Here is a 288,358-nt window from a genome sequence, read left to right on the forward strand (position 1 = left end):
AGTTCTGTGAAGATTCAATATTTTTTTTTGCTCAAAGCTCAATTTTTACCAATATTTGGTTATATTAAGGAAATGTGGTGGTGCAGTGGTTACAATGCAGTATTGTTGGCTAATTCTGCTGACTGCCAGCAGTTTGATCCTCACCATCTTAAGGTTGACTCAGCCTTTCATCCTTCTGAGCTTGATAAAATGAGGACCCAGATTGTTGGGGGCAATACACTGACTCTGTATATTGCTTAGAGAGGGCTGTAAAGCACTATGAAGCAGTATATAAGTGCTATTGCTATATTTATACAAGTCCTATACTGATTTTCCAAATACAAGAATACATTAAAGCATGAAAACTCTAACAAAATCAAAATACAGCTCCAACTATATATTATTCAAACTTTATCAAATGCCAGCCAGCTTCCAGAAAGCCCTTTAGATTGAAGATGTGTTGGCATCAGCAGATCAATAACTCAAAATAACTCAAAAAGAATATTAACATAGATGCTGCCCAGAAAACACATGAGAAACAATTTATAAGGTCACAGATAAGGGCAGTATTTTGTTGCTTTGTGCATAGTCTAGTATGGAAACCAGCTTTTAAATATTACTCTCAGTAAAGTAAAATTGAATCATGATGGCCAACTTTAAAATAAATATTTTTTCCCAACTGGAAGACCTCCTTATTGTAATGGTCTATACTGCAAAATATTATTCTTCAGTCTGTGACCTATAAATGATTTTAAACAACTTCAAAATGTTTCTACAGCTTCATCAGTTATCCAGCACTGCAAAGATTAATTAACCGTTGCCAATTAATTGGATTGCTCTCGCTTTATTGCCGCTATCAAAGCACAATTCAACCTGTTGCATAAAAGCTGGACTACAATAATATAATCTACTCTATGCTTATCTCTATGCCAAAATACTTCATGTTCTTTATTGCGTGTTGATGGACACCTTGTCCTGGCCAAAAAAATCTGGTTAACTCAAACTGAGTTCTCTTTTCTTGGCAAGGAGACCTTTGGAACAGCACTGCTGCCACCTACTGCAAGCCAGGCTGTGTATAAGCCCAGCTTTCTTGTCTTAAATCTGCAGAGCCCCACAATAGCTACAAAATCAGGAATATGGTATGTTTTTTCAGACTAACACATTTTATTAAAATTTATTTTAAAATCACTTTTGTCCTCTGAAATTCAGTAGGCTGGAAATGAAAATATGCAAAGTTACAGAGGAATCCACGTACACATTAGAGGAGGAATAAGTGATATACGTTACACAATTCTGAATATTTGCTGAAGAATTTATTTCGTTGCACAGAATAATTATACAAAATGGACACATTTTATTTTGAAAGCAGTTTGCAAATCACTTTGCAACCTTCGGCATGCCAGCTGGTACTGGTTATTTGTCAGAGGTTAACAACAATACACAGAGCTTTGACCCATTTCATTATGCCAACTACATTATTAGGTTACATAAGAATAAACAGCATTCTACATATTACAAATAAAGGCAATATGCCCTGTTTTTAACCTCTCCAAAACTGGAGTACCAAATGAAGATTTTCCTAATACAGGCAAAATAAAAATCATACACCAAAACAAGTGTGTGTGTATGGGAGACGTTGGACAACTAAATCTCTAAAGAAATTATTCTTGGCAGGGCCAGAGAAGGAATAAATAATAAGATTAAAATAGAAATATTTCATTCTTCATGCTTAAATCACTTATCTGTCCAACTACCTGAAGAATACAGACGTAATAACTCCCTGGCAATTCCTATTGGGGAGGGGACACAGCACTTAAGGTCTTGTTAGAACAGAGATGAAGGACTAGCAGGACCAAGAAAAATCCATCTGGTTGGAGTTTATTTAATTTTTACAGGTCCACTGTAAAAATGGACACCTCATAAAGTACCACAGCTTTATAAAAGGCGAAAAACTTACTTTTATCAGAATCTGCAGAAAATATCTAACTCGAAGTGTCTGCCATAGAGGTATTGTGAAAACGTTTCACTCCAGCTACGGCAGCAAGGGCTTCTTTGTCTATTTGGCCGTAGTTCCTTTTGGCTTTCGACAAAGTCTTAGAATAGTAGGCTGTGGGGGCTTCCTTTCCATTCGGTAATCTGTGGCTCAGTACTGCCCCGATGCCATATGGTGATGCATCGCAGGTTAGCTTTAGAGGTAGGGTCTTGCTACATTGCATCAGTACGGTATCCAATGTTAAAATGTCTTTTATTTTGGTGAACGCGGTGTCTTCGGGGGGAGGGGGGGGACACATTTCCAGGTTGTATTTTTATCCAGTAGTCTATGGAGTGGTTCAGCTATGGTTGCCTTCTGTGGCAAAAATATGTTATAAAAATTTAGTAAACCCAAGAAGGCTTGAAGTTCAGCCTTATTTTGTGGGGTGGGGGCTTCCTTAGTCACCTTCATCTTGCTTTCCGTGGGTCAGATGCCTGACCCATCGATTAGGAAGCCCAAGAACTCTATGCTCGGTACGGCAATGTGGCATTTGTCCTTTTTAAACGTTAGCCCCGCTTCTTGAAATTGTTCTAGTACTGCTCTGACCCACTTCATTAGCTGAGGTTTGTCTCCGGCTGAGATTATTACATCGTCAAAATAGGGGACAACTCCTGGAAGATTTTGTAACAGCCTTTCCATGATGCTTTGGAATAGGCTGGGGACTATGCTAACTCCAAATTGCAGCCGCTTGCATTTAAAGGTGCCCCTGTGGGTCTTGATCGTCTGCGCTTCGGCAGTGGCGGCATCCACAGGCAGATGTTGATATGCCTGGGCTAAGTCCAATTTGGCGAAGATCTTGCCCCGGCCCAAGGAATGTAATAAGTGCTGAACCACTGATACCAAATTTGCGCTCTGTTGCAGCGCGCGATTCAGGGTACTCTTGTAGTCAGCACAGATTCGGGCTTCACAGGGGTAACTATAGGGGTCTCCCACCTCGCATGGTCTACCAGTTCAACCTTGGGCCGCAGAGCAAAAGGGACTCTCCGGGACTTCAGTTGGACACGGGCTATGTTGGGGTCAAGGTTAAAACCCTTATACTTGTCCAGCTCACTACTGAAGATGTCCCGGAATTCCCTCTCCAAAGCATCTAGGTTGCTTCCGCTGTTTGATCTGGCCATTGCTGTTGCGTGGATGCCTGTGAGGCTGATCTGCAGCGGCACAAACCATTCTCTCCCTAGGAGGCTGGGGAGATCTCGGTCCATGATGGTCAGTGGCAGGGCTCCCCGGAAGTCTCCGTATTCCACGTGGCATGTTTTCTTCCCTAGCACCGATATTTTGCAACCTTGGTAGTCCTTCAGTATGGTTCGTTGCGGCTGCAGCTGGCTCTGGCTGATGCAGGAGTTGATCTTTTGTAGGGCTGCCCAAGAAATCATGGATATATAAGACTCGGAGTCAACTTCCTTCGGGCACAAGGTCCCTTCAATTCTCACCTGGGTGAGGATCTTGTTGGATTCAAAAGTGTCTGTGTGTCCCACTCGGGCATGTGCATAGCCCACAAAGGTATGGTGGGTCTCCTCCTCCCAGACGCCATCTTGTTTTTTGAATTTCACGCCAGAATTCTTCCGACCCTTGTATTGCCTGGTTGGGGAGTATGCCCTGCAGCTCTGTTTGTTCGTTGGTTGGCTGGCTCTGCAGACTTCCGCGATGTGGCCTTTCCTCTTGCACTGCCTGCAGATGGTCTCCTTAAAACGGCAGGCAGACCGGGGATGGTTCCCTCCGCAGCCTCCACAAGGCTTGGCCCCCTTGGCAGTTCCAGGTTTGCTGGATTTTACCTGGTGGACATCTTCCTCCTCAATGTCACTGCTTTCAGAGCGGGATGGACTACATGGTGCCCTCCTCGCGGCATGGGTGGCGTGGACCTTGCTGCTGTCCTTGACTCGGGCTGCCAAACAGTTGGAGGCTTCCGCAGCTTTTGCTTCTTCCAGGGTCTCCTTGAATGAGACGTCCTCCCTTGCGAACAGTCTCTTTTGCAAGGTTAAGTCCCTGAGGCCGAGGACTAGCCGGTCCCGGATCATTGCTTCAGCATTTGAGAATTTACAGTTTTTTGATAGTCTCCTCAATGCAGCCATGAAATCATTTATGCTTTCCCTCTCCTTTTGGCTCTGGATATAGAAGTTGTTCTGGTTTGCCAGGTACGATGGGGTAGGCTTGAAATGCCCCTTCAGTGCTTGTTGTAGCTCGTCCCAGGAGATGTTTGCCAGCTCATCTGCAATGAGGACTTCGGCTAGTTCATAGAGTTCTGAATCGCAATAGGTTAAAAAGAAAGCCTTCTTCTTTGCGTCAGATGCTGCCTGCATTCTGTTCCAAATTTAGGTTGAATCTTCCCATGTACGAGGACCACTTCTCCTTGGTTGGCTCGAATGGGATCGATAGGAGTCGGTGGGCCATGTTGGTTCGCTGTTGGTTGGAACGGTCGAGTTCGCGATTCAGCTGAGAAATGGCCGTGGTGCCCACGAGGTCCTTGTCTTCCTCGGAATCCCATCCTCACCGCCAGTATTAAATGGGCGTGGATAAGGAAGGAGCAGGACTCAGGAGTGCGAAGAACTCTTTATTTTAAAGCCGGAATCCAAAAAGCCAAGCAACGCAGCAGGTGCCGGCTTTATAGCTGGTGCTGTCCAACACTTCAGCCACTGACGGGGATTCAATCTTCCCGCCAGTGGCTAGACCAATGAGTGGAGTCTGACATCAGACTCCACTTTGCATATAACATAAACTCATGTAAATGTAGCAACATGCATATTTAACACAGTGCAGTAGCCTGAACCTTCTGACAGGACATGAGGATTAAAAAGTAGAAATACATTTACCAAAGACAACTTTCTGTAAAAAGGAGCATCTTGTCAGTTTGATCAGAACTGGCTTGATGGCTTACAGAAACAATGATCAAGCTACTTCCAGTTTCTAGGATAGTTTTAAAATGACCAGTTTTTTAAAAGAACAATAAGAAATATTCACTTTATATGAGTACAGATACTGAAGGGGCTGGGAGTTAGGGTTAAGGTTTAGGTTTTTTTAAAAAAAAAACCTAAACCAAAATTGTCCTATCAGTCAGATGACTTTGACTACAGCCATGATTATATCTTAGATATCCAAGATAAATGGTTGTGGAACTACCTGGGGTAATCTGCCCTGGATCTGACACATTATCTTGGTTGACGTAATTTGCCTTAACCATGGCCTACCAAGTAAACCAAAATTACTGGAATCATATATAATGCTAAGCTATAAATTACAATTTACAAATAGCAATGGTTAAGTGTTATACTTCATGCTAAGTCACAAACAAAAACATGACATTAATATATTAAATGGAGACAGAGATACAGTGATTTACAATATGTGGTCCTAGAGTTCGTCAGAGGATATTGTGCGATCTGTTTATGGTCTACTAGGCTTTCTTTCTTTCTTTTTCTTGTTCTTTCTTTCATTCATTTATAAAGGAACATTTTAGAAGGACCGAAACAGGGCTGAGAAGCTTCTCTTGTTGTTTAATATTCTTCAGTATTCTTTCTTTTTTCCTCTAAGTATCTGGTGAAAAATAGATCAGGTTCTAAATAAAACGTGGAAGAATGATTCAGTTTTATGGGAGCCAAAATCCAGTTTTTCTTAGTACGGATAACATTCAAAAGGATGAAAGAAATTATGGGAGGCCACTGTGTTAAATCACATCAGCAGATTGAGCAGAGCCCTAATTCATGACTGTGTTTCAGAAATTCTGCTACAAGGTAACTTAAAACATGACAGAGATTTCCCATCACTTGTATCAGTAAAAGAACAGCTATCCACCGAGGAGAGGCAGGAGCCGAAATTTTAGTACAGTGGTATTATTCTCCTAACTCCCTCAAATAAGAGATCCTGCAAAGTCCAAGTGCGGAAGTAAAACCAAGGATCATATCAAGAAACAATTAAAAAATAAGCAATGTGCAGTTTGCTTCTAAAATATGCAGTTTGCATCATCCTTAAGACAGCCCAGTTGAGCCACTTTAAAAACCTGGGAGACTCAGAAGTTCTACCCATGAGGAACAACAAAAAGAAAGAAAGAAAGAAAGAAAGAAAGAAAGAAAGAAAGAAAGAAAGAAAGAAAGAAAGAAAGAAAGAAAGAAAGAAAGAAAGAAAGAAAGAAAGAAAGAAAGAAAGAAAAGAAAGAAAGAAAGAAAGAAAGAAAGAAAGAAAGAAAGAAAGAAAGAAAGAAAGAAAGAAAGAAAGAGGGAGGGAGGGAGGGGGAGGGAGGGAGGGAGGAAGGAAGGAAGGAAGGAAGGAAGGAAGGAAGGAAAGAAAGTCTTAAGTTCCATAGGCAGCATTGTGCACTGATCTGCTTTATGTATTTTAAAGTCATTTTTGCTTTTAAAAAAGTAGAACTTTAGTAAAACTTAATTGGGAATCTAACTTATCCCAGGTGAACTTGCAAGTGGCTGCTTACTATTATCTACTGTAGTAAAAGCCACTGGTGGCACAGAAGCACAGCAAGTTGGCAGCAAATACTAAAGAGAAGAATTGAACAGTACCAGTAATCTTGAAGAAGAAATAGCCTGAATTTGATTAATTCTATTTTGTTGGGCTAATCCATAATTGTTTAGCAATTATCCTGTAACAATAGCAGAATCTTCAGTACTACTTTCTCGGTGCAGGCCCACCCTCTGAATAGACTCTGTGTATTTTTGCCTTCCCAGTCCAATAATGGTGGTGATCTCATCTGCTATGTCTTGGCGGCCACTATCCTCCATGGCCTTAATCAGCTTGTCTATGCAGTCAGGCTTCTTTTCATTTTGCTGAGCCCAGGAGAAGAGCATATCTAAAATCTGAGTATGGAGATCTTCCCTAGGGGTGGAAAAACAACAGTGGAAAAAAAAAGGTTTGTATTACACATATGAAAGTCTAGTTTGCTTTAAGTATCAATATCACACCTTCCAATGTGCTGCTATCAATTTACATAATAGGGATTGATTGATTATTTAATGTACATGCTGCCCATCTCACTATCAAGGAACTCTAAGCAGCATAAAATGGTCACATGTAAAAAAGTGGTAAGCATTAACTCATTATTTTAAGCAGCAACTTGGTTTAATGTCTTCTGAATAGGAAAAACATCCTTTTGAGGGCATAGCTAACAGAGTAAACCTAAACATTTGCTGAATCCAGCAGCATCCTAGGGGTAAGGAAGCCATAATACTTGAGCTCATGGGAGGCATGTAATCCCCACAGGTTGTACTTGCATGAAATATTAAACTGCAAGGATTGGTTAACAACTTGCATGCATGCCTCCCATGTTAACCATTTAAGTAAATATGCTGATCAGTCACACTGTGAAAGTGTCCTTGTCCCTCTGAAGGAAGGATGGACTGGAAAATCTAGTCTGTGTGAAGTGGGATAACCTGCTGAACATCTTGTAGAATCACCTGCATATGCTCCAAGTTGAAGTGGGAAGAAACATCTGAATGGCACGTAACATTATGTAGGAGATTTTTGAACCTATAAATCCCAAGGAAATAGACAGCTCTCTGGATTAGATCCTTCCCCACTCAGGCTAATTGAAGTGGCCAAGGAGAGAATTAGGAGTTGGACTCAAGCTGTAGTCAATGTTTCTTTGCGGGAAGATGCCAGGAGAAGTCCTTAAAGATGTTCATCCACTCATTAAGAGGCCAAGACTAGATCCAACAAAACTAGACAATTATTGTACTATAACCAAGTTTTCTTTCTGAATGTAAGGTACTGAGAAAGTTGTGAGGCTGCAAAGGGCTATGGAGGATATGGATTATCAAGACTTTGACTATCGAGGATCAGACTGGATATAGACAGAAACCGATTGCTATCACAGATGGTGGGACTTTGAATAGAGGTGGCATGACTATTATTGTATTCCTGGATTTTTAATGGTATTCAATGCAGTTGACTACAGTATCTTTCTGGATCACATACATGGGTGGGATTTGGAGGCATGTTGTTATGGTGCTTCTGAAGACAGGTGGTTAAGAAAGAGGTTAGGCTTCAAAGAAACTTCATTATGGAAGATCTCCCTTTCCCCTATTCCTGTGCAACATTTACATGAAACTGCTGAAGACATTTGCTGGTTTGAGATGAAGTTTCATCAATATGCAGATGATACTCAGCTATACATTTTTATCTGAAGCCTGACATAGATATCATAACCCAGTATGTGAAGGTTGTTCAAAGTTTGGTTGGGGAAAAACAGGCTTAGGCTTAACTCAAACAAGACAAGAGTTGCTGTTGATTCTGGGGCTGACTGATTCCAGGTCTGGGTATTATTTGGCTTTTGATCAAATCCCACCCCCCCACCCCGCCCCAAACAGGTTTGGGAAAGATAAGAGAATGACCAGCAGCAAGATGGATAGGCTCAGTTACAATAGCCATGAGTGCACCTTTGGAAAGATCCAGCTTACTGATAGCTCATAAAAGAAAAAAAAATATTTACACGGTTGCTAACAGTTCAAAACAACTTAATGGCACATAATCAATTTAAAAAATCAAATTAGAATAAGGGTTTTGTTTTTTGCCCTGGTCTAACTCCCTGTGGTATCTTGTCCCTGCTCTTTGACCCTGCAGAGATATTCTATCCAGTGGTGGGTTCCTCGAAAGGAGTACTCTTTAGTTTAGATGGAGTAGATTACCACTTGAAGGAGAGATGACCCAACCTTCATGGTCTCCAAGATGCAAGTTATAACTCTTCCAAAGAACCTTTGAGGATTAACTATGCATAGCAGCATGATTGTCTACAACTCTAGCCCTTTACTTCTATTCACTATTTAAATTAATTTTTATTCTGATTCTGCATTCTATTTTTTTCTATGTAAGTTCTGTCAGACAACATCACAAATAACAAACAAGCAAAATAGGAAAGCTGAATGGTATGATAACTCCAAGGCAACACAAAAAAATACTTTTTATCATCTAAGAAACAGATGAAGATATAAACAGCTGGATTATTGATGCTTTGGGTCATATTTCCTGAATTAATTTCATGGTTTTTTGATGTTTTTTCCCCATTCTCACCTGTTGTTGTACTGTATCCGCTCCAACTGCTGATAGGACAATCCCAAGTTTAAGCCAATGATTCTCCATTCAGCTCCCATGCGTCCAGCAATGCCAAGGAGATTGGACTGAGTCAAATAGCCAGTTTCAGCATTCCCCAAATTCAAAGGAGGAAGAGAGAAGCCATCTGGAGTTGTGGGCTGCTTGTTTACCTGACTTTTCAGTTTCTGATAGAACAGAAGATAACACATTATCTTGTTATCACATATTAACATGTTATCCTGTTATTCATGACATGTTACAAAACATGGCTGTGACCGTCCACCTTGGATCTAGAGTCAGAGTGCACTGTTCTTTGGATAATTGATTCTCATTTTGAATTCACCTTAGCACGAAGTTTTGGTGTGTTCAACTGTTTCAACTACCCTCATCATTTAAATTCAATTGATTTAGCTCTACTTAGATGGATACTGTTCTGTTATGGATATATTTATTCAGAATTAATTTCAGGTAAATGTATAAAATATTGAAGTACAACCATCTTTAATGTACAATTATGGTCAATTGTCTTCCATTCATCATTGAGTCATGGGAAAAAATCATAATTGGTTTGGTGTGTTCTGGAAATTTCTTCAACTACTACAGATTTAGAGAAAGACATCCTTTCCCCACTTAGAAAAGACTCCAAGCTCTGTTGGATTTCAACATCTACCATCTTGATCACTGATGTTGCTGATTGGGACAACATTTATCCAATGTTTTTGTTTCTGATTTTAAAATTGGTGAAATAACAACTTTTGCTATTAGTAATGTAGCTTTTGTGCCTTTAAAGTGTAAAGGAGGAAGGTTTCTACCCACTAATATTAACTAGTTCTTCAAAAAAATAATGAGAAACAATACATATTTTTGGCTAAAACATAGTCTCTGGTCTGTCTTAGATAAATTACATAAAAAATTAAAATTAAAATAGTATTCACAAAAGTAGAGATTGTACTAAAGGAAGTGCCATAAAGACAGAAGTTGGTTCACCATGAGTTTTGGGAAACTTATATGAACTTATACATACAAAATGATTCAGATACCATCTTGTTAAGGTCCTATCAGTTTCAGCCAGAAAGAGACTTGAGTAATGATGGGTTATAAACTCTCCTGGTCAGAAGTTATCTGAAATCTGTTGAAGGGTCAATCATCATTCAAGGTTAAAAATATACTTAAAGTTTTGCTTATCAGTTAATGGTTAATAAAGGTTGGTTTATTTTGAGTTACGGAAAGTATTAAAATGTGAACTGGGTGTATGATATGGTACAAAACACAGATGTGTATGTTATGCTAAGAAGGAAACAGTGAACTTTGAATTAGGAATGGATAATAAAAGGTTAGGCATTAATAAAGGCATTAATTTGGAATATTTATCTAAATGAAAGATAGGTATCTTCTTGCTTACATCTAATCTCTTAGGAATTTTATGATCAATGAAATGGCCTGGAATATGAATTTGTGTTAAGTATATCATATAATGATGCAATTATACAACATACTTGCTATTAAACTGAGTGTGTTCCTGTTTATAAATTAGAAAGTATCCTTACCATTAGAAGTGCATACTTGTGAGCTGAAACATCTTAATATTTGAAAATTAGAAAAGTTATCCTTTATAAAAAATAAACTATTTTAGAGAAATTCTATTTAACCACTGTTATATAGTGAAAACCCACATTATAGAATTATAAATTGTCAGTTAAAGAGACCAATGGATTCTCTTACTGAACTGAATGAATCCAACAACAAAAAATTGGTAAATGTTTATTGAAAGTATATTAATTGTCTATAGGCAATTAATTGGCAGTCAATTTTTTAAAATAATGGAATTATTTTCCTAAGCAAACATAGCTAACTTAAATAGTTTTTCAAAACCCTACATACTATCCTCATGCAGTCTTTAGCCAGATGCCATTCAAATGTTCCAAGATCCAACCAACCAGCTTTAATGTACAAATTATTCTTAATAGTCTTCCTTCCTACATATTTTATTTTCATTTATGTAAAACTATATATATAAAAGCGAAATACCACTCGTGCATCATTCAGAACCGTAAAGCCTACAAACTTGAAATTTGGCACGTATGTTCCTCTTGGCTTCTAGGTGCTCACTAAGAAAGGATTTTTCGAAATGACCATCAGAGTATTAGTGTTTTGTATATTATTATTAACATGCTCTGATGCTAAGGAGTTCTACTCCCCTTCCCCACCTGAAAAGAAATCGGTTCCAAATGCAAAACACAAACAGAGGAGTTTCAATTTTAGTTTCACAGCAGCAACCTGCTTTAGTATAGGACAGTTGAGCTAAACCACGCCCAGGCTCCTTGCTGTCTCCTTGCTCACACAGCAAATACTGTTTCACTTTCCAAACAGCCCTCAACTCTCTGACACACTGACAGGATGCTAGCCAGATGAATACTGATGGATGCTGGTAGGCAGAGGCAGAATCCCCCCCCCCCCTTATTTTCCTCCCAAAAAACTAAGCCCAACCACTTATTTTTGTAGCAAAGCACAGGTATCAAGCTAGTATTTTATATAATTTCATACAGCTGACAACACAAACAACACCAAATGTAAGTACAAGTCAGTACAAAATAGCAAAACCCTTTCCTGTTTCAATGATGCCTTTAAAGTTCAGCCAGTAAATATAAGGTTATAGTTTTAATAGTTCTATTGTGGCTTTAAGGGTATTTTATTATTTAATTATTGATTGGGAACCATCCAGTCTGGTATAAAATGGGTGGTTGTATAAATGTTTTAAATAAAATAAATAAACAACTATTAAAACAATCAACTAACAATTCCATATTTTCTCTTGATACCCTGTCTACTAATACTATCATCATGATATAAGGGATATTTCATGTGAAGTATTAAAGGAGTAACTGCATAAGACAATCTGTGGGGTGACTGCCTTACATAAACAAGTGTCCATGCAAGACACTTCCCAATCGGCAAGACCAGGGGAAAAAAGAATAGCAATCCTAGTGCTACACTTGTGGATTCTTCTTTGTGAATAACACTTACAGGTAGCTTGATTGGCAAGGTAGCTAGCCAGTGAGAATCGGGCCCCTTCCTCCTTCTTGTAATCTCTTCAGGAATGTTCTCAGGGACTTCTCCTCGATAAAAGGAAACCTTCAAAAAGATATTGGCCTTAGATAGATTTGAAAGAACCACAGCTGGCTGAGATGTTGGTGTTCTCTCATTTGGGAGGTTACTTATTTGTGCATTTATTTATAGAGGTTCTGGGATGAGATAAATGCATAGCAAATATTCTGTCCCTGGCATATTGTTGCGTGCCTATTATCAAACCAATCTGTTGAGGATTATTGCTATGTTTTGATTACCTGGGATTTGCTGTGCTCATTCTTTTGCCCCCCTCCACCCCAACATTTCTTTTATAACTTTAAGTTAGTGTTGAAAACTTTCTTGTGCTTTCTTGAACCACTTTCAAAAGTGGTTTGCCATTACCTCCTTCCCAGGATTGAGAGAGACTGACTGGCCCAAAGTTGCCCAGCTGGCTTTGTGCCTAAAACCACAGAACTTAAGGTCTTTCAGTTTCTAGGCTGGTGCCTTAACCATTACACCAAACTGGCTTTCTTCTTTTGCTCTTACAAACTGTGCATTTGTAAGCTCTAGTACTATCAATGCATAATATGCAATTAAATTCATATAAATTTCCTTATTTAGAAAAAAGATATATATCTTGATATATCTCTATCTCTAAATTCTGAGGTAAAGTGACTTTGGGTTCAACTGTGAACAACAGCCATCCATGAAGCACATTCTACAAAAATAATTGGAAGACAATATTTATTACAATTTAGTACAATCATAATTATATGTTCATCTTTTGAATTATGGAATCAGAGAATATAAATAAGTTATGCCACTGCACTCGGACAATGAGAATTGATATGCTGGTATTAATTGAATTAGTAAAAAGAATTGATATGCTAGTATTAATTAATTGGGGTACAAACTATTATGGGAAATTTTACTGTGGATAAGAAGAGAAGCATATGTACCTGCCCTTTCACAGCCTTACTGTTTCTGTCCACTTCAGAGGTAATATAGACTTCCTTCACATTTTTCAAATGAGAGAAAAAACTGAATGAAATCCTTCCATCAATACAGTCTGGCCGGTCTGAAATAAGTTTGAGAAAATAACCCAATTTGCTTAAATAATTTCATACTTATAAAATAGCCCCCTGCAGCTAGAAGTTTTCTAAATGGGATGGAACACAACTTTTGAAATTCTCAGCTACCACAGGATCAGGTTTGGGAAGGCTATTAGGAAGACTGAACTTCTTTGACATGTTTTTGTCCCACAAAAAACAGAATTTTGGAACCAAGTCATTTCAATTTTCCTTTTTCCCATCCTCAGTCTCAAAGTAAATTGTAAATTTTGCCACACATTAGCAAACCATATAAAGTATCCCACATTTATTACTCAAATTCTCACTTGAAATGACTCTGTTAAGAAGGCAAAAAGAACCACTTTCAGTTAAAGGCCTTTTCACATTAATATCATGTGTCCTCCCTTCTAGGACAATGCCCTTGAAATTTTCAAGCACCTAGGAGTGCATATATAACATTTATCTAAAACAGTTTAAAGCAACTAAATCTTTCCCTGGAAAATTCAGAAAAGGAATTTCCTCCTTATCCATAAATTAGAAACTAGTCCCAGGGGGGCGGTGGGGGACAGAGGGAAGTGATTTCTATAAGTCAGAGGCAGGAGAACTCATATTTATTGTTTCTCAGATATAGGCCTCCACTATGATACCATTTAATACGGGATTAAGATGTATCCAGGTTCTGCCTGTGCAACTGATTCTCTCTTTTGGAAATACTGAGCTATAGTAGCACAATGGTTAAAGTGCAGTATTTCAGGCTAACTCTTCAATCCTGACCAGCTAAAAGCTGACTCAGCTTTAAATCCTTCCGAGGTCCGTAAAATAAAGACCTAGACTGGGGGGGGGTGTCCTTGGTGCTCTTTGAGCTTGCTTGTTTTCTTGAAGATGTTTCATTACCCAAACTATGGTAGGTAACATCATCAGTGCTAGTAAAGAGTGCTGTTTGCTGTCAGTTTATATTCTGGTGTCTTGCCTGTCTGGAAAGGTGGGGACAGTCTTAGGGATTCTTTGGTTGGGCTGTTTACGAATGCCTCTTTGGCATTATTTTATTTCAACCCTGAACTGCAAATATTCCCCTTTATTAGGACCTAGATTGTTGGGGGCAATATGTAAACTGCCCAGAGAGTGCTGCAAAGCACTATTGGGTGGTGTATAAGTCTAAGTGCTATTGCTACTGTTATGAACTGATTTGGAATTGCACAGCTAAACTTGAGTTATGGAGGCATCCATATGTAAATATAGACAAGCTGTTTGATATTTCACCTGCATCAATGCTGATGCCCCGTTCAAAAGCTGCAAAGAACTGCTCCCCTTCAAACATCTCCACAATGTCAGATGGCTCAGGGCCTCGATATCGGTCATGGAGCTTTTTCAAAACAGGATCCACCTAAAAGACCATCAGAAAGGAATAAAGAAACTAGAAGGTATTTTTTAAATCCTCATTTCTTTATCCTTGTACCACTTCAATGGTAAGATTCAGGTTTCCAAGGAAATGAGCTCCCAGAGACTGGCTGATTGTACTCACTGTTAAGAGATGTCTCCCGAGTTCTAGGTTGCTTCTCTGCTTGGTTAGTTTCCATCTATTGCTTCTTGTCTTGCCTTCTGGTGCTTTGGAAAAAAAGCTGACTCCCCCCTCTTCTCTGTGGCAGCCGCTCAAATATTGGAACACTGCTATCATGTCACCCCTGGTCCTTCTTTTCTCTAGCCTAGGCAGATCCAATTCGATCTGTTCTTCGTATATTTTAGTCTCTTAATTGCTCTTTTCTGCACTCTTTTCAGAGTCTCAACATCTTTTTTTATATCATGGTGGCTAAAGTAGATGCAGTATTCAAAGTGCAATTTATATAAACATACTATATACAACATACACTCACAAATGAATTTTGTTTGTTTTGGCTCTACGTTTTTGTAAGTTTGGCTCCGGACACACGCTTACAGGCCAAGTGCAGCTTTAAATGAAGAAAACATTCCTACTTATTCCAACTATATTCCAGTTTTTAGAACTCTGACTACTAAGAACTTCGTGTTTGCAGAATACAAGCTGCATTTCCTGTGATATGGTCATTATGTGTGCATCGGTATATGTGATGTGTGCAGAGATGTACTCATCTGCACATGCAAACACCCACCTTGTGCTTTGGGAGGCACTGGAGCAAAACTTGTTCTGGATCTTTCTTTCTCTGCAGTGCTATGAAGTTCACCTGATACATGCGCAACCTTTTATAGACTTCTTTAGCAAAGCCACCAATATAGGCTTTTGTGGTGCACCATAACCAATACCTGGAAGGAAAGGGAAACTCGTGAAATGATTTGGATTGGTCCAGGTCTTCTCTGATCAAGTCAACCACTTGGAAATATGAGTGTATGAGGGCTACACAATTGCTTTATTAATGAGAAAATGCAAGTGGTATGAATGATTCTTATACTAAAATAAAAATATTTATTAGATTTTTTTTTTAACTTTATACATAACTCGTGGTGGTAAATATAAATAGGAGTATTATTTACTCTTTCCTCCTGTTCTTTTTCTCCACCATGAACCCTCAGAGCAGTTGGGTTGAGAGAGAATGACTGGCTCAAAGCCACTCAGCTGACTTTTGTGTCTCCATCAAGCTTCCAACCACAGTGTTGGCAACCATAGCTGGTGCTGCTCCAGTGAGCAAGAAGAGGACAAGAGTTTGAGAGTCTGGGTGAGCATTCAAGAGCAGGATCAAGAGACTTTGACTATGGGGAGCAGAAAAATCCCCTTGAGCCACATGGGTACACATGGGGTGATTCCATCCATCACAGCTAAGCAAGTCAAAGAAAGCCACGTGAAGCCTTGCTTCCCAGACTTACTCAGAAAAATGTAATGTAGGAGGAGGAACAAATATACAGCAGGTAGGCTAGCCTACATCTTAAAAATGTGCTTTACACACACACCAAATCTCATGTGCCGTCACATGCATAAAGCAACAAAAACAAAGTCTAAATTTCCAATATGCAAAAATATTTGTATTATCTTGAGGTCTGGTCTCTGCTTAGAAACTGCAGATAATGAGGCCGGGCATAAGGAAAGCACTCTGTATCTCTGGATTGCTTGGTGTCCACCATGTCATGACTTTTAAAGCATTCTAAAGAAGAAAAGCAATCTCAGCAAAATGTGGAGACAGATTGTTTCCCATCACTTAACAGAATAACAGAATTGGAAGGGACCTTCTAGTCCAACTCCCTGCTTATGTAGGAGACTCTATACCAGGGGTCCCCAACCACCGGTCCGCGGACCGGTACCGGTCCGTGGAACAAGTCCTACCGGGCCGCTGGCTTGCTGGGCGCCGCCATCTTTTTTTGATGAAAAAGTGCTTCCGGTGAGCTTTTCCGGGTAGAAAGCTCACCGGAAGCACTTTTTCATCAAAAAAAGATGGCGGTGCCTAGCTAATGCCGGTACCAGGCCGCGCCATAAAAAAGGTTGGGGATACCGGGCCGCGGCGTAAAAAAGGTTGGGGATCACTGCTCTATACCATGTCAGACAAATGGCTGTCCAAGTTGTTTTGCAAAACAACTGTATAAACAGGGTTTCAGCTCTTATGGTCAAGTAAAATGCTTCAAATGCATATCAATTCTGTTGTAAATATGTTGGAAAGGTCAACTGAGAACATTTGCTGTTTACCATAGAAAGAAAACCGCTGGCCCAAATAATGCCTAGCCACAGAGTCCACAACCACTTAAATGCTACTGAGATTAATATTATGATTGCTAGCCTACTAACCAAGAGAAGTGTGTTACTTCAAATAAGGCAAAGAGGTGGGTGAACTCCAGTATCACTTGATCGGTGATGTCACTCCAGTTCTGAGCATCCCAGTCACTGTGCAACAAGTGTACTCTGGAATGATCCAAGGTTAGACCTGAGGGGAAAAAATAAAAAGATGTTAGCCATAAACTTCAAGGTTGAACTCTTTTTCAGTTTATAATGGCATCAGAGGGGATGGAGGTTGACTTATGTCATTGATGGGACAGATAACATTTGGAAAGGACTATGATAGTTTGACCAAATGTAAACAATGAATGTTCTGCAGGATAGAGCTAAACTGCCCTAAACTTTCACAATGCCTATCCTTAAGAACTTAACCTAATTTCCTCCACAGAAGATAAATGCTCTCAAAATTGCATTTAACTGTATCAAGGGATTGAACTGCTCTTGAAATTCAGGGAGCTGCATATTTTAAAGAAATATTCCCATTCCATGAAAACATTTTTAAAAAATCTGGAAAACTAACCTGTGACTCCAGGAGGCAGTGGAAGCTGAATTTTAACAGGCTGAAGAAAGTCCACAGTGGAACTTTGAGAGAGGCAGAGGAGAGGGCTGGCAATTGTTTCAGAATCACCCGTGATCTCTCTTAGGTCCCTTGTTGATACAGGAAGCACCTGAAAGTAACATAAAATAAAATAAAATAAAATAAAATAAAATAAAGATAATCGGGCCCATTCAAGACTGCGTGGGCTTTCATACATGAAAAATCTCTCAGGGCCTCTTCCCACAGCCCAAAAGTTGATCCTGAACTTCAAGAGACTTACTTGAGAGGAATCTGACAGAATTTAAGGTAGAAGTCCCCAACCCCCATCTGTGAACCGGCACTGGTCCACAGCATGCCAGAAATCAGGTAGCACATGAAACCACATTCCCTCTGGTCCAAGGAAAAACCTCTTTCCACGGAACCGGTCCTTGACTGGGGGCCATTGATTTAAGGGATGCCTTTGGCAAAAAAAATAAACAGGAAGACTCTTGGATTCTGGCCAAAGGTTCAAGCCCCAATTTGTTCCTAGTGGGGGCTCTTGGGTGAGCCTTTCCAGTTGTTAGTTCTCAAATCTGGCTCAGAAGAGTAAATTCCTTGATTTTGTTGTAAATCCTGAATTTGCCTAATCTTCAGACAAGAAAATATTGTCTCAAGCAGAAAAAGGTTATCTTGGTCAATTTTTTTCTGAATGGGAAGAAGTGGTAGCCTTTGGGTTTGAATTTTTTAAAAAAAATATTTATGGAATTAAAATTAAGCATGGCCAGCATTTTTCATTTCTGTCAGAGTATTCAGAAACTGAAGCACTGCTCAGTTGACTGAGAGACTCGTTTAAAAAAAGCAACAGCAAATACTGCTCCACCAAAATTCAAATCTTGTAAAGGACTATTGTTCTACAAAAATGCATGCAAATATAGTATGCTTTATTCTGAATGTGACACACACACACACACACACACACACACACACACAACCATACATTTTATGTAAGCTAATCTTTTGTCTTAGAGATGAACGACAAGAAGAAACCATATGTGGCAGGCAACAGAGCTGGATGGAGAAGGTGAATGAATGAGAGACTCTGAAACAATGGCATGCACTGAACAAATACTGCAGGCACTTATTGTAAACCTCAACTTCATTTCTCTTCTGTCTATGCAGAAGAGAAAACTAGAACCCTTAAAAAAACTGAATACCACTTTTCTCATGCAGCAAGTAAATATACTGTTCTCCATAAAAATATTAATAACAAAAACTATATGCACAGAATTGCAGAGTGCGATCAGGCTTTGATTATTTACATTCTCACCATCCTTCCTGGCTAAAAATTAAACAACATCCCTAATGAAATTTTACAAATTAGCAATGTGGGCTAATTAAGAAAAAAAATTGAGGGCTGGCTGTATAAATCAAACCTGAGATTAAGCAAGTATTTCAGGACCTGTCTTTTAACTGTATAGCTTTAAATTCACATGACCCAAATTGTGTGACCTGAACCAGGTGATTTTCAATCTTGTAACGCAGGCAATTTTTTTCCTGGAAGGCTGGATTACTGGGAGTCAATGTTTATCTGTATTTTTGAGGTGGGTGGGTGGCTTCTTCCTTACCTGAAGCTTCACTGTCCTCATCTCCTCGGTCACACCAGGAGGAAAGGTCACTTTAATCTTGGGATCAACAGTTGAAAAAAGCAAGCCCCCTTCCTGGCAGACTTTGCATTCATCCTCCACAAGGCGTGAGACAACCAAAAACCAGGAGAAGTGAGAGACGCTGCAGCAAGCCGAATGCTTCTGTCCAAGAATGTGGAAGAATGAAGAAAACCTTCAGTACATATGGAAGTACTTTAAAGATACAGACACCAACTCACTATCACAGTAGATCATAACTTGGGGCTTAATAGTGAAGTCGGACTAGCCCCCAGATTGCTGTTTTAGGACAGCTATTAAAAACTGGCTTTTAAAGACAACCTTGGAAGGGTTTACCCTGTATACCCTGAGTTGTGTCTGATTTTGTTCTCAGCAGGGGTGGGATTCAAAGTTTTTAACAACCGGTTCTGTGGATGTGGCTAAGTGGGCATGGCCACAAGACTGGGTGGCATGGCTTCTTTTTTTTTTGCAGAACACCCCCCACGCTCCATTTTTGGGCCTCCTGGTCCTCAGGGAAGCCTCCTGAGGGGTGTTTTTGCTCCCAGAAGGCTTCCCTGAGGCCCAGAAAGGCAAAAAAACGAAGCACAGGGTCCAGCACCCCACGTGCTCCATTTTTGGGCCTACTGGGCCTTAGGGAAGCCTCTTGAGGGGGTGTTTTTACTCCCAGAAGGCTTCCCTGAGGCCCAAGAAGACAAAAAAACGGAGCAATGGGGGGGCCGCTGTTAGACGGTGAGGGGGTTCCTGGCACAGCTGATCGTCGGAACAGCTGATCGTCAGGGGGGAAAAAAAACCTTAAGGAGTGACTGGGCGGGGGAGAATGGGCGTTGGTTCTTACCTGACATGCCATTTCTCTTCGATGTCCTGTTTTTTTATTATACAGAGCTGTTAAATAAGTAATTCAATTCATCCTGAGAGCACCAAATTGAGGAAATCAAGCATGAGCCCTTTGTCCTTCTACTTACCTACTAGGACATATATGTCACTGAGCATCTTACATTTTCTCTTACAATAAAAAAGATAAAATACAAAAACAAAATAATAACATAATAACTAACAAAGAAACTGAGGTTACTGAGAACCAGGGTTGGGATTCTACCAATTCGGACCGGTTCTATAGAACCAGTTGTTACAATTCTGCGCAGTTCAGAAAACCAGAAAATTGTTCTCCTGGCTAGCCCCACCCCTCTCCGCCCTGCCCAGTCAGTCCTTATTGCGCATGCGCGACATTGCACACATGCCTGACACCGTTGACTGCATTCTCCTTAGAGCTGCTCGGAGCATCCAGAGAGTGGGTGGTGCTTCCGTCTCTGCTGTTGTAGGCTGAGCTAAATACCTGAGGAACGCTCCTCCTTCCATCACGTGACTCCAATACAGCGTTCCCCAGTTTATGCGAAGGCGAGAGGAAACAAGATTCGTGCTCTCATCTTACTATACTTAGGTTCCTTGGCCGAAACAAGACCCCACCAGACGGTGAAAGAAAAGGGAGGGGCTGGATTCTCCTCGCAGCTCGAAGAGAAATGGCGTGTCAGGTAAGAACCAACGCCCATTCTCCTTAGAGCTGCTTGGAGCATCCAGAGAGTGGGACATACCAAAGCTGGGCCTGTCCTACGGGAGGGGCGCCGTCTGGTCTATGGTCCCCTCGGGTTCCCTGAGAACCCTCTGAAGAACCCTTCTACCGAAAGAAGCCTCAGCTGAGGCATACCTGTCAATCTTGTAATGTCTGATGAAGGGTGACGGGGAGGCCCACGTAGCTGCCCAGCAAATGTCGAGTATTGGAGCCTGGGTAGCCCAGGCAGCTGAAGTTGCTGCACTCCTAGTGGAGTGAGCCGTGATGCCCCTGGGTACCTGGAGGGCCTGAGCCTGGTACGCCTTGGCGATGGCCGCCCTTATCCAACGGCCTATGGTGGTTGGGGTTACCTTGAGCCCTTGTGACTTTGGTTGGAAGGATATAAACAGGGCCTCGGACTTACGGAAGGGCTCAGTGCGTTTAATGTAAATCCGTAAGGCACGTCGGACGTCCAGGGTGTGCCATAGTCTCTCCCTTTCGTGAGTTGGCCTGGGGCAAAAATTGGGGAGGATAAGTTCCTGAGTCCTGTGGAAAACTGAATTAATCTTGGGCAAGAAGGAAGGGTCAAGCCGGAGGACCACCCGGTCGGGATGGAATACGCAAAGGTCTTTTCTAACTGACAGCGCAGCGATCTCTGATATCCTACGGGCTGAAGTGATCGCTACCAAAAAAACTACTTTGAAGGATAGGAACTGAAGGGAGACCTCTCTTAGGGGTTTCAAAGGGAGGTTTTGTGAGGGAAGTAAGAACCTTATTGAGGTCCCAGGTTGGGTACCGGTGGAGGGACGGAGGACGTAAATTTGTGGCCCCTTTCAGGAAGGCATGAATGCGGGGATGGTGAGAGAGGGAACTGGCCTCTTTACAGTGGATGACTGTGGATAAGGCTGCTACCTGACGTCTTAGTGTATTGGGGGATAGTCCCTTGCTGAGCCCCTCCTGGAGAAAGTCAGCCCCTGAGCAATGGAGGGGGCCGTTGGGTCAATAAGAAGATTGACACACCATTTACGGAAAATGGCCCAGGTGGCGTCGTAAATCCTTGTGGTTGAGGGTCGCCTGGCTGCTAAAATGGTATCAATGACCTTGTTAGAGAGGTTTTCCCTCTTCAAACATTCCCGCTCAACCTCCAAACGGCTAGTTGAAGCCATTGGGGGTTCGGGTGGAGGAGGGGACCTTGAGACAGAGAGATTCTGTCTGCTGGGATCCTCCAGGGAGGGGCTACTGATAGGCTGCGAAGGTCCGCGAACCAAGGGCGACGGGGCCAATAAGGAGCTACAAGGAGCAGATCCGCCTTCTCGTGGAGTACCTTTTGAAGGACTATGGGCACCAGCGCCAGAGGAGGGAAGGCATAAAGGAGACCCGGGGGCCACGGACACCGAAGGGCGTTGTGGTCCTCCGCCCCTGGGGATGGGAATCTCGAAACGAACCTTGGAAGTTGGGTATTGGGGGGGGAGGCAAACAGGTCTACTACTGGTAGACCAAATATGGATGTCGCCTCCCTGAATAGAGATGGGTGGAGACGCCACTCCGACTGGTCTATGGTGGCCCTGCTCAACCAGTCTGCTCGGGTGTTGGAGATGCCCGAGATGTGGTCCGCCCTGAGGGAAAGGAGGTGAGACTCCGCCCACCGACAGAGGCGCTCGGCCTCCCTCATTAGGCGTGATGACTGAGTACCCCCCTGCTTGTTGATGTGAGCTTTGGCCGTGATGTTGTCGGTGAGGATGAGAACGTGGCGGCCGCGTACCTGGGGGAGGAAACTGCGGAGAGCCAGATGGACGGCGCGAAGCTCCAGCCAATTTATGTTGCACAGTTTCTCTGTTGCTGACCATCTGCCCTGTGCTGTAAGAGACTGTAGGTGGGTGCCCCATCCGGACAGACTGGCGTCTGTGGTAATGGTGCGTCTTGGGGGCTCCTTGAGGGGGCAGCCCTTGTTGATAGACACTCTGCTCCACCAAAGGAGGGAGGTGAGCACCCTTGGTGAGACCTGGACTTTGCGCTTTGAGTTGCTTGATCCGGTTCTCTGGTACGGGAGCAGGAACCACTGGAGGGATCTGGAGTGGAAACGGGCCCAGGGAATAATGGAAATACAAGATATCATTTTACCTAGTAACTGGGTTAGTTCTAGAAGGGAAACCCTTTTAAGGGTTCTGATGCGTCTGATGTGTCTGACTGATTGTTGGATGCTAAGGATTCTCTCCGGAGAGAGAAACACCCTCCCTTTCACAGAGTCTATTACCGTCCCCAGGTGGGTTATCCTGGTGGAGGGGGATAATTGGCTTTTCTTCCAATTGATGAGGAATCCGTGTTCCTGGAGAGCGGTCAGAGTGATTTGAGTGTCCCTCACTGCTTGTTCCCTGGAAGGGGAAAGGATGAGGATGTCATCCAGGTAACAGTGTAGTCGCACCGGGAGGGATCTGAGGTGGGCAGCTAGAGCAGCCAGGACCTTGGTAAAGGTTCTGGGGGCAGAGGCCAACCCAAAAGGGAGCGCCACGTATTGAAAATGGAGGTTATTGTAGCAGAAGCGCAGGAATTTGGAATGAGAGGGCCGGATCGGGATGTGTAGGTATGCCTCAGAGAGGTCAATGGATGACAACCAGTCTCCCTGTCTAACCCCCAGGAGGATGGATTGCAACGTGTTCATTTTGAATTTGCGGTATATGAGATGGCGGTTAAGCCGCTTTAAATCCAGAATCGCTCTCCATCCCCCGGAGTGTTTGGGAACCACGAATAAGTGGGAGTAGAATCCCTGTCCTCTTTGAGATAGAGGAACGGGCTGGATGGCCTGTATGTCAAGCAGGTGCTGAATTGCTGAGTCCATGAGGCTGCGCTTGGAATGGTTCTTGGAGAGGGGACATGCCATGAAAAACTCAGGGGGGGCAGTTTGGAATTCGAGGGCAAGGCCAAACCTGATGGTGTCCCTAACCCAGGCGTCAGAAGTGGAGGAGTCCCACTGGTTGGCGAAGGCTTTAAGGCGCCCGCCAATGGGAAGTAAGTCTGGTGGCTTATCTGGAGCGCCGGAAGGGCCTGTTGCCAGAGCCACGAAAGGGCCTCTTGAAGTTACCGCCTCTTCTGTGTCTATCAGAGGAGTCGGTCCTGTCCTGGGGCTGTCCCGAGCCAAAGGCCTTTGGTACCCGGGAGAGAAGGGGGATTGGAAAAAGGGACGAAAGGGAGCTCTCCGAAAGGGCTGCAGGGATCTGGGCTCTGACTTGCGGATGAGGGATGGAAGGAATTTTTTCTTATTCCTTCCTTCTATTAAAAGGGGATCCAGGGATGGTCCAAACAGTTTATTTCCCACGAGGGGAGCGGAGGCCAATTTCACTTTATTCTTGAGGTCTGCCTGCCAATGCTTTAGCCAGAGCAGACGGCGGGCAGAGACATGGGAGGAGATGGCACGGGTGGAAAATTTGACGGAGTGAAAGGTAGCGTCAGCTGAGAACTCGGCCGCGGCCGTGATCTTGGCTATGTCCTGATGGGCTCGGACATTGGAGGCTGGGACATGTTGCTTAAGCTGGCGAAGCCAACGAATGGATGACCTGATGAAGAAGGAGGAGGCCGTGGCCGATCTGATTGCCCATGCGTCTGACTGATGAGCTCAGCGTAAGGCCAGCTCCGATCGTTTCTCCTCAGGCCTCAGGGCTTCTAGGGGGTCGCTGAGGGTGGAAGAAGAGGCCAGGCCCACGATAAGTTCATCCACCTCCGGAGTGCCCAATAGGTTGGAAAGCTCTGGGTCTAAGTTGAAAAACTTTTTATCATGGGCCGACGGGGCCGGGGGGGCCGCTGAGGAGGCAAGCTGCTTGGACACCAGGTCAAGGAAGATTGGGGGGGTAGGGATGACCTCGGCCACCACAACAGGCTGTTTAAAAATGGAATCCTCTGGACCTTCCGGAGCGAGAGGAGAGGGATCAGCGGGGTTCTGACTTGTTAGACCCGAGATATTCCTGGCTTTGAACAGGAGGGATTTGAATAGTTGGGGCTTGAAGAGCCCTACAAAGTTGGGCTGGTCGGGGGTGAGATCCTCGTCCTCTGACATCTCTGCCTCTGATGGTTCTATGTCGGAAGGGGGTTCGTTATAGTGTAAGGACCCCAAGTCAAACTGCTTCTCCTCCTCCTCCCTGTACAAATCTAAGTCCCCTTCCGCCGCCTCCTCGTCCCCCCTTATAGAGGGGGAAATCTCCCCCTGAAGGGGTACCTGATCCTGGGGTGGTTCAGATCTGAGAGGGAATGATCTTACAGATTCGGTGACCAGCGGCTGTAGACCAGGCCTGGCCGCCTGTTGGAGACCTTCCGCGATTCCTCGGCGGATAGCCAACTCCATCCAGGATCTCAGTTGCTCCGGAACCTCCTGAATGAGAGGTTCCTCCTGGCGTAGGCCGGCGGCTGTGGGCGTAAAGGTAGCCTCTGGTGTTCGTCTGGCCGGCGTTCCAGGAGCCTGGTGACCTTGAGAGGGCGAGCTGCGCCTGGATAGGGAGGAATGGACTACAGGAGGAGGGGGTTGAGAAGAGGTAGAAGGAGGTAGAATGGGAGGCACCGTGCCTGCCTGCCTGGTGTGTTTATCAATTTCTTTTTCCAGGGCCTTGTGGCGCCTTAAGGCATCCCTCTGGGAGGCTTTGGAATCCTTAGCCTGCCTGCGCAGATGGTGGGTTTTTGATTTGGCCTTCAAAGAAGGGCCTGTGGAAGGGTTGCCTTCTGCCATTTTTAGATAATTGAGGAAGATAAATATCAAATAGGAGGCGGTTGGCGCGCCTAGGGGTCGACCTACAAGGCCGGGAGCCCTGAGAAATTCTTTTACGCCCCAAGTTAATTTGCTCCTGCTCCCTGTTATGCCCCCCTCTTTTTTATTGTTTTATTCTGTGTGTGTGTGTGTGTGTGTGTGTGTGTGTATGTATGTATGTATATGTATATATATGGATCTTTGGTTATTCGGGTTTTCTCCCACGTAAGATTGGAAGTATCTAGGCAACGTTTCGATGAAGTCTCATTCATCATCTTCAGGCTTGTGTCTTCTTCTCTGTGCTTCTCAGAGTGATATATATATTTATTTCTCTCTTAGTTCCCTCTGGTCTGTTGTTATTGTCTTCTCACTTTTTTTTTTTTAATATGAAAAACCGGTCCAAACAACCTAGACACGCCAGAGGCCTTAAGGCGAGGAGCCCCTAGGCCTAGACCCAACTGCCTTCCCAGGCAAATACTGGGCGGAAGTGGTGGGAGGTAGACCGCGCCAGCTACGGCCGGCTGCGGGTGAAGCCAACAAGACGGAGGCAGGGAACAAGCCTCTAACGCAACAGTAAGGTTTTTCTGCTTAAATAACGTCCGAGCAGGCCTACGGGTCCTGCTGCTTTAGAGCGGCACGCTGCAGATCGGAAAGATAAGAATTCAAAATGGCGCCCGACCACGAGGCGGCGCTTAAAATGGCGGCCGCCTGCGACGTGGACTTACAGGGCCCTTCAGCAGCGGTGAGGGAAGCTGTTCCGAGCAATTTGAGGTCCCCAGAGGAACCCAGGAAGGAAGGAGGCAAGAAAGGCTTTGAAACTAAGGAAAAGCGGCGTGCGGTGTGGGGGGGGAAACGGAGCGAAACGGAGCATCTATGAAAGCAATGGGAATCCGGAGCAACAAAACGGCAGAAAAGGCAATGGGGAAGGGGTGGGGGGGTAGCTTGTAACGTTTGTTAACCTTCCCCCTGAAATCCCCTGGGGCCAGGAGGACTTCCCAGGGGAATGCAAAATCACAAATCACAAAACCAACTGCGCAGGGCTAAGGGAAGGAAATAAACAGATACAACCTGAGAAGAAATATAGGAGTCAAACTAAGGCTTGCTGAGACGGCCAAGAGCACTTTGCAAACACTGCCTACTCTGCGAGCGGCTGAGCATAAAACTGGGGAACGCTGTATTGGAGTCACGTGATGGAAGGAGGAGCGTTCCTCAGGAATTTAGCTCAGCCTACAACAGCAGAGACAGAAGCACCACCCACTCTCTGGATGCTCCGAGCAGCTCTAAGGAGAATGCAGTCAACGGTGTCAGGCATGTGTGCAATGTCGCGCATGCGCAATAAGGACTGACTGGGCAGGGCGGAGAGGGGTGGGGCTAGCCAGGAGAACAATTTTCTGGTTTTCTGAACTGCGCAGAATTGTAACAACTGGTTCTATAGAACCGATCCGAATTGGTAGAATCCCAACCCTGGTTCTCAGTAACCTCAGTTTCTTTGTTAGTTATTATGTTATTATTTTGTTTTTGTATTTTATCTTTTTTATTGTAAGAGAAAATGTAAGATGCTCAGTGACATATATGTCCTAGTAGGTAAGTAGAAGGACAAAGGGCTCATGCTTGATTTCCTCAATTTGGTGCTCTCAGGATGAATTGAATTACTTATTTAACAGCTCTGTATAATAAAAAAACAGGACATCTTCCTCTCATCACATGAGGGGTTCACATTTCTTCAAAGAGTTTATATCTGAACTAAACCATTGAAATATTGATGCACTGAATGTTTCTTTAAAGGTCAACCAAAGAGCTTGATCATTTCTAAACCAGTGTTTTTCAACCTCACCAATTTTAAGAAGTGTGGACTTCAACCCCCAGAATGCAATTCCCAGGGCACAAGACAGCCTGCAGACTAGAATGCCACAGCCAAGGGAGTCGGGGATCCCTAATTCTTGGGAGTTAAAGTCCACACTTCTTAAAGTTGCTGAGGTTGAGAAACACTGTTCTAAACTATAAGAGATCGTTCATATCAGACAGAGTTTACATGTCAAGTTCCTGCAGAAGCTCAAATGAGGGGCCCTCATTTGACACAAGGAAAAATGACAAAGAAAGAGATGGATATTAAAACATCCTCAACATACCTTGCCTTTGCATTTCACTCTGGTTCTCAAATCACTCCACTTATGCCCATCAAAGGTTCGAATTATGAGCTCACGGTTATTCAGGCTGTGAGGAGAAGCATAGGGCATCCAGATCCGCACCTCCTTGCATACCAAGATAGAAGAGAGGGTGTCCGTAAGTTCATCCCACAGAGACAACCTTAGTCAAGCTCTGCAATATATGAAGCAAGAAAAATACTCGCTCCAGGGAGCAGAAAAAGGACACTAAAGGGGCAATATAGGAAACGGGAAGTGATCATATGGAAGTTAGCATACTATAGTGCAGTTGTCCATACATAAATGATATAGATCCTCACAGACATGATTCAAAAGGATTTACGCCTCACACTAAATGGAAAGGAAATGAATATTCTTTTCCACCCAAAACTTGGCCTAGTTCAGCATGCTGCCTGCAAACAGCAATATCCACAATCTCTCAAAATGATAGCATATGTACAATGATATTATCACACAAAGGCTGTCATTATATATTTGCATCCTGGTGATGACATGCATGATATTGTCACATGCAAATTATCATTTGACCCACTTCTCCCTCACATGGATGCTCACGCAACAAAGGAACACAGGCAGCACCATCTGCTCACTGTACAAAACAGCCTGGCATGGAATGCCATTGCCAAGGTTTAGGGAGTTAGCAAAGCAAAGCAAAGCAACAGAGATATTGAACACTTACTCAGCAACATTCTCCCCTTAAATTTCCTAGATTCCAGGTCTCTAATCTGGATTAATGTCTGAGTGGTGGTGAGCCATATTATTGGAAATTCAAAATTCAGTCCAAAATCTTTTAGTAAGAACCCATTGGATGATCCAACTCACTAGCCTATTTAACAAGCGACTATTCCACCACCAAGCAGTGCAACAACCCAAAGGAAATAAAAGATGTATAGGTACTCAGAACTCTATCTGTTTGTCTGTCTGAGAAAAAAGCTATCAAAAGAAGGATTGAGCTTGAAAATGACTAAATCCAGCCAGGGTTCATGGAGAAGAAAAATCATTCTAGAAGGAGAGGAAAATGGGCAACAGCTCAAAATGCTGTTGATTGTTCCAAGTGGAGTATAGGCTTGCAGCCTGCCCTCCGCTCCCTAGTGCATACGTACAGACTCAATCAGAGGGAACAACAGAATCACACTCAGAGAAGGCAAACATATTACTTAATCACACAGAAGGAAATAACAGTTGTAAAAGAGTTTGGAAAGAATTCCAGAAGCCACGCTCTGCATATTTTTTTCCTTCTGGTCCACGTTAGTCTTTACATTGTAAATCTGCAGACTAACATGAACAAGATAATTTACAAGGTTCCAGCTTAATCTCTTTTAAACCTTAATCTCTGTGTTTACCTGATGGAAATGAATCCCATGGGGCTGCAGTTCCAGGGCTTCACTTAGCAGGATGTCATGGTGCTTCAGCTTTACCCAATGAGGGTCAGGGGAGCATTTCTGGAAGTGAATAGTTACTGGAGTAGTTGTAGCACTCCGCGGGAAACGGAGTTGAATGCCACAAGCCAAGAAGACCCGGCAGCCTTCAGGAGTCACAGTAAAGCTATGGAAATGCAAAAAGAAACAAAACGTCTTTATAATCTCTATTCTTGCTGAGATGGAAGAATTGAAATGAAAAATAATTATGAATTGGATCACAACTCCCATAAATCAACAATGCTTCACAATTGTAAATTATAGGGTGCTGGAGTCCAACCTGTCTGTCTTTGCTTCATCTGGAATTTAGGGTTGTTTTTTTTAAAAAAGGCTATGGGCTAAACAAGGGTGGACCACTTTTTGGTTACTATAGTTTTGAGGTGAGCTCTGCAGAGTGAGAGGAGCTGGGCTTGTGGGGAGATTGTTTTAATTGTGAATATGTCTCTAAAATCCAACTTTTTATTCAATATATCATTATCCTGAGAAGACATATTCTGGGTCAGCATTGTTGTTTTCTGTTTATTTATTTTGAAATCTGCCAAAGCCCCAAATTCATTAAATTTCCTCATCAGGTATTCTATATTATTTTTGAATCCTGTAAAATTATAACCAGATCTTCAGAGAAGGCCCTCAATTTATCTCAATATTTGTACCCCTTATTTTATCATTTTGTCTAATACTTCTATTCAGGACTTCCAAAACCAAGTTAAACAACAGAGGACACAAGGGACATCCTTGTCTTGTATCCTTTTGAATTTTGCATGAATTAGTTAAGTCACCATTTATAACAATTTTTGCATTCTGGGACATATAGATCAGTTTAATTCCTTGGATAAAGTTCAATCCAAAGTCCATTTCTTCTAGCACCTTAAACATAAAGGCCCAATTTAGATTGCCAATTGACAGCCTTTGACAAAATATGACTATCCCTTTATTAAGATTTATCTTATAGATTCCCCATTCTTTTGAGGTTAAAAACTGTGTTGTCAGTTCCTACAATCATGATCAAAGAATGTACCAAGACTGCTTAAGAGTCCCAGTTATCATTTCTTTATCCCCAAATCTTCAGGAAATATGCATAGCTTTCTGGACAAGCAACAACAACAAAGAAAAACACACTCACTCATACAACACCCACACAATCTCTCGCTATGCTCCATGAATAAGCTGAGATGACAAAACAGATGAAACTCTTTTTCACTATCATCAGATGTTCCCATTCCTCCTTCCCACATGAATGCAAATTCTAGGCATCGGGAAACTCTGCCAGGCAGCTAATATCATGGCAGTTGCTCAGGAACACCCACTTTGTTGTCTATGCCTACTTTCACTGCACAAGCTCAACCATCAGTAGTTGTAAAGCAACTCTTTAGTCTTCAAAAGCAAAATCTGGCTCGCTTGAATGAGCTGAGATTTTAAACAAAATCTTTAAAATCATATTTGAATGAATGACACCGGTTAAGAAAAACCTTGGGTGCAATACAGATGCTATCGGGGGTATCTTTGGAAGGAAGTGATATCACAAAACGCACGAATGTCATAGATTAAATAACAAGACTGTAATTTGCATTATTTGTTATGTTATTATGGTTTGTATTGGATGCCTACATATGGTAAATCAATGGGGAGTTAGGAGGACACCTGACCAAGCTAAACACCACATGAAATACCTGTCTTCATCAGCTTTAAGATACACTCTCTGCAATTCTTCTGAACTAGTGTCACCTGCAAGAAAACCAAAAGGACTTCCTTCAGATCTGTGGTTGAGAAGAAGAGGAGTATAATGTAGGGAAACCTGTCCATGTCCTAACCTCTCTTTACTGTTTTGGAAAAACATAAGGAGAGACTGTCATGTGAGCCTAGAAGACAGGAAGAACAGATATTAATAAAGAAATGACAAATAATAAGTATGTTATGACCAGATGCCTGTGAAGCAACTTTTTATTTTTATTTTACAAGCATAGCTGCATCTGAGTCACATGAAAAAAAAAAGGATAATTGCAGTTATCCAACTGAACAGATCCTCCTCAATTATTGTAAAACTCTTCTGACATATTATAAATGACATGCTGTTATTTCCTAGACATTTCAAAAATCTTTAATCTTTTAATTTTAAAAATTTAAAGTGTTTCATGTATTGTGGCTTCAGCACAGTTATTTAACCCTGTCAAAAAAAAATTCTGTTGCCTTTCAGCTATAGGGTGTTTGATTTTCAGCTTGCTTTGGAATTGTTTTCGGTTTGATAAATCCCCCCCCCCACTTTCTTGTTTTTTTAATTTTTCTGTTTAAAGGAATTATGGATTATAGTTAGTTTTATTTTAAGTGCTGTATATCTTCTAAACAGTTATTTTGACTAAGCAGCTGAAAAAATGGAACAAATAACTAATACCAACAAGAAATTCAAGTGGTTTTTCCAATTATGCCTTCCTAGTATATATTTTGTATTAAGAATGACTATGTCTTCAGTTTGGGAACTGCTTTTAACAACAACAACAACAACAACAACAACAAAAGAGAACACCCTATTCTGTGCCAGCCAAAATAGTTGATCCGATGGTATCTCCCCAGGATGAGACGAGAGTGCCAGAGAACAGCTGTTCAGTAGGCAAATCAAGCAGAAAAAAGCAATTACCTGACTGCAGAGGCACCTCCAGTTCTCCTAGAGGATTGCCCCTTAGATGCACAAAGGGAAAACTCTGAATCTCCGGAGGGATGCTTCGAAGCCTATTATTCTGCAGATCAAGTCTGGACAAGTGAGGCAGGCAGGCAAGGGAGGCAGGAACAGTTGTCAAAAGATTGCTGTGAAGATGCAGCTGCTGCAGAGACTGTAAATTGGCTGCAGGTCACAACGCAGATTAAAAATTGTAAGAAAACCTAGCCATGGTAAAATCAAATAAACACGTACATTCACATACCTCTCTTAACCTCTATAAATTACAAAACCCTTTAGAAAACGCCAGGGGTCTTATGCCAATCCATCCCAACCTAGTTGTTATAGATACAAAACAACCAACCACTGCATAATTGATCTCTTAGCCCACAGGTCTCCAAACTTGGCAACTTTAAGACTTGTGGGCTCCAACTCCCAGAATTCCTCCTCCAGTTATGTTATCTCAGGAATTCTGGGAGTTGAAGTCCACAAGTCTTAAAGTTGCCAAGTTTGGGGACCTCTGTCTTAGCCTTACATTCACACTGCCACACCAATCATAAAGAACTATGAGGGGTCCTTGGTGCTCTCTGAGTTTGCTTGTTTTCTTGCAGATATTCCATTACCCAAACTAGGTAACATCACCAGCACTGATGATGTCAGCTAGATTGGCTAATGAAACATCTTGCAAGAAAGCAAGCAAACTCAGAGAGCACCAAGGACCCCTCATTTCAACCCTGAGCTACAAATATTCTCCTTTAATGGTATGAAGAACCATGCATTGTCGACCAAAATGGATATATACCCATACAAGAAACATCTAATTGATAAAGGTGCAGAAGAAATCAGACTTAGCCTGTTATATATTCAGGGTTATAGTTGGTTGCAAGGATGCCATAAATGGATTATTATTATTTTAATCCCAGGTAAAGCTTCTCTGCCTCCTCAATCAGTGTTTTTTCCTAACCTGGAGCACTTCTTACTCCCAGGAAGTAGAATAAGGAATCCGTGTTCTTTTCTTTAATTTGTGAACAGCTTACCAAGAGAACTGGGTATTCCTGTTAATTCATTTCCAGAGAGATCAAGTTCAGTGCAGCTGTGCAAGTTCCCAATCTCTTCGGGAAGTGATTCCAGTGCGTTTTCAGAGAGGTTCAGTGTCTGCAATGCTGCCAGGCCCCCGATGCTTTGCGGCAGACCTTTGAGCTGGTTCTTCATGGCAGAGAAAAAGGTCAGCTTGGCAAGCTGGCCAAAGTCCTCAGGCAGCTTCTGCAAGTTGTTGTGGTTGACTGAGAGAAAACTGAGGCTGGCCAGCTTAGCAATGCAGGGAGGTAAAATGGTGAAGCTGTTGAAGCTGAGATCTAGATGAACAAGGCATTGTAGCTGCCCAAACTCTTGTGGCAAAGATGCTAGCAATCCTTTCTGACATGCACCAATGTCATCTCTGGAGTGTCCACCTGAAAGCAAGCAAAAGTAAAAAAAAAAAAAAAAAAGACGTTTGCACCACAGTAACTTCATAGACATGGTATTTACTTGAAATAATCTGCAATACAAAATGAAACTTTAAGGAATGCACGGGAAGCTAAAGAACTTTGATGCATGCAACACTATGAGACAACTATAGTGAGTGAACGTTTGGTGAGGTTCTTCTGCTTCTTTCAGGATACAATGGTAATAAAGAGACCAAGACAGAGATGGCTAAATTCTCACTGAAAATCAGAATTGCTTGGGCCTTTTGGTCCACTAACTCGAATGGTTCTCTAATGATACACATTACTAAACTGGGAAGCTGCAATTGAGAAGAGGGAGCTATTTGGTTTATATTCAGCATTAACTCACCATTATTAATAAGTGCATTAATAACAACTATATTTCTAAGGAGTTGTTTTTTAGCTATCATTTACATAACAGGCAAAAATATTAGGTATTATATATGACTGAGTTGCATGACACTGACTTTAATAGGATATCACATTTGCAGATTGAATTTGTACATAATCTGTGCAGAAATAAGAGTGTAGTTCTCTGAATATACATTCTGAATTAAGATGTAAATATTGCCATGGCTTTGTTTTAGGGAAAATAGGATAAAAATTCCAGACTTAACTAAATATTAAAATCTCTTCTGCACAAATGAAAGGGAGAGGGGAATTAAGTAAGACACACTGTGCTTAAAGAACAGCTATTGTGCTATATCTATATACCCCTCAACATGCTGAGCAACATCACAGAAAATATTGCTGGTTTTATGCAATGAAAGCTGTAAAAAGACAAAAGATGAGAAAAAAAAAAGCTCAATCACAGTTTAGAAATTTTACACATCTGTTAAAATGAGTTGAATATGCTGCATGATTGTGAGATCAAGATTCATATAAACTTTTGGAGGAAAGAAGCCAGAGGAATTAGCTCCATTGATTTTGTATTTTTGCATGCTCTCAATTGTGAAAGCATCTGTATTTGACAGGAATGCTATCACAAATTGCAACCTTCTATCACAGAACTCTCCATCATTGTAGTGGTAATCCATGCCAGACAAAAAAATATTAGCAGGACATTGTGGGGTTTTTTTTCCCCATCGAAGAACGCTAAGGCTACAAGCTTTTCCACCATTATTTGCAAGTGAGCCCCTTTTAAGAAGCGTGAACAACATCTAAGTAAAGGCAGACACCTCTTGCCACATAACTTTGCGAAGGAAGCTACAAGAAAATGGACCAAACCATCAGGACAGAAAAAGAAACTGTGAAAGAGCACATTAGAAACAGGCAGCTGAACAAAGTGGCCATATAAACGTGCAGTTACCTTTGAGCACAAGAGATTTCAAGCCCCTCAAAGCAGGAAGGCTGCTCAGGGTGGAAGTGATAAGGTCCTCATTGCAGTTCAGCCTCAAGAACTCCACCTGTTCTACTTCTTCTCTCCTGGTCTTCAGCAGCTTGAGGAACAACCAACAGCTCTCAGGATAGACGTCCAAGTTCAATCGGTTGCCAGCCAAATAGGAAATAGAAAATGCCTCAGCCCCCAAAATGCCCTCCCCTGGAGGGTCCCCAGGCTCTGGCAGTCCTGCCATCTTCTGGTTTTATATCACCACGGGCTATGCATGTTCTGACTTGCCAATGGTACTACAAATCATTAAAGATGGAAGAATGAGGCAGCCTCTGGGGAGAAAGGATGGGAAGAACATGAAAACAGTTTAGGAAATTATAGAACTGCACAATTAGTCTGGTGAAGAAAGCCACAGAGATTGCACCTGAGCAAGATATCATCGACAAGTCCTGTCTTCCAGGCGTCCTTTTATTCAAGCACACATTTTCAAGTGATAATTGCTTTTACACTAAAATAAGGAATTTCTTGTGGGCAAGAAATTGTTGGATATTTGAAGCTTCCAGTGCTTTAAGTAATGTCTCCCTAAGATAGTCACACAGCCATATCTTGTAAAAATAATCTTCTTGAACAGATGAGGAACTGATAGGGCAATTAGCTATAAGAAATACTTTAAAAAAAAGAGTAGGTGCAGTTTTTCTCTTAATAGCATAATTTCTATACCAACTATGAAGCATATGTCAGCAGTGCTGTCTTTTATCACATTTATCTTGTATTTTAGAGCAAAGAATCATCTTGTCACCAAACGGTGCCAGAATGAATCCAGAAAATTAATACAATTACATTATATTGCACATTACATTGCATGCTATAGAGCCAGTTTGATCTAGTGGTTAAAGCACTAGGCCAGAAACCAGGAGACTATAGGTTCCATACTGTCTTACATGTAAGCCCGTTAAGTGACTTGGGGCCATTCTCTCTCAGGCCATGATATCAGGCTGAGGCAATAAGCTGGTTGGTGAATTCCTGTTGTAACCAATGGATCAATGCTAGGTTGGTCCTTAAAAAGTGGAACCTGAACTTGTGTGAAAATGCTAGGAATGGGAAAAAAATGGCACATACAGAGAGCCCTTGACTTTTGATCACAACTGGGGCCAGAATTTCCTTTGCTAAGCAAAGCGGTTGTAAAATAAGTTGTGTCCAATTTTATCATTTTTTGCCACAGTTGTTACGCAAATCACTGTAGTTAAGTGAATGTGGTTATTAAGCAAATCATGTGGTTGTTAAGCAAATCCAACTTTATCACTGATTGCATGTTGGAAGCGGGCTGGGAAGGTTAGAAGGGATGATCGCTTTGAACGCTGCAACTGTTGTGTGTACACACCGGTTGCCAAGCATCAAGAATTTTGAGCATGGGGGCTTTTCAGCATGGGCTGCTCATGCCGGAAGTGTTTGGATCGATCATAAGTCATTTTTTTTCATGGCATTGTAACTTTGAACGGTCACTAAATGAATGATTGTAAGTCAAGGACTACTGTAATATAATGTATATTTACTGAAAAACAAGTCTTAGTTTCTGGTAATGTATCTCAAGTCTGCACAGCATAAATGCCCCATTCCTTTTGTATATGATTTATTATTTCCTTTGCCAAGCATTAGTTTCTTCTTTCATTAAACAGTTTTGGAGAATGTTAAGAAAAAAAAGCCCCCAAGCCTCATTTATTAATTAACTTAAAATTAGTATATCTAATATAAAACAGCCAGTTTAGCATACCAGTGCAGACACTATGAGATAGTGAATTCTAGTTCTATTTTAGCCACAAAGACAGCTGGGTAATCTTGGGTCAATCTCTCTCTCTCAGCTCTAGAAAGTAGGCAATGGTAAACCATTTCTGAAAAATCTTGCCAACTAAGCTCCAGGCAGTTGCCAGGAGCCAATACTTCATTGAAGGAACAAAAAAGAAAAAAAGAAAACCCAAGACCCCTTTTACAAGTGCTTGATTATTCATTACAAGGTTCGCTTACCTAAATACACTTCCTGCTTTTTATTTTGACATCCTTGCTCTTTTTTTAATTAAAAAAAAACACTTTATTAAATACAAAAAGTTAAAATACACAATTGTACAAGTAAGCATAACAAATTCTATAGTGCAACCAATCTTATTTTCCTCTAGTACAGTTTGATAGTATTTAAATATTCCATCTAGATTATTAAGTGGCGGTTACTTTCTATCCATTGTAAAATAGCTATATTAATAATATATATTACATATTAATCATTTCTTACTCCTGGATTACTATATAATTTTATAAATAAATAAATTTTATAATCCATCAATAGTTATGATTTGGCTTAATCAAAATGAAAGAGTAAAAACTCATACCCAATGATTCTCTGTCCTTTGACCTTTATATAATAATATATTTCTTAAAGTCCTTATTTCTTTTTATTTTATACATTGTTTTTCTTTACGATCTATCCATTCGTACCATTTGTCCCAGATCCGATAATATTCCGCATCATCTTTCTCTTTTAATTTCAATGTAAGCCTTTCCATTTCAGCACATTCGTATATTTTCTAAATAACAAAATATAGAGGTGGTACATTAGGCTTTTTCCAGTAGTATGCCAGTGAGATTTGTGTCGCTGTTAAGATGTGGATAATTAAGTATCTTACTTTGAGTGAATAATCCCCTTTAATTATACCCAGGAGAAACAATTCTGGTTTCCACTCCAATCCATCCTGGATTATTTCTTTTATCTATAACTTAATCCTAATCCAGAATTTTTTTAATTTCTGGACATTTCCACCGGAGATGGAAGAAGGTACCATAATTTCCCTTACATTTCCAGCAGGTTTAATTTACTGTTGGATACATTTTTGCCAATCTAGAGGGTGCCCGATGCCATCTATATAACATTTTGTATAAATTTTCTTTATAGGATACTGATTTTGTTAATGTAAAGTTCCTTTGCTAAATCTCTTCCCAATCATCTAAATTTATATTACAGCCCAAAATTTTTGCCCATGCTATCATTGGTCCTTTCACAATTTCCTCGGCTAGGTCAAATTCTATTAAATAGTTGTATAATTTAGATATCATGTTCTTTTCTGGGCCCAAGACGATTTTATCCAATTGTATATTTTTTATTTCTAATCCAAAATCTTTTGCATCCCTGTCGTATCTCATTGCTACTTGGAGATATGACCAACAATCAATAGATAGCCTTGGGCTTCTAATTCATGAGTGGATTTAAGTTTCCCTTCATTATTTAGTATTTGATAGTATTTAAGTTTTTTACTAATATCCATTGTATTAGGATGGAACATTGCCTCCATTGTTGATAACCATGTCAGGATTTTAGTATAGTGATTACTCCTAATACCTGACCAAGTTTTTATCAAAGATTTATGGAGGGTGTGCCTATGAAAATATGTGACTTTTAATATTCGGATTCCACAAGAAAGCATGCCACCCTATTTGTAAATTGTGACCTTCTAATGTTAAAACTCTTTTATTTTCCAATTTGATCCAATCCTTTATCCAGACTAATGCAGTCACTCTGTAATAAGTCTCCCAGGCAGGGAGTCCAAAGCCACCTCTGCTTTTATCTTGTAAATAGATCTTTTTAATTCTTGCTTTTTTACCAGCCCAAGTAAATTTCATAGTGTGATGACCCGTAGTCTCTCAAAATAACCCAAAACCCAAAACATATATTAAAGTCAGGTAAGGCCTTCAACTTAACTTCACTGTTTTATTAGGCACAGTTTAAAGTCACAACAGTAAATAATGAGGCAAACAGAAAACCAAAGCAAACCGCATTGATGAGAGTTCAGAAGCAAGCCAAGATAACTAATCATAAACTCCAGGAAAATAACCGAGAAAAGTCCATGGGAAGAACGCCAGCAAAAATAACCCCTTTTCAAGGTGAACACTAAATTGACTTCTGCAAATTCTAACTGCGCAGTTGCAAACTTGTATACATAGCTCCCACCTGCAAGCCACGAGGAGGATCATGGTAATCTCCTCTTGAGTAGACCTTGCTTTTCCCTGATCCTCTCCTCCCTGCGTGACTTAGGATGGATAGGGGATGGGCCTGGTTCCTCCTCTGACTGCTCAGCCGGCCTCTGCCCTTCCCCAGCCTCCTCCACCACCTCTGGAGCCACACTCCCACTCCCTGTTGGCTGTTCCTCCTCTTCCTCAGTCAGTCTCCACCAGGGGCATGACACATAGTAATCTTGTCCAAATCTTTAAAGAATTTTCTATCTAATTGTATAGGAATCGTTTGGAATAGATATAATAGTTTAGGTAGGACACTCATCTTAATGGTGGCAATTCTACCTAGTAATGAAATTTGCATTTTACTCCAATTTTCCAAATCTCTACCAATTTGTTGTAGCATTTTTGTATAATTATCTTCCTTCAAAGTTAAAGTTTTGGGTCTTAACCAAATGCCTAAATATTTGATCTTATTAATAATTTGTAAACCCATTATTTCTTCTAATTCTTTTTGTCTGCTTTCTGTTAAATTTTTAACTAACATGTTAGTCTTTTCTTTGTTAATTTTCAACCCTGCTAATTTGCCAAATTAATCTATTTCCCTTAGTAATATTGGTCCTGAATCAATTGGATCTTGTATAATAAATACCATGTCATCTGCAAATGCTTGTAATTTGTATTCTTGCCTTTTAATCTTTGTTCCTTTCATTTCTTTGTTCAATCTAATTCTATCCAATAATGTTTCTAGCACCTTTATGAAAAGCAGAGGTGGTAATGGGAATCCCTACCTGACCCCTTTCTTTATCTCAAATGAACTAGTAAAATTGCTGTTTATCATTACCCTAGCCTTTTGTGTGGAGTAAATTGAATTTAACATTTTTACAAAGTTATCCCCAAATTCCATCAAATTGATCTGCTGTTTCATAAAATCCCAACTAAGGTTATCAAAAGCCCTTTGCACATCCAGGAAGACAAGGGCAAGTTGACTTCCTGGATGGATCTCATAATATTCTTGACATCCTTTCTCGACCTGGTGCCCTTATACTCACTGGGAATACCAAGAACAGGCCAGCATCAGGAAGATGGGAGTTTCAGGGAAGTATAATCTATCTACCAAGGCTGCTTTCCCTTGGTGAGATCCTCCGAAGAGGTTAATAGAAGGCATGAAAGAGAACACTGTGAGCAGAGGCAGCAAAAACCGGGAGGCAGCGTGGTTACTTTCTCCGCGTCTTAGAAGGGTCAGATTCAACCAATATCCGCATACATCTCTGAAATGTTTTTGCTCTTGTAAAATGCAGCTTTGGAGGGGGAAAAAATCATAACCGCAAGAGCTGTTAGCGTGAGCATTTCCAGTCGTTGGTGTGGGAATGGGCTCCGGTTTTGAGAAGCGAATTGCTGGCAGATATGGTGCCTTGCATAAATTCATGTTTATGTTTTTGGTTTATTTTACCTTAAGGCGAAGCAACTAGATTTTATTAACTTATTTTGTCATAACCTTCTGAGGAGGCGGGGGAGAAACCCAGCAACTTTGGAGGAAGTTTGCAGGAAGCAAGCAGAAAAATGGCCCAGAAAAAGAAGTATAATGAAGGGTGTCCTTTTAGGTTTCAGTCTCGTTTAGAGAAGAAAGGCTTTAACAGAAATTTCCATTCGGGTTAGCAGTCCCTCCGATTGAACAATCCCATTCCTCAATTCTCACTGGGGGGAAAAAACAAAACCTTACCCAGCAAGTTCATTTTGTTGTTCTTTTGAAGTCATTTCGTCCTGCTGTTGCTGAAAAGAAGCCACGCTACTTTTGAGGAAGAAAATATGCGCGCTCAGGATGCGCAACCGCTGCGGTCGATCGACTGACGTTTGCGCATCGCTGTGTACAGAAGCCTCGTCCCCCCCCCCCGTCCCCCCCCCAAGACTCGGGACTTTTTTTTGTTAAAGGAAGAACTGCTCCTGTTCTTTCCGTGCATTCAAAAGACTTTTCACCCAGGCAAACTAAGGGTTACTGCGTTTTAAGGCAAAGGGGAAGGAAGCAGTTAGCTTGCCTGCCAAGGATCTGGTTAAGTGAACTCTACAATCAACTGCTCTTTGCCAACAAACCTTAGCAGGTGTGAGAATGGATAGGTTTGCTTTTCCAGGCTCAGCAATGACGAGCTAATTACGGTATGTCAGAGGATTTCAGATTTATTGCTATTAAAGTAAATCCTAAGGATTCTGGACACTTTAAAGAACAAAAATAATCAAACATAAAGGAGAAACTCACTACAACCTTTAATATGATACAAATACACTCTGAACTTTTTGACTAAAACCCTTTTCTCACAACCGGGAAGTCTGGTCGCTGTTAAAAATAAGTCATAAAAGGATGTGGAGGTTTTTTTTGTTGTTGTTGTTCAATTTTACCCTATATTTAAAAGTAAAAACTGAACTTCTTGAATTTGTTTCCAAATCAGGGCAGTTAAAGACTGGGGGGTGGGGGGAGAGGCTCTTTTAAACTTTTCTGGAATTTTGCATATCTTTGCCACTGAACATTGCCAGAGTTTCTGAACGTATCTGGTTGACTGCTCTGATATACACAAAATTCAAAAAAATCTGTTAACAGAACCATAAGCTTCTTCCTGTGGTCGATCAACCAGATGCATTCAGCAGCTAGAAGAGGAAGGCCTTCTCTCCACTTTCTCTCCATAGCAGCTGATAATTTTAAAAATCTGCTGCCTGTGATTCAGGACATATTGCAGCCTATTAATAATAGAAGCTAAGCAATGATCAAATGAATAGGTTTTGGATTCAGATCATTTCAGGTTAGCGACATTCAAATATTTCATTTCCGCCAGTTCAAACTATATCAAACTCTCAGTTCTCACCAGCAGGCTCCGCCTACCGGCTCAGGGATTACTATTAAAAACCCCGCCCATGCAGGCGCCGGTCTCGCCGTTTGAAGACTCGCGTTTCTATTGGCGGAACGCTTTCGAAGCTTCAGGCTAGCTACGTGATCTCGGATTGGTGGCTTTTTGCGGCCAATGGGAGAGCCGATTGTTGCGGCGTAGGGAAGAACCTTACTTTGTAGGCTCCGCCCTTTCTTTTTGGCTGTTGCCGTGTTAAGGAGCGCGCGGTCTGAGGCCTGGCCTTTGCGCGAACAACGCGGGGAAGTAAGTAATGGCGGGCTGTAAGCCGGCGCCTCCGTGCCTGTGGTCTGCTCACAAGACACGCAGGGCCAGGCTTTGTTCCACTGGGGGAGAATATATCTGAGGGAGAAAGGCCGAGAAATGTAGCTTGGGCCTGGGGTGACATGGCGGCCATGTGCTTCTCGAATTGGCGTGAGAAACCGGATGGCATAGTCACGGCGGACTGTGAAATAAAAATAAGATACAGTACAAAGGATGTTCAGATTAAGCCACTGGATTTATACCATACTCGAAAATGGGATGTTAAAACTTTGGGGGAAAATAAGTTAAAGCAAAATGCCTTTCTAAATTCTAAAAAGTGGAAGCAGTATTTAAAGGAGAGCTGTGGTTGGCCTATCAGGATCTGTACTTTTTCCTCTTTGGGAGAGAGACAGTTTTCCAAAAAATACTTTTAAAAAACAACCTCCAGTTTAAAAGCCAGGCCCTTTACAGAGTTTAAACTGATTCAGATATTGTACCTAGTCCCAACTTTTTCAAGCTGCTAGTTTTTAGATGTGGTCGAGTTTAATTTGTATTGTCCTTAGCATAGCAATAGAAGACAATACAGATCAGTACTGCCTTTTCCAGTCTTCCTTTGAACTTGCAATGCTCAATTTTTATTTTATAGCTGGGAAGATAGGTGTCTAGCTAATCTGTTTTTTTTATACTAATAATGAGCAGTGGCTTTCTAAGTTCAGTATTCTTTTAAATACCTGTTATGAGATTCTTTAAGAATAAAAATAATAACATGAGAATTAACAAAATATATGCTATACTTATGCTCCCTGATGTTGGATCTTTACTGCATAAAATTCCCAATCTTTAATTTTTAATATCCATACATAGACTGAACTGGAAAGGTTAGCTTAGATCAAGGGTCTTCAAATTTGGCAAGTTTAAGACTTGTGGACTTCAACTTCCAGAATTCCTGAGCTGACATGACTGGAGGAGGAATTCTGGGAGTTGAAGTCCACAAGTCTTAAAGCTGTCAAGTTTGAAGACTCCTGGCTTAGATCATACTTCATGCAAAGTGAGTAGGGTTGGATTTTCAGTATGAGTACAATCAAAATTATGAGAGTGATGTATATGTTTTTCAGGAAATTGAGACAGTATGTCTTTGTCCTAGATTTAACAAATATATGTTGCTGTTCAAATATGCATATGTTTGCTTTTCTCTTCACAGAATGCGTTACGTTGCAGCTTACCTTCTTGCTGTCCTTGGTGGCAATGAATCTCCAAACTCAAAAGATTTGAAGAAAATTCTTGATAGTGTAGGCATTGAGACAGATGATGAACGTGTGAATAAGGTGAGGCTAGATACATAGTATATGTATTATTCCTGTTTGTTTTCCCTGGCCATCATTCAGAGACACATGAAACTTATTTTGTAAGTGTGATCTTCACAGTTATCAAGTGGATGACATAAAGGCTTACAACATTAGTTCCTCGTGGCTTGTTTTCTATAGAGACCCCTTGAGGTATTGAAGCCCTCACACTATAGCTGACTTCCACTATTCAGAATTAATGATTTTGAGTAATTGAGATATAATGCTATGTGCATTGTTGCAGTGGATTAAATAGTATCTTCCTGAGTCTTGGAATGAAATATTAGACCTAATTTCCTTTTACCGGAATTGTATGTTTGTGAGGAGAAGAAGAAAAGCTTAGGTAGCCTATTTGGATCAGGTGCTTGGATATAGTTTTTAATGCTTATTGAGAAATAAATTCTTTTCAATTCAGTTAAAGCTATTTCCAGGTAGATGAAATAGAATTGCTTACAATATGATAACCCTGCTGAAATCAGTTGCACCTGTTACTAATAATTAGTTGTTCATATTGATTTCAGTAGCCTTAAATATGATTTTGTCTGAATCCAACATTTGTGTATTACATTAAGCTGCCTTTGATTCATTATAATGTATTGAAGGCTGAACTGTCATAGCACACAGTTGTAATGTGTTTTGATTGACTTAGTTTACTGTGTTGAGGTAATTCACCCATTATGGTTTATAAATCAGTTTGTGACTTAATGACAGACATGTTTTTATCAATCATATCATTGGGAAATATTTTTTTATTTGAGCAGGAAAAGCTATAGATGAATAACTGTAATATTGTTACTGCCTGCAAAATAGATCTTTGTTGAATTCTATTAGGTTGAGGAAATTTTCCTCTCACTATATTTCTGGCTAGAACTTGTAAACTACAAATCCCTTCTTCAAAGAGCAGTTCAGATTACAGTATCCCTCCATGAAACAAGATGGGGCTGGTTTTGTTACTGAGCAGAGTGAATTTTTTTCTTTTCCTAAAGGTGGAACAGTTCATGAAAAACTTAAGACCAGGGTCTTCAAACTTGGCAAGTTTAAGACTTGTGGACCTCAATTCCCAGAATTCCTGAGCTAACATGACTGGAAGAGGAATTCTGGGAGTTGAAGTCCACAAGTCTTAAAACTGTCAAGTTTGAAGACCCCTGACTTAAGAGTTCAAACCTTGCATCCTGTACACAGCCATTGATAGCTGCTTCTGCAATCTATAAGTTCATTTAAATATTATTTAAAGTGGAATGATTTAATTTTCCTCTATGCCTTGTTATATAAAAATATTTTAATTTCTGTTTTGAAAACTTTATAGCTTGGTATTGTGCTTTCATATTACTAAAAGATGATCATTGGAATTAGTTAATTCATTTGCAATATTCACCATCAGTGGAGACTCCATGAGTTATTAAAACCAAGGAGAGTAAAAGAGTGAATAAATATAAAATATAAGGTCCAATATATGTATTATAACCAGTGTAGTGGCCATCCACTATTACCCAAATTCAAAGGCATATTAGAATGGGATGATGGTAACATGTCTTGGAAGAATGCTGCCAAATGTGACCCAAGAGGGAGCTTGTTGCAGTGCATGGGGGCTATTATTAAAAAGTCCTGCCAAAGTACTTTTAAGGTTAAGTACAATTTCAATATTACATAATGCATCCAAGGGAGATCATAAGGTTATTGTGGCACAGTGCAGTTGCTCCCAGGTTAACACACTAAAGACCTATTGTTTTTAATATTTATAATGCCGAACAAATGACAAGTAAACAATTTGTTCAAAGTTTTAATTAGTAAACAGTTGTAGATTTTTTATTCAATAATTAACTTTCCAATTGATCATATCATGTAAAAATAGATTTATAAATAAGACACTTTCCTTTGTTGCCTTAATTCATAAGCCAATGAATGAAGCCATATTCCTCTTCCTGTTACTCTGCTTCAAAGTGTTCAGGCTCAGTTGTTAATGTCCATTCAATTGTAACATTTGATTGAATAAAGATAGTCTTCACTTTACAGCAGCCCTGTTTAGCAACTATTTGAGGTTACAGGGGTGGTGAAAAAGTAATTTTACAATCAGTCCTCATATTCACAACCATTGTGGCATCCCCACATGCTTTACAACTGTTGTCTTACAAGCAAAATCAGTGGCAAAGTTGGCAATAAGATTGCAAGTCATATGTCTCACTTAATGACCCATAGTGATGTACATAACCAAATGGAAAGTGACATAACTGTCACATGTTTTGTTTAGCAGCGGACCCAGTTAGTAGCTACTGAGCAAGTATCTACGATATATTGCTCAGTCACTAAAAAATTGCAATATCAATTCAATTTTTTAGAAATTCCAGAAAAAAGCATTACTTGTTGTTTAAAAATTGTTTTAAAAACTGCATTCTGTTTACATGTGTGCCGTATTATTTCCAGGGTAGATTGTACCACTGAATTTTCTTTCTAGCCCCCACTCACTCAGAGGTTTTTTTTTTTTTGTTGTTGTTATATTGGATGTTGCCAAACTGAAAGCTAAAAGGCTCTTAAAAACTTTGCAAATACATGCATGGTTTTGTTTAGGATATTATTCTTTTTATTCATATATTTTACCATTTTACTTATATATGCTAGTTTCAAGACCTCTTACTGATGAATGCTCATCTCTGAAGTAGCCATGAATTCTTTAACTAAACTCTATTATTATGGAATGTAGTTTAGATAGCCAAGAGTAATATAGATATTGCTCGCTTTGGGGGGAATGCAGGGATATTTAATGTTTAGATTCAGACAAACAAGATATAGTTCTATAGAAACACCTTTGGTAAAGAAGAAACATTGGGTGGAACCTGTTGCTTATTTTGATGACTCTAGTGTGAGTTATCCTCCTTTGTTTATTGTGATTGTATTTGTAATCTGCCTTATAGAGTTTAATATTGGGAATTTGCAAATTGTTCTGCAATTTGTGCAAGTAGCTCAAGTGATTGATTGTTCCTATCCTAATAGGAGACACACAAGTTTTTTTCAATAACACAGATGTAGTACCATGTTTATTATTATTAGATTTCATCCCATCTTTTTAATATATATAATAATGAAATAAACATACCTAATCCTTCTACCTCCTATTTTCTCACAACGTTGTGAGGTAGGATGGGCTAAAAGAGAATGACTGGTCCAAAGTCATTCAGTCAGCTTTTATTCCATCTCCTGATTTCTAGGCCAGCACCTTTACCAGTACATCAAACTAGTTGCTTAGCTGTTAAATTAACTCTGTAATTTTATTTTCTACAGGTAATTAGTGAGTTAAATGGGAAAAATATTGAAGATGTCATTACCCAAGGTAAGATGATTATGTTTCTATACTGTGCATCTTCTGAACGTTAAAGGGGTCTTCTGTTGTTTTACCCTTCCAAAGATATCTCGGTAAAACAGGATGTGATAAGAAATGATTGGCCTCAAATCATCCAATAAGTTTCCAGATCATTTGGAGAATAAAAAATGGATGCTCCACACTCCAACTTGGTACAAATACAGGTAGTCCTTGACTTATAACAGATCATTTAGTGATCATTCAAAGTTACAATGGCACTGAAAAAACTGACTTAGGACTATTTTTCACACTTATGATCGTTGCAGCATCCCCATGGTCATGTGATTTACATTCAGATGCTTGACAACTGACTTACATTTATGACGGCTGCAGTGTCCCGGGGTCATGGTATCGCCCTTTACAACCTTCTGACAAGCAAAGTCAATGGGGAAACCAGGTTCACATAACCATTTTACTAATTTAACAACTGCAGTGATTAACTTAAATGTGGCAAGAAAAGTTGAAAAATGGGGCAAAACTCAATTAACAAATTTCTCACTTAGCAACATAAATTTTGGGCTCAGTTGTGGTCGTAAGTTGAGGATTACCTGTAGTGCAAATTATATTGATGGAGATTAATTGTAGAAATAAACTTTGCAGCCAAAGGTCCTTTAAAAGACCTTCAAGTGTATTTGGCTTGAATATCACATGTATTTACAGGTGGTCCTCCACAATTGATCCCAAACTTTCTAAGTGAGACAATTAAGTGAGCTTTGTTCCATGTTACAACCTTTCTTGCCAGAGTTGTTAAGTGAATCTCTGCAATTAAGTCTGTAGTATGGTTGCTAAGTGAATCAGACTTTCTCATTGACTTTGCTTGTCACAAGGTTGCAAAAGCTGAAACAATTATAAATAAGTCAGTTGCCAACTGTCTCAATTTTGATCATGTGACGGGGGATACTGAAATTTTCATAAGTCACTTTTTTCTGTGATATAACTTTAAACTAAATGAACTGTTACAAGTTGATAACTCCCTGTATTTAAAGTATAATTTGGGAGAGTGGATGACATCAAAGGATGTTGTTTATTAATCACCTTGTTAAACTTTATGCAGTGTCATTCATTTTCTCTACCTGAAAGTAGGGAATTAGCTGTTAATTGATTTCATACACAGTGTCCCTTTCCCTTGAATGGAAAGACAGACTTAGGAAAATTAGCTGATCCTGGTGTTAATGTTTATACAAATCACTTTGGCTGCTTATATCCTCTGATTTCTCCTTGAGAAAGAACAAAGGCATGGGTAAAACCAACACAAGGAAATCCTGCATAACCATTAGCATAATTTCCTTGTGTCTGCAATGCTTAGGAGGAGGGGTGTGTAGCCCTTGGTTGGGATTCTGCAATCTAAATAGGCCCCAGTGCTTTTTCAGTGGATGCATGTTGCAGTGGTGGATGATTTCATTCTATGTATGTGTCATACATGAAATGGGTCCATCCTAATTCTCACAGGCTTATACTGTTACCTGATGGGTTTCGCTGGTGGACTACATCAACTTAGAGGAACCCTCTTAAAAACAGATAGATGATGATCTGTTTATATAGAGGATGTTCTCAACAAATTACTAGAAAAATTAAGCTTTTATTTTGAAAACTAAATTAATGGTTAATTATTGGAATGCAAGTCATTCAAAGGAAAGTTTTATTCTCATAACGTTTGTTCAGCATCCTCTGCTATACAACCTCTGTGTTCTGTTGCCAGCTTCAACCAACTCTAGCCTAATAACCTTCACATAAAAGATTTGAAGCTTTCAAAGCATCAACTTAATACCCTTTTCATCTCTGTGAGGTGCCCTCTCTTACTGTCATTTTCTGTATGTTTCATCATCTGGAGTATATATTTAATTTTAATGATTTTTCATATGTGTTCTTGCTTTTATACTGCAGTTATACTGCTTTTTAAACAAACCATGTTTTTCTCTGCTCCTCCTTGATAAATTTTGCTTTTTGCAACTACAGTTCCACCCTGTTTTCTGATTCCAGATTCTTGAAACATGCTGTTTATTTCCAGTTCCTTTAGTTTTTTTTTTTACAGTTAAATGAAGCTTATCTCCCAGAGGATTTCTTCACATGTCCTTATCCTTAAGTTCATCCATAATGGCTAAAAACAAGTAGCAAAAATAAAATTAGATCCCAATACTTTCTGTTATGTAATGTTCTTTTGGATCACCTGCAGCTGACTTATTTTGTCAAAGTTGCAACAGCTAGGGAAATTACTTCTGCCTTGTAACCTAGTTTCTGCACATCTCTGAAAATGTATTCTGTTATTTTGAAATGTCTGTCCTTTATAATGAAATTTGTTCTTAGCTTTTCTTTATTGTTAGTTCAAAATATCTATTGAGGACAAAATCTCCATCCCAACTCTGGAGATGCTTAGGTTTCCATGGTACTTCACATACCTATTTGAACATCTGATATCCATTTTTAACCTCTCACTTAAATTGAAAGGATTTTGCTAATATACCTACCCTATATTTAACATAGTATTCTTCATTCAATATTTTGATTTAGCCTTCTATGCTCTAGTTATCATCTTTTTATTATTTATTCAATTTCTATTAGCTGCCAATCTCAATGACTCTGGGCAGCTTACAATTCAAAAAATATATAGTTAAAGCAATAAGAACATCTTAAGAACAATTAGAAAACATCCAAAATAAATTTGTACCTTCCCTAATTTTTCTTCCATCCTATTCAGAATTCATATTACTCTCTAAGCTCAGTGCACAGTCAGGCCTTTAACGCTCTATGAAAGGCTGGCAAATCAGAGTCATCTGAATCCAGGGGTATGCTATTCATAGATTATGTCCTTGTCTCTAACTTTCTCTTCTACTTAAGGAATCTGCCTAGTTAAGCAGCATTATCTGCCCTTTTTTAAAATAACCTTTCTGCATGAAATTATGCCCTTGGATGTTTGCATAGTTGACATCCTGTACTTCCTGTAAAATTAGACTTGGTTTCTATTCTCATTGCAAAGCTGAAATACATGTTGTATGGTGGGAATATGTTACAGCATTGATTATACTGAATGAAACAATAGCATAATAAAATAATTGCTGTGTCATCAGCCACCTGATTATATCTGCATTTAAGTTTGTCTTTAGGAAGACTAATACAACAAAGTGTTAGAGTGATTAATACTTAATATTTTGTCTACCTGTTCTGAGTAAGAGGCCTGAAAACATGGAACATTTTAGATATGTATTCCTAGAAATAGAGAATAGGCATTTTGCCCTTGTCAGTGTGCTTCTGAAAGCCAAAATCATCTCATTGCTCACAAGGGAAATATTATATTTGAAACTTCCCTAGAACTATTGGCGTTAATCTGTAGGAAATCTTTGTATCTCAGGGGCCCATCCATCATGTTACTTCTGCAGTTCCTTGGAACTCTGCCAGTTCTAAGCTTGGCCTTGTGTTGCTACTGCAAATGAATAAATCACAGCAGAGAAAAACTTTTATCTACTACTAGTCTAGGTCTGATCAGCCACAAGGATGCTGACTAACCTATCAGTTGCAAAGTTCATTGTTCACTTTCCATCATTGTCATAAATAAGCTGAGGTAGCATAAGGGAGGAGAATATGGAATCAAGCCAAGGAAGGAATTATAGAAGTGCAGTAAATTTAATTGTTTTGCAGCTTATGGTCTTCGGATGTTAGTTTCACTTTTGCCTGGCAACTTTTACATGCAATAGGTCATCTTTCTGGTTTGTTCTCCTCTAGGTAACAGCAAGCTTGCTAGCATGCCAGCTGGTGGGGCTGTAGCGGTTTCCTCAGGAGGGTCTGCTGCTCCAGCTGGAGGGCCTGCACCAGCTGCTGGTGAGTATAATTTATCGTGAAAACAAATGTTTTGGGTGGGCAAACTTCAAGCTGAGGTTATCTTCCACAAGTCTTTTTGAAGTTTACAGAGCAGTAAAACAGTCTGTTACCTATTCAGCCTTCTAAACACCCTTTTTACATTTAAAGACAAACATGAATAGTTCTATATAAAAAGGAACATGCTAATCTCTGAAAAATTGCTCTATCAGCAATGGTATAAGATGAAATATTTCAGCAATTTAAGTTGTTCACTTCTAATTATACTTCATTTTGAAATTACAATGTAGATATACAGCCATTTCTATTATTCCTTTATTGATGCATAATTGTTCAAAGCAGATAAATTCATATACAGTACATTCTGTGTTTGAGCTTAATCCTGTCAAAAAACCCATCTTCTAACTTGGTACATTTTTTTAAAATCCTAATTATTGCTTATTAATGTCTTTGAAGGGAACTTTACTTAGAATAAACCTATACATTTATAGCATTTAAAATTCTTGGCTAATTGATTTTATCTACTTGTTTTTTCAGCAGAAGAAAAGAAAGAGGAAAAGAAAGAAGAGTCTGAAGAATCTGATGATGATATGGGTTTTGGATTATTTGACTAAAATTAAGAGTTAGTCTGTAATAAATATTTTTCAAAGATTTTGCATTGTTTTGTTAATTTATTAATACTGTTTCAAAAGTTGGACCTGCCCAAAAGAAACCAGAATATTGTGTATTATGATGTTTGAATATTTTGTCACTTTTTAAAACTTTTGATCATTTTAAAACTGAAAAATACTTCCTAGTAAAAATTAAACCATTATCCTTGTTAAATTTAAAACATAATTACCTTGAGTTTATTTACTATAAAGCTACTGAACTGGTTTCTTGCATTAGATCATCAATTAATTGGGTTGTCTCAGAATTCAACCATGGATTATGGTCTGTCATAGCTGGCTTGACATACTATATTAAGCTACAACGAAGTTACATTATAGCGTGGTTTTTGAATTAGTGTTTACGATATCTCAATTATACAGTATCTTCTAGCTGACCTGCAAACACGTAATACTGTCAGTCCGTGATAAAATGACTCCCTTATGAATTAGATCTTAGACTGTTTGCTGCCAGTTCCAAAATGCCTTTATGTGACCATATGACAGAAGTTGGCATTACTATCCTACCAGCTTGTTTTAATACTCTTAATGTAAATGGATAGAGGATGTGCTAACTTGAACAAAGTAAGAGCTAATATAATATGACCTCACAGGATTGTTGTGGGGAAAAATAGGAAGGGGAATTAGGCATTAGCTGTTTATGTGCTATGTGCATTCAATTACTGTGGTTTGTACATCATAGTTTATAATCAAAACATCGAGCACACGATATCTAAGTTGTAAACAGAATTCCTCTTTCCTAATGTATCTAAATATTCCAGGAACCTGCATGCAAAGTTTATTTTGTAACAGCATTCCTTTGTGAAGTACTGGCTTTCTGAGATTATTTTCTGAATTGCAAATATATTTTATTCCAACAGATCATCTAAATTTGAGCTATCTTCTCAACAATTTTATAAGAACATTTTTTTTCCTGTAAATGATTATCATGTTTGTATTTAATTAGCCTAAATGCAATATATATAATAATCCAAATTTTTAATAATTATTAAAATAGTTAAACCTAAAAAGATAGCTTTGAAGTTCCCATTCAGAAATACAGTAAAATATAGCGTGCAATGAACATGTTGGGATTTAATCAAGACAAAGGGCCCATCAGATAGTAAACAAGCCATTCCAAAGTTAAGAATACAAAATCTAGAATAGTTCCACACCTAATGAAGTATCATTTGAGCAGAATTCTCCGTATTTTGTTAATAAATGTTGGCAGTGAGAAACAGCGGTAACACTAGAAATGCATTTGTACAACTACAACTGGGCACCTTTCTGGAGAAAATGACCTAGCTTTAATACCTGTAATCAGCTTTTTAATTATCTACTGCCTAAATTGAAGGTTTTTAATAGCGCACCCATTGCAGTGCAATGAAGTCTGTTTGCCTTAGTGCTGTCATTCTTCCACTTTTCCCAGCATTAGAGACTTCTCAAGAACAATCTTTGTGTGATGAGTTCTAGCTGGGCTCATCTAACTAGATGAGTTCATCGTACAAACATGTATCTTTTTTTTCCATTTTTTTTTATTTCAATCTGCATATGCACAACAATTTTTAGTATAGGCAAAATTAATATCAATCATATCTCTCAATGCATATATTTCACATTAATTCATAATCCTTCAATGCTTATTTTCAACTTTTCAAAACTCCAAATGCGTACCACCATATCAGTTAAACATACCTGGTAATTGCATTATTCAATTTTCTCCCTGCTTTTATTTTATTTTTTAAAATAAAAAATTCTCATTTGGCAAGCAGTGTGGTTCCAGGTTTCACATCTCAATACAAATATGACCATAGTTATCTGTTATATTTGTTTAGTTTCATATTGCATCATCCTTATATTAAGCTTACCTTATCCAATTCATGTTATATTAATATTCTCATATTTTACAATGTTATCTAAAATTCTCATTTCTGTTGTCATCTCATTACTTTTTTTCTGTCACATTTGTCATTTTATCAATCCTTATCTGTAAATATAATTGTCCCCTCTGGTTAATAATTCGAGCTAACCACCTTCATTCTACCTTAATATCAATCTAGTATATAACACAAATATATATATTTTTCGGATCCCACATTATATTTTCTCAAACACCTTATGAATCATCTATACATTACAAAATACTATTTTCAATATATTCTTATATATCACAACATATTACCTTGCGGAATCTCCTTCCTTATCCTTTTTTCCCCCCCACCCATTATCTCTCACTCTTTGGACAATGTACTTTCTTTTCACCCTTGTTTCCTGTTCTTTGTTTTCTGGTCCTTTCTCTTAATTCCCTTTTTTCCCATTCTTATTCCCCTCCATTTCTCATTCCAGTTATTAAACTTTATTCTCTCCCTCTTTTTATTTTTCTTTTGGCCTTGCTTTTTCTGCTTTTTCCCTCTCCCTTTATCCATTTTCCGAACCAGCTGGAAAGTCTAATGCTGGGAAAAGTGGAAGAATGACCAGCATGAAGGCGAACAGATTCTATAATGTGCTCTGTACAACGTTGCCCTTCAAAAGTTCTGGAAACTCCAGTTAGTGCATAATGTGAAGACATTGCTGCCATTAAATTGTAAATAAACAGTGGAATCCTTGGTTGTTTGGTTGCTTGCAGACATTTCATCACCCCAGCAGGTAACTGCTGTCTTCCAGTTGTTTTCCAAGCCAATTTAAGGAGCTGTTTTTTTACATACAAAACTAAATTAGAGGGTCAAACGGATTAATTAAAACATATTTGTAAGATACTACCTTGCTAATATAGATGTCATTAGAGCTCTGGTACATATTCCATTATGTATAAGTTGATACTGGCTTAAGACAGACTTTTCTGCCTGCACCTCAAATATGGATCAGCTTCCAGACTAGCCAATACTATGCTTTAAAGAAGAACTGAGTTGCCTTCAGATCAAGCTCTTTTGTAGTAATTTCATACAATTATGGTCTTTCTGAGTAATACCATGGAAGTGGTTTTCTGCTGCTTTCTATAGACTTCCTACTTCACAGTTTGACTACAGACCTGGGATTTCCTTGTAATGCCAACTCATCCTGTTGAAGTTTTTTAGTTTTCTCATTAAGTGTTTTGTTTCAAATGAAATTGAAACTGAGTACAATCTAATCAACTGCACACTGGTCATAGTTTAGTGTTCTGTCTCACCTTTCTTCTTTCTCAAAAGATGAAAGAGTACAAACTCACACAATCACAGGCAGGCAAGCTGGCTCAGACTTCACATCCTTGGCATTCCAACACGCTCTGCCTGCCAAGTCTGAACTGATAACAAGTAAAAAGCTACTTACAGAAGATTACAAGGCAGACCACAAAATCATTCACAAAGAAAAACCTGAAGTAAGATCAAACTTTGTCCCGTACAAAGTTCCAGCCGACAACACACCCACTTTTATCCCATGGGGTGTGGCTCAATGACTCAGCTCACTCTGACCCCCCCACGCCTCCTACGTTGCTGCTCACGTTTCTCCCTACGACGCTGCTTAGGATCAAGCCAACATTCTTCCTCTTGACTCCCTGTCGGGCTGCTCCGATATGCCTTCCTCCTGATTAATCTCAGGCTGTTCCTCTCGGTTGTCTGATGAAACCTGAGGCATTATCAGGGAGGAAGGCATTGACAGAGAGGAAGGTCTTGGGGAGAAAGACATTCCCAGTTGTTCCTCCTCATCTTCCGAGTCCTCTTCCTCTAACTGCACAGGCTCGGGAATCGGAGCCACAACAGTTTAGTTTCATTAGTGTACAAATACTGCACCTTGTTATAACAGGTTATATACAATATATAGTTTTAAGAAAACATAAACAACTTGGGTACTATAGAAACATGTTGGTCATAAGATTCTTCAGGAAAAATCAAAACTGATAATGGTGCTCTCTGGATTTATGGATTATATTTTCCACCATCTCACCAGGAATTGTAAATTAGCATATCTAGAAGGCACAGCCTTAGAAAAGCCAGCAGACTGAGTATGCTAACCTATATAAAAAAAGACTCAATAGCTGTACTTCTAATGCATTTGATGCAAAAGCCTGGTGTTACTAAAGCAAGTTTATGAACTATGCTGCTAATACCTACTTTTTGACTCCTAAAACACCTAAAATCGTGCTTGATTCACATTCTTCCATTTAATAAGGTTAACATTACACTGGCACTAAAAAAAGTAATTCCACACACTTAAGATATACTTGCAGCATCCCCATAGTCCCAAAATCTAGGCATTTGGGAACCAGTATGTTATTTATAATGTTTGCAGTGCCATTTGTGACCTTCCCAGGACTTCCAACGAGCAAAGTCAATAGGGAAAGCTGAATTTGTTCAAAAACCTTGGCAAAAAAGTTGTAAAATCAGGTGAATCACTTCACCTCATTGCTTAGCAACAGAAGTTCTGGCCTAAATTATAGCTGTAAGTTGAGGACTACCTGTATTTTTTTAATAATAATAATAATAATAATAATAATAATAATAATAATAATAATAATAATAATAATAATAATAATAATAATAATAATAACAACAACATAAATAAATAAATAAATAAATAATAATAGGGCAGTGATGAATATTCCTTTTCCAGTGCTCAAAGGACAAGGTTGCGGTTACTGACTGAAAGATATTAAAATAATGGAGCCATGGTTCGAAGGAGAGAACACATTATTTTAATTGGACCGGTTATCCCATCTGCCTTTTTAAAACAGCTTTTTGTAGGATGCCTATGCATACCCGGAATCAGTAAAAATACAAAAAATAAATACGTATTTTCAATGTATGTGCATACCAGTAGAACAGAGGTAAAAATCTTAACTCCATCTTCGTGCTATAAAACAATAGCCTGGGCTGAAGAAGATCAGAGTTCAGTTCCAAAGATTTATTAAAGTCTCCAGATAAGGTCACATTTAATCCTTAGTTCGTTTGGTTAAGAGAAAATGTCTGATCTAAGACATTGTGTGCTATGTACCAGTCTGCCCCCAATATTATGGATGGATAATCTTTTACCTCCTTCGAGGCATGGGAGTGGTTGGTGACATTCTGTCCAAATTTTACCATTGTAATTTTTCATCTAGTATTTAAATAGAAATACTAAATCTAGTGCAAGTCTTTATACAGTTAATAGAGTATTATTTAAATTTTAGTTCAATCTATTTGATTGTGTGTCCTGACTTCACCTCCTATTTGGTTCCTGACACATCATTGTAAAAAATAATATTGGATACCACCTTGCAAAATCAAAGAACTTGAGATGAAGCATCCCATAGAAAAATTACTAAAATCTATTTCAGAGATACAAATGACTGTATCTCAGGTTCATTCATTCACACAGCTACTCAAGACCACATCTGGCAGTTCCTTAGGCATACACAATTATGTTTATATTTGTAAACCATTGTTAACCATAATTATATATATAATTATGTTATAATATTTTTGTTTACAATATTTTTGTGTAAGAAAGCATTCATACTGATCCAACAATGACTGCCAATCACCTTCCCATAGTGTGATTGAAATCTTGAAGTGAACTGGAATGTAGTTAATATCATGAAGTGATTTTGCGTAAAAAGCTATGCTACTTATTCAGGATTTACTGGAAGAGATATTAAGGTATCTTTCCAATCACTCAAGGATCATAAAGATTCAATGAGTCAACTTATAACCAGTCTACCAGCAACAAGACTGTTAACCAAATATTGTTTTAGAATAAATGTAGTCATTAACTGAATTGAAATGAACTGTAGATTTAAAAAGTACATACTTTAATAAATGCTAATAAATAAAACTTAAAACTAGAAAAACCTGTCACTTTCTGGGTGGGCATCTCAGATATATTTCCTTACCAGATTCCTCAATCTCTTTAACAATGGCAAAGCTTTGATTGTACTGGGAGTTCTTAAAAATTCAGAGAGAGATTCAGAAATGTATTTGCTTTGAAAGGAGCTTATGTTGAACTGCGTAACAGTCAAATATCCAAAGTTGACCACAGAAGAAGTTTTATGACATTTTGTATTTTGTCAAATTTCAATTCCATGGAAATAATGGATCCCAAATTCTGCTTGTATTCTGTAAGAACTCATTTGAGGTACCTTGGTTGAAAATATTTTGCCCTATGATATACCATTTTGCCCAGTTAAAAGTTAAATATAGGAGAGTTTAGTAAGTGAGTAGATAAAATGCCACAAAAATATTTTATAGTTATGAGCAATTATTTCAAAAAGAGCATGTTATACTTTAATAAACATTATCTGATCTTGACACTGGCTAAACGAGCTGCTTAAATCTGTTCTGAAGGCTTGAAAGAAGTTGAAAAGTGAAATTCCATTCTCATGGATTATTTCTTCCAAAAGCAGTGTACTTTGAAACATCAGATTACAGCAATATGAATTTATATACCCATCATAATTAATTGACATAATTAAAACCATCTTAATAATTAATTGGATTAATTTCACATAAACACACAATGGCAGTGCTTTCATTTAGACTGGAAACGTTCCCCACAGCACTAACACAGGGATTCCCAACCCCTGGGCTGCAGCTCACTACTGGGCCTTCAGCCGCTTGGAACTGGGCTGCAGAAGCAGCAGGCAAGTGTGCGTGCATCCCCACTTGCGCAAGCAGGTGAGCGCTTGCACATGCGCTCCATTAGTGCAAGGGGCAGGCATGTATGCCAGCTACTCACGCAAATGGAACTGCAATTACGTGTGCTTTCCGGGCGCTTGCGCAGAATCATCCCCTCTGTCTTCTCCCACTTAGTCTGCAAAGCCAGAAAGCTTTGGGGAACTCTCTTCTGGATGGAGAAATAGGCGACATGAGAATCAAAACATGTTATGGAATCCTATCAGTACAGAGCCAGGGCAGATAGATAATTCTCCAGTCCAGAAATACCACAGAAAGTATTCGTTTGGAAGTACTCTTAGATCCAGTGCTGTCTCATGAAAGCCAAGTGGCACACAGCATTTTCTACCAGCTGTGACCTTTTCTAGACACAGATAAACTGTGATCCATTTTCATTGCTGTAATGCCTGTTGATTCAGCGCTCTGGTTGCTTTGTTTAGACTGAGCCATGTTTATCTCAACTCAGGAGCTACCTTGAGTGCTCATTCATTTCCAAAGAGCTAGTTGTTGGTTCAGTCAGTTCCTTTATCCCCAGATGGACATGTGATGGCACTTTCAAGTGTGGGAGTGTGGAGAGTTAACCCCTCTCTAGCTCCCTCTCATGACTGTCTCTCATTGTTGCTTCTCTTCCATTTGAGATGCTATCGTGGACCCACAGCAACTACGTACCCTTTCAGGCATGTTTTGATATCCCATCCCCCCCTTTCCACTACGAATGTCCTAAGCCTTCCTTCCACGGTCTTTACTGTTGCAGATTCTCAAAATTGAGGGAGGTGTCTCTTAACAGGATGTGATCATAATTTTTCCTATAGGGCAAATTTTCTCCCTATTTGTGTTTTGGAGGAAGATGGATCTTCATCTCTCATTTCTAGTCAGAGCTGCATGGCATCTAAGGTTGCTTCTCTTGCAGAATTATGTACTAGTAAAATGTGTACTTATCATCTATATTAACAATTAAGGAACCAGTTCAGCATTAAAATGATGATGAGGAAAGGAGAAAGGAAAATGTCCTGCCAGAAAGAAGGCCCTGTATAACATAAACACACAATATATATAAAACAAAATGAAACTTAAGGTTACAAAGCAGTAGCTAAGAAAGACCCATAACATCATATTTTAATCATCCCAATTCACGACATTTTACTAAATAGGTACTCCTTCTGAATCATTAGTCCTAATTCTAGGCAGGACTGGAGTGGCAGGTTCTTCTCTTGTAGAAGCCAGCCAGGGGAGATTCCTTTCTCCTGTGATAGAAGAGAAAGAACCCAGGCTGAATAGAAAGGATCCCTCACCTTTTAAAAGCACATATCAAAAAGAGAGAAAATCTTGGTTTACTTAAAAATACAAAGAGCTTCCTGGGCTTAGCTGGATCTCTGCCCGCTCTTTAAATGGACTTGCCTTCACTTCAGACATCATTTATTCCAGGAGTATATTGGAAGCCATAAATATGTTTATTGTCTACAAGGCGGCTTTATTTTGGAACCAACATTGGAATACCTCCAGCAGGATCCTGACTGCCAACAATGTATTTTTGATAGCAGGTTAAAGATAGAATTAGTGGCCCATGTGTGGTCTGTGGATTGTCTATCACTGCTTTACGATGGTAGTCCCAATCTTCCAATTTCATTAAGGCCCCACTATAAAAAGAGATAACTAAAGGCTGAATAATTACTTTAAATCAGTGGAGTTTCAAAAATACTTTACAAAACCTCATGAAAATTTTCTGCGGTTCAATGCTACTCACTTATAGTTTAATTCTACCTAACTATGGAATTGCTCAAAAATTTACAAAGTGAATTCAGTCATAAAGAACTATGCCATGTTATTCTTTCAGCCATATATAATCTTCAAGAAATAAAATAAAAGCTAGATCCCCTTGGATTTCAGTCTTTTCTAGGAAAAAAAAGATTAGGCTTACATGGAAATTATAGATCTCCATTTCACCCCCTCTGATTGCGTAGGAACAATCCCCTAAGGAAGGGTAAGTGGGGGAAACCATCAAGAGAGATTCTAGCTTCTGGATCATCCAAGTAGAAGATTTTTGTTCTAAATACATCATCTCTGACAAGCATTTCTCTGAATGCCGGAAAAAGGAAGATTAGAACATAGCAAAACAAAACTGTCACCATCTTTCATAATCTTTTTCTCAACAAACACCATTTTCCGAGGAAAAGAACCCAGTCTTCCTCTAAGGAATAAAATAGATGGTTTGATAATAGCCTAGGGCAGGGGTGTCAAACTCACATCGTCACGGTGGTGTCACATGACATATTGGGACTTTTACCCCCTTCGCTAAACTGGGTTGGCATGGCCAGCGTGTGATGCATCTGGCCCATGGGCTGGGAGTTTGAGAGCCCTGGCCTAGGGCATCAATCTTCAATTACTGAATGAAGTGGAAAACCTAATGACTCTTTGCCACCCCCTATTCCCCAACACCTGGTTTCTAGTAAAATTCCAGGTCTCAGTATTGGCTGTAAGGCTAGAAGACTAGGGAGCCATTTTTAAACCTTGTACTCCAACACTGGTGTGAAATAGCAGGATGCTTCTTTTTTTCTTAAATTAAAATAACATTTGAACTGGAAAAAACTAAACATTAAGGTGATATTTTACAGCAGGAGTGTCAAACTCGCAGTCTGTGGTCCGGCTGCCTCACATGCTGGCCACCTCTACCCCCGTTTCAGCGAAAGGGGAAAAAGTCGTGATTTGTCATGTGACGTGAGTTTGACACCCCTGTTTTACAGGATCTCAAACAGGTATACATGATCGTCTTTTCAATTTAATCTTCACAATTACTTGAAGCAGACTAATCTGAGAGTCTGTTATTGGTGGTTCACATATCTCACTAAACTAAAATGTCCTTTGCTTAGGAGTATATTATGTGAATTGTGATAACTGTGGTTCATTCCACAAACAATAGTTTAGTGTGTGGCATGAGGATTCTGAATCAGCTTGGTTCTTCCAAGTTCCAGGAAAATGAAGTTTTTAGTTTTCAATCGTGACATTTACCCTGCTGTTCTATAAAATAGAGAGATCACTTAGTAAGTCATAAAGCAGCTGGTCTTCTCCTACCTATTTCCACTATTATGTTGTAAGCACCTTCCAGAATATCCAGTTAGACTTGTCCTATCTGACAAAAATGGACACTAATGATAGTAAATATGCCAGAAAAAGAGACATTAAATTTGATAGAACTTTCAAGTTTATGCAATTTAATTAGACTTTGTTTGTATTATGAGACTAACACGGCTCTTCCCCTACCTCCACTAATCAATGTTACAACATTAAGTACATGATGTACTGTGTTCTAGAAGATCTTATACTACTTTGCAAAGTTAACCTATGTATGTTTATTTCCTGGGGAGTGAGTTCAATCATCGTGTATACAGTGTAATCCCTAGTAAAATTAATTAGGATTAGCTACTAATCCTAAAGCAACTAATTCTCTTTCATCCAGGAGGCCCTCTTGTTGCAACCCTCCAGGTACAGGTAGTCCTCAACCTTCAACAGTTCATTTAGTGACCATTCAAAGTTACAAGACTTAGAGCTACCAGGAATCAAATTCGCTCAGTATTGGGGGAACTGGAGATTACCTTGCAACAGGAGTGGGGAGAATATGCCCCATTTCATTCAATGCGGGAAGAACCATAACAGGCGGCGAACGCTCCAGTCCCCCCCCCCCCCGCCCCGCACAGACCACGCACCCTTTCCCTTCCACCGCTTACGTCGCAAGAGACGTCACAATGCGCATAACAGTGGAAGCCCTTCACGTTAGGAAGCAGGACCCCGGGTAGGAGGAGGACGGGGGGGGGGAGACAAAAGGGAGCACTACATAAATTTAATGCGGGTCGCAAAGGGGCGGCAACCTCAGCCACAACTCCGAGGAAGACAAGCTACCCAGCTTGGCCCACGCCCGCCCTTACTGGCTGCCCTCTCGGAACGTCCCCGGCTTTCTGAGAATTCCCCCACCCGTGTTGTTGTGAGTCCCCAACGGACTCTTCCCCCCCACCCCCTCCCCCGCCAGACTTCTAGGATCCGAACTCCGCCCCGGGCTGGGTGGCGTTACCTAAGCAGCAGCCATTAGCCGGGGCTGGCACTGCTTGTTTGTTTGTTTGCTCCCTTGGCCAATTGGGGAGGGGAGCCTGTCACCACCCCGAGCTCCTCCTCCTCCTCCTCCTCCCCGCCGCAAGCAGCCACGCACCTCATATAGCGTTTCCTCAGCCAGCAGTCGCCGGTTAGGCGCAGGCGATTGGAGGAAGAGCGGAGGAAGCCGGGGGGTGACCGAGCAGTGGGAGGGAAACAAAAAAAGGAGAAAAAAAAGCCGGCGCGGCGAGAGTCCCGGAAGGGCAGGCAGCTCCGCCGGTTTCTCGTCTGAGAGCTGCTCCGAGTCTCCTCTTTGCCTTGCCCGCGGACACCTTGCTGGGTTCGGCCGCTCTCCCGTTCCCCAGCCGTGGTCTCTCCCCCGCCTCTCCACCACCACACGCGCCTCCTCCCGGGCGTGCGACTAGCTGGTGGCGGGGAGGCGAGGAGATGTACCCGCCGGACTCCACCTGGAATATCTCCTTCGCCGGCTGCGGATTCCTCGGGGTCTACCACGTCGGTGTGGCCAGTTGCCTTCAAGAGCATGCCCCCTTCTTGGTGGCGAATGCCAAAAAGGTTTATGGCGCTTCGGCCGGAGCCCTGACGGCTACAGCCCTTGTTTCGGGGGCCTGCCTAGGTAAGGGAGCTCGGGGGTCATCTTTTCTACCCGGGTAGGGTGGGTGGGGTGGGGGAAATAGTGAAATCCCTTGTTATTTGAGGGGCAGCTTCCCTCTTTCCTTTCCTACTCCTGGACGCTGTCAAAAGACCACAATCCCGCAGCTCCCACCCCCCTCCAGTATGCCGTTGCTATCTCACGTGTTGGATCGGGAGGGAATCGATTTAGGAAAAAATCTGCTGTACCTTTAGTGCTGAAATATGAAGGGCTTGTGATCCACAAGGCTGATGCTTGTGAATCACAACAGAGGAAGGGCGGGGAGGGGGGGCAACGTTTTAGTGGCGCTTACACTTCTTAACCCAGCTTATTATTAAAAGACAAGTTTGGCTGGGTTCACACTGTCGCATGTTACACACCACATAACATGTTCTCAGACTAATAAACCAGAAGTAAGCAAATTATATTTTATACATTATAATTATTAAGAATTGATAGTGGAGTCTTAACTATTGAGTCAGACCATTGCAATGCCCAGTGCAGTGCTGTATGTTAAAAAGGTTATTTGCTGTGCTTTGATATATGCTATGATTCCTGCTCTTACACAAATCGTTGTATTATTTGAGGGAGAGAATGGAATGTATACATACATGCACAGGGTTTAATTCCTCAGATCTGGTTATGGGACATGTACACTGTTATAGTTATTTTATCTCAAAAGGAGATAGGTGGGAAAGAATAAATGCTCTTCCAAATGTCCAAACTGATTTATGTGGTTTCTTCCCCAAACTATGTGGTTTCTTCCCCAAACCCCAAAAACTTTAACCTTAGACTGTCTACTATTGACCTCACCCCTTTCCTAAGAGGTCTGTAGGGGGCATGCATAAGCACACCAACGTGCCTGCCTACCGTCCCTGTCCTATTGTTTCTTTGATTTTTCTTATATGTATCCATTTCATGTATTCATAACTATGTTTATTCTTATACCTATTATCTGGTAAGCAATTGACAAATCAAATTAAAATAAAAAAAAAAGATTTACTTGTGCTAATGATAGATTCCTGTTAAATGTTGTTGTAGACTGTTCATTGTATCCAGCCTCTAAGGAAACAAATGTATGCCACAAGTTATTACATGATGTTTTCTCCCACAGAACATGATTCTTCTTCATTTTTGCTAAGGTCAGGAATACAAAAAGATTTCATATTTCTTGTTTTAAATCATTTAAGGATTGCTTCCAAGCTTTTCCCAGCAGGCAGCAAGAATTATAGATGCTTTCTTCATTTCAAGGGTAGTTTCTTTCTTTCACTTTGCAATTTCTCCTTGTAATTTCACTAAACATAAACTAAAGGAGAGTTTTACTTTGCAGTGGTTACTTAGTAGGAGCTAGAAATAGATGGTGGAAATTATGTGTTTGTGTATTTGGGGTCTATCTATCCTAAAGTGTTCCTAAAGTTTTATTGTTTGTTAAGTTCAATTCCTTTCTTCACCCTTGATGTTTTCTGCCATGTTTCCCAGAGAGCCTTTAACCGTAGTCCTATATATCCTGACGTATATAGTACAAATTTTAGTAGATATTTTTAAAAATGTAGATGTTTGCTTCCTGGAATTATTCAGTTTTGTAGGGCTGTAGTTCAATAGGCCCAGGAACAATATGGGAATGAATGTGCAAATTATATGAAGGGGTTCTATAGCCAGTTTTTTCCATTTTTTTTTAACATTGTGGTTGGCACCATGATATGGTGGAGAGAGGAGAATTTAGGCCTGTTCACCTCCACCTTTTTTCCCTTAGAAACATTATATAACATTACATAAGTGAGTCTCCAGTTGTCTTCTCTTCTTCCAGTGCCTCCAGGGGAGGGATCACAAGCATTTGCAGACAAAAAGGAAGATATATAAAAAAAGGCTTCAAACTTCTTCACAACTGAAGACATTGAGGTTGTTAGTTAATGTCTGGATGAGACTGGTGAATGGATATATCCACATTGCTTTTGAAAGAACTGGGTACAGTACTTACTTATAGTTAATACTTTTATAGTTCAAAATCTTATGTTTATATGTCTCTCTTTGCTTTGAGAGAAAGATGAGGTAGACCTAACAAACATTGAGTATCTTGGTGAAGAATTCAGTCTTTCTTTTTATGAAAAGAATAGATTTATTTTGAAGGTTACTAGCAAGATCTGTAGCTTGATTTTTGAGAAGTTTCTTGGTTACATTTCCAGGCACTATTATCCCCTTCTAAAACAACTGCTTGTGAACTTTTGCCTCTTTCTCCCATGGCCACTGCTATGTTTTGGAATTACTGGATGTTCTATTTTTTCCTTGGATGTAGTTAGCTTCCAACCTGCTGACAAATTGCCCATTTGTCATAGAATACTCTGGAAGGTTTGATGCTAATGTGTGATCCTTCTAGTGTAAGGGGAAGGCTACAAATATAGAACAAAGTATTTTGACTCCCCCCCCCCCCATAATTTTGAGAATTATTAAAGGACATGAAATTATAAGGGAGAGGTTCAAGTAGGATATTGGTTCCTTGTATACTTCTATGGGACATACTGCAATTCACAGAAAATTTATTCTGAAGTCTTCTGTTGTTTCTTGGTATTCTAATTTCCTTTGTTATAAAGAAGCTGCAGAAGGGAATCTTGACAAGCACAAAAGCATCTTGAATTCATGATTCCAGAAAAAATGCAGAGAAAGGCATTATTCACAATGGCATAATAAATAATGCCCTATTAAATGTATTACATTAAATGTATTGTGGAAAAACCTCTTTGAGCATAGTGGCTAATGGGTTAATTATTATTGATTTCATACTGTTTTTCCTACCAGGTAGAGCTTAGAAAAGCTCTCAAAATCTGGAATACATATAGAGAGGAAAGCCCAATAAGAATATTGCTTCCTTGGAAATATTTATAATCCGTAATATCTTGGTGACATTGTAGCCCAGGAGTTAAATTCTTCAGCAAATGCTATGAGAAAAACCCTGTTTTGGACTTTCCCCTGAAGCTTTCTAGTATATGGACTAACCATATTTATGATTTAAAAGGAGTGTGTCATTAAATGGGGCAATCACCAAGAGAGTCCTCTCCTATGGGCCAAGCCCATAGATAAAACCATGAGCAAGGCCTGTCCGTCTGATTTAATCCATGGTATTAGAATTGATCTTTAAAGGATTTAGCCAGTGAAACAGCCCTGAATTGCCCCCCCCCTTTGTAGGCAGTCTGTGTCTACAAGTTTTAAGAATCAATGTAACATGGTCTCCCTTAGCAGCCCCATTTACCTATTTAGCAGATTGCATTATTTTGTAGCTTCTAAATTGTCTTGTAAACAAACCCAGTGAAGCAAATGCAACAATCCAGTTAATAAGATTATGAGGGCAGGAATTATGGTGGTTAACCTAGCTTGGCCTAGGTAAAAAGAGTCATCTAACTCTTTTTATTGCCTTGGGCAAACCATTCTATTGATTTTAACATTTAATATATTATATTAAATATTACCTGCATTTACATTTCTGGAGAAAGATTGTTCAGCCTGAAATGCCAGTTGTGACCTACTTTATTTACCAGAAAGCATGTTGCACTGTGATAGGCAAGTGATTTCATTGATCTTGATAAAATCCATGTCATCATCTTAATCATTATTATATTTTGTTATTGCTCAATTTACAAAGAAGACAGGTGAGCTCCTGTTGCCTTTGATGGGAATGGAGGGTCTTGGGTATGATGGGGGAGTTTTCTCAGAACAGAGAAGAATTAATTTACCTGTTTCCTATCTCTTCCACCTGCCAGGACTGAGTGCAAGTGCTGAGCAAGCAGAGGGTGGAAACTTGCCAAAACAGCCTCACCTGTCCAGTATCTAGGAAAAGTCAGGTCTAAGGAGTTTTCTTCTCCAGAATTGTTTATCCATCTTGGTTGAATATTGAAGCTTGCGAAAAAGGAGAGGGAATTGGCCTTTGCAAATAGGAATGGCTTACCTCAGGGATGTCCAACCTTGGCAATTTTAAGACTTGTGGATTTCAATTCCCAGAATTCCCCAGCTAGCCAATTCTGGAAGTTGAAGTCCTCAAGTTGCCAAGGTCCAGTTTACATGATGTACCATTAATGCAGATCTGGAAACATTCTTAAATGGCTACTCTGTGGTTGATATGTTTACTTTCTCCAAGCCTTGTTCTGTACATTTAAAATTTTAGTATGTTAATGTTTAGTAATTATTTTCATAATGATTGTTTAATAGTTTTATTCAATTGTATGTCATCCAGAGTTGCCGATTGTGAGATGGGCAGTTGAATAAATTTGACAGATAAATAAATGCAGCAATCTCATATGTTACCTAATTGCTGCAGTACTGCTTAAAATAGTAGGGAACATGTATGTACATCCCATTGCTCATATGAACTACAACTTCTGTCATTCCCAAAGTGTTAGGTTGCTGGGGGTGATTAGAGATATAGTTGGTAATGTTATCTAAGAGCATTAGCTTGGAATGTGACATTAAATTCAATACTCACAAACATATCTTTTAAAAGCATGTGGCATCTGAACTGAATGCGGTGAGATCTGAAGTTGTTGTTTTCCTAGTATTGTCCCATGAAGATATAGTGTCTGCTTGTTTTTGTATTGCACATTTCTGGTTTACAGGGAAGCTGTCAATCCATATATGTCAGTCATTTTGATGAAGAGTCTGACTGTCCCAAGATCAACCAGCTGGTTTTCTGTGCCTGAGGGGAATTAGAATCTGTGTCTCCTCACTCCTAGTCCAACAATTTAAACTGTGCTGTCTTTAATGAGAGGTGAAGCATGTACATAAATATGACTAGGGAAAGGTATTAGCAAGAGTTAAGGCTAAGCCAAGTAACTAACATTAGGAACCTGAAGAGTGAGATCCCTAATGAAGTAGCTTCATTTTATTTTTCTAAGTTGCATATGTGGGATGCAATGTAATTTCCCAATGAGGAACACAAGTAACTATTGGATATTTACTTGCATGTTTTTGAGATGCTGCAATAAAAGGAAATGTATATTTAATGGCTGTCCATGGAAGGAAATCCATAATTAAGATGTGTTAGATTTTGCAGCAGAAATTCAAATCTAGAAAGCACACACAGATGATGATTCAGCAGGATTCGATAACTTCTTTATATACATGAGTAAAATGTACAATATCAATATAGGTTCTTCCAGCGTGGTAGAGGGTTACAGGTAAAAACACAAGCAGATAAGAGAACAGCAGAGAACAGTTTCAATTTAAATTCAGTAGTTGCAGACAAGACTCAGAGCTTCAGATAATATAGAACCATTAACGCTCCTTCCAGTTTCAGTTTCCAAACAGTCCTCATTGATTGACTTAGTTGCTATGCCTATTCATTGGCTGACCTTGTTATCACGCCTCTTCCAGTTCATGAATATTCCGACAAGATGAAGCACAGATGGTAAAACTATCTGTTATTCCCTTTGTATTTCCATAGGTATACTTTGCTTAAGACAAATTTGCACCAATCACACTTGGCCAATAAAAAATTCTAATGCCTATCTTTTGAATATAGGTTCCCTCCCCCCAAATCAGAATATGTTATTTATGAATGTGAGGAAATATCCTGGATATTTAAAATACATGAGCAGTGGAGGGGATTAATGGCAGCTCTAGATGAAAAACCCTGCTAGTTGATCCTCATGATGTGCATTATATAAACAAGATATTAAAATATGGCAAAGAGCATCAGTGTGGAATTAGCCCTTTGAATATGCTTCTATGGTTGCAGGAGAAAGAGAATATGTGTGTATTAGGATTTAGTAAAGATAGACAAGTATAAATCAAGAATTCACATGATTAAACTAATGACTGAGTTCATAGCTATATAATTAAAGGAATGTCAGTGTTCATAGCTATATGAAACCATGGTTTGTCCTAACTCACAGCTGGCACTAAACTAAAACCAAATGACATTTATGATATGTGACCCATATTTCCAGAAGATATAGAATTGGGCTTGTTTTTGATGTCTTTGGACTTTTAAAATATTTAATGGGTTCCTTGTGAGAGGTTTAAGACCAATTTTCTACTGAAAATCAGGGAGAAATTGCTGTCGTTCAGTAGCTTGGTCGAGCAGTCTGTGGTACTCAGAGTAATCACCCTTCTTGGAAGAAATAAATATGTAATTCATAATCTTGAAAATTAATTATTGTGGTGGAGAAAACATTATTAGACAAGATTGTTAAAACTAGCTACCATAATGCTAGAATACAATTCTCATCACAAGTCAAAATCTCTTACAGAAATTAAGCAAGTTTTATCTCCTCAGAAAATATGAATATGTCTACAGAATTCATCTCTTTCTCCCAAAAAGTAAAACAAAAAATGGAGAGCCATAAATAGCTTTCATATTTTTAAATACTGAATAATGGAAATGCCTCATGCTTCTTGCATATCTTTTGTCCTGTCTAAACTTTTTATTTGGCAGACTTGAGGACATTTCCTCACAACTTTCAGTTTTATCTTCTTAAGCTCTCAAAAATATTTTTGTTCCACCCTATAACTCCTCTCAGCAATTTTCATTTGAGGTGTTCCCCCAAAAGATGAGTAACCTTATTTACACAATTGCCCAACATGCAAAAGTATGTGGCAGGGATAAACTGCTAGATGTTTAGAAACAGAGCTATGAAAGCTTAACCAGAGTAGACAATGACAGCAAATTTTGTAAAGCACCAGATTGTCTATTCCCGGTCTATGAACTGGGCTTACCACATTAAGGTATCACAAAGTGCATGGTTTAGGCTCATGACAAGCTTATAGGATTCAGCTCCTTGAATCAGTTCAAGAGCACCTGTGCATGTGCCGTTGATGTGTGCCAAATTCTTGCTCTTTCTGTTTGCTGGTTGATGGACAATTCATTTGCAAATATAACCATAGTACATGAGGAATAATCCTTTTTCTAAAGGAGTGTATGTGACTGATCAGGTCCTGTTTGACGAAAAAGCAGTTACTGTTTACTACAACCAGACATTGTCAAGAAGTTATTTGAGGGGAATCACAACAGCCTTCTTAAGTTTTTTAATCTTTGGTGGTCAGCAAAAGCATTAAAGCATGTAAGGACATTCTCAGTAGTGAGAATTCATGCACATATGGCCTCTATACCCTGCAATAGAGAAGGCGGCATGTTTGCTTGGTATGATAAAGTTGTTTGACATTCCACAGATATTTACTTAGGAGAGCGTAAGGAAGATTTTATTACTGTCTTCTTCAAGACCTTTTGTTCCAGTCTTGATCCAGGACTCAGTACTGGCTACTCTGTGATCAGGTCTATATCATTAGATGATAAGGAAGCAATTTTCCATGTGACCACCAGATTTGATGGGAGACCCTCTCATGAGGCTGGTATTAGCTGTGCTTTTTGCTCTGGTTACTTGAGGCTAATAATTATTATCACCCTCTCCTTAAAAGGATATTTTTGGTGCTTTTAGAGAACTTCCAGAAAATACCAATGCAGTCCCAAATGCTTTCCTTTGAAATTTACCAAGGTTCACTGACTTGGAAAGGCTTAGCAATTAAGTATGTTTAAGAACTGCAGCTTTAATCAAAAACTGTTAGGAAGGGGGAAAATTCAACTGGATTTATTTCTGAGCAGAACATTTGGTTAGCCTTGGGTGAAATAAATGGGACTTTTGCGTGAATCTTATTTTTCCTGCCTGACAGAAATACTGTAAAGTGGAAGTGAGAAATTGGAAAGATTTGATAAACTCTCAGACGTAACAGGTTGCGAACTTTCAATTTGTGACAGATTGTGTTTGGGAAGCAATTTTATATGTGGTTCTTTTGCTTCCCCACCCACAAACTATGGCAGTTTTCTATCCAATTTTTTTTTTTTTTTACCCTGTGTGTTTGTGTGTGTGCCATTATAAAGAAAATTATATGCTGGCTTTCCTTAAGATGAATTTAAGGTAGTTTTCAACAACAGAGCCTATGGGTAAACTGGCATAAATGAAATATAATCTTGAAAATACCCAAAACAATTTTCATAGATATTGTTCAGCATTACATTTTGAAACTTGTGCAAAATAAGACTGGAACCACTAAAGAACAATGGCTTTTTTGTCCCCACCCAAACTTCCTGTGTTCGTGGATATGAAGGAGCAACATTGAACTTTCCTGTCATAGTAAAGATATCAGTACTGTACAGGGTTCTTTTTTTTTTTTTTTACAATTTCACGCAAAAAGCGTATCAAAATGAATGGAGACAAAGTTGATTTCCAAGAACACCTCATGCTTGATAGGTCTTTCCTTAATCAATTTCAAGAATAGCATATTAGTGTAATAATCCACTTGTCTACTCAAAATTAGAAGATTAAAAACCAAGTTATGACTTCACAGTTGGCTATTCAGCTTCAGTAACCCAGCACTACTGGGTCAAAGTTAAAATATAATCCGTAGGACGTAATGTGTAAGTGTAAGGGCAAAGAGGACTAAATTCCAGAAGGAGTGAAAGTTGATATAGGAAACAAGCTAGCAGAGTTGATTATGCCAAGAAATATGTCTGTTTGGTTTCTACCATTCTGACTGTAGTAGTGCAGCAATTCTTATTGCAATATCTACACATAGGTCTGTGTTTGCAGTTCATTGTTTAAATATCTCTTGTCTAGATATGTAGGATGAGATAGAAACAGATAGAATTTTTAAGCCCAGCACAGAGCTAAAGTTTGTTATAATTGTAAACATCTATCGCTTCAAATATTGTAACTGCCCATGTATCACTGTACTATATTTTAAAAAGCTGAAGGAATATAGTATGCCAAGAACAAGTATTGAAAGAGGATGCTAGTTATAGAGCAGGGGTCTCCAACCTAGGCAACTTTAAGCCTGGCTGACTTCAACTCCCACAATTCCCCAGCCAGCAAAGCTGAAGTCCGCCAGGCTTAAAGTTGCCAAGATTGGAGACCCCTGTTATAGAGAATATAAAGAGAGAATATTAGAATTAGTCTAAAGGTCTATCTGATCTAACGTGCAGCTCGGTAGCCAAGTCATTCCAGAGACCCATTTGGCACCAGACTTCTGCTGTTGGGACAGAGCCTATAATTGAATTATGCCTCCTCCTAAAGAGGATTATTTTATTAGTCTTTTTAAAAACTTGTGACAAAAAGAAATGTAAATAGAGGGCACTAACTTTACCTCACTGCTGCGGATTGGTTTAAAATGGGATCCTGGATTTCAGGTTGTTAGAAAACGCAAACATCAAGCAGTCCTCTTGATTGTACCACTGAACTTTCTCTAAAAACTCCCAGACACACTTCTCCTCCTCCACCACCACCACCTCCTCCTCCTCCTCTGTATACTGGAAGAAGCTTTGGGCTGCCTTAGATAAGTGTTATCTTTTAAGGCAGCAGCTAGGAAACTTTTCTGAAAGTGCATATACATTTGCAGATGGGGAGAGCACAAATTAGCAATCAAAGACTGGGCAGGGTATTTACTGAAGCATACACTTTCCTCTATCATAAATCATGTACATTGGTCTATAAGCATGTAATCAAATAAATGTTATCAAAAAGCAATATATGATTCACTCGTATCTTTGGCAAGATGATGTGGCATGGCCTAGCAGTAAAAGTCTCTATTCCAGAGATAGCAGCTTTTTAGGCCTTGTCATTGAGAAAGAAGTTTATTTTGGATTTAAGATCACAATGCAATCTAGTCATTATGCATTTTAAAGTATAGCTTATGTTTTTCTGGAATACTAAACCAAGTGTGACTGGTAAAACAAACCACCATGAAAAAAAACCATGTCTCAGCACAATGGTGAACCAAATCAGTCTCAGTTATGCAAGTATATTCTGTATTGAAGAGGAGACTTCTGAGTTGTAATTCAAGGACTCTGAACTTATTTCTTAATGGCTGTTAGTTTTATGCCATGAAAAAAATGCCCATTGAGTACAAATATTCCTACTCATCTGAAATTAAATTAATGTAATGAATGAATGTAACGAATGAAACTTAGTTCATTAAAAATTTCTTGAGCAATGCATAATCATAACAGCTAGGTTTATATATTAAGCTAGGGCATGGTTTATTTTAGATATTTACTGAATCAATCATAAAATAGTAAACTGGTTCACAAGATACCAAGCCATACTTTACAAACCATTATGATTTAACGTAGGTGAATTTAACATTGATCAGTCTTGACAAAACTGCAGAATTAAGATAGTGAGTGTATATTTAAAGGGTCAGTTCCATCTTCCACTATCATAAAATTCTGCCTAACTGATCTCTTGATTCACATTTTTAAAGCCCTGCACACTACTGGATTTCCTCACCCATGGCTACACCTTGCCAGAATAGAACCGAGCTTCCTGGTCTGATCATCCTGAGAGGGCCTGTTTGCAAGTCCCACCCATCCCTTCTGAAGTACATTGGTCAGTGTTTCTCAGCCTTGGCAGTTTTATGTGTGGATGCTGGCTGGGGAATTCTGAGAGTTGAAGTCCACATATCTTAAAGTTGCCAAGATTGACAAACACTGACATAGTGTGTACTTCTCAGCAGTCGCTTCCTCTCTCCCTCCTTCCCAATAAATATGTGCAGATCTACTTTTCCTAAGCAAGTCCCTCTCTCATGATGCTTGGTTTTTCTGGATATTTTAATTTTAATATTTGTTCATTTGAATTGTATTATTTTATTTGCTGCCCACAATGTGTTTGGAATGGGGCAGCCTAGCAATATTGTTAAATAAATAAACACTACCTTACGTAAACTCAGGCACTGTAGCTTATTCAACAAACCATTGTTAAAGGAAAGCATTTTTAACACAATATCTGAACAGGGGTGGGATATGACAAGGTTAACTACCGGTTCAGGATTTATGAGCTTCCCTGCACGCTGTGAGCCACTGGCCTGTAAATCGTCATCGGCATGCTGTGTGCAGAGACGCAGCCTTTGAAACAGCCCTCTTTTCCTGCTTTTTTAACTGCAGCTGTGCCTCGTTCGGCAGCTGAAGTTGAAAAATCAGGAAATAAAGGTCAGGTAGGAGCCCGGGTGGGCAAAAACATCAGCAGACATAGAACCAATTCTGTCTGCTGCTCTTCAGAGCTACCGGTTCTACAGAGGTGGACAGAACCAGTAGAAACCCACCCCTGTATCTGAAGCCATCCAAAGTTTGAATGGCAATGATTAGCCCTTAGAATAAAAGAACTGGCCAAGGTAACATTGTAATGATTTCTATATCACCCTTAGCCAAATACAATCCAACAGTAGGGTATTGTATCCTGTATAAATTAGGACAGTTTGAAAAGCTAATTAAACTCATTAGACACTTTTCCTTGACTGGCTGTTTGTTCATAATGAACTATTAAGATCTGAGCTTCCTGTGTATTTTTGCATAGCTATTATTCGGGTTCTTTCATCTGAGGGTTGAATGAAAGGTAATGCTTCCAGAATTATAGGTTACCCAGAAATGTTCTAGAGCCCTGACATGTTCTTTAGCATTTCTTTCACTTCAGTTGACAGAAAGTTGCTGTGAGAGAACATGTTGTTACTGTTTGTGAAATTAAAGCCTCACAGTGAGTACTTGTCAGTGTCTTTTAAACAATGCACCATAATTGAATTTTTTAAACTGCTGAAGAAATTCCTCCAGTTCAAATTCACCTACAAATGAAGGTTGTGGATGATGATTGTGCTGATAGGATTACCGTACATCACTGACCCAAAAATATACAGACTGTAATTGCAAAGGGTGGATTTGTGTGACTCAAGAAGAAAATGGATGATTTCTGACAACAACCGATGAGTTTCGTGTGACAAAGGTTGATGAACTGACTAAAGACAGTTGGGGATCATTGAAAGGGAAATTGCTGTCAACAGGAAACTAAAAACTAATACAAACTACAGTAATATAAAATAAGAAACAATGAAAAAGGGACCAAAGGGAAAGCATAAAGTACAGCAGAAAAAAAATTGAAGAAAAATAGGGGGGGAAAGAGGGGGGAAACCATGTTATTCCCAACAGTTTTATGTTGAAATGTTACATTGTATGTGTGCATTTGTGTGGGACAGAGGGATTTTACACACCCCAACAACCTTGTGAGATGGATTGGGCTGAGAGAGAGCAGGACTGGCCCAAATTACCCAGCTGGCTTTCTTGCCCAAGGTGGGACTAGATGAGTCTTAGGCCTAGTTTCAAGGCCTGCTCCTTTCAGATGCTGTACAGTGGAAAAGAAAGACAGTCAGTTTGTCAGGCATGCTCAGTTGCATCTTACTTCTTTTTCCCAGATATTAACTCATTTGCAGAAAGCATAGGATTCTTGAAATCCCTTCCTTGGTGTTGCTTTGCCCAGATAACATTTGTGTTAGTTTTTGTGGGAACAAAGAAATGCAAAGATGGCTCTGGGCCAGGCTTTCTAAGAATTCTCTTTCATAGAACTTTATCTTTGCATAGAGGAATATTTGCACAGGGTTACTTTTTATTTAAAAATAACTCTCCACATAACAAAGGCAATCTGCATGTTGGATTTACACAGAGTTGTATATGCCGCAGCCTCACAACCTCTTTTTTTCTGTATTAGAAAAGAAAAGAACATTCTCCCATCACCACCTTCCCTGGCTTATGGACTTGAGGATCACAGAAAAATCTCAAGGGAGAAAACGTTAAAATATAGCGCTGGGGAGCTGCTGCAAATCCAGATGAAGCTTTGCTGGCTTGCCCGCAGTGGCCAGCTACCTAAGAGGCAGGGTTTGGGGACCCCTGAACTATGAGATTCTTGGGGGCAGGGGCTATATTCTACTCTACCAATTATTACTGCCATCTCCTAGAACAGGGGTCCCCGAACTTGGCAACTTTAAGACTTGTGGACTTCAATTCTCAGAATTCATCAGCCAGCTATCCTGGCTGAGGAATTCTGAGAGTTGAAGTCCACAAGTCTTAAAGTTGCCAAGTTTGGAGACCTCTGTCCTAGAATAAGCTATAGCCTAGTATTGGGCCTTGAGCCATTGGGAACCAGGCCATAGAAGTGGCAGGCACATACGCATCTCCACTTGCATGAGCAACGGCTGAGCGTGTGCACATGTATTCTATTTAATTCAGTGGTGTAACCACTGCATTCTAACCTAGTAACCTTAAGAGTGATAAAGAGCCAGCTGGCTAATTTAAATAGCAAGGGAGGCAAAAACCATGATCTCTTAATGTGTTGATTATTCTGGACTTTATTCTAGATTCTGGAATCATGGCACTTAAATTCTGGAATCCATAGAGCTTAAAAACCTCAGTCATCATATGATTTTTAGGTGGTTGAGGTCCATATGGCATCTTTTCCTACCACTTGAAGTTAAAAACCATCCTAGAAGATATCCCATTCTAGGCAATTACAGTAGAGGGATGTATCCACAAAATAATGAGGACTTGAGTTCAAGTCAAATGAGTCTTTACATTGTCAAAGATATTGATTCATCATGCGGAGACAAAACTTATTTAATGTAGGAATCTATCCAATAGGCAACTACATCTACATAATCCTATAGCTTCTTTTCCAGCCTGATGCCCCTTGATCTAGAGTCAACATGGCTACTTTGATCTAGAATCAATATGGCTATCCATATATTCTTGCTATTTTGCTGGGGCTTGTTCGGGATGAGAAATCTGTACAATATCTCATCCTTGGAACTGACAGAAGAGAAGGCTGGGGAATGGATGGACATGCAAAACCGCCAGTAGTTTCTATTATATCTATATGCTTATCCTGGCTTGCCTTCCCCTTGTTCCAGGTTCCTTTGAAAAGTAGAGTGGAAAAAACTAGCTAATTGCTACTGAAGTAATGTATTTACTGCCTCCCCTGCATTTTCTTTCTAGTAGGCATAACTAGAAAAAGGGAAAATAACATCTTGATAGTGATGGGCAAAGGGAGATATGGCAGGAGCCTGGGGAATGGAGTGTTTTCAGGGAATGTATGGATATTAGGGAAAGAAGAGGGGTTGTGTTATCTCACTCACTCACACACATAATAATGGGTTAGTGGGTTTATTAATATTCCCCAGCAATTCCCTTCACTAAATACCCAGTCCCAATTAAGTCAAGCCAAAAGCAGATCAATGCTAGTCCACAAAGCAACGGCCATGAGTCCACACGGCACTTGAAAGTTTCCCAAATCAGATAAATCCACTAGATAAAATTAAACCCACAATACAAGAGGGTTCATGAAGCTAGAAAAGTTCACAAGGTACGATCACAACAACCAGGAAACATACTACTACCGTAGGAAATGTACATGACCTCAGCATCACCTCCATCTGTCTGCTGTGTGAAATAGCCAACTTCTAGTGTATCCCATCAAGAGGGGCGAGGCTGCCCCCTCATGAGTAATCAGGCTGATATTTGCTGCTTGTGCCTTTTCTCTGCCCTGTCCTCAGATCAGGTGCAGAAGGCAGTTCCTCCTCCTCCTCCTCACTAACTGGCTGCAGCTGTATGCTTTTCCCACCTGAAGTCTCAGGGCTGTCCTGCTGCAGCTGTGCTTCAGCCAAATCACTCTCAGCCAGCTGCTTAGAACCATTGAGCAACTCCCCTCCTGAAGTACCCAGGACTGGTTCATCCTCCTCTGAACTGACATCTGGAGAGGCATCTGGGGAAGCATCTGGAGGAATCATCACAGGGTGCTTGTATCAGAAATTTGACCACCTGAGTTTTAGGTATTACATCGGTTGTAACACCAAGGCACGGGCAAGGTATAGCCAATGTATCAAAAAAACTTTTGGAAGTTTTAGAATTGGTGCTGTGCAGATATGAACCCTTTTTGATGTTGTTTCTAAGGGATCAGAATAAAATTGCTACTACTGTACTAACCTTCCCGTTGCACAGCTGCTTTCCTATGTAAGGTGCTGGATCCCATAGCTGGATTGGCAATAGTGTTCTCCATGTTTGTGATCTTGGGAAACTTAATTTTTCTTTCCTAGGGCATAGAATTGGAAGCAGTCTAGTTGTTCGTGGCCTCCCTGGGAAATATGGACCCACCCTAGATAATCGAATACCTGACGTATGCAAGGGGTAACAGGCCAGTTCTGGTTTTTGCCTTGGGGCAGTGGCAATGTGATCTATAGTTGGGGGGTTTCTGTTACACCCTTGTTATAGATAGATTACTCACTGTTAATCCCAGAGTTGTCTGCCCCATCTTGCAGGAAGGAAGACCTGTTGGATTAGCCTGCCTCAGGTGTATTTTGGATTTTAGAAGGAGTTTGTGGTTATTCTTCAGGCATGCTCGGATTCTACTGAGACCTTAGCCAATATTTGGAATGGGCAGCTAATAACAGCTTTAGTTTGAATTGGAGGCGTGTGGGTGTACTGCTCTGTGCATCCCGAAGAACTCTTTGGGATAGAGCAATCAAATGTTCTCTGTTGTTATTGAGTCTGTCATTCAGTGACCTTATTTAAGGTGACCATATCACGTAGCTGGATCCGTGTGGTGGTAAAAGGTGTCTTTGAAAGAGGGGTGGTGGTTCTACAGGCTCTGAAAGAAGTGGTAGTCTGCCCCCTTCTCAAAAATTTGGAAATCCTCTTTGTCTCTCCACTCCTACATGAAGAGCAAGTGGCAGCTGTGGTCAGGAGGGTCTTTGCACAACTTTGTCTTTGGTTCCCATTTTTGGGTAAGGAAGGCCCTGTTCACGATCTACTCATGCCTCAACCACTTCCCAGTTGGATTTCTACAATGCCCTTTCCATGGGATTGTTTTTGAAGATATCCAGAAGATGCAACTGGTTCAGAATGCAACAGTGGGGATATTACTGTATTTTTTGCTTCATAAGATGCACTTTCCCTCCCCCCAAAGTGGATGGAAATGACTGTGTGTGTCTTATGGAGCGAAAAATACAGGCCGCGGTGGCGGGGTCCTTTTTCAGTACTGAACCCCGCCTCTTCTGTCTTTGTCCTTGCGCGTTTTCCTCCTCTAAACCTAGGTGCCTCTTATGGTCAGGTGCGTCTTATGGTGCGGAAAATACGGTAATTAATATGTGTTGGTACATCAAAGCAAGTTGCTATTTTATGAACTGTACTGGCTTCCAGGTGCAATTCCAGGTATACATCTTATAATGGCCTATGTAGCACACAACTAGGTTTTTTGCAGTGCCACCTTTTCCCACATCTTTCTATAAGGTCACACAAAGTAGGCATGCTTGAGGTCACATCTCTGAAGGCACAGTGCCATATAATGGAACCTAGGAGATGTCCCTTTCTGTTACTGCACCCGTACTTTGAAATGAGGTCTCATCCTGCAGGTTTGGATGGCCCCACCCTTGTTGACCATAGAGCTATAAAGACTAAGCTCTTCTCAAGTGCACTGGGCAGAATTATTGATGATAAGAATGCATTGCTATCACCAGGCTCCCATGTATGGTACTTATTTTTGTTTTTGTTTGGTACAGTGCTTGTTTTTACCTTTATTGTTTGGATTTTCTTCTTTCTTGATTGTACACCATGATGTGTCACAAATTGTGAGAGAGGCAGCATATGCATTTTTAAAATGACTAAATAAATGGTTAATGGTAGTTTTCATTACCACATTGATAATTCTAAGTGCTGGTCAAAACATTTCTGGGTACAAGTATTAGCAGCAATGATATATTTCTTGCTTACAGAACAAACGTCTGCTGCAGCCAATTACCTGGGAACATTTTAATGGTGCATTATGGGAAGAAATCACACAATGTTAAGAATTTGTGTCAAATCACACAATGAATGATTCTGTCATACTCCTGGTAGTACCTTTCTATGCCTATGTGTAATACTTGCTTCATCCCACTTCCCACTCTCAAATTCTCATTGGCTGATGATTTAAAACAAATTGTGATCATTTAGCACTTCTAGGTTTTAATAATTTCAGTGGGCTTTGCCTCCCATTTTCAAGGACAGTATCTTCTCTGTTAAATTTATAATTTCAAATTAGCAAATAGGACTTGCACAGGGACACTGGAGTTGCTGGGTTAGGAAAGGGTTTTAAATGAAATCTGCCCGTCACTTCTCCTGGGAGAAACAAATATCTTTGCCTTTGGGGTACATCCTGCAGATGTTATTTCCAAGCTGTGCTTTGGTCGATATTGTGTATGTCACTGGACACTTTCTGTTGCTGCCTTTTGCTATTGCAGAAGCAGAGGGAACAGTTCAGTGAAAACAAAGACTGGGTTATGAAAGAGATAATTAGAACAAATGTGAGGTATGTGAAAAGAGGAAGAAGTATATAATCTTAAACAGATTGCCAAATAGTGCAGAAAAGGGTCATCAAGTAATTTAGGATAGCCTTGGCACATCTTCTTGGAATAAGATGACACAACCAATTTGGGAAGGTCAGATGATAGTTTAGAAAAAGAACATGTCAGAAATTTGCAAAATTCACATTGTATGTGAATGGTTCCTAGACTGTTAGGTGCTCTTGGTTGTGAAGCATGATGAGTTATGAAAAGTGGCATAAAACTTTTGTGTTGAGAAATACATTAATTTATAGAATGGCTTCTCCTTGCATTATATCCCTAGTATACAATATCACATTGTGCAATAAGACAATCAGTTGAAAATTTGGCTGGAATCATGTGCATGTCTTAGGCTAATATTAGACCAGACATTCTCTGCAGCATGAGGTTTTTCTAAATCAACCACATGCTTGTTCCCTGGACTGTTTGTTCCATTTTTAAAACTTATATAATAACCCTTGCAGCTCTGCAAAACATTATTACTCAGTAATGTCAGGATCTGATTATCTCAAAGCTTTATTTTTTAAAGGACAAAAAAAGGATTTATTTTCTGTGCAGCATTTCCTTCCCTGAATGCACCACTAGCATAATTACTATCCATCTTCATTTTCTTGTCCAAAAGAGACAACATTAAAGGCATAAACCATCAAGCTGCAAAGGGTAAAAGAACTCATTTTAAAATACCACCATCCCAGATTGACTATGTGTGCTTGAATATATTTAAACCTTCCAGCAACTTCAATCTGTTGTTCTGTGTCCAGTTCTCTGGGGTGATTTGCTGCCTTCTATGTGACAAATTTTCAGGCCATTGAAGAATGCAACTGGGTAAGGTTCTATACACCTTGGAAATATTTTGAAAAAGTGGTTTGAACCTGGCACAAGCATGGCAGCTCCCTACTGTTTTTAAAGAAGACTTCCTCCAGAAGAGTCTGAAAAAAAAATACAGCTGCTTTAATGAATGAATTCATCAAAATTAATTTGAGCCTTAAAGCCACTGCAGCCTCTTTTTCAGGGTCATAGGGAAATCTGGAAAAATTCAAGTGTTTTAAGTTTTCAGCAGGGCAGTACTATCCATGTGCTCTCCTGTGGTTAGAAGCACTTTCGAATCTTTTTTTTTTTAATTGCATAGCTCAACTAATGATCTGCTTAGGGCAGTATGTAAAAAATGACTTGTATTCAGTTCTTCGTTTATATTTTGAAGGGTGTATTCTGAGTTTAAATATGGCCATGAACATGCCCTCTGTATCAATGTATGATGTAAAGCAGAAGACATTTTGAAAATTTGGAAATATTTAAGCAAATATGAAATGTAAATTATGCACCTTTCATGAGTACAGCCAGTCTTATAGGATTTTCATATACTGTATGAATAATTATATGTGGCAATCTCAGGAGATAGTGTTTGGGTTTTTTGCTGTTGTTTGTGTGTTTTCTCACCAATAGAAGACTTAGACTTAGAAGAATAACTTTATTGTCACTTTAGATGTACACTAATGTATACTACATTAAATGAAATTTTGTTGCATACAGCTCTTAAAGGCTCAGCACCTTCAATATACACTACATAAACATGACAAAAATATAAATACATCCATCCATAAATACATAATTATACATATACCTACATATAGTATATGACACAGAGAAACAACACAGTCTAGTTCGGATGTATACATGTACATGGTGAGAAAAACGAATCTTGTGATCAGACGGATGGCATAGGGAACAAAGCTGTTACAGAATCGGGTAGTCCTGCTGGAAATACTTTGAAACCTCCTCTCAGAGGGGAACAACAGAAACGGACCATGAAGTGGGTGTGTGGGGTCTCTAACAATGCTTTGAGCTCTAAGCACAAAGCACTTATAAGCAGTATCCTGAATAACAGGAACCGAGCTTCCTATAATCTTCTGGGCTGTGCTTACCACTCTCTGAGGCACTGCTGCCACCAAACCAAACAGTGATGCAGTTTGTTAAAACACTCTCGGTTGTGCTTCTGTAAAAAGTGGCCAGGACAGAAGGAGAAAGATGTGCTCTCCTCATCCAACACAGAAAACGCAGACGTTGGTTTGCACACTTCACTAAGGATGATGTGTGGAGGGACCAATGCAGATTGTTAGTTATCCAGATACTTAATATGTGTTGACCACATCTATGACTGCATCCTTGATACTGAGTGAAGTATGACAATGTCGGCTCTTTCTAAAATCTACAATTATCTCCTGTTTTATTAACATTTAGAAACAGGTTAGTTTTATTGCATCAGTCCAACAGAGCCTTCACGTCTTCCCTATAAGCATCTTCGTTGTTGTCCTGCATAAGACCCACCACTGCCGTGTCATCCACATATTTCACAGTATGATTCATAGCAGATTTGGTCTAGCATTCGTGGGTCATCAAGGTGAACAGTAGCGGACTTAAGACACAGCCCTGTAGGGAACCTGTAGTCAAGGAGATGGAGTTGGAAACTATTCTTCCAACTTGCACAAACTCGCACAAACAAAATACAATGTTGTATTCCTGTTGGACTGATTAAAGCTTCATATGATTAAATGTCCTCTGTGAAAGACATCTTGGAATTCCAAGTGAAGCTGGAATGTCCTTGGCTTGAAGTGGCACCCTTTACTCTGCAGTGGAACATATCCAAGAAGAGTTATAGGTTCCAAAATGTGTATTGTCAGTGGCTACCCAGATAAATTTAATATGTGTATAATGATATTTTAAATTCTTTTGTTTTCCAAATATTGCCAAAATATTGTTTCAAGATCAAATTGACCTTTCCTGACCAAGGAGCTTCTGTGTGCTTCAGATTCAACATCTTTCTTCTGATTTAAGTCTCAGGAAGTTGTAAAAAGTTCAGCCAGTTTGGTCTAGTGGTTAAAATACCAGGCTAGAAACTGGTAGACTGTGAGTTCTGGTCCCACCTTAGCCATGAAAACCAGCTGGGTGGCCTTGGGCCAGTCACATCTCTCTCAGCCCGACTTGCCTCACAGGGTTTGAATATGTGAGAATATGTGAGAACCAAGGTTATCTCTCCTGTAGATAATGGAGATGATGACCCATAATATTGGGAAGAAGAGTGATTAGGTAGATACAAAACGGTATGTTTTTAAAAGTGGTGCACTTGAAATGTGAACTAATTAAAATATTAGGGATACTTATCAAGGTGTTTTTTTTTAATACTAGGTTCTTCCTACTCCACCATTTTTTTGACCTCTTTAACTTTCATTGATAATCCTCTCTGGCATTCTCATATCTCAGCTTGCTGAGTTGATCTTTCCTGCCAAAGTTTGTATATGTATGTACATAGATGACATTTTCCAAGGTTACTAGGCATGTTGAGTTATCTTCAGTTCTGCTAGTCTCTTTGAATCTATCTAAATAAATCCAATCCCTTTTGGCAGGACATCAAAATTAGGTTCTCTTCTAGGAAGTCTGAAGTTCAATCTATATCTGTCCAATTTCTAAGGCTATTTTGGCACTAGCCAAGGTTACAGGATGATGTGCTTTCAATAACTGAAGCATTTCTTTTTGTTCTGCCAAGCCATGCTCCCTCCAGCATATTCAGTGAAGAGAAGCTGTTCATTTTCTTTTATGACTTCTCTTAATTTGGTGATCGGTTTGTGTTACATCCCAGCAATCCAACTATTAAAAGTGTGACTTGGCTATCGTATATAGTTTGGACTGTTTTAACTATGACACATGGCATTCAGGTGCATCCAGATATTGCATACAGCTTTACCCAAATAGTCCAGTATTTATTTAGTTATCTTCATGTATATTCATTCAGCTCTCAGTAAATACCTTTATGCATGCATCATAATCAATATGATTTGATAGACTGAAAATGAAGAAGTCAGTTGACCATTGGTATCTGGACACACAATGGTGCTTAGAAATGTGAGAACCATTTTGAATCTTCAATATCTCTGCATAAGCATGGCCTGAAATGTTATGTGTTCTCCACACAAGTGCTAAATCTAGCTAAAGAGAACCCAATTAAACATATGAGCCAAAAACATTATGCTTGTTCATTTATTGAGGAAAATTATCCAAAATTACCTATTAATGTAGGGCAAAATGCGTGATGCTCTGGGATTATCAGTTTATTTGAAGGGGGAATTTTGAGTGCTTCATTGGGATGATAATCAGGTATGAGTGTGGGAGCTCCTGTCATATTTAAAAAATAGAATTCTGACTATTCATTATCAAAGTCTGTCCTTCACCATGTAGAAGCATATGGAAGCTCAAAGAAAGAGGTTTCTAAAAATGCTCAACAGGTTACAAAATTATTGCTAAGTGTTTGGACTCCACCATTATGAGACAGATTATATACAAATGGAATCAATTCAACACCAATGTTATCCTCCCTAGTAGTGGTCAACCAAAAGAAATTATATCAAGAGCAAGGTGTGTAAAGTTTCAAAGAAGCCCAGGTTATTATCCAAGGAACCAAGAGACCTCTCTTGCATTGACAAATGTCAGCGTTCATAAGATTGCCATCAGGAAAACACTGAACAATGGTGTGCATGACAGAATGGCAGAGAAAAAGTCACTGCTCCCATAAAGAACTCTATAGTTTCTGAAAAACCACATGGAAAATCCAGAAGGCTGTTAGAAGAAAGTTCACACACTTCAGCAAGATTTTTAGCTAGAGTACCTCAGAGGAAATGTGAAAATGGGTGTCTCCTTGTTTTTCTACTATCAGGCCTCTGACTCACTCCAATTTAAAGGGAAGGCCAAGAATGAAGCAATTGCTCTCTGATTTCTATAAATGTACTCGTAGAGCCCTCAATAATAAAAAGCTGTGCCATTTTGTTCAACAACTATCCCAGTTTAAACATTATTCTCTTTTAATTTAATTTGCAGAGATTCATGAAAAAAAATGCTGCTAATTTCTATTTCAGAAAACAAAGAAGCAGGTTTTGTTGTTGAAAAAGGATGCTGCAATTTCATTATTGTGTGGGGTTAATGATGGGTCATTTTTGAGTACACATGGAAACTTTCCTTCTCCTAATTTCAAGCTAATTTGAAATTTGCTGGAACCAATGAGAAACAGAGTGAGACAAGTAATAGAATTGATGGCCTATATTTAGAATTGGAAATTTAGAATTTATATAGCTAAACTAGAACCAGAAGTTTAAAAGGCAAGATTTGTGTGTTCTGAGAAGTACATTGGTTCTTCCTGAAAGGATACAGCTGAGGTGTTATTTCTTACCATGAAAACCATGGGGTGAATCTTACCCCTTCAAAGCATGCTGACAGTGCTTGATTCAGCATATGACGGTCACATCATACAATGAGAGGGTCTGTACCCAGGAGATCATCACATATATAGCTATACATATGTAGCTTTTCTTCCTTTGGAAAGATAACACATGTTGAATGCCCTTGCTGATTATACACATCACCAGTGTGACTTAAGAGAGGGACATGATTCCTATTGCTTGTGGGTGAACTGCTCACTCAGTCTTCCAGTCCCATTGACTGAAACAGCTAGCTTTAATTTCCCCTTCAAATAAACTGATGATCCTAGAGATTCATGTACTTTTGACATACACAAATATATGTAACTTTTGACCATTTTTTGGCAATTTCTTTAATTGGGTTCTCTCTAGTTATAGGATTTGTGTGGAGAACAAACCACGTTTGAGGTCATATGTATGCAGAAATATTGAAAATTCAAAACTTCACTGTACGTGGACTTGCCCAGATAGTTGTCAGGAGTCAAATCTAAGTTGAAAACACAAAACCCTAAAATAAAACTATATAAAGTGACTGTTGCTGACTATTAGGAACGGTATTTGATTGAAAGGCATGTGTCTTTCAATCAGGTGACTGTTGCTGACTATTAGGGATGGTATTTGATTGAAAGGCATGTGTCTTGGGACCGTTGGCTACCAATAAAGAAAAAAATAGCATAACTTATTATAACACAGTCAGTTGAGCTCTGCTTAACCTTGAGTATATTTTTTATGATGAGCAGGAAACACAATGTAAGGTAAACAACTTTGGTCTCAGGGGAAAAGGTCAACTTGCAATGAGATAATTTTCCCAGCTCAGAGATGGCTGATAAAGAGAACTTTGGGCAGCACAACAACGTTGTCCTGAAAACAGTGCTGTGTTTAATAGTTAACACATTGTCAATGGGTTAGAAGATTTGTTCAGTGGTATCAAATCTGTGATGTACTCCTGAGCTCAAGATGGAAAACTTGACAAGTGATGTATACTTTTAGGGAAACCATATTTCTTTCTGCTCAAAGCAGTTTAGCTGTTTAATTTATATCATGTCCAACTAACATGTGCTAGGTAGCTTTTTTTGTGTATAATGTAGAACTATAAACAAAACTCTTTATACTCTTGGTGCCAAAAACAATGAGCAGAATGGAATCTACCATGATTGAGAATTGGTATCTAATTTGGATAAAAGAGAATTCTATTGTAACCTGCTTCCTGTTGAGTATTTTATAGATTAAATAACAATCCTTAGAAAGTTATGAATGCTATATTTATCATTTTAATATTCTATCAATATTTGGGCCACATTTTATGGTGAGGGAACTTGAAGGCATAACTTTACCTTTAGAAAGGGTTGTATCAATATAAAGAATGCTTTTGTAAACTTCAAAGCTATGCCTTTGAAAACTGCAGCATTACTTAGTTTGATTTTTAATTTTTTTTAGTGAGGACTATAAATGTCCACTTAGACTGAGGTATCTAATTTTTAAATCAAGAGATTAAAATATAAAAAATATGTAGTCTGGATGAATGTGTGTTATATTAAATATATAACTTTTGTGATGTTGATCAGCGCTGCCTAGTTAAGAAGTTGGGTTAGGACTGGGGAGTTCCACATCAAATTCACTCTCAAGCCTGGAAACTCACTGGGAGACTTTGGTGGTCACCATCTCTTAGTCCAGGGGTCTTCAAACTTGACAGCTTTAAGACTTGTGGACTTGCAACTCCCAGAATTCCTCCTCCAGTCATGTTAGCTCAGGAATTCTGGGAGTTGAAGTCCACAAGTCTTAAACTTGCCAAGTTTGAAGACCCTTGTCTTAGTCCAATGTTCGCTGCAGAGTCATTGTTAAAATGTAGGAAATCTCCCCATGTAAGTTACCTTGAAATAGTAGAAAAACGTGGGATATTAATCCAACAATTTAAGAATAAAAATGAGAATAAGCTAATCTTAATAAAATATTTATGTACTATCCCTAATCATTTAAAATTTATATTGTTTTTTTCATACTAGGTGATGTTGGAGCAAATATCATCCATGTCTCTAAAGAGGCCCGGAAGAGGTTTCTTGGCCCTTTACACCCATCCTTCAACCTGGTGAAAATCATCCGTGCCTGCTTATATAAAACCTTATCGGGCAATGCACATGAGGTGGCCAGCGGACGTTTGGGCATTTCATTAACCCGGGTTTCGGATGGAGAAAATGTCATATTATCAGAGTTCAACTCCAAAGAAGAGCTTATCCAGGCAAGTTGTAACTCTGGGGCTTTTTTAGAAGCTTTCAACATGAAGCCATAAATGCCTATCTCCCAGGAACCAGCAGAGCTGATATGACCTATTCTTGTTATAGAAGTTCTCCTTTCTTTCTTCATGCTCTGCCTGGATTTATCTTCTGCAAATACTGCAGGCTTCTCTAGTCAGTTTGTTTATTTCACATGGTGTTTTCCCATCTCTCTCTCCCAGGCATGTGTCTGCAGCACTTTCATCCCAGTATACTGTGGCCTGATCCCTCCAACCCTTCAAGGAGTGGTAAGTCAGCACCAGGGTGTTTTAACTTTCAGCTGCTTGGTATTTTACGACAGGAGCCTGTTCCTGATTTTCATGCTTCATCGAGAGGGAAAGAAGCCTGAAGACTAACGAAGATGACATGATATGCTCTATAATTCTGGCAAAATAATCAGAAAAATGTACTGTTGTAATCAAACTATTCTCAAAAGACTGGTTCTTCTTGATTGCTGAGATCAAGCACTAGAGATTTGATGTTTGGAAGTGGAAAAACAAAAAACTTAGGGGAGAAAACAGGACTTTTCTCCCATGAGCTGTTCAGAGCATCCAGTAGTGGGAGGTGCTTCAGTCTCTGCATGAGTAGGCTGGGCTTAATTTGTGGAACGCTCCTCCTCCTCCACGGGACTCCTCCCCAGCATTCCCCAGTTTTTGCTCAGCCTCGTGAGAGTTAAGCAGTGCTTGTGATTCTTCCTTGGCCGAAACAGGAAAATATTCTTGCGTTGCAGCAGGTTTGACAGTTATTCCACTTGTTGTTAGCCTTCTTCCTTTCCGATCTCTCAAATTCGCTTGCATTGCAGAGATCGCAGACTGACAGGTCCAACTTGGGAAGCGCCAATTTGCGCCCCAAAGTGGCGGGAGGCTTCGGCGCTGCTCCGCACCCCCTCCCCACAGCCGATATTTCTACCCCTGCCTTTTCGATCGTTCGCCACAGCGTTGTTGCCTTTAATCAATCAGCGGCGTGAATTTTAGCTCTTGACTGAGTTGTATTGCTTTCTCCCCCCTCTGAACGCCATTGGAGTGGAGGATTTAAACACTTGGTACCTTCCACCCTTCTCCGCCGCCTAGCCTCACACACACACACAAAAAGAAGCCATTGGAGGCTATTCATTTTCAAGGCGGGAGTTTGCTGCTGAGGAGCGCGCCAAAACTTTAACGGCCGGAGGCCATTTTTTTCTGCTGTCAAACCTCATGGCCGCACGCCAGCTTTCTCGAGCTGTGTGAGGTAGTTTCTGCTCGGAGCAGACATTCCCTTCAAATATTCTGGGAACTATTATACCCTCGTCTTGGCTTGTTTGCATTCGAGGCTATTTTCTTACGTTTAAATTGTTGGCTTAACCCTCACAGCCGAATTACCTCAGCAGCACTAACCCTAACCCTAACCCTTACCTTAGATAGGTACTATTAAAAAAAGGGGGGGGGGGCAATAAAAACATTATCAGGGCAACCAGTCTTGACTCAGATCTGGCCCCTGGGCATGCCAACCGCCTTCACAACATTGTATAACAGCATACTGTAATTCCAATTTGAATCGAAATGGCAGACGGTAGCAGTTCTCAGACCTCATCCTTGAAGGCTAAAGCCAAATCTCAACACAAACCTAAGCAGGCTAAGGGGAATTCTAAAACCTCAGAAAGGGACGCTATCAGGTGCCATAAAGCTTTACAAAAGCAGATAGAAAAGCGCACTCGGGAGGCGCACAACGTCCCACAGGACTTCCCCTCCTCTAGCCTGTCCACCTCTTCCCACCCTCCTCCCCTAGATCTCTCCCTCTCATCCAGGCGTAGCTTGGCTCCCCAAGGCCAACAGGCCCAAGTGTCCGGGACACCAACCACGCGAAGGGCTCCTGAAGCCACATTCACTCCGATGGCTGCTGGTCTTCATCAAGGTGATAGTCTTATAGAGGAGGTTCCAGAGAGGATGAAGGCCTGGATGGAGCTGGCAATCCGCCAGGGCATCGCAGCGGGGCTCCAACATGCAGTTATCACCAGGGAATATCTTGTGATCACCGATCATGATTCCCAATCGCTGAGGTCATTGACCAGGTCGGAGCAGCTCCATATCCAGGTACATTTACAGGGGGAGGCCCCCCTCCAAGGACCGACAGAGGAGGAGGACCAGCAGGAGGAGGAAGAAGCGGATCGAATTGATCAAATGGAAGAGACTGAATTGGGATCAATACATGATAGCGAGCCCCTGTCAGAAGCAGACCCCTTAGAAAGGGGAATGTCTGAGGATGAGGGTCTTATTCCTGACCAACCTGTTTTTACAGGCTTATTCCGCCCACAGTTTTTCAGATCTCTCTTGTTTAAGGTGAAAAATATTGCACGCCTAAACAAGTCGACCCCTTCCACCACACCAACTCCCTCGGAAGAGGGACCAGAGGATTTGATCTTCAACCAACCAGTAGTTGAAGCAGAGGTCATCCCAGTTCCTCCCATGTTTTCGGACCTGGTGTGGAACCAGTGGGCCTCTGCAGCGGTGTACACAGCCCCCACTGGATATGAAAGAAATATTTCAATCTGGCTCCTGATTTCTCAAAATTATTGAATACTCCCGAGGTAGATGAACCTATAGTGGGATTAGCGTCCCCCTCCATTCCCGCTGAGGTGCTGGAGGCGTTAAAGCTGGAGGAAAAACGGGTCGAACTAGCCCTGCGCAGAGCCCATCAGTCGGACGCGTGGACCATCAGAGCAGCCACAGCCGCCTCCTTCTTCACGCGTCTTACAGCAACATGTCCCTAATTCTAACCTTAGAGCGCACCAAGATATTGCTAAACTTATTGCTGCTGCTGAATTCTCAGCTGATGCAACTTATCATGCAGTCAAGTTTTCAGCCAGGGCCATTACTTCACATGTCACAGTGCGTCGCTTGCTATGGTTAAAACATTGGCAAGCCGACTTCAAACACAAATCCAAGCTGGCTTCATCCCCAATTGTGGGAGACAGACTGTTTGGCTCTTCCCTTGATCCACTACTAATCGAAACCCGTAACAAAAAGAAAATTCTTCCTTCCCTTTTTCGGAAGTCAGATCCTAGAAACCCCCAGTCCTTTCGGAGGGGATCCTTTCGACCCTTTTACCAGGGATCCTTTTCACCCAGATACCAGAGACCCCCATCATTCAGACCATGGCAGCAGCCAGATAGGTCCGACTCCGGGGATAGGAGCAGAGGGGGTGGTCAATTCAAAAGATCCATTTGGGGAGCAGGAAACAGGTCCTTTCGGCATCCAAGATAATGCCCGGGACCCAACCCCCATAGGCGGATGCCTTAAATTATTTGCCGACCAATGGGACTCTTCAACCTCTGATCCTTGGGTCAGAGATACGATCAGATTTGGCCTTGCGCTGGAGTTTCAATCCACTCCCCCAGATTTTTTCATGTCATGCCCTTTCTCCAGAGACCCAACCAACCAGGACAGGGTTTCTATTCACATCTTTTTGTTGTTCCCAAAAGTTCGGGGGGGGGGGGGGTGAAGAGCAATATTGGATCTGAAACGTCTCAACCGTTTCTTAGTATATCGCAAGTTTAAAATGCATACTCTGCAATCTATATTACTTGGCATCAGAAAGGGGGACGTCCTCACGTCCATAGACCTTCCCACTATAAATTTCTGAGATTCTGTTATAATAACCACCGTTTTGAATATGTGGCCCTTCTTTTCGGACTAGCTTCTTCCCCTAGGACCTTCATGAAGGTTCTTGCAGCGCTTGCTGCTAATCTCCGGGACATCCCCATACGACTCCAGTGTTACCTTGATGACATCTTGACTTTGTCATCTTCTGCCCATCAAGCAGTCAAGGACACTCAGACCACATTACAAGCCCTACAAAGACATGGTTTCTCAATAAATTGGAAAAAGAGTCAATTAACACCATCGACTTGGTTAACCCATCTGGGGGCTGTCATAGATACGGAGGAAGGCAAGGTTTACCTGTCACCAGATAGACTAAACAGCATTCAGCAATTAGTTAACGAGATATGGGGTTTTTAAGAGGGTGTCCCTAGCTGAACTATCAAAATTGTTAGACAACATGATTTCATGTATCTCTATCATCCCTTGGGTCCAGTGGTTCCTGCTTCCGTACCAGCGCTCCGGTTGAAGCAACTCCAAACACACGGTCAGGGTACCACCAAAGGCCCTCATTTCTCTATTTGGGTGAACCAGTCCAACCATCAACAGAGGCTGCCTTTTCAAGTAGCCACACAGACTTGCCATCACTACCGATGCCAGCCTGTTGGATGGGGAGCTCCGCAGCTTCCTTCCTCAGATACGCAATTAGCACATACTAATCCTGTCCGACAACGTAACAGCCAAAGCTCACATAAACAAACAGGAGGGCACACAGTCGAAACATCTCATGCGAAAAGCGGAGCGCTTGTGTCGTTGGGCGGAGACCAACCTACTTTCCATCAGAGCAGAGCACATTTCTGGTCTGTCAAATACACTGGCAGACTGGCTGAGCAGGGCCACCATCGTTCAATCGGAGGAGCACCTCCACCCCTCCCTGTTTTCAAGAAGTGGTCAGGACATTTGGCCAGCCGGTGGTGACCTGTTCGCTTCCCCCCCTCAACACTCAGCTCCCGAGATTTTTTTCCAGGTGCCCCAAGCAAGGAGCGGAGAACTTCACCTCGCTCTGCTGTCGTTGGCCCCCGGGATTCCTGTAGGCATTCCCGCCCCTTCCCCTGATTCCCAAGGTCATCCAAGAATTGCTAGACACAAGGGCGGATCTACTTCCAGTAGCTCCTTACTGGCCCAGACGGCCATGGTTTGCAGACCTCCGCAATCTCCCCGTATCAGCTCCATGGAGAATCCCACCAGCCAGGGTTTTGTTATCTCAGGGGCCCCTTCAACACCCGGACCCTCAATGGTTGCAACTGACCGTCTGGAGGTTGAGCAGAGTTGTCTTAAGAGGGAAAAGGTTTCCAACAGAGTTATCGCCACTATCCTAGCCGCTAGACGCCCCTCAACAACTAGCATTTACAATGCCACATGGTCCAGTTTCTGCAAATGGTGTACCGAGTCTCAAACTGATCCCACTTCTCCTTCTGTGGCTCAAATTCAAGAGTTCTTGCAAAAGGGACTCGACAAGGGATTATCATCTGATATGATACATTGAAAAGACAAGTGGTGGCCTTGCCATCAGTTCTCACTTGTGAAGGCCTATTTTCCCTTTCCCATCATCCACGCATACGGACCTTCCTTCGAGGAGCCACAAACTTACGCCCTCCAGCGGTACACCGTTATTCCACCTGGGACCTTAACTAGGTCCTTGTCGCACTCACTAAGGGCCCTTTTCGAACCATTAAAAGTCGTCAAGTTTACAATTTCTGACCTTTAAAGTAGTCTTCCTCGTAGCGGTCGCTTCTGCGCGTCGTATTTCGGAGATAGCAGCCTTGTCTATCAGACAAGATCTTTGTGTTTTCCACGCTGACCGGGTTGTCCTTCACCCGATCCTACATTTATCCCCAAAATTAACTCTGGTTTTCATAGGGCACAGGTCCTGATAATTCCTAATTTTTGCCCCAGACCATCCCAAGGGATGGAGCTACAATGGCATAGGCTTGATGCGAGGTGAACATTGCAAATATATATCAACCGCACAGCGCCTCTTAGAAAAATTGGAGGCCTTATTCTTGTCCTTTCAGCCCAACACTCAGGGATGCAATGCAAGGTCTCACCTTCTACGATAGGCCGTTGGCTACGGGACGCAATAGCGAAAACGTATCAGACTCAATCCCTGCAGGTGCCTAGGGGCATAACAGCTCATTTAACAAGCAGTGCTGCAATCATCGTCAGCATGGGTCACACAGGCACCAATAACTGAAATTTGTCGAGGCGTAACTTGGGCCTCTCCATTGCCATTCATTAGACATTATAAAATAGATGTGTTTGCATCCGCTGAGGTTTTCTTTGGCAGAAGAGTTCTGCAACGGGTCCACAGGAACCAGGAGGAGATTCCAAGCCAGACGGAGTCCCTCCCGTAGGACAGGCCAAGCTTTGGTATGTCCCACTACTGGATGCTCTGAACAGCTCATGGGAGAAAGGGCATTGGTACTTACCTGACACGCCCGTTCTCTTTGAGCTGTGAAGAGCATCCAGCCCCACCCCTTTTTTCCATCTGGTGGGGCGCTGTTTCGGCCAACGAATTGTTAGGGTAGTGAGGACAAGGGCGTCTATTTCTCTCATCTTCGCCAAAACTGGGGAACGCTGGGGAGGAGTCCCATGGAGGAGGAGGAGCGTTCCACAAATTAAGCCCAGCCTACTCATGCAGAGACTGAAGCACCTCCGACTACTGGATGCTCTTCATAGCTCAAAGAGAACGGGCGTGTCAGGTAAGTACCAACGCCCTTTTTGTTTCAAAAGAAGGAAAAGAAGAAAAGAAGTAGTATTGGAATAGTGGTGAATACTTGTAGATTGGGTGTAGGATGAGGGTGAAGGTTCGTTCTGCGACTTGTGGGTTGGTTTCCAAACGTTTCGTTAACCAGGCTAGGTAACATCTTCAGTGCGGTTTAGGGGAATAGTTTTATTTATAGTATCGTGTTTATGTTTCTGGACCATAAATGTTTATAAACATAGCATATCTTTAGCAAAATTTAATTTAGGTTTAGTAGAATGAAGCCAAAATGTGTTGCTCTCAGTGTTTGCTTTCCTTTGTTGAATAAGTATTGGACAACAGTTTTGGAGGAAACACCTGTTGCAACAAAGGAAATGTCACAACATTGGATTGAAATTGAAGAGCTGCCTGGACTAGGATGTCAATGACCAAACTTGGGATTTGGATGTCACAATGAGAGCCCTCACAGTCCATATAATGGTCTTTAGCATTGCCATGAGTTTGTTTTAAAATTTTGTAAAAACGTTTTTGGGTGTGCCAAAGCAGAAAATAAAATATATTCTGCTAGGACTTAGAGAGAAATCTGGGCTATTTGTGTCTGTGTGTGTGTGTGGGGGGGGGGCGATGGGGTGTTTCAAGCTTTTTATTAGTTTATCAGAATATAAAATACAAAGGAAAATAAAAATAATGGGAACTAGGGGACAGGAAAAGGGAAAAAGAGAGTGTGGGATAAAAAAAGGGAAAAAGAAAAAAGGTGTTGATTTCCAACTTTCTTTAGCACAGTAGAAGATAATAACATTATAACCTCAACTTTTTACTTTTATACAAAAATATATAATAGCCATTTCTATAAGAACAAACCTATCTAATCAGCAAAACCAAAGTTTCATTTTTCCATAAGTACAAAATCTAGAAGCGGTTTCCAAATAAAAACAAAATTATTTGTATTCTTTTCTTAGAGTAAAGAAATCAATTTAATCATCTCTACTTTTTATCTTTGCTGTGGTAAATAATATATATATATTTCAGTGAGTTTTGCTAATATAAAATGATGATCTATAAAGATTAATATGAACAAATAGTTCATATTAATCTTTATAGATCATCATAATTTATATTAGCAAAACTCACTGTACTTTTTTAGATTCTTTAAACTTAAAGGGAAAAAAACCTTTTTTTAACATCCATTTTAAAATTTTAAATTTTTCTTTAACAATATTTATAAAATCAACAAATTCTAATATGTCCTTTTTAAACTTCCTCTTAACAGAAATAGTTTCAAATACTCTTTTAATATTTTACAAGCTTTAGGAATTACTTAAGTATTATAATAAAGGGGGAAAAAGCACATTGCCAAACCCATTTTACTTTAAAACTTTCAGTTATACAGTATATATCAGACTGGTAAAAATTCATCCTTACTCTAACTCATTAAATTTAAGCCACTCCTTCCAGCTTATCTTCATAAAATAAAATATTTTTCTTCTTTGGAATATCTATCAAGTAATTATAGACTTCTCTTTTCCTCAAGGAATTCTCACCCTTGTTAGTATCCATGAAGAAAAAGTTCCAAACTTGTCCTCTTGAAAATTTCAGGTTTCTTGGGACATTTCTTTCAATGATGCTGGGAGATTTATATTTAAACCATCATCATCATAAAGATTGGTGTCAGATTTGTATTCCAAAGTTGCAATTCAGTCCTTTGTATTGTCAGCTACTTCTGAAATTGCTTAGTAGTTTGATATTTTTTTACACATAATTACATCTCTGAAGTAGTTTTTTTAATAACATCCTTAGAAATAATTGATCTAATAATTGATCTATAGAGTTTTATTTAAGAATTTCCATCTTGTTCCATCTTGTTAATTCCTCATTATGGTCAAAGAGTAAATTTTTTGTGGACATTTAAGAATTTCTGGCCAATCAGAGTTTATAAAAACCAGAAAGTTTTAACCACCACAGCAAAGCAAACCAAGCTACAAATTACTTCAAAATAGTAACATAAAACAACAACTTTCTATCCTTATGTTTTTCCATCAAAGTGTTAAAAAAGGTACTCCACGCTTTCCTTATTTTAGCTTGCCTTCAGCAATCCCCCTTTTTTTTTGTTTAACAATAAGCCTCTTTTAAGTAAATAAATAACCCTAAAAAGTGATTAAGAAATGAAAGGAACAACTTACTGTCTATTTGAAAAATAAATTCCAAAATGTTTGCTTTAACAATAAAGTGATTATAGCCATGCCACCCCCCACCCCCCCCAGCTAAATCACTCACCAGATTCTCTAAAGCCCAGCTCCTAAGCTTCTTGCAGACCGATGCTATATGGAGGATCTTATGGGGTGATTCTAGGACTCTCCCTAACCCAGGAGAGTCATATAAACTAAAGGAATGTCACTTGAAAAAGCAACAGTTCAGAAAAAAACCCCTTCAGGGAGCCTTCCCTGGGTGTATCGTCATTTGGCCATCTTTCATTGGAAGTCAGAAACCTGGGCTGTTTCTTTGACAGCAATGAGCCATTTCCATTTCCAGTCCTTCTGCTTGAGAAGATTCTTTGAGGGTGTTAGGATTCTCATGCTTTTTCACTGTTGGCTGCATAGCCATTGTTCTAGTGTCAACGCTGTTGGTAAAGCACAGATACTAAGCAAGCCATGGCCATTCCAAGGATGATCAGCTTTATTATTCTCACATTAAAAATGGACAGCTGAAGGTTGAAAACATCTGACTGTCTAAGCCTACACAGCTATACTAAGAACTTCATGGGAGAAAAGCTAGCTAGTTAAGGCAGAAGTGAAATAGTTCCGCCTCTTAGTTATTCTGTTCTAATTCATACAGGCATACAAACAAAGAAATCTTATATTTTATTTGACTAACTTATGATCTTGCCTTTTTCCCAGGAGCTCAAGAAAATTTATGTAGCAATATTTTATTTCCTCTCAGTAAAAGCCCAATGAAATAGTTTAGAGATTATGACTGTTGTGAAATCTCCAAGTTAGCTTCTATGGCAATAGGGAAGGGCGAATACTGCAGGAAACCTTGAGTTAATGCCGGAGGGAAGAGATGAAGGTAGACAGCACATCTTTGCATTGGAATCCTAGGAGAGGCACCATTTTAAAGATGTTTGAATTGCTTTGAAGCTGCAATTCACTGGGTCTTGACTAGAAAGTGGTATAGTCTAAACAGGAACCAAAGACAGATTCATACAGGAAGTCTTTATTTAATGACTGATCGCTTAATAATCGTTTGACGTTTGATGATTTGGAAAGGGCTCCACTGCTTCCCCTCATGATCATGTGATAGTGACCTGGGTGTTTGGCAATCTATTTGTAATTACAACTGCTTGCCAAGTGCCCTGTAATCATATGATCATGGTTTGGAATCCTCTCTGTTGGGCTCCACAGAAATTTAATGGGTAAGCTAGTAGGGAAGATTGCAAGGTGCTGCTGCTGCTGCCAAAATATTTCTTTGATTAAAGTGTAAATGTAGACATTTTGAAAGGGGACAAAGGAAACTGATCTCATTGTTAGTGGAAAAATATTGGTGCAAAAGGTTTGTGTAGTGGATGTTCCAACCTTAATTGTCCAGCTAGTAGCTAACATACAGTAGTGTACTGAGTTTCCTGGAACTGGCTTTGCAGAACGTTATAGGAACATGCTAGTTGCTGGAGAACATGTTGTGCTTCTCCTTCCTCTTGCCAGTTGACTTCCACTCCACTTTGAACTTTCTTCTGTTTTTAGTATTTGTATCACTTGATACACTTGAGATTCAGTTTGGCTCTAGATAATTGTGAGTAGGAGTGACACACATGTGTTCAAAAATGACCATGTTTTTTTTTCACTTCTAGAAGGATTCGAGGTTAGGGAGAGAGTGTTTTGTTCTTAGTTGGGATCAGAGGTGTATTTATAGGCTGTTCTAGATTTGATGCAGGCAAACCTTTTCTTCTTCAGTCTCAGTAGCATTAGCCACTTAGCAACATAGTAAGCTGCTAACTCTTAAACTTCCTAACAGTGGAATAATGGAAAACCTCACCCATCTATCCACCCTGTACAATTCTCTGCCAGTAAAATCAATAATAATAAGGGAAAGCACAGGAGGCAGACTCTACATAAAAACTCTGCTTAGTCATATCTTTTTGTGGTTCCATTAAAAAAAAATAATTCAACTTGAATTACTACAGAATGAAGGGCAGGAGGAGAAGCATAAAAAGGAGTCTCGGGATATGACAACAAAACATTATTTCCAAAACACATCCCTTCTCTGCTGCACCACCATGATTGGCAGATGATCTTCCCCTAAGCTGGTGATGTATTGAAGAGGGTAACCGGTGAATCCAGAAGACTCAACCAGTTGCTTTGCCTATCACACCCAGAACATTCAAAATCTGAACAGAACCATTTCTTTAGCAGTGGGTCAGAACAGGGACAGTAGAGGAAGGATACAGATTGGTATGTATAAGCTGCTGCCAACTCGAGAATGGATGGATAATATTTTAACTCAACAGTGGGGAAAAGTTCTTACTGAGTATCTTCTGGACATGTTCTGTTCCTTCCAAAGCCCCTTAAGTACAGCATGTTATATTTTGGTCCTCTGGAGAAACACTCTCTTGATCACTGACTGGCAAACATTTTGATGTCATTGGTTACTGGATTCCAGTGGTCACTTTGGATATTTGAAATTAAAGGGATCACAGCCATTTTGGCAACTTTAGCTCATTGGTGGCTCTTTACGTTTAAGCCAGTGGTAGTCAACCTGGTCCCTACTGCCCACTAGTGGGCGTTCCAGCTTTCATGGTGGGCGGTAGGGGTTTTGTCCCTTACTTTATAAATCACCATTACTGTGGAACCGGTGGGCAGTTAGAGAAAATTTTACTACTAACAGAGATACAAAAGTGGGCACTAGGTATAAAAAGGTTGACTACCCCTGGTTTAAGCCATAGTGTTAATTCTGAAACTTTAGAATTCCAAACGGGATCTCTATTATTCAATTAACGTTACCACTTCCTGAGCTGCAAGAAGGTGAATGGAGAAGCTGACTTGCTTTTGAAGCTACCGGTAGAGCATCAATAAATAATCTCAACACAGAAAATAGGGTGATTTTTCTTGCATTTGGATATTGGGATTATGATTACTACAGACCTAGTTTTTCCATGTAAATTATTTCTCTCCAAGATGGGCATTATTTTGTTTTTCATGTGGTCATATTCCGGGCATCAGTTTTTCTATAAGAGATGAAGCCAGCAATTATCTGTATTGCATGTGACTGTATTCTGTAACGCATTAGTGCAACCCCTGATGGCATTAAACTCTTTTGTTAAAGGCCAACGGAATAGGGAACAGCCCAATAACCATCCACCCAAACAAGACAGAACTAAATGTTTGAAGAGCTGAAAGAATTATGCTGTCAGAACCTAGTGCAATTCATTCAGTGATAAATCAAATGGTGTCTCATTATAGAAAAATGAATGGCTTTGAGTCACAGATATGTATGCTGCTTCTCTGTCTGATCATCCATTGTTGAAAGAGGAAGAGGAACTTGGAAGGCTATGCTTCTGTTTAAACACATCGTAGCTGAGAGATTAATCTTGCCCACTTTGGTTTTATCTACAATTAAGAATAACTACAGTGTGGCACAACATCAAACCATGGTTGCTTGGCTACTTTCCCCCCCAATTTCAGTCTCTACTGTCCCAATGGAGGAAAAGGCTGAGGCCAGTAGAAGGGTACACAGGAATCTGAAGCTGATGCACAGTGTAAAAGTATCCTATCTCTGTATTTGTGGGAAGGAAAACACAAGGGTGTGCAGCATCTGCACAAGATAGAAAAAGCATATAGACTACTATATTTCTTTGTCTCAACTTCATTTTTGTGGCCTGGAACCTGTAGAAGAGATCAACATGAACTTTTTGTTATTTCCTGGAATATGTGAAAGGCCATGGATTAAAAAAAAAAAAGGATTTATTTATTTATTGCTTTTGTTACATAAAGTTGCTAGACATACTCTTTATTTCAGAAAAAATTCTTTCATCACTTCTTCCTCGTGTTATTATTCATTTGAGAGTAGAGAAGCTACCCAATCCTACACCCTGTTAGATAAAACAGGATTAGCAAAGATCTCACCCACTAAAATTGCAGAAATATCTAGTGATTTATTGGGGAGTAAAAAGCCCTCATTCCCTTGATTTCTTGATTCCATAATTGTACATTCCTTATCATAATGACCCAAATGATGAATTATGCGTTGTGACATGATGATGCAAGATAGGCCTTTTGCGATGTACCTTGCAGTGCAAGAGCAGATGTTTGTGTCATGACATTGCAATTAATGCTTTATCGTTTGCTCAACCTTCCCTCCTCCCAGAGGCTATTTCTCTTGATGCTCTAGTAAGCCGAACTATATATATAAAACCAAATAACTATACACACCATTGCATTTGTGACTATCTATGTACATGAGCCTCTGTGGCGCAGTGGTTAGAGAGAAGTATTGCAAGCTACTTCTGCAGCCAGCTGCCTACAATTTGGCAGTTCAAATCCTACCAGGCTCAAGGTTAACTCAGCCTTCCATCCTTCTGAGGTGAGTAAAATGAGGAGCCAGATTATTGGGGGCAATAGGCTGACTCTGTAAATTGCTTAGACAGGGCTGTAAAAGCACTATAAAGCGGTATATAAGTCTAAGTGCTATTGCTATTTAGAAATCTGAGAGAGGAAGAACAGACTTGGGACTATAAAAAAGACAGAGGAGGGTAGTGAAAAAAGCTAATGTCGTATTTTCTTTTCTTCCTAGAGGTACGTTGATGGAGGGATTTCTGACAACCTGCCTCGATATGAGTTGAAGAACACCATCACTATATCCCCTTTCTCTGGGGAGAGTGATATTTGTCCACGGGATAGTTCCACAAACATTCATGAACTCAGAATCACCAATACCAGCATTCAGTTTAATCTCCGCAACTTGTACCGGCTTTCAAAAGCCCTGTTTCCTCCAGAGCCCCAGGTGAGCCCTCCCCACTATGATGTCACACTTTGCTTTTTTTTTTTAAATTTAAATAAACTGAGAGCCAGTTAAGATTCTGAACCAAGAGTGGGAAATTCAGGTTCTAAGCTTCACTTAGGCAGTGAAGCCAACTGGGTGACTTTAGGCCAGTCACTCTCAACCTAGACTGGAAAGTTAAACAACAACAACAAAGTACTATTTTCAAGTACTAAACTGCACTGGACCAGCAAAGAAAATTATGGTTAATAATCTTCAGTAAAGAGGCCTTCATCCTATATGTCAGATTGATTCAGTATTGCTATCATTGTTTTTGTTGATTTTCTATCTTTCATAGTCCGTAGTACTTTAGGACATTCCTGATTTAGGAAGTAGCTATAATCCACTGCCAATCCCTCTCATGCATTTCCAGCACAATTTTCCTGCATTTTTATAACCGCATAATCCTCTATTGGAGGTAAGACCCTCCCCCCCCCTGTCTTTAGTGGAACAAGGAACACCTGTACTTGCCAATGCACACAGGTCACAAACAGAATTAACATGTTGAGAAAGCAGACGCAACACATGACTTTGATACCAAAGAAAATATAGATTCTTCCTGTAATGCTAGCAGAGAGATTGAAAAGAATTCCAGAGTTCAGCTTTTTCTTTAGAACAGGGGTGTTAAACTGGCATTCCACGTGCCAGATGTGTCACGTGTAGGCCACGCCCACCCCAGCTCCATGAAGTGGGGAAACGTTGCGATACAACATGTGATGGCAACATGACCCATGCTTTAGAAAGTGCTAAAGACAACTTGTTGAGCTGGCTCATGCTGAAAAGTCAAGGGACAGTAAGCCTTCAGTAGTTTGGAAACACCGAAGCTGGAGGGCAGTTGTTTCCTTCCAATGGCAGAAAAATGGGAAAAAAGATTTTTTTTTGCAGAATTGGCAGAAAGTTTGAGTTTCTTTCTTCCCCATGGAGAAAGATGACTTTCACCAATTCTCCCTTTTCACACACAGTCCCATCTCAGGATCAGACGTGAGGTGTTTATTTGGCTTTCCTGTAGCTACGCCACTCTTGTCAAGACTCTTGTCAGTTAATCGTGCCTTTTACTTTTTCCCAACTTGTCAGAGAATATGGATTAAGACCACTTTGCAAAATGAAATACTCTTTCACTTAATGCTATTTAATAGCATTTCTGTCTTTGTATAAATTCCTTAATTACCAATACAACTGGAGATGTGTTAATTTTACTGTGTTACTATCCGATCCAACCCAGTCTACAGAGACCATTGGCCACATCTGCTTGTCATGCCTAATGCAGAGGTCTCCATCGGAGATCCTTCTTTCTGCCAGGGACTACATTAGCTGGAAGTACACTTGGAGATATGGATTCTTCCCTCTGCTGAAGTCTGTTGGCATGATGGTAGTGCGGTGTTGAGATGTCTTACAACTAATTGTAAGTGGCTACATGCTGCTTTATCTCTCTGCAGGTTCTCCAAGAAATGTGCAAGCAGGGATACAATGACGCTCTTCACTTTTTGAAGAAGAATTGTAAGTTATTAATAGTTTTGCATTCTCTAGCAAAAGTGAATCTCGTGTCAGGTGTTCTGTTCACTTACTTCTAATAGAGTATTAAACAGGAAAGCCTGCCTTGCATTCCACTCATGACTGTAGTGTGTCAGGACTCTAACAAATCCACCCCCATTCAAATCATAAGTCTCTAGGCACATCTTAGAGAAAAGAAAATTGATTTATTGGAAATGGACATGTTGGTGTTAGCTGGGTACAGCTGATACTAAAATACATCATTCATTTCCCCCTTGACCCTGATCTTCCCCACACCCCCTGGATGTGTATTCTCCAATGGGACACATCCATCCCCAAGAGTCGTCAATCATTCTCTCCAATAATTTTCTTGCACTCTGACAACTTTGGGCTGCCAGGGTGATTATCTAGGCACTTAAGGAATGCACTATTTTCCCCCACTCCCTTTTTCTGGCAGCTAAAATGACCAAAGGAGTATTGTTTTAGTTGACATAGTGTATATCATCCTGTCTAGTCCCTTCTTGCTGTGTAGAAAATGTACAACTCTTGCAGTCCCTTTTAATGAGGACAACATTATTTGGATACCTGCATGGATTATATATGTTAGTGGTCAAATTTCAAAAATAAAAACTTCCCCACTAAGCCAAAAGGAAGGAGTGAATTTCCAAAACTGATATTATTGCTTATTGCTTAATTGAACTTAATTGTTCTTTTTCTATTCTATATTATTTTAAAAAAATTGACTCAATGTTTTATATGCTCTTGCACAAATCGAGATTTATTTTTAAATGAAAACTTTCTTTTTGAATGGCAAGCATCTGCAAATTTTATATTTGTGCATAAAGATACAGTAGAAAATGTTACTGTAGGTCAGCGAATTGTACACAAATTTCCTTGCAATGAATGGAAGTTGTGGAAAAGTATGGTGACCTTTTGCTGTATGGTTCATCCAAACTTATTTTTAAACCATTCTTAAAGAAATGGGGTAGTATGACCAAAATTAATTACACTGATAAAAACAGTAACAATACAATTTATATACAATTCAAATAATAGGCTGGCCAGAGGCCATAATGTAATCCCCTGGATTTTGCTGATCTCAGAAACCCTAGCGACATGCCAGTACTGAAGGACACTGTATTTTCCATATTTTTGCTATGGAGGAAGAATTTCAGACCCAACAAAGAAAACATTTTCTCTTGTTTAGCTGCCACGTAATGCGCTCTCCCAGCAGAGATGCTATCTGATTCCAGGTGCCTATGTAGTACTGAAGGAGCATCTCCTCTAACTGAAAGTCATGTTATTCTCTAGAATATGTAGAATATGCATATCAGACATTAATACAATCAAGCGAGTCCAGAAGTATTTCACGAGAAGAGTACTACACTCCTCTGCTCGCAATAGAATACCCTATATCACCAGGCTTGAGATTTTGGGCTTGGACAACCTTGAACTATGCCACCTATGGTTAGACTTAAGTGTAGCACACAAAATTATCTGCTACAATGACCTACCAGTCAATGACTACTTCAGTTTCAACCGCAACAATACAAGAGTACACAACAGATACAAACTCAATGTAAACCACTTCAAACTTGATTGCAGAAAGCACGACTTCAGCAACAGAGTGGTCAATGCCTGGAATGCACTACCAGACTCTGTTGTTACATCCTCTAACCCCCACTCCTTTAACCTCAAACTATCCACTATTGACCTCACCGCATTCCTAAGAGGTCTGTAAAGGGCATGCATAAGTGCACCATCGTGCCTACCATCCCTGTATTCTTACCACCTATTTCCTGTATTCTTACTCATGTTTATACTTATATCTATTACCTTGGAAGCGACTGACAAATCAAATAAATAAATAAAATAAAATAAAATAAATAAAACTCTTAGGTTGTCTAATTCTGTAACTGCAGTATATTGTCTTTCTCTGTAGCATCACCTAGTGGTGCAAATTTCTCATGCAACCATTTGATTCACTGAATTATTTTTAATCAAGGCATCATGCTACTTTAATCCACAAGGAGACTCATGCCATTGATCATTATATGCTGCGATTAAATAACCATAATGATATATTCTCAGTCTAATTGCCTGTATTAATTTCAAAGTTTTCTTGTGATGTCATGTCATGTCATATTATGTTATATATAGGTTTCTGTCCTCTTAGAATAGAGCTTAAAAGTCACTAATTGAATGATACTCAGCTGAATGTCCAGGTCTGATTTTTATATAAAGACAAATAATAAGCAATTGAGTTTCATCTATTTTGCTTCCAAACGGGCAAAGACAATTATACATCTGAATATCTTCTCCATCTGTATTTTTTTTTTACAGAAGGACCTACACATACTAGCAGTTCGATGCTTATAAAACACAGAATATTTATACAGAAATGCCAAGATTCATTTTAAAAGCTACTTTGGTTTGTGGCTGTTCAACCTATTTTTGTCTGGCTGCTTCTTGTCCTCTACTTATGTCACATAATAATCAACAAGATGCAAAAGGTTGTTTCTATCTGCTACTGCCAGGTTCCCCAAGGTGAAATGGTGAAGAGAAGATAATCTAACAGTCTAATGTTTTCTGGTGAATTCACGATTCTGCTACCTATCCTTTTTCTCTAGCTCTCCTCCAAAGACCTCCTCTCCCTCTGCTGGTCATTAGTGGTGCTGAGGAAACAGACTCTGAGAAAGAAAAGGATGAGGACGATCAGCTGCAAGAAAGTGCTGAACTGGCAGAAGCTAAAGAACACATCCTGGAACACTTGCCTCCAAAACTGAACCAAGGTAAGATCTTTCGTTGGAGGGGAAAGTTGCTGTATTGCTTTGTCCCCAATTTAACTGAGCTGTTCACGTTCTAGGTCAGTTTTACCTGACTTGGCCCTCCTCCAAATCCATTGACTTCAACTCCCAGAATTACCAGCAAGCATGGCTAGCTATTGCTGAGAATCCTGACAGTTGAAATCTACACATCTGGAGGGCATGGAATGGCTGTAACGTGTATGCTTTTTAAAGAACCCGGGTAAGTGGATTTTTTTTTTTAAAAAAATGTCCACATGTAGACATAGTCATTGCTCTTAGAGGAGGACAAAGGAGTTCATATAATTCCTGCCCCAATCTTCGTTCGAGATAATCACAGACCAAATTTAAAATCCTGGCTCTGTTGAGGAGATGGACAGCTCATTGATTTTAACTACATCATTTGGTTATTGGAATACAAGTTTTCAGGATCACCAATTGGTGTTGTTAAATCAAAGAACTGTCAGTTTCATTAAGGGAGTACTGTTGAAGCTGTGAAGAAGCTGTGAACTTGCAAGATGTTTGTGAACATAAGAGATCCAGTTTGGTATAGTGGTGAAGATGCTGACCTAGAAACAAAGAGATTCTGAGTTTTAGATCCAGATTGATCTTGACAGACTAGAACACTGGGCCGTATCTAACAAAATGAAATTCAATGTAGAGAAAAGTAAAGTCCTACACTTAAGTAAGAAAAACCGAATATACACATATAAACTGGGTGAAACTAAGCTCAATAGCAGTAACCGTAAGAGAGATCTTGGAGTCTAAGTGGACAACCAACTAAATATGAGCCAGCAGCGTGCAGCAGCAGCCAAAAAAGCTAAGTTGCATTAACAGAGGGATACAATCAAGATCAAGTGAGGTACTAATACCGCTCTATAAAGCCTTTGTAAGACTACACCTAGAGTACTGCATCCAGTTTTGATCACCATACTATAAAAAAGATGTTGAGACTCTAGAAAAAGTACAGAGAAGAGCAACCAGGATGATTAAGGGACTGGAGACTAAGGCATATGAAGAACGGTTACAGGAACTGGGCTTGGCTAGTCTGGTGAAGAGAAGGACCAGGGGAGACATGATAGCAGTGTTCCGATATTTGAGGGGCTGCCACAGAGAGTAAGGGGTCAAGCTATTTTCTAAAGCACCTGAAGGCCAGACAAGGAATAATAGATGGAAACTGAACAAGGAGAGATTTAACCTGGAAATAAGGAGAAACTTTCTGCCAGTGAGAACTATCAACCAATGGAACAGCTTGCCCTCGGAAGTTGTGGGAGTGTCATCACTTGACACTTTCAAGAAGAGATTGGACTGCCATTTGTCAGAAATGGTGTAGGGTCTCCCGCTTGGGCAGGAGGTTGGACTAGATGACCTACAAGGTCCCTTCCAACTCTGATTATCTGTTAAATCTGTTAGGACTCCTTTAGCCATGAAAGCCAGCTGGGTGGCTTTGGGCCAGTCACTCTCTCAGCTCAGATCATTTCATAGGATTGTTGTGGGGAGAGAAGGAAGCAGTATTAAATATTTTTTCTACCGTATATTTTAAGAAGGCAAGATAAACATTTGATGATGATAATTATCCAGACTTGAATTTCACTGAACAACGATTAGATTAAAGAAGATTCATTACTAGAAATAAAATATTTAAGGATATAGAATGGAAAAAAGTCAGAAAAATTATGAAAATGGAAGACCGAAAACAGTTGTAGAAATAAAAGAAATTCAGATAGCAATTCTAAATATAAACGAAAAAGTGGGTATGAAGTATAGAAATGATAATTTGGTTCATTAATAACAACAGAACCAGTACAGGTCAACACTAAAATAGACAATGAACTGGCCTCTCTTAACAGGAGTATAAGAGAAAATTATGGCCTATGCAGAATTTTTAGTAGAAAGACAAAGACTGCTAGCATTAAGAGTAGCATTAAGACCTGGTATCTATAATGAAGTATGTGAATGAGGCGCTTGCAAGGATTAAAATAACATTTATCAAACAGACCAATCAGCTCTCCTACAGTACAGCAGTGGTGGTTATAAAAGAACTATGTATTGTCATTAGAAAACCCAAATCAAAATCATATTCAATCCAGGGGTGGGTTTCTACCGGTTCTGTCCACCTCTGTAGAACCGGTAGCTCTGAAGAGCAGCAGGCTTAGAACCAACCGGTTCTATGTCTGCAGATGTTTTTGCCCACCCACCTGCCCGGGCTCTTACCTGACCTTTTTTCCTGCTTTTTCAACTTCAGCTGCTGTGGGAGGCACAGCTGCAGTTTAAAAAGCAGGAAAAAAGTGCTTTTTGAAGGCTGCTTCTCTACACACAGCGTGCTGATGACGATTTACAGGCGTGCGCGGTGCAGCGTGCAGGGAAGCACATCGTAAATCACTGAACCTCGTAAATCACTGAACCGGTAATTAACCCTGTCGGATCCCACCCCTGGATGATCAGACTGGAGGCCCAGATAAAGAAACTAAGATCAGATGCAAGTAATTTAAACAAAAGACCAAACATTGGAGAATGTAAGGATCAAGAGAAGCCTAATGAGAAAGTATTGGCTTAGCACCAGAAAACTGAACACAATGAGGCACAAATCATCCAATTAAAGCAAAATCAGTTATTTCAATCATACCAGAGGCTACCAAAGTAGACAGTAGAAATTCTGAAAATGGAAAACCAAACAAAAAGGAAATAATCCAGTTTTGGGAAATTCAAAAAATAAAAATGCTGGGTGGACCAAAGAATTTGAAGATGAATTTAGTAAAAATCAAATGGAAGAACTAGTGACAACAAAAATGATTAAAATTGAGTGAAAAGGATTAAAAATTGGACATGTCCTGGAAATGATCATCTAATTAAAGCTAAGCAACTTAATGAAGTATTGCATCATCAGTGCTTACTTAATGATAGTAAAATATATCTGATTCAAAAGGACCCAGCGAAAAGGACAATAACAGGAAACTACACCAATATACATCAATTCAGTTAAAGAAAAATTCTAGCTATTGATTCTTAGTTAACTTTTCCTTTGTTTAGAATCTGATGATGTAGTAATAGGAGTACCATTTACCAGTAAGTCATGGATATTTGCAAATTTGGGGAGGGTTTATAACAGACAAGGTAAGGCTTAGCATTGAGGAATAAAATCTTTTGCAACTGGATTGGAAGTGCAACAATTAAATGCAATAAATGGTCGATTTTTTTAAAAAAAAATATCCGTTTCTGTCCCCAAAACTTGGCAGGGGATTTTGATTTAAAATACTTTCTCCATCTGCAGCACTTTTGGAAGCCTGTACTGAGAGGAAGGGATTATTCACTTGCATTGCCAATCTTCTACCAGTACGTTTGGCCTCTACTTTGATGCTACCATATACCCTTCCTCTGGAGTCTGCTCTCTCCTTTACAGTCAGGTATGTTCTGAATTTCCTTCTGAGACTGTGTGGTGAAAAAACATTAGTAGGATTTGCATTGGATGTTAAATGCATTTACAGCAGTCATCTTAAAAATAATTAGTATTTAATTGCATTTCTTTCCAATAAAGTAGAGGTAGAATACATTTAGATGAAATTCCTGTCAGTGGCATCTTCTTTGGTATACTTAGAATGAACCAGAATTCACATTTTAAGATTTTGCGGTGAGAGAGTTTTGATTCCTTCTGGGTTGTAAATTTTGAAATGATACAGGTAATTCCTTAGAGAAAAGGCTTTCCTGCCAGTAAATTTAAATTTGGGTGTAACTGTTCAATTTAAAGTGTAACTTTGTGAGGCAGTGCTTATCTCACTGCAAGGCAAAATCATATTTTTTATGCTGCAAAATGGGTGTTTATTTTGATTACCTGTCATCAAGTCGGTGTTGACTCTTAGTGACAACATAGACAATTTTTTTCTCTAGGACAGTTTGTTCCCAGCCCTGGCCAATTTTTATTTCTATAGCATGTCACAGGAAAAAAAAAAAGCTTGCATCATTTTGCATATCTTGGCGTCTGAATATTTTCTCTTTCAAGGCTTTCTCATTTAACAACAAAAACACAACTACAAAAGAAAAATTAACAACCAATTAAAGGAGCATCTAGCTCTTGTATCAAAATCTCTGTAAAAGGGTCTTGATTTGCCTTTTGATGCAGTAAGGCAACAAAGCAGACTATAGTCGTTATTTTTCATATGATTTCTCTTCTTTGTTTAATGCTATATATCTTTTTGTATTGTTTTAGTATTGGAGAGAAAGGAGGGGGAACAAATAAAAAGGAAACAAGGAAAAGAACAGTAGCATAGATGGTATAGATAGGAAATGATTCAGCCTACTTTTAAACACCTCATTAAACATTGGCCATATGGAATAATACTGATCAATCTTTCTATTACATCAGAGAGAACTAAGTCATAATCAGACAGCAAACACATAATGGCAATCCAATATTTTAAATTTTGAGTCATGCTTTCTTGCCAACATTGAAGAATAGCTTGTTTTGCTGATCCCCACTTGAAAAATAATAATTTTTGATTTCATGATACATTCTAAGTTTTATATACATAATTAAAAATGCATTCACTTCTTTAATCTGTGTTGAATTTTGTAACACCATGTTATCAAGGATCATAATATATAATATTTTTAAGACCTAACATGGAATATACCAACTCTTTATTCCACTGCTTTTGCAAATCTTAGCGATGCTCTTTAATTGATTATAAAACACTATAGCCTTTAGAATAATCCAAAATGTTTTATCTGATTGATTAAATGCCATCAATTGTATTAATTGTTAGCAACCACATAGATAGTTTCCTCAGAATGGTCTGTCTTCAGCTGGACCTTGTTGGTTTCTCAGTGTATATTCATTGACTTTATAATCATATTTATCCGCCTTGTTTCTGGTCATCCTCCTTTTTTTTTTTTCAACTTTTCCAAGCAACATGGACATCACAATATTGTTGGATTCTGGAAAGGCTTAGTGGCCTCTGTGACAGCTAAAGTTTCATCCAGATAGTCTCTAACCTGATGCACACAGAGACATGTGTTTGACTTTATTTTTTCTTCAGAACAATTAATACATGGCCCATTGCTGGAAATGGTATTCCAAATCCTTTGCTGTGGTTGGATTATTTCTTGTCCAAAAAAGTTGTAGTTATTAGGACTTTTCTGGATGAAAAGGTCAGTTAAGATAGTCCGTCCTAAGTGCCTTATGCATCCTGATATATTAATATATGGGGGTGGGTGGGGTTTTCTACCAATATGGGAGGCAGTTGCACTGACGCTTGCAATGGGAAGATTAGGAGGATGCTTGAGATGATTGCCAGCAAGTGATCTTCATGCTTGCAAGTCTCAGGATACTGTTTGGCTTTCTGAAACCAATGCCTGCTTGTTTTCAAAGGCAGAATTATGCTGAAGAAGTCTATGGGTTGGATCATCCTTGCTACTTTATAAAAATCAGGATAATAATAACCATCACAGGCTGGTTTTTTTGTTGAAAGGACATCTGGCATGCATTGAGATAGCCCCAAGAGTGTCCAGTCCCTTGATCTAACAAATAGTATTCATTGTTTCTTATGACTTTTAGAAGAAAGGGGAAGACAATGGGACAATTAACGGTGAGATCAAAAAAATTACTGAACAGACCTGGAAAGAGCTACAAATTGTTCTTGGAGAGAGGTCACAAAGTTTTTGAGGTTACCTGACTAACTTTGCAGTTACACGGGGAGAATGCTATGGGGAAGTAGCTTCTATACAGTGTGTAATGACCTTTCCAATTCTGGGGACCAGTTCTCATGTGAGCACTGTTTTTAGATGCTTAAAGGATTACAAGTTTTAGTTGGCATGTGCTGTTTGAAGAATTAACATATTTCTTTGGGATTGCTCATCACAGCTTTGTGCATCATATAATCTGCAGCCCATGGTTTTCAGTGGACATTAATTAGTTATATATTCTGCCTAATATTAGAATCATTTTGAAAAGCAGTTATTGGGGTGTGTTCTTCCAAGAATCATCCACTTGATCTCTGTGGATGCTGGACTAGATAGAATAGATCTTTGGTCTTTTCTAGCACAGTGAAATGCATGCACTTTTATGTATGCACTTCCTATTGATACAAATTGGCAATAGTAATAGCAACAACACTTAAGACTTATATACTACTTTACAGTGCTTTACAGCAGTTCTAAGTGGTTTACAAAGTCAGCATATTGCCCCCAACAATTTGGGTCCTCATTTTACCCAACTCAGAAGGATGGAAGGCTGAGTCAATCTTGTGCCTGGTCAGATTCGAACTGCCAAACTGCAGTCAGCTGGCAGTCAGCAGAAGTAGCCTGCAGTACTGCACTCTAACCATTGCGCCACCGTGGCTCAATCCTGGGATGATTAGTTAAAAATTTCAGTAAAGTGCTTGAACCTGGGGATACTGTACTTGAGCTTTTACAATATTGGAACAATTTTTCCCCAATTAATACTTGTGCATTGTACTTGCCGTATTTAGGTTGCTTGAATGGCTGCCAGATGTTCCAGAGGACATCAGGTGGATGAAAGAACAGACACGGAAAATCTGTCATTATTTCATAAGAAAAGCCAAGAAAAAACTAGGAAGTCACCTTTCAGCCAGGTAGGATTGTTGCTTCTTATATTGCATTTCTGATGATACTGAAATGTGAGGCACAATACAATGTTTTTATATCACTAATGCCGTAACATTCTTGAATTGGGAGATTTTGCAATTGGATTTGCCCATGCTTCGAAAATAGTGCCTTTGGATTCTGTTCCAGGTTTGCATGATTAAGGGGTCATGTTTGTTTGCCTTGTTCTTAAAGCCAGAGTCTGCTGGAGTGGAATGGAATATGAACCCAAGTAAGTATAATGAGCAAATAAAAAACAAACATATTCCCCAGAATAATATTGAATATAGCTGTGTTTCTATCATCTCTATGGCAGAGGTGTCAAACTCACGTTGTCATGGCGTTGTCATGGTGGCTCATGGGCTGGGAGTTTGACAGGACTGCTCTATGGTCTCTATCATGGCACTCAAGCCTTGAATTGCCCTTTCTCTAAAGGCTGAGTGCTTTAAAAACCTCAGCCTATGTGCCTGTGATTATTTTTTTGTGGTATAGTTATTGCTGCTTTAATATTTAATGTATTGTTTATTTTTATTTTGTGCTATTGTTTAAGCTTGTGGATTTATGGATTTTAATTTCTCCTAATGGGCCAAGAAAACAGGACCAGAATAGCCAGAGGGTGTCAGTAGTGAGATCCTCAGGGACAAATATTCTGTTGCTCACTTCCATCTCTCTGCAACCTTAGCTCATCTGGCTGTTTTGTGTGTGTGTGTGTGTCAGTCATTGCATGATGCAAAGGGGCAATTTCAATGGGATGTGTACTGTATCTTTCTCTCCTTCTTTCTCCTTCTCCATTGCACTTCCATTTTTATTTATGTGTCAACATTGGAAACCCAAATACGTTAAATAATATTTACCAAAATAGCATGGTAAACTTTAATTCTCCCTCTCTTTCTCTCTTAGGCTATACTATCATCTTGAACTCCGAAAAACACAGAGTTTACCTATCCCTTTGGGCACTGCTTATGGGGAAGCATTGCCAAAATGGCTCAGGAACAGTCTCTCGCTAACAGACGTTATGACAAAATGGGAAGAATACCAGCGCCAGCTGATGCTAGGGCTGTTCTGCATCAATGTGGACCTGCAGGCCTCCATCTTCCCATCAGAAGGGCTGCAGATGAGACATCCACCAGCAAGCTGCACGGAAGAGACCTTTCAGCTCTTTTAATATAATTGTCCGAATCTGGTTGGGGAAAAGAGGGTGGGCAGTGGTTGCATTCAGCAGTTTCCTAATGGAACTCTTTAACAATCACAGAGGGATTTCTCCTCCCCTCACAATTCAGACAGGATACTGATAACAAAATAGGTAATTGTGCCATAACTAAGCAGGTGACTGGCACAAGGTAAATACCCATCAAAAGGTGTTGGGTGTTGCATATTTTCTGGGAGACAGTGGTATAAATAACTTGACAACTGCAACAAAAATGGTTGATGCTTGGGCGGAATTGAAAAGAATTTTATTCAGGGCACCTCTTGAACTGTTTATAATAAGAAGACTGGGGACATCATCGGGACTCTAGCTTTTGTTTTAATCCACTTTGCTTTAAATCAGTATTGCAACATGCTTTTGTTCTTAAAGACTTGAGTCCTCTGGGATCATCCTTCTCTGTGTTATGATGCATTAAAAGCCAGCAAGAGCTACCAAATTAGCTCTTAAACCAAATGCAGTCCTAAATTTTCACTTTAAGTAGAGACTCCTTATAATTCCTGTACTGTTTTCTTGTAAATTTGTCATATATAAGGAATGCAGCTAACCTTTATACTACCTGGATTCATGGCCTACTGCACGGGTGTCAAACTTGTGTTGTCACGGTGTTGTCACATGACGTATTGGGACTTCCCCCCCTTCACTAAACCAGGTGGGGGTGGGGCCAGCATGTGACACATCCAGCCTGTGGGCCCTGAGTTTGAACCCCCCCCCCCAGCCTATTGTCTTCTAGATCCTTCTATTCTCGAGAGATGAGAAAAAATTAGAAGTCTTGAAATATGTACTTAAGTCACATCTCATTTGGATGCACTATTATTTCCCTGCTTCCCAGTAATTTTAACTAGCTTAAATCTTAACTTGTACGGTTGCAGAAGAATGTCAAGAAGGATAGATGGAAGCAACAGCTAAGTCAGTGTAATGTATGTTTTGAAATGGTTTGTGACTGACTGGATCAGTTGGCTATTTGAGAAAGAAGGAAAGGGCTTTTGATTCCAGCTGCAAAGGAATATGAAGCTCTTAAAATCCAGAAGCCAAAATATATTCTGATCTAAATGGATTTAAGTTGGTTTGTGGGATCCACATCATTGGTGTCAGTAGTGAATGTGGCCCCTTTGGAATGTTGTTGATTGCTCAGCAGAATTGTGGAAATTAATTGTCTTGCACTGAGATGGAAATAAGCAGGGTCTGAAGTTGAAGGCCTGAAAGAAGGTAATAGTTTTGCAGTTATTGAATGTTACAGTATTGCATAAAGAGGAGGAATAGGGTTGGCTCGTAAGTCAGCTGAGCAAAATTGTTCCCCCCACCCCTTCCAAGCACTTTTTCTCAGATTATAGAAATTGATTGACTGGTTTGTCACCTGAGACTAATGTTGTGTGCTGAGAGTGACTATTCCAAAGTCATCCAGCTGGTTTTCATGCCTAAAGTGGGATTAAAATTCACAACCCCTGGTTTCTAGGCAGGTCCCTTTTCTCACAGCCCCATACCAACTATCTTGGGTCTATTGTTAATGATCACCAGCACCATATTTGACCATGGGTCCTCAAACTTGGCAACCTTAAGACTTGTGGACAAGTTGCCAAGATTGGAGACCTCTGCACTAGACCAAACTGGCTCTCTGCTGAACAAAATTGAATGTATATTTTATTTCAATCTTTTCATGCTAAACCAGTGGAGTTAGTTCCTTCAATTGCTGTGAAAAAAAATGTTGGTAGGTTAATACAGAAGTATTTTCCCCTTCACACATAGCACAAGAAGCATCTCTGGTATATCCATTTATCCATTTTTCCCCAAGCCTTCTTTACGGCAGTTACCTATTGCCATTAAGCACTCTGGTTAATGCACAACCCTTTTTTTTACAGCCCCATACCAACTATGTTGTGTCTATCATTAATGATCACCAGCACCATATTTGATCTCATCATTCACTGCTGTTGTCATTTTCTTCCTACTACTGTATGTATAGCATGGCAAATATTCTGCATCAATGGCAGAAAGCAGAAGCTGCACTCGTATAGCGATACTGGCACATTTTTAGTCACTGTGTATGAGGCTATATGCAGAGTGCTTGCTATGATTTTATATTATAGACTGAAGTGTTTGATGCTGCAGGAAAAAAAGTTTGGGTATGTTTTTGGATAAAAACGATTGGTTTTCTTTGCACTTTAATGACATTTGTTTTTCTCCTAGTACAGAACTATCTGTTAAATTCCAAAGACAACACAATGGAAGGAAGGAGAGGGAGACATAATGATTGCTTAGAAATAAGTTAATAGTAATAGAAATTTAAATGCTACCAGAGAACAAAAAGGATAAACCTGAGTAGAAATGCTTTATTATATAGTGTATTTGTTCTCTTAGTAGACTGCAACAGACTACTAACTTTAAGTATTATGAGCAGGAAGTGGTTCTATATTAGCAAATATTAAAAATCAGTTGGGAATGAAGTGATTTTAAAAATAGGCTCATGGCCAGGAAAAAAAAAATCCTTTGCTGTCTATACTCATTTGGCACAAGGGCCTGTTTTGAATCTCTGCACCAGTATTTCCTTTTACACATCCCTGGGAGAAGTGGAGCTATGAAGAATGAATATTTGCAACAGGCAGGATGGGAGTAGTCATCAAGTTTGGCAATGAATAGTGGTTCTCCTATGCGTTAAATAAGTACTTAGGGTGGCAAGAGCACACTGTTTTATCTGCTAATATTTCCTTTAATGTAAGCAGCAGTAGCAAATTGCAAAACATTCAGAGCCCTTTCACAGAATCCATTTCCTGGTCTGGAATTCACTATTGAATTTTGATAATTTATTCCATGTTACTATGTTTGGATAAGGAAGTACAGCAGCCATCAACTCTTAGTGCAGAGGAAGAGAAAGGATCCATTTTCTTCACTAATATTAAAATGAAGAGGCTGGGTCAAGGTAGACTTCTTTTTTTTTTTTTGAGGAAGAAATGCTGTTTAAATTGCTTTGGATTGAGCTGTCACATACAAAGATTCATGCCTTCCATATTTAATTACAAGTAGGATATAAAATAAATGAAGACAGGAGATATGCAAAATTGAAGTGTTTCCTCTAGAAGCAATGACTCTTAATATAAAAGTTCTGAGCAACCGATCTTTTATAAAACTCTGCTGAGGAAGGAATCTTCCTCTTATCTTAACCCAAATAAGTTCCATAGGTATTGCATTACCTCAGCTTTCCCACATAAAATACAACAGTGCCTAGATACTTTCCCTTGTTAAGCACACACTTGTCTGCTTATTCTGCAAAGTAGCCTCTGTTGGAGGAAAATATTCTTGTATCATGAAATAGCTGGAAGAGTATGATTTTGCTTTTGAATTCTAATAGGCACCAAAGTTCCCCCCGCTTACAACTATAATGTGAATGTCATTTGTTGTCTTTTAGATTAAAATGTGCCAGTGTTTGCATGTCTTTAACCACTAAGTTATTCAACACTGTATTCTATTTTGAAATGTATTGCACAATTATATAGTCTTTTTTTAAAAAAAAAAATTGTAAGCTGCTATTGCTGCTTCAAATGCAGCCATTGTAATGCTGGGATTCTATTTGTTGCTAGTACACTGCACTGTAATTTAGACAGCCCTCTTTTTAACTAACTTTCCTGTGTGAAGATAATCAGGATTTTAAAAATAGTTGGTTTTATAAAACAAAATACAAAATGTTTAATTTTATATGTTAATGTTAAAAGGGTAAGTTCAAATGTTAGTGCCAAAAACTGATATTGCAATATGTACTGGAATTTCACAACAAAAACATACACAGACATTTTCTTTTAATTCTAAAACTTTAAAGTAGTGTAAGCAATGCTCCCAACTGATTTTAATTCATAATAAAAAGAAAATAGAAGCTAGATCCAACAAAGTACCCACAGGGTAAAGCCAACCAGTCCAGCTCTAATTTCTTTAATAATAATAGTAATAGTAATAACAACAACAATAATAATGGCATCAGATTTGAAACTCTGGAACAAAAATGTAACAACTTATATCACCTTGTTTGACTTGGCAAATAGAAATTTGGTCAAGTTGAAAAGCAGCATTTGATTACATCAGAAGCTGATGAAAGTTGCACAGTTTAAGATTCCACAGTGCCTTTTTTAAAGAAAGCCAAACAATTTATAGCTTGCTGCTGCTATTATCTTTATGGGCATCTATAGTAGTCCTCAACTTATAACCACATTTGAGATCAGAATTTCTATTACTAAGCATTGCGATTGTTAAGTGAATCGTGCCTAATTTAATGACCATTTTGTCTTGGTTGTTAAGTGAGTCACCTTAATCAGTAAGTGAATCATGCAGTCATTAAAAAAAATCTGGCTTCCCCCATTGACTTTACTGGTTGGAAGCCAGTTGGGAAAGTCACAAACGATGATTACGTGATCCAAGGATGCTGCCATTGTCATAAGTACATGCTGGTTGCCAAGAGGCCCTATTTTGATCATGTAACCACGGGGATCCTGCAATGGGTGTAAGTGCAAGCATTAGTCATAAGTCTCTTTTTTTCAGTGCCACAGAAATCTCAAAAGTTCCTAAATGAATGATTGTAAGTTGAGGACAATCTGGATTCCTCTGCTATTCTCATTCTGACCAGCCTTCTTGGATTCTCTAATAGTTTGTAAGTTGTTGACACTACTAAGGCTGAGCTAATCATTGTGAGAAGCAATCGATTTGCCTTTCCCTGATGTTAAGCCATAGTAAATCCAACATGCCAAATAAAAAATCTCTGCAAAAAATGCACTCTGTAAGAAAAAAGAAAATTCAACTTAAGAACTCAATTGTATTTAGGGAGTGGGAGATGATCATGATCTGATGCTGTTGGTCAAATTGCAATAGCTCATTTTTAGCACTTGGAACTAAAATAAAGACCTGTATTATTTAGTAGCATTAGGAAAGCAATAAATACAGTGAGGAAAACTAATCAAGCATTATAATAGTCATTCTTGAGTTAATTTTCTTCATGTTTTGCATTATCCATGCCCTTAGTTCCTTTCTTCTATGTGTTTTACTGGAAATGTGCTATTTATTCTTTTAAAATGTATCTCTAATAAAATACTTTCTAAACTTATTGAACTGAAATGTGAGTTTGCATTTATTCACGCTTTGTGTAGCCACAGTCAGCCGATACTTTCTGAAAATCAGGTTTTTTTGATCCAGTTGGCAAGAGGCAAACCAGATGGATCCAAGATGCCTTCTTTGATCTGCAGTCCTGCACTATGCTCACAGTTGCTCTTGCTACACAGTCACCCATTAGGCCTTACAGCCACAGATATCACTCAGTTTCACTGGATTCCTCATCAAGTCACTATTGCCATGTTATTCCTAAGTTTACATTAGCCATGAAGATCAAATAGTGAATGCAGGAATTCCTCCTGACTGAAGTTGTGGATGATACTAAGCTGGCAGGAATAGCTAATATCCTAGATTAGGGGTGTCAAACTCAAGGCCCGGGAGCTGGATCCAGCCCGCGAGGTGCTTAGATCTGGCCCACGGGGCCACGCTGGAAACAGCAAAGGACTGGCCCCTAGTGTCTCTGCCAGTGAAAACGGAGCTTGGGAGGGCTATGTGAGACCCTCCCGAGCTCCGTTTTTGCTGGCAGAGGGCTGCTGCAGGAGGCCATTGCAGCTGCAAACGGAGCTCAGGAGGCTGTTCTCACTGGTAGAGCACTCGGGTCACCATAGGCATCTCCGACATGAATGACGTCGAGCTGGCCACGTCCACCCTGGCCACGCCCACCCTGGCCCTGCAAGGTCAAACACAACCCTGGTGCAGCCCTCAATGAAATTGAGTTTGATACCCTGCCTTGGATGATAGCCTCAAGATCCAGATGGATCTTGACAGACATGAACACTGGACTCTAGCTAACAAAATGAAATTCAACGTACAGAAAAGTAAAGTCTTACATTTAGGCAAGAAAAACCAAAAGTACACATATAGGCTGGGTGAAACCAGGCTCAATAGCAGTAACAGAGGGATCTTGGAGTCTTAGTGGACAACCAGCTAAATATGAGCCAGCAGTGTGCCAAAAAAGCCAATACAAACCTAAATTGCATTAATGGGGATACAATCAAGATCAAGTGAGGTACTTATACCACTCTATAAAGCCTTAGTAAGACCACATCTAGAATACTGCACCCAGTTTTGGTCACCACGCTATAAAAAAAGATGTTGAGACTAGAAAAAGTACAGAGGAGCAACCAGGAAGATTAGGGGACTGGAGACTAAAACATGAAGAACGGTAACAGGAACTGGGCATGGCTAGTCTAGTGAAGAGAAGGACCAGGGGAGACAGGATAGCAGTCTTCCAATATTTGAGGGGCTGCAACAGAGAGGAAGGGATCAAGCCATTTTCCAAGGCACCTGAAGGCCAGACAAGGAATAATGGATGGAAAATGATCAAGGTGAGATTCAACCTAGAAATAAGGATAAATTTTCTGACAGAACAATCAACCAATGGAACAGATTGCCTTCAGAAGTTGTGGGAGCTTCATCACTGGAGGCTTTCAAGAAGAGATTGGACTACCATTTGTCAGAAATGGTATAGGTTCTCCTGCTTGGGTGGGGGGTTGGACTAGATGACCTACAAGGTTCCTTCCAACTATTAATCTGAGGTATTTTAATTGCTAGACTTTTCCAATCTGAGAAGTGACGGGTGATAAGCTAGAGTAGGTGTGTATTTGGGCTTCAGCTTCAGATACCTTGGCCACCTAATGAGAAGACAGTGGCAATACTTAGGGCAATGCAAGTTGGTGCTTATCTAAGAAACATTACCAGGTTTGCTCTGTCATTGGTAGGAAGCAAATTTGAGTAAGGGGCAAATATAGAGAAAAATTTTAAAAGGCAATTCCTGGGATTAAAGAACAGAGCCCAGGTAGGAAGTCTGGAGGCTGCAAAGCCGATTCTCTTGCTTTCAGTCACTATTTCATATGTCTACAAGCTGGCCTTCTGCAGCGTTAAAGCCTTTTCCCACCAGTAACTAATCATACAATCATGCTGTGTCCCTATAACTTAACCTTCATGTCTCATGTTTAAGACGTCTTAAATTCTCCCATCAAGATCCACGGGGTAGGAGGAATAAAACCGACAAAAGCAGCATCACTATGCAAGCCCCATCCTTTTGTATGTGCATTGTGATGTTTGTTGTCTGGATGCTCCAAAGGCGTGGAATTTGCAGCATTCTAAATTGCTACTTTCCTCATTCTGACAAAAGCAATAGGATCCTGCTGAATTGTCTTAGCTGTATCAGTGTTAGAAGTATTTCCGCTTTCATTACATAAAAATGAAGATCAGTGAGTGGCTGGGCTCAAAGGCATATAATATTTCCTAACTGTTTCAAACTAAGATGGGCACACCTTTCTAAGCCCATCTTCATCATTCTGCAGTTATTTCCGTTAGGAGCTAGTTACAATATCACCAGCCAGCTAATCTACCCTAAGTAAGTAACAGGGCTAGGCTGCTGTTCAGCCATCAGTACTAGCTCTTCTCGGTTAATTTCAGTCTAAATAGCAAAGTAGTAGAATGGAATCACAGGCAATAGTAGTACAATGGAGCAACAGGGAGAAGGGTGACAAGGTGACGACACAACTGTAAAGTGATGGGACCCACCCCTTTCATGGCCTATTTACAGAAAGGTAAGTTCTGGTTAATTAATACAACCTAGCATCAGTAGCAAAGATTTTAGAGGACAACCACATCTTTCTAGACTTTGGGGCTTTTAGAATATCTTTATGAACCTATACTATTATTAATATTAGTGAGTAAGTCACTGAATGGTGGATTTAATTTTCCTGTAGTAAATGGAAGATGACTGCATGTGCATTGGGTGGAAACAGGAAAAGGGCAAGTGACACATATATGATGACAATCCCACACATGCTGCAACTGACATACTTGTGTTATACATTCTGAAACTAGTGCATAATTGTGGCTGTGGAAGCCAGGAAAGTCCCCCACCCCTGCTTTAATCCCGCAGAGTGTAAGATCAAAGACAATTGGAGACACATAGTCACCATCAATATACAGGAAAAGGTGCTGAGACTCAAGACTCTACAGTAGCGATGTGACAGTAGTGCAAAAAATAATAATAATGCTTCTTATCACTCATGTATCATTTTGCCAGCTGAAGGCTTGCAGCCTTTGTGAAACATGTCTCCAAATCACAAGGCTTTACAAAGAGTGGCTCAGAGTGGCTCCGAGATTTCCAAGGCTTTGGAAAAGAAAGAGCTCTCAGGGTTATGGGTCTAGAAAGCCCGGGGAAGCAGCAGGTTAAATAACTACTCCTCTACCCTTTGGCTTCAACCTGATTGATCTCATTTTGGGGACCCACATCCCCACATAATAGGGGGCCCTTCCTATGCATGGGGCTTTTGTCCCTCAGGAGGCACCTGGATCCATTTATCCAGCTCACTCCTTTGCCAGCATCACACTTCTGTCCTTCCACCTCTTCAGAATCCCAAAGGTGCTTTTTCAGGAGGCAACTGGACTTTGTTTTTTTTTTTCTTTGAAGACATTTCACTTCTCATCCAAAAAGCTTCTTCAGCTCTGACTGGATGGTGGGGGAATGGAAGGATTTATATCCCTTGCAGACAGCTGGTCATTTGCATCCTTTTGGAGAGTTGTTGAGGACAGCCATATCCTGGGGACAAACATGACCCGGGATGACTGAGACCCACCATAGATTTTAGCTATACATTTTGGAATGAACATCCTTGGAATGGTGTGGGAGTATGAACGGATTTCCAGAAAAATTGCAGACTACAGGAACCATTTGCACTATTAGATGACTCGGGAGGACACAGCCAAACCTCCAAGGCTTCAACGACCTTCTAAAAGGATGCAAATGACCAGCTGTCTGGAAGGAATATAAATCCTTCCATTCCCCCATCATCCAGTCAGAGCTGAAGAAGCTTCTTGGATGAGAAGGGAAAGAAAAAAAAAACCAGAAAGTCCAGTTGCCTCCTGAAAAAGTACTTTGGGGACAATCATGATCTGGATGACTGAGAACCTCCACAGGCTTCCACCTCTTCGGAAGTGTCCCCGTATCTCCGAGCCTCCACCCGGCAACTGGGAGCCAAGGCAACCAGAGGAGGTATTCAGCAGGTTCTGACCAGTTCTGGAGAACCCGTAGCAGAAATTTTGAGTAGTTTGGAGAATCGGCAAATACCACTTCTGACTGGAAATTTTACAGTCTCCTTCCCCTGCCGCGGCCACCAAGACACGCCCACAGAACCGGTAGTAAAAAAAAAAATCTAAATCCCACCACTGAAGACAACCCGGTGGAAGGTTCCCCCTGCCTGGCAGCGAGCCAGGCTGCGCGGCCACCTCAAGAGGAGGCGTCGCTGAAAGCGCGGCCTCTTCCTCCTCCCCCTACTTTCCCGGCACCTGCGAGGTGGCGTTTCTAGGGCTGGAAGCTTTAGAGCGCGTGAGGAAAGTATAAGCGCGGAGTTTCCCTTTGCTGACCTTTTAGAGCGGCGAGTTTGGCGCTCTTGTCAATTCCGGCTTGCCAATAAAGCCTCTTTTCCGCGCTTTCCCCGCTTGGGTTGTTTGGACGGCTGGCTGAGTTTCTCTTCCAAGCTGTTCCTTCGGCTTGGAAAGAAGAGCTCGGGGCTGTCCCAGAGGTTTTGCCGGCCTTTTCGCCTGCGCGTAAACCACGGACCGAGGGCTTGTTCCTTCCGCGGCTGACAAAGTAACCTGGACACACACGCATTCCTTTAAACCGGGAGTAGCGCAAATGCTCTAGTCTAAGCGTTTCCCAGACGCGGGTTTGCTGCACCTGACCTCCCTTTCCTCCCTTCCTCTCTCTTCCCAACGAGGTAGGTGGAAAGGGACGCTGTAGGAAGAGCGGCGGGAGGTATAACCTGTTGGGCGTTTGCTCTCTTACTCCTAGCCAAATGGAGTAAAAGAGTCCAGGGCTTCTTAAGAACGGGCGCGTTTGGGGGCGAATCTCGGAAAGGAAAGCAAACTGAACTCGAAGCCTACTGCAATCACTTAGTGGTTTTCCTGCGTAGAGCAATGGATTTTAGGCTAACTCTCCTCAACTTTCGCATTGCTTTCTTTCTGGGTAACGTCACTCCTTGACATTTCAATTTCCCCCCTCCCTGGATCCTGGCGTAGCTTTTTGGTTGCCATGTAGGCAATAATTAACAAACGATGCTTCATGACCCGCGTTCTAAAAAGACGGAGTCTCCAGGCTGAGTTAGGCTGTCTTAACGTGGCCATGAAGAGATGTCTGTCATTAGCAGTTGCTTAACAGAAGTAGATTTTAAAGGCATCGTTTTCTTTTCGTCGTTTCACCTCTGTCCTCGAGGCAGCCGTTTAAGGTTTTAGCTTAGCAGCTGTTTAAAGATAGAGACTCTTAACGGAGTACAAAGTTAATCTCCGGCACACCTTAATTTTTAAAGAAAATGTATATAGCCGCCTACTTGCTCCGAGGGACTCTAGGTGCCTTACAAAGCAATAAAACACAGTAAAGAAAATAAATAAATAAAAATAATGGTTGAGTTATGGTGGATATATCATGAGTTTTTAGTGCACTTTGGGGAATAAATAAGCATGCTTTGTGATGTCCAAACATCCTGCAAATAATTCATAGTTATCCTAACTGCTGTATTGTTTTAGAGAACACACTTGTGAGGTAGGCTACTGTTGTGTCTGTTTGCAACTGGAAATGTGAAACTTTTAACAAGTGAGCAAATATTTTGATCCCTTGATGCTGAATTAGATAACGTCTTATAGATTCCACTGTCTTAAAACTTTTATTATTTTTACTATAGAATTTGATAGCCTATAGTTGCAGATATTTTATTTTCTCTAGGTGAAGCACTGCTAGGTGACAGCACCTAGCCAAACTGAGCTGATCTTGAAAATCTGTTTGCTCAGAACAGATTGAGACTATCCATAACCTCAAAAAAAAAAAAAAAGCCTAGGACTTGAGCTTTAGTTGATTTTTTTTTCATCTTAAGAAGATAGATGTTCTGACCCAACAGCCTGATCAGTTTTTTTAAAAAATTCTGTGAGAGTATACTACCTCTATAATTGGAGTTTTTACCATGCTCAATAGATACATTAAGGAGAATATTCCCTGCACTCCATATTGGAGTTCAGAATAACCTGTTGATCTTGAGTCAGTTGACATGTAATCAACTGAAGCTCTCTCTATACACTATATGTTCTCTCTTTCTCTCACAAGCACATATATATTTCCTTGAAAATACATTTAGATGTGTTTAAAACTTACTTCTCTTCCTCCTTGCACCCTCTATATTAGATAACAATTGATAATTGTTATGACATAGCAGTTCCTGATTGTTGATGAGTGTTACATTCACATAGGTGATAGCAATGAGCCTCATGTTTTGTTTAACTTTGTTAATTTCTAGAATTTGTTATGTCCCTATATTTATTTAATTTTAACGGATTTAGTAATGAGGGGTAAAAATCTATAGTTTTATGCTGGTTCCAGTTTGTTTCTATGAATTCCTTGGAAACCTTTTAGAATTCCAGTTTGCTTTTTTTTTTTAAAGGACACATGCTTTCCATTCCTTGTAGCTATAGAGATGAATTTGAAAACACAGCTGCAGTGTTGTCAAAGGTAATCTGGCCTGAAGGAAAGTAATATGTGATTTAGATTTGCATTCAGATTTCAATATTTCTAAGTCAGCTGATTATATAAAGGAAATTGTAGCTGGCTAAAATTAGATTAAATTAAAACTAGATATTATGAAATCTAATTTTAGCCAGCTACAATTCAGAGTCCCTCTCTCCTTCCACATATTTCCCTGGGAAGATGAGATTTGACTAACTATGTGCAAATAAATATGCAAATACTTTTACGTTTTTCATTCACAGTAGTTTTCCAATATGATTCCTGAGTTTGAACAAGTTGCCAGGGCCTTTCTTAGTGAATATATTGTATGTTAGACTTTTGAATTTTGATTCATTTTTTTCAGCATATTTTTCTTCCAGAATTTCCAGAAAGACCAGTTCTGGAATTAAGGCAGAAAATGATGTAGGTTTGCAGAATATTAAAAACCAAGGGATGGATAATGTCATATTTGTGAAAAAAAATGAAATCTTTGTTCTGTTGAAAGTAGCCCCTATAAGAGAGGATACTTATCCACTGAGTATTCTTGCAATTAAATTATTATTATTGCAATTTAATTCTAAGCAGAGTTGCTAAAGCATAAATTCTATTACTTTAGTCCTCTGCACATGCAACTTGAAGATTGTATAGTAATTTTTTTCTTGCTTGTTCTATAATTTATTTGATGACTTTTCTTTGGATAGTGAATGTTGCAAAGCTATATGGTAAAGGCACTTTGAGACAAATGTGACAGGTATAAAGTGCTAGCTTCCTTGTCTAATTCAGGAAGGTAGAATTTCTTTGAATGTAAGTGTTTCATGATGAAAATGTACTATTCCAGAAGCAGCTATATAATGCTTACTTTAGAGAATGTCAAAATATATATTTCTTTTTTTACATAGAAATGTTATTGTATGTTCTGTGAAACTATAGGTAGTTCTCATTTACCAACTGTTCACAGTTATGACAGTGGTAGAAAAGCAACTTTGCAGATCTGTAAACTGAAAGCTGAAGACCTGGGGTGAACTGAGAGGTCATAAACACAGTTTTGTGGTTCACTTCATTTAATCAAATTTCTAGTCTCAATCATAGTTGCTAAATAAGGGCTATCCGTGTGTCTTTGGTTCTGTAAAAATTCTGGCATATTTCCTATCCTTCTCTCCATCTGTCTTTATTTTTTAAAAAGTGAATCTGACACACACTCTAAAAATGCCAGTTTAGACTCATATTTCATTCATTTTTTGATGTAAACTCTTGTTTCGCAAAAACTAACACCATGATAAACTATATTGCTACACAGGTGTAACAACTTTAGCAGGTCATATATTGCCAGATAACTGTCAATTTAGCTCCTATAAAATACAGAAATGTTGATTTAGTTCTGGTAGCGCTAATAGAATGAAAGTTAGCTTTACTTTTAGATCCTCTAACACAGGGGTCTCCAACCTTGGCAACTTTAAGACTTGTGGACTTCAACACACTGGCTCAGGAATTCTGGGAGTTGAAGTCTGCAAGTCTTAAAGTTGCCAAGGTTGGAGACCCCTGCTCTAACAAGTGGAGCCTACATTTATAGAGTGGGTAATCTTGTTTAATCGTGCTTGTTCTTTGCCTAATCAGAGAGCACAATTTCCTTTTGATTCTAGTCCCTGAAAATCACAGTAATTTTTGTTTCCATTCCCACTCAAATGAACATATTGCAATTGCATGAATTGCAGAGTTTCTTTTATTTGCAAAGCTGTCTTTCTGTAGTTGTTTTAAAACAGGCTTGGGGAATATTTAGTTTCCAAGAACCTCATGTTCTTTTGCTGTGGCATTTACAGCCACGGAACATATTAATTACAAGCAGGATCTTCTTTTAAAATGTATCTTGCACTTCCCAACGTTTTAAACCAGTATTAAAGCAAGGGGGTAATGACTACCTCCACTTGTTAGGAGCACATTTAAGAAAGGGGCCCATCCCAAGAGCCACAAAATTATTGTTGTGGAACTGCATATGGCATGGGTTACCATCCGTGTTATTAGATATCAGTTTGATAAAGAATCCATTAATAAATTGCTTCCCTATTTGTGGCACTGACTGTAAGAGGATAATAAAAGATAAACTATTTTTTTAAAGCATGGAATTAGATTCTGGAAATGAGAGAGTTTCAGCCTGACCTAGTTTGAGGGCCAGGGATAAGAGATAGTTTACAATCATGCATTGTCCCATGTAATAATTTAAGTTTTACACACACGCAAACAAACCCTATTCAAGATTGGGTCTGAGCTACATTTAATGAAGAAAGAGAAAATGGCTGAAAGATCAGTGCAATCAGCTATGAGTTTGGCATATCCTATTGGGAGCCAGCTTCAAAGATTGCACTAATTTTTCCTTCTAGTCAAGTATTTATCTTGTCAATTTACCAATAATGCATGACGTTGGCAGTTTCCCTTGGCACTATTGGACCTTTTTATTTCATAACATTCTATACCAAAGGCAAAGTCACCCTGAGCTTTTGTAACACAAATCCCAACTGGTTTTACTTGAAACTGTACAATACTAATTCTCAGTGGACACCACTCCATTAGATAAATCTTTGCTGACGTGTGTTCCCTGTTGTGCAGATCCTACTTCTCCCAACTTTGAGGAAATTCCGTCCTAGTCAAGAGAAACAAACATGCTCTTTGTGCACATTTAAGTCCAAATGTGGTTTGGGCTTAGGGCCAAGGCTTCAGATTGGTGATTCAACTCATTTATGAACTCTGCCTTCAGTTACTAGCCTGCTTGTGAAAGTTCAATTACAGGTAGTCCTCGAGTTACAAGCTTTCATTTAGTGACTGTTCAAAGTTACAACAGTACTGAGTGTGAACAACCGTCACAAGTCACTTTTTTCAGCGCTGTTGTAACTTCGAACAATCACTAAATGAAAACTTGTAACTCAAGGACCTACCTGTACAGAGCATGGCTTCTGGAATTCTTTCCTATCCTTTTACCTGCAGTGGCCATATATGTGGAAGCATGGGGCAAACTGCATGATTAACAATTGCTTCATATGCAAACTTTTAGAAAGCCAAAACGCATGGATAGGTATTATTAGACTATCTGGGAGCCAAAAAGCGTAAATTCATTTCCCCTCCTTACTGTTAACTGGTTAAAATCAAAAAGCTTAGCTTTATTATTCTCCAGATGGAACAATCAGCAACATTTTGACAACTGTACAAGTCTTCTACCATCTCTTTTTACTGCCTGATTCATTGGGGAAAATTCTGAGTTTCTTTCTATATCCGTTTCCAGGGGTGGGCTTCAAATAGTTTAGCAAAAGGTTCTCTGCCCAGTTGCTGGGTCAGCGTGGGCGTGGTGGGCGTGGCCTAGCCAGCCTCCTGCACTATGGGGAGGGGTGTGTTTTTGTCCTCCCTGGGCTCCGGAGGCTTTCCTTGAGCCTCCAGGAGGGTGAAAATGGCTTCCCTGGAGGCTCTCTGGAAGCCAGGAACAGGCCCATTTCCGGCCTTCCCAAGCTTCCGGGAGACCCGTTTTTCGCCCTCCCCGAGCCTCCATGTGCACCCTGCACTTACATGCATCCAAAATGGGCCGCGTGGGGACTCCTGGAAGGTGGGTGGGTGGGGCCAGCCAGGAATGGGATTTGGGGGTTCTCCAAACTGCACAGAATCTTAGCTAGGGTCTCCCGAACCCCGGTGAACCCCCAGCATGATGATCAGATAAAAAGGGGGAATGCCCACAGCTGAGTAACGGTCACACGGGTAGCCCACCCCTGTGACCGTTACTCAGCTGTGGGCATTCCCCCTTTTTATCTGATCATTCCCTATGCAGAATCTCCCCCTCCCCCCTTACAAAGTCATTTTCACATTCCATTATACATTCCCATAATCATAATTATTATTTCACCTTATGTTTATTCTTTTATGGAGGTGGATATTCACTGCTTTGATAATTGTTGTTGCAGAAATTATGCCAGAGTATTGTTAAATAGCTCTGTTCAGTGTGTGTTTGAGGAAAAGTGATATGAGGAGAGTTAAATATCAGACTGCCTATGCAAAATCTAACCTAAAGGTGTTGGACGTGGGGTGGTATCACTTTTTCTAAAGAACACAAAAGGAGAAAACTGGAGGAACTCATATATGTATGCAGGTTGCAAACACACATGCATACAATATTTACCAGAAGTAAAAATGTAAAATTATTAGTATCCCTTGTTCCCCTTAGGTTTAAAGGTAGTTCAAGGAAAAGCTTCATCATTTTAAGCCCTTCAACCAGTTAATAGCAAAGAGGGAGAAAAATGAATTTGTGTCTTTTGGCTCCCAGATAGTTTAACAATACCTGTCCACGTATTCTGGCCATCTAAAAGTTCGTATATGAATCAATTGTTAATAAGCTGGAATAATAAAGCATAGCAAAGAGCTCAGTGCTGTAATCAAAAGCTTCACCTAATTAATTTCCTTTTTTTTTTTTACCATATGTCCTCTGGGACCTGCTTCTCAACTTTCTAGCTTTAGACTGTACAGCAGTATTTGCATGACAGATACTTTCAGTGTAAGGTTAACCCCACTTCTCACACTAAACTCCAATTTGTTACAGTTCCTGTTTTCATCATCATACGTACCCGAACGAAACATCTGACAATATCCCCCATTCCTGTTTTACTTTACACTGTCTGCCTTTGTTCATCTCATATGAATTGTAATTGCTACGGTAGAAGGATCCCATCAATAATGTACCTTCTCAGCTCCCAGTCATTGGAATGATATTAAAGGGCGCCGAAGATAAAATAGATGCTAAGTTCAAGTTGGAGAAAAGAAGCAGTCAAAAATGAAGGACAGAGGAAAATCCCCAAGCAACCCTGACCATCTCACCTGACCAAATGTTCCTTCTGGCATTTGTATGTCAAAGTTTGCTTTTGCTAGGTAAATATTACCTTAGAGGGCTGCTCTGGTATTCATAAGTAACAAGCTTTAGTCAAGGCTGTTAAACACCCCCATGATCGTGGCACAGAAGGTCTCCAGGGTGTTGGAATTTCTATAGCTGTGCCAAAGCCTGCTGCCCTTGGCCGGCATGGAGAAGGCCAAGGGCATCTTTCTCTTGGCTTGCTGCCCTCAGCTATCTGCTTTTCAGAACAAAGAGCACCCTCCTTTGACATTTCTGAAGCAGACCTTGCTAGCTTTGGCTTCCTCCTGACTTAATGGAAAGAAAACAAATACATGCCCAGTAGCAGTTACAGGGCAGTGTCGTACCTATCAGCATTCCTGCAAGAACGTGTGCAAAATTGTCCTTATTAAATATAAAATAAATAGTAACATAACCAAGCATAATGGGTAGAATTTCCTGCAAACTTCCTTATTCCTAGGATCCGTCTTATAGATAACAAAAAAATCCTGTGAATGCCAGCAGACTAAAATATATAGTAATTCACTTATCTATCACAAAATGTATCATTTTATGCATGTGTACTGTATATAAATCTCAATGTGTTTAGTTGGACTTGTTTTCATTTTCAATCAGTGCCATTTTCACCAAAAAATTGTTCTGTGTGAATTGATTTCAGAGATTTCAAAGAGAGAAAATAAATTGACAGAAATGCTGTGTAGAAAGAAGTTTATAGCTATGTGTTTTTTATTCTTTTTTATTCTTTTTGGCAAATCAAAATTTGTGACATTACTGATTTCATATATTTAAGTTTTGCAAAATAAGATATCTGTCCATCTTTTTAGCTTTTTGGACTAAGTTGGACTAAGTATGTTTTGTTACCGTTTAAGATGAGACTGTCGATTTCAAATAGTGAAAGAAAGTAGCTAAATATTAGCCCAAAAGTCTCTTCTTCCAATTAGAAAAATGGGGGATTTTTCGAAGCTTTTTGGGGGTCATAAACAGAGTGCAGCAGTTGCTATTTTGTCTTGCAAAGTACGGTACAGTCTAATAACTGCTTATATGAGCTCTACTGTTTGAATGCTTAGCGTTCAAAGTTCCCTTTAGGTTGAAGTATTGCAACAGTTTAAGGGTGGGCAAAGTTTTGATTCCAAGAGGCCACCTATAATTTGGAATGAGAAGTCCACATTGAATAGAGGAATAAAACAAAAGGCTGATGGATAAATTCTCTTTTTTTAATTTCATCAGTGGGAAGGACCATGGAGTCTTTTTTAGTTAAGTTGAATCTGTTTTAAGAATGACATTATTGATTTCATATATTTTCATTTTCGACTTTGCTACTGATTTTTGTCTTTTAGCTCAAAGGGAACTTGGAAGGTTAGGAAAAAAAAAACTGTAGAATTTTGCCACAGATTGCTTTATTTATCATTTGTTGAACAAATGACAGTGATTTACTTCACTCCTGAAGCTAATCCATTCGGACATCATGATAAGCCCAAACCAAATTTCAGCCTGGGTGTGTCCTGCAAACCAAGCAGGGGGATGTTTCCCAATAACAGTTCTTGGCATTACCATCAAAGGACATTGTGCATCTGTTCCATCTTCCCTTATTGTATTTTCTCAAGAAAATGAGATAGATATAATAAAAAAGCACAGCAAAACATACCTAGCATTCTTCAGTTGAGACAGGGCAATTGCACTCCGTAAATGTCTTATCTGCTTTGACCACACTAAGCAAGATAGTTTTGTTAAAATATCAACATAAACACAAACACATCCAGTAGATTTCCCAATATTCTTCCCAAATGTTGGTGTCTGCACTGAAAATATTTTGTGCTAGGCATACGGTATATCTCCTTGGAAGTCTTCTAAACTGGAAACCTTAGGCTGGCTCACAAGGGCATGGGAAATCAACCATAAAGATCTTGTTATTATAGGATAAAGTGATTGTGGAAATGAGCAGTGACATTGTTGTTCAGGACTACTGTATGTGTTCAATCTCAACTTGGTTATGATTATTTTTAGTACTGATCTCTTAAAAATGCCAATACCAAGGCTTTTCCTAATATAAATTGCTTCATGGGAAAGGCGATTTTAGTGAAATTTTTGCTGAACAACTCATAGGATTGACGTTTAGTTGAAAATGTAATAATTATGCTTTTCCTAAGATAATGTATAATTAGGCTTTCATTCCCATTTGTTTAATAAAGATACAATGATAATGTTCTGCTATTAAAGAAGTTGCATTTGAATTAATGTCAGTACTTTAAAAAGCTAATTATACTTGGGTCTTATTTGGTGAGTGGGTATAGTTTGGAACCATATAAAAAAAGATGCCCTTGAGAAACTTTGCTTCTAGTTGTTCCAAACTCATTCCAGCTATTGGCTTTTCTGACTTGGACCAGAGGTGCTATTCAGCAGGTTCTGATCAGTTCTGGAGAACCGGTAGCAGAAATATTTAGTAGTTTGGAGAACCGGCAAATACCACCTCTGACTGGCCCCGCCCCCATCTATTCTCTGCCTCTCGAGTCCCAGCTGATTGGCTGGGTCTTCTTTTGTTGCCCTGCACAGGAGAACAGAGCTGGAAAGCAGGTTAGTGGGATGGGGAGGGAATGGGGATTTTACAGTATCCTTCCCCTGCCATGCCCACCAAGCCACACCTACCAAGCCACGTCCACATAACCGGTAGTAAAAAAATTTGAATCCCACCACTGACTTGGATATATGGAAGTTGAATTCTAAATAAGGAAGAGCACCAGGTTAAGGGAAGGTGATGCTGAACGCTCAAAGGCAGTTGGAAAGCCTCCACATATTTGCACTTAAATTGGGTGTGCTGTTACCAGGCTAGTCTACACACGGATATCTCTCAGTCATTAGTCTTGTGCATAAATAATACAGGTAGTCCTCCACTTACGACCACTGTTGAGCCCAAAATTTATGTTGCTAAGTGAGACAGTTGTTAAGTGAATTTTGCTCTTTTTTATGACCTTTCTTGCCATATTTGTTGAGTGAATCATTGAAGTTGTTAGATTAGCGACATTGTTAAGTGAATCTGGCCTCCCGGTTGACTTTGCTCATCAGAAAGTCGCAAAAGGTGACCACCTGACCATGGGACACTGCAAACGTCATAAATATGAATCAGTTGCCAAGCATCTGAATTTCAGTCATGTGACCACTGAGATGCTGCAAGGAACATAAGTGTGAAAAATGGTCATGTCACTTTTGTCAGTGCTGTTGTAACTTTAAACGGTCACTAAATAAACTATTGTAAATCAAGGATTACCTGTAAATACATTTGTTATTTAACCATGTATTTTGAAATATGCATTTGATAAAAGTCAGAATTTTATTATTTCAGTAGGTCGTACAACCCAAACAACTTTGTCTGAACCTGGAAGTAAAACAGAGCTTTTCCTAGTTAGTGCTTGAATGAGAGACCTCTTGGGAATTCCAAGGTGGTACTGTAAACCTTGGGTGTTTTTTTTTAAAGACAAGGCAATGACAATTTCTTACTGTATGAATATGTTTATCAAGTTCTAAGTTTTGAAGAAATACTAAACTTCAAACATGACTTGAAAGATACTTTGCCTTGGTAACTTTACTAATTTCCTGATGGGGAGCTGAGTATATTATCACTCATTTAATATCAGTATCCGCCATTTTTCTTATCTAAAATATCCTTTCCCCCACTTAGAATTATCTGTGTAACCTACCAAGTGACATAATATATCTTGTTTGAAGATCTTAAATAAATAATGCTGAAAGTCTAGCAATGTATTTCTCCAGCTATTAAGCAATGGCAATAAAAGAGACCAATCCCATGCTTTTATTGAACAACGTCCTGGGACAGTTCCCAGATATGTGTGTGACTCAGGCATCTATATTATCTGTATCCTTTTGTTTAGAGTCTGTGTGAAGACTTAAGGATCCCAGCATCTCTGTCTAACAATCTGGACAAATGCAGAGAACAGATGTCACTCAGGTTTTAATTGTGGAGTTCTTGATGCTCTCTGAGTTTGATTATATACTGCAAACCCCACACTCATTGGCACTGATGAAGTTAACTTAATTGGGTAATGAAATACCTGCAAGCATACAAGCAAGCTCAGGGAGCACTAAAACCCCCATAATTTGGACAAAGTGTAGCCTCATCTTGCCTGCAGACGCCATATTTCTGGTCACTGTTGGAAGAAGAGAGAAAACATTAAATTATTTTAAAGTTCTGCTACAACACTGCTGTACAAAGTAACGGGGGTTAAAAAATAACAACAACTGAGTCTCTGCATCTCTAACAAAATATCTCTGGATTTTTTTTGGAGGAAGGTTTTCTGTTTCCCTCATTGTGAAATGTGATCCTTTGCCTTTAGCTACACTGTTTTGAAGTAGTTTTATCTTTAGCTTTTAATAATCCTTAGGAAAGGGCACTTAAGAGTTAGGCAGCCTTTGTTTATCGTATTATAGAAATAAAGACTTTTTTAAAATTAGACTTCTGCTGTGCTGAACCAACTGATCTGCAATAAGAATTGGGATAGTGTGAGTACATCCTGCTACATTCCCTTGAGTGCTAATCTCTTCTGTTGAACATACAATACCATAGTGCGCAACACAAAGTCTTCTTACTGGTCTTTCCTGTTTTCTGTCAAAGGACTCTTTATGACCAAACTGAATGGATTAAAAGGAGAGTTAAGCATTTCAGATAACACACGTCTGTGTTTCCATGTCCTCATTTATAGTAATGCTATTTCAATTTTTCTTTCAAATGGCATGGATTCTTTTCATGGTTTTAATTACATATTAAATGTTTGGTCTTTGTAGGTTTTTGGGGAGAAAATGGGAAAATATGCCCCATTTGAGGAAAAATTGTGTTAATTCTTCAGCTCTTGAAGAGTTGTAAAAAACAAAGGCTTCTATGAACTTGATAGCAAAGGATTTATGATCTCTGCCATCAAAATGAAGTCTTTAAAGATATATTATCTGTTAATCTCTCTTTTTTTATATACACTGGACATCTAGTTATAAGGCCACTGCCATATGCCCAAGAAGTTTTGTATATAATTATGTGGGTTGTGTGTATATGTTTACTTCTCTTTTGTCATGTTCTCATCATATGCCAAATAAATCTCTCACTTTAAGTTAAGTACTGAAGAGTACTTATAAGTGCTGTTTATTTTATACAAAGATTTATATCCCTTTCTTCCAACACATATCTATCAGTCAGGGATGATAGGTATCTAAAATTTAGTTTAATAGAGTTTGATCAAATAAGAAAGTTCTTTCTAAACAGCCGTATCTGTGAAACTGATACCCTTGTTTTGGTGGAAGCATGTGTACCTGAATGAAATAGGTTTTAGTTTGATATTTATTTAGTAACTAATTATCTTAGGTCTGCTATGTAGCATTTAATATCTGTAGCTGTTTTTGTTTTACAGTAGATAAATTTCATAGAAGATTTATGGACAAAGATATAAGATACTCTTCTACATCAGCAAGCCTGCAATGTAATATGAATGTAAGTAGCTTTTTTCCTAGCATGTTTTTCCAAAAGTAATCCCATGGAATTTAGCATTACTTATTCCCATCAAAATTGTAGCCTCAATCCATACTTAACATTTAATGGAAGCAAGTTATAAGCTGCTTCCTAAACTTAGAAATTGATTGTAGACATAGGAAGCAAAAACTGAATCTAAATCAGATCTTGAATCTGATTTAGATTTTGAATCTAAATCAGTGGTGGTTTAATACAGAAGACTTTAGAATAGAATAGAATTACAGAGTTGGAAGGGACCTTGGAGGTTTTCTAGTCCAACACCGTACTTAGGCAGGAAACCCTACACCCTTCAGACAAATGGTTATCCAATCTCTTCTTAAAGACTTCCAGTGTTGGAGCATTCACAACTTCTGGAGGCAAGTTGTTCCATTGATTAATGATTCTAACTGTCAGGAAATTTCTCCTAAGTTCTAGGTTGCTTCTCGCCTTGATTAGTTTCTACCCATTGCTTCTTGTCCTGCCTTCAGGTGCTTTAGAGAATAGCTTGACTCCCTCTTCTTTGTGGCAGCCCCTGAGATATTGGAACACTGCTATCATGTCATGACTTTCAGATTAAAGTCTGGAATAGCGGCATGCCTCTTTTCTATTCTATTTTCTCCAAATGTGATGCTGTAGTGATTTCATCTTGATTACATTTGCAGCAGAAGACTTGCTTTAACAATCACATATTCTATGCATAGAGCATAGAGTATTTACTTATTCTGCAATGTTCTAGAACACTAACTTTCACTTCCTCCAAAGCGCAGGTGAGCTATGTTTTGCCTCGAGATAGAGATTTTGGCAGGAGAACCGCATATTTAACTCAGTGTTATTGTGGAATAATACTTTTCTTCCCCTGTTTTTCAGTCATATAAATGATTATTCTCAATAGCTTCATTGCAGAACATGTTTGGAAGTCTCTCATTCAGTATTTTAAGGAGAAAAGCAATTAAGTTCAATCCCCCCCCCCCAATGCTTTCTCATTCCAGTGAAAAGCTTGCAAAGCAATGCAAAGACCTGGGAAAGAACTTTCCAAAACTCTCCACTGGGAAGATAAGGAAGTAAATGAAATGACTGAAGGTGTCTCTTCACTTCCTTCTCCCCTTCTCTGCTTGAGTGGTGAGGGAAACACGCAAGCGGAAATGCTGCAAAAAGCCCAGGAGCTCTTCCGGCTCTGTGACAAGGAGGAGAAGGGCTTCATAACAAGATTTGACATGCAAGTAAGCATCTGACACTGGCTGGCTTCTTAAGACACTGTGCGGTTTGCTTGTTTGTTGTATTGTGTGAATCCAACCACTAGGCTTAGGAACATATCATAGTGCATGGGAAGAAGCATATCACTTTATTTAACAGATTCTGTTCCAAATACAAAGCAGACGATTCAAGTCTGGGCTTTTGAAAACAGTACTGGAGCAAACTAACTATCAGACTGGCATCAAATATGATGCAAGATAATTTTTAATTATTATAGGTTCAGAATAAAATGGTTTTCTGTAAAAGTCTTAGCTTAAATGTAATACTAAAGCTGAAGATTGCTTGGTATTGACCCATGATTGACATTAGTTTTCCCTCTTTCTGTTTAGATATATCCATATGCCTTCAAGTGAATGAAAGGAACGGGGAAAACTGTCATCATTTAACTATTTTAGGTTCTTTTCTGTCATTGGTCAGTCAGCTGCTCAAAGTTTGAAATTTATCTTTCCTTTTTATTTGTTCTACATCTGGAAAGGAGTCCAAATTGCCCATATCATGTTCTGTACTTTCTGGTTGCTCAGCTAATCCAGTTTAGTACTTCATTACATTTTTTCCAAAGATCCTTTTTCAAAAGGCAACTGGATCTTGTTTTTCCTTGCAGATGTTTTGCTTCTCATCCAAGAAGCTTCTTTAGTTTTTCTTCAGAACTGAAGAAGCTTCTTGGATGAGAATTCCAGAAAAACAAATTCCAGTTGCCTTTTGAAAAAGTACCTTTGGGAAAACCATGACCTGGCTGACTGGGAATCTCAATAGACATTTTTTACTTTGCGTTTTCCTTTTGCCTTTTCTCACAACATACAGAGATAGTTCTTGTTTATGTTGCCTAGTCTGGTGGTGATCTCTTGCTCATTCAATCAGCTAATAATTGTCACAAGAAGATCCACTTTCTGATTGGTTCCTGTTATTTGTTCACCAACTGATAGGCTGTCAACATTCCAACCATCATTTTCTCACCTCTCTTGGTTCTTGACCATCATCTTTTCAGCTTTTCTCCAACATTGGTGTGTTCAGTGTATTTCAAACTTTTTATCATTGTTCGACTCAAAAATGCTGAACATAACCATCTGCCGTAGTCACTATAAATTGCCATAGTATTAATTGGTTAACCTACATTGACAACAAAATCAAAGTTTATGGTTTAATATATGATATGAATCAGTTCTAATTTATTTTATAAACTAAGGTTATATAAGCTTGTGAATTAATATAATGGGTGAATCTTGTATCATCTTCCACATTATCTCTTACTTCCCATGCATGCCGAATTTTTTAAGTGAATTTTTTAAAATAACAAAAAAGTCTTTAAACAAATGTAATACAACATAAAAAAGACCATGCTTCATTTCTTTAAAAACACAAAGTAGTCTGTATACATAAGAAGAAATGGACACATATCTTTTAGATCCATGTATTCATGGATCATCCATGTCCATGTATTCTTATTTAAAACAAGTTTTATTAATTTTTAAAACACACAAATTATCATTATTCATTACATGTTTAAACCTTTTTCCATTGTAAATTTAACAAGTCAGATAAATTATGATTCTATTTTAAACCATTTCCATATAATATACCAAAACCTCTTATTCAATTTCTCTTTACTTCTCTTTACTCTTATTCAATATCATTATTATTATTTCATCTGATTCTTTCTGACTTAGTTACCATTATTCTCATTCTATATTTCTACAAGTTTTTACCAATTCTCCCCCCAAAAAAGACATATACACACAACACACAAAACATAAAAAAATCTTTTGGAAAGTAACTTGGGCCCAGGTATCTCTCTCTTCATGGACTTCAATTATATTCATGCTCATCTTACATATCATTACTTATTTTATTTACCATTCTAAACCTTCTATATTAACTTCTCCACATATTTCACACTTCTTAATTCTACCTTAATTAATCATCTTAGTTTAAATCATTATACTTGTATCTTTTGTCCATTTTTATCATCCCTTTGTCTCATCCCTTATGAAAAAAAAGAAAATCAGTTTCTCCTGAAATCATTAATCAGAGTATGATGCCTTTCTATCTCCCCTCTAAGTTAATCAAATTAATCTTTAAAATAATATCTAATACCCAATCAGATTTTGCTTGGTACATTCTATCTAACTAATACATCCAACACAATTAAGTGCATAATTAGACAATAAATCCAAATATTAAAAAGAAATACTATAATAAAAATTTTATAATAACATCAATACCATAATTTTATTAAACTCTTTAATTAAAACAATATTCTAAACCTCTCCTATTATTAAGTTTTAAAGCCAATCATTTTTAAACATTTTAACATTTTAATCTCTTATCAACTCTTAAACCATTGCAATACTACCATCTCATCTTATGTACCTTGCAAAATCTTTTTTTTTTTTTTTTTTAAATTATACTTTATCCATTATCCATAAAAATTCCTTTTTTCCATTTAATTTCAAAACATTGTAGCTTTTCTCCACCTTTTCCCTTTCTTTCTTTTCCCAACAAACCTTTCTACCCCCCTTCTTCTAGCCTCTGCCTTACCGGCTTCCCTTCTCTGTCGTATTTCTTTTCCCCTTTGTTTACAATCATCATATTGGTTTTGCACTTTATTTTTCCCTTTCTTAAATGTTTTTTGGATCTTAAGTCCTTAAATCCTTTAGTTTTCTTTCTTTTCTCTTCTCTTCTTTTGTTTCTCTCTTCCTTTTTTCTGGATCAAATTCTGAGATTCATTAAAGATGGCTCCTTCCTTTCTTTCTTGTTCCTCTGCTGTCTTCATCTGTTGTAATTTTTGTTGATAATTAGTAAGCGCCATTTCTAAGAAAAGGAAAGCTTCTTCCACACCATCTTTACCATTTTTTTTTGCTTGTTCATATTCTTTTCTTAGTTCCTCAACAGAAAGAGCCATTATAAATCTTTTCTTTTCTTTTCTCCTTCTTTCTTCTTACAACAACCAGAATATTCAAAAGAAAATAAAAAAGATAAAACAGTCCCAAAGTTATCAATCAGTCCAAACCAAGGCAGAGTTCTCACTTTCTCCTTCTGGGGTAATATCAATCAAAGAGAAAGAAAGTCCAAATCTGTTTAAAATCTTATTACAATATATTCTAGTCTTCAAATCCTTAAGGCATCTGCTCCAACAAAGTCTTAGCATACAAATATTTTCTTCTTAATCCTCTCTCTTCCCACTCATCGCTTAAAACCAATTTCCACCTAAAAATAGGTTTCTTAATATCCAGTTATTTATTCCGTAGGAAAAGAGGGAAAGCTATCCTTTCAGCACCTTCAAGCAGCCGCTTTTTTCCTCTTCTGGCAGGTATTATTCAGAGAATCATACTTTTCAGGAATTTTATTAAATATGTCTTAGAGTCCTAGGAGCCAAGAAAAACTTTCTCCTCTCAATCACTTTCTCCACTTCCTCCTGCGCATTCTTACCCGGCTGCCAGCTTCTTTGTGGCGGCCATTACGGACCGCCGCTGCACCGTCCTGGGAAAAGGGAGTTCTGCCGGCCAGGAGGGAGTCTGCAGCACCCCCAAACCCTTCTCCGGATCCCCCTACTTCAGCTGCCCCTGCAGGCAGCCTAGCTCCGTACCCGGCTGGGTCGGAGCCCCAAAACGGCTAGCGCGGCAGGGATCGCGCAGCGCGCAAATCCCTGCCGCTCGCGAAGCCGACAAACCGGAAGTCCCATGTCCATGTATTCTTATGTATATAGACATATCTAAAAGATATGTGGACATATATCTAAATTTTACCTAGAGGCAGCAAAATTCTTCACACAGATTCTTGAAGGATAGGTACAGATACTGTGTCTAATTCACACCTGCATCAGCAACTACTCCCAAAGCAAGGAAGGCTTCAGAATAAATCTGAAAGAAAGTACAGGTATTGTGATGCCTGTCATAGCATAAATGCAACTTTGGCTTAAATTGCCATCTTTCTATGTCTTTCTATGCAATGAAGAAATAAAACACATGAAGGCTATTGAAGGGATATAAATCTAAAAAAAAAAGCTTATCCTGGTCCCTTCTTTTGCATATATTTGCATACTTTGAAGAATGCTGTTAAAGGAGCAGAAGAAATAGAATGGTTGCAGCTACAAATTGCAGCTAAGTTGGACAGAGTATGAGAACTTAGAGAACACCCAGTTTCTGCCCTGGCAAAATAGAATGTTCATTGTTTATATCAGCGGCCCCCAACCTTTTCTGTGCCACGGCCCGGTACCGGCATCACAAAATGATCCGCGGCCCAGTACTGGCATCAGCACGCATGACAAGGCAAGGCGAGCCGAGTGACCGGCCAGCCAGCCGTCCCCCGGTTCTCCCCGCCACCTTCAACTCCTCCTTTGTACCTTTGTCGATGGGCTTCGCTTCGGGACGGTCGCTCGGCTCGCCTTGCCTTGGGTGCTGAAAGAATCCTCGCGCCTTAGTTTCATTCAAAGCCCCCCCCCCCTTCGATGAAACTAAGGCGCGAGGATTCTTTCAGCACCCAAACGCCGCTTTCCAACCGGAAAAGCTCACCCGGAAGCACTTTCTCGTCAAACAAGATGGCGGCACCCAGCAAACCGCGGCCCAGTGGTTGGGGACCCCTGGTTTATATGACACCTGCCAATTTTCCACGAGTTGCATACCAGTAAGGTTATTCAGGACTTCATTCTCTGGTTTATCATACTAAATGCTAATTATAATTATAGACTATGGTGGTTAAGACTCACCTTAACTAGAAATTCTACCCATTAATATGAGTTTAGAGCAGAAAATGCAAGAGTGTAAATCGTCAGATCCACGTTTTCAAGGAAAGGTTCCCCCCCCCCATTTTTTTCATCTGCCATTGTACAATAACTTGGCAAGCTTAGTTCTTTGGAGACAATTGGGGAAATGAAGTGAGAATAATGTTTTATATTTGTTCTGTTAATTATAGATCTAAATCCTGAATCTGATCCTCTTTTTTCTTCTTTTCCACAGCGGTTACAAAGTGAACTACCATTCACGACTGAACAGCTGGAAGCTGTTTTTGACAGTCTGGTGCAGGACAATAATGGTTACCTCACCCCAGTAGAATTCAGTGTAGGCCTAGGTAAGAGAAGAAGGAGAAGGAGAGTTTGGAAGGTGATGATGGTTACATGTGGAACAATGATGGCTGCTTCTGTTGAAGGCAAACGGTAGGCAGGAAATCCATATTTCTGTTTTCAGACAGCTGAGAGCTGGGAATGGAACCATACTGAGAATTGAGTCTACTGTAGCAGGCACAAGGTAGTAATATATGAAGAATTGAAAATATTGCTCTACTCTGCAGCAAAGATAGACGGATGGATAGACAAGGAGTAGATCCAAGCTGGTGGATTGTTTGTCTTTGCCACTTTACTGTTTAGTAAAACAAACATCATTTACAAATGTTGGTGTACCTTCAGAATTGTTTTGCCCCATGTCTATTCCACAAACAAGTTTCTCAGAGTAGTGAACATCTGGAAGTCATACCAAGCATCATGTTTGTAGAACAGAGTATGGAATATACTTCCTCTTATTGTGAGTCATGTTGGGATGAGGTTTCCTTGCAACAACCTGTTGTCCTATTAAGAAGTCTTCCAACACTTCTCATTTACTGTTAAAATACCCAGCAAGCCAAATCCCCCATGCAGCCAAAGAAGTGGCTACTGTAAAAGAGATCCATTTGCTATGAGCTGGCTTTGAAGGAGGCGAGGTTACTAAAATACCCTTGTGCTGATTAGAAGAAGCCAAGTTCCTCTGTTTAAGAAGACAACTTAAGTCAACAGTTCTAATACTTTGTTACGAAGCAGGCTGATCATAGTGATCAGACCTAGGGAATTGGGTAGGAAAGCAGTGAGAGATTCTGATTTGATGAACTAGAATAGAGACATGATATGGTATATTTTACCCAAAGGGTAAATGTCTTGGAGTTCCAAGAATAAACAATTTAGGTATTTGACCTAGCCTACACATTTAGGAGGCAGTAATCACAGTACAGCTAGTGCTTAATTTATGACCACAATTGAACCCAAAATTTATGTTACTAAATAAGAAATTTGTTAAGTGAGTTTTGCCCGTTTTATGAATTTTCTTGCCACCTTTGTGAAGTGAATCATTGCAGTTGTTAAATCAGTAACACGGTTGATAAGTGAATCAGGTTTCCCTATTGACCTGGCTTATCAGAAAGTCACAGAAAGGTGATCACATAACCCTGGAACACTGCGACCGTCATAAATATGAGTCAGTTGTTAAGCATCTGAATATAAATCACATGAGCGTGTGGATGCTGTAATGGTCATAAGTGTGAAAAATGGTCATAAGTCACTTTTTTCAGTGTTGTATCTTTGAACGGTCACTAAGCAAACTGTTATAAGTCGAGGACTACCTGCATAGAATATTGCTAGTACTGGTCTAATCCCAGAATAGTTAATGGTTGACTCTCTATCAAGGAATCAGAGCCGCTGTATTAAAAAAAAACTGTCAGCTGCAAACAATCAGAACCACTCATAGATAGCTAAAGCAAGCAACTTTATTCTCTTCCTAAATTACAAGAATCTCCCCAGACTGCTCGCCTTTCCTTGGGAACAACCCCATAAGGTTTCGTGAATCTTGGGGGTGGAAGGTTTATGCTTTTCGTAGTTGTGCAAGGATTCTAAGCTAAGCCCATGCTTGACCCCTCCCCCAACTTCTAACCTAACCGGCAGTTTCCCAACAAAAACTCTGAAATCAAGTGTTTGCCAAGCCGATAATAATAATAAGGGGAATGTCACAGTCAGCCTATCAAAAATGAGAAAGCCAGTCAGACAAATCGCTCTGATAAAAATACTGGGGGGTGGGGGTGGAGGTGGGGTGTAGCAGAGGGAAGGGCATCCCCGTGCTCTGTCATCTGAGCTAAGCAAGACAATTCTAAGGGGGAGTAATAGTAGAAGAAAGCAATATGCCCTCTCTGATAGCAGCTTCCATATTTTGGCACTAATTCACCCCTAATAGCTATTGTGGCAGATATAACACTATGCTACTATTTGTTTTGCCTTAGTATTGTGTGCAAATCAGGCCAGGTCAGCAAATCATTTAACAAACGATAGTTTTTTAAAAAATTGAGTTATTAATATGTGTAGATGATGATGATGATGATGATGTTGATGATGCGAGATTCAACCATAGTCTTTGTTTGGGTTGCCAGAGTTTAGTCCTGGAAACAAACAATACAGGTAGTCATTGAATTACAACCCTAATGGAGTCTGCCCATTACAGTTGTGAGTCACTGCAGTCCTTAAGTGAGATGCCCTCATAACTGCCTCACTCAACAACCACTGTCCCTACCCTTCCATACGTGATTGCAATGAGTTGCTAAATGGATGGAGCAAAAGAGCTGTTTGCTGAAGGAGAACAGGCAGTTCCGCTCTGCACAGAACTGGTGATCTGGATGACCTGAGCTTCTTTGATCTGTCCCAGGAAGCCATATTGGCTTCCCTCACCACCATGCACTAGAAAATTAGAAAGCCTTTCTCTGTAGCCCAGGGTGGGGGGTGGGGAGTCAGCCCACTGCTCAGGGAAGTGAAGCTGTCCTAACTTTGTTCCTCCATACAACATGTCCCTGCACTGCCTTCCCTGGCCAGAGGAAAAGCTGCCTCTCTAACTGCCTCTCTAACTAGGGTGTGTGTGTGTGTGAGAGAGAGAGAGGGGGGGGAGGCGGAAGTGGTACACTGTTTAGAGAAACAGAATGGCTTGTGACCTCCTCATCCAGCTTTCCTGTTGACTTTCTCAGGAAGCTGGCAGGGATGATTGGAAATGGTGATCACACAAGGTTGCTAACAGCCCAAATTGCAATCACATGACTGCAGGGGCTCTGCAATGTCCGTGACTGTGGACATCAATCATATGTACCTTCGTTCAGCACCATGTTAGTTTCCGATAGTTGCTGAATGAATAGCTGTAAGTTGAAGACTACCTGTATGGAATATTTTTAAGATGGTGAAGCTGCCCTACTAGTATGATTGACTATAGTTTCCAGAATTTGCAGCCAGCATGGTGAAAGGTCTGAGGTTTATACTCAAACATACTTACGAATACTAAGTAAGGGAAGGGTGATAAGCAGAATTACCTTCATTGTCACAGAATAACCACAGTTCACTGCATAAATTATGTGGGTGGGCTAAGGATGGCCAGTCCTATTCTTCTTTGGACAACCCAGGTAGCTAGTGTGATTTAGAAAGCCACTTTCTAAGTTAAAATGGGGCTATGGATTTGCTATTTCACAAAGGGTCTTTAATTTTGCTTCCCGAATTAATTATTTGGCCCTGATGCTGCAGTCTGGGACTTTGTCTTGAAGTTGGTAACTTCAGTGAGCTTCCAGTCAGTATTGTACTTCTCTCTCTTTACAAACTAGCCCAGAGCAAAAGAACCCTAAAGCAAATTTCCTTCCTACGGTGATCTGCAAGGTGATCTCATTTCGTTCCCTTATTTTCATAGGGAAGTTCTTTGGAAACAAGCCACACCAAAACTCTGAAAATGCCGGTCACGAGGAGACCTTTGAGTCTAGCTGGTCGGAGGAATTGGAGCAGACAGATGAAGGGGAGAAACAGTTTTGCTCTGTGCTGGAGCAGCTGGAAGCATCCCAGGTCTTTGAAGAGTAAGATGGAATTCTCCAATCTGTTTTTTCTATTAGAGTATGATTATGATAATGGTTGAATTCAACAGCCTTACGTTCAAAAAAGGGTTGCCTTGAATTTTGTACGGCATCTCTTTTCTGTATAATTAGTGAGCTATATCTATTGCCTTTAATCTGTAGAATAGGGGTGAAGACCCTCTGACTCTCCAGCTGCTGCTGAATTACAGCTCCTAATATCTCTTACCAGTGGTCCCATTGACTAGAACTAAGGCCATAGTGGGCTATGGATTTCTTATGCCCATGGCAGAATGTTGCTAACTCTTCTGCTTTTCTGTTGCTAGGCCAAGAAGGACTAATGCATGATGTTGTGACAATATTAGTGAAGGAAGAAGAGTAAAAATTGGAAAATTTGGGTTGGTAATATAATAAAAGTCAACCAAAACTATTTTGAGGGGGGAAATGTGCAAACCTAATGTCCAGAAAAAGCTCAGACTTTAAGATTTATGTCTTTCCTTTTGTGGTCTGCTTGTTCTTATCATAAGGAAGTGTGGGTAGGAATAGAACTTAAAGTAGTGTCTTTAAAAACATTTTGCTGGGATCTCCATTGCCTTTACTCCAGTCAGGGTGAAGTTCAAGAGCTTTGGGTTCGAATCCGAAAAGGGGCACCAGAACTCCTAGCCAGTTTCGAAGAGTTTCTTTTCCATATTTCCTCATACATCAAGGATCTGCACCATGAGAAAGAATCCATTGAACTGGTATTAAAACGGTAAGCAATTTCCATAATGTCTTAATGGCCTCTTTTATTAAGTTGAAGACTGGGGCATTGGCTTCCCATGGACCATCAACAGGGACTAGCAGAATGTGGGAATCTAGAGGAAAGACTATGTTTTCCAAGTATGATAGTCCTAAAGTTTTAATTTAGAAGGCATCCTTTCTGTAAAATATTGTTGATGATAAAATATTCATGCATAGCATGGAGGCATAGTTGAAGTAAAATATGGGGCTTAACTTTGATGCCAAGATTAGCCAACTGTTTGTGAATAAAACAAAATAGATAAAATGTCAGTAATTTAAATCAGTCATTGTGTCAATTTAATATAAAACACGATTAATCTAATCTTTTATTTTATAGTCATTTGATACACAACGAGTCTTACTGGAATAATTTTTCCAGCCTAGCTACAGTTGCTAAAGATTGCAGATAGGATTGTAAAACTTACAGCAAACATTAACTGTACAGAAACAACATATTAAGCCTATTATAAAGAATCCTGAGTTTTTCTTTTTATGAATTTTTCTTTTTATGGGCAGCAACTATTTAAACATTCAGATATTTTTGTAGGACTGTGAGAGTGCCATAATTAATATGTGAAAAGTGACAAGGGTGTATCATGTGATGAAGTGGAATGTATTTATTTTGCTTTAAAGAAAAGATTTCTCCCGTTCTCTTACTTTGTTTTCATTTTTTGTTTATTTTACCCAACCCAATGTTTTTCAGACTTGGCAACTTTAATATGTGTGAACTTCAGCTATGAGAGTTCTCCAGCCAGCATTGTTGCCAAGTTTGAAATACACCGGTATACACTTTTTCCACATCTTCTTCCTGCTCTATTTTTTTAGAAGAGAGACTGACCATGACCGAGAAATCAGGTGTCTCTATGAGGAAATGGAGCAACAAATTAAAGCTGAAAGGGAGCGGCTGGTCCAGCAGGTAAACCCCTGTCCTGCACACAATCCTAACCCTTGATTACTCCTATGATGTTCGGCAAATGCTCGGGATGATTTTATGGAGGAAGAAAGAAATTGAAAGGAACACCTGTTCCTCTGCTTTTTTTTTTTTTTGCAGGAGTCATCAACAAGGCTTGAGAAAAACAACATGTTTCAGAAAGAGTTGCATAACAAAGAGCAAGAATTTGAGAAAATTCTTTACCGGCAGAAAAAGGTGACTGAGGCCTGCTTCTCATCCTTTCATGATTACAACCAAGTTATCATTCAGTAAAGGAGTAACAATTTTTACTCTAAACTATCCTTCCCAATCTAGTGTTCCCTAAATATACTGGATTATGATTTCCAGAATCCTTGATAAATGTTTGGAGGATATGGAATAGAGAAAGGCTGCTACAAACTATTTGTTGATTCCATCAAGAGAAACTCATGGGTTAAAATAAGTTTTTTTGTATATGCACAAGTAATGCAAAGATGCATTGGAAAGTACATCTTGTCTGGCTGGCAGTATTTTTTTGCAGAACTAGAACTGGATTAGGGTACAAGAGGTTATTGTACACATTCCAAATTAAGATGTAGACCTGTTGGGAAAGGAAGAAGTAAAATACTTTCTGCTCTATTTATTATTTCATCATTCTTGGTCCATTTGGTTCCAATAAGCATGAGTGTTATCATCTCTAGGCTTTCTATTGTCCTTTCATTGCCATGTTACATCAAAATATGATTGAAAGCTATAATATGAAAGCTTTGTGGGTTTTTTTTTTTACAGTCTTTGATTTGTGACTTGGATCTTGGATTTGGATCTAAATTCAAGAAAATGATTGGCACAATTTATTCAAACCAAAAAGCTAGGGTAATTATAAATGGGGAGATTACTGAAAACTTTAAGATTATGAAAGGTGTTAGGCAGGGATGTCCAATGTCACCTCTGCTTTTTTTCTTGACCATCGAAGTGCTTTTAAATCAGATTAGACAAAGAAAGGAGATAATTGGACTGAAGAGCAAAAAAGAAGAACATAAAGTACAGGCGTTTGGGGATGACTTAGTGTTTTTTGTGGAAGATCCAATGGAGTCAGGGACCTATCTAATTCAAGAATTAGAAGAATATGGGGCGGTAGCAGGACTAAAAATTAATAAAGATAAAACAAAAGTAATAACCAAAAACTTGATAGAAAGTAAAAAAAAAAAACAATTGGAAAGGAAATTGGGATTACAAAGTGTCAAAAAACTTAAATATCTAGGAATTTGGTTAATAGGAAGATGCTCTTCAGTAAAAGAGGATAATTATATGAAATTACTTTTACAGATAAAGAAAGATCTGGCCAATTGGGGAAAATTACAACTATCACTATTAGGCCGAATAGCGGCCATAAAAATGAACATACTACCGAAACTATTATACTATTTTCAAACAATACCTATAAAATTGGATAAGAATTTTTTTCAGGAATTAGATAGGATGGTAATGAAATTTATATGGATGGGGAAAAAAGCACATATAAAATTGAAAACATTACAAGATAGTAGAACCAGAGGCAGCCATGGACTCCCAAAATGGGAAACATATTATCAAGCAGCAATTTTACTATGGGTTAAGGAGTGGATAAACTTAAAAAACAAAAGAATTTTGGCGATAGAAGGTCATGACCTCCAAATTGGGTGGTATGCCTTTCTATGGGATAAAAAGAATAAGATCCACTCCTATTTCCATAGACATTTGATAAGGGACTCACTTTTACAAACATGGGAGAAAATTTTTAAAAAAGCATTATTTGAAAGGACCAAACTGGATCTCACCTATGGAAGCTATATTATATCCAAATACAAGGGACATTAAAAAAATGATTAGATATAAAGAATTGGTAGATGAACAGGGGGAATTAAAAACACTAGATAAACTAAAAGAACAAGGGATAATATTAGACTGGTGGGTATATTTGCAAATTCAAACTAAATTTAAGAAAGATGTAAAGGAGCTAGGGATAGATAAAGATTTACAAAAATTGGACCAAACCTTGACAGGCAAAGATATAAAATTTATAACATGAACATATAATTATTTACTGGAGGTAGAACTAGAGGAGGAAATTGTTAAGGGACCAATGATTGCCTGGGCGAGAAATGTGGGTCATAATATAAATTTGGATGAGTGGGAAAAAGACTTGGACCGAAAACTGAAAGCTAACTTTGTCGACGGCATTCAAAGAAAATCAATATAAAATGTTTTGTAGATGGCACTTAGTGCTGGCACGACTGGCGAAAATGTATCCAACCTTGAAACCAGAATGCTGGAAGTGCAAACAAAAGAAAGGAACGTTTTGCCATATGTGGTGGCAATTTATAGAGGTCAAAAAATACTGGAAGAAAATACAGAGATGGCTTTTTGAGATTACAAAATATAAATTGAATTTGGAACCCAAAATGTTTTTATTAAGTATGATCAAAGGGAATTTGAGTAAAGATAAAAGATACCTTATTGTACACATCTTAACTGCAGCAAGAATCGTGTTAGCACAAAATTGGAAGAGTTATAAAATACCACCAGATGAAGTTTTAATTCAAAAAATAATGGTCTGTGCTGAACTAGATAAATTCACTATGGAACTGAAAGGCAAAGAGGATTGAGAATACTATGCGACATGGGAGAGGTGATACGAATGGGTGAAGGATAAGGATAAAAATAATGTATAGTCACAAAATAAGAAACATGTATATACAATGACACAATAACTGTTAATGGAAATGAGATTTTTGTATTTTTTGTTTTTAAAGAATAAAAATTAAAAAAAAAACCACTAGAATTGCAGGAATAAATATGATAGGCTTTGAAAAGCTCTTGATTGCAAAGTCAGAATGCATGCATGGATGGAAACATTTCTTTTCTGAATACCTTTTTGGAAACTGTAATGGATGAAATCAGTGCTAAAATGGACAAAGCCATCTTCTATTTAAGGAAAGATATAAGTTTAAAATGCCCATTTGAAGAGGGATGTAGCCTAGCCTGCCACCTCTGTTAAGAAATTGATATCTCATGGTGTGGCGAGCAAATTTCACAAGAGAGTCCTTGCATTTGGAGTGGATACATCTATGATTAAGTCTAACCATACCTAATTGGTTTAAGTAACAGCTGTCTGGTTAAGAGCCAATTACATAATATTGATATAGCAAACTTCATGAAATTCCTGACGTAGGAATACATGACTGTAGGCCAAGTTTCTTCTGAAATCTTATCTTAATCTGCAAGGCTTGGCCCAAATGCTTTTGAATAGTATCTGCTATCCTCCTTTAACCTCCATGCCCATGGCTCTGGCAGGATTTCAACTCCATATTTCACTCTGGTCTGGTACACTAATCACCAAAGTTAGAAGGACTGCGTTTATTCATGTCATAATTGTATAGTTATTCTTCTTGGAGGAACGCAATTTGAGAATTGGGAAATGGAGTTTGTTTGGATAATTATTCTATCCATATTGTTGTAGGCAATTTAAATTTAAATTTATATATATATATGTGTGTGTGTGTGTATGTATACATGTGTGTATACACACACACACACACACACACATACTCCTAGGATAAAACAATAACAATATTAGATATTATTCTTATTGCAATCCTAGATTTCATTCCAACTATATTTATTTTGTTTTATAAATGTCTATGTTTAGTTGGAACATCAGTTACACTGCCAGCACTCTGAGCAGCTAGAAATGCATATACAAAATGAGAGATTACAAATTCTGAGTGAAAATCTCCTCGATCAGCTGGAGAGGACCAAATGGGAGCTGGAAGCAGCTCAAAGTCGTTTGCAAGAATTGCAGAAAGAAGCCCAGGTAGAGCAGGAACGGAAGAACAGGTACGACCAGGGGTTACAGCAGGATGTAGAATGGTGATAGAATGGAAATATTAGAAAAGCAATGCTGTTGTATGTGGCTGCTGCACATTGATAACTCTTTAAGGGTGAATATTTTCTGGCATTTTGTTTTCCCTACTCAACTGCAATCTTTATAAATCTCAAGTACACAGAGGGCATAGTACCTTTCCTTTCCTTGAGATAAACTAATGATGGAAGGCTTTTTCCAATTACGTTTTTCTAGCAACTTCATGAAGGAATTAGCTTGGATAATAAACACCCCAGCATTTAAATGTAAGGCCTTCTTTTGTCAAAACCTACAGGGCATGACAGTCCTGGAACAAAACGAATATTGTCATTATCTCCACGGAAATCAATTACTTTAATATTTAGAAAAATATGTCATTTGAGAATCACTGTTGCCAGTCAAATAACCAGTTACGGTATGTTATCAAGTGGTAAATAATTTATTTGCTGGTACTTAATTGACCAAAACCTGCTTTCCATGGTAAAGAGAGGTAAGAGAATGGCCCTGTCCTCTGTGCAACAATTTATTGCAGTTTTCCCTGACGCAGTCTATTTTAAATACACGGAACATTAAATCCCAAATGTCTATGCTATCAGGGACGACGGGAGTTTAAATAGAAGCTTAAGGTCAAAGTTGGTGATTGTTGAGAAACAATAACTACCCAGTATACATAGACACAATGTTTTAGGTGAGATGGATGTATGAAAAATAAAGCTACCTAAAAAGCTGTTTTGGTGTGCTCATGTAAACACATACAGATAGTCCTTGATTTACAACCACAATTGGGACCAGAATTTCATTGCTAAGCAAGGCAGTTAAGAAAGTAGTGCCCAATTTTATGACCTTTTTTGGCTACATCTGTTAAACAAATCACTGCAGTTATTAAGTGAGTCACATGGTTGTTCACCAAATCTGGCTTTTCTCATTGACTTTGCTTGCTGGTAGTTGGCTGGGAAGATCATGAATGATTGTCATATGTCTGTGGGATGCTGCAACGGTCATAAATGTGAGGATGGTCATAAGTCACTTTTTACAGTCCTGTTGTAATGTTGAACAGTTGATAAATGAATGTTGTAGGCCGAGGACTCCTTGTGTGTCATTTAACCTGTATCCTTAGGGCCAAACTATACCTTGTGCATACATGCAAGCATTGGAGGAATAAAAATGGGGATGATAAGGACATATGAATATCCTTTGAGAAAAGGCAGCTAAGTAAATATCCATGTCTATAAACCTGTGATAACAATAGGCCATTAACAAATAGTCCAAGTTCATATCATGTACTTAGCCATTGTTTGTTTTAATCAAGTTCATGGGTGGGTTTACACTTCATATGAAACCATACATTGGCAAGCTTGCAAATTACCATGACTTGATTCACACCTAGAATTAAGCCCCACCCCCCAGCAAGCAAGATTATGCCACTGTGCAGCATGCAAATAAGTAGGGGAGACCTTGTGAGTGTTAATTTACTTAGACCATCCTCCATACACAGTTATTGCCAGCAGGTGTAACACTGCTACGTTTTAACCAATATTAACGTTTTGCAAAAGAATAAAATGCAGGTTTACATATATGAAATCTTTTTTCCCTTGCTTCTACCCCAGAGATATATTTCAAGCTTCTAAGAATATGCAGAAAGAAAAACAAAGCCTCTTGCGTCAGTTGGAGCTCCTCAGGTAAGAAAGTGATCTGAAAAAGAGTATTTGGAAGAGTGAGTGTCTGTTCAGTTACTTGGAAAATACTCGAATACAGCAGCTACAGAAAGTGGACCTCTTTGGGGCAGCCGTCTCCAACCTTTCTATGCCGATGCAAGTTTCTATACAGACATAACTACACGTAAATCAATGTCAGGTACTGTCGTATTATTAGGAAAGGTGTTAATTGGATGGCGATCTATTCGACAAAAGCATCTAAGCTTATCAACAATGGAGGCTAAATTCTCATGTTTGTCTCTATTATGTACAGACTTAGTATGTTATAAACAACTAATGATTGACATGGGAATTAATGTAAAGGAACCGATTGTTGTATATGAAGACAACCAATCAGCAATTCAGATGGCTTCCAATCTCGCTGTAAAGACAATATCAAAACACATTGATCTAAGATATCTAAATGTGGGACAATGTGTTCAAAGTTAAATGATTAAACTGGAGTACTGCATGTCATAAAATAACATTGCAGATCATTTTACGAAAGCCCAAAACATAGCAGGCACCACCCAAACTGGGTTTCTTAGGACCAATTATATCAGCAAACACAACCTCTAAAAGTTCTTTGGTCTTAAACCTATTCAGTCTGTTTGCAGGAGTAACCTTGCTTTTCTCCTGGTTACAGGCATTGCAGTTTAAGTACTTGCTACAGGGTTTTAATTTTACTCCCATTTTGAAATTAATGTACCCCAGACATCTATGCAGTAAATGTATACATTCGTCATGTGGCTTAACATTGTTATAAACCAAGTTAGCCATCTGCAACTGGTCATCATGTATCACATATAAATCATTCTCTAAAATAGCAGTAACACTTTTACCCTCTTTCTCTATTATACAGTTATCTCCCCTAAAGATTACTACATAACCAATATTAACTAAAGCCCTTATTGATAACAAATTAAATTTCAGTTTAGGTATATATAACATAGATAAATGCTCATTTACACATGAACTATATGCAGTACCTTCACCAGATGCTTTCATCTTCCATCCATTTGCCAATGATACATGTTGCTTACTCGAGGACATCTTTACAAACCTCTCTCTATTTCTAGTAATGCACTGTGATGCTCCACTATCAATTACCCACAAATCATGGTTTACAGTTGAATTGCTAGACATAGCTAAATTAACATTCTTCTTAGCCTTCTGGTGATTACCAGTATTCTGTCATTTTCCTTCTTACAGAATCTAGCTATACGTCCCCTAGCCCCACAAGAAAAACATTTCCTAACAGGCAGTTGAAAACAAATCCTCTTCTTGTGGTTGTTTCTCTCTCAGTTGGTCTCTTTCCAGCCTTCTTCTTGCCTCTTCTAACAATCGTCCGGTTATGTCAGTTAATTTCAGTTCATTTCTGGTCAGGACTTCCAGTGAAGATACGTAATCATCATAACTTTCATCCAATGAGGAAAGAATGCTGTAAACCTGATGCAGTTCTGAAAAAATCAGTTCCTTTTCATGTTGTTCTTGAAAAGTTATTTTCATGAAGTTCAAATGAGCTAACATATCTCCACCTTTCAGAAGACGTGCTCTAAACAGTTTACGTGTAAGATGTATGTGTGCACCTACACTGTCACGAACATAAATCCTCTTCAAATTCTCCCAACACCTAGCAGCAGACTCTTCTCCACGAATATGGACTAGCTGCTGGTCACTCAGTGTTAGTCCAATTATACAAAGAGCTTGTTCATTGTTACGTTTAAAGTCATCTAACTTTTTGGCATCATCCTCATTATTTGGATCCCAAGCATTTACATCCAGTGGATCCTGAACTGCAGCCCATAACCTTTCTCTATGCAGAAGTAGACTGCACTTCATTAACCAGGAAACATAGTTTGTTCCATCCAACCAGGTTATCAGTGATAGATTTGTTGACGGTTCTTGTGCCATCTTTACCAGGACAGTAACCCACACTTAAACAGTAAACAACTGTCTGAATACAGTACACTAACTCTCAGTTATCTGAGCCTGGTATGGCCTGGGTCCATAACCAATGTTGAGGTATTCCCCATTAGGGGAATGAGTGCACTCAGGGAAACATAATGAGAGTGATGTTGAATAACACACAACCAGCATACAGATTCACTGAACAGTAAAATGTAGGTTTTACTTCCAGTAAATGGGTAAACAAAGTCCATCAAACAGTCCAAATCATACATGGTCAAAGCAGTTAGTATCAGTCCAGGGATAATCCAAAAACGAAGTCAAGTATCATAAACAGAGTTCAGTAAACGGAGTTTGCTAAAAGTTGCAAGACTCACAACAATTCAAGCAGAATGACAATCAGGCAAAACAGCAAAACAGGAAATGCAAGAGAGAAAGAAACCATGTTTCTGTCTCCATATTATGGCCATTGGAGGAACCTCAGCCAATCACAATTACAGCATTTTCTTAAAGATACAGTATTAAATTACTATCCTGGTTTATATATTGCCAACCCAACTGTTAGGTGACTATCATTCCTAACAGATGGTTCTGAGCAAACAGCTGGTGAGCGCACTTGCGTGCACAGCTCTTATTTTCATGAGCGGCAGGCACGTTTGCTGGCCACTCATACAAATGGAGCTGGGCACGCAAGTGGAGCTATGTGCGCAAGTGGAGCTGCGTGTGCACGTCCACCTTGTCCACAGCCCAGTCCTGAACAGACCATGGCCCAGTAGTGGACCACACCCCAGGGGTTGGGGACCCCTTCTTTGAGGAATAGCAATAGCACTTAGACATATATACCACTTCACAGTGCTTTACAGCTCTCTCTAAGCTGTTTACAGAGTCAGCATATTGTCCCCAACATTCTGGGTCCTCATTTTACCAACTTCAGAAGGATCGAAGGCTGAGTTCTCCTTGACCTGGCGAGACTCAAATTGCCTAATTGTTGGCAGCTGGAAGTCAGCAGAAGTAGCCTGCAGTACGGCATTCTAACCACTGCACCACCATGCCTCCTAAATATGTTACACCAGGGTTGTCAAACTCGTCATCACGGCAGCATCACATGACACTGGGACGATTCCCACCTTTGCTAAACTGGACTTGAGGGTGGGCAGCATGTGACACATCCGGCCTGCAGGCCGGGAGTTTGACAGCCCTGTGTTACATGATGGTAGAAGATTAAAATAAATATTAAAAAAGAGGAAGGGAAATGGACTTTTGTAATTGGAGGTTTGTGACTGAATTGCAGGATGGGAAAAATGGAACCTGTCTCTTCCTCTACCTGGGACTAATTCTTCCAGGATGCTTGTGATGTCCCAGTCTTTTACCCTTGGAGATACAATTCCATGGAAAGGAACAATATGCACTTAACTCACAGTTAAGAGAAAACACTTCTGTAAGTGTTGGGAGGCCTACAGTGGAATTAGTTGTTAAGAGTTATTGGCCTCATTTACAAATAACAATTACTCAAGATTTATTTTGATCATGGTGTATGGAAGAAACAGAATGATGTCATGCAGACAAACAAAATATACTGGTGTGGCTGAAGTTCCCCCCACCCCTTCATTTATTTTACAGTGGAGTGCCTGAATAAGCTATTTTGTATTCAGAAGAATTATACATGTTAGGTTGTTTATAATTTACTTTGTATAATTAAATATTTGGATGGCCAAAAATTAACCATGGTCTAATATTTGTTGAATCGTTGCTAAAATGGGAAAACTGAACTCAGAAATTTCTTGACTAGCTGACATTGGATTGAACCCATATGAGAGCTACCTTACATGAGCAACTGCTCTCCAGAATTTATTAAATGAAATGTAGGTGCCAAAGAAATTATTGAACTAGCATTTGTGATTGTACAAATAGTTTCTTACTTTCTTTGTCCTCTCTGTCTTCTATTCATACAACAAACTGATTCAAAACTATCTTGCTATTAAAGCCCAGGTTAGTTATCTTATAGTTCACTGAATTATGCAAATTCAGAACATTTGATTAATCACATAAAGCATTGGTAAGTAAACCATAGGTAAGCAGGTAAGGCAAACACAGTATAAGAGTTGTTAATGGTTGTCAATGGTTTTGAAATCTTCTATAATCTGCTGCCTTCAAATGTGACCAGAAATTATGGGAGCTGTAGTACATCATACTAGTAGAGAAGTCAAATCATTTCTGCACTAGTGACTTGCAATCTGTCAGAACTGTGCAACCATCATTTTGCCAAAATATCAGAAATCTGAACAGGCCTTATATTACTTTAGAAATCACTAGGCAATACTATAAATACATTCTATGTCACTAGCATGGAAATTATTTACATTTGGGTATAGGGAAAGGGCAAAGTGAACGCTGTAGCCATAACACTTGCATTTGTCTTGCTTGCCTCTGGAGCAGGGAGATGAACAAAAACCTGCGAGATGAGAGAGACACAGTTGAAGCTAAGAAGATGGTCAGTCTGAAAAAGAACGTTTTAATCCCCAGTCACTGCTCCTTTGCCTGCTGTCGTTGCTGCCATCCCTTGGGGACATTTCATTTACCTGGGGGATACTAACAGAAACACAGAGTTTAATTATCTTTTGTAAGGATGTTTTTTTTCTAAGTCTAAATGGAGAGAGGACTGCATTTTTGCAAACCCCAGTCATTGCCAAAAAAACAAAAACAAAAACCAGCATAGCTTGTTGCCTATTTCTGATTGTAGAGGAAAGACTATAAGCAAATGTTCTTCGGACCGGAAAGCATGGAGAAATGTTTGCACTAAAGGTGAAATACCCATTAACTGAATCTATAGAAAATTGAATTTTCCTCATGCAGTTTATAGAAAAAGTCTTCCCTTTCCCTCTATTGTTTCTAACAACTTGGGAATTTTTACCTGTAAGCCCCATGTCTTACTCTGCAACAGATAGCACTTTGTACCAGCTCTTTTGCCATATTTATTCATGACCATACTTTTCACGGTTCTCCAATGAGCTGTTCAGAGCATCCAGTAGTGGGAGGTGCTTCAGTCGCTCCTTGGATAGGCTGGGCTTAATTGCAAGGACACTCCTCCTCCTCCACGGGACTCCTCCCTAGCGTCCCCCAGTTTTTGCTCAGCCTTTGTAGGAATAGGCAGCTTTTTCTTTTCCTTGGCCAGAATAGGAGCAAAGACTGCAAAAAAACCCTTCAGGTTTGGTCTGAATTTCTCTTAATTAGGCTCCATGTGTCACCTAAGAGCCACGGCAGCTTCCGATGGCATTCATTCCATCTGGCCGTGGGAGCTCGTAAACACAGTCAGGGAGCGCTCTCAGCGCCCTTGCAGCGGTCTGAGGCATCAAATTCCTAGCCGTGTTTACTCGAGCCCAAACGGTCAGCCCTTGCCATTGTGACTTCCCATTTCTAGCCGCGCTATTGCAAGCGGCGAGCGCGGCTTGATTTAAATGACCGAGGCTTTTTTTCTCCCCACCGAGAACCACCTCTTTTTACCCCTCCTCACCTTTTTCCTATTTGCCGTGGGAAGCCGTTTCAGGCGACTTCACGAGGTGGGAGTTCGCTGCTGGTCTGGTCTTGGCACACAAAATTAACTGCCGGTGCCATTGCGATCACTATAGACCATGTGGCTCTGTGCCGTATTTACTCAGGCTTGTGAGAGGCATTATCCCCAATCAGGGTCCTCTTTGCAGAAGCCCAGATCTGTCCATGCCATCCAGGTGCAGTGCTGCTATACCAGTCCAACCTAGCTTCTCAACGACCATACCCATTGCACGAAGGGCCCCCGAGGCCACATTTACCCCAACGGTGGCTGGACTTCGTCAAGATGAGTCCCTCCCAGAGGAGATCCCTGCGAGGATGAGAGCTTGGATGGAGCTGGTGATACATCAAGGCATTGCAGTGGGGGTATAGCAGACTGTTCTGGCCAGGGAGCACCCGGCAGCTTCTGACTGAGATTCACAATCAGTAGAGTCACTAAGCAGGACGGAGCAGCATTACCTCAAGTACCTCCCAAGGGGAGTTTTCTATGATACCAGACATGCCTCACCAGGGCTTACAAGATGAGGAGGCCAAAATGACCAAATGGTACAAGTCGAGTCAGGGTCAGCACATGACAGCGACCGGTCCTGTCAGAGGTGGGATCCCATAGAAAGGGGCATGTTGGATGATGAGGGCCTCATCCCCAATCAACTGACATTTATGGGCCTGTTCCGCCCTCAATTATTTAAGTCATTCTTGTTCAAGGCTAAAAACACCACACACCTTGATAAATTGACTCCTCTTCCCAACCACCAGTATTAGAGGAGGAGTCAGAGGACTTAATTTTTTCCCAACCTGTTACCAAGGTAGACATAATCCCAGTCCCGCACATGTTCTCTGACCTGGTACAAAAACTTCCGCAGCGGTGTATGCCACCCCCATGGGATATGACAGGAAGTTTTACAACCTGGCATCAGACTTCTCTTAACTTCCTGAACACACCAGAGGTTGATGATCCGATTGTAACTTTAGCATCCTCCTCCACGATTCCCAGCGAAGCAGAGGAGGCACTTAAACCAGAAGAGAAGACGGCTGAGTTAGCTTTTCGTAAAGCACATCAGTCAGACACGTGGGCCATAAGAGCAGCATGGCCGCATCTTTTTTTACCAGATCCAACCTTAGGTGGCTCCGTCACGTGAGGGAAACCATTCCGACTTCTAACATCAGGGCACATCAGGACGCACATTCAATGCGGTTAAATTTTCATCAAGGGCCATAGCATCCATGTTAGAGCATGGTGTTTACTATGGCTCGGACACTGGCAAGCTGACACTAAGCACAACTGGAAGCTTGCCTCATCCCACATTTCAGGAGACAAATTGTTTGGCACTGCCCTTGATCTGTATTGGTAGAAACCAGAAATAAGAAAAAGATCCTCCCTTCTCTTTTTCGCAAATCAGATAACAGAAACACCCAGCCCTTTCGGAGGGGTTCCTTTCATCTCTTCTATCAGGGTACATATTCCTCAAGAGAGCCTTTGGATATAGGCAGGGGCAGTAGTCAGAAAGACCCAATTTTGGGGACAGGAATAGAAGGAGAGGACAGGGTAAGAGACCATTCCGTGGGGCAGGAAACAGGGCTTTCTGCCATCCCAAATAGGGCTAAGGACAATGCTCTCATTGGCAGATGACTAAAACTCTTTGCAGACCAATGGGATTCCTCTACCTCAAACTCCTGGGTCCGAGATACCATTAGATTCGGCTTGGCTCTGGAATTCCAATCCACATCCCCGAACTTCTTCATGACATGCCCACTTTCTAGGGATCCTGTTAAAAGAACTCTTACGGAGACAGCTATCCACCATTTGCTGGAGATCTGTGCCATTCAACCAGTGGCACCGGATCAACAAGGGCACAGTTTTTACTCCCACCTTTTTGTGGTTCCGAAGAGTTTGGAAGCAAGAGAGGGATCACAGTGTAATGGCTTGTTTTACATATCTAAATTAATGTGTGTTATTTGACTGAATATTTCACTATTTCTGTGATTAATTGGTTTGTGGAAGTATCTCCAGGTGAATAATTGATGAGGATACATATTACCATTCCATTGTAAATAGTGAAAGATATCTCTTCTGCTTTGGTAATATTTCCATGTTAATTTTAATTACCCAGGGAAATAACTCTTGCACATTGTTCCCCAAATCCTGTGATGTATTAAACTGGATCATGTACAGATATAAAGGATTAATAAAATCATGTAAATAGAAGTTTCAGTAAATGAAGCTAAATATGAATATAAAATGAACAGTGTGAAGTCTTATTTTGAACACTCTGCATCTTTGCATATTGATCAAGTTGTAAAAGGTTCTGCTGGAAAGATCCAGAGAGGATGACCATCTATGCCAAGTCCTCAAAGTACTTGGAGCCATAGTGTTCCTCCTCTCTTCCTCATAAGTCTTCCAATGTGAATCCAGAGGCCATATTTTTCATTTTTTGTTGTTGCTTATTTTTGCTCTGTGTGTCCAAGACACATAAAATAAAGATCTATTTGTCAAGAAGTAGAATGTTCCATCCACATTTTAAAGCAATGGTAGAGATAGTTCTGGATTACAATGTGACAATGTGTACGAAGCAATGTGGTCATAAAGTACAATGTCACATGACCATGTTGCTTAGCGGTGGCAATCCCAGCAGTCCCAGTTGCCATTGTAACTTCAGGAGGGAAAGTTAAGTGGTAAGAAGCGAGAGTCCCAGTGAATGGCCACTAGAGAGCACAGCTGGGGCCAAGGGATCTTATCCTCTGTAGTGGGTTCAGTGGCAGCAACTTACTGTGGCAACTGGGCTACCATATGCTAAGGGTCTGCCTTAGACCAGATACAGTGTGATCTATTTACTTTTACTTAGAAATAACCCCATTATGTTAAATGAGGCCTAGATAAAAATACGCAGGATTGCAACCACAAAGAACGCAGTCAAAGTAGTCTTTTGCATACAGTATCTCATTTCAAAGTATGTCTACATTCCTCTTTTTGTTTTGCATGGCATCTAGATAAGCTGTTTATTTGGCCATTAGAGATTTATGTATGCATTAGTTGAGACATTGCTGGTTATTTTGTAGCAGATATTTAAAGAAATTGAATCCCAGTGGAGAAAAGGGCCACTTGCTCACTGGTTTGCAATAATTCAGAGAATTATATTATGAACTCTGCTATTTAGAACTTTTACCTATTTACCCCAAAAGCACCAAGAAAGAAAAAGTCCAATAGGATGTGAATTGGATTCTATAAATTGGACGTCATTGTCATCATCTGACATTCTCCTAACTTTATTCCCAGGCTGCTACGTCTCTTAGCCTTCCTGGACCGCATGTCTCCCTCCTGGGAGCAGATGCCATTTTTGGAGCAGACACAATTCATTATGGCCACTCTGAAAATGGCTTCTGCTTCTGGGACAAAGTCACATGGCCTAGGCCTTAGGGACAGAGCAGTGTGCTCTGCTTCCCTACCAGAGTCTTCAGATTCTAGAGATCTTCTTTAAGGTAAGGGTGCAATCGGTTACTAGTGGTGGGGAGGAGTGTGTGGGAACCAGTGGGGTGAGAGACAGATCCAAGGCCTTCAGGGACCAGGTGAGAGGGAAGCAGGCCCAAAGTCTCTGAGGATCCTGAGGAGTGGGATGGGGAGAAGATAGGAACACTGTAATGTATCTGTGGTCAGTCATAAAGGAGAATGACTTCACGCTGACCATAACTTTGAAATCAAGTCATAATTTGCTCAGTTTTAGCTTTGAATTATTAGAACATGTTTTATTATATAGTATTAGAATATTTTATTTGAGCAGTCACACTTTTATTAAGGCCATGTCTCCTTTTAATATACTTTTAAGATTTGTAAGGCTTCTCACACTTCATTGTTCACAAACTTTTAAAGTAGTTTACCCAGTGGATTGAGATAAAGTATATATTTTAATGAAAGATAAGGTATACATTCCAAGGATAGTTTCTCCTTGGATAAGAAGAAACCTTAGAAGCCCTGGCAAGGAAAGAAATTCCTTATATGGAATGATGTGTGGAGGAAAATGAGTGATTGGATAAGGGGTTTGTATTCTATAGGAGGGACTGATTTTAATGCATATAACCTGTGCTGGATGAAGGGAGCCTTTGCAAGAGTCCACCTACTATATGGCTTGATATCATTGTCCTTAGGTGAAAAATAAAGAACCTAATTTCATGTGGCTGCCTGATGTTTTTTATCAACCTGACTCAGAATGAACTGAATAAGGAATCAAATATTTCAGCAGAATGGTTGCAAGTCAAGGATAACCTGTTATGAGAGGTAATCAAAATTCATTTTCCCAACCAATGTGTGCCTTTATGACCAAATTTCATGTTCTTGACAATAATACACAATGCAGTGATGGGATTCAACTTTTTTTAACCACTGGTTCTGTGGGCGTGGCTTAGTGGGTGCACTTTGCACCAAATGCGTGCTTTGCGCGCGCACAGTGGGTTTGATGCTGACTTTTTCCTGCAATCCTGCACTCACCCTGTGTCTTCAACAGCTGGTGCGTGGCAATCCGCTGTGCTGCGTGAAGCAGCTGAGCTTCAAAACCAGGAAATAAAGATCAGTATAGAGCCGGGGCAGATGGGAGGGCCCAGCAGCTGGTTGTTGGAGCAAACTGGTTCGCCCACAGATGTTCCTGAGAGCTACCAGTTTGGCCGAGCCAGGCCGAACCGGTAGAATACCACCCCTGGCACAATGGGTCGAGAGTAAGGATGGCATAGCTAGACTACAGAACACTTTCTCAAACAAAACAGTAGCAACCTATGATATTCACAGCTTCTTTCTCTGCCTTCTCTCTCTCAGTTACATGTTCACTCAGTGGCCGTAACAACCTGATTGTTGGAATGGAAGTTGGTCATTAAACGAGGTGTAGTATAACTGAGTCTATACAGCATTCAAATAACCTTGATGTGTTTGCACTTTTTAAAGCCTAGCCTTATATCAGGAGGCATCATCTGTAGAAACTGAAGTGAAACAGATCACATTGTTATTTTCATAACTCCCATAAAGGATGACTGAAGGGAAGTTGCATTTCCATGATTGAGAAGGGCTTCGAAAAGCACCAGTTGAGCATTTTCTGGAAGCAAACATCTGAGGAAGACAAATGACTGGTTCTTCCTGCAATTAAAGCTAAAATGGCCACAAAAAGACATGCCTGCAGCAGCCTAACATAGCCAATAAGAACTGGGAACACTTGCCTCTATTTCATTGGAAACAATACCATCAGTGAAACATCATGTTCATGGCAAAATTGTATCTACATTAGTGGGGAAAAGACTTGGAACAACTAAAGGTGTATATGTACTTCAGCTCTGGCTGGGATTGAGAGAAAGGCAATACAGGTAGTCATTTGACTTATGACTATAATTGAACCCTAAATTTGTTTTGGTAAGCAACAGTTGTTAAGTGAATTTCACTCCATTTTACGACCTTTCTTGCCATAATTGTTAAGTGAATCACTGCGGGTGTTAAGTTGGTAGCATGGTTGTTACCGTTGACTTTGCTTGTCGGAACACCACAAACGGGGATCCCATGATCCCATTAGTACACTGCAACTCACAAATACAAATCAGTTGTCAAGCGGCTGAATTTTGATCATGTGACCAATGGACATAAGTGTGGAAAATGGTCACAAGTCAGTTTTTTCAGTGCTGTTGTAACACTAAATGAATGGTTGTAAGTCAAGGACTACCTGTATCATGAGGACATTTCATATTTAAAACATGGTTACTGGGAAATGTTTGTGCCCAATAAGGAGAAACAAGGAAGAGACATGGATTGAAATGGGATTTGCTTCTTTGTGGCTTAGTAGTGTGTTTGTATGCAACATGTTGAAGCTGTTGTTGTTCAACAATTTTCAAACTTTTAGCATTCACTTTGTAGTGATGATAATGCTCAAGTAGATGAGAGTCACATTTAAAATACAGTAATGATATTGGATGAATGGTTATTATCTAGCTTTTAGTTGTGCTGATTCATAAAGTAGCCAATAATATAAACTTATCAACATAAGGAGGCCTTGGATACACTGCAGAGTTTCTTCTAGGAACGATAGAAAACAAGCAAGAAGTACAGTAGACAATACTGCTACCCTTCAAAAAGACCTTGACTATGTATCAGAATGGTCAAACAAATGGCAACTTCAAATCTCAACAAATAAATGCTCTGTCTTACATATTGGCAAAAAAAAAAAAAAACAACAACACCAGAAAATAAAATACAGGCTGAATAGTCAAGACCTTGTTGATGACCCAAACTCTGTCAAGGACCTTGGAGTACTCACCTCTAATGATCTAAGTGCTAGAGCCCACTGCAACTACATAGCCAAAAAGGCATTAAGAGTTGTTAACCTAATCCTACGTAGCTTTTTCTCTGGTAATATCACACTACTAACTAGAGCATACAAAACATTTGCTAGACCAATACTCGAATACAGCTCATCAGTCTGGAACCCACATTACGTATCTGATATTAGCACAATTGAGAAAGTCCAGAAATATTTCACAAGAAGAGTTCTCCACTCCTCTACTCGTTGTAGAATACCTTATGCCACCAGACTTGAAATTCTAGAACTAGAAAACCTTGAACTACGCCGTCTTCAGTCTGATTTAAACATGGTATATAAAATCATACATTGCAATGTCCTACCTGTCAATGAATACTTCAGCTTCAACCATAACAACACAAGAGCACACAATAGATACAAACTCAAGGTTAACCGCACCAAACTTGATTGCAGGAAATACGACTTCAGCAACAGAGTGGTCAATGTCTGGAATACTCTACCCAACTCTGTAGTTTCTTCCCCAAACCCTAAAAACTTTAACCTTAGACTGTCTACTATTGACCTCACCCCTTTCCTAAGAGGTCTGCAGGGGGCGTGCATAAGCACACCAACACGCCTACCGTCCCTGTCCTATTGTTTCTTTTATTTTTCTTATATGTACCCATTTCATGTATTCATAACTATGTATACACTTATACTTATTATCTTGTAAACAATTGACAAATCAAATCAAATCAATAAATAAATAAATCCTGCTTGTTTTACTTTTCTTCCTGACATTTTTACTATCAACAAAAACACCACTAGATGGTGCCATTTTTACAGCAGCCAACCTTATATCAGCGAAAGGAAAGGAACTATGGGCAAGATTTAAAGACTGCACTAGTTCAAGAAAATCCATTGGCGTTTATTGCTGGTTTTATACTTTAAAGTCAAGTTCCGTCTGGTGCAAAATGGAAGTTAATTAGATGATCAAAAATGCCTCCTTTTTCCTATTTTCATATGACAGCTTTCAATTGAAGCACAAAAAGTTCAGATCTCTCTCTCCCTCCCTCCCTCCCTCCCTCCCTCCATTTTGTTTAATTTGTGAGCAGAATTTGAATAGGTTACAACATTGGCCAGACTAGTGCCCTACATAGATGTTGGATTTCAGTTCCATAAAGCTTAGCCACGCTTAATTTCAACAACGATGTAAGAAATAAATTAAAATACAGTATCAAACTTTTCATGCAACTTCTTTACAAATACAGCCAGACCTGTAGAATGCCCAAAGAACTGAAGAGAGACGTATGCATTGTCATTAGAACTGATGACGGAGACAAGTTCCTAAGTGGCCGAGATAATTTCCCTAGAATTCTGCTTCTGATTCAGGGTTCTCTTACTGAGACCTTAAGGGGTCTCCTCTTGAGCAAACCTTTTTTTTTCTTGCAATATCACAATCATTTCGCTGCAGGAATGAATTGAAGATGGTGGTTGTCACTTTTAAAGCTCTATTTGTCTACTTTTGTACCGTAAAAAAATTATAAACTTCTCAGAGCCTTCTGATTGGAATAGCACAAAGGAAGTATAAATAAATGAATAACAAGTTGGTGTGGCTTCTTATTCAGTTTACAAAAGCCAGCTGAATTTGAAATTAATCTGTATTTCAACAACCATTGGGATGCTCTTCACCAAAGCCTAGTGTAGCATATGGGTTTTATGCTTTTAAGAAGAGTCATTAGTTAAGATAGCTGTCCTGATGCATCTAATTAATGTTTTTTATATATATTAACTGTATCACTTCCTGTGAGGTGCTTCCTGTGGTTTTTTGTGTACTACTTGTTGTGTGTCCTTGGCTACCTTTCTTAGACTGACTTGGCTGTGGACCTTGGATCTCAGACAAAGTCAGGAGGTGGTTGTGCTAGATAAGCACATTTTTTACATTGAGAAAAGCAGGCTTGGTTGAAGAGTTGCTCATGTATCGTACACATAATGCACCCATCCTCCAAAAACTTGTTGACGCTTTTCAGTTTCCCAGGATATTCTAAGTCGGGTCATCATCTCATTGCCTGAAGGCCAACCCAGTCATGAAATTTACTGAGTAATTCCAGAGTCCCATTGCTCATTCATAGCCCAGCTGAAAGTTGTATCACAGATTAAATATGTGAAAACATAGAATATGGTTGCCAAGAACTCTAACACCATTTTATGTCATATCATGAAAGCAAAGTGTCTAAATGTAAAAGTCTTATGGGATTCTCTTTCTATTTCAAATATTGTATTCAGATCTAAGAAGGATTCAGATAGTTTAAATAAAGATGGTCTTAGACTGAAAATTCCTCAAGAAGGAAATAGGCATATTTATGCTTGAGAAGACTGAGAAAGGCTCTGATAACACTCTTCAAATACCAAATGCCTGAGGGAATGTTACATAGAAGATAGATCTGTTCTCAGTCATTCCTTTCTGCAGGATACAAAATAATGGATACAGGTTATAAGAAAGCAATGTCAGACTTCAGGCCAAGCACAGCTACCTAATTCTTCCAAAAACATATTCCCATATTCAGGAAGTAGATAACAGCAGATGCTTTAGGGCAAGGGTTGGAAAGTTTAAGACTTGTGGACTTCAACTCCCAGAATTCCTGAGCTAACATGACTGGAGGAAGAATTGTGGGAGTTGAAGTCCACAAGTCTTAAAGCTGTCAAATTTGAAGACCCCTGCTTTAAGGCATCAGGACAGAAGTTGCAGTATATCATTATATGTATTGTATATTATATATGATATGATATATTATTATATTATATTAATTATATTATACCCATTTTATGACCTTTCTTGCCACATTTGTTAAGTGAATAGCTGTAGTTGTTAAGTTAGTAACGCGGTTGTAAAATGAATCTGGTTTCCCCATTGACTTTGCTTGTCAGAAGGTTACAAAAGTCGATCACATGATCTGGGACACTGCAGTCATCGTACTGAAAATATGAGTCAGTTGCCAAGCCTTTAAATTTTGATCATATGATCATTGGGATGCCGCAATGGTCATAAATGTGAAAAAGGGTCATAAGTCATTTTGAACAGTGCTGTTGTAGCTTTGAAAAGTCACTAAATGAACTGTTGCAACTTGGACTACCGCTATACTATAGTACACTACACTACATCCTGCCTTTATTATTTTTACAAATAACTCAAAGCAGCAAACATATCCAATGCATTTCTTCCACCTATTTTCCCTACAGCTGGTTTTGATGTCTATGACTGGACTAGAACTCACAGTCTCCAGCTTTCTAACCCTGGTGTGTAAATCACTAGACTGGACCAAACTGGTCAGGGGTGGGATTCAAATTTTGTAACAACTGGTTCTGTGGGCGTGGCTAGGTGGCCGGGGCCATGTGACTGGGTGGGCGTGGCTTCTTTTTTTTGCAGCAACCCCCCCCCCCATTTTTGGGGCCTTCTGGGCCTCAGGGAAGCCTCCTGGGGGGTGTTTTTATTCCCAGAAGGCTTCCCTGGCGCCCAGGAAGGCAAAGAATGGAGGGTTGTGTGTGTGTGCTGTGCTGTGCCCCCCCTCCATTTTTTGCCTTCCTGGGCCTCAGGGAAGCCTCCTGGGTGAAGCAGTAAGTAAGTGAGGGGAATCCCAGAACAGCTGATCATAGGAACAGCTGATGGTCAGGAAGGAAAAAAAACCCAAATACCTTAAGGAATGACTGGGTGGGGAAGAACGCGGTCAGCGATGTCGGGCATGTGAGCAAAGTTGCGCATGCACGATAAGGACTGACTAGGTGGGGAGGGGAGGGGCAGGAGGAGAAGGGAGGGGCCAGCCAGGGGCACGATTTGCCGGTTCTCCAAACTGCACAGAATCATAACCGGTTTTATCAAACTGGTCTGAACTGGTAGAATGCCACCCCTGAAACTGGTTGTATGCAGAAGATTCTGAATACACAAATCAACTGGCTCTCTACCTGTCAATACTAGGTCTTAAATCTTAAATGTTTTCTTCCCATCAAGTCAGTAGGCTTTTGGCCCATACTTTTTAAGGACTGGGATTCCCTCTTCTTCATGCTTATATGACGGTTTTGCCTTACTTGATCAATGCTGATTCCCACCTTTCCAGCTTTAGCTCTTATAAACAGCTCTTATAAACATTGGGAGAAATATTTCTAACTGTAAGAGCAGCTTGAAGCAGCAGCATTTGCCTAGAGAAGTAATGCTTTCTTTCCTGCTATGCATACTGTAATGAAGTCCAGGCTTGACCACGATCTCATGGGGTTGCTTTTAATCAGGAATCTTGAACTAAAAGGATGTTAGACACGATGGTTCTAATGCCATATCGCTATAATTTTGCACCTGCCAGTTTTTTTATGAGGCTAAAATGAAAGGCAGGGAGTAGTGTGTTTGTATATGTGTGTATGTGCATGTGTGTGTGTGTGTGTGCATGTATGTACCTGCATGCACAAAGTCAAGGTTCTTGGAAAATAGGCAAAACCATAAATTAGCCCTGTTCATATGGTCTTTCCTTACTTACTTTATATTTTTTACCAGGCAAGCCCTTTTTTATTTCATCAAATGTAGTGTAACTCATTTCCCTCTCTTAACTCTAAAGTAATATTTTGAGCTGTTCAATATCTTAATTGTTTTTATATGTTTGTGGTTCCTTAGTGTACAGTACTAGTCTTTGTTTTCCACTATACAGTATTTGTCTGCTGCATTTTTTTGTGTTTGTATTTTTTGGGAATTACTTCTTGCATTGATGCATTGATTTTTTGTTATTGTTTTATTATGTGTATTGTCCTGAGAGCCTAAGCTAGAGGATAAAATTTATACAAATAAATTCTCCAGAGCTAGCCAGACATAACTTTCATAGTTGATGCCTGCTGGCTTATGTTGATCATGTGATATAAAAAAAAGTATTTCTAGATATGAGCACTTCAAACAGCAGTATGGATAAGTTTCCTTCCAAATGGTTATCCATTATTTTTAGCTGTGTTATCTGTTTCTTTTTGCTAGGGGCAAAATCAACACTTTTGATTTTACCAGTATCCGCTGACACTGAATCCCCACACCAACCTCTTCAAATGTTGTTGTTACTTTGGCAAAGGGAAAGCATTCCTATTTTAGGCATTTGAGAGATGATGGGAGGAAGTTTCCTCTTTTGATTTGTCATGTGAAGAGAATTTCTCTGTTGGTCAACAATGACTCAGCTTTCTGGTGTTTCCGATCTCGTCTTTCATTTTCGTCTCTAGCAGAGAGCAAAAGCTTTCCTCATCAGCATATGAGTTTGGACATATTCTCCTCAAAATGCTCTGCCAGCAATTTAGGAGCAGAGCACTAAGTGGAAATAGAACCATTAGTTTCAGCCTTCCCAATTTTCTCGTTTATTTCTGGCCATAAAAGGAAATGTGAAATGCAGGCTCCTAGGTCTAATCTCTTAGATATTTAAATATCATACATTAGAATTCATTAACACAAAATAGCCATTCACGCTGTTTTCCCTCCATCTGTTGATTTTGTAAAGCTTATATCTCCCTGCAGGTGCCATCATCCTTCTGATGTCTTTTTATACAATTTCTACATTGAGAACATCTAGCTGTTATTTACAGGGATCTATTATTCTGTTTCCCGTGGCAAGCCTGGTATTTTTCCCCTCTCATTAGCTCTACCACAAAATTTCTCATCCTGTCTTTTAGGTCTCATTTCGTCACTTGATCTCGGTATCCACCATGTTGCCATCTGCACTCTTGATCGGGTATACAGCGGTGGTGGGATTCAATTTTTTTTACTACCAGTTCTGTGGGCGTGGCTTGGTGGGCGTGGCAGGGGAAGGATACTGCAAAATCCCCATTCCCTCCCCACCCCACTAACCTGCTTTTCAGGTCCGTTCTCCTGTACAGGGGAACAAAAGAAGACACAGCTGATCAGCTGGGACTCCGATCAGCTGGGACTCAGGAGGCAGAGAATAAATGGGGGCAGGGGCAGTCAGAGGTGGTATATGATGGTTCTCCGAACTACTCAAAATTTCCGCTATCGGTTCTCCAGAACTGGTCAGAACCTGCTGGTATACAGTCTTGCTTTCCCCTTTGAGCATTTCTTTATTCTTCATTGCTATATTCAAACTACTATATATCAGTGCTTCTCAACCTGTGGTCCATGGACTTCTGGAGGGAGGCATGATGTTGCCCCAGGGGGTCTGGGAAGGCTTGAAGAAAGTTCATGATTTAAATCTTGAGGTAAGCCCTGGTGATCCATAGCCACAATCCGTGGCGACAAAGGAATTTAAAGTGGTGAAGAAAAGGTTGAGAACTACTGCACTATATTGTTTATCTTCTGCCAACTGTGGCTTTTCTTTTCTGGCTCTTCTGCAAAACTTTTTACCATTGTTCCATTAACAATGTGTCTCAGCTACTATAGTTCTTCCACTGTCCTATCTACATCTATGTTTTTCCATCCAACATTCCTTCATCCTTCCAGAATGATTTACTTCTCGTGCTAGGTGTGATGAAGTTTTGCTAACCAAATAGGAAATCCTCTCTCCTGTCTGCACATATATTAATGTATCCAAAGCAGAGCAGCATTATGGTACTTGAGGCACAAATTCCCTCATGTGACAAATGCAAGAATGTTACATTTAAAATAACCTTTCTATAATGCAGACTTTCCTGCCAAGAAAATGTCTTTCTTGATCTACTTCCCTTGTTTGAATGTGATCCCCCTCCTTCATTTCTTTATTAGGTTTCTTCACATTCTTGGATTCTGCTCAGTATAATATCCAAAAATCCCAAAGTCACCAATCAATCCAAATACACACAAGCTGTCTCTTTTTACACTTTCTTCTTTTTTCACTTTCTCTTTCTGGGGTTACTATTTAGTTACAAAGTTCCAGTTAAAATATATCTTTTAGAAGTCTTATTGAGATTTTACATTAAATTCTTTTAAAATCCAGGCAGTCTCCTCCTTCCAGATCCTGCCCTTATTCTTTTCCTCTCCCTTCCTACTTACAGACAAAAAGAATTTTTCAGTGTCCAGAAATCTTTATTGTCCCTTTGGCATTTAATTATATTTTCAGCTTAATTATTGGTGCCAAAGAGGATTTTTTCGATTTCTTATTCAGCTCTCTTCGTTGTCAATGTGAGGAAGGAGAGTGAAGAAAAAAAAAAACTTTCCCTTTTCACTTTCTTTCACTGCTTCCGACTCTTCTTTGGGAGCGATGTTATCTTTTATAAAATTTAAATTCCACAGTACCTTAGTTGTTGCTTTTTATCCCGGTCAGCCAAAACTTTCACTTCTTATCTTCCTCCTGCACTTTCTTTTCTGGTTGAGTGCTTCTTTGAGGTGGCCATTTCTGACCACCGCTCCTACCGCCTTCGGGAAAGGGAGTTTGACCAGCTGAGGAGAGATGCGGCTCTCCTCGACCCTGCTGGTGATCTCCCCCCTCTTCACCACCTCTATGGGGTGGCTTCAGCCCCGAAGCCAGCTGGCTCCGGGCGCTCCAGCAGCGAGCCCAGGCAGAAACGGCGCACGATCGCGGATTCCTGCCTGCCGCCGAAGCCCTGGAAACTGGAAGTCCCATACATACTTTTCTCGGTGTGTTTTGTTCTACATGATTCTACCTCCCCTTATGCCTAGAAAGTGTTTTCAAAACACTTGTTAGTTTTGATAAAATATCACAGCATCATTCATATTTGTACTGGTTATAATACAAGTGAAGCTAAAGTGTTTTCGCATTTAACATGTACGCTTTTAAACATCCAAATACTATCAGCCTGAGAATCAAGTTTGTTAATTGATAAAGCAATGAAGGAGCAGCAAAACTGGAGGAAGAACAGTTAAATTCCAGCTTTGCTGCAAATGATCAGACACCCTTTTTCATCAGCTGATGCTATATTTATCCCCCCACCACAACAAAGGTAGCTTGGTACCATAACTTCAATCTATTTGTGCCCTCAAGCTTTGTTTACTTAAGAATGCACAGAAAATAAATTCCCTTTGAAGAGTCTTCATTGGGAAAATGATGACTCATTTCCCCTTCTAAAAAGAGAGGCTTCTAGCAAGGAAAGAAGTATCTCCACCCAAGTCTATCATCTCTGTTTTTGCAGGACCCTATTAATGAAAAGGCGACATTGCAATGAAGTGGTCAAGTCGACATGGTAACAACTGGATTTGAATATACCATCAGCAGTTTAACCTCTCAGCAGAAACCAAAAGGATAAATAATAAAGTAGACCAGAAGCAGGTGTGTGTATTGCTTTCTTTTTACAGAAAGTAAAATCTAATAGTTTATACCCAGAATTTAATTTTTTTTCTTCACCATGAGTTGGATGAATAACAAGAAATTGTTGTAGTTCTGCCATTTATGCATGTATGATTTCCTAACTTGCAGGGATTCCCATCCATTTAATCAAGTTTGGTGGTTTCTGCGTGTACTGTTAAAAAAATAGCAAATCCATACCATGGAGGGTGGACAACATTCAAATGATGGCATTATAGGAACTTTTGCCAGCAATACCTCTATTCTGCACACACTGTCTGTCTGTAGACCAGAAAGTCATAAATTCAGTGTTGAAAATTACAGCAACTTTCTAACCGCAGTGGAAAAATCTGCCAATTCCCCAGGATGTTTTGGTCTCTCTAATCCTAGCTTTAAGTTCTGAGGGGGAAAAAAGGCAAGATACAGATATAATAAATAAAAATACTCTTTTTAAGTCCAACTATTGTGAAGTAGGATTCTTAGAAAATGCCAGATCCTCACTATTCACATGGTTATAGCAATTTAGATAGGAAAATGAACTAAGATTGGGTGGATAAATACATGCTTTCAATCATTAATGAGGTTGTAATAGAATAGAATACTTTATTGGCCAAGCGTGATTGGACACACAAGGAATTTGTCTTGGTGTAAATACTCTCAGTGTACATAAAGAAAAGGTACATTCATTAAGAATCAAGAATCATAACGTACAACACTTAATGATAGTCATAGGGTACAATCAACAATCAAATCATACTAGGAAACAGTCAATATAAATCGTAAGGATACAAGCGACAAAATTTTCTGGGAAGGCAAACCACCACACTATCTCTGCAGTCCTTACTCTTTGGAAATCCCTAACTTTGCCCTATTCCCCAAAGTGCATTTTGGAGGGGTGGTGGTGTTTCTTGTAATAATTCTTTGCAGCAGTGCAGTGTATTGACATATTCTGTTTTTTTTTTATATCAGAATTCTATTTTTTTAATTTAAAATTTGGTGAGTCTGCAAATATATTTTATCTTTAAGACTGCAAGCATGAATTGTTTTTTAGAAATGCAGTTGCATTCTCTAATTGGACAGCCACTTTTCTGAAATGGCATAGGGTATCCTGCTTGAGTAGGGGGTTGGACTAGAAGACCTCCAAGGTCCCTTCCAGCTCTATTCTATTCCTTCCTATTCCTTTATGATTGTGGTTATTTATGAATTTTGTCAAGCAAGTATTAGATAACAGGTATAAGTATAAACATGATTATGAATACACAAAATAGATATGAATAAAAAGAAACAATAGGACAGGGACGGAAAGCACGTTGGTGCACTTATGTATGCACCCTACAGACCTCTTAGGAAAGGGGTGAAGTCAATAGTAGACAGTCCAAGGTTAAAGTTTTTGGGGTTTGGGGAAGAAACCACAGAGTCAGGTAGAATATTCCAGACATTGACCACTCTGTTGCTAAAGTCATATTTCCTGCAACCAAGTTTGGTACGGTTTTGTATCTACTGTGTGCTCTTGTATTCTTGTGGTTGAAGCCTAAGTAGTAGCCATTGTGTTCATGTGTTATATATGTATAACACATTAAGCCACAAATGAGTCAACCATTGTGTAGCCTAGTCGTAAGTATTTTGGTAGTACAAACATACCAACCTCAATAAACAAAGAATAGCCATGTTTGTTATAAAAAATGAACTATTCATAACTTCAATATTACTTATTGTACCCTATGACTATTATTAAGTGTTGTACCTCATGATTCTTGACAAATGTATCTTTTCTTTTATGTACACTGAGAGCATTTGCAACAAGACCAATTCCTTGTGTGTCCAATACACTTGGCCAATAAAGAATTCCTTCCTTCCTTCCTTTTTTCCTTCAGTCAGTCAGTCAGTCAGTCTGTCTGTCTATCCATCCATCTAATAAAGGCAGGTCAGCTTTGTTACTCTCACTAGGCAGCTGCATCTACCTGACCCTGCCTAATCTTGAAAAGTTAAATGAGAAGAGGACTGGCTTAAACTGCAACCCAAATACAGTCTTAAACGGTAACTACTTTTCATGTTGTCTCTGGAGGTTCTTACTCATCCAGAGGATGGCTGTCTCATAGGTGCTCTTTCAAAAGGCAACTGGACTTTGCTTTTCCTTGAGAAACAAAAGTCCAGTTGCCTTTTGAAAATGCACCTTTGGGACTACTTTCACGTTGCATTTGAGAAGATCACGTGGATAAAAGTCATCGGTAGTCAAGCTCCACTTGGCTTTCCAGCCTTTGCTACTCCACTTACTTGTAGCCAACGCCAGGAAAGGGGTCAGTCAGCTCTGGAGGCCACTCGGTGACATCATACACCCATCCAGCCATCCGCACGTCCTGCAAACACCCCCCCCCCCCTCCACCGCAACAGCGTGTCTCGCGTGGCCTTGGCTTAACAGGCACCGACTTCCCCCTTTCCCGGGATCCGAATTCCACTTCCAGCCAGGGCGGCGCTTTAGCGTCCTCACTACAGCCTCCCCTCAAGGCGGCAGTGATCCCGTCCTTCCTCTAGGCGTCTCGGAAAGAGCAGAGTTTTATTCAGACGGTTCAAAGGCACCGAAGCAGCTGCCGGAGCCGTGAGGAGAACTGGGAGGAGTCGCCACCGCCGCCGCTCGCTGTCTCGGAGTAGCGTTTTGGGAAAATCGAACCGAGCCTCTCCCGCCGCCAGCAGCGCCAGGGCCACCCGGCTCGCCAAGCAAAAGGTACTGGGAGCGAATTTCGGGGCGCCCGCCTGGCTGCGTCTCGCGAGGGAAGGGCAGCGGGGTGGGCGGACGGACGCGCGTGACTACCTGGGCGAGCGGCCCCAGAGGAAAGGGGGAGGGAAGCACGGCTCCTTGTCCTTCCCATCTTCTGCCGGGGGTTGTTCTCTTTGTCTCGAGTGTGTGTGGAGATTTGGGGGGGGGTGAGTGTGTGTGTGTGTGTGTGTGGTGAGTGAGAGAGAGGTGCTTCGCTTGTTGGAGGCCCTCAAAGTTCCTGAAAGTGACTCTCTGGCGAGCAGGAATGGAAGCTCTCTCTCTCTGTGTGTGTGTGTGTGTAAAGGACGCTGCGGGCGTTTCTTTCCCTTTGTACTGTTTGTTTTTAATCATTCGGGACCGCGCCGGCTGTTGCGGTGGGGAAGGGAAGCTCCGGGCTTTGATAAAAAACAACAACAACACCACCCTCCTCCCTCCCTCCACTCCTTTGGATTTGGATCCCGCTGTGGAAAAGAGGCGATGGGGGAGGAGGGCGGAGGGAGAGATGAAAGTTCGTTTTATTTAAGCCGCAAGAGGCAAGGGAGCCTTGTTGGACATCCAACTTTTTGTTTCGGAAATCCGCGGGGGTGGTGGTGGTGGAAGGGATCGAAGTTCTCCTCGTGGATTTCTTTGGTGAAAGTGGAACTAGGAGGTAGCCGCGTGCTCGCCCAGGAACACTTGGTTGCTTTGATTCCCCCCACCCCACCCCAAGGAAAGACAACCGTAGCTCGGGATTTCTACAAATAATCATAATTCATTTGCTGTTTAGTCCAGCCTGTTTCTTTTGGGCGACCTGGCAGAAAGTAAAAACTGCTGCGTGCCGGTGGTGAGACCAATGTTTCCTTAGAGCGCTTTTAGACTTGATAAGGGTGAGTGTGCCTGTTGTGTCTTAACATCCTGCGTTTGATGGGTTTACCCAATGTCAGTCCAAAAAAAAAAAAAAAAAAGCCTTTTACTTAGATGGAGTAACTATAGATCCGTTTTCCCCGGGCTGGTACCCACCCAGTTGGAACTGCAGTTTCCAAAATTCCTTGTCTGCAGTTCCTGAATTCTGGAAGTTACAATTCCAGTCACATCTATAAGATTCCAGTTTGAGGAAGTGTGTTCACGGGATAGATTTCTGAGACTTTTTTTAAAAAAAAAATGGTTCCAGAAAGTTGCAACATTTTTTTTTTGGATCAGCATATATAATAAGACCATACAAACACATACACACACATATTCTGTAGCGGACTTTAAAATATATTAGGCAATGATTAATGTCCCAAATTGGTCATTTAAAAGATAGGGGAGACTGTTATGTTTATTTTTAATGTGTAAATTTACTTTCTGAATTCTAACATACTTTGTTTCTGTTTGTATAATCTGGTAATCTGAGTTAACTGAGCCAAGCATTAGCGGTATTGTACCCAAGTCAAAAATTTGCCAAATATATTAATTGTAGCATGCTATGCAATCTCCCTCTTTGAAATACAGTATAAAATTGAAAGCATTGAAATATGTAGTAAATCCCAGTGTCAAGGTAACAGAGTACATTAGGTATTTCTGTAATTACAGTTTCATAAATTCATGTGCACTGATGTACTTGCAAGGCAGGATCAATGTCAAAACTCCAGAGAAGTTTGCTTTCAATTTGTATTTATAACTTTATGATTGCTTTTATGAGCATGTACCCGGAAGACCTCACCAACGGCAATTGGGACTGACAATTCTGTCACTAAGTGGCACGGATGTTAACTGCGATATCGTGTAACACAACTTCCCCCTGGTTTCACCATTGATTTTGCTTGTTGGGAACTGGCAATGGTGACCACATAACTGTGGGATGCTCTAACTATCATAAAATGTGTGTGAGTTGCAAAGGGCCTGAATTGCAATCATATGACCTTGGGTACACTGCTAAGACCACAACTTCATGGACCAGTTGTAAGTCTTGTTTTTCATCACCCTCCTAAGTTAATGGGGTGCTTGAATGAGTGGCTGGTAAGTGACGGCTACCTCTAATGAAGAAGTTTGAAGGAATTGCATTTCCATTGTAACAAGAAAAAGGAGCCTGGGCATTTTTTTTTTTGAAACAATTTTTTTTTCTTTTTCATTGATGTCATCCTTGCAGTAGATGCCAAGGTCCTACCCTCTTTGGGTGTAATATAAAAATAGTAACATGGGATTAAACTTGCATTACTTTTTGTGGGAATGTGTTTTGATGATCTCTATAAATGTTTCAGCCTTCACCCCTATCGGCTCGAGCCAGTTTGCACAAGAAAACAGCTTGTGTGGTGGGAGTTGTTCAGAAATTTAGAGAATGCCAGGCTGCCTATCCCTAGGGATACCTTTTTGCTATGGATCTACTTTTATATTTTGTTTGTGTAATGATTAGATTGAAAAACTTTGATCTTGCATTATGCCATGCTGGCTAATGAACACAGCCAACAAAGTAGCATTTCTCAATTTTCTAATGAGTTGTAAATACTGCCTTGTCAAAGAGTATGTGCCTTTGGCATCACATATAATTTGTTTCTGTAGTAGGTGAAGGAGAAAAAAACCAAGTTAATGATGTCCTCAGATGACCTTAACCCCTAGTGACTTTGTGGACACAAATGTGTAGTTGTCTTGGTAATAGAATGAGGTTGTTTTGCCATTCTCTTCTTTTGGGATGTTTTTTCAACTCGGTTTAGTCTATAGCTTGGGATCTCCTGGTGATCTCCCATCCAAGCGCTCTATAGCTTAACCCTCCTTAGTGTTATGAAATCAGCTAGAGTTGACTAGGTGTGGAGGAGAGTTGCTATGTGTGATAGCATGGTAAAAGAACAAAGAGAGAGTGGGTGGTCTAGCAACAGAAAAAGGTGCCAGCAAGGTTTTAAGAAAACAAGAAAGTAACTGTTGATTTGAAAAGGGCAGCCAGACCTGTAGGCAGTTCTGGGCAATGGTATCTAGAATCTTGGGAACAAACAAAGCTCAAAGGCTGAAGTGGAATTAGCTGGCAATGGCTATAAAGAGAAGGAACAAACTCTTAAAGAAACAAGGTTCATTTTTTATTTTGCAAAGCAACTTTATGTAGTCTAGTTTTCTCTCACTGGATATTCTGACAAGTTTTCATCCAGCACCAATGAAAGCACCCACTTTTGTGGGCGCTGGCTGCAAACTATAGAAAAATGACCAGAAAACAAATTAAAATGATGTGCCCTATTCTGGAATTTGTTTTTTGTTTTTAAATAATTTTGAGAATACATAGTAACTCAAAAGCATGGTAATAATTTTCTTTGGAAATAGAATGTAAACTTAATGAAAGAGTTTAATCAATAAATTTGTCAAAACCTGTTTCATTTGTCTGTTTTAAAGGAGTAGGTAAATTCTAATGTTGCTTTGAATAACCTGGCTTTTCTCTGTAAGTTTGGAGTAATAAATAGCCTAAATTTTTTGTAACATCCTTGATTCAACATTTAACAGGCCTAGTTGAGTTGGTAGAGTGTAATTTAAAACTACCGGAATTCCAGATGAATTGTTGGCTTTGCCATCTTAAGGTCATCTGCATTGTTGCAGCCAGATCTGGAATAGGATTACACCTCCTTTTGGGGATATTTTTATTTCCAAATAAATATCAATAGGATTGTATTACTCTAGGCTCGACTTCTACATTCACCATCATCAAAAGTGGCTTATTAAGACTAAAGAGTAATAAAAGAAAAATGCTTTCAACTCAGGGGTGTCAAACCCGAGGCCTGGGGACCGGATCTGACCATGGAGTGCTTAAATCTGGCCTCCGGGTCCTCCCTAGAAACAGCGAAGGACTGGCCTGCAGTGCCTTTGCCAGCAAAAACAGAGTTTGGGAGGGTTGCATGAGGCCCTCCCGAGCTCCATTTTTGCTGGCAGAGGGTTGCAGGAGGCCATCGCAGCAGAAAACGGAGCTTGGGAGCTCATTTTTGCTGGCAGAGCACCAGGGCCACCACAGATGCCCCTGACATGAGTGGCATCCTAGCCACGCCCACCTTGGCCATGCCCACTCTAGCCCTCCGAGGTCAAACACAACCCTGATGAGGCCCTCAATAAAATCGAGTTTGATAACCCTGCTTTAACTGAATCACAGCTGACCTCAAATGGCGAATTGGAGTACAATTTAAAAGAGTTAAGATCCTTTGCAGGTCTGCTGATTTCTGAGTCTGTTGCTGAGCAGTGGAAGGTAGATGGGTAAAGACTGGGAGTAAGAACTGCTTAGTATAGATACCAGATAGGCAACTACAGTAAATGTAGACACATTATTATGGATATTAATTGAAGAGTTTTTGTAAACTGAACAAAGGTGTCAATATCTAGTTACTAACAGCTAATTATGAGGGCCAAACTACATAATATTTAACATATAAATTGTTCCAGAATGTTTTCAGTTTGAGTTTATTCTATATAGATGTACACTGGCCCAATCTGGATTAGGACCACTAACTTCAAGATGAACCACCTAACTTTCTCCCTTACATATTTATTGCCCTAGTTGGAAAATATATACGGATATCTTTTGCTGATCTTTGTTTTTTTTTTTTAATCATTGAGATCATTGGAGTTTAAAGCAAAACCTGTGGCCATGCATGTTGATTTTTTTAAAAAACTGAGCTTCTCTTTTTGCATGATGCCTACATCCCACATTAAACTACCATATGGTTCAAGTAGAATAAATTAAAATTAGAAGGATTCTTGCATTATGCCTATACCCAAAGGTATCCCATACTGTAACTTCAGACCGTTTGAATCTGTACAAACAAGACTTACTGTTCTATATTTGGCACCACGAATTGTGATCCTAAAAATAGTTTAATTTAAAACATTTAAATTTTAAACACTTAAAAATAAGCAACACAACATCCCACCCACCCCAAATAAAAGAACAAAGATGGTAAAGAAAACAAATCTGGATGGGAACAAAGAAAAGGAAGAAAAAGGAGTGTCTGTCCTCTTTGGATTAAGAGTCACACCTTTAGGGCCCTTCAAAATATTCGTAGGATGGGAGCTGTTCAAATTTCCGGAAGAACCTCACTCCAGAGAGCAGGTGTTGCTATGGAGAAGTCACAGTTCCTGGGTCCTGATAGATAGATGGCATTATTTTAATTGAAGGAAGCTGGAGCACATCAATTCTGCCAGACCAGACTAGCTGGAATATAGTATTGGAGACAGGCAATCCCTCAAATTACAGAACAAAATTGTTAACAGTATAACCTAAGCCAATTATCCAGCTTCTGCAAGCTGCCAAACATATTTAATGAGAGGGGTCTGGCTTCTTATCTTCCTACATAGATGAACTTCTGCTCTGCTACTACAGGGCAAGTGTCATAATGTTCCTAAGCACATTGTTTGTGTAGCATTAGAGAGGCTGAACTGATCTTCTTTAGTGTAGATCTTATTTTCTTCTTCCAGGGGACACACCAGCCATTAAGGTGACTTCTGTGTCGATTTCCATCCTGCTTAATGAGGTCTTTAAGAAACTTGTAATGTTGAATTTTGTTACTTAGCGTCAAGATGGTGGAAGGACTCTCCCTGTGAAATACAAGCCTAGCTGATATAGATATACAGCCTTTTCTTGGTCTCTCTCCCCCCCCCCTCTATATTTGTTTGCTGGCTAATGGCTATAAAAATTGAAATTCAATATGTCGAAACATACAGCCAAAACCACCCCTCCCATCTGCAGATTTAGAGGAGAGTCAAGTTTTCCTCATGGAGTAAGCTGAACCCGTTGGAAGCATTTCTCTCATACCATTTCCTAAGCTGCATTGTTTGTGGTGCCAGAGCAGGAGTGACCAGACATAAAGGCCTGTATCTTATTTCATCTGTAATCTGGATAACAGCCGCAGCCCTTTATTTTTTCAAGTTTTGAAAGACAAATGTCCCAATCCCCCATCCATGATCTTTTTTTTTTTTTTTAAAAATGATGTGCAGAGGTGTATTGGAGGAAAGAAGGTGTGGCTGGACGGTATTTCCGTTGGCATCTGCTGTCTTGCTGTTTGTTCTGTATCATTGCCTAGTTAAGGTCAGTTTTGCTCAGTGAAATATGCCTGGGTGGAAAAGGGTTCCCCCCCCCCAATTCTTGGCTCTCAGATGTCTCCTGCAGCAAACTAACCTTATTTACTTCTGGTCCTAAAGAAAATATGCTGCTGTTTGAAGATTTAGTAGTGCTCCCACAAAGAAAGTGGGAGATTCTAATGAAAACAAAGGCATCTGAGAATTGCTGCTTGTGTGGGCACAAAATAATTTATTCTGCCCATTTGTATCTGAAGTCTCCTGAAAGCAGCCCAGAGTAGCAGGTTTTGTTCAAGATTGAACAACATTTAATGTTTATATCACACCAACACTTATTGGAGGTCAATTCATAGAATGGCTAGTTTACACATCATGGGAAGCAGTCAGCCATGGTTTGTGAATAGTATTGTAGGCTATTCAGAGTATTGCAGTGTAAATTCAGTGCCAGAAAAGTAAACACAGATGGCTGAGGCTTCATTTAACTTCTTTATAAACACAAAGTAAATTTTACAATACCAGCTGTAGATTTCTCCAACACGGAACAAACTCAAACAGAAGCAGACATGTTACAGGTTCAGAGCACAGCAGCAACTCAACTTCAGCAGACAAGCAAGCAAATTAGTTTCTTTTTCAATAGACAGACTCAGCTTTACATAGCTTCAGAGCTGCAGAGCTTTATATAGAGCCAGCCTAAGCTACTTCTAGTTTCAGTTTCCAAACAGTCCTCCATGGCTGACTTAGTTGCTATGCCTATTCATTGGCTGACCTTGTTACCATGTTCATGAATATACTCTGACACAGACATTTGCACAAATCACAGCCTGTAGCATTTGAGTGCATTTTCTTTTGAAAAAGCCTACACCCCTGCTTGTAGTTACATCTCTGCCTGCATGCTACTTGAATTTTGACTACTATGAATGAGATGTGGCTCATTGTACTTGTACTGGTCTTTCTCTTATTTCCTCCAGCTCTTTGAGTTTTGAATGCATCTTGTTTCTTTTGGTAGTTTGTGTCTCTAGGTTGTATACAGGCCTGTATTCTCTACTGGGCACGGTGCCCTGAGACTATAATATTTTTATCTCCAGAATGTATATTCAATGGATTTATAATTATAATATCACAATCAAAGCTGGTACTAGCGAGAGCATAGAACAACTCAAAGAAGGAGTGCAAGATTGGAAGATGTGGAGAGAGACCTGGCCCGTGGACTCACCAAGAGTTAGTCTCGGGTGAATGGATAACACAATCAGTTATAATATGGGACTTGCATCTTGTATACCATTTTTTTGAGGGTAGGATGAACTTGGAGTCTACAAGAACCTCTACAATGATTTTTTTAAAAGCCTGCCCTGGTTCCCTGGGCACTGCTGATGAAGCATTCTTCCCAACATGTTTTATTGAATTTCTATGAAGAAATGTTCTCAGATACAAAATTAAATTTTTTCTATTTCTTCATTTCAATCTAAGTGTTGCAGATAGTTTTCTTTTTTAATGAAAGGACTTGGACCAGTTAACTCCCTGAGAGTTCTCGGTGATTGCATTAAGACATGATTCACAAACATTTTTACATTTACCATTTTATCCCTTGGAAAATATGTTAATGACCTGAGGAAAAAATATCTTCCATCTACTTGTTCAACCATAAGGGTTGTTTAAAAGGTGCATAAACATTAGAAACAGTGTGATTTTATTGGAATATTTGGAAGCAATGACAGCTAAAAGGGGTGGATTTATTTTTAAAGGTGCATTGAAGTGCAGCTTTTCTTCAAATTGCAGCAGTGGGTAGCTTGGAAGATATACTGTGAAGCTGCTCAATTTAGTTGATTAGTACCTGACTTTCATTATAAGAAAGAGGTTTAGCATTTAAATTACTTTAGTTTGAGCAATATTCTTGTAGAGTACTGTTGAACACAAAACAAAAGTAAGGGAGACTCATATCCTTGTAAGGGAGAAAACCCCAGACCAGTTGCATTGGTTATTCTATGCTTAGCCTGTATGATGAAATGATGAATAGCATTCAGTTAACTTTTCCTGCCATTGGTGGAATGGCCCTTGCAAAAAAATGAGGGATTAGGGGTGTGGTGTGTCAATTTCTCCTGTACAGTTCTTCTCATGTCATATATGGGAAATTGCAGGAATAGAAGGAAGTCACATCATGCAACCAGAAATCCAGGCTTCTGATTTTGGATTTTATCCAAAGTAGGAAGCTATACAACATGGAAAAATGCAGACTTGGATCAAATTAAGATCTATAATGGGAAACAAATTATGGGTTTTTGGGGGGAGGGGAATGACAATTGCAGATGAGTTTATCTTTATAAGAAATAACTTTGAGGAATTATAAACTATAAAAGGAACTATAAAAGGAAATATAGTTTTCCTTTTACATGTTCCTCCATCTGCCTTTGATAGCTCATCTTTCACCAAGAGATATTAGGATAGTCACAATGTTGCAAGAGTTCTTCATTTATAACACTACCATCATAGTTATTTTCCTCAAAATACTCATTATATATTTGCTATTGAGTCCTAGAATTGAGCCCCAGGAAAAGATTGGGAGAAAAAAAAAAGCCAGTAGATTACTGACAAATAGTTGAAAGGATTTTTATTCAGAATCTTTAAAAGTTTTTTTTTTAAGTCTCAGTTATGCACTCACAGAGAACTAGTTATTCGGTGAAAGTTTTAAATGTTTAAATTAAGATAGGGCAAGTTGCATGCTTTCTGTATATCAGACTAAGAGAATCTCATGCATGTAATACACACTCCAACAAAAACATATCAGAAAAAAGGTTAGCAAGAAGCCTCCAAATGGGGCAGGCAGCTCTGTTAGGCTTATATTGGGAAAGCAGCCAACCAGCTGATGGGAATGCCAATATACAGAATATAATGGTTTCATTCTAAAAGCTTTTTGTGTGATTGATTCATAGGAGCCACTTCAGCAACCACTGAGATGAATGAGGGAACAATAAGAAACGAAGGGCTCACATCTTTCAAGAGCCAGGGCTCTAGAAGAAAGCTCTTTTTAATCCAGTCTAAGTCTGCCAAACCCAAGAGAGCTGTACACAATGTTCCTTTGCAACACGAAAGATGTTTGGTTTTCGTAGGAAGGATTCCCCCTCCCCCTACAGCTGTTACAGGGTTGGAGATCCCCAATGTGACAGCCTTGGGCCTCCAGGCATCTCTCTTCATGATCACCAAAATCCCTGCCCCACTTGCAAACATTGAATTCCAAAAAAGAAGCGAAACTGCCATGCCGTAAGTCAAAGCGTCAGATTTTCCTCCGCCCAAAATAAAGAATGATGGTATCCTAGTGTTTTGTTTATTCATTTCAACTATATACTGAGCTGTGGTTGCACAGTGGTTAGGATGCAGTATTGCAGGCAGACTCTGCCCACTGCCAGGAATTCAATCCTGACCAGTTCAAGATTGACTCAGCCCTCCATCCTTCCGAGGTCAGTAAAATGAGGACCCAGATTGTTGGGGGCAATAGGCTGACACTGTAAACCGCTTGGAGAGGACTGTGAAGCGACATATAAGTCAAACTGCCATTATTATTTATTTATCAAGGAAGCTTGATTCAAAGAACCCTTTCTAACTTTTTCCCACCCACACCAGCCATGTTGAAAATCACTCTTGTGAAAGTTGTGGAGTAATCATGCAAAATATATATTTGGCCAAGAAATAGAGAGGGCACATCAGCATAGTATGAATTAAGAGCTTCCTAAAACAATAGGAATACTGCATTGACTGGGCCTTGGATAAGTGTTTTAATGCACTGTGATATATTCACAGCTGTTTGGCTGCGGACTAGTTCCATCCATCTGGAATTTCTTCTATGAAATGCTTTGTAGCCATTATCTTATGCCCTGGCTGTGAAATCTATTTTCATTGCAGGTTTACATTATCCTTGAATCACAAGGATTGACAAGCCTTTCCCTGTTCTTTAATGCAGTGCCCTTTAATTTGATTCCTTTTTAAAGCACCTCCCCCTGAAAACAGAAGTAACCTTTGAAAACATTCTATTTACATTTCCCCCCAATTGGAAAATTGACACTTAGTTTGCTTAGTAAATGTCTAGTTTGCCTGTCTTGGAAAAGCTGAAGGAGACTTGCAGAATAAAACTACATATTACACTCCTCCAGTCTGATGACACCAGCTGTGTTTGTGGCCAGAATAGCCATAGCATAATGAGGATTGTAGTCTATTACATCAAGAAAGCAGATTTGTACACAAATCATACTTGGTTGAGAATTTTCACACTAATAAAGGAGAATATTTGTAGCTCAGGGATGCCAAGGGGAGACCTTGGTGCTCTCTCTTAGCTTGATTGTTTTCTGGCAGAGGTTTCATTACCCAAACTAGGCAACATCACTGACTAGCACTGATGTTATCTAGTTTGGGTAATGAAATATCTGCAAGAAAACAAGCAAGCTCAGAGAGCACCAAGGACTCCTCAATTTTCAAACTGGTATCCAATAAATTTGAAGGGCATCTGGTTGTGGAAGGCTGATGTAAACTGTTTTCTGCTAAGAAAGTTTAGCAAGAAACTTTTATATTATCAAGAGCCTCCTCCCACAAAAAGAATAGTAATTGCCCATTTCTAAGGCTCTGGGCAACAATTATTACTATTATTAACAATTATTATTTTTATTATTCCTAAGACTGGAGGAACAAGGCTGTTTCTGGAGAGCAGTGTTTATTCTGCTCTAGTTTTGCTTGAGCGTAGCTTCTAAATCTGTCTAAACTCCCGCTTTGGGTTTAGATCTAGCCTCAAGACAGGCTACAAAGAAGTAGCTTCAGGAGCTGCTGCCTTTATTACCATGCAAGTTGAGACAAGTATGAAGGGCAAGGAGTGTGGGTAAAAAGATGGTTATAATTATAAAAGAGTGATGATGTGAGCAGATGACGGTTGAAATTCTTGTTTATAATTAATAATTCAGTGCTTAGCATATGCCAGGTAAGAGAAAACTCTAGTTTGACAGGTGTTCTAACCATTTTTGCATCTATGCCTTAGGACAGTCTCTGGGTTCACACGTTGCCAGAAGGTAGCGTGTTTTGATTAGCAAGCATGAACCCATCTACTCCCTTTTCCTCCCAGCTTCCTAAAGCACAAGATGGCTTACAGTATTCCCAAAAACCAAAGCCTATGTACAGTTAAGTGGTATAAGGCAAAAAGAAATTGCTGGAACTTGCCATCGATGAGATAATTTTTACCGAATGAGTGCAGGTGCTTCAACAAATCTGCTGCTGAATAGCCTTTAAGCTTTTATTTTTGTTTCCTTATCCCTGAGGTGTCTTTTCTCTTATTCTCTCCTTTCTTAAAGTGCACATAAACTATATTTAACATTGCTAGATTGAGGTGAATAAGCTCAAGTTAATAGCCAGCAGGGTTTTTTTTTTTTTGTCTCTGTATATGTATGTGTTTTTAATTGTTAGCATTTTATCCTGGCTCAGAAAAGGGGGGAATTCAGAATGCTATTTTCACAGGATGCTATTACAAAAGAGTTCTACTGAATTGGTTAGCTAAAAAGCTATTAGTAAATAATACTTCCTTAGTAAATGAAGGCCGAGGAGTGAGATAGATGTACCCTTCTTGTGGGGCTAAGAGTGAAATGAAGGGAGTGAGTGAGTGAGAGGGGAGGAGTTAGAGCTGGGGTATCAAACTCTTATTTCATTGAGGGCTGCATCAGGGTTGTGTTTGACCTTGTGGGCCGGATGGGGATGGCCATGGTGGGCGTGGTCAGCTTGACATTCGTGTCAGAGCACCTGTTGCAGCCTGAGCGCTCTGCCAGCGAAAATGGAAACCTCTGTTTTCGCTGGCAGAGGGTTGCAGGAGACCGTTGCAGCCGAAAACAGTGTGCAGCCCTACCAACTTTGTTTTTTTCTGGCAGAGACACTGCAGGCTTGTCCTTTGCTGTTTCCAAGTGGGCCCTGTGGGCCAGATCTAAGCATCTTGCGGGCCAGATGTGGCCCGTGGGCCTTGAGTTTGACACCCCTGAGTTAGAGGAATCGTAGGAATCATCTAATTCTAAGCCCTTGTTTCTTTGCCAGCAACTTCACTCACCTGTATGTAATTGCTGTTTTCTTGTGGCAACCAGATGTGATTACCGGTAGTCAAAAGTCCACTATATACTATAGCCTCAGCATTTTGCTATTATGAGACAAGTGGTGCTATTAGACTTGGAATCAGTTAAAATATATCCATAGCTCATTGCATAGTTATTGCTATTCTTCTTTCAGAAGTTCTGCCCACACATAAGGGCTTTTCATAAAGCATTTCTATCTAAAGATTCCAACACCTATTAGACTGATACATTTCAAAACATTTTGTTCAACTTAATAGGGATACCAAAGATAAAAAAAACCATTAAAATATTTTTAAGAAACGAACATCAATTACTACCATAATATTATAACAATCCTCTTCTGCACTGAAATCAAAATAAAAGGCCATTTTCAATATTATGTCTGCTGAGGCTTTATATCTATGAATTGGGAACCTGAGTCTCTTTCTTCAAAAGGACTCCATTTTTCCAAGTTGAAATCCATTTATTTTCTCCCTAATTCCCCTTTCTGGTTTCCTTTGGCTGAATGATTCTACCATGCACCTGTGCATAACTGCAAGAAACTAGCTGGTATTTTATTGGAATCTCTTTGAGTGTAGGTCTAAATAACAAGAAAGTGTTGCCTGCAGGATGTTTGAAGTCTTTCTTGGTGATGCATACCTCGAAATATGTATGAATGCCTCCAGACACTTCTACATGTTACAGTTTGCATAAGCTTGTGCCATGGAGTTGATAACTCAAGTTTTGTGGGCTGAATGAGAACATGGTGGCTTAGAATGAAATGCAAGCATCAAGATATTGCAGGACTCCCTAGAGGGCTATCTTTTGTGGCTCATTTGATGGCTGATGGCTCAGTTGTCCTCCTCAAAAATTGAGATTGGAACAATTGTTGTCTGAGACCTTTTATGATTCTTTGGTCCCCAACATGAAAACTGCAGAAGAAGATTGGATTGACTGCAGTGTTTTGCTGGGACTTGAACTAAAAATCAACCACAATCTCGATGAGAAAATTGCAGGGCATAATTTAGATATATGGATGAACCACTCCACCTCTGCAGAGGAGTTTCCCTCCATATTTGTCATTTCCATTTTCAATTTCCTTTCCCATAAGCTAGGAGGGGGTGACAAGAAGGCAATTTTCTTCCTGGCTGTGAGCAATATTTTACTTCTCTGGAGTATTGAACTCTGAAATGGATGCAGGAAACTACTCATTAGACCTAATCCCAGTGGACACAGGAAAGTGCTGAATCTCTTCACAACACCTTTATGCTGCTGATGGAGAGAATGAATTCAACAAATAATCACGTTGAGATGATCTGCATGTTGGATGTACTTCTTTTTCAATGTGAACTGTATCAGATCAAAGGGGATAGCCGAATATTTACACGCTCGTTTTCAGGATTGAATGATCTCAGCAAACTAGTGTGTTCTATTGAGATTATCACTTGAAATTATCTATGCATAGCTCAGCATGTGCTAAATCAGGGCTGTCAAACTTCTGGCCCATGGGCCGGATGCATCATGTGCTGGCCACGCACCCGCCCGGTTTAGCAAGGGGGGGAAAGTCCCAATACGTCACATGATGCTGCCGTGACGATGTGAGTTTAACACCCCTGTGCTAAGTGAATAGAACTACTGGATGAAGCCTCAGCCCTTCTAGTCACCGTCTCATCTTATATTATGGTTCACCAGATATGTGGTGGTTCACCGGCAGCCTATGCAGACAGTAGTGGAATCGGACAGTGGAGAAGAACGGGGACCAGTCCAGGAGTCTGGAGAGGACTTGGATGAAGGTCCTGCATCCGATGCTGAGATGGGTCCAGGACCATTTGGGAGTGGGGTGCTGACCTTGGAGCCTTCGGAGTTTGGCAGCAGCAAGGCCGAGGAACAAGGGGAGCCTGTTCCCAGTGAGCCTGTGCACACAGAGCTGCTAGAAGGCAAGAGCAGCTGAGACAAAAGGGGTGACTCGGGAGTAAGGCTTGGAGGTGATTGCCCCTCCCATAAGGTATAAAGGACAGGCAAAGGTGAAGAAACCTTTGTAGGAAGCAAAGTTGTTCATTCTGTTCAGATTAATCCTTGAGGCTCTGTGTGGACTCTTTATTTTGGTTGGTTTTTTTATAATTCATTTGGCACTCTAGTTGGCAGAAATTCAAAGGAAAGAAAGGTGGGTGCTTATCTCGAAGGGACTCTTTGGGACTCATTATCGGCTGGGAATGAACATAATTCCTAGCGTTGAAATAAAACAAGAGTTGTTTTAACTAAGCGCGTACTTAATTTTGGTCTCGGGAAGCCTTGGTCAGAACAAGATAATAGTATGGAAGACCACTAATAAGAGACTAAAACAGACCTCATCTCCTATAGTTGCTCCCTTAAAGCTCAATGGTACCTCCTTGTGACTTGAAAGAATAACTCAAATTTTGCCTTTGTTTGGATTAATTTTGTAAGCATTATGCAGACAAAGCCAATAACACAGAGAAACTCAAATAGTCAGGTACGAACATAATTTCCAGGGATCGCTGAGCATGGCTTTTAGCAGAAGTGGAACAAGAGGCCCTAAAAGAAACAAACCAACCTCCTGTTTAGATTGTCTAATTCATTTATGCAGAATTGCAAAATCCAGATTTCCTTGGCGCAAGTGCATACAAATTCTGAGATCAGAAAGATAACTGAGGTGCATACAGAACTGTAGTGCTAGCTTAGAGGTAGAGAACCTTTTCAAATTTTCAATTTTTGGAATGTTAAGAGCATGTTGTTCTCACAAAACGTCTACCATGAAACTTTCCTGTGCGCTAAATTGGCATCCCAGGGGGAGTGTTCAATCACAGGATGCTAATTTATTAGGAAACAGCTGGTGATGTTCTCCATACAGGTTAATTTAGTCCCTTCACAATGTTTTCTACCATCCCAGCTTTCCCACCTCTACTCAGGCAAATTGACACACTTCCAAACAAAGCCCTGAAATATAGCCACCTGCCCACCACTTAAAAAAAAAAAAAAGTGCTTGTGGCATAAATATTTTGCAAGAGGTTGGCACTTTGCTATAACTTCAGGAGAGCAAGGAACCCAACAGGGACTAAGGAAAGTGCCCACAAATACCACATTTTCTGTCTAGAGCTTAATGGATTTTGCATCTCTATTGCACCATGAAAAAGCCTAGCTTGTTCCAGCTGATTGCAGAGAAAAGCATGAACCTGCAAGGATAGTATTACCAAAAGAGCACGATTGGTTCTAGGAGTATCTCCAATGGCTTGCCAGTTTCATTGCTGTACTCTGAAATGCTGCTTTCTGGCCAGGACAACTGGAGAGAACAGTGATAGTTCCATGATTCATTGGCCATTAACGGGGCATTAATCATGCTGTTTTCTGAATTTCCAGCTGCTTTCTGGCTACATCATTAAAACCAGTAAGTGCCTTTTAAAACTATCTGTGAAATCCCACTGATTTTACAAGCTTCTGGAAATTTAGAAGGAACATAACTATCTCTTGAAGTGTTGAATTGTTTCCTGTGATAAAAATGAAGAAGCAGTAATAGAAATGGAGCAGTTTGCAGTAGCGTATCTGAAATCTCATTTCTTATGATGATCAGGAAGAAAAAATCGACTGAAATCTAGGGATGGCTGGGCTTAAAGATTTTCCTCTGGAAAGAACTGTCTTTAACTCCTGGCAGTTTGGAAATTATGGAGTTGTAGTTCCCATGTTTTTAGGTGATATTTCTTAATAATGGACAAAGAGAAAATAATATCGGCTCACAATACCTCATTTGTGCTATTCTTGGCTTTTGAACCTTACAGATTCCCTTTATGTATTGACAAAACTCTGATAATATCAGTGATAGAAGTAGGCAAACATTAAGAAAACCTGCCAAAGGATGAATATCTTTTATACAGAACATTCTTTGTTTAATTTGGATGGACCGAAGAAGAAGGCTGATTCTGGGAAGAAGATACGACTTCCTAAAACTGGTATTTTATGGCATACTATTAAAATAGCATGCTAATGGGTCAGCGAAGAAGTTGTTTAACTGTCCACATATTCCTTAGCATTTCAGCTAAATACACATATTGCTATTGCATATCAAAATTCTACTATATGTTCACGGAAATCTAACCATGGTTAGATCCTTCTTTACAGCATATTTGACATTTAGAGGTGTATTTAATTGATAGTTGCCCCTCCACAATAAAGAAAATTTCAGAAGGTGTTAAATTTTAAAATAGCTAGGTAGCTTTTATTTCAGGTATCCTGTAACTTTTTTTAATACTTCAGCCAATACTTTAAATATTGCCAAATTATTTAAAAAAAAAATTATTTGAAATAAAAAATTATTTCAAATATTCAAAAATATTCATTGAAAGATTATTATGATCAGTGCACTTAGCGCTCTGCCTAGGGAATATCCTTCAGACTCTTATAGGACTGATCTTGAAACTGTCCAGAAAACCACGACTCTGACAAATTGTAGACCCAAAAAAGAAAAAAAGAATTAGATTCTTAGAACATTTCAGAAGTGGGTTCTAAGACTATTGGAAAATTACTTGAACAAAATCAGAACAGGGTTGAGATTTGATGACGTACCTAATAACAATCTGGATTCCATGTTCGCTGAACAAGATAGCACTGAGGTGTCAGTAAGCTGAAAGACAAGATGTCCTTCAGGGTCTTACTATATTCTACTCTGGAAGTGATTTTGAGTTTTCATTGCCATTAACTACACGTCTCACAAATTCTGCTACTCTACCAGAGGTGGTATTCAGCAGGTTCTGACCAGTTCTGGAGAACCGGTAGCGGAAATTTTGAGTAGTTCGGAGAACCGGCAAATACCACCTCTGACTGGAGTTTTTACAGTATCCTTCCCCTGCCACACCCACCAAGCCACACCCACAGATCTGCTGGTAAAAAAATTTGAATCCCACCTATTATTCAATTCTAGTCATTCCTCTGTGCTGCCAAATACATAAAATGTTGAATATTTCATTATTCTCTTCTCATGTTTTCTTCAAGTTTCATTTCTTTATTCTAAATAAAAATGTTTTCCTTTTTGGAAATACATGTTTGGAGGCATTACATAAAAAGATCTAGTGAAGCCAATCATTAGTCGTTCAGTTCTGTTGTCTCTTCAGCTTTATCATGTTTTGGAATAACAGCACAACAGAATTGGAAGGGACCTTGGAGGTCATCAAATCCAACCCCCTGCTTAAGAAGGAGACCCTATACCATCGGTTTCTGACAAATGGCTGTCCATGAAAGATAAAACCAGTTTATTTTTTAAAAGTCATTTATTTATTAAATGTATTTGCCGCCCATGTCATTTTGAAGTTATATACTATCTGGGTTGTAAGACGACCCCCACCACCACTGAAACGCCCAGAAATCCCGCTGAACGGAGTCAGGGTAATAGCTTCGAGGCGCGGAGAGCGGAAGCCAGGGGATCCGGAACCGAGGCGCCTCGCAGCCCACAGCAAGGACAGCGTATAGACCCCCCCACTTGGGGCGTTTGGCAAAACGCGCAAATAGACTTTTGTGAGATCCACTAAATAGGTAATAGCAGTTAGTTACTGTGGGAAGGAAGTGAAGAGGAAGGAAGCTTATGGGAGAAGAGAAAATTACAAACCAAATATGAGAGCTTATGTTTTGAAGACATTCCACCTTAATTAACTTGCTGTAAATCTGGCTGAGAATTTGCAGTTTGAAAGATTGGCTGTTTTTATCTCAGATTAGCCTTAATGATGCTTTCCTGAATGCAATAGGATTCTTGCTTCTTGGATTTGTTAATTATATGTAGCTTGACAACAGTTCTATCCTGTATGTCCTGGGAACAGTAAATCTCTCACCATTTACAAGCTATAATTCTCTGGGAAGCCTAATAGAAGAAGTAGGGTACTGGAATGTGAAGGGATTCATAAGGGGAGCACGGACATGTTTCACGATGACTGGGTTGTCAGCAAGCCAAGACTGGAGCCTTCTGTCCCTGATACTATCTTGGGTGCATACAGTCATCTTTCAGCTTTTCCTTTTGTTTGTGAATAAGATCCTCTGCCAACTATGCCGTCACCTATATCCTAAGAGAAAAATCATTTGCCCTCTGCTTGTGCAGTTGGGCAAAAGGAACAGATTGGAGTAGAAATTGGAAACATTCCCAATTTTTTTTTTTCTCTAAGAGAAATGCCCAATGTGCTGGGGAGGCAGAAGAGTTTTCTAAATGTAAGAAAAATGAAAAAAAAAAAGTGTTTGTATTGCAAGCTTCCATTTGCAGTCAATCCGGAGTGCCTCTTTAACTTGACACACTCATGTAAAAACCTAAGAGAGTTTGCTTGTTTTCTTAAAGACGTTTCATTACCCTGACTAGGTAACTTCATCAGTGCTAGTGATGGTGATGTTACCTAGTTAGGGTAATGAAACGTCTGCAAGAAAACAAGCAAGCTCAGAGGCTCCCAAGAACCCCTCATTTCAACCCTGAGCTACAAATAGTCTCCTTTATTGAAACCTAAGAGAGCACATTTCTTATGTTTGCTCTCTTTCTCTCGCTTTGTGTCTAGCCTTCTGGTAAGAATTTGAAATGCTGGTCATAATTTAAAAACCTGTGACAGAACTCTCAGCCCTCATCATGGCCAAAGTTGGAGAGGCATAAAACTTGGAAAGGGAGTTTTAACTTGGCTTCCTTTAGAGAAAACTCTGCCCACAGGAGACCATCAGCAAAAGGTTGCCATATGGATGATCCTGAGTCTCTCGTTAAAGTGTTTGAGTGTCTGCAATTTTCAGCATGCACATAACACAAACTGTTCTGACTCGGCTCCCAAACACGACAAACCCTCTAGTTAAATCAATGATTCCTTTGTTAGGTACGCCAGCAGCCCTGGCAAAAAGTCTCTCTCTCTCTCTCTCTCTGTCTCTGTCTCTGTCTCTCTCTCTGTCTCTGTCTCTCTCTGTCTCTGTCTCTGTCTCTCTCTGTCTCTGTCTCTCTCTCTGTCTCTGTCTCTCTGTCTGTCTCTCTGTCTCTCTCTCTGTCTCTGACACACTCTCTCTCTCTCAGAGAGAGAGAGAGAGAGAGAGAGAGAGAGAAAGAGCAGACTAACAAGTCTGTCAGGCAGGGAGATGAATACTTGTCTGCCACACCTATTCATCTCCGCCCCCTTCCTTTTATCCCCAGAGCTAGGGTGGGGCTTCATTAGCAGCTGTGGCTCTTCTGACCCAAGGATCAGCCCATAGATTTCCACTGCTCTCCTCTCCTCTGCCTTCTGCACAGCCTCAGATCAGGCACTGGACCAAGCTGTTCCTCCTCTTCCTCAACAGCTACCTCCAGACCTGGGAGCTGTTGACTCTCCATCTGAGGGCTGACAGATGGCTCAGACTCTGCCTCTGTCTCTATCTCTATCTCTGGCAGCTCCATTCTCTCTCCCCGGCTGGGAGCTCTCAGGTTTCCTCGATGCTGGCCCTGACTCCCACACCGCCTCTTCATCTGATTTGGCTGTTGGAAGGGCCGGCAGCCGACAGGCCACAACACAAACATACATAGAAGCAACAGAAGAGGAGAGCAGAAACGTACACACAACACACTGTATTATTTCGTTAGAGAAGAAAATGTAGACCCTCCCTATAGTCACTGTTGGTAAAAGGGTCCCACAAGCATGCTCTCTGCATGCTTTCCCTATCATAGTCCCCTTATGGTTTGCAGCCATGCCAGCTGGGTTATCATTGTATAGAGAGAGATGCAGAATGATCATGCTTGCACAAAATAAAATAAAGAAAGGCTTCTTCGTGATATTTTGCTTTCTTCTTCCTTTACAGTTCTGCTGATTTGTGACCATGCGTGAATACAGTGAAAGCAAGGAGACATGTATGACCATCTGTCTCAAATACCTGCTGTTCATCTTCAACTTCTTCTTCTGGGTAAGGAACTGCTATTTGGGGTACTTTCCTGCATCATGCTGTAAATCTAGGGGGGCTTTTTTTGGGGGGGGGGGAGGGAAGAGTAATGAAAGTTTATCCAATGTAGTATTGTAGCCAGAGTATTAGATTTGGATTGCAAAGACCCAGATCCAAGTCCACTCTCGGCCAGCTTAGCTTGCGTTGTATGGCTGCTGCTATTGAAACAAAATGGAAGGAGGGAGTTAGGTATGTTGCCTTAAGCCTTTGGAGGAAAGTCAAGATATAAATGTAATTAATACAGGCTATCTATCTGCCTTTATTCCATTTTAAAGAATGACTGAGATAAGGCATTCAGGCAATCGTTTGCCTTAGTGTGTATGGACCTTTTCTGCTCCGAGGCTTGCAATTTTCTAAAAATGACTAGGAAGGTAGCATCTGAAACCTTCATTTATACAGAAGATAGATTTTACCCTGACCTTAACTCGCCGGTTTAAGTCTTGCACAAAATTAGGAGTTACCTTCTTTTTTTTTTTTTTTTCTTGTTTGAACTCCATGCTGCATAGCCTGGAAGCCCACCAAAAGAGCTTCAAAAGCCTAATAATGGGGCCCAGGATAACATTTTGAAGATAACATATTGGAAGGTCCTTGAAACACAAATACATGGGGTGTTTGTATTCAGGCTCTCTAATGAATTGTTTCTGTGCTTGTATGGCTCAGATACCTAGGGAAAAGTGAAAATGAAAGAAATGCTTAGATGTATTCCGGGAACTTAAATCTAGAACTCCTAAAGTTGCCAAGGTTGAAAAAAGCTGTGCTATAATACCCACACATTTCTAGATATGGTCCAGTACATGTGGAAGACACCAGTTGGAAGAACATTGGATTAGATGATTCTGAGACATTTTTTATTTATTTATTTATTTATTTATTTATTTATTTATTTATTTATTTATTTATTTATTTATTTATTTATTTATTTATTTATTTATTTATTTATTTATTTATTTATTTATTTATTTTGTCAAGCAATTATAAGAGAACAGGTATAAGTATAAACATAGTTATGAATACATGAAAGGGATACATATAAGAAAAATAAAAGAAACAATAGGACAGGGACGGTAGGCACGTTGGTGCGCTTATGCCCCCTACAGACCTCTTAGGAAAGGGGTGAGGTCAATAGTAGACAGTCTAAGGTTAAAGTTTTTGGGGTTTGGGGAAGAAACCAGAGTCAGAGTATTCCAGCCATTGACCACTCTGTTGCTGAAGTCGTATTTCCTGCAATCAAGTTTGGTGCAGTTTACCTTGAGTTTGAATCTATTGTGTGCTCTTGTATTGTTATGGTTGAAACTGAAGTATTCATTGATAGGTAGGACATTGCAATATATAATTTTATATACAGTATTATACTTAGATTGGACCGAAGGTGGCGTAGTTCTAGGTTTTCTAGGTCTAGAATTTCAAGTCTGGTGGCATAAGGTATTCTGCAACGAGCAGAGGAGTGGAGAACTCTTCTTGTGAAATATTTCTGGACTTTCTCAACTGTGTCAATATCAGATACGTAATGCGGATTCCAGACTAATGAACTGTATTCAAGTATTGGTCTAGCAAATGTTTTGTATGTTCTAGTTAGTAGTGTGATATTACTAGAGAAAAAGCTACGTAGGATTAGGTTAACAACTCTTAATGCTTTTTTGGCTATGTAGTTACAGTGGGCTCTAGTTACATTTGACTGTAGTTACATTTGACTGCAGACACCTCTCATTCATCCTGTATGTGTTTCTCTCTCCCTCTTTAGCTGGCAGGTGGAGCTGTGATGGCAGTGGGCATCTGGACCCTGGCTGAGAAGAGTGACTACATTAGTCTCTTGCAGTCCAATATATACCTGGCAACAGCCTACATCCTGGTGGTGGCAGGTGCTGTTGTCATGATTACTGGCATACTGGGTTGCTGTGCAACTTTCAGGGAACAACGGAGCCTGCTGAAAGTGGTGAGTTTCTCTTATTTAAATGGATTACATCTGGAACCCAGAATGTGAAGGGGAAAGTGTTTAGTCAGACGAAGACAGGTTAAATTAGAAAAGAAACCCGAATTTGGGGCAGTTTGAAAAAAGAACTACTCTTTCTGTCTTGGTTTGTTTTAGTTCATATATTGTAGAAAATTCTAAATATGGAATGGCAAAATACAGATCAGTTTTGCTCCAGCAAAATTATTTGGTGGGAAAAAATCTAGCATATTTTTTCTGACACAGAAGAAAACAAGTACTGAATCGGTTGCTTTGATGTCCTTTTTCTGTACATGTGACGTGACAAAGAGCAAGGACAATGGAGTCTTCCTCAACTTTACAGTCTCCATGCTGGCTGAGGTGTTCTGAGAGCTGCTATCCCAAAGCATTTGGAGGGTGTGCCACATTGAGGGGAATAGTTGTTATAGTTTTTAAAGATCAAGTCACCCTTGAAGATATGTTTGAAGTTCTTCTAGCAGTTTCAGAAGATGTTGGTGCTGGACTTGGTTTGCAAGCCAGGCCATTCCACTCTGGCTGCACACAAGAGCTCACTGTGTTGGAAAATTATCTCTGTTTGTTTTTCTTCCCCAAAGCCAAAACTTACAGATTAAAAGTTGGTACAATCTTGTAGGTTGTTTTGCCATAGAAAACTAATACTTGTCTTTTTGGAAAGAAAAGAGCTGTTTGTTTCTGCATTTTCTCCTCTAAGTGGCTGGCTGTGACAGATCGATTGTCTCCTGATTTGGGGCCAGCAGTTCATTTGGCCTGGCTGGCTTTGGCTCTGGCTGTTTCTGCCAAGTCTGAGCTCAGCCCATAGTTCAAGCATCTGTGATTAGAATAAAGAGCTGTGCACTTGTATATGCTCATTTCTTTCTTGTTGAACATTAAGATGAATGGATATGATGGTCCAACATGGTGAGTGAGCATCCAGGGACAAGTAGGTCTCTTGTGGGCTTAATGATTCAAATCTGGTATCAAATGCCTTGGAAAGAAGGCACAGGCTTCAAAATAAATTTCTTCCTTTACCTCTGATGATGAATTCCCATTTCCTCTCCTGTCCCCCTTCCAGTTGCTGTGTAAGTCACTGGTTGCCCTTCCAAGAGCAGGCTGTTGAGGGGAAAGTCTTTATGATCCCCATAAAATGGGTTAGCAACTCTTAACAGCCACAATGCTGAAGTTTTGACTTGCACCTTCATGATTAGGCATGTTCTTTATATCCTTAAGTTCAAAATAAACTCAAAATTGTCATTCTTCCTCTCTTCTAACTCTCCTTAATAATGACCTGGTGGAATTCCCCCCACCATATTTTTTCCTCTGTCAGTAATAACTTTGATAAATTATCATCCACATTTAAGCATTCATAATAGGGTGTGAGGTTGGTCTTTTTTGAGAGGAAGTTGACAAAAGTTGGACTACAGTCAGGGGTTTTTTGAGTGTGTTATGTGCCTTCTGGTCAGTATTGACTCCGGGAGATTGCCTGGACTAATCCCTGCAATTTTCTTGGCAAAGTTTTTCAGAAGTGGTTTGCCACTACCTCCTTTCTAGGTGCTGAGAGAGAATGACTGGTTCAAGGTCACCAGCTGGTCTTGCGTCTAAATCAGGACTCGAACTCAGTCTTCTGCTTTCTAGCCTGGTGCCTTAACTACTTTACCAAATGGATCTTTGGTTATTCGGGTTTTCTCCCACGTAAAATTGGAAGTATCTTCAATTTCAAGTACTTCCAATTTTACACGCGAGAAAACCCGAATAACCAAAGATCCATATATCCACCAGACTGTCAATTATTTGGAAGCCTGCACTCACAAACAAAAAAATATCCACACCACAAGCCAGGCAAACAGATTCCCCCTGATACCTCCAGCTCAAACACACCTCAACCAGGCACCCAGATGAAACCTAGCTTCCTAACAAATGATAGCCGTACATTTACTCAGAGCCAAGCTGCACTAAAAGCCTCCAATACAGGAACACAATGTTGCCAGCCAATCAAGACACAAAAAAAGCCACAAAACAGACAAGATATTAGAAACACCAATCAAACAGAACACAGCAAACTTCAAGACCAATAAACACAGACCAAGACTCCCAACCAATCAGGATGAAGAAAAAACCATTCTGGCACAGCAGTAGGCTAGCCTCAAATTTAAAACTGAAACAACTGTAAAAGTCTGACTCACAGACGAACACAATATAGAAGCCTGATGATGGCAGATGAGATTCTGCCGAAACATTGCTACAACTTTAAAAGCACAACTATAATGACGTGGGAAAATACCCGAACAAAGCTGAATGCCATACATGTAAGTACCCGCGGAAACTTAAGGAAACACACACACACACACACACACACACACACACACACACACACACTGACTTTCTTTTAAAATTCTATTTAAATATTTTTAAAATATCAAAAGTAAAACGTAGAGTACAGCAAGAAGGCTAGCAAACAGTAGAGAGGTATTTGCAGGTGACAGCTGCAAATCTCAGTTCCTACTGTGTCAATTGCTAGATTGCAACTGACAGGGATTGGTAATAAATTCATTGTGATTCTATAGACCAGTCTTTCTCCTGCTGGCAGAGGATGATCACAGTTCTAGGTCAATATGTTTAGAAGGCATCACATTTGAGAAGAGCATTACTGACCTTTGATGTTCTAGAGAAGAAACAGCTGTGTCCTTTTTAATTTGAGAACCGTGGGCTGTGATAATCTGTGAATGGAAAGAGAAATATAATCTAATTGGACCATATTTGCACAACCCAAGAGAAGAATTTGAAGAATACAAGCATAAGAATCACCTTCCTAGCTCATTGGCGAGTTGTTTCCTTTTTAAAGATCTCAGCTGATAGAGGGATGACGTCAGTAACATTACTTATTCTATTTCCAACAAAAGTGACCTGTGGGTTAAGGCGTGTTTCTGTTCTATTTGCAACTCCTTTTGGTATGAAGTCCAGTCTTGAGTTAGCTAGCTCTCTTGTTTACTCATGCCTATGGTATGAAAGGACATCTTGTCCAGCATGCAGATGGTCAGAGGCTTCAACAAACTTTGTGGGATGTGAAGGGCTGACATTAGCCAAGAGCAAAAATAAAATAAGATTAAAAAAATGAGGTTTATTATTTAACTGAATAAATGTGTTTATAATCTAGCCTTCAATTGTATTTACTACTAGCATGGACCAACATATAAATTAAAGGGGGGAACCCCCCCAAAATAAAATTAGCCAGAACAAAACTAAGGAAAATTAGTTTCCTAACTAATTAGGAAACACTACAACAACTACAACCACCAATACAACAGTTTCATAGTATTTTTTTTAATGAAGTCCATTATCTTAAAACAACATACCGTGCTTCTCACAAAATAAGGCCAGGCCTTATTTTTTTTGGACCCCCGAAAAATTGGCTAGGCCGTCTTTTCGGGGGTGACTTAATTCCCCCCCTTGCATCAGGCGGGTGGGCAGCGACGGCTTGGATGTTGACCTCGGCGTTGGTGGGGCACTTTGTATCAGGAGACCTTCTGCCACCATTGCTTTCCCTTCTCCCCATGCTGCTGCGGCGTTTAGAGCAATGCTGTGGCATTTGGCGCAGCCACGCGCGGCCAGCCAGGGCTCCTCCCTGCAACTGGAGCCCAGTGAAGACACTCGGCTTCAGGCGCTCCTGTCGCCGCCTTCCCTTCGCCTTCGAAGGCAAAGCCAATTCTTTTAAAAATGATGCCCTACTACCGGTACGACAAAGCCTCCCCTGCCCAAGAGGGCAGCCCAACCCCACATGGGGAGGCGAATCTCCCGGGGCCACAGCACAGGATCGGCCCACCCTGGGAGAAGCGCCCAGCCACCCTCCCTGCAGAGGAGTGGAGAACTCTTCTTGTGAAATATTTGTGGACTTTCTCAACTGTGTTAATATCAGATACGTAGTGTGGGTTCCAGACTGATGAGCTGTATTTGAGTATTGGTCTAGCAAATGTTTTGTATGCTCTAGTTAGTAGTGTGATATTACCAGAGAAAAAGCTACGTAGGATTAGGTTAACAACTCTTAACGCCTTTTTGGCTATGTAGTTGCAGTGGGCTCTAGCACTTAGATCATTAGAGATGAGTACTCCAACGTCCTTGACAGAGTTTGGATCATCAACAAGGTCTTGACTATTCAGTCTGTATTCATCTGGAAGATGAAGCATCCCAATTATCAAACCATCATAGTAGGCAACATCATTAAATCTTACTCCCTGCTGTGCATTTCCAAGCAAATGCAAGAAGGTTGGATAAATAGCAAAAAAATTTGAAGTCATAAATGGGACGAAATTCTTGGTCTAACAGTGCCCCCAAGTCCTGCCTTCTTTGTATGTTAGTCCTCAAATTTTAAGTCCTGGGTTTTTCCTCTTGAATTTCTGAGTCAAAGGCCATGTTTGCTCATGTTTCCTGACTTTGAAGTTTTTGACTATTCACCCCTGTTTAGCTAAAGAGTTTGTTGTGGCAAATGTGCAGGGCTGATGTCCAGAAGCAAAGACACTGAGATCAGATCAAAACAGTATAAATCCCTCCAGTTCCAAAGCTAATAAATGAATAGCAAGTCCATTACTGTGTAAGATGGAGGAGGTTTAATAATTTGATCTACGTGCTGTTATTAAATAGAGAGCTTGATTTGCAATAGCTGAACTTCCTGGTTATTAGGGCTTCTTGTTTCTGCAATAACATCAATGTGTGTTGCCTTGTCCTGCTAATTCTTGAATGTGGATTTGAGTTCCTTGAGATCTCAGGGATAAAGGGAATGTCCATTCTTTGAATGGAACTGATCTACCATTCTGTCAGACATGCCCCCATTCCCAAAGTCTCCCATTTTTCTCCCACATTCCTCAATTCCCAAAGGCTCCCACACCCATCTATATGAGGTTCTTACTGTAATATCCATCCCCCCTCCCCAGGCAGCTTCCATTTATATTCAGAGTCAACCCAGAGCCAGTCAGAACGTGCAGCCCATCAGAAAGTTTGGGTTCCTTGGTATGCTGCAAATGCAACTGTTCATCCATTGATAGTTCACAGGAACTGCGCAAACTATTTCAGTGGATAGATATTCCAGATTGCCCTTCCTAAATTGGAAGCCTGTTCAATTGTAAATTCTTCCTCCCTGCCATTGAGATATGGAGGTGATAGAACAGACTGGGAGCAAGGGAGCATACCAGAACATAGGGTGGAAAGCAAGAGATATCTTCTGAATGTTGGGAAGCTATAGACCAAAGGCAAAAGAATATGCAGGAATGGGAAATGGTCCGTCAACCTGGAGCCAACTTTTTAGATGTTCATGTGGAGGGAAGAACTATCCTTAGCAATGTGGAGAATCCCTGATGGTGACAGTTGGAGTGCTTGTAATAGGCCTTGAATGGCCTGGAGAATCCTTGAAGAGGTCCCGAGCAGATCCTGGAGTAAATGTGAGAGGTCTGGTAGAAGAGAGCCAAAAAGCAATAGGGAGCAATCATGAATGGTAAGTGTAAGTGGTCTGAAATGACAAATCTATAGCGACATGAATTGAGTAAGTATACTGTTTGACAGGATTGTTGAGCATAGCTCCCAAGAATGTCATAAATTGGAGATGTCTAAGCCTGGTGTGGGGATGAGATAGCTGGTTTTGTTGCTCTCTTAGCCATCATGTCAATTATAAATCCTGCAAAAAGTTGATGGGGAAATCCTCAAAGCAGTGGGTAATTCCTATATGAAGGTAATGAACCTGTTCAGTTGTTCTTCCTTGCAGGCAGAGAAGCGGAAGTTTGACTTCAGAGGGCTACTTCAGTAGCAACATCTTATGAGGATTTGAGCAGGAAGTCTGACTAGAGCTACTGTTGTGGCAAATTCCTTGCCACCCTGTTGGGCTAGAACTGGTTCATTGTCTTGATTAACTGGACCATTGCATTGCACCTTGATACTGATATTAGTGCAGGTGATTAATGACCTGATCTCCAGAAGGTCTATAGCCATAGCTTTATCCTATGAATGATATGACATATGCCAGTTAAACTCCCTCCTAACTCCACATTCCAAGCAGAGAGAAGTTGGCTAACCAGATTAATTCAGAAGATTAGGAAGTCATAAATATGTTATCTGCAAAGTTATCTGCAGAGCAGCATTTTCAAATCCAGTCCTCTCTTTCTTCCTCTTTCTTTTAGTCTCTAGCTTCATATCCTGGGTCTGTTCCTCTTGCCCTTTTGAGTCACGGTCATGTAGTTGCTTGTTTTCTGACTTCTCCATTTGTTCCTTTTTCTGGTGTGCCTATTGGAGATGTCTACATGACCACTTTTAAGCCTCACATTGGTGTTAGTGTTATCTGATCTGAATGTTTTTAGAGATTGCTAAGTAGTTGGATCTTTAAAAAAAGTTTATCTCCTTTATTCTTTTGTGAAGTTCACATCTGATAATTCAGCACAAAGTGCTTGCCTACATTTTGTTGACTTTCGGTACTACTAGGAGCTACAAGAAGCTCAGGTATTTCAAAATGCTTTCTGCCCTGAGCAATTAAGCATTCCACCACCATCTAACAAGCTTGTGATGAGTTTTTACTGATGTCAGCTGCAGGGGTTGCATTTCAAAACAAGTAGTATTGGCAAGAGGCGTAGGAGTCACAGCTGTGAAAGCAATGGGTAAGGGAATATAATTTAGTGGTAGAGCACATACTTTACACACAGAAGGTCTACAGATCAGTCCCCAGACTCATTGAAAGGATCTTGGCTAGCAGAGCTGCAAACAATCTCGCGCCTATTATTTTGGAACTCCATTGCCACACAGTAGACAAAGGTTTAACATCAAAAGCCATGCTTTAGTTAATTACGATTTATGGAATAAAGCACAAGGACTGTTATTTTGCAGTGTCCAAGCAAATCTCATTTTGCTGAATTTATATGGCAGTGAAGACCTGTTTTTGTCTTCCCCTTCAAGAAGTATCAAGAAAGCTATCAAATAATGTATTAAGAAAGCTATCTTCTAGACAAGATAGATGCTTGTTCCACTTCTGAGTAAGATGAACTTTGTGCAGCTTGTTCTGAGCATTTCATAAAATAACAAGCCCTGAAAGTCAAAAGCCATTCTTCCACTCCTAGATAGAGCAGTTGGCTGATAACCCCCCAATTTGGAGGCAACTTCCAAATCCAGTTCTTCTCGGCCAGGGGTGCATCATGCCTGCTACTGTTTCTCTGCTTTGCCATGCCATTGTCTTCAATGTTGAGTAGCTAAGACGGCTTTTTTTGTCCTAGTGCCGTGATGGCGAACCTATGGCACGTGTGCCACAGGTGGCACGCAGAGCCATTTGTACTGGCATGCAAGCTGCAGGCAAACTTACCTCACTGTGCATGTGTGTGCCTCACAGCTGATGTTTGGCCGGTTTGAGGCCTTTTTCGGCCTCCCAAAGGCTTGAGGAAGGCTTCTGCAGGCTTCTGGAAGCCTTGCAGGCCAAAAACTAGCCCTGTTTCATCACTTCCAGTATTTTCGGAAAAACAGGAAGTGAGGAAACGGGGCTAGTTTTTGGCCTGCAAAGCTTGCAGAAGCCTGCAGAAGCCTTCCTCAAGCCTTTGGGAGGCCGAAAAAGGCCTCATACTGGCTAAAAATCAGCTGTGAGATGCAGTGCAGGTAAGGGGGCGGGTGGTGGTGGTGGGTGGATGGGATTGTGCGCACATGTGTAGGGGGTGGGGGGGCACATTGCCTTCTGGGTGCCGGCATGTGAGCGCAAGCATGCAAGCATGTGTACAATTTTTGGCACAGGAGCCCAAAAAAGTTAGCCACCACTGTCCTAGTGTATTTTTTATAGGCAAAGTAAATCCCCATAGTGCACAGTGCTCTGCTTTAACTTCTTTGTTCATTTTGTTCCTTTAGTATTTCATACTGCTGCTCTGCATCTTCCTGCTTGAGATAATTGCTGGAATCCTGGCCTGTGTCTATTACCAGCAGGTAGGTAACATGAGAAAAGGGGGTGATCGGTAAACAGGCTACATTTCATTCCCCACAGGTCTTCTCAGCACAATGAATATTTGTCTACAGAGACCTACTCATTCTTGTCTACTCTCAGCCGGCACTACTGTGACAGTGGTAGTCATGGGGCTTTTTGGCTTCTTTCCACAAAACCCTGTAAGCACATCTGTTATGCATGGAACCTCCTAAGCTACAGATTTGTGCAAACCTACAATGAACAAGGGATTGGCATCTGGGCACTTGTGTGTCTCAAGGGCCATGCTATGATTTCAAACTGCAGTGCAAACACTTCTTTCATTAACTTTGTTCCAGTGCTCCAATAAAAATGCATTTGATTATAAACCTTGTATGTAGGCATTGATATACAGCCATTGGCCCAAGTAAGGCAACTTTTACGATGCAGTAAATTTTAGTAAACCAGGAGTATAAAATGTTGCTCTATATGATTTAGAGCAGTTCAGTAGTTCACCCATGCATACACCTGGGAGGATCTTTACCACCAGACCCATTTATTATTTAAGCCATTTACATAGCTGCCCATCTTATATCAAATTCTGGTGAGGTTCCAATCGAGAATTAAAACAGTATCAATAATAAAACAACATTAAGACCATATTAAGACCATAAACATTAAAAACAAAAACCCAGCACCAAGTCAAGCTTCTGACACGAGTCGCCTCATCCTATCCCATAATAGAAATAGCACTTAGACATATGTACCACTTCATACTGCTTTACAGCAATCTCTAAGCAGTGAGTCAGTCAACAATCTGGGTCCTCAGAAGGATGGAGAATGGAAAACCGAGTCAGCCTTGAGCTGGTCAGGATCAAACTCCTGGCAGTGGGCAGAGTCAGCCTGCAAATACTTCATTGCAAATACTGCACAGTTGGCTAATTTAATATAACATGAAATTGATCAGAAATGAGTCGGTCTGAAGCCATTTTCGTGAATTGTGAAAATACTATCTAAGGGGATACTCTGCTTACTGCATCTGTGCTTGGAATGCAAATCTTGGAATGTACATTGCCTTGTTCTCTTCCCTTTTGATTCTGTAGTACAAAATGGGATGACTGATCATCCATTTGGTTCTACAGTGCTTAACATTTTATATTACTAACAAAAGATGATTGTCACTGCAATATCTCTTGATTGTTCACATAGTTCATACTAAGAAGCCCAGAGAGGTGAGAAATAGGGAGGAATGAAGATGTGAATGGGTGACGTGGAGATCTGTTTTTAAACTCCTTAAGTGACTTGTTGTATATTTTGCAATATCCACATTGAACTGCAAGTACATAAAATCCCAGAGATGGATTCTTGTCTATGAAACTCACTTCATTGGAAATGTTAACTACAACATTTTTTAAAACCTTTATTTTGGTCTGCTTATTACTGACATATTAATTGCTAATCTTATTATTGCTGCTCTCTTTTAAGGGATTGTAATGTGTTTTATTGTACATTGGTTTTATGATGAAAATAATGCAATCATGGAAGGGCAGCTGTCCTTAAAGGGCCATTCACAAATAATAAAAGAAAGAAAAAGCTTGGTCGTAGTCTGATTTTTAATATTGTCCTGATTGGTGCATGCTTTCATAATAAATATATAGACTGCTGATCTAATCAATAGTGGGTTGGTGTTGTTGTTTTTTTGCATCCCAGAGAGTGAATTTGCAAGTTTTACTACTTAAAAAATAAAGCCTTAACCTGAATGTGAAGACCTGACACAGTTACTTTGGTTCACACAAGCTAAATCCTGTTTGCTTGGTATCTTTGCTTGTATAACAAGCTGTGCCCAAATTAATAAACTAATTTGGGCAAGGTAACACAAATGTTCAAGTTTCCACAGCATGCTAAATCACAAACTATGCAATTCAACATTAGCTTTTTCCAGCAAATGCAGTGCAGTGGATCAGATCAGGTGGAAAAGCATGGAGGTTTACCACTTGTAGGTGCTTAACAATTTGGTCATGGCTCGATTTGGGACTATGCACTGTCACTTTAGGTTCTAATATAATGAAATATGGATTATAAAGAAATGCTATGATTTATACAGGGATTAGCAGCATTAAAATGTCAGGCGTTGAAAAGATAAGTAGGCTGAATGCTAGTGAAATAAAATACAGTAGTGCTGGAATCACTAGGAAATGCTGATCCCATCCCTTGTGAAATTTGCAGGTAGTAGAATCTGAGGTATTACCTGTGTGTGAAAATGGGCTGGAAACTAAAGGAATGCATGGCAAGCATTGATGATGGGGGCAGGGAAAGAGGGGGAAGACATGGCATGTTGACATCTTCACTCTTTATGGATTTTTAGTGATTGTGGGAATCATCTTGGTCTTGTAAGCTTCATTTACCCCCTCTGCTAATTTTTCTTTGGCAAACTTTATGTCCGCTCTTCAAAGACTCATGGAATTGACCTTTTGTGTTGCCTTTTGTGTTTCTTCCTTCGCTGGCACTTTCTTCCAAAATGCCTATAAACTCTGTGTGTGTGTGTGTTTATTTTTGCTGCCTCTTTGTGATGCTGCAGTTTTCCCCTATCGACCCACAGGTAATCTGCTTTTGTTTTTCTGCATGGCATGGGTAAACGGAGGGGCTTTAAAAATGTTTTCTTCTAGTATTGTTAAGCTATTCTGTGTTGCATTTTTTCCTGATTTTTCTGCTGTAAAACCTCACAACCTTTGGTTTCCAAATAAGAAGGTGATTTGGACATAGCCAAGATGATATGCTACCTGATTGGACAAGTGGGGTTTAAAGCTTACTGCTGAGTTGATGATGCAAAATATTGACCTTGGCTTAACCTTCGCTTTTTTCTAGATACGCTTCTCTCCTCAAATGCTTGCATAACAATGTACTAGTTTAGGCAGCAAAGTTGTAGATTGAGCATTTGACATCTATAGTTAAATTATCTTGGCTGACAGGGTTAATAAAAATAATGGGTCTTATTCAACTTCCCACATTAGCAATGGGCATTCACAACTTAATGAGTTACTGGTCCTTCATTAGATGAAGCCATTCTTTGCTTCCAACATATAGGGTAGTGCTGTTTGAATAATCATTTGAATAAGTGATTGTCGCTCTCAGTGCCCACAATATACTTCTAAAAGTAAATCCAGGCAACCAAGAGTACTGGGTCTTAAAACTCTTTCAATTCTAGAATTTCTAACCAAGTGAACTACTTTGTCTTATTTGGTTTGCAAAGCATGAGGCAGGATATGCAAGAAAGTTCAGAGCAGTCCTGAAAAGAAAGAAAGAAACAGGAGCAGGACATATTGACACATTCCATGAGCATTTCTTCAGAAGCTGGAGGAGACCTTGAGTAGCCTTCTCCAATGATCATGTTGGGTAGGGGATGGTGGGAACTACTGTCCAGGTTTTGGACTGACACTTGTTCAGGAAACCTGTTCTGGAGCAGGAGTTTCAAACTCACGGCCTGCAGGCCAGATGTATCACATGCTGGGCCCACCCCCGCCCAGTTTAGTGAAGGGGGAAGAAGTACTGATCACATGAAGCTGCTGCGATGACACGAGCTTGACACCCCTGTTCTAGAGTTCAGTTTGCACAGCATTTCAAGCGATCCACCTTGCTCGGTTTACTAAATTTATATTTGCCGAATTGGACCCCAAGTCCTAGGAGCCATTTTGTATTATATGAAAATTCTCTCAGAATAGTTGGTGTTGGTAACAATTGTTACGTAGGGAACTGGGCTGAAGAACCATATTGCTATATCTTATTTCTGTCCCCGTTGTTGATATCCTGTCCTGTATAGCTGAACAACGAGCTGAAGGAAAATCTGAGAAACACGATAATCAAGAAGTATAGGAAGAAAGGAGAAGAGAGAGTGACTACTGCGGTGGACAAACTTCAGCAAGAGGTATGTTTAAGAGATTAATACAGATTAACATCTAGGAGAAGAAATGGGAAAAGCTGAATATTTATATCTCTATCTATCTATCTATCTATCTATCTATCTATCTATCTATCTATCTATCTATCTATCTATCTCTCTATCTCTATCTCTATCTATCTATCTATCTATCTATCTATCTATCTATCTATCTATCTATCTATCTATCTATCTATCTAATCTATCTTATCTATCTATCTAATCTATCTAATCATATCTATCTATCTATCTATCTATCTATCTATCTATCTATCTATCTATCTATCTATCTATCTATCTATCTATCATGGCAGAAAATAAAATAGCACTTTCCCCCTGTCTTCAGACTGGTATCTCTGAGCCATGTTTTCTGGGTCCATTTTTATTCATGCAGATACAGTACTTTCAAAATTAGGCTGCAGAAGTCATAATGTGGCCTTCCTTTCAACAGAACGGTGAATGAAAGGATTAATCAAATGAAGTCCCAACAGCACTACTCAAAAAAGTGCTGATGGACTTGACTACTGCCAATTGACTTACCCAGAATGTAAGTGCACATTTGGAAAGAGGTAGCTTTAGGTCCACTTATCTGCAAGTAACATCTGAAGGGGGCTGCATTTCTACCAAATAACTGTGTTTGAATTATCTTTTATATGGGCAAGGGACTTGTAAATGTATCACACATAGATAACTTTCCCATGTCTTCCATTCTGTGTTGACTTTCCCTGGTCCAGCAAGGCCTGTGTATTTTTAGTACTCTTGCCTCATGCATGAAACAGCAAATCCCAAAGGAGAGGCACCAAAACAGCTGGGTAAAATAATCTGCTGGTCCTATTTAATGATCAGGTCGCTGGAATACCTCTCCAGTTCTTATTTCCACCCTCAACCATTTAATAGCCCTGTAGCCTGAGAAAATTAGAAAAACAGACAGGCCTTTGTTGAGTAAAAGTGGTAAATCACTTCCTGATTGTCAAGTAATTTTCTTGAAGCTATTAATCTCCAGTTACAGAGAAGCATGGCATAACATGTAATTAACAGAGGAACACAGTTCTTTCGGAGAGTGCATGGGGGGATGTGCTTCATCTTCTTTTGACCAGTGCAGCAAGGCTTCAGATCAATATGTCTGGTTATTTTAGAATTTAGATGATCATATTGGACGTGGCTGGACACTTTAAGGTACGGTGCACATGATTTGGGAACATACTGAGTAATTCATTCAAAAGAACAAGATTGAGGGCATTTTCCCAACTGGCGGGAAGTTTTATTCGTCTTTTTTATTTTTAGAAACTGCTGATAGGAAAATGGTCATTTCTGCTCTTCAGTTTATAAAATCACTCCATTTTATTTCAACACTTGTGAAAGTGTGCTGCTATAAGCCACCGATATACCAAGTCTAAACAGGAACATCATCCTAACATCTATCCTTAGGGGATTTGCAATGACTGAAAGGTTCTGCCGTTGGGCAGTAGGGCAAAGTGTGCATGATTGTAGAAGGATCACTCAGCACATGTTCCAAACTGTTCAGAGATAAATCCAGCTGCATTTAAATTAACTTCCCAACATGCATGAGATTGTTGCCTAACAGTATAGCAGCACAGGGAATAAGCTGCTCTGAACTTGCTCAGAGAAAATACATATATAGGTTCTGGATTCATGCCACAAACTGGAAGCTTGGGATACTTATGTGTAATCGTGATATCAGATGGAAAAAGACTGTAAAAGGAAGGGAGGAGATTCCTTTTGACCGTAATTGAGCAGAAATGCTTGAGCATGCCATGTCTCTACAGGGAATTACATTTTTCAGCAATGATTCTTCCACACCCAGCTATATATCATCTCACTTGCAGGGAGTGTAGCTTGATATAGTGAGAAAAACTAAAGTGATTTATTCATTGATACGGATACGAAGCAAAAGTGGCACAACCAAGCATGGCTTTACATTTAACAGTAGGAGCTAATATCTTCCAACATTACTGAAAGAAACTGTTAACATTCCGTATCAAGCTTAAGGCTTCATTAGTTCCAGGTATTCCTCTACAGAGATGAAGTATTCCATGCCAGAGGGTAGTTCAGTCTTTTCTTCACATTGCTCTCAGAGGCAGGGGTCCCCAACCGCCGGTCCGCGGACCGGTACCAACGTGGAACAACCCTTACCGGGCCGCTGGTTGCTGGGTGCCGCCATCTTTTTGGTAAAAGCGCTTCCGGGTAGAAAGCTCACCGGAGCGCTGTTTCGTCATAAAAGATGGCGGCGCCAGCGCTCGATGAGCTTTTCGGGTAGAAAGCCATTTCTACCCGAAAAAGCTCACCAGAAGCTGGCGCCACCATCTTTTATGGCGAAACAGCGGAAGCGCCTTTTCGTCATAAAAGATGGCAGCGCCCAGTTGACGCTGATACCGGGCGCGGCGCCCAGCTGATGTCGGAACCGGGCGCGGCGTCGAAAAGGTTGGGGATCCCTGCTCAGAGGACTTTATTCATTTATTTGTTCAATTTCTTCTCAGTCACTGGGCGGTTACAGTTCAGAAAATATATTACAATTAAACATTAAAACAACATTTTAAAGCAATAATAACAGTAAAAACAGTTTTTTAAAAAATTGAAACCTCCAATTCAAGATACACAAGAACAAGCTATTTGGCCCATTAGTAATACAGCCAGGAAACTGAGCCCTTGACCACCCCAGGCTTTGGAACGTAGCCAGGTTTTTAAGGCCTTATGAAACACCCAACAGGGCCGGGGCCATTCTGACCTCTGAAAGGACGATGCTCCAAACAGCAGGGACCACTGAGGGAAAAGCCCATGTTCTAAGTCCCTGTCAGCCAACATTATTTGGCCGACTGCAGCATGTGCATTCTGCTTGACTTAATTCAGGGTCTCCAACCTTGGCAACTTTAAGCCGGGCGGACTTCAACTCCCAGAATTCCCCAGCCAGCTGGCTGGGGAATTCTGGGAGTTGAAGTCTGCCCGGCTTAAAGTTGCCAAGGTTGGAGACCCCTGACTTAATTGGACAGGTAGAGAATCTTGGAAAATGATGGTCCCTCATGGATCCCAAGCCATGTAGGACTTTATAATAATAACAATTCTATTTTTTTAAAAATATTATTTTTATTAAACATTTTTCCTCATTTTATAACACCATTTTCATTCTTTGCAACTTTTCGGTATCGGTATACATATGCTTTACATACATTTTAGTTATATATACAGTACATATATATCTATTCCTTTATATTAATAACAATTCTATTTTTAATAGAACAACTGAGCAAAGGGAGGTGAAGAGAGCTGATTTCAGGGCAGTTATTTTTTTTAGAAGATGCTTTTTCTTTTTCTTTTTCTTTTTAAACATTGGATTCCTAAACTGTACTGATACACATTTTTCTCATTCCCAAACTGAAAAGAGACATTGTAAGCTTCCAGAAACAAAGTGAACTTTACTGCTTCTTGTGGGAAGAGATGCATAGCCTTGTAACTACATAATGGCAACAAGAAGCTTAAAAACAAAACATTTTTGTTTTGTTGTCTGGCTGGTGGGTTGTTGTGTACTGACTTTTTTTTTGAAAAGTCGCCACAAGTTGTACATACTTGAAGAACGTGTTGTCAAAGATAAGAAACATAGTTTTGTAACTTTGACCAATACGTCATGCAGTTTTGGTTTTTCTCATACTGTCTTATTGCTTGTGTTTTTTCAGTTTAAGTGCTGTGGCAGTCATAATTATACAGACTGGAGTGACAGCTATTGGTTCAAAGTTGAAAAGGAAGGAAGGAAGGTCCCAGATAGTTGCTGCAAGACGATGACCGATACATGTGGTAGAAGAGATCATCCTTCAAATATCTACAAAGAGGTAAAAATTAAAAAAAGAAATCAAACAAACCTGAACCCTCTCCTGTTACCATGTTAAGAAAACATCGAGACCTTTGATTGATTATGGTCTTTGATCAAAATTATAATAAAAAAATATTTAAAACCCGGGGGGGGGGGGGGGGGGGGGGGGGCGGGGGTTGCGGGGGGCCCCCAGATCATGCATATCTTGGTCATTATGCATTTAAACATAACAACCTCCATCTAGAATTATACCACAGTACCAGGAGTGGGATGCTATCAGTTCTGCCCGGTTCGATAGAACCAATAGCTCTGAAGAGCAGCAGACACTGAACTGGTTCTGTGTCTGTTGCTGTTTGGCCCACCTGCACCCGGGCTCTTACCTGTCCTATTTCCTGCTTTTTCAACCTCAGCTACTTTGTGCGGCACAGCTAAGGTTGAAAAAGCAGGGAAAAAGAGGCTTTTCAATTGCTGTGCACCTGCGCGTAGCACTTTTCAGCTGTCTGGGCGGCACAGCTTAAGGTGTTTTACACACACACGTGTGTGCAAAGCGCGCATGCGCATGCAAAACATAGTCACCGAACGAGTAGTAACACCAGTTGAATCCCCACCCCTGCACAGTACAGGTAGTCTTCAACTTATGACAGTTCGTTTAGTGATTGTTCAATGTTACAATGGCACTGAAAAAAGTGACTTGTGGCCATTTCTCACAGTTATGACCTTTGCAGCATCCCCATGGTCATGAGATCAACATTCAGAATGCTGGGCAACTGACTCATATTTATGACAGCTACTATGTCCCAAGGTCATATGATCACCTTTTGCGACCCTCTGACAAGCAAAATCAATGGGGAAGCCAGATTCACTTAACAACTGGGTGACTGACTTATCAACTGCAGCGATTATTTAACAACTGTGGCAAAAAAAAGTCATAAAATGGGGCAAAACTCACTTAAATGTCTCACTTAAGAAATTTTGGGCTCCATTGTGGTCGTAGGCTGAGGACTATCTGTATTTATCTTGATTATATTATTCTAAACATCTAAGCAAATAGATACTTATATTCCTTAGCAGGGCTGGCCCTACTCTTCTTGGCCAATGAGGCCAAGAAGCTTAGCCTAGCTAGGCACCTGCACCTCTCTGATCTTCACTAAGCCAGTATGGTTAGTATTTGAAGAGGGAAGGCCAGGACTATATGCTAGAAATGAGAGAAACATTCTGGAAGAAAACAGTGGTAACCTATTTTTGTTATCAAGAAAACAAATGGAAATATCTAAAACTGAACTTACCCTAAAGAGTATTTTTTCTTCTGTTTTATTGTGCACACAAGCTTTTCAGTGTGAAAAATAGAGAAGTATATATATGTGTGTGTGTATATTTTTAAAGTGCCCATTTCTACTCCAGTCCTTTAGAATCAATTTAAGTGCAAAATTCCATTTTTCCACCAAGCTGGTTGATGCTTTCAGCCTCTAGGATACTTTGCTGGATGATGATGATGAAGCAGTCCCTTTCTCTGGGGCTCAGAGGAGGATTAAGGGACATGAAGGCACATGAATAACTTCTGCAACGAAGCTTGTTTTTTGGTCATGCAGAGGCAGACCAAACTCTGCCTCGGGACATAATTGCTGACTGCTGAATCCAGGGGGACCTTTTTTTTTTTAGCCCTTTATCTAAAATGTCGGGGAAAGAGGCTCTTCTGAAGGAAAATTCCATCACATTTATCTGAATTTTCCTTATATTTTTCCCTGCATCTATTTCCTCTCTCTCTCTCTTTTTGTCTTTGTTTCTAAACTGTGAACCTTTCTTCTATCATTGCTGCTGTATAATTAAAAAAATAACTAAGATGGCTGGGATACTTTAAAGACTGGCCAGTTTATTATTGTATAAGCTTTCATGGATTGCAAATCACTTCTTCCAATTCACGAAAGTTTAAATGGTAATAATAAATTGGGCTATTTTAAAGTTATCACAAGACTCTGGCTTTTTTTGTGTGTGTTCCAAATGCTCAACAGGGCAACTCCATACAACCCGTAAAATAAGTAATGTTCCGAAAGATTTAGAAACAATAATGAACCATTTCCTCTTGATGAGATTTGCTTCCAGCCAGTATTTGAATCTGACCTGTCATAAATAGGTTGAGAATTTAAGGAGAAAAACTACTTTTGGGGTTATACTACTTAATTTATTCCGCTGCAGTCGTATAGCCCGGGAGGCAATTGATAAGGAGGATAAGAAGGAAAGGGACAATTCATGATTCCTGTCATAAACATAACCACTTGTTTTTATCTTTGCAAGAATTAGATTGTAAGAAACATGAGGCTAAATAGCAATGGGTTTGAGGGCATCTAGCAGCTTCATGGCCGAAGAAGGTTCTGACCTTAGATCATCTCAGCGTGTTTTCTGCTGGCTCAAGTTTTAAAATCATGGGGCATATCTTATCACTATTGGGCTGCATGGTTGTGAAATGAATAATGAACATTCGGATATTCCCTAGTTTTTTGTAAAAAAAAAAAAAAAAGAATTATGCTTGGATTATAATACGCAACCATTTATCCTGATAATGTTTCTATGCCTGCAAGAATATGGAAGATCTGAGGGAGAAGCAGACAAGACATCAAATGCAATTATTTTCCAGAAATGACATCTAGGCTTGGCTGATCCCAGGTTAGGTATCAAACTTTGTTAGGGTCCTGGTTCTTCTTCTTGTGCCATATCCATCATTGGACATTGGCGATCATGTTGGTGATCGTATTTTTATCAACAGCTGTACGAAAAAGTGCTGTTTTGTCCAAACCAGTCCCTTAAATTTTAAAGCCATGTTCTTTTTCTGCCTGGACCTCATTTGCCTCCAATCTTTCCTTGGAGAGGATTAAGTGAAGTGTGCCGTATTTTTCTGGGTGTCACATCACATGTCCAAAATATGATAACTTTCGCTTTTTTATGGTTTTGATGATTTCCGTTGCTTTCCCAATACTCCTAGTTGAACCTCCTTTAAACCCATTCGATACAAGGCTGTATAGAAAGCTTAATCAGGACATGGTGGGGAGTGGGGATGATTCTTAAGCTGATGACAGTTTTGGCACAAGTATCAACCGGTGTTTTACTTCATCCATTCATAAGTTTGTGCCTTGAAAGATGTGAAGCATGAGAACATAAAACCACCTTAAGAAGATAGATATGAAAAGTACCATAATCTCAATGTTTTATTCCCAGGGTGGCTGTATCACTAAGCTGGGAAACTTTATCCAGGAGCACTTGATAATTATTGGAGCGGTGGGACTCAGCATTGCATTTGTACAGGTATGTAACAGCAATGACCGAATTATGCATGCTCAGAGTTTGACAGGCCACTTGGAAAGGCAACTTTGTTGTGGTGCTTGGTAACTGGAAGGCCGTAACCAAAACTGTTACTAAAAGAGGACCAGCAATCCAGCTTACCCCTAATTGAAGCAGGGGTAAGGGTTTTATTTTACTAAAATAGAACCTTGCTGAAGATTGCATGGTAATAAAAGGAAATCTTATTTATTCCCCTGCCTTAGAAATAGAAAATACTTCTCAAGAGCACCATCCATTTTAATGAATTTGATAAAATTTCAAGGAGAAGCTAACATGGAATCTTATATTTCTTTCAAAGGTATATTTTTAAGCCTAAGTAAAAAAACTTCAGAATGACAGTCAATTCAGAGTTCTGTCATTATGCAAAGTGTATCACAAAATCAAGATTAAGTGATAGAAAGCTTATAGACCTGTGACATTGTGTTAATTTTACAGTTTTATTATGAATTTTATGTCATTTTTCATTTTTGATTGGAGCCACCCAGAACTGGACATAAGATGAGAGGCTATATACATGTTTTGAATAAATAAATATTTTTAAATATTTTAAATAAGTGAACTGCGTGATTCATTGTGGCTTTTATATATACCTCAACTAAAGCAGTGTATGCTTTTAATAAGTTGTTTTCATCCATCATGGCTATCACCTTTGTTTTTAGTGTCTGTGGCCAAAATGTACGGAAGCATGGGTATTTACTTATTTAAAATATTTATGGAGCCCTCTATCTTATGTCCAACTCTGGGTGGTTCCAATCAAAAGTGAAAACAACATAAAAACCGTAATAAAACTGTAAAATTAACCACATTAAAAACATTTAAAAAACACCTGGCACTACGATAGATGATAGATCATGGTTTGGAAGATAAATACAAACAAACAAATTCCTGTCAAAAATAACTTTAAAATATTGAAACAATTGTTATTTTTTATATCTTCACCCAGGCCGCACACACACATACCCCGCCAGTCATACATAAAGGTGTTGACCTGAACTTAACTTTATATTTTTACAACAGCAAATAGTTTAAACTGAAACCTCATCTACACTATATATGCGCTGGAATGTTCTCACCCTTGTGTCTTTTTTTGAAATCAAGTATTTCTGGATCGTGAAGGTTTATGGCTGTCATTTACTCTTGGAGGCTGTGTGTTCCTCCAGGGCAAAGAAGGACTCTATGAAACTCTGCAAAGATGTTATCCCTGCTTAAAAAAAGGAAAAATTATTTCATTATTGAAAGGAGGATAGTTGGCTCTGAAGACCTACACTCTCTTACCATCTATAAACTTTCCTGCCTAAAGAGAGATTACTACTGTATATGAATAGCCATGTGATTTCATGTTGTTTGGATGCTGGGTTAAAAATGATACAAGCAGCCCTATTTATGGATTGGAATCTGTTTTTCAATCTAGACCTCAGTGGGGGGAAAAAGAGGCACTTGAATTTTTGAATTATTTTAAATTGCATTTCGTATAATGTGTATATGGAGGTTCCATCAATCTATTTTTTTTTCCTTTTTCTTGTGTCTGTGTCTGTGTGTCTAGAAAGTGTCTTTTTCAAGAAATGTGAAAATTTGTAGAGCAGTCAAACAGCGTCCTCTGGTGTTAATGTAGTACAACAACAAATCAGTTTGCAAACTCCCGAGGAAGGGAGAGATTTTGAACAGCTTCTACAAATTCCCCTCATCAGAGGTGTCACCCACTGTGATAATTACAGTGCCTGGGAAATTAGTACTTTTCCATCATTGGGTATCTTCCTCCTCCCTGCACATTTCAAATAACTTTAGAGAGTGTTAGTGTTTTGTTTGTAGTAAAAAAGGGAGCCTGCTGTGAAAATGCTGGAGAGAGTCCAATTCTTCTAAGAACAATGCAGTTCACTTGAGAATTTTTGTTAAAAAGCATCTGCACACTATAATTTAATCAGGGGCAGGATTCTACTGTTTCGGACTGGTTCTATAAACCGGTTGTTACGATTCTGTCCAATTCGGAGAACTGGCAAATTGTGTCCCTGGCTGGCCCCGCCCCTCTCTGCCTGCGCCTCCCTGCCCAGTCAGTCCTTATCATGCATGCGCAACATCGCGTGCATCGCTGACTGCATTCTCCCCACCCCGCCCCGCCCCTCCTTACGATATTTCTTTTTTCCCCCTCCCAACGATCAGCTGTTCCAACGATCAGCTATGCTGGGATCCCCCTCGCTGTCTTACTGCTATATGTGCTGCACGGACCCCCCGCGCTCCATTTTTTTGCCTTCTGGGCCTCAGGGAAGCCTTCTTGGAGCAAAAATGCCCCCCTAGGAGACTTCCCTGAGGCCCAGGAGGCCAAAAAGGGAGCGTAGGGGGTCCGTGCAGCACGTACACACCGGGGAGGGAAAGCCACACCCACCCAGTCACATGGCCACATGCACAGAACCGGTAGTAAAAATATTTGCATCCCACCCCTGGATGTAATCCAGGTTTTGCTTTCTTACAACACCATAGAAAGAAATGGCCCTATGCGTAATATATTGTCTTAAAAGCTCATTGCCACCCTGTTCAGTTACCCCATGACTCACCAAGAGAAAATTTCCAGTTCCTTCTTATAGATCCACCTAAATGCACCCTCTGCATTTCTGATTATACAATATAATTTGATTTAAATTTATTTATTAAATTTTTATGCAGTCCATCTCACTGATAAAATGACTCTGGGCGGCTGATAAATGATAAAAAGATAAATAGAAAAACAATTAAAATTTTAAAAGTTTGTAAGAGCTAAGAATAAGAGACCAATGGTACACAGGTGAAATATTCTTATCCTGTTAACCATCTCCAACAAACGGCACCCCCATTAAACTGTTGGCCTGGAAATTCTGGGAGTTAACATTGAAACCTTTATTTGCAGTCATAGATTTTAGAAAAATTAATATAAAATTGCAGCAATCCATATTATTCTGGGAATCAAAATCTTAACATTGCTAAATTTGAGAAACACTGATTTAGACCAGGAGCCAATTTGGTCTTGTGCAGGGCTGTCAAACTCACAGCCCGTGGGCTGGATGTGTGGATGTGTCAAATGCTGGCCATGCCCATGCTTGGTTTAGTGAAGGGGAAAAAGTTCCAATACGTCACGTGATGCTGCCATGACGACATGAGTTTGACACCCCTGGTCTAGTGGTTAAGGTACCAGACTAGAAAGCAGGAGACTGTCGGTTCAAATCCTGTCTTAGCCATGAAAGTCAGCTGGGGTGACTTTGGGCCAATCACTCTTTCTCAGCCGAACACATCTTACAGGGTTGCCGTTGTGGGGAAATAGGAGGAAGAAAGTTTACAGATTAACAGAGTTGGAAAGGATATTGTAGGTCATCTAGTCCAGCGGTCCATGGCCCACTGGTGGGCCTTGAGAAAATTTCGGTGGGCCGCAGAGAAATCTCACCCCCAGAGCACCCCCCCAAAGCAATTAATCCAGGCTGCACAGAAACACAAGGCTACTCAGTCCACATGGTCCGCGGGAACCCTCCCCGCCCACTCAGTCCTTACCCGGCAAACTTGTCTGCTAGGTTGCTATTTTTCCTTTTCCCGACCATCAGCTGTTCTGCTCTGCCGGGAAATTTAAATTAGCTAGGAAGCAGGAAATGGTTGGATTTCTTGCTTTCTAGCTAAGCACAGCCGAACCTCACTTAGTACTGAAGGTTTGCTTGCAAGCAAATTCAGTGCAGACTCACGGCAAGCAAATTTGAGAGACTGAGCTAGCCAATGGCAGATAGATCACTGAATGATTCTGTGAGCAACTCAATCTGCCTGCTTTGCCTGATTTTGGATAAAATATTTACATGCATGGTGTGTTGTGAGTTAATTTTATGAGTTTGCTTGCAAGCAAATTTTATGTGACAGACTGAGCTAGCCGATGGCAGATAGATCTCTGAATGAATCTGTGATTCTGTGAGCAACTCAATCTGCCTGCCTGCTTTGTCTGATTTGAAAGTTGCTCTTTTTTTAATAAAAAATTCAATATTTATATAAATATTTATAATTTACATGCAAGCCATGCCCAGACAGTCACATGACCACCAAGCCATACCCACAAATTAGGCCACGCCCACAGAACCAGTTAGTGGTCCCTAGGATTTAAACTTATGAGTTTGGTGGTCCCTGAGGTCCAAAAGGTTGGCGACCGCTGCTCTAGTCCAATCCCCCGTCCAAGCAGGAGACACCCTACCTTGAGTTATTTGTAAAAATAATAAAGGCAGGATATAAACAAATAAACTGCATGGGACCACGGATGTTCTGGCTTAATATTATAGCCCTCCTCTTACTTACCTCTATTCTCTTTGTCTCCTAGATATTTGGGATGTGCTTTACTTGCTGTCTGTATAATAGCTTGAAGTTAGAGCCTTATTAAGAGCTCATGGATCGCCCACCTATTCAATTCCTTCACGTTCCAGCCCATCACCCTGACCTTCTCTACAGCAGCACAGAATTATCAACCTTTCCAGGACTTTGCTGCTTCAAGGAATTTATTCTGGGATCATCCAGTGCCTCTGCCAGAAATAATAGTCCTCCTTGAGTCAGTAAGGAGGGAATTCCGTGCTCAGCTAAGTCATTTTTCTCTCTCACTCCAACGTAATGGAGCTATAGAATGCAGTCTGGTTGAATTATTTACAAGCACACAATGTGAAAGAGATCCTCAGAGTTCCCAAGAACATGGTGCCTTTGTCTTTTCCCAAATCATCAATCGAGGTCTTTGAGCTCCGAGATATGACAACTAAGCATTGTGTGCATGCATTAGCTGCTTTCTTCCTTTTCCTCAGTACAATGTCTATGTGGAAGTTTTCATGACATCTTACCCAAGAGAGTAGCTCTATCTGCCAACAGATAATCCTACTGGAAAATCTTTCCTCCTGACCCCCTACAGGATGCTACCCAGGGATGGATGAATAAGGTTCCCTGCACATTTTTCCCCTTCAAGCAATATTTTTGTCCTGGAGAAGAAGAATATTTTGTGCTTGTCAAACCCAGTGTTGGAAGACATTATTTTGTTCACATAATTTTTTTAAAAAAAGGACTTTTAAAAAATATATATCAAAAACTGATTTCCTGCTTGAGGAAGGATGTTGAGATAATCCCACTTTGCGGAATGCAGGAGTAACTCTTCATAGAATTAGATCCATTTCCAGAATGACATCTCGTTTCATTGGGGAAAAATATATTATCAAGTTTGAAGACTGATATGAAAGTCTCATTGACCAGCCAGGTATGATCCGATAGGAAGAGATCCAAAATTTTGATCACCTTAACGTTATGAGTGAGATTCATTAGGGAAAAAAAATGTTGAGAAGGTGGTGCCTTTTCTAAAAAGTGATCATGAAAAATGGATCAGCAAAGCAGAAAAGGGATCACTACCTCTTTGCAGCCATGGTAATACTCCATCTGATGCTGTTGAGGAGGCTGACCAGGCATTGGCTCCCATCACTGGATTTATTAGATTTCCCAAGAATTCATCCATGTGGAGAATTCCTAGAGAAGATGCCTATTCTTTACCGTTCTTTGGGGTCCAGTTAGCATATCCATTGCTAGAATATCTCTTGCCCCTTCAATACATCCCATTTTGAAGTTCTTTAGTTAATGCTTGTTTACCCTTCATCCACAGCAGTGGGCACTCAAATGTGCTTTTGAAAGTGTTCACTGTGCATTGTTGTTCCTACAATCCCTGGCCATTAGACATGCCATTTGGGTTTTATAGGAAATGCAGTCCATAGTGATAGGGGGCCACCAGATTACCTATCCTTGTTTAACAGACTACTGCCTGTAAGGTCTATGATACTTTGGAGCCTAGCAGAGAAAGTGATGTGTAGTTTACTTGGAAGCTGTTGGTATCATTCTCCATTTCCCCCATTGCTTCCCTTATTGGTTCTTCTGACAGAATTGGCAGGAAGGGAAGTCACACAATCTGGGACTTTTTTTTCCCAGCCAGAACCAATCCACTTTGAGTGCCAATATTCCCTACCCCACTGCAAAATCACTATTCATTCTCCCAGAGAAAGGAAAGGTGGAAGGAAGTATCTTTTAAAATATCTCTCTTCTCTCTCTCTATCCTTTTGTAAATCCTTACTGCAAGCACCTAACATTAACTCATGCTGTTCTGAAACTTCCATGTTGTTGTTTTGAGTCCAGGAGACGAACGTTCAGAAGACAAATGCGAAGATGAGAAGACAGATCTGCCTTGTATAAATATTCACACAGGAGGGGGGGAAAGCTATTCTCACTGTAAAGGTTGACAGGTCTTAAATTATTGACAGAAATTCATTTCTAGAATTAAGGGTGAATTATTTCTTGAGTATGACAGGATGTGTTCCTTGAGACATGGGTTATTAACTAACTACTGCTATGATAGCTTGAAATGATATTTGACTACTGAAATGTACATGCACATTGGCTGGCTTTCTTTTCCCCTTCTTTCTGGGAGTCATATAGTGCCATTGTATAAGCAGACCAGGTATGCTGATTGGTAAGCTGTGCCTGCTCTCTTTTTTTTTTCTTTTTAAAAATATTTGTATATATTAACCATGCTTAAATGTGGTTTATGTTGCTGGCCAATAAAATTAAACGTGTCTTTATTTGTCTTGTGTAATGCTGAACTGACCTCGTATACAATGGAAGAGTTAACAGCAACGCATCTTCCTAGGATGAAGTCCGGACAGAAGGGAAGTTCTTAATTTTCCTGCTGTCCACAACCCTTCTTAGCTCAAATATAATTGCCTTATAGCAGGGGTGTCCACCCTTGGCAACTTTAAGACTTGTGGACTTCAACTCCCAGAATTCCTCAGCCAGCTTTCTGGGAGTTGAAGTCCACAAGTCTTAAAGTTGCCAAGGTTGGACACCCCTGCCTTATAGGTTAATAACAGATTCTACCGCTGCCCCCTGCTTATGCATTCCAGAAATCCAGCTGGAATTTCCTCATCTGAAATAATAGCTGTATTAAAATATTTTTCATAAACATTAGAACAAGTCAGGTTCCAATTTTATGTGCAGGACCAGAGTTTAACCATCTGTTGCTGCAGTTAATTTGTAATGTTGCCAGTGGGTATGTCTAAATATCCGGTAACTTGGATGATCTCATAAAGGTTGGCCTTGGGTGGGAGATCACCAGAAAATACCAAAAAATGTAGCCAGAACTAGGAAGTAATAAGTGCTAGAAGAAGTTAATGGCAAATTACTTCCCTGTTGTTCCCAAGAAAGCCACATAAATCTGTCTTTGAATCAACATGAGTTGACTTTATCTGCGGTATGTAATGTTCTTTCTGGCCTGAAAGTTGTGCCTGTGCTTTGAATGGGGTGCTTGGGGGCTGTGATTAAAAAGAAGTGGGGACAGGATGAAAAAAATATTTTGTAGTAATTTTTAAATTATTAATATCATTGTAATTTGATGACTATCCAACCCAAGGTTTTTTTTGGGAAAGGATGCACATGGTTCTGCAACTTGGGATATGCAACTCTGTTTTATAGTGATAATATAAGAATGAAATTGTCTTGCCTTTCATTCTAGACTATACAGGGAATTATTGTCCAGTGATTACAGTTGGGACTAGCATCTCGGTTGCTAAGCAACCATGACTATACTATAATTTTCCTTTTCCCTACCCTTTCACTCTCCTGCCCTTTGGAATCTTCATCCCAGCACTGGGATAATTAGCAAGAAGAGAATTTATGTTTAAATCTACATTCACTGCAAAGGAAGGGATTACCAAAGAGTAAACAGGCACATAGTGGAGAATGCACATAGAAAGAGCACGGGCTGTTTGCCTAGTTCACTAGCAGCTCCAATCAGAAATGTCAAAGTAATTGAAATTTTGTCAGTTACAGGCAGCAGTTGGGAGCCAGTGAATTAAGGTTACAGAGCTGAGTTTGTTAACTTGTGGTTATCATCTTTTGAGGAAGCACTGCAATGTAGAGAAAAACAGCTCAGGAAGAGATTGCTTATTTGAAACGAACTCTGGGAAGCAAAAATGAGTCAGGCATAGGACAATGCATATAAATTGACTAATGGCAAACATGATAGAGATGCTATGAACGTCATAAATGCACACCTGGGTCACAAAGTCATTTTTTTCATTACCACCATAACTTCAAAAGAGTTGAATGAGGCAGCCAGTAAACAAGGTCTTTCTATAATTTATCCAATCAAAAGCTGATCTATTTCATTTTTTTTTCTTTTATTGCACATGACTAGCATCTACTACATCAGGCTCTGTTGGTTTGGAGCAATTTGAGATTTCATATAAAATTAATTTGATAATTTAAACAGCAACACAGAACTTGTATGTTTAGACCAGTGATTCTCAACTTTTTTGAATCAACAACACCATCAAAAGTAGCAGTAGTTCTGTGACACACCAGAAAGTTATTAATTGTATATATGTATTTTTAAAACATTTAGGACATGGTTTGAGGGAAGGTTATACAATTATTAAAAACGTCTGCACTGAATTGAATATACGGTTATACAGGATATATGTAATGCCAAAAAATATTGAAAAAATAAGATGAAAATCCTGTAGCACACTGGAGACAAGCCCATGGCACACCTGGTTGAGAACCACTGCTTTAAAATCAAATAGAAACATGTGGTGACCCGGGACAACACAGCCAGCTGATAGTTCAAGCTCCTTTTTATTGCTCCAACTGTCCTCCAAATGCTCCCACGTTTATGGCAAGTCCTGGAGCAAAGCGCTCTCTCTCTCTCTCTCACACACACACACACACACACACAGAGCACCCTCTGACTGAATACGCTGTTGGCACAACAGCTTCAAAGCTAGAAGTTCAGCAAAGCAAGGAACAAGGCAATGAATCAATGAAGCAAGGAAGAAGACAATGAGTCCATGAAGCAAGGAACAAGGCAAGGAATTCTGCAAATTCCAGACATCGGCAACAGCACACAAAACTCCACAAATTCAGCATTTGTTCCTGACCAACACCCCTTCCCGCAGCGTCTCCTTAAGTCTCAGTTCCCAGGTGTGCCTTGTGAAGAGGGGTGGGGTGCTCTCATCCCAAGTTGTCAGGTTGGCCTGCGCTGTTCCCACCTCCTCTCCATTCTCCATGCTTGGGGATCAGGAGGGGGCCGTTATTGCTCATCACCTGAGCTCTGACGCTCTTCATTTCCACTGCCTGCCCTCTCTTGGTCATCCTGCCCGTGTTCCTGCCTGCTGGCAAGCCATCCAAAGCCCGAGGGGCCTGAGGCTGCCTCATCCTGCTCTTCCCCACATTCCTCCGAAGCCAATGGGGCCGCCCCCTCGACCTCCATCGGCCCCAACTCCAACTCATCCTCCTCCCTGGATTCAGGCTCTGACGGGGGCATGACAAACCATGGGACTTGCTTTTTAATAAACATAGTTCTATTGTTGCAGTGTTTTTATTTATGAAAAAGCCTTAGTGGAAATATGAAAGAACAAGCTCGTCTCAAAGCATGAAGAAAAAAAAGTAACTGGCGGGCCCTTGCATTCTTCCCAGGCTTTGAAACTTCTTGCATGAGTGCAAAGCGATCCATGGAACATGGGGCGAGACTAACCCAAGATATGCCTTCATTAAAGGCCCCCAAAGGTATTCAGCAGGAGCCTGAGGTTTCCACTCTGCAGTTATGATATCAATCTCCGCTTTATACAGCGTGAAGCAGTTTTCCCACGACAAAATACTGTAGTTGGATAGTTGGAGGAAAATGAGTGAATTTATTCATCATTTCAAGTTGGTCGTTTCTATCATGGGCCTTCTGTTCTCTGTGAAATTTTAAAGCCCAGGCAATGCGAAACAGAAATAATGATTGGAAACCTCATGAAAACCTAAGATCAATAACATTTCAAAATGTTTTTGTTCTGCTTTTCAGCAACTCGGTGATAGCAAAGGGGTCCTCCATGGATACATCAATAGGAATGCCTTTTTGTTTTCCATGTGTACGTAACTCCGTAACCTCCTGAGCCAGGAATTCATTAAGCTATTGATGTTAAAGATCACATCATTCACATGTAGTACATAAAGATGTGGAAGCATAAAGAAATAAAAGTCTCCAAGGGGAGATTCATGTCCAAACTCCTAATGTTGTACATTCCACTATAGTGACAACCAGAACACTTGTTCAATACCATATAAAAGACATTCATTATCAGGTTTCAATTAAAAGAGTAAAATATTCTTCTGTCTCAAACAACTCCAAAGACTTTACCATGTAATAATCCATTTGTTGCTCTTGAGGGGAGAAAGAAAACCTCTCTGACCTTTCTTTATTTATTCACTGATTTTCCTTGAGGAATTTAAGTAGTGTGCATAATTCTTTCACCCAATTTTATTCTCAGAACAATCAGGTGAGGTAGTTTGTCGGAGAGCAAGTGACTGATTCAGAGGTGGTAAATGAGTGACATGGATGTACAGCAGTGGTGGGATTCAAATTATTTTACTACCAGTTCTGTGTGTATGGCTTGTTTGGTGGGTGTGGCTTGGTGGTCATGTGACTGGGTGGGCGTAGCCAACACAGCAAGGTGGTGCGGCACCTTGCTGCCAATGATGCCAAGTTGTCCACGCCCACTCAGTCACATGACCGATGCTGCAGAGACAGGGTGATTTCCTATGTACCTTCCCCCCGCCCTTGGGCTGACCCCCCAAAAAAATCCAACTAAAGATCGTGACTGCCTGCCGAGTCTGCCTGCCAAATGGGTTTTGTTTTGGGGTGGTTTTTGTTTTGTCTTTTGCCAGAAGCCCCTCGGAGATAAATTTGCACTGCCAAATCTTACTGTACCTCATTGTTGCGGCACTGCCTATTCTGCTGCGAGTGCTGATGCAGCCGTTTGGCTGCCCAAGTAAAGAACCGCATCAGCTCAGGGCGACTGTGAGGAGCAAGAGGGGAAGCCAAGGTGCTCTCCCCATAGCAGCCAACTTCGCTCTCTCTCACTCTGGTTAGGCACTCCTGGCATGCACAAGGAGTGTAAAGGGAGGTAGACACCGCGCAGATGCGTTTTAAAAGTCAGAGAACTTTGTCCAAGACTTCTTGTGTATTCAGGGGCTACATCTCTCCCAACAATGAGTTGGCGGTGATCTAACAAAACATCTTCCAGCTCTTAAAGATTTACTTTAAGAGCGCTCCCATAGAAGAAGCCAAGAACTGAGAGCAAAAGTAGCGACGGCGGGGGCGATGGGCGTGTGATGTGTCCCTCCGTGGTCCTCTCCCGGGTGACAGCCAGGGCTTCGGCACCTCCTCTTTTCCTCAGAGCTGCCCTTTTACAGTGCAAGAAGCCTCCTCCAGCTGCCCCTTTTTCAGTGTGAGAACACCTGTAGCTGCTGCTCCACTTCTCCAATGGGCCGGTGCATATTGTGCTTTTTTCGGTTGGGCTGGAGAACACGTGGCAGTTGCAGGCTACTTGCAGCAAAAATTACTGGTCTCTGGCTTTGCTCTGCTTCTCCAATGGTCCAGCACCGCCCTGTTCTATGTTCCAGCTGCTCAGACTTGCCAGGCCTGGCACATAGAACAGAGCATGATTTTTTCAGTGGGGCTGGACTCCAGCTGCACCAAAAAAAGCACACAGCAGCTGCAGGCATCTCGTGACAAGTTGGGGGGGAAGAAGCTCCGGAATATCTGCTCACCCACCTGCTGGCTGCCAGGCTGGGCTGGAAGAGGCGTGTCTGCCAGGAGAAGGAAGGAAGTGCGCTCCGGGAGGGCGAGCAGGCGGGCGGATGTCCTGGGGCTGCTACACATGCGCACATGCGCACAGTGTTCATGTGCAGCAGCTGCGGGACATCCACCCGAGCTGTGCCATGGCCACCACGTGGTAGGGAGAGCTAGAAGAGCAACTGAGGCAATTGAGTGACTGGGTGACCGGGTGACTGGGTCGGGGGCATGGCCAGCCAGGGGTCACCACTGGTTCGGCAACCCACGCCAAATCACCGCTACCGGTTCTCCTGAACCGGTGCGAACTGGTTGAATACCATCTCTGATGTACAGTGCATCCAAGCTAAAGCTTTTTGTCTTGAGGGCCAGCTTGGAGCCTTGGAGGTGCCTCATAGGCTGAAAAGTTGCCAAGGTGAGCCACATACCAGAAAGCCAATGAAGTACTGAGCACAGTTACCCATTTGTGTTTCTCAGAAGAGTTCAGGATCCAGGTGGGCCTGCTTATTGCTGCAAACACGGATTGGCTTGAGTCTGATGCTGTTTTATTCCCTGTTCATTTCTTTTAATTAAAAACATCTTAACAAAATTGGGCACATGGGTTGGTGAATACGCAAATTGTCTCTTGCAGTACTACTGAATGTTAGGAAGCCAAGCTCTAACTACTACACTAATTGTCCCCAACCTGAGCACCTTCCAAATGCATGGAGGTCAACTCCCAGAATTCCATTGTTCCCATTGCTGAGAATTCTGGGAGTTGAACTCTGCACATTACAGACCGTTAAGAACAGAAGGCTGCATTGCGTAATACAGACCATCGGCAACAGAGGTGGGGAGCTATGGCCCCTTTAATAATGATTTGTGGATCTCAACTCCCAAAATTCCTGAGTCAGTCATGCTGGCTCAGTAATTCTGGGAGTTTAGGTCCACAAATCATAAAGGGACCATAGTTCCCCAATTCTAATCTACAAAAATTTTTACACTTTTAAAAAAAAATTTCTCAGGACCCCTTCCCACTATTAAAAATTCTGGCAGACCCCCCCAAAAAGTTTTTTTTTCCATGGGTTATATTTGTTAATATTTACTATATTTAAAATTGAAAGAGATGCATTTACTGCCATTGCCAATTCTCAAAACTGTTTGATCGGATTTGAGTATTGCACTGCTTTTCAACATAGGCAGGCAAATAACTTTGATTTTTGAGGACTTCTAACAGGATCTTGGGGGAAATCTCTAGGGGGGTCTTAGGATCACACTTTAAGAAATACTGGTCTACACCATGCTGGCAATTATACTGACTCTTCTTTCAACAAGAATTGAATAAAAATGAACTGTCATCAAAATAATTGGAATATCATGACTGAAAATAGTCCTTTTAAAAATGATGATTTGCCACATACTTTTAAAAATCTATGTCTCATTTGCTTCTTGTCAGGTAGCTCAAACTAAAGATAACACCATTTTCTTTTATTTTCTCCTGCTACTTGTGGTCAAATGAGATACCTTACTTTTTTTGTCTTATTTAGAAGAGAGCTATTACCCACTGAGAATCTCTAAGGAAATGTCTTCAAGAAAAAAACAAAATCCAGTTGCCTTTTCAAAAAGCACCTGTGACAGCCATGGCCTGGATGACTGAGAATCTTCATAGATATTTACCTGAGAAGATCTTAGTATTGATTGTTTAGGGCTACATTTTATCCATAAAAATAAATTCACATTTATTTGTAGCATATCCATAAAAATAAATACAAATTTAACCCAATTGCTGAGGCCATGTTAAGACCCAGGTTGAATAAGCAACGTCCTCCTTCTGTTCTCATATAAACCATGGACTTGCTGCTATTTATTGCTGCCCTCTTGCAAAATAGTTCCCTTCTACACAATATCCTTGCAACTGTTACTGAAATTATAGGCAGCTTGAAAATATTACAATGAAGAAGAGGCAGGATTCTTAACAAGCGTCACTTGTCAATCTTAACCACTAGTCAGAGTTTTTAACACGCACATGCATACAAATTTAGAACTGCAAAATAAGGAGCACAGTTAAAGACATAACAAAACCAAATGACTTGGAACCAGGTTCATAGATAATCAAGTTTTCAGAATCCACTGAAATTGGAGAAGAAAGGAATGAATCTTGCTGAGATTCTCAGGAGAGGAAGTTGCAAAATGTTTGAATTCATTGCTGTGAAAATTTGATAGGTAGTCCTGGTCCCTATGCATTTGGTATTTATTGTGGGATTTTGAAGCTGATCTCAGTTACTGAATTACTGTAGCAAGATCCTTCTGCATCATGTAATTCTGCAATTGGGAAATATTTCCACTTGCGGTTCAATTACAAGACATAAGTCTACTGATGGAGAATTCCAATTTATAACTCTTCACAGCTCTCACGATTGTAATGAAGAAACAATGACCATATCCAGAGCTAAATCTGGAAACAGTTAGACAAGATCATTCTAGTTTACTAGAAGACCAAACATCCCTTCCACCACCATTTGTGGCCTGGCTGTGGTAGCTGTTCAAGATCTGCTATTGGAGCATGCAGGGAAAATGAGAGGGAGCCATCTGCCACATCTTATTTCATATGGTGAATGAGGGATGAGGGGAGTGGCTCAGAAAACGAGCCACCGATTGAATGGAAGAACTGCTTCAGGAGGCGGAAGCTGTGAAATTCCATCTGCTGCAAGAGATAGGCTGCTCAAAAACAGCAGTGTTGTGTCAAAAGCTACTCCCTTGAATACCATACATATTCATAAATTAATCCTTGGGATCCCCTTTGGCCTAAAATATTGTGGCCAAGCTCTTTTGATGCCAGGATGGATACATGGGTAGAGTCCATAGCTCCTGCCCTACAGCCCCTTAAAGACCCAGATGACTTCTCTCTTGTCCTGCATTTAGATGACACTACAGCAGGGGTGTCAAACCCAGCCCTGTGGGGTGCTTAGATCTGGCCCCCTAAACAGCAAAGGACCAGCCCATGGTGCCTCTGCCAGCAAAAACAGAACTCAGGAGGGCTTTGTGTGGCCCTCCCGAACTCCGTTTTTGCTGGCAGAGCACTCAGGCCACCACAGGTGCCCCGATACAAGTGACGTTGAACTGGCCATGCCCCTCCAGGTCAAACACAACCCTGCTGCGGCCCTTAATGAAATTGAGTTTGACACCCCTGCACTACAGAATTTTCAGGTGAAGCATCCCCAGCATATGCAACATTTGTCAGAAAAGTATACCGCTGCAGGTTTTCCCATGTCAAGCCCAGCCAGTATTGAATAGCGGCATGTACTGGCTCAGAGTCAGAGGTGGTATTTAGCAGGTTCTGACCAGTTCTGGAGAACCGGTAGCAGAAATTTTGAATAGTTTGGAGAACCGGAAAATACCATCTCTGACTGGCCCCGTCCCCCATCTATTCTCTGCCTCCTGAGTCCCAGCTGATCTGCTGGGTCTTCTTTTGTTGCCCCTGCACAGGAGGAAGAAGGGAGCTGGAAAGCAGGTTAGCGGGGTGGGGGAGGGGAATGGGGGTTTTTGTAGTAATCTTTCCCCAGGAGTGGGGAGGGAATGGAGATTTTGCAGTATCCTTCCCCCACCACGCCTCCACCAAGCCACACTGGTAGTAAAAGTTTTTGAATCCCATCACTGCTCAGAATCCACTGCCACTCTACAGCTGCAGCCTACTGAATGCAACCCATGAAGGTTACAGCCTCTGCTGGTCTATTGCAGCAGATACACAATACCTGGCCAGCAGGTAGGGCAGTATATACCTGGAGAAGAGATGGGCATTGTTTTCTAATTGCAGGGATGTTTTCCTGATGCTTCCAGGAGGTGACAAGTATGGATGATTTGTGGGGGACCAATAGCCATCTCCTGAAAATGTAGCCGATGCTCTCATATTGCATGGATGTCCCCTCAGTCGGGGTGGGCGCCCACTGGTGGACGTGGGGTTTTGTAGTAATCTCACCCCACTACCACCACCAGCAGGCTGTGCAGGGAATGGGCTGCAGCCCCTTGGCCCGGGAACCCTCCTCCCACTCCTCCTTACCCGCAAACTTGCCTGCTAAAAGCCACTTTCCCTTTTTACCCCCCCCCGTCCCGCTGTGTTGGGAATTTTTGGTAGCTAGGAAAAGCTGGTTTTGAACTCCCGAACTCACTGCTCAGAAGTCCACTGACAGCAAACTTGACTGGCTGGCCCATGGCTGCAGCCTACTGTAGCCAATCTGCCTGCTTTCCTATTTTGTAAAAGCGTTACAGCCTCTGCATGGACTGTTGCAGTAAATTTTGCACTTTACCTGGCCAATCTTATGAGTCTAGGGCAAATTTTATGTGACAGACTGAGCTAGCCAATGGCAGATGGATAGATCTCTGAATGAATCTGTGATTCTGTGAGCAACTCAATCTGCCTGCCTGCTTTGCCTGATTTTGGGTAAAAGTTGCTCTTTTTTTTATAAAAAATCAATATTTATATCAATATTTATAATATTTACATACAAGCCATGCCCAACTAGTCACATGACCACCAAGCCACACCCACAAATTAGGCCATGCCCACAGAACCGGTTAGTGGTCCCTGGGATCTAAAATTATGAGTTTGGTGGTCCCTGAGGTCCAAAAGGTTAGCGATCCCTGTCCTACATGACCCTACAAATGTCTTAGGAGTACATCATTTGAGCTCCATGAATGATCATAGATTACATAGACAGCTATATAAATCAAGCAGGTGCAGAAGTACTTTACGAGAAAAGTTTTGCACTCTTCTGTACATTATCAAATTCCCTAAACTACTAGGCTCGAAATTCTTGGTTTGGATAAGCTGGAAGTGCGTCGCTTGCAGTCGGATTTAGGTATTGCATACAAAATTGTATGTTGTAATGTTTTACCCGTAAATGACCTTTTCTGTTTTAATTGCAATAATAAGGCCAATCTCCTTATGCTGCGTCACCTGTAAAGTCATGGAATCAATTATTAACCAATCCATCATCCTCCACTTAGAGTACAAACAACCTACTCTCCAATAAACAATTTGGTTTCAGAAAAAAACTATCCTGTAATCTGCAACTCTTACACTGCAAAAACATATGGACGACACAACTCGACCAGGGCAAAGCAATAGACGCAATCTACATAGACTTCTGTAAAGCCTTTGATTCAGTGGTACACGACAAACTACTCCTAAAAATAAAATCCTATGGTATCTCTGGACAACTGAATAACTGGATAGAAGCATTCCTGTCAAACAGACAACAAATGGTCAAAATCAGGAGTGTCCTATCAAATCCAGTACCTGTCAATAGTGGTGTCCCCCAGGGCAGTGTTCTAGGACCAACTCTCTTCATACTCTACATAAACGACCTCTGTGATCATATTAAGAGCAATTGCGTTCTCTTCGCCTGATGATGTAAAGCTGTTCAATACCACAGACAATACTGCTACCCTACAAAAAGATCTTGACTATGTATCTGAATGGTCAAACAAATGGAAACTTCAAATCTCAACAAATAAATGCTCTGTCTTACATATTGGCAAAAAAATCAGAAAATAAAATACAAGCTGAATAGTCAAGATCTTGTTGATGACCCAAACTCTGTAAAGGACCTTGGAATACTCACCTCTAATGATCTAAGTGCTAGAGCCCACTGCAACTACATAGCCAAAAAGGCATTAAGAGTTGTTAACCTAATCCTACGTAGCTTTTTCTCTGGTAATATCACACTACTAACCAGAGCATACAAAACATTTGCTAGACCAATATTCGAATACAGTTCATCAGTCTGGAACCCTCATTACGTATCTGATATTAGCACAATTGAGAAAGTCCAGAAATATTTCACAAGAAGAGTTCTCCACTCTTCTACTCGTTGTAGAATACCTTATGCCACCAGACTTGAAATTCTAGAACTAGAAAACCTTGAATTACGCTGTCTTCGGTCTGACTTAAGCATGGTATATAAAATCATACATTGCAATGTCCTACCTGTCAATGAATACTTCAACTTCAACCATAACAACACAAGAGCACACAATAGATACAAACTCAAAGTAAACCGCACCAAACTTGATTGCAGGAAATACGACTTCAGTAATAGAGTGGTCAATGTCTGGAATACTCTACCCGACTCTGTAGTCTCTTCCCCAAACCCCAAAAACTTTAACCTTAGACTGTCTACTATTGACCTCACCCCTTTCCTAAGAGGTCTGTAGGGGGCATAAGCGCACCAACGTGCCTACCGTCCCTGTCCTATTGTTTCTCTTATTCTTTTATTTTTCTTATATGTACCCATTTCATGTATTCACAACTATGTATACACTTATACTTATTATCTTGTAAACAATTGGCAAATCAAATAAATAAATAAATAAAATACATGCGCAAACAACCATTTTAAACTCAGTGTAAACCATTCTAAACTTGACTGTAAAAAATACGATTTTTGTAATAGAGTTGTCGAACTCTGGAATGCTCTACCTGATTCAGTTGTCTCAGCTACACATTTTCACAGTTTCAGTCACAAATTGACTTCAGTGGGCCTCACTTCATATTTAAGAGGTCCGTAAAGGGGGCGTGCATAAGTGCACTAAGGTGCCTATTGCCCCAGTCATTTTATTTTTATATTATTTGTGTTTTCATTTTTATTTGACAAATTATAAAAATAAATAAATAAATAAATGTTTTAGACGAATAAAATAGATAAACATGGCTTCATCAGAGATTAAATACATCAGAAGCCTTAGCCTCATCCCCCCAAACCCACACCAAATTACTTCTTAAACTTGAGGGCACCTCCACTTGGCAAGAATGCAGAGCGGGGTTTCCTATGTACATTACAAAAATCCCAACAACCACTAGATGGCAGCAAAAGGTTACAATTTGTCACCTCCGTTTCTGCAGCCCTGATTCAGTATCCCTATTCTATCAGGTGAAAAAACGGAGGTGGCAACCCATCCCGAAGACACCAAGCCAAGGGGAGGCAGATGGGAGAGGAAGGGGCAAATGAGAAGGGGAAGGGAAGTGGAACCACTTGTAAAGTGACATGGTCTGAAGCAGAGCAACGGCAAAGAGGCATCATGGAAGGAAGGGAAGGGAGGGGAGGGGAGGGGAGGGAGGGAGGGAGGGAGGGAGGGAAGAAGAAAGGAAGGAAGGAAGGAAGGAAGGAAGGAAGGAAGGAAGGAAGGAAGGAAGGAAGGAAGGAAGGAAGGAATTTTTGAAGTCCACAGTGAAGTGTTTTCTGTCAGAGGGAAGACATGGGGAGGTTTTGTCCTGAGTGAATTAAAATCATACAGTGATGATTAATTCCCAAGGTACATATGCAACTAACCACCTAAACCTTTCACCTTCCCTGGGCCACATTAGAAGATGAAAATTTGGTTTGGGCCGCACATATAATAAATTATTATAAAATAATTATATTATAAAATTATATAATAAATTATAAATTATTTTTATTATTTATTATTAATTATTTATTAAAAATTATTAATTTTTTATTAATTTTCCGGCCAAATTTTGCAGGGTGGGGGGGAGGGGAAGAAAGCTCGCCTGCCTCGCGCCTACCTCTCCTCCTGCAAATGGCCCGGCTAGATGCGGCAGGACTGGAAGGCGAGGACCGGGAGGCTTGGTGCAGCAGCAGCAGCGGCGGCAGCGGCGGCGGCGGCAAGCGGCGGCGGCAGAAGCGGCGGCGGGGGCAAGCGGCGGCGGCAGTGGGGGCAGAAGCAGCAGCGGCGGCGGCGGCGGCAGCGGCGGTGGGGGGCAAGCGGCGGCGGGGGGGCAAGCGGCGGCGGCAGTGGGGGGGCAAGCGGCGGTGGCGGCGGCGGGGGAGCAAGCGGCGGCAGTGGAGGGGGCAAGCGGCGGCGGCGGTGGGGGCAGAAGTGGCGGCGGCAGGGGCAGAAGCGGCAGCGGCGGCGGCGGGGGCAAGCGGCGGCGGCGGCGGGGTGGCAGAAACGGTGGCGGCGGGCTCAGAAGCGGCGGCGGTGGTGGGGGCAGAAGCAGCAAAGGCGGCGCCCGCCTTTTCTGTTGCTGCTTGGCGTGGCGCTCGCCTCGCCCCACCTCGCGCCTGCCTCTCCTCCTCCTCCTCGCTGGCTCTTGCCAGAAGGTTGGGGTGGGCACTGGGCCGCATTACGAGGCTACCTGGGCCGCATGCGGCCCGCGGCCCGCGGGTTGGACAAGCCTGACCTAGACCCATTGAGCTTTTCAGCTTGGCAGGAATGTCAAGATCCTTCTGATTTGCTGCAGGGGAAGCATTTTCCCTCTGGCTGTTGTTGCAGCCTAATACATATATACCCAGGTCAATAGAGGCAGCTGTTCTCTGTGCCATACTGTCTACCTGCTATCATTCCAGACCCCCCCCAAAAAAAAACAACCTTTGGAGTGGCAAGGAACTGATTTAGACCCAGGAGATAAAGACCTCTCCAATTTGGAAAGGACCCTTCCCCCGCCCCCTTTTCATTTTTTGCCATTCAACCACCTCACTCTGGGAGAGGACTTTCTCCTGCCATCTTGAAAAGACCTCAATTCCAGCTGCCTCTTTTTCAGGCCACCTAAAGCAAAAATGGCTCCATCCCCAACTCCCACTGGGGCAACAGGCTCAAAAGGGATGTTCAGATTGAAGAAATCTTTTCTGTTGGGTTTACTATGTAACGACACACCCAGGCAATCTGGTACCTTGAGATATTTTGCATTTTGGCTCCCATCAAGACTGTCTTTCCACAGCAAAGACCCATGAGAATTCGTAGCCCTGGTTTAGGATGGTTAAAATTCTCTCTTGCGCCAGAATGGAACCTAGAACTAAGGAGAATTTTCCTGACAGTTAGAACAAATTAATCAGTGGAACAACTTGCCTCCAGAAGTTGTGAATGATCCAACACTGGAAGTTTTTAAGAAGAGATTGAATAACCATTTGTCTGAAAAGGGAAGCTATAGGGTTTCCTTCCTGAGCAGAGGGTTGGACTAGATGACCTCCAAGGTCCCTTCCAATTCTGTTATTCTGGATACTGATGTTCAAATGTGAACTGGGTACAATCCTAGTATCCCTACCCTTTATTTTGTTTTGTCATATAGGAGGAGAATTATTAGAAGATGATCGGATATCAAAAGTAACAAAGCTTCTTGTTGGGAGAAGCAATTTTAGTAGCCATCAGTGTTCTCACTTTTGTAAAACTAATTGCACTATGTGCCCGACTGATATATATAAAAGCCACCTTTTCCTTTTAATCTGACAATTCTATGAACACAAGGGGAAAAAAAAACCTGTGTTCCTATGAGTCTAATGTAAGGTGTTAAGTGAGGGCTTTGCCATTTTTACACTAAATTATATTTCTGTGGAGAAAGAAAATGGCCACTTTTCTAGACTCTTACTAAAAGCTGTAAAAGAACACTAGCTTTAGGCCAGTGGTTGACACAAGAAACAGTTAAATATACCAGCAACTGGTCTTGGGAACAAAGTGTGATTAAGGAGTTCCTCTTGAACACATTTTTTTTCCCTGAAGCAATGGGCCTGTATGTTGTAAGAGATCTTTAAATGTCCTGCAAATGCAATCTTTGTTATGTTTCTCCTTGCATTGATCTTTGTTTTTAATGATGGAGCATTCAAATATACAACCTTCTTCCCCTCAACAGGAAATATCACAGACCCATTAAATTTTACTACTTGAGGCTAATATACTATGATTGTATAAAGTGGTTCCTAGAAATTAATTCTCAGGGAGCATTATGAAGTTTACTATGCTGCTGTGGGCCAATCAGTTCTGTCTTTTTGACAGGGTGGTTATGAAGATGGAATGAGCATAGTTTCTTTTTTCTGTGTCAGTATTTGGAGAGTCACAAGCACACTCCCTTCTAAAACAACTTGAACCTTGTGATTACACTACATTTCTGGATTCTGCCCCATTTTTACTGTATTTATGTGAAAATCCCTTTTTTCCTTGAGGCCTTCAACATAATTTAAAACATGGTGCACATACAGTACTAACAGCCGTAATAGAGCCTGTCTATCATGGTCATAAGTTGTGGTGGTTGTAAAACAGGATTAGTCATGTGACTGACCCCATTTTACAACTTTTATGTGTGGGTCATTAAGTGAACCAATGGCCTCCTATGGACGTAATTTTGTCAAAAACCATAAGTAACTGTCACATTTTGGCAAAACCATCATACAATGCAATCATGTGACTGCAAATGGCCATAAATTCAGCCAGGTTGCCAAATGCCTGAAGTTCAGTCATTTGACCACCAGGGGTGCAATTGTCAGAACTTTGAATCCAGGTCATCAGTAGCTCCATGGTAGGTCCAGTGTAACTTTGAATGGTTGCTAAGAAACCAGTTGTAAATCAAGGATTACCTGTACCAGTGCACTAAGTCAAAATGGGAGTTTTATTTATGGTTTAGCGCGTTGTGTAATCCACTCAGCCTGGTTTGTAAACCTTGATTTGCTACAGAGGGAGCAACATTTGGTGGCTAAGGCAAGAGCTGAGATGTTTAGTGGCAGGGTGATAGGGTGGGGGCTAGAATTTTGCTTTTGTTTTTCTGGAAATTGGGAAACCTTTTCCTGTTTTGTTTTAAAGCAAATGTTTCAGCGCATTTCCTCCCTCAAAACCCCCTCACACCTATTTTTGTCAGAGGAAATTCTGTGATATATAGAGAAAGTGTCAAACGAGGATCATTTGCGTGTAGGCGATTTTGCTACCAGTACCAATCAGTGATGGCAAACCTATGGCACGCATGCCACAGGTGGCACATGGAGCCATTTGTGCGGGCACGCGCATGCCTCCCAGCTGATTTTCGGCCCATTTGAGGCCCTTTTTGCCCGCCTGGAGGTGCAAGGGAAGCCACTGCAGCCTCGGAGGGCTGAAAAATGGGTCTTCCGGAAATACTGGAAGTGACAAAACGGGCCTGTTTTTTGGCCTCCAAAGGCTGCAGAGGTTTCCCTTGAGCCCCTGGGAGGGCAAAAACGGCCTCAAACGGGCCGAAAATCATCTGGAAGACGTGTGGATGTGTAGTGCAGGTAAGGGGGTGTTTCACGTGCATGCGTAGGGGGGCGGGGCACATTGCATTGTGGCTGCCGCCGCGTGCGTGTGCTTTTGGCACACCACAACAAAAAGGGTTGCCATCACTGAGATAGTAGTCTCATCCTCATCTTTGCATAATCTAATTTGCTATAGTTTCCACTTTTTTCTTTTTCTCTTTTTATGGGGTTTGTTGTTAGCAAATATTAAGCCTTCTCTTTCCTTCTTGACTGAGCCAGTCTGAAACCATTGCCAAGTTTTGTTACTATTCACATTGCCATCAATTTCATTTAGATATTGACCATGTAAAGATTTATCTCTTTCATTTTTCATTTACTGTTGCACCTCTTCAGTCACCTTTGATTCTGTCACTTTCTGTCACTTTCAAAATATTTTCCTTGCAGACTTAATATCCTCGTTTTGCTTGCTTTTATGTAATCACAGAGACCTCAGATTTCACCCTCCACTGTCTGCTTTACTTGCAGCAAATAAGCACCAATTTTCCTTGGCAAATACAAAAAGAAAATCAATGTTGTTTGCTGGATGGTTGGAATGTTAAGGATTACAGTGCACGATGTTGAGTTCAGCAACATAGTGTTGGGTTTGCGGTTTAGTGCATGATGTATTATCATATATTTCAGGTCTTTTGGTCTAAAAAATCTAATTCCACCTGAATCCAGCCAACAATATCTGTAGTACAGCATATTGCAAGGACAACTTTGTATTATCTGACTTTGTATTACCATCATTCAGTTTTGATTGAAAACTTTAAAAAGTCATCTTCCATATTCATGGTTGTTTTTCTTTTTCATTTAAGTATACAAATATTAAAACACCCAAATATGTACAACTTTCCTCCATTTTCAGTGTTTTCATTTTGCTGGCATTCTATAGTTCAATTCCATCTAAGTATTCAATTTTTCTTTTTTTATTGCCACTATTGCACATTTTTTCCAATCCAAATACCATTTTCATGTCATGACCAAAGATTTTAACTGTATCTAAAAGTAAATATATTTCTCTAGACAATTTTGCATATAGTTTCAAATCATATAGGAAGAATAAACGTAAAACATTTGTTCCTTGCTTAGATGATCCACACTCCAAGAACATTTTATTCAATAGTGACAAAGAATAAATTGTTTTCTGATTTTGACTTCTCTAAGTTCTTTTGTGTTATCATCAAAATTGTTTTTCATTTTCCAATGCATTATTTAGAAAGTTATATTTTTCCCCACTGAATTCAAAACATTCCAAATATTTTTAATCCAATTATTGTGTAGTGAATCTAATGCTTTTTGTAATTAATCTAAGGTATACAAATGTTTGTATTATGCCTTTCAGCATTTTTAAATATTGCTTTATCGATGAAAAGTTGTTCTTTGTCTCTAGAATTTTTGAAGATCTTTTTGTTCTATGGTATAAAGCTGAGATCAGATATATACGTAGTAGATGCTACTGGCCAGTTTACATTTAGTTGCTGATCATGATCAAACAAAGGCTGTAACTTCCTTTCTATGATGTTGAATATGAACATTTTCAAGCTTATGTTTATACAAGTTTTATATTTTATCTCTTTTTTATCATTAAATTTGATTTTGCTTATCTCTTGTGAGATTGATTTCACTCCCAAGGAAAGGCTGAAACAATCAACCAATGGAACAGCTTTCCCTCGGAAGTTGTGGGAGCGCCATCACTTGAGACTTTCAAGAAGAGATTGGACTGCCATTTGTCAGAAATGGTGTAGGGTCTCCTGCTTGGGCGGGGAGTTGGACTAGATGACCTACAAAGTCCCTTCCAACTCTGATTATCTGTTATCTGTTATCCTGTAGCTGCACACTTCTAAACTACATGGCTATTGTGAACTAATGATTCCCAAGATGTGTGTTTTTATTATTTCTTGAAATGACTTCATACTCTAAAAAAATGGAATAAGCTTTTTTTGTCCCGTGTTTATCTTTAATCACTAGGAAGACAGCCCAGTGTATTAGAGTTTCCTCTCTCACACTTTCCAACATGTGGGGAAATGTTGTGGCCCAATAATCGTCTTGTAGGAGATGATTTCAGCAGCACAGAAATCTATGACTCCACTTGGGCTGAGGTAGATCCAGCAAGCCCTCAGGATTCTTTGCCTGTATTTCAGACTCTGGATTCCAGCCATCTAGCCCCCAGCAGAAGCAGGCTTTAAACAGCAGAGGACTGAGGTTCATAGGACGCACAGATTGTTCAAAAATCGGGCTAGAAGGCGAGTAGACTTTAATGAGTAAGGTGTCTTAGCTGTGTCTTTGGGTATTGGCTCAGATTACCTTATTTATTGGCCTTATTGCTTGAGAGAAAACTCTGAGAACAAGTTTTCAAGCTTTAGCTTTGTGGAGTTTGCCTTGCTGTGAACTCTGGATTCCACCTTAACCATGCCTATTGTCTTATCTCTTGAGTTTGTTGCTTGTTTATTGGATTCCTGGCCTCAATCTGTGCCAAGCCTTGGACTGTGATGCAGCTGCCACCTTTAACTATAGGTGAAAAGAATTCTTCGCTTCTCAAAGTTCCACCCAATTTTGCCTATCACTAGACTGTAGCAGGCATCCAGCTGGTTATCTTGTTGGCGGTCAGTCAAAAGTGCCAGCAGAGAAAAGAAGGATGTCAAATAAAATGCTGCTTGGGTAACAACAACAGGAACTGTCTGCCAGGTACCCCCAAGCAGGAGGTGGAACTCAGGTGTGAAGACCCAGAGAGCTTATGGTAGAGGAAGTTTGATGTTTTCCATCCTTCAACTCTGCGGACTCAGACACTCTACTGTAGGCACAATCCCCAAAATGGGACCATTGAAAAAAATATGGATATGTTAAACATGCTGTGTAAATGAAACCTTAGAAAGAAGGGACAATGAACTGGTTCAGAGTTCAATGCCTTAAGAAAATCTCTGGGATTCATTTAAAACAAACAAACAAACAAATTAACAAAACCATTAACAAAACCTAGAATTGCTGATCTACTATTCTTCAAACCACACTGTGCATTTGCAGGGGGCTATTAACAGTTGCAACATAAACAGTGGTAATCGCAACTCCCCATATATGCTCAGAGCAGGGAGAAGTTGATGAAAGGTTAAATCGAAACCCTGAAGTGAAGGAAGGGATAGAGAAGATCTACTGATAGATTTCTGAGTAAATCCATACATTTTAGAGGCAAAAAGCACATGTAATTGCTCTGCCCTGTCAAGAAAGTAGACGAATACATAATCCAAGTGCTCCATTCTTTTCTTAACATCCTTTTCTGTCCCGCTCATTGAGGACTTATATACAAGTACCAGCTCCCGTCCTTTGCAGATATCAGCATGCTCTTATTTTCCCAGCCAATCGTTCTTCTGTACTAGCTAAAGTGAAGGGAATTTTCTTCCATTATGCATCCCCATGCTGGGTGCTATTATAGAGTGCTTTACATTTATGGCCTCTAAATTAAATCTCATCCCATTTAAACGCCTCCATTTGGCTGAGGTCCCTCCATCTCTAAGTGATTCCATTTACTTGCTGTTTTTGCAAGCCGTCCTTTTTTGATAAGCAAAGGTGATCGATACTGCAATGTATTTTTGTCTCTGAAAACCACTAATGAAGATTTTAGAGGGTAGCCAGCCTGAGACTTACCTGGTGCTTCCTATGCCTCATATATCACAGCCAGTTGTGGAGGCGTTCAGTGCAATTGATTTGTTGATGGGCTGTCAGCAGCTCTCTGGTTGCATGGCAATATTCTCAAACAGAACATTTCAATGACTTGTCACAATTCCAAGATTCCATAAGGAATCTTTATAAAAAAAAGTGACCGAAGCTTCTCGGATTCCTTTGAGTACCTTGCCTTTATGGGTGAGCCTATAGAGCAGGAGTGTCAAACTTGATTTAATTGAGGGCTGTATCAGAGTTGAGTTTGACCTCATTGGGGGGGCGGGGAAATGGCCAGGATGGGTGTGGCCAGGTTGACGTCACTTGTGTCGGGACACCTGTGATGTGCTCTGCCAGCGAAAACAAAGCTCCATCATCTTTGCTGACAGAGGCACCACAGGCCAGTCCTTTGCTGTTTCTAAGGCGGCCCCATGGGCCAGAACTAAGCACCCTGCGGCCTTGAGTTTGACACCCCTGGTATAAAGTATAGGGTACATATGAGGATATAGTGATGATGGCATTGGACTTAGGCCAAGAAAATCCCATTTAGCCCCAAATGAGGATTTAAATGGGAATTTTAGGTGATTGGTGCCAATGGTTGTGATTCATTCAACTGACCTTATAGGGTTGGTATTGTCGAAGTAAAAGTGAAAGATAGGTGCTACCTTGAGGTCTGAGAAAGGGTGGGATATAAATACAGCAAATGAACTAAAATGGTGGAAGAGCCAAGGGTAACATATGGACACGGTTTAAATAGTCATCAGCCAGGTTCGTAGTTCACACTAAGGACACACTGGATTACAGCAAAAACTTCATTTCTGAGTTGAGCTGATCTCTAGCTATTTCAGTTTAATGCATATACTCATACCAACTCATAGTTAACTATAGCTAAACAATAGTTTATTGAATCAACCCAATTGTTTCCTAAACTGACATGCTGAGTTCCTTCCTACAACATGCTGTGTCAAAACTAACCACCATATTTTAGGATAGTGCAGAGATTCTCAAATGCTGTGGTACTGAAACCTCCTAAAATGGTAAATAAATGTGTGTGACTTCTCCCTCCCATTAGTGAAACATTGAGTTTATGGCTGCTTACATGCCACCTAACAAAAGATACGTTAATTTCCTCAAACTTGCTTGACCTGAACTTACTTTTATAAGCATTAACTGTAGCTTGGTTAGCTTTACCATTTCTCCATCCAGCAAAACTATTTTCATTTGGAAAGGTTAGAAACAGAAAAGAATGGATTAGCAATTCTGATCTTGGATTACATCACGTACCAACATGGCAAAGACAATGGATATGTTGCTTTAGGCCATGCTGGGATTTGTCAGCTGGCGCAAAACTATCCATCAATCACAAATCTGCTGTGATTGGGTTTCACCACCTATTAAACTCTGCTTTTGGACAAGTCTGGACCCATTTGGTTTTGACAGTCACCTATTTTGCCTATACAAGTCTGTTCAGCTTGAAAAAAAAGAATTTCCCACTGCTTGTGATCTCTCCAAAGGTCATACCCCCAATCTGAACATACTTGGTCTACGTTACTGTTCAATGCCAACCTTGGAAAACAGAATTGGATTACACAGCAACTCTCAACATCTCTCACCATGTAGGCTGTTTGGAGTTTGGTGATTAGCATTGCAGGTTTTTCTTTTCTGGATATTGAGATTCTGGAAAGAGTACAGAGAAGAATGACAAAGATGATTGGAGACCGAAGGTTAAAACATATGAAGAATGGTTGCAGAAATTGGGTATGTTTAGTTTAGTGAAACGAAGAACTAGGGGTGACATGATACCAGTGTTCCAATATTTGAGAGGCTGCCACAAAGAAGACGGGGATCAACCTATTTTCCAAAGCAACAGAAAGCAAGACAAGAAGCAATGGATGGAAACTGAACCAAGAAAGAAGCAACCTAGAACAAAGGAGAAATTTCTTGACAGAACAATCCACCACTGGAACAACTTTCTTTCAGAACTTGTGAATGCTCCAACACGCGAGGCTTTTAAGAAGGGATTGGAGAACAATGGTATAAGGTGTCCTGCTTGAGCAGGCAGTTGGGCTAGAAGATCCCAAAGGTTCTTTCCAACTCTGTTTTTCTGCTGTACATTATGAAAAAACTTACAATAGCAATATTCTCAAGGCCAGGAGTTTTCTTACAAGTATTTCTTCAAGGAGTTTCTAACATTATGTCGCCTTTTGTAATATATTAATATTTATCTCATATTTTATATTGTATACTTTATAGTTTGTAATGAAAACTCTACTTCCCGTTGATTAGAAAAGTTGTTTTGTGAGAAACTCTGCCTAAAGCCTTTCAGTATCTAGCTAGATTGAATTCTTTTTGTCAGCCAAATCAGTAATTTTGTTAAAGGAAGCTATTGGGTCTGCCCGATGCGATCTGTTCTTTATGAACTTGAGCTGCTTATCACTCACTGCATTGTTCTTTCATAAAGGTGGGCATATTGATTCCTCCATCTCACTTGCCTGGCATTAAGATTCTCATTTCCATAAGTGAATGAAAGCAACAGGCCCAGGGTATATCACACAGTATTTCAAGTGGAAATGGGCAACAAGAGTTGGGTTGCTCCCTCTATCTAGAATGAAGAAGATGCTTCTTGGCAAGCTGTGTTGTACAGCATAATATTGGAATGTGTTCTGACCCAAACCCTTTTCCAATAAAACAAACACAAACCAAAGGGAACAGAAACCTTTTAATGATTCTTATGAATCCCCGGTTAAAAGGCTACTGCAAACTAATTAACTTTGATAAGCACGAGCCTCGCCCAAACTGCCAAGAATAACAGATAAGGTTACCTAGAAATATTTTACAACACAAGAGTCTTCAAATACCATCTAAGACTGCAATGTCCACGAGGCTTGAGTTTCAAAACGTCTTTGCTTCCTGCAAAGAACGTCTGATTCACAGCTGGCTTTTATCTTCTTGAAGGAGGGGCCATTACCTTGCAGCTTTACGCCCGAGTCGCCCATGCTGCTGCAGCTGTTCTTTCCTGCGAGCAGCCCTGCATGCATGCGCACTTGGCACAGGCTCCTCGGGAACCTCCTCATTGCTGCTGCCAGTCCCCACAATCTCTGAAGGCAGCAGTCCACTCCCTAATGGTCCTGGCCCCTCATCTGAATTCTCTCTCTCCTCAGCTGTCCGCACCTGCTGCTGGCTAACCACAACAGAATGCCTTGAGACATGAGCGAGTATATGTGTGAGAAACCATCAAGAAGGAACATCCCTGCTGTAACACACAATAAACAAAACAGGGAAGAAGAGATCAAGAGGACGCTTATCTGTAACACTACGATAAGCTTTATTCAAGAAGCACAGCTTACTACCTTCACTCAACCTCCTAACGATACACTTTACAAACTTCACTGAGTTAGGGACAAACAGCATACTAAGGCAAAATGTGATTTGCTTTGTGTAGTTTAATAGGAAGCTGTTTTGAAAGACTCTGAAAGCTTAATCATAACTCCATGATGGTGAATCTATGGCACGCGTGCCACAGGTGGCACGCAGAACCATTTGTACCGGCATGCAAGCTGTAGGCAAACTTACCTCATTGTTCATGTGTGCGTCTCACAGCTGCTTTTCGGCTGGTTTGAGGCCTTTTTTGACCTCTCAGAGGCTTCTGCAGGCTTCTGCGAGCTTTGCAGGCCAAAAACTAGCCCTGTTTCATCACTTCCGGTATTTTCGGAAAAACAGGTAGTGATGAAATGAGGCTAGTTTTTGGCCTGCAAAGCTTGCAGAAGCCTGCAGAAGCCTTCCTCAAGCCTTTGGGAGGCTGAAAAAGGCCTCAAACCGGCAAAAAATCAGCTGCGAGGTGCAGTGCAGGTAAGGGGGTGGTGGGGGTGGGTGGGACAGTGCGCGCATGTGTAGGGGCGTGGGGGGGCACGCATTGCTTTCTGGGTGCTGGCACGCGAGTGCAAACATGCAAGCACGCGTACAATTTTTGGCACAGGAGCCTTTGGGATTTTTCAAGTGAAGATCCAGTATATATGAAGATAGCCCAAATAACTAAAAGGCTCAGGACTAAGATATTTTCAGGATCTCCCTTATCCACTTCTTAAGAGTTAATCCTGGCACCTGGGATGGGTAAATGTTTTTAGGTTCCAAAACAGCTACATTTAGACAGAATTTCACTGTCAGTGGAACTTCGGGTTGCGAATGCTTCTGTTGACAACCAGAATTTTGGATAAAGTATTGTTTCTGGTTCCAAACATATCTTTGGATGGTGATCAGACACAGCTGCGGCAATTTCCCCTTTGGCACCATTTTCGGGGGGTGTCTGCGCATGCGGTCATGCTTCCGGTCACAACCAAATCGGACTGCAACCAAAGTTGGATTATGGTTGTGACCCGAGGTTCCACAATAAATGTTTTGTGGATGCATCCATGACTTGGCTAGGTTTCATCTTGCTTCATTTTTTTCTGCGGCTTTGCAAGTTGTGCGACATCTGCCTATCTGGTTAGTTGAAGGTTCAGTTTATTGTATACATCCAGAAATAGGTTAATTCAGTAACTTGGTTTAACGGGTTGTGTGGACATAGCCAGTAAGCCACAGAGGGGTGTACAGAACGGAGGGGTGTGTAATATGGCAAACTTTTTAGTTTTCCACGTTGGGCCAGAACGGCTTCCAAAGTTGTGCTGCTTTGCTCTTTTTGGCTGAAGGCACCCACAAAGGGAAGAGCTGTTTTTGCGGTAACCCCGTGACATTATTGCCAGTGGGGGCCACATCAGACTCCATCGCATCAAGCTTTTACAAAGCGCCTCAAGACTTACTCCTTTTCCGGTGAATGTTCTTAGATAAGTTTATATTCAGTCTCTGGATTTATAAAATGGATTTAGTCAGAGTGATTTATTGGGGGGTTAGCATTTTTCTTTTTATTGAGCTGTCTTTTGGTGTTATTGCTCTTTCTTATTTATTTTTAAATTTAGCACTATATAAGTTTATTGTTATTTATATTGTCAGTTGATTGTTTAAAGCCGCCCGGGGGAGAGCTCTCATTCCAAAAAGAAGAAAGTTATATTTTAAATAAATAAATAAACACATATTTGTTACACTGCCACTCTTTTATTGATGTTTTATAGCTGCAGCTCTGGAAATTTTTCTTCACCCGCTGCAATATATCTTAAAGTATTGCCAGTATTGTGCGTTGGAGGAAACTTTGCTGATTCCTCATTAAATGAGAGGAGGAAGGTCAAGTCCCTCAGCCATGTCCCTCGGCCAGAAGATCAAACCCATTAGCTCCAGGATGGCTTCTCCATACACAGCATCGGGGAATACTAGACCCATTCAGGCAGAGAGACTGATAAAATAGCTACTATCCAAAAAAAAAGCAAGTGTTTTTCTGGGAGCCATGGCAGTGCAGTGCTTAGAATTTTGCAGGCTAACTCTGCCCACTGCCAGCAGTTCGATCTTGACCGGTTCAAGGTTAATTCAGCCTTCCATCCTTCCAAGGTTGGTAAAACGAGGACCCAGATTGTTGGGGGGCAATATGCTGACTCTATAAACTGCTTAGAGAGGGCTGTAAATCACAATGAAGCGGTATATAAGTCTAAATGCTACTATTATTGTTAAGCACAAGATGCAGTTTATTTCTGAACAAGGGACTTCTTTGGGGGCAGGGCATTATTCAAGACCTTAAGACTTACTTTCATGTGTGAAGGTCTTTTCCAGTGGTGGGATTCAAATTTTTTTACTACCGGTTCTGTGGGTATGGCTTGGTGGGCGTGGTATGGCATAGTGGGTATGGCATGGCTTGGTGGGCATGACAGGGGAAGGTTACTGCAAAATCCCCATTCCCTCCCCACCCCACTAACCTGCTTTCCAGCTCCGTTCTCCTGTGCAGGACAACGAAAGAAGACCTAGCCAATCAGCTGGGACTCAGGAGGCAGAGAATAGATGGGGGCGGGGCCAATCAGAGGTGGTATTTGCCGGTTCTCTGAACTACTCCAAATTTCTGCTACCGGTTCTCCAGAACTGGTCAGAACTTGCTGAATACCACCTCTGGTCTTTTCCAAGATTTGCAACCTATCAGTTGACACACAGGAGACTTGGCTTTCTAAACTTGCAGTTTTTGACTGGCTACTGTCATCTGTTAGAATATACCATATTTATTAGGCTTGCCCAACCTGGGCTAATATCTGATGGTGATCTGGTTTTTTGCATCCCACATCTGGTAACCCTATATGAAATAGATTCTGGTTTACTATATGGCCTTGCTTAGCCATTAACAATAGGAAAACAAATGAAGTTGATGGTCTGTGATGAAGCAATGACTTCACTGACTTCTGCTTGACTACATTTCTTGCTTTTCTGAAGCTAGCTAAACAACAGGGCTTGGGTGATCTGATGGTCTCTGAAGTCTGCTCTTGAGTCATCTCTCCCCCATTCTCATCATGAGGCCAATATTTTGATAGTGACTATATGATGTCTCATGATTGCACTGTTGTTCACCTTATTTATTATATATTGTGAATCATTGCCTAGTGGCGTGTTGATATTGCAAGAAAAGAGTGATAAATTATTTGAATTTTTAAAAATTGATGTGGTCCTTTTCTGTACCATTGACCAAAGGACTCATGGAGGTTTGCAATGCAGTTAAGCACCTGCCTTTCTCAATGTCAAAGCACCATACTGTAACCAAACATAATCACCCATCGAAAGTGCTACAGAAAATTATACCACTTTTCAAAATATGACAAAGAAGGACACAGTTCAGACCACTGGAGACAAAATGTCCATAACAGTTGGGGGCATACATGATTTCAATTGAGGCAGGATTTCCTCTGAGCCCACCCACATTGAACTGTTTGGTTGCCGCTGGAGTAAATAGTCCCAAAGGATGCCCAGAGGCCAAGTTATACAGAACATCAAACTTTACCCAGAAGCTTAGTGGCAAATGACACATTGCCTGCAATACCAGTGTTACATGATGCTTATGTGCTAGAAAACAGATGGCTTCATTCTATATCATTTGCAGCTTGTAAGTACCCTTCAAATACAGCCCTATGTAAAGTGCATTGCAGATCTCTTAACAGATGAAGGTATGTGTAACTGTTTTTCAAAGCATTATATTCCAGGAAAGGCTGTACTAGCAGAAACCAGTAAACCTCCACTAACCATGGCCTCCACTGGTCCATGGTCTATCTAACAGCAGCTATGAGTTAGGAGAACCCCAAATCATGCATCTACTTCTTCAGGTGAAGTGCTTCCACATCCATACCTAACATTGGAACAGGCTGAATGCCCTTATAATCGTTTGATAAATAGTGCCTCCATTTGCAGAGATAAAATTTAGCTTATTTCTTGTCAATCAGATCCTTACACCATCCAGATTCCTGGCCTTGGCTCTTCCTTAAACACACACAGTGATGTAAAACTCTGATGATACCACATTCCAGAGTGATGGAAGACCTTTCCTATTAGTTATATAGAAATCTTAACTAGTTAGGGGAGAAATAAGTATTCTGCAGTATCCCAAAATGGAGCAATTGAAAGGTAACTTTGTTTCTCATCATTGATTGGCACTACCCAATTAGTTAGGAGTAGAACCACTGTCACACAGTATATCTGATTTTGTAGGCAATGAAGAAGTAAGTATATCACAGTTGATGGTATCAAAGGTTACTAAATTGGTTTATATCCTACGCCCAGGATTGAACTCTGACTGAAACAATGGGGTTAATCTTCTTTCTCTAGGGCAGTTGGAACTTCTCCATTATCTCAACAATCTTTTCCCCAAAAGTGAAAGTTGGAATGTGGCCAATAATTGCCCAAATTTGGAAGACCTAAAGAAGAACTTTTCGGAAAGAAATGCATAACCATTTCTTTCAAAGTGGGTGACATAATCGCCTCTCTTAAAAAGGATTTGACCATCTCTTGGATCCAGCTTCAGATTTCTTGGGTTCAGCATGGAAATGACAAAGCTTATTCCACTGATTATCCACTTCTTCAAAGTCCACAATCAAAACAAATGCTAGGGAATCCCCTATCCCAGTCATCTTTGATAATAACCTTGCCCCTGCAAGAATACGCCAGGACAGAGTCACGGAATGTCATCTGCAAAATGTTGCCCTAAAATCTCAACTTGTCCTTCCTGTCTCCCAACCCTAAAAAAGAGAGCAGGTTACCCCAAAAAGTGTTGTTGAGGCACAATCTACAGACACAATATTAGTAGAGAAGTCTATATTAATTTTTAATGGGGCTGTGGGAAAAGATTATTCTGTTATTAAAAGATTAAAAAATAACTAAATAAAACATGATCCATTGGATCATCATTTCAAAGATACTTCTTTACTTAAACAGAGAAACAGAATGTTCAAGGGCAAAAAAGCAGTGGGAATGGGAACAACTTCCAACTTCCTGCTGGCTTGACCACAGTTAATGCTCTCCAGCAGATGATGGTGGGACCTGTCTACCCGATCTTTAGAGGGATAGGTGAGACCCATCTACTGAACTTCTGAGTAATGGCATGGCAGCATGACAGCACTGAAGCAACCACAACTTTCTCAGATTTCAATTTGATGCAATTCTTGGGTTCAAAATTTTGGATCCATTCTGTAAGTTAGTCCATTTGCGGTACTTTAGTTCAAAAATTGTTATTTTATGAGGCACTGTTTCACCAAGTTAAAGGTTACAGGGTTAGTTATGGAGTTGGACTAGAAGACCTTCAAGGTCCCTTACAATTGTGTCATTCTCTTCTCTTCTCTTCTCTTCTCTTCTCTTCTCTTCTCTTCTCTTCTCGTCTCGTCTCATCTCGTCTCGTCTCGTCTCGTCTCTTCGCTCCCATTTTATTCCATTCCATTCTATTCTATATGGTATATAAATAGACATTACACTAACTGGCAAAATTGAGTGCTAATTTTGCATAACAATAATTGATAGCATGGTAGACAATACATTGGAGCTAATGCTAAAGATTGGCAGCTTCTCTGAGTTTAGTTCCCAGCATTGAAATTGCATCTGAATAGCATACGTATTTATGTGTTAGCACCATTGAATTTCGTTTATCCTGCTTATTTCCACAATTACATCCTCATGTGCTCCAGTTGACTAGTGTTTGCACAGAAGAGTTGGAAAAAGTAGGACAGCCAATGATGTACATGTTCTAGTAACTTCTTGAGTTAAAAAGTAACATATATGTGGATTTGCCTTTGTATGGATTTCAGAAATGGTAAGTGTTTTAATGGTAAGTGCCATCAGCATGATGGTGGACTGGGACAGATTGCCCAAGGCATGTTGAATTTAAATTCTGTTTCGGCAAACTGTTCCCAGTTAAATATTGGCTGCTCAAAGAAAATCTTTTCCCACATGAAATACAAACAGCCCTGTGACCTGAATCGTGCTGGAAGGCCACTTCTGCGCATGCCACTGCTCTGCTCAGAGCTCTCACAGGATAGTTGGGTTAGCTCTCAAATAATGGGAGGTTTAGGCTTCAGCAAAATCTGATATTTCTTGGCAAGATCTTCCTTGGTACACATTGGCTGGGCTCACACATTTTACCACTGGTATATAAAAGAGTTGCTATTTTGCAACAAGCTGGAACAAGTTGGAAGATCGATGCTTTTTGAAAATACAGTAAAATGATTAAAATTTGCTAGATTGCCTGAGGAGGTTGTCTCTGGCATTGTGGCAAATTTTCTCCATAGTTCTGTTTCTAATCCTTATCATGGATTGGATTAAAATGTACGTGGGAAGGAAGCAACAAACGCAGTTGCTTACTTCTGGTGCAAATAAACATAAAATGTGATTTGGGGAGGACATGCCAGTACTAGAAGAATACACCCACTTGTCAGGCATGGTGACCTCAAACCTGAAGCCCCCTCAAATACCAGGCTACCCAGAAGTTTTGCCCAGGATCACTGCAGGCACATTGAAAGTTAATGGGTGTCTCCAGAGGCAGGTATGAAGGCTCTGCTAATTGAGCTTCTTGATTGGCAACAGCTGCCGTGCCTAGTGTGCCATCACAATTGATGCAGAAAAATGCAGCTTCTTCTAACTCTGATGCTTCCTGAGTGGGCCGAAAGGAGATCGGGATAGGTTTTGGAAAAATAAACAAGCAAAACCAACATGGTAATGTGCCTGAGTTGGTGTATAATATAAGAAGCAGCTGTTTCAATTTAAATGGGTCCTTCCTAGCAATAGGATCATTTAACTGGAATGGACAGAGGTTCACTGATTTTCCTCTTCCTGGAAACTTGCAGATTTATTCAGAGGGGTTGAAAAAAAAAAGCTCTGTTTACAAGAAACCTGTTGTCTTGAGGTTTAGGAAGTGACTAATTCCAATACTGTATAGGTAGTCAAATTGCTAATATTTCTAAGATCCTGAGAAAATGTTAGGCTTGCTATGGGGCCAATATATGCTAATTGCAAGATCTGGAATTGTATATCTCATTTATAGGAAGGAAGGAAGGAAGGAAGGAAGGAAGGAAGGAAGGAAGGAAGGAAGGAAGGAGAAGGAACGAGAAGGAAGGAAGGAAGGAAGGAAGGAAGGAAGGAAGGAAGGAAGGAAGGAAGGAAGGAAGGAAGGAAGGAAGGAAGGAAGGAAGGAAAAGCTTGAATAGTTTGGTAGCTGGAACATTTTGTGCAAGCTTTTTCAACTTGTCTTTCATTCCAGAATCTGCAGTAGAAATAAACCTATGGTGAGACATGTAAAGAGTCTGTCTTCAGAATGTCATTAAAATCTACTTAAACTCTTTCAAAAGAGTAGTGCATTTCTTACCATCTGAACAAAACAGAGCTACAGCTTTTCCAAACCATATCATTATTGCACAATGTTGTTGTCTTGTTATTTGTTGCAGAAAATCCAGGCATCTTTGCCAGAATTTGTCCATCTGTTGCCAGAGAAATACAATTATTCAGATTGGAAAACAATATTTTCTAGCTAGGAAAAAAAAACACCCAACTTTGTCCCACAGCCAGTCAGTTTGTATATCTTTCGGAACTGGGATTTTATCTCAACACCTATCAGGGCATTTTAGCATAATGCTCATGACACTATAAACTACCCCTGCTTTTCCTTATTATCAGTAGAAGTTGTCAATTCCTATATGCTGTTTTAGAACATTCAAGGTAGAAAAATAGCTGAACATTACATGGTAACCTAGAATCTTAGATTCAGGAATGTCAGGTCCATCTCTAGGTTTGCCACTGAAATTATTGCCTTGACAATAGGGGAATCATTGCCCAGTCAGCAACTTTATTCATACTTATTACTCATGATAAACTAAATCAAGAGATTATTAACTTAATTTTGAGGATTCTCACAATGTCCCAGCACTGTATCCACATGATGCGCTAACAGCAACTGAACATGTTTTGGGTTAATGTGTGGCTAATGAATGGTTTGATATGTCTGAACCACAGGAACATGGCTCACACCACCACCTTCTAGGCCAGGCTTGTCAAACTGGGCCGGATGTGTCACACACAGGCCATGCCCACCCAAGCTCTGTAAAGACAAAAAACGTTGTGATATGTCATGTGATGAGATTGCGTTTGACACCCATGTTCTAGGCTAAAACATAGTTGACTAGTTTGGAGTTCAGTATATCATATAAGCATAACCATTATCAACAAAACTGGAGCAAATGAAAGAATGGTGGGTCTAGTGTACATACCAGAAGAACCCACGATGTGCTGTGTTGGTTTCTGACTTAGTGTATTGTGTGAACCCAAAAACTGCACATTAGAGATAGCCCTCAACTTACAATCTCAATTGAGAACAGACTTTCTGTTCCTAAGCAAGACAATTGCTAAATGAGCCATGCCCAATTTTATGATCTTTTTTTGCCATGGTTGTTGAGTGAATCATTGCAATTACTAATTAAATCACATGGTCATTAAGTGAATCTAGCTGCCTCCACTGACTTTGCTTGTCAGAAGCTAGCTGGGAAGGTTACAAACATGATCACATGTCCCTGGGGATGCTGCAGTCTTCACAAATACAGGCCAGTTGCCAAGAGTCCAAATTTTGACCACATGATCCCAGGGAATGCTGTGAATGTAATAAGTGTGAGGACCAGCTGGAAATCACTTTTTTTCAGACTGTTGTACAGTATCTTCAAATGGTCGGTAAATGCAAAGTTGCAAGTTGAGGACTACCTGTATAAAACACGGTGCATGGTTTTGCTACCCATGTAAACCCAGCCAATTGGAACTAAAGCAGCCCACATTAATTTAGTAAGGTACAGGCAGCAGGTCAAAATAGGGTAGTTTTCTTCTGTTCCTAAATTCTCAACAGTCTTCAGATACTGGGTGGATTCCGTTCATGTTCTTAACATACGTATGTTGCCTTGAAGCCTTGACAAATAAATAAAAAAGGCAAACTAAGTACTACTACATTTCTTCTTTGCAAAAATGCCTTGTCATTTGGTGAAACCCAAACATATTTACATAGCATTACTTCCGATATTTTGCATATGTCAAGGTTTTGAAAAAAAACACTCTGATCCATATCTGTCAGAATATTCATGAACTGGCAGAGACATGGTAACAAGGTCAGCCAATGAATAGCATGGCAACAGATCAGCCAATAGGAGCTGAATTAGAAACTGAAACTAAAAGAGTGAGTCTGGGCGTGGCTTATCTCCTCTATCTGCTCTGAGCTCTGAAGCTGCTGCTTGTGTTTTGCTTGTAACCTTCCATGTTGGAAGAATCTATTATTGGTATTGTACATTTTACTCATATATTATTATGTATATAAAGAAGTTATTGAATCCTGCTAAATCAGTCATCTGTGTGTGCTTTCTGGATTTGATTTCTGCAATAAACTCTAACAATATCCCAAATATTTCTTGGGCTATGGGGCTATCTAAGTATTATTCCTTTGGATTTAACAGTACCTCCTCTCGAACTGTTACTGTTTTCATGGAAATGCTCTTCCAAAAAGCAGGACAAACAGACCCAAGAAAAATGAGATATCCACATTCCACTGATACCAGAGTCAGCACCACAAGGCTGAAAAGGATAAGCAAAAGAGACAAAGCCTGAAGATTAGCAGTCGACATCTTCCTATAAACCACAAAAGCAGGAAAGCATGATAGAGAATGATGTATAATGGGAACAGGAAGACAGACTGCTTACAAGGGGTTACATTATTTGTCAAACTACAATTCAATTACGAGCGACAGTTCAGGATTGTCTTCTGTGGGAGAGAGAAAATTCTGAGCGAGGAGGTTCAGAAGGTTTTGAGAACTGAAAACCTGGTGCTTTGGATCTTTTCCTAAAGCGCTTTAATCCCAAAACATAGATTTAGCCAGGCATTAGATAAGACTAGGGTTTAAAGGAAAAACTCATGCAGACAGGTTTGGACTGAACGACATGCTGAGCCAAAGCTGAACTGCTGAAAGCACAATCAATCTGAAGTTGGTCCCAGCAATCTTGTCTTAGTATATTTCAGAGGAGCTGCAAAAACATCCCATGGGGTTGCAGCCAAATCGTGCAGTGATCTGTATGATATTCTGTTCAGAGGCTGAACGTTTCATAAAGAATCAGCAAGCAGCTTGCTTTGCACTCAGGTATCTTGAAAAAGAGGCAGGAAACCTTTCCAAAACTTCCCACCATCTTTTGGAAACAGAAGGAAAAAAAAAAAAAACCTGGTCGGAACAGTTTCCCTCATCCTGATTTCTCCATTTGTGCTGGATTTGGACTCCCATAATCCCAAAGCAGGAATATGAAAAGTGAAGTCTAACACAACTGGAATGTGCCAGTTGGGAAGGCTGCTTTAAAGAACATTGTTCAGTAATCAAAACCATTTAGATGTCATCGTTCCGAGTAATGAACTCAGGAAGTCAGGACTCTGACACTTTGTTCAGGTTCGAGAGATCCTTTATTGAGTATATCACATCAGCACTTAGAAAGGTGAAGCTAGCTCTAAATTATTCCCTTAGGGATAGTTAAAACAATGACACGTCCCCATCCCGCTTTGTCTCTCAGGTCCCATGGGCCAATCAATCCAGATGTAGGTTCCAGCTCAACTTCAACAGGTGGTGTGACATGAGCTTGGTTCTCACACCAGCTGGTACCTGTGTTCCTCTGAAAATAAGACCCTTTCTTATATTTTTTTTTGCCACCAAAAAAGGCACCAGGTCTTATTTTCAGGGGATGCCATCCACTGACAAACCTCACTTGCACACATCACCACTGTCCTCCTTTTTTGCTGTCAGAGGCCTTTGGGAATGTCTTCTTCCGCAGGCTTTCCTGAAGGCCTCTGCAGCTGATAACCGAGCTCCAGATTGATGCGGAGCTTTGTTATCAGCTACAGAGGCCTTCAAGAAAGGCTTGCCAACCTTGCTGGCTGCAGAAGAAATGGGCTGGCGAGGCAGGTGTTGGGGTGTGCGAGGCCTGGCTGCAACTGTCCAAAGGTAAGTAGTAGGGCAGCTCCACCCCCCACCTCCACCCTAGCACCTGTGCACTCTGGAGTGGGCGGGAATCTTAATTAGGGCTTATTTTGGGGGTAGGGCTTATATTGGGTGCACATGTAAAAATCAAGCTAGGACTTATTTTCAGGGTAGGTTGTATTTTTGGGGAAGCAGGGTAGATGTTATGGCTAGCCAGCTGAGGCACCACATTCCTGGGTTCCCCCTATGCTCTCCCCCCTCCCCCTTTGAATGGCAACCAAGAAATGAAGCAGAAGTTAGTATGGTTTCAGCTGAAGTCGTTTTGCGGGTTGACATTAAGTTCACATAGGAAAAAAATCATTGGCTCCAAGCAATATAATTTTTATAAAGCATATTTTTATATAGCCACGCCTGGCATGATGCTTTGACATTAAATTTTCTGTCTCACCACCTCCAATGCTATGGGAGGCATGTTCTCACCTCAGGATTAAGATATGATTCTAGACCTTTTTTCAATCCCGTTGATGGTCATTGAGATCACCAACACTATATCACCACCAAATTGTGAGTCAGATGGTACCACTATCCACCCATCCCCTAGTGATGAGCGAGCTAACCAAGAAGGTGGGACAGAATTTTTCAGCACCACTATCGTATCTTTTTTTCTTTTTTTAAAAAACCCCAATGTTATTGAATTTCAAATATAAAATAACAAAAACAACAACTAAAGATTGGGAAGGTGAGAGGAGGTTGAGGGGAAAGAGAAGTTTAAAAGTGACAACTCTTCAACAGTTTATATTTAATTCTTGGTTTCATACCTGGCCATACAAATCTGGAAATATATTTCTGCCATTGTTTAAATGGTACATCAGTTGCCAATGTTGGTATAGTTAGTATGAGATAAAAATAATATCCTATGTCAACAGCATCTCTTGTATCCTGCCCAAGAAGCAGCTGTAGTTGCTTCAGCAGCCCTCCCATATCAAGTATTTGCCTTCATGCTTGAAAATATAATGGGCTTGTTGGCGTATTTGCTACCTTCTTGCTCAGAGAAAATTGTTCATCTCCCTACGAGCTGAACATTTTCCCACTGACCAATCTTGAGTAGGATTTCTAATCAGTTTTAATGTCTGTGAGAGCCGCAGAATGGACACCTGCCTTTCTGATGTAGAACAGTCTGGATTTGCATCAAATACGTGTCAGATCTGGGAGAGAAGGGGGACATTTTTATAAGCAGATGCTGTGAATAGTCCAGGTCTGGATTTTCAGGAAAAGTGGTCCGCCCAGGTCTCAAAAACTATAAGGCTGGGGTACGCCCAGAAATTAAGTGAAGCCAGACAATTTGCACAACTTGCTTTCATTTAGTTATTCCTCTTACATTACAAACCCAGACAGATTCAAAAATAAAACAGCAGGCTGGAGTAGACTCCGATGCCACTGGCAACTTCACCGAATCCTCTGTTGCACACAAATATGCTCTCCCCAGGCAGTCTATCAATCTGGTAGTTTGGGCTGAAACTATTGACTGCCGGCTCTTACGCTCAGGACCCATAGATCGATCTTCTTCCCATCAACAGTCATCAGGAGTTCCTGTATGACAACCCCTCCTCCCCTTCCCCGAATCTCCCTGGCCTCTCCTGTTTATGGACCTGACTTTTCTTTCCCGCCCTTCACCCTTACTTGGCCCATGGGCAGCCTGATCCCCCTGTGGCCCCCTCTCATTGAAAGTGCGAATCTGAGGGAGAGCCCCCCCCCCCCGTGGTTTTTCTCCCACGGGGGGGGGTTGCTTTATTGCTGTGCATTCTTGCCTAGAATAAGGAAAGGCTGGGGAACATGGACAAAAGGAGGCAGGAGGGAAAAGTAAGAAAAAGAGAAGGAAAAAAAAAGCAAGCAAGCAAAGCATTTGGCATTGAACAGCCAGTTTGCACAAACTAGATGGAATTGGCTGGATTGCACTCCTTTGTATTCACTCCAAGATATTTGACTTGTTTTAGTGATAAAACTGAGTACAATATTGGACATTTCAAAATATGCTTCCTTTGATTCCATACCGCGTTGGATGTCACTTTTATTTTAGCTCATTTTAGACAAAGGAAAGAAAAGGGATATAGGGCACACATATTTCATTCCAAGTTCTCAATCCAATGCATTTTGAGGAAAAACTTTCCTTTGGGGGGCTATGAATAATAGAAATGATATCTTTACAATGCATATATCAAATAATAACTGCAAATGAAACACCCATCAAGCAATATGAAATAATGTTCATAAATGAACCAGCCAGGAAAAGAATGTAACAAAAAAGAAAATGTAAAATCAAATTAGAGCAAAACTAAAAATATTTTAAAAAAACAACCTATGAGCACAGCCCAAATTAAATGCAGTGTGACAAAATAAAAACAAATGAAGCATATTATGTAGAAATGTAGCAAATAATATAAAATTGTTGCCAATTATACAAAATATGTGAACACATAGCTCTATCGTCAGGATGGGAAACACATAACTTCTCATTTTGCTTCATTTCCACTGACTGCTCATTTTTTTCTCCTGACTTTCCCCCTCAAAATATATTAGAATTTTTGGCCACATTTGAAAATTGTCCACAAAGAGGGGAATATTGCAAATACCTGCACGCTACCTTCCCACTGGCTGGTCCTACTTAGTTGTCCCATGTAAAAGCTTGCTAGAAGAGTCCATTTTAGAAATGTGCAGACTATGAATTAGCTTAGCTTGGTTAGTCTATAGTTTATTTTATTTATTTATTGTATTTATTTGTCAAGCGATTATAAGATAACAGGTATAAGTATAAACATAGTTATGAATACATGAAATGGATACATATAAGAAAAATAAAAAGAAACAATAGGACAGGGACGGTAGGCACATTGGTGCACTTATGCACACAAAATTGTGTGCAGAATTGACACAAAAGCCTGCAATGATGGGAGCCTGTAGCCACAAATGGCAACCAACACTGAGAATTTGGATCCCATCAGACCCAGAACAAAATGAAGCATCCTAGCTACTTATCTTCCTGAGCCATAGTTTATCTAATCACAATCTGTTGAATGGTATTGAAGTTAGATTCACACAACCCATTATCACAAAACATTCAAACACTATGGACTAGGTCTATAGAGTTGCCTTTTGGGATCTTCTCCCTGAAGCATGAATGGAACCACCAAACATTGCATCTCCCAATCTCAATGCAGAGAGCATAGTGCCCAGAGCATACGATGATGGATGGTATTGAAAGTTGCTGGGAGTTGTAGGGGAATTAGTTTTCCCCTAGCCCTTTTCTCAGCCATCCATCATGGTGACTAAGGTGGTTTTTGTGCTGCAACCAAGCTAGTGATCAAGCTAGCAACCAAATTAAAATGCATCGACATCATTAAAGAAAGCCTGGAGTACTTTGGAGATTATACCATTCCATCATTTCATCTGAAAGAGAATGAAAGAAACAGAAAGAGAAAGAATATTAGCTTTGATCAGCTGATATTGTTCTGATCCTCTGGGATCAGGGAGGCTATTTTCTGTCAAAAGGTGATATCTTAGTTATTTAGTTTATTATTTTCTTGAAATGTTTAAGTTGTTAGCTCAGGTAGCACAGCTGTTGGAAGAAATCTCAGATTAAGTGGACAAACTGTCTTAACACTGCACAGCTCCATGTGTACTTGAGGATATGTTTGGGTATGGAGAGGGAAGAATCTGTTACTCATTCTTATAACTGAATGATGAAACCAATTACTGAAGACCCCAGCCAGATCAGTGGAGAGGAATTGCCATGAAGCTATTATGTATTCTTTTCTTTTGAGAACAGAGCCATGCGGCTACCATAGAACCTGCCATTGGATGAGGCAATAATTGATCCTGGGACCAATGTTAAAATGAGAATTGACACTCAGTTCTTATCAGCTTCTGTCTGTGGATTACAGTTGTATTTGGTGCTTATGATGAACATCAATTCATCTAAAAGAAAATTAGTCAGGCATTTCGATCAATGAAATGATACTCAAGAGTCAGGGGTGGGATTCAAATTTCTTAACAACCGGTTCTGTGGGTGTGGCCTAATTTGTGGGTGTGGCTTGGTGGTCATATGACTGGGTGAGCGTGGCTTGCTGAATGGGCATGGCTTGGTGGTCATGTGATTGGGTGGGCATGGCTTGTATGTAAATATTATAAATATTTATGTAAATATTGATTTTTTTATAAAAAAGAGCAACTTTTACCCAAAAGCAGGCAAAGCAGGCAGGCAGATTGAGTTGCTCACAGAATTACAGATTCACTTAGAGATCTATCTATCTGCAATCGGCTACCTGAGTCTATCACATAAAATTTGCTTGTAAGCAAACTCATAAAATTTGCTAGCAAGCAAACTCACAAAATTAACCCACAACACACCATGTATGTAAATATTGATTATTTTTTTTTAATTAAAAAAGAGTAACTTTTACCCCAAAGCAGGCAGGCAGATTGAGTTGCTCCCAGAATCACAGATTCACTTAGAGATCTATCTATCTGCAATTGGCTACTTGAGTCTGCACTGAAAAGTAGAAGCTTCAATCCTAAGGAAGGTTCGGCTCTGCTTTTAGATTAGCTAGAAAGCAAGAAATCCAAGGATTTCCTGCTTTCTAGCTAATCTAAATCTCTTGGCAGAGCAGAACAGCTGATGGTCGAGAAAAAGAAAAGGAAAAATAGCAACTTACAAAACCAGGCAAGTTGGATGGCTTGCATGCCAGGTAAGGAGTGAGTGGGCAGGGAGGGGAGGGGCCAGCCAGTGGAGCGATTTGCCAGTTCACGTGTGTGTGCAGCATTTGCAAGAAATCTGTGCCTCCTGGACAGCTGACAAGCGTTTGCCCTGGTGTGCAGCATTTGTTTCCTCCTTTTCCAGCTCAGCTGTGCTGCGCAAACCAGCTGAGGAGAGAAAAGCAGGGAATAAAGGACAGCCTAGAGCCCGGGCAGGCGGGTGGGCCAAACACCGAACCTGGTCTTCGCAGTGACCGGTTCTATAGAACCAGGCCGAACTGGTAGCATCTCACCTGTCAAGAGTGAATATGGAAGGATGTGCCCTATTTAAAGAACAGAATTCTGATATTCACTATTGAAATCTCATCTTCACAATACGGATGTCTAGAAATGTGTCATGGCTCAAACAAGGGAGATTCCTGATGACATCCCAAAGTAATTGTTGATACTTACCAGATTGGAAAAAAATTACAAGATGATTTCCCAAAGAATTTGAACTCCACCAGTCCAGTGTCAGGCAGATGGTATACAAATGGAGGCAATTCAACACTATTGTTATTCTCCCCGGAAGTAGTCGATCAACCAAGTTTGCACCAAGAGTAAGGCATGTAATATTCTGAGAGGTGTCAAAGAATCCCAAGGTAACATCTAAGGAACTAAAAGTACATCTTATATTGGCAAATGTTAGTGTTCACGAGACTATCATCAGGAAAACACTGAACAACAGTGGTGTGTGTGGTAGGCTTGCAAGGAAAAAGGCACTGTTCCCTAAAAAGGACATTGCTGCACAGTTTGTGAATGAGCATGTGGATATGCCAGAAGAACCTTGGAAGAATGCTCTGTGACCTGATAAGACCAAAATAAAACTTTTTGGCTTGAGTGAAACTGTTAAGTTTAGTACTTGTATTGATCTATGACCACAATAAACTGAAACTGAACAAAACTGTATTCCAGCGTAAGAACTTTATCTCATCTCTGAAGCATGGTGATGGCAACATCAGGCAATTCAGAATTCAGGAAAATATCAGGGTATCTGTTCATGAAGTGAAGCTCAAGAGAAAATCAGTCATGTAGCAAGACAACTGAAAACATACAAATTGTATGACCGAAGAATGGTTAAAACAAAAATTAGTCAATGTTTGGGATGATCAAGTCAAAGTCCTGATCATAATACTATACAAATGTCGAAGAACTTGAAGTGTGGAAGCCTATCAACATTTCTGAAGCTGAGAAGACCTGGGTTAAAATTCTCTCCGAGCCAATGAGCAGGATTGATCAACAGTTATCAGAAACATTTACAGTTACAGTTATTGCTGCCCAAGACGGCACACCAAATGAAAGCACAGGTTCAGATACTTTTGTTACACACAATATATAGCTTTGGATCATTTCCCTCAATAAATCAATGAACAAGTACAGGTAGTCCTTGTTTAACAAGTGGACTTATGACTGTGGCAGCACCTAAAACTGTGCAGGATTCACTTAATGGCAATCAGAACTGCTTCAACTGCTGTTATACATTGGCACAGTCATTTAACATTGCACTTTATGATTATGTCACTTAGTGCCAGAGTGGCCAGTCCCAATTATCATTGTTAAGTGAGGACCACTTGTATAATGTTTTGGATCCGTTTGTTTAACTTTTTATCTAGCTTTAGGACTTATATGGAGAACAGATCATGTTTTAAGTCAAATGTATGCAGAAATACTGAAAACTGAAAAGTATTTACAAACTTTTAAGTGCCGCTATATATGTAGAAGTAGAGTCCTTTGCTTGAAAACACAAAACAGTTTGCCTAGCTGTTGATTTGTCTAGATTGTGTCAGGGATTGCTGACTGCTCAGAGGCATTTGAGTACCTATACAGGTAACCCAGGGTTACGAGCATTCCCTTAGTGAATATTGGAAGTTATGCAATAAGTGCCCCCTAGTATTTATGAACAAGTCTTGAAACTATGAATGTTGCAGCACCATGGCAGTTATTCACCTTTACAAGAGGGGCTCTGCAGCATTCACCCTGCCTATTCCCCTCCCCTCCTGCACCAGGTCTTCATAGGTACTAGGCCTCTGGATACCCCTCCATAGGTACTCACCTTGCGAAGAGAATGAAGGCCTAAAGTACTGCAAGATTATGCGAGATCATTAGCACGAGAGCTCACGCTATTGATCTCTCGTGGTACTTTAGGCCTCTGTTTTCTGCAAATGGAGGCCTGGATCTGCAGCAAACGGCTTTGTAAATGGAGAGAAATGGCCTGAAACATTGAAGCTTTCATTCTGTTTGCAAAGTCTTTTGCCATCTTTGCAAAAAGACTTTGCAGCCCAAAACAGAGCTCCACAGCTCCATTTTGATGGGCACAGGCCTCGTCCAGCAAGTTGCAGCCCAAAACAGAGCTCGGGGGGAGGGGGGGCGCCCCTCCGAAGCTCCATTTTGGGCTGCAAAAGTGCTGGACGAGGCCTGCACATGCCAAAACAGAGCTCTGGAGGAGGTGTGCACAGCTGAGAGGCTGGAGAGGAGACAGCTTGCTAGATCTTCGCACAGTAAGTGGTCCGGTGTGGCAGGTTGGGTGAGGGAGAAAGCAATTGTGGGAAGCATGAGGTATTTCAGTGGGTCGGGGGAGGCCTTGAGTGGTCTTAAGCAGGTGGCCTTTTCCATCATTAGCCCCCCCCCCCCAAAGGCCTTCCCCACCCTGAAATACCTCATGTGCACTTAACGAACTGTGCATTCAAATAGCAAACACATGGGTGAAAGAAGGAGTGATCGCGTTCAAGGTATGAGATTCACTCCCATGAATCCTCGGGTTATGAATAGAATAAGCAGGCTCCATTACATTAGTATCTCGAGGAGTACCTGTATTCTAGCTGGTCAATGAAAGAGATGCTTGCACTGAGGCTGGTAAGTTGACCTGAGTTTGACTAGGCTATCTCATCTGCTACTCTTAATGGATGCCAATTGCATCCAGTTTTTTTTTTAAACTCTCAAATAGTCCTTGTCTCTGAATTTGTATATGATCCTAAGTTAGAGGAACAATTTCTTTACCCTTTTTATTGTTTTATCTAGCTATGATTGCATTGTTGTTGGTTTTCTTCTTTTCTTTTTTGGAGTCTTTTCCCAAAGTTACTGAATTACTGCTTCCAATGGATATTGTGGCTTAAAAGCAAAATAAAGCAAAACAATGAAATGTCTCTTTGCCAGCCCTGTCTTCTCCTTTCCATTCTTTTTGAATGCTTGAACTCCATTTTCTGCCGGCAATAAACAAAACCCCATAATTATTTTGTTATTGGTTTGGTTTTGCTCAAAAACAACAATTCAGCACTAGATGTTAATTATGATAGTCCTGGAAATTATGCACCATGGAGATGCGGATCCATTTGTTAAGGTTGCAGTTACCAAAGACTGAAACCAAAGGATAGTTTTCTGACTCAGCGGATAATAAGAAAAAAAGAAAACAAAGTTAGTGCTGGCCTAAGCCGTGGGCCTTCCCTGCTAATAATGTGAAGCACTCAAGCCATTATTAGCTTAGTGGTTTAATTTAATAGATCTTTCCTGGAGGTAGAATTTATTGTGCAAACAGTGGAGTTAGAAAATGTAAAGTTAATAATAGCCTGGACTGCAGAAGTTGTTAGAGAGACTGGTCTTCAGCGTTAATTACACTTTGAATTTTAAGGAACACTTCTTGCTTATTTCACAACCCTAGTGTGGATGTTTGGCATTTCATTTACATAAGACACACTTTCTGAAAACGCATCAGAAAAAGCTGGAGCTCCAAGCAGCCCAGGTTAGAATTCTTCTGTCTCCAATTATATCTGTGCAGCATAATGTGATAATAAGTCAACCGGTCAGTGAAGAAACAAAACACCTGCCAAAGCTATTAAAGCTTGCTTAGAACATACTTCTTCCGTGAATGAAAAACACAATGGCTGTGTTCATACACTATGATTACCTATGGTTAGATGGGTTTTCTTGGTTTGCGAGCACATTGAATTACAGGTAGTCCTCACTTAATGACTACAGTTGAGACGGCAACTCTGTTGCTATGTGACATGGCCACACGTGTGACAGCAATTTGTCATTTTTCTGCCAGCTTTCCTATTGAGTTTGCTTGTCAGGAGCTGGCTGTGAAGCTCACAAATGGCGACCAGGTAACTGCAGGATTATGCATTGGTTATAAATGAAGGATTGGTTGAAAAGCGCCCAAATGGTAATAACTTTTTCAGTGCTGTCATAACTTCAAACAGTTGCTAAACAGGATAGTCATTATCTTAGGACAGGGGTCTTCAAACTTGGCAACTTTAAGACTTGTGGATTTCAACTCCCAGAATTCTCCAGCCAGCTATGCTGGCTGGGGAATTCTGGGAGTTGAAGTCCACAAGTTTTAAAGTTGCCAGGTTTGGAGATCCCTGTTTTAGGATGACAGTCCTAGGGATATTTGAGACACTAGGCAAAATGATTGGGGTTTGCAAATTAGGGATAGTTGAGAATTCACACAGATTCGTGGGGCAAGGAGCACAGCTGCCCCGAGTGCAGCCAGATGATGCCATTGGCACGGAGAAATTTTTAGTTACTAATCTGCTGCTCCAAAAGCATGACTCTGCCCATTACCAACACATTATCCAAAACTGAAAAGTGCAACATTAATTTGCACAACAGAGCAGGGCTTAAGAGAAAAATGATCAGCCGGGGATTGATGGATCATATGGCTTCCAAGGGTTTCTTCTGTTACATTTCCCCGTTGTGTTAAACAAAGACTTTATGAATACATGAATTTATTCACAACAATAATGCATAATTCCATCAGCTTCATTAGGGCATTGAGCCAGGAATATTTTTAATCGTAGTTTGTTGAATAAAGCATTGTAGTCTGACTCACATGGAATATTAAGTCATATTGTGTGAGGTCATATTGCATGGTATGGGGTTCTGTAAAAAAAAAAAAAAAGTCTCAATTGAGAAGCTACCTTGTCTGTATACCGTATGAAGCTGACCCCTTAATAGAGAAGCTCCAAGTTCTGCAGATTCCAGCTGCCATCCCCCATTGCCTTCTCTGAGAAAACGATTAACTATCTGGGAGAATAGATTGCAGGCAAGAAAACAGCTTCTAAAACCTGCTGTGAGGAAGTTGTTGGTTGTGGTGTCAAGGTGACTGATAGTGCAATAAAAAGCCCCAGAAGAATGGCTGGAACAATAGCATTTGAAGCTCTTGGGGGTTGGGAGAACACAGCAGCCATCACTTATCGAGGGTAACAGGGCTGCAAAAACAAGCCGGGATTGGCGAAGGGTGGAAATGCTGCTAGTTGTAAGAGGTTTCTCTTACGTTCTCCTAATGTCAGGTTAGAAAATGAGCATCCAAAGGGGCCTTCTCCGCCATAGCCCTCAAGATTAGGAGAGAGGGAGTGGGGTGGGGGCTGGAATTGTCACGATGATGGAGTGCAGAGGGGGAATTATGCTGTGGGGTTATCAAGGCTGGAGAATGAATAAAAATGCTCATGAGGAAAAGAACTAAGAAGAAGAAGGAAGTAAACACACAAACAGCCCCTTCAGTTTTGACTGATCGCATAGCTTCAAATACGACACTAAGCCCTAATGTTGGTTGATTGATTTTTGGATTGTTGCCATGTTTATCATCCTCAGTAGCTATAGGATGTTTGGACTTCATCTCCCAGAATTCCACAGCCAGCAAGAAGCAACCCAGTCATCTTAAAGTTGCTGAGATTGAGAAATACTAGTGGGTACAGTTTATTCACTAATGTGTTTATATTGAGAAAGCCCAACCCTACAAATTAGACCAGCTTTACAGTTCTGGCTGGACAACCAAACTTACTTAGTTATTTTTCTTTTCTTTAAAACAACACCAGTGTTTAGCCAAGGCAGTAAAGTGATAGACAAAGCAACTGTTTCTATCATATTGCACAAACCATATGTTTGTGCAATATGGTTCACACATTTCACAAACTCAGCCCTTATAGTTTAGAAAGCTGAAGACTTAAAGCATTGCATACAATTTGTTAATTGTGATTTGTTCCATAAATAATATTTAACCGACCACAGCTTATTGTAAAACCCAGACACAGGTGTACGGTATCAAAACTTTCTAATCTTTGAATTCCTGGAATCTACTATTTCTAAATTGTATTATTCATTCTTATCCACGAAGTGGAGCACACTAGTTTACTAAGGCCCTTGTCTTTTATTCCAGTCTGGAGTGGGGAAAATACAACGTTTCCTTCTATTGTGTTTCTATTTTATGCTTTTGAATGCATTTATGATTACATTCAGCATAGAGAAACAGGAGTAGCACAAGGAGAATAAGACAATTGAAATCTGTGCATTTCAGAGTCAGGAAAAAATCCCACTGTGTCAAGAATGTTAATCATGGTTTAATTAATACAACTGAATTGGCTGTGCATGTGCAATATTAAGGCATTAACAAACCACAATACTAATTTTATATTGGTCTCTAAGCAAAACCAAGCAAACCAGAGGTGGTATTCAGCAGGTTCTGACCAATTCTGGAGAACCAGTAGTGGAAATTTTGAGTAGTTCAGAGAACTGGCAAATACCACCTCTGACTGAGATTTTACAGTATCCTTCCCTTGCTACGCCCACCAAGCCATGCCCACAGAACCGGTAATAAATTTTTTTGAATCCCACCACTGAAGCAAACTATATGTAAACCCAAGACTGAATTGAGATTTCTGATTCAAGTCATCTGAAGAGCTTGAACTTTCCCTTGTCTCAAAATTACTTTAGTAGCTTGGAAGCCTGCATCAGAACACCTTGTCCTGTTGGGTGGAAGTCACTATTGTAATCCCCTCTTCCTGAAGCCTCTGGGTCATCATATGGTGGGTCTGACTCCTATTTAGTGGTTTTTCCTGCTGCTATCACCTGTCTTCTCAACTGGCATACTGCTCAGTCCATTTCTGCAGGTCTGTGACAAAAGGCTTTCTACAAAATATTGGAGAGTCTTTTTTAAAAATACACAATATATTTTAGGGGGGAGTCCAATAGTTGTTGTATAAAGCTTGGGCTTTGATTGAAAACTGATAGACCCAATTTTTCTCACTTGTACAGAGAAATAAAACTAATTAGACTTTACCTCAGCACCACACATACATGCACACCGAGAAATCTAATGCAAACATGTGGTTTGATGCATTATCAGTTTTTTCAAAGATATTATCCAAAACCTCTATTGATCTGCTTTACTTTTTCTAGACTTTCCATTTTCCTGTGGTTAATATTAAAGCTGCTGGGGAGAGCAACTTTAATCTTCGTTAGTGAACCCTAGTTCATAGCCCCACACATTCTGCTTCTCAGTTTCAAATATCTACAGTTTTTCTCTATGTCCCCTCTTCGTCATGGGAATGTGTATTCAGCCTGAGACAGTTTGCCATGGAAGCCACATCCACTACCAGGGCTAAACTACAGATACAGATAATCAGTTGGAAGGGACTTTGTAGGTCATCTAGTCCAACCTGCTGCCCAAGCGGGAGACCCTACACCATTTCTGACAAATGGCAGTCCAATCTCTTCTTGAAAGTCTCAACTGATGGCACTCCCACAACTTCCGAGGGCAAGCTGTTCCATTGGTTGATTGTTCTCACTGTCAGAAAGTTTCTCCTTGTTTCCAGGTTAAATCTCCATTAAATGCAATGGAAGCAATTCAAACTGCCTCTCTTTTTTCTGCTCACCCTCTGCTTCCTTCACAGGCAGCCAGCAGCTCCTCCCACAACCTCTGGGAATTTGAAATGCAATGGAAGCAATTCAAACTGCCTCTCTTTTTGGCTCCTACTTATAGCATGATTCCTCTGAGATTCAAATTAAAAATGATGCTTCTTTAGAAAGGATTCCCTGTGTATTTTAAAATACTACTGGGCGGAGATGCCTGTGTTGAGCATCAGGCTTAGTTACAAATAATGTATATTACAAATAAGAACAAAATATGTTAATAGCAACAATGGGACAGGCTACAGTTTGTTTTTACATGAGGGCAGTGATGTTAGAGGCTACCTTTTCTCAATATCCTTAATTGAAATAAAATTTATATATTTGATTTATATCTCACCTTTGTGCAGGAGCAAATGGAAATACTACCTCTCATAATTTCTCCACAACAACTCATTGAGAGGTTGATAGGCTTAGAACAGAGATGGGGAACTATGCTCCCTTTATGATTTGTGGACTTCAACTCCCAGAATTCTTGAGCCTTGCTAGTTCAGGAATTCTGGGAGTTGAAGTCCACAACTCATAAAAGGGCCATAGTTCTCCATGCCTGCCTTAGATGGAGTGACTAATCCAGAGCTGCCCCAATGATCTTCTGGAGCTGAGCACACATCAGGGTCCTCTCACTCTAGTCGAACACCTTAGTTGCTACACTACATGGATTTTCACCAAATGACTTCCAGAATTATTTGCACGGTAGAGTAAAACCTCTGGGTACTATTGGATATAGTACATACATACATGCAAACAAATTTAAAACTGCTTTTATTTGTAAATTTATTGGTAAAAGAGCTGTGGACATCATAGTCAAACTCTGACTAAGAGCAATTGCATCAGACACACACCCCTCCCTTTTGCAGAGGAGCCAAATGGATGGCTGGGAGAAGCTCCAGCTCCAAGTAGATGCCTAATCTCTTGACCCAGATTGTGATTTCTTTTCCCCAAAGCTTTAGATTATATTATTTCCTCTCCTTCAAAGGGAAGGCTTGTGTTAGTAGATGCTTCATTGTGTCTTGTTTTAGAGACCTGCCAAATTGCTTCTAGGGAACTGCAGCTGTGAGATGGGTTCAGCTGAAGTCGGGCCAGCTGCAAAAAGCCATCAGAACTAAAAAGGAAAATCCTCAAATCTCTGCAAAGCTACCAATCCAATGGTTCTTGGTCTTCAGCATAAATGCTTGATTGTAAAAATAAAAAACAAAAACAAAGCAAGAAGCCATCTGATTAGTATTGGGCTCTGCAGCTCCCAGCCCGAGAAACCACAGGAGCTTGCAATGCTCATCTTTCAGTTACAGCTGCTTTTTCTTACCTGTCTTATTAAACAGTGCTCTTCTTTAAGCATCTTTCCTATATAATCTAAGCATCTTCTGGCCTTCCGCAGACACTTATTGGTGATTTGGAGGTGGGGGGGGGGGCCTGTTCAATCAGTCTGATCATTGTTGCACTGCTCTCTCCTGGTTCACATCAGTGGGGCCGGTGGGGGAAAAAAAACACAGTTTGAAAGATTTTGCTAATGCACTCAGGAAACCATATGGCTTGAGATGTTTTATGCTGGGCTGCCAACAAGATAGCAGACAGCACTTTTAGAGTGGAAGGCTTGTAAATCATAACCATTTTAAGGAATGTTTTTATCTCCCAAATGTTCCCAAGGCATTTGTTTTCTACAGTATTCTGGTATAGGATGGCACTGTTATTAATTAGTATTAAAACTTGTAAAACAACTTCCTGTGTCCATCTATCCTTATTTTTCCAGCAACAGTTCCATGAAGTAGGTTGTTTATTCTTTTTAATAACAAACCAACAAACCAACAAACCAACAAACCAAGATGTAAGTCCGTCCCGTATATTTTCAAAGCTCATTTCTTCAGACTGCAAAAGGAGGATGACTGAAAAAAACACCCCCTCTGTTGGGAACAAGGTCTAAGCTAGCATTCTGTGGTCCATGCCTTGGTATTTTTCATGTGTGGAAAAAAATTTTTTTTAGCATGGTGGAGTGAATCTCTCCACTTTCTATCACTACCACCACCTGTGATGTGGTAGAACCATGAAAGAGGCTCCCTCCCCCCACATCCGTTGTATATCACAATGGAATATGGGACCATGGGTTATTGGCAACGAAGACATGTTTTAGTTACATACCCTCCCTGTTGCCCACAAAAAAAATACCCCTCTTACACTTCGATCTACCTTTTGTCTGGATCTTGTCACACTATTTACTTTTCTACTTTTCTAAAAGCAGCAGTGATGTGGGCTGAAACACCTCATGTCCAGTTATTAGGTAGCTAAGATATCCTAGCTTTCTTTTCACTATCTGGCAATTCTGAATTTGTAGTCCACATCTGGAGACACCAAGCTGAGGAAAAATTAAAGCAATTGAAAGGCTATCATTTTGGTTTCAGGTTTGAACTCTGGTGTTTGAACTCCTTCTCATATTTAATTTGCCATCTTTACCTGCTTGATAAGCAGTCATCCTCATTTGCCTATGATTATTCTTAGGTTTCTTCACGTATCTTTGTTTAAATGCAGCATCTGAAAGGAGCCCCAAACTGCCTTTGCCCTAAATAACTAATAACATTTAACAGATGGAAGCAAATGTAATCATGCCCTCCTAATTCAACATAGGCTTGTAGCCAGACGAAATAAGTCTTGCATTTTCCAAGTTTACCCTTGGAAACTGGTGGAATTAAATTAGTCATTATTAACTTGTTGGGACTATTAGGACAATCCTACAAAAGGGCGGGGAAGGATAAAGTAGCAGCTTGTTTGCAGCTTCCCAGTCTGCCAAGTCACACAGGCTTGGGGACAATTTTACTTTTCTTTCTCTCTAGCAGTTTTGTTTTCATTTCAATGGTAGAGAAAATGTTTGTGCCAGCTGCAAACTGGAAAGAGTTTTGCAACTAAGACTCCCTCCATTTATCACAAGGGCATCCCATTTTAGTGCCAGGGACTTACTTGGCAGACAAATAGCAGGGCTGCTGAGATAGTTTCTCTCCCAACATGAGTGCTTCTTTTCTGTACGGATAGTCCTTGCTTACCGACCACTTGTTCAATGACTCTTCAAAGTTACAATGGCTCTGAAAAATAATTTTCAGGCCATTTACAACCTCCACAGCATCCTTCAATCATGTGATTGCCATTACAGAGTGCTGTGAAGCACTAAGAATGGTATATAATAATTGCTATTACAGTCAATAATATGCATTGTCTTATGCCTGAACTGTGGTTTTTGCTTCCCCCCCCTCAAGAGCAGAGAATTTGGAGAATATGAGATTGCAAGAGAATAAGCAGTTTCTTTTCTACATAGCAAAGGGAAAGTGATCATGCTGGCAGCAGGAAAGAGTCAAACAAAAGAGAGAGATTGCCTGTAGAAATTGCTTGCTTCCCCCCCCCTCTCTTCCCTTGCTCAGTGGAGAGCTTGGAGAGAAAGAAAATTAAAGAGTAACGTAAGCTGGATTGAACAATGCAAACTAATACAAACAACACCAAAAACATCGAAGGACTTCCGACTTCCCCTTCAATTACAACAAATATAAACAATTTTAATAACTTATCTCTTAAAATATAACAAATGATCTCTTCTCATATTCCATCTCTTATCTAAGAATAAATCCTAAAACTTTGTCATTTCAGTCCTGATGTTAGCAAGATTAACCATACCAGATTAACAATATATCTCTTTTAACCTTGATCAAGTTAACCATACTTGTATTCCTTCATTTTACTTTTAACAATCTTGATCTTTAGTCTCTTCAAACAATGTGCTAGAATTGCATATTTCTGCTCCGTTTCACAAACTTCTTCAAAGCTTTAACAAGCCTGTTTTATAAATCCAATATAACAACATTATCTGACTCAGTCTTTTGGTTTGTTATTTATGTTATCCCTTTTAATTAAGGTATCGGCTGTCCTTTTAAAATCCACTTTTAGATCTGTCTCAATCTTGTCTGGTAGAACTTATTCCACTTCCATAACATTTTTAAAGCAATCTATTGAAGAGGCAAACATTCTTAAAATTAACCGCTGGGTCCATTGATCAAAAATATTCTTCAATATGTCTGAAATAAAAATATATACAGTGTTGAACTACTGTATTTTGCTTCATTCTGTATTTGTATTTGTAAGTGGAGTTTCAATGTTCTTCTTCAATTGTTGTCTTTAGTTCCTTTTAGTTCCCCCTAGTGTCCAATTTTTAAAGTCTTCAAAGGCATTTCACCATGGGACGGATCCTGTATAATTAATTCCAAAATCTTATTTCAAGTTTACCAGGCCCTTTATTCTATGTGTGATTTTCTAAAATCAATATTTTAATCACCTTTTTGTTATTCCATTTTTTTTAAAAAAAAATCCTTAATCTTGTATTTAAAACCTCTTTTGCTAAGAATTGAAGAAAGCACATAGGTGCTATCAGTGGTGGGATTCAATTTTTTTTTACTACCAGTTCTGTGGGTGTGGCTTGGTGGGCGTGGCAGAGGAAGGCTACTGTAAAATCTCCAGTCAGAGGTGGTATTTGCTGGTTCTCCGAACTACTCAAAATTTCTGCTACTGGTTCTCCAGAACCGGTCAGAACCACCTCTGGATGCTATAAATTCAAAGGTTCCTAATACCTGAAAAGCAGTTAACAATTTCCAAAAAAGATTAGAAAAGGAAGTATGTGAACCAAGGACCCACAAAAGTGCTGATCACAGTTTGAGTAAGGTGGCTATTTTCTCATTTCACAGAGCTCTAAACCTGCCAGAAACCACTGACTTGTCGTCTCCTTATTAGAGTAACTCTCTGGAGTACTTCGGGCAACCTCAAGTCCTCTCCTTCTCTAGAGAAGAGCTACTGAAGAGCTGGTCTACTCACTAGCTCTTCATTCTGCAATGATTAGCAGTTCTACTTTTCACAGGGCTGTCTTCAGTTTGTCACTTCTTCCCTGAAAGACAGGCACCTGAGCATGTCAAAAGATGGGGGAGTGGTTGGGAAGGAAAAGTGGAAGGTGTGAAACTTATTAATCGTGTCTCTTTCCAGCCAGAAAGCACATTTGAGGTCAGGTAATTTCTTACTTAGTGACTGCTATGCTTAGCAATGGAGTTGCTGTTCCAGTTCAGGGATCCCGTGTAATCTCTTCCAAGTAGCAGATTTGGGGGTTAAGACTGCTCTAGGAATAATAACCAGTGTAGTCCAGAAACAATGGATTTCTAGTTCTAGTTGTGTTTACTCCTGAGTAAATCAATCCCAGTCCTAGGCATTTTGAACTATCAAAGTGGCAAATCTGGCTTTGAGAAATTATTTCCATTTTGGAAAAAAAGAAAAAAAAAATCAATATATGCAGCATACCGTGAGTTTAGACTCAGCAAATTATTTGCTCTTGTTGCAAGAGGAATAGGGGGAATGTTCAGCAAATTCTAATTCACTTTTGCAGAAGGCAATACTGCTTTGTTTTCCAGGAACAAAAGCACAAACCATAAAATACTTGCCATGGTTTTTTTCTTGCTTCTCTCTCAATCTTGGAGCAGTAGATACTATTTAAGTAGGATAGTTTAGAGTGATTGGCATATAATGATTGAAGGTAAAATAATAGGTGGTAGTCCAATTAAATCTGGATGCTTACAGTCAGGCTCTGCAATGCATCTCTTCAGGATAGAGATGGCAACCACAACCCCAAAATCACATCCATTGGCAGGGATGATTTGGCTTTCTTCTTGCTAACCTCCTTTCCTCTTTTCCCCCTTCTGCTGGCTAGAAATACGGTAGGAGACAGTTCTCACACATTCAGTTTTATTTATAAAATCCCTAGCTCGCCTTTATGAAAACAACTTCCCACAACAAGCCATCTATGTTGCTTAAAAGCAGTTATAAGTAAATAAAATAAAAACAGTACAGTACAACTCCAAATAACAGGCTAAAACTCTTGAATACACACACGCACACAATTATCCCCTTCCAGAGTAAGCAGTACAGTATTATGTAAAGTGCCAAAAGAAGAGTAAGTAAGACAAAGGTTTTTAAACTGCCATATCCTATAATAATGGATGAATTGGGGTGAGCTCCCTCTGGTCCAGCACTACACCTGCCTGCCTGCCTCAGGCAGCCCAAGGTCAGCTGTTGTGAGGAATTGTTTTGTTTGTTTTGTTTTTGCAGCAGGCTAGACACTTCAATTGTCTAGAATGAGAATGAAGACTAAGCAGAGGACCTAGACCAAGGGTCTTCAAACTTGGCAAGTTTAAGACTTGTGGACTTCAACACCCAGAATTACTCAGCCAACCTGACTGGAGGAGGAATTCTGGGAGTTGAAGTCCACAAGTCTTAAAGCTGTTGAGTTTGAAGACCCCTGACCTAGAGTGTTGCTTCACATAGTAGGAAAAAGCCAAGGAAGAGCTGCCCTTGGAAGGGGAGTAGGTAAGCACCTTTATGCTAGTCAGGCCACCATGGGCAATGGTCAGAATGATATTAAGCTTCCTGTAGAAGCTGTTAACTAAGAGGGTAAAGTTTGTGGAGGAGCCACGGAATCTGGATCCTAGGCATGGTTCAGTCCAGCACCAGCAGGAAAGGTTTGCCTGCCTTCAGGCACAACAGACCTGAATACAACTTCCCTCATTGGCTCTTCACCTTCTGTCGGCTTGGGGACACGCGGAATGACTGAGGTAAGGAATACTAAGTAAAGGAAACAAAAAGCTTGAAATAAGAACAGGAGATAAAGCCCATCTACCTTTTTGGTACTGTTGGAAGAAATATCCTTCTGGGTTCAGTTCCAAATGGGGAAAAAGACACTGGAAACATGGAGGCTGTTTGGAAAGATGGTTTAATGGTGGACAGGACCATATGGCTTGGAGCTCCAAAGTGAAAGGGATGATCACATGCTTCAAGATGTTGGGTGAAGGAAAAGAAGGGCTGAGGGACCCTTAGTTATATACCCTCTGTTGGGCCCCACCTTAGCGTTTCCTGTTCCCGTGTAAGAAATGTATCTAATTGGCTGTCAGACTCCCAGGGGCGAGGATCTTATCTAACTTCGTAGGCTTTGTCTGGACCACATGGCTTCATCTGAGTGCTGGCTGATGCAATCTTCCCAGGCCATGTGGTAAGATGGGTAGAGGCCTTTGTTATGTAGAATACTCTGGCCCAGGCCTTAATGGCCTGCCCATTAACCAAGGTTGGAGTGAGCTTCTGCTTCTGAGTTTCTACTTCTCTTTTTAGGGGAAATATTCTGCCTTTTTAGTATATTCTAAAATATTTCATTTTCCGAGGAGAGGGGTGGGTGCTAACTTCCTACAGTACAGAAAACGGGCCATAGATTATTTCACCAAAAGGGTGGCAACATCACTGCGAAGGACTCAGACAAAGTTCTCATTTCTGTTTCTCCTTTTGGGAAAGGCTTAAGGGTGGAATGGGAATGAATGATCTTTCCTTTTTCTATGTTTAAAAATTCTATCATCACCACCCCCAGGTCCAAAATTATGCATCCAAAGTTAGCAACAAAATGGTCAAATTCCTGCTAAAACTTTTATATCAACACCTGCGCCTCTCTCTATCCTCTTTCTGTGTTTGAAATCGTCCTTGCTTCCATTTTGTCCAACATTCAGACACTATTTCATGCTTTGCTTTTTGTTCTTTAAACTCCTCCTTTTGAGGAACTGATCATGTCCATTCATGTCCATTCAATCAACCTTCCTCTTCCTCTTAAACTCATTTATCTTTCTTCTTGTATTGTTCTGTGATTTAGTTCTCACCCATTTATTCTACATGACCAAACTATCTCAAAATATTGTTTTCACATTGATCATTATTTATATTCATACACACTTTAAAGTGAAAGATTGAGGGCACTAGAAGAAGGGGATGACAGAGAATGAGGTGGCTGGATGGAGTCACTGAAGCAGGAGGCATGAGCTTAAATGGACTCCAGAAGATGGTAGAGGACAGGAAGGCCTGGAGGAATGTTGTCCATGGGGTTGCAATGGGTTGGACATGACTTTGCAACTAACAACACTTTTAAGTATCTTATTCTGCATTTGACTTCCTTTATGTTTCTTCCTGATATACCCAATTCTCAGTTTTATATAACAAAGTGGGAAGGAGCATGCTGTTATGCACAATCACTTTCCCTGCTTTGGACAACTGTTCATTAACTAATAGCCATCACTTTTCTACAAACATTTGCATAGCTTTAAATTTCTCCATGTATCCTCTGGTTTTAGTGAATGTTCTACAAAAGGACACAATATCATTGACTTTCTCTAGTTTGCTACCGTTCATGTATATCACAGCTATCACTACATTTTCCCTACCAAATTACAACTACCTTGGTCTTTGATATGATTTGAATGAAGGTTGGTTTGATCTTGTGGAGAAGAGTCAATAAACACATGCAGATAAGGTGTAGGCTTAATTATGAACAAAAGATATAAAAAATGAAGCAAATACAAATTTGCCATTCAGTGCTATTGGTCATATTAATGTAGAAATGCATCGGTTGATAATGGTTGCATGCTATGTTGCAATAAATGGGGATAATGGCTAAAAACAGGGACACATTTTAGGAAAAGGTATGCAACATTCTGTGTGAATGAAATATTTGAATGGCTGGTTGGAACAAGGTAAGGGAGTACAGTAGAGCAAGGTTATTTGGAGACATTAAAATGATTGAGAAATATGGTCATTTGGTGAGCATCTGCTTTGAAAAATCTATATTGGCTTTGAATATGTGGTCTAAGCATAAATCTATTCATTTGCACACATGGAGAAAGAATGAATCAAAAAAGATGATTCATTTGATGGTTTATGATGGAAAAGTGAGAGAATGATTGAATAATACAAGAGTATTGAGAGGCTTTAAACATGAGAGAGCTCTCTTTTTTTAGTGGAGTTTGATCATGTGGAGGATGGATGGGGGAGGAAAAGAACATATAAAACAAAACAAGTAAAATAAATCAGATTAAAAGAAGTAGAATATATTGGAAGCAAATAGGAAAGGAAAGCATAAACCTACTAGTTTAAAAAAAAGTATTAAAAGACAGGTTATTCTCTCAACAATGAATAGACAGTGAATATATAAAGAAAGAAGATGTGTAAGCTGTTCACAGCAGAGTGAAAATAATTATGTCACAAATTGCCAAGAAGTGTTTGAAGGTATACTAATAAGGAAGTATGAAAAATAATGTTTAGGGGAATGATAAAGTGAAAAAGCTCTGGAGAAGAAAAAGATGCATAGATAGCAATGACTGCTGCAAAATTGAGGATGAGGGAAAGAGACTACAAAATGGGTGTAGAGAAATGTGGTTGCAAGAATGTAGACAAAGGGAGAACAAACAGAGGAAATCAGTTATTTTTAAGGGAATAAAATAGTTTTAAAGGAGGACTAAACAAGGAAGAGAAGCAAATTGGAATGAAACTGAAGTAAGAGAATGATATAAGATGATTTCTATGGAAATAATAGTGGTATATAAAAGAATGGGACTAAAATGATAAAAAAGGAAGCAAACGTTGCTGTGAGCAAGATGCAAAATGCGGAAGCTGCAGTGGCTGATGATGTGACTGAAAAAATGTGAAAAGTGCAGGTGTGAAGACCGCATCTGTGCCTGATAAATGAAAGAAAGGGAAAGATTGCATGAGCGAGGGCAAAAACTGCTAGTTTGTCATAGTACCATGGTAAGTGGATTCTGTACAAGAGGTAAGAGAGTAAAACTTGGGAAATGTAGAGGGGCTTTAGTTTGAATGTGGGGTGTATAGGCCAGATGTTTGCTCTTCAGCAGATGACTGGGAAACAAAAGCATGAATGTGAAACCTTATAAAATTTCTTGAGTGAATTTATTGTACATTTCTTGAGTGAAAGAAAGGGTATGATAAAATGAACCAGCTTGAAATATGAATGTTTTGCTCTCAATTGGATTGGAAGTTGGGTTAGTGAATGAGTAAGAAGAACATATGATGAAAGAAGAGCACATGTGAAAATAAATGGAACCCTTAGTGAATGGTTCAACATTGGGCGGACAGTAATAGTAGGATGCCCTAGTTCTAACTCCAGCCTTCCTTGCAGATAGTTTGGGGAAGGAGCTAGAACAACACATCTCATATTATCCTCCTATTGATGACAAGGTAAAGTACAATAAATTGATGGAGACCTGCTGAAGACCACTGTCAAAACGCAGAGTACTTCCTGAGACTGCTTTTCTGTATTTGATTGTATCTGAAGTCAGAATAACTTTTGTGGTTTTATAATCTGGAGAAATTTGTCAGGTGCATGTTTGTTAACAATATAGTATTACGACTTGCAAATAGTTGTATTTTTTCCCTTACTTTTATAGTGCCTGGTGTGATGCACAACTTGATGAGAGCGTTGTTCACCTATTCTGTCACTGTCCCAGTTTCACCAGCTGCAGGGACATCATTTCAGCTTTCATTTCTAACAGAGTAAGAGAGATGGAAGGGGACCTTGGAGGTCTTCTAGTCCAGCCCTGCTCAAGCAAGAGACCCTGTACAATTTGATGTGGATCATTACAAGTGGATGTCCGGACTCTTAAAAGACTCTTAGTGATGGAGCACCCTCAACTTCTGGAGGCATGCTGTTCCACTGGTTAATTGTTCTCACTGTTAAATGTTAATTGTTCTAACTGGTTAATTGTTCTGTAGCTGGAGTTCAGACATCAGGAGGCCAGACTGTGAACAATTCCTCTACAATGAAGCTCCTGTTCCTGAATATGTTTAGAGATCCCACTGTCACACTGACAGACACAGGACTATGCATTTGTTTTTGGTTTGGTGTAGGTATCAATTCATTCTAGAACAACAAAAACCAATGGGTTATCATTTACACATCACACTGGGCAAAAAGAAGACGAAGAAGAGAGAAACAAGTTGCATAATTGCTAAGCAGGAGGTGTAAATATATGATTGGGTATTACAACTGTCATCAAAGTGTGGCAATACAGAGCACCTCTTCCCAGTTTATTTTCTGGAGGAATTATGAACAAAAGGATTTGGGAAGTGTGGGTGGAAAGACAGATTAGACAGAAGAAAAACCTCCATCTGTCAAGGGGACAGATTTATGAGTATATATTTAGTGTTGGGGAAGGCAAGGAGGGCAGCTTAGACACATGCACACACACACAAAACTCTGCTGATCTTATACCCTTCCCACATTCTTCCTAGTCACTTCATCTTAAACATTTATAAATAAATATAGGAGAAAAATGAAAGAAATGGAAAGGGTCCTGTGGTGGCAGCAAAAACAATGAAACCATCCTTGAAATAATGGGGTTACACTTTAATTTTGAAGAAAGCAAGGAAAACAAGGACAGCCCTTTTGGCAACAGGGGTTGTATGTGACAGAATCAATTATAGGTTTTTAATTTCAAGAGGGCAAAATTTCTCTTTATTACGGTAGTGTGCATTTTTTGCTCTCTAAAAGGTAAGAATCTTCATTTTGAATCCCATAATAAAAATATCCTCTGCAAATTATCACATAGGGAAAATGATATTTTCCCAGTTTAAAATTAAAATCTTGATGATTGTGTTGAAATGGTAAATAAATAACTGTGGCACATACTGACAAAATTCTTGTAGCTCTGCAGTCTCACATTAGCATGTCTTCAGTACTAATTACTTTTATTGCTTAATGTTTGCACTGGAAATACTTTTTAATTCCATTTGCATATTTAAGTTTTAGAGGTCAAATTTTCATCTTTGTAACAAGGAATGGTTAGCAAAACACATAGTGATTAATCAAACTTTTTATTTGGTGCAGTTAGGTGTTTTACAGCTATATCATGTACATACACATGTCTATCCCAGCAGCTCTCAGGGTGTGCTCTGGGGACCCTGGGTATATTTCAAGGGTCCATAAAGTGGAATAAATATTTTAAAAATTCTTACTTTTTAATTTCTAATATACTAAATATTTATAGATATAGCCCACATAAACCAACATTCTTTCCTCACTCATTTTTAAATAATGTAAAGAGGAGGTCCTGAGATTTAATGTTTGAGATCTGCTAATCTATCCCACTGTGCTGGATCAGGTGTTACACTTTGATCAGGGATTATGTTGATCTTTACACCTTTTATTTGCTTACATCTTATTTTCTTCAGTCCCACTTACGGTTTCAGTGTGGTTGGCATAAGTGAGCATTTTAAACTATCTAGATGCCTTCTGATGTTTTTCAGAGTAGTTTATAGCAATATAACCTGAAACATAATGGAGGAGACCATCTCAGTGAAACGTTGAAGTGCAGAATAAACCAGGATTTTCTTCTGGAAGGTAGAGATTCTGGAAAAAACAACAACCCAAGTCTAGCACCTGGAACTAGTGCACCATTATACTCTCAAAATGTAACTTCGGACAGGTAAAAGCAAAGGAATGGTAACTTGATGGATTCCAGAAGCATGAGGCCTGAAACAGAATGTTATTTTTTTTAAAAGCTATTTTCCTAGATAATTTACAAGCTTACAAAAACATAAGCTCTCCAGCCAACCATGAAACACAAATGCCAAAATTAATCACTTAATGCCCTTTGCTTTAGAATTCAGCACGCAGTTTAAAATATAACAGAACATTTTAAATGGCTAAAGACTGGAGGATTTAAAAAAAAAAACAATATTTTGCATCCCAGTAATAAATGAAAAAGAGGAAGGTTAACATGTAAAGATTTGCAGGAGGGAATGAGAATAATGCTTAGAAGTTTTTAAATGTTCCTAAAATAGTTTTTGTCAAAAAACCAATTGATAAAACTAGTCAAAATGTTGGAAAAAATGGGGTTCTACAAGGAACTGAGAATAGCTAAAGTAAGTAAATATAGCACCTGTCTTTGCTGGTCTATTTGGTACAAGCTACATAACCATGATTTCTTGAATTATGTAGATGAGCCTAAGAAACTGACATTCTCCAAATCTTTTCATATATCAAACCTGGGAATTATGTTACCTCATTTATTATGTTCATGCCACCAAGCATGATATATGGATTTGCTATATTATTTCCAAGTCAAGCACTGTCCAAGCACTAATTTTCTTACTTTCAGCAAGGTACGTGGACCTTATACTCCTCAATGTAATGTACCATGTAATGTTTATGTAATGTTTATGGAAGCAGTTTTCCTTTGGCATGTTTCACATTTATTATTGGATGAAGGATATTTGGATAGTTTGAGGGTGTGTGAAGCTCAAGGGATGGTTAAGAACTGACATTTTAACAGGCTGTGGGCATTTGGTGATCTCGTGTGGCTTGATATTTTTTCTCTGTATTTCCCTGCTATGCAGTTATTACTGTACTTAGTTTTCTAATGTTTGTCATCCGCTATACACTGCCTTGAGACGAATTATGTTGTGGTTGGTTGTAGTCAGCCAGATGTTTAGATTGGATTTGGCATTTTTATTGAATCCTTATTACTATTATTCCAGAGATGCTTCACTAATCCCTGATGTCAGTGTGTAGAGAAACAAGCTTTTCTTGTATTTTTTAGTTTTATTTATTATTACATGGTCCGGGCTTGCTGAACATAATATAAAAAAGGGAAACTTTATTCTGTCTTTGCAGGAAATATTAATAATTATTTTTTTAAAAGATCACAAGTTAGAATAATGTCTGTAAATTGATAAATATCAATTCCTCAAAGCTGTTTGCCATCTCTAAAACGGCACTGTGCTATGTTGAAACTCAAGGCCATTACAGCAGACCTGGATAGCGACAGTCCAAAATGTCTTTCTCTAAATATGGTTTTGGATTGTACTTGCACCATAACAGTACTCAAAGTGATTGAAAATATCCAGAAGTGTTTTGCTGGCTAACAGGAAAACATCTTTTACCTCTTACTGAATTAATCGTGTATTTGTTTTCTAGTTTGTAAGCTGAATTGTTAGTTAAAAAACCATTTCTTCCAGGCTTATTCAGCAACAAGCACATATTTATTTACTAAGTTCCCTCAAAGGATCCCAAAACAGAAAATACAAGTGCAGAATTCCAGCTCAACTCTAATAATTAAAAACCAACTACAGAACTTGCAGAAACATATGCAACAGAGGCAGTATTTTTTAATTGACAGACACAAAGTTTCTTAATTCTGAATTAAGGATGAACAAGAGACATTCTGGTGAGAGAAGAGTTCCCTGATGGTCTCCAGCACAAGTCTGAAAGCTAGGAAGACTAAACCTCTGGTCTCAGTGACTGACTCAGATTGGTTCAGTGAACAAAAGAATTTGAAAAAATGCATGTATCTATTTAACTTACTTATAACTTGCATAACAAACATGTATCTGTATACTTATGACTTGCATCTGGTTAATCTATTCCTTCTTGGATGTAATAATTTCCATGAAACATAATTGCTCACCATGAACTAAGTTGCTCATGTTCTCTCCATCTTTGTATGTTTGCCACAGCTCCAGAAAATGGGATTTTTAGTTTTACACTCTGGCATATGAAATGAAAAATATTCTATTATCTAGTTAATCAAATACAGATTATTTCCTACATTTTGAAACTATTGGTATACAAAGGTCATTTGTGAAGAGGCTGCCTGCCCTTCCTACTTTTATTTTTCCTTTGACAACCCACAGCATAGGTCATTATGCCTGGTCTAGTTTTTAAGATATAATGTAATAATGTGAAAGAACATTGAAATGGAATTCACAATAATGTGTAGATGCCCAAGTGAACGATCTGAGTGAGGTTGAAATGCAATTCATGTAATTCAGGAATGATATTTAGAATAAGGCAATAGGAACTGGTTTAACAAAAATAATTTTTATTAAAACTTCATTACAACTGCTGACTGTAACCCATTGTGGTTTTTTTTCCAAACTGCCATATTTGAAAATCCAAAAGATTCTAATATACTTAGAATCTGACAAAAACCCTGCTGTAATTAAAAGCACAATCCCCAACTGTCTAGGTGAAATTCATTATTAAGTCATTTATTTGGGGGAATGCTAAGTGGCTTAAGGAACTTCCCACAGATCATTAATCTGATTTCTAATTCCAGTAGTTTGGCCTGAGGAGTGTAAAAACTTTGGTTCATGTACACATAACACCATAAATTCTTCATATTTATTTCTCCAGTGGGGCATAGTTCAGGAGCTTTTCAATCAGGTCTACGTGAGCAAGCAGCATTCTGCGACAGCAGTATCTTTTCAGACCCAAAGCATCCAAGGCGTCACTAGGAACAAACAAAAGCAATAGTATTTTCAAAGAAAAGCATCATGTTTAAATCAGATCCCAATAAAATACAAACAAACTCAAGGCCCTGTCCACAAAAGAAAGAAAGATGAGAGAAAAAGAGAATCTGCAGCAAAGGATGGTGCAGAGCAGTGATGGGATTCACATTTTTTTACTACCGGTTCTGTGGGTGTGGCTTGGTGGGCGTGGCAGGGGAAGGATACTGTAAAAACTCCAGTCAGAGGTGGGATTTGCCGGTTCTCTGGATTACTCAAAATTTCTGCTATTGGTTCTCTAGAACTGGTGAGAACCTGCTGAATACCATCTCTGGTGCAGAGGATGGTGTAACTAAGAACTATTCAGAGATCATTAGGGGAAAAAGTTGTGAAAGAAGTTGCCTCATAAATGCTCTGTTAATTCTACTTGGATCAATTACTAGTTTTTAGATTTTTCTACTCATAAACATGTGCCTGATTTGATTGCCTTGAGCATTCCCACTTAAAATCACATCTGGTGTCTTGATAGTCTAGTGAGAGGAACTGCTGTTTTGATCGAAGAACCAAGGCTATATATTGGGGGGAAAAGATGCTTTTGACTACTTCAAATCTTATCTTCTTAACAAGACAGATGTAGAAGATGGTCTCGGCCCTGCAGGAAAACATAAAAAGAAAATGTGGGGAACTTTTAGATCTATGATTTGCTTATTTTCTTTCCACCCCAATGCTTAGGAATTCTCCACCACAAAAGTCACACAGTGTTGGCTTCTAGAAGTTTTCAGCATCTTCCTCTTTTTCTCTTTCCCAAATGCACGAAAGAAAGACTCAGAACATCATCATCAACAACAAGCCTCTTTCAAAATAGAAGAGCAAATAATGAGAAAAAGACAGGAAACCTTTGTAATTCATAGGTTCCTCTTCCTTTTCAAGCCATGACTGTCAATTTTACCTGAAACTAATTGTGGTGATTCCTCTCCTCATGCTACCACTTGTGCATTGTTTGAGAGATACACTTGCCTATGAACACATACATATGCGTATGCCTGCAAGAATCCCCATCTTTAAAAAGGACAGGACTGAAACACAAAAATAATTTACTGAACCAAGAACTAGTCATTCAAATTAATTTCAGGGCACATGTTGCAATAATGTGTGTTACTAGTATAATGCCACTCTCAAGAAAAAGCATTTAGTCTCCCCCCCCCCCAGCATAAATGTAGTATGGCAGAAACTCCTTGCTTTGTAATGATTTCAACTATCTGACCTTGCTGAATCATCCTGGATTGATTGTATCACTCTGATTTTATCATTCTGATGCATGCAGTGGATTCAGATGGAGGGATGGAAAATGAATGTTGGTTCATTTTAGGATGGATACTTGTTCATTAGGCATTATTCAACCTATTGTGTCCAATCTATTCATTCTTGATCAGATATTAGCTATTCAGCCTCTATTTAGTGGAAACAACTTATCTGGACTTAATCCTGACCTTCCAGGTAATATTCCATTTGTTTCTATTTTATATAAATCCAGGATTTCAATAGGGACTAATTAGCATCTTTTAGATGGCAGAGTCAGAGGCACTAACAAGGATAGGAATAGTCTCAAAAAAGGTGGCATTTTTCAAGTGTTATTATTGCATATTTTGACATGTAAGGAAATATTACATTCTAAATGGGAGGCTACAAGTAATCCTCGACTTGCAACAGCCATTAGGATCGAAATTTCAGTCATTACGGACTGCCTGTACAGCTCATGATTTGGGTAAATATTTGTGTAGGCATAAAATATCTAGCGCATTTAACATTCAGTTTGAGATGACATTCACTCACAGATCAAGTAAATGAAAGCTAAAAAATATAAGCAGAGAACTGATGAACGCATAATGGCAATCTGTAGCTTCCCCAAGTTCCAGATTTCCACATCAAATGAAAGCTTCTTCATAAGAGTTCAACCTCAAATCTATTCAAACAACAATAAAACTAAAAATAGACCATTACACATTTTAATGGTGTATTATAATTGTTGTCTTTGTTTTATTAGTGTTTTGATGAAAATCCCAGCATACATAGGCTGCAGAATTGTATAAGCTTGTATGGAGATGATTTTATTGAACTCCAAGGAATTTATTTCTAAGTAGAAATGCATATAAACACATTAATTTCCACCAAAACTGCAGAAAAGCTGAGTGCTGCAAAAGAATTCTCATATACCAATTTTTATGAATCCATGCTCGTTTTTAAAAACCCTACATCTGATAATATGGACCTAAACAATTAAGCAGAAATGATTATGTTCTTTTCTTCAATACTGCTTTGAGTCAGTGCTGTTTGAAGAATCTCAATGTAAGTGAAAAGCAACATTTTGAAATACGGCAGAATCTCTGCATCTCTGGACAACTAGCTTATTCAGGTGACCTGACCCCTTTTTATTACAATAAATTATTTTAACAATATCTGACATTCTTGATTGTCCTGAAAATTGTCAGATAACAGTCACTACAGACAATTCTGCTGCTAGGAGGAATTCAATTAAGCATTTTATGTTCACTTGGCCAATCTAAAATCATACAATAAACTGCAAGAGAATTTAGGCGTACACTCAATCAGATGTATTTATCATGCAAATATTTTAGTAATATGCTATTTAATATCAGCTTGTGGTTCCATAGTTTCCAATTCTGTATTCGCAATGAAAAATCAATGGCCATCACACCATGATTAACTGCAACCAGAGACAATTCTACCAAGGTAAGGAAAATTGAGAATACAGCACAAAAGAGAATAATAGACAACAGTTTCCAAATACTAGCAATCAATGGAAGAAATATTTTTCAGGCTTTTATAATACATAATAGGATTCAACATAATGTGCCATTTAATTGCTATTATTGAAAAACAGTATTACATGACTGCAAAAGTGAGCAAGCTTTTTTTTTTTTTTCAAAGAGCATATCAGTATTAGGCAGTGGTGGGATTCAAATATTGTTGCCACTGGTTCAGTGGGCGTGGCTTGGTGGGCGCGCTTTGCACATGTGCACAAACTTTGCGTGCACTCGTGCACTAAATGCACACTTTGCGCAGGCACAGAGGCATTCTAACTTGCCTCCTGCAAGCCTGCATGATCCCAGTCACTTCAGCAGCTGCCGTGCGGCACTATTCTGTGTGGTGCAAAGCAGCTGCAATTCAAATTCAGTGGATAAAGGTGAGTATGGAAGCTCGGGTGGGCGGGCAGGCCCAATAGCAGAGCCAGCAGAGAGAACCGGTTTGGTCTCCACTGCTCATCGCTGCTACCAGCTCGCCAGAAACGGGCCAAACCAGTCAAATACCATCACTGGTATTAGGGGTTAGTGGAACAAGATTAATATTTTAAAATCAATCAAATTATTTGATCTGTTTTCATAATATAACAAACTAAAGTGTTACTCAGAAATACATGTCTAAGAGGACACTACAAAGGAATAATTAAGCAATGTCTTATCCTGTACAGGCTATCAATTGAAGCCACCAAAAAATTAGCAACATTTGCATGAGTGGCATGGAAATAATATACTTAAATATTACACTGCAATCCAAATTGTTATAATGATAAAATTATTGCTTATCTTACAAAATAGTTATGAAAATATAGGAGTTGAGAATGCATACCCTTCTGTATATTCTGCTTGCAAAAGGCCAAGATATGCCTCCCATTTATTTCCAACTATTTTACCACAAGTGAAGCATCTCACAGGTATAATCATTTCAACCTATGAAAATATAAACAAAACAGCATTTAAGCAAGGTGTTATTGATTCACACCCAATTTCATGACCTTTTTGTCATGGTTGTTATGTGAGTCACTGCAATTGTTAAGTGAATCACATGATCATTAAATGAAGCTTCCCCATTGACTTCACTTGTTGGAAGCTTGCTGGGAAGGTCACAAATGGGCACCATGTGACCCTGGCATTCAATTTCATTGTACAGATGTTGTGCATTGACAATAAAAGTTTGATTTGATTTGATTTGATATGCTGCGACCATTGTAGATAATTGCCAGTTGTCAAGCTCCTAAATTTTGATCACAAGACTGTGGAGATGCTGTGATGGTCATAAGTGTGGACTGGTTGTAAATAAGTGCCATTGTAATTTTGAATGGTCATTAAATGAATAGTTGTAAGTCAAGGACTACCTATATAACCCAACTCTAAACATATTTCCTTGGATAGGGACACAAAGGACATAACTGTTGAAATGAATGTGGTTTGATAGGTGGGATGTCTGGGAATCCCAAATAACGTAGGATTAAGTACATATGCAAAAAAATCCCACCTGACTATAAGTGTATCTATTTTTTAATGCTTATATACATATTTCTGGCAGGTGGGGCTTGCTGCCACCCTTCTGATCAAGGAATTTCAGATCTAGAATAGCATTTTTTTTTTGCCATGGCTCCTATCCTTTGGAACACCTTGCAAGAGCCACCCACAATCTCTTTGCCTTTCAGAAGGGCTAATTGACTATGGCTTGAATATATTATGGGAACTCAGCTTTAAATTTTGGCTTAATCACCAAGCTCTCTGACTAATCAATAAATGAAGGGTCCTTGATGCTCTCTGAGCTTGGTTGTTTTCTTGCAGACTAAGTAACATCATCAGTCCTGGTGTTGATAATGTTACCTAGTTTAGGTAATGAAACATCTGCAAAAAAACAACCAACTCAGAGAGCACCAAGGACCCATTTCAACCCTGAGCTAGAAATATTCTCCTTTATTGGTAATGAACAAGTGTATTACATTTTCTTAGCCTGATGCCAAATTATCTTGTTTTACAACCCTGTTCTTCGGACCATTTTTCATAGCATTTGAGCTATCGTATCTATGGGATGAACAGGGAAATAGAACTACTACGTATCAGGATGAAAACACAGGAACCCTTCTATTAAACAGCTGATGTTTCCAGATAGCTTGCATTATTGTCAATAAAAGAACATGCTTCTGTTCTTTTAGTTGATTTTTTTTAATTGAAAAAAAAAGAAATATGAATGGAATATAATGAAAGATGCTATCTAGGTATTTGATAAAATTCTGCAAGGACCATTTTGCAATAAACGTTTTATCTGATGGAAGTGGTTCTAGATGAAATTTTTCTCATTCTCATTTTTCTATTTAGCCTCATTTAAGGAATTGTACAGAAGATCAGACTGTATCAAT

The 288,358-nt window shown here is 40.0% G+C and overlaps 7 protein-coding genes and 2 long non-coding RNA genes across 26 annotated transcripts in view; 4 read left to right on the forward strand and 5 right to left on the reverse strand.

Annotated features, from left to right (window-relative positions):
• Positions 1-6,215: 6,215 nt before the first annotated feature.
• On the reverse strand, positions 6,216-40,392 carry PIDD1 (p53-induced death domain protein 1). Of its 6 annotated transcripts, none has more exons than XM_087950812.1 (17): positions 40,129-40,392; positions 36,791-36,985; positions 34,389-34,741; positions 32,633-33,046; positions 31,578-31,781; positions 30,616-30,670; positions 28,871-29,072; positions 27,492-27,614; positions 19,052-19,231; positions 17,430-17,577; positions 16,922-17,057; positions 15,303-15,453; positions 14,437-14,560; positions 13,066-13,184; positions 12,065-12,172; positions 9,020-9,225; positions 6,216-6,829 (listed from the first exon to the last, which is right to left on the reverse strand). In XM_087950812.1, the coding sequence occupies exons 3-17, from the start codon at positions 34,651-34,653 to the stop codon at positions 6,592-6,594; spliced, it is 2,673 nt and encodes an 890-aa protein (XP_087806938.1). In that variant the 5' UTR covers positions 34,654-34,741; positions 36,791-36,985; positions 40,129-40,392; the 3' UTR covers positions 6,216-6,591. The 6 variants fall into 6 exon arrangements, with proteins under 6 accessions (XP_087806938.1, XP_087806941.1, XP_087806940.1 ...); XM_087950815.1 differs by having other exon boundaries at positions 36,897-36,985; positions 40,129-40,252; XM_087950814.1 differs by lacking the exon at positions 40,129-40,392 and adding an exon at positions 39,458-39,634 and having other exon boundaries at positions 36,897-36,985.
• On the reverse strand, positions 21,623-24,243 carry LOC148133282 (uncharacterized; the record flags this gene model as incomplete). Its single annotated transcript, XM_087948890.1, has 1 exon — positions 21,623-24,243. A coding segment is annotated over one exon (2,487 nt), but the record flags the coding sequence as incomplete, so codon positions are not given.
• Positions 40,393-41,481: 1,089 nt separating the features above from the next.
• Positions 41,482-50,701, forward strand: RPLP2 (ribosomal protein lateral stalk subunit P2). 2 transcript variants are annotated; one of them, XM_026668229.2, is made up of 5 exons: positions 41,482-41,545; positions 42,744-42,867; positions 46,162-46,210; positions 49,958-50,053; positions 50,588-50,701. In XM_026668229.2, exons 2-5 carry the CDS (start codon positions 42,745-42,747, stop codon positions 50,662-50,664), a joined length of 345 nt encoding a protein of 114 aa, XP_026524014.1. In that variant the 5' UTR covers positions 41,482-41,545; position 42,744; the 3' UTR covers positions 50,665-50,701. The 2 variants fall into 2 exon arrangements, with proteins under 2 accessions (XP_026524014.1, XP_026524015.1); XM_026668230.2 differs by having other exon boundaries at positions 50,591-50,701.
• Positions 50,702-58,418: 7,717 nt separating this feature from the next.
• Positions 58,419-61,448, reverse strand: LOC148133283 (uncharacterized). 3 transcript variants are annotated; one of them, XR_015746634.1, is made up of 4 exons: positions 61,150-61,448; positions 60,390-60,443; positions 59,239-59,396; positions 58,419-58,564 (listed from the first exon to the last, which is right to left on the reverse strand). It is a non-coding gene; the product is annotated as an uncharacterized LOC148133283 (long non-coding RNA). The 3 variants fall into 3 exon arrangements; XR_015746633.1 differs by lacking the exon at positions 59,239-59,396; XR_015746635.1 differs by lacking the exons at positions 60,390-60,443; positions 61,150-61,448 and adding an exon at positions 61,043-61,126.
• Positions 61,449-61,526: 78 nt separating this feature from the next.
• Positions 61,527-117,272, forward strand: PNPLA2 (patatin like domain 2, triacylglycerol lipase). Its single transcript, XM_026668231.2, has 9 exons — positions 61,527-62,034; positions 86,462-86,694; positions 86,911-86,976; positions 99,848-100,057; positions 101,530-101,590; positions 104,215-104,376; positions 107,660-107,792; positions 110,853-110,975; positions 111,886-117,272. The coding sequence occupies exons 1-9, from the start codon at positions 61,848-61,850 to the stop codon at positions 112,148-112,150; spliced, it is 1,440 nt and encodes a 479-aa protein (XP_026524016.2). The 5' UTR covers positions 61,527-61,847; the 3' UTR covers positions 112,151-117,272.
• Positions 117,273-121,583: 4,311 nt separating this feature from the next.
• Positions 121,584-171,298, forward strand: CRACR2B (calcium release activated channel regulator 2B). Of its 8 annotated transcripts, none has more exons than XM_087950822.1 (12): positions 121,584-122,016; positions 128,359-128,684; positions 134,073-134,152; positions 135,160-135,390; positions 140,377-140,488; positions 143,872-144,031; positions 144,630-144,776; positions 145,631-145,721; positions 145,857-145,952; positions 149,404-149,591; positions 151,224-151,295; positions 171,119-171,298. In XM_087950822.1, the coding sequence occupies exons 4-12, from the start codon at positions 135,178-135,180 to the stop codon at positions 171,171-171,173; spliced, it is 1,134 nt and encodes a 377-aa protein (XP_087806948.1). In that variant the 5' UTR covers positions 121,584-122,016; positions 128,359-128,684; positions 134,073-134,152; positions 135,160-135,177; the 3' UTR covers positions 171,174-171,298. The 8 variants fall into 8 exon arrangements, with proteins under 8 accessions (XP_087806948.1, XP_087806947.1, XP_087806944.1 ...); XM_087950821.1 differs by having other exon boundaries at positions 128,507-128,684; XM_087950818.1 differs by lacking the exon at positions 171,119-171,298 and adding an exon at positions 155,655-156,032.
• Positions 171,299-173,483: 2,185 nt separating this feature from the next.
• On the forward strand, positions 173,484-221,541 carry CD151 (CD151 molecule (Raph blood group)). 2 transcript variants are annotated; one of them, XM_026668235.2, is made up of 8 exons: positions 173,484-173,992; positions 193,876-193,977; positions 195,755-195,946; positions 203,813-203,887; positions 207,679-207,783; positions 211,485-211,637; positions 214,829-214,915; positions 219,267-221,541. In XM_026668235.2, the coding sequence occupies exons 2-8, from the start codon at positions 193,894-193,896 to the stop codon at positions 219,324-219,326; spliced, it is 756 nt and encodes a 251-aa protein (XP_026524020.1). In that variant the 5' UTR covers positions 173,484-173,992; positions 193,876-193,893; the 3' UTR covers positions 219,327-221,541. The 2 variants fall into 2 exon arrangements, with proteins under 2 accessions (XP_026524020.1, XP_087806950.1); XM_087950824.1 differs by lacking the exon at positions 173,484-173,992 and adding an exon at positions 174,497-174,891.
• LOC148133284 (uncharacterized) lies at positions 186,089-198,898 on the reverse strand. The gene is made up of 3 exons (XR_015746636.1): positions 198,761-198,898; positions 198,608-198,672; positions 186,089-186,176 (listed from the first exon to the last, which is right to left on the reverse strand). It is a non-coding gene; the product is annotated as an uncharacterized LOC148133284 (long non-coding RNA).
• A 61,384-nt stretch (positions 221,542-282,925) lies between the features above and the next one.
• The window catches only part of POLR2L (RNA polymerase II, I and III subunit L), a 6,380-nt gene continuing 947 nt past the window's right edge, over positions 282,926-288,358 (reverse strand). For both annotated transcript variants that reach the window (XM_026668236.2, XM_087950838.1), the window contains exons 2-3: positions 286,813-286,913; positions 282,926-283,169 (exon numbers count right to left, since the gene is read on the reverse strand). In XM_026668236.2, coding sequence (XP_026524021.1) covers positions 283,061-283,169; positions 286,813-286,907 — 204 coding nt within the window. In that variant the 5' untranslated portion in view covers positions 286,908-286,913 and the 3' untranslated portion in view covers positions 282,926-283,060. The remainder of the gene's footprint in view (positions 283,170-286,812; positions 286,914-288,358) is intronic.

This window comes from Notechis scutatus, chromosome 1, assembly GCF_049901735.1.
Source record: "Notechis scutatus isolate UNSWTSFEM ecotype Mainland chromosome 1, rNotScu1.2, whole genome shotgun sequence".
Classification (NCBI taxonomy): domain Eukaryota; kingdom Metazoa; phylum Chordata; class Lepidosauria; order Squamata; family Elapidae; genus Notechis; species Notechis scutatus.

Excerpts from the sequence above, each read along its gene's own strand:
- PIDD1 (XM_087950812.1), bottom strand. The coding sequence starts at position 34,653 with ATGGCAGGACTGCCAGAGCCTGGGGACCCTCCAGGGGAGGGCATTTTG. Across the intron at positions 29,073-30,615 it reads CTTAAAGCTGATGAAGACAG|CTTTACTGTGACTCCTGAAG; the intron begins GTATTTCATGTG and ends GCATTTCCATAG. Across the intron at positions 17,578-19,051 it reads TGAGGACAGTGAAGCTTCAG|GTGCTTCCTGTATCAACAAG; the intron begins GTAAGGAAGAAG and ends TGTTACTTTCAG.
- RPLP2 (XM_026668229.2), top strand. The coding sequence starts at position 42,745 with ATGCGTTACGTTGCAGCTTACCTTCTTGCTGTCCTTGGTGGCAATGAA. Across the intron at positions 42,868-46,161 it reads ATGATGAACGTGTGAATAAG|GTAATTAGTGAGTTAAATGG; the intron begins GTGAGGCTAGAT and ends TATTTTCTACAG. Across the intron at positions 50,054-50,587 it reads AGGGCCTGCACCAGCTGCTG|CAGAAGAAAAGAAAGAGGAA; the intron begins GTGAGTATAATT and ends TTGTTTTTTCAG.
- PNPLA2 (XM_026668231.2), top strand. The coding sequence starts at position 61,848 with ATGTACCCGCCGGACTCCACCTGGAATATCTCCTTCGCCGGCTGCGGA. Across the intron at positions 104,377-107,659 it reads GCCTCCAAAACTGAACCAAG|CACTTTTGGAAGCCTGTACT; the intron begins GTAAGATCTTTC and ends CTCCATCTGCAG. Across the intron at positions 110,976-111,885 it reads GGAAGTCACCTTTCAGCCAG|GCTATACTATCATCTTGAAC; the intron begins GTAGGATTGTTG and ends TTTCTCTCTTAG.
- CRACR2B (XM_087950818.1), top strand. The coding sequence starts at position 135,178 with ATGCAAAGACCTGGGAAAGAACTTTCCAAAACTCTCCACTGGGAAGAT. Across the intron at positions 140,489-143,871 it reads AGAATTCAGTGTAGGCCTAG|GGAAGTTCTTTGGAAACAAG; the intron begins GTAAGAGAAGAA and ends TTATTTTCATAG. Across the intron at positions 144,777-145,630 it reads ATTGAACTGGTATTAAAACG|AAGAGAGACTGACCATGACC; the intron begins GTAAGCAATTTC and ends CTATTTTTTTAG.
- CD151 (XM_026668235.2), top strand. The coding sequence starts at position 193,894 with ATGCGTGAATACAGTGAAAGCAAGGAGACATGTATGACCATCTGTCTC. Across the intron at positions 195,947-203,812 it reads AACGGAGCCTGCTGAAAGTG|TATTTCATACTGCTGCTCTG; the intron begins GTGAGTTTCTCT and ends TTGTTCCTTTAG. Across the intron at positions 203,888-207,678 it reads CCTGTGTCTATTACCAGCAG|CTGAACAACGAGCTGAAGGA; the intron begins GTAGGTAACATG and ends TGTCCTGTATAG.